General features: G+C 39.7%; 8 protein-coding genes across 18 annotated transcripts; 6 read left to right on the forward strand and 2 right to left on the reverse strand.

Annotated features, from left to right (window-relative positions):
- The first annotated feature begins 2,501 nt into the window (after window positions 1-2,501).
- Window positions 2,502-14,373, forward strand: heca (hdc homolog, cell cycle regulator). Its single transcript, XM_028605282.1, has 5 exons — window positions 2,502-2,937; window positions 5,361-6,423; window positions 9,098-9,264; window positions 12,574-12,728; window positions 14,054-14,373. Exons 1-5 carry the CDS (start codon window positions 2,790-2,792, stop codon window positions 14,216-14,218), a joined length of 1,698 nt encoding a protein of 565 aa, XP_028461083.1. The 5' UTR covers window positions 2,502-2,789; the 3' UTR covers window positions 14,219-14,373.
- Window positions 14,374-18,086: 3,713 nt separating this feature from the next.
- On the reverse strand, window positions 18,087-28,856 carry mtif3 (mitochondrial translational initiation factor 3). Of its 6 annotated transcripts, none has more exons than XM_028604417.1 (5): window positions 23,070-23,229; window positions 22,922-22,957; window positions 21,563-22,012; window positions 20,220-20,371; window positions 18,087-18,532 (listed from the first exon to the last, which is right to left on the reverse strand). In XM_028604417.1, exons 1-5 carry the CDS (start codon window positions 23,143-23,145, stop codon window positions 18,278-18,280), a joined length of 969 nt encoding a protein of 322 aa, XP_028460218.1. In that variant the 5' UTR covers window positions 23,146-23,229; the 3' UTR covers window positions 18,087-18,277. The 6 variants fall into 6 exon arrangements, with proteins under 6 accessions (XP_028460218.1, XP_028460224.1, XP_028460220.1 ...); XM_028604423.1 differs by having other exon boundaries at window positions 21,563-22,025; window positions 23,070-23,121; XM_028604419.1 differs by lacking the exons at window positions 22,922-22,957; window positions 23,070-23,229 and adding an exon at window positions 28,779-28,856 and having other exon boundaries at window positions 21,563-22,025.
- LOC114572694 (adhesion G-protein coupled receptor G2) lies at window positions 28,461-37,369 on the forward strand. Of its 3 annotated transcripts, none has more exons than XM_028604414.1 (11): window positions 28,461-28,629; window positions 29,280-29,442; window positions 30,175-30,306; window positions 30,402-30,512; window positions 30,617-30,653; window positions 31,494-31,594; window positions 31,792-31,913; window positions 33,955-34,223; window positions 34,328-34,421; window positions 34,510-34,787; window positions 36,042-37,369. In XM_028604414.1, the coding sequence occupies exons 2-11, from the start codon at window positions 29,287-29,289 to the stop codon at window positions 36,194-36,196; spliced, it is 1,455 nt and encodes a 484-aa protein (XP_028460215.1). In that variant the 5' UTR covers window positions 28,461-28,629; window positions 29,280-29,286; the 3' UTR covers window positions 36,197-37,369. The 3 variants fall into 3 exon arrangements, with proteins under 3 accessions (XP_028460215.1, XP_028460217.1, XP_028460216.1); XM_028604416.1 differs by lacking the exon at window positions 28,461-28,629 and adding an exon at window positions 28,658-28,684; XM_028604415.1 differs by lacking the exon at window positions 28,461-28,629 and adding an exon at window positions 29,023-29,124.
- Window positions 36,674-39,040, reverse strand: knstrn (kinetochore localized astrin (SPAG5) binding protein). 2 transcript variants are annotated; one of them, XM_028604425.1, is made up of 9 exons: window positions 38,759-39,040; window positions 38,333-38,381; window positions 38,083-38,218; window positions 37,970-37,999; window positions 37,781-37,880; window positions 37,531-37,645; window positions 37,371-37,432; window positions 37,028-37,102; window positions 36,674-36,915 (listed from the first exon to the last, which is right to left on the reverse strand). In XM_028604425.1, exons 2-9 carry the CDS (start codon window positions 38,352-38,354, stop codon window positions 36,787-36,789), a joined length of 669 nt encoding a protein of 222 aa, XP_028460226.1. In that variant the 5' UTR covers window positions 38,355-38,381; window positions 38,759-39,040; the 3' UTR covers window positions 36,674-36,786. The 2 variants fall into 2 exon arrangements, with proteins under 2 accessions (XP_028460226.1, XP_028460225.1); XM_028604424.1 differs by having other exon boundaries at window positions 38,333-38,424; window positions 38,759-39,037.
- knl1 (kinetochore scaffold 1) lies at window positions 38,883-59,551 on the forward strand. Its single transcript, XM_028604413.1, has 32 exons — window positions 38,883-38,904; window positions 40,770-40,804; window positions 40,999-41,035; window positions 41,149-41,211; window positions 41,385-41,467; window positions 41,552-41,607; window positions 41,696-41,717; window positions 41,876-41,919; window positions 42,024-42,076; window positions 42,231-42,897; window positions 43,895-43,947; window positions 44,109-44,745; window positions 45,001-45,053; window positions 45,336-45,954; window positions 46,151-46,182; window positions 46,548-48,785; window positions 49,553-49,682; window positions 51,069-51,127; window positions 51,256-51,354; window positions 51,444-51,559; window positions 52,069-52,159; window positions 52,346-52,462; window positions 55,374-55,461; window positions 55,625-55,687; window positions 55,780-55,819; window positions 55,903-56,007; window positions 56,108-56,208; window positions 56,885-56,950; window positions 57,151-57,260; window positions 58,072-58,193; window positions 58,405-58,530; window positions 58,710-59,551. Exons 2-32 carry the CDS (start codon window positions 40,776-40,778, stop codon window positions 58,804-58,806), a joined length of 6,216 nt encoding a protein of 2,071 aa, XP_028460214.1. The 5' UTR covers window positions 38,883-38,904; window positions 40,770-40,775; the 3' UTR covers window positions 58,807-59,551.
- A 12,801-nt stretch (window positions 59,552-72,352) lies between these two features.
- Window positions 72,353-101,839, forward strand: nudt14 (nudix (nucleoside diphosphate linked moiety X)-type motif 14). The gene is made up of 5 exons (XM_028605753.1): window positions 72,353-72,562; window positions 88,195-88,238; window positions 93,771-93,835; window positions 95,674-95,974; window positions 97,812-101,839. Exons 1-5 carry the CDS (start codon window positions 72,482-72,484, stop codon window positions 98,059-98,061), a joined length of 741 nt encoding a protein of 246 aa, XP_028461554.1. The 5' UTR covers window positions 72,353-72,481; the 3' UTR covers window positions 98,062-101,839.
- Window positions 101,840-116,608: 14,769 nt separating this feature from the next.
- Window positions 116,609-163,733, forward strand: jag2b (jagged canonical Notch ligand 2b). 2 transcript variants are annotated; one of them, XM_028604902.1, is made up of 26 exons: window positions 116,609-116,941; window positions 117,617-117,919; window positions 135,645-135,699; window positions 139,221-139,478; window positions 140,713-140,773; window positions 143,380-143,510; window positions 146,045-146,164; window positions 147,167-147,280; window positions 147,798-147,911; window positions 149,265-149,378; window positions 149,792-149,838; window positions 150,011-150,184; window positions 152,555-152,717; window positions 152,812-152,973; window positions 153,883-153,996; window positions 154,178-154,291; window positions 154,462-154,575; window positions 154,818-154,934; window positions 155,630-155,657; window positions 156,241-156,326; window positions 158,148-158,261; window positions 158,417-158,532; window positions 159,242-159,499; window positions 159,651-159,782; window positions 160,297-160,447; window positions 160,588-163,733. In XM_028604902.1, the coding sequence occupies exons 1-26, from the start codon at window positions 116,867-116,869 to the stop codon at window positions 161,109-161,111; spliced, it is 3,759 nt and encodes a 1,252-aa protein (XP_028460703.1). In that variant the 5' UTR covers window positions 116,609-116,866; the 3' UTR covers window positions 161,112-163,733. The 2 variants fall into 2 exon arrangements, with proteins under 2 accessions (XP_028460703.1, XP_028460704.1); XM_028604903.1 differs by lacking the exon at window positions 149,265-149,378.
- Window positions 163,734-199,412: 35,679 nt separating this feature from the next.
- esr2a (estrogen receptor 2a) lies at window positions 199,413-215,070 on the forward strand. Of its 2 annotated transcripts, XM_028604995.1 has the most exons (9): window positions 199,413-199,546; window positions 205,706-206,527; window positions 207,294-207,460; window positions 208,967-209,083; window positions 210,377-210,685; window positions 211,008-211,146; window positions 212,907-213,040; window positions 214,177-214,360; window positions 214,625-215,070. In XM_028604995.1, exons 2-9 carry the CDS (start codon window positions 206,118-206,120, stop codon window positions 214,830-214,832), a joined length of 1,668 nt encoding a protein of 555 aa, XP_028460796.1. In that variant the 5' UTR covers window positions 199,413-199,546; window positions 205,706-206,117; the 3' UTR covers window positions 214,833-215,070. The 2 variants fall into 2 exon arrangements, with proteins under 2 accessions (XP_028460796.1, XP_028460797.1); XM_028604996.1 differs by lacking the exon at window positions 199,413-199,546 and having other exon boundaries at window positions 206,397-206,527; window positions 207,298-207,460; window positions 214,625-214,832.
- The last annotated feature ends 2,035 nt before the right edge of the window (window positions 215,071-217,105 follow it).

The raw sequence follows: 217,105 nt of genomic DNA on the forward strand, positions 1-217,105 counted from the left end.
CAGGCTGCTGATTGGTCAGAAAGAATCGTCACTGATCACTGCATTGCTAGCGAGAGACGGCATTTTTAAATAGTTTAGCCGGCGGTGTTTTTTTGCTGCCGGAGGCTCCACGCAGAGCTTTCTCCGTAGCATACAAGTGGTCGAGTCGCCGTATGTGTGTATGTGTGTGTGTGGGGAGCTAGTGAGCGAGGGAGAAGTGAGAGAGTGACGGCAATTATCTCCGCAGCGAGTAGCGACTCTAGAGTCATATATGTGAGAGAAACAAAGCGAGTAGCGACTCTAGAGTCATATATATGTGACCACGGTGGGAAATCTGGAGCAGTAAACGTTAACTATCTCTTTGATATCATGTTGTTTACGGAGACGGAGAACCAGGAAATGCGTCGGGGATATGTCAATGGGAAAAGCAAGCTACTAAGCCACGCCCACGGCAGTCGCTATGACGACCAGCCACGCTGAGGCGATACTAAAATCTGCAATGGAAAACGGACGCACAGCGAGTCGAGGCGAGTAGAGTTGAGTAGAGTCGAGGCGAGTCGAGCAGGTACCATGTAATGGAAAAACGCCAAAAGTAGCTAGTTCTCAGCTGCTTTGGAATCACACTCCATGTATACTGATTTTTAAAGGTCCCATGACGTGGTTCTCTTTGGATGCTTTTATATAGACCTAGTGGTCCCCTAATACTGTATCTGAAGTCTCTTTCCCGAAATTCAGCCTTGGTGCAGAATTACAGCCACTAAAGCCAGTCCCATAATGAGCTTTCCTTAGGATGTGCCATTTCTGTGTCTGTAGCTATTGAGGAGGAGAGGGGGGGGTGTGGCCTTGACCAACTGCCACTTTGAAAGCCATGATGTCTCTCTCTCATGGGTGGGCCAAATTCTCCGGGCGGGCAAAGTAGAGAAAGGGGAGATAACCTTGCTCCTTATGACCTCATAAGGAGAAGATTCCAGATCGGCCCATCTGGGCTTTAATTTTCTCAAAGGCAGAGCAGGATACCCAGGGCTCGGTTTACACCTATCGCCATTTCTAGCAACTAGGGGACCATAGACAGGCTGGGGGAACTCATATTAATGTTAAAAAACCTCATAAAGTGACGTTTTCATGCCATGGGACTTTTAAGGGCCACTATGGTGTGTTTTGGTGCAAGAAGATAGTGGCATCAGCAGGCAAACAAGTTGAAATATTACAGCTTCTTGTGTTGGACTTAAGCCGAATTGGAGAGCACCTGCTGTTTGTTTTGAAAATCGTCTTGAGTCATGTTTTAACCGTCTTAAACAGTAGACCTACCTGATAATTGTAGAATTTATAAATGGAGTTTGGCTTTCCAATCTTCACAGGGAAAAAAAATTGTTTTATATTTTCTTGTCATACCTTTCATTTACTCTGTTGTTGTAATAATCAGTGAAATTTAAATACCATTGATTGTTATACAGGGACTTTGATTTAAATAATACTTGTTTGAAAGTAATGTTTTACTGTGAAGCTCCAGTTACCCTACAGGGATTATCTTTTACAAACATCAGGCCGATGAAATATGTGCTGTCATAACGGCTAAATAAGACAGTGATGTCTCCCCAAAGGTATGTGATACTTATTACTTCTCATCAACTTCTTATGTCTCAAGGCTGAGGGTACTGCTGCCTTCAGGTACTGTGGGAATATCTGGTTCAGCTGCTATAAATTTGTTTTGATTTGATGAAGTTTTATTAAGTACTTTTTATATGTGTTAACAACAGCAACAACAACATCACCAGGCACCGTTACATCTATATCACAATTATTGAAAATTAGGAACTTTATAAATCTGTATATTTACTCTACTACATTTTAGATATATTGTACTTTTAACTCCACTACATTTATTCTGAAGCTTTAGTTACCAGTTTCCAAACTCAGGTTATTAATGCAAAATAAAATCAGTGAATGATGAATTATAGATTGAGCTACCCCGCCAGTAGTTAAAATTAGCCCCACCTTTAGCAGCTGCAACATACAAATTCTACACATTAACGTATCAGTTATAATAATCCATTGATAGAATGGGCCATTCTGCATACTGAGGACTTTCAGTATATTTTTAGAATATGCATTACAATAAAATTACATGTATACTGTGATGTCTGCAGGTATAAACAGGAACTATATTGCTATTATTTGCTTTATTTCAGACACGTAAAAAATGGTCCATATTACAAAGAAGAAAAAACACACATAAAAAACAATACATTTATCTCCTGGATAGGCTCATATATGGATAGGCTCATATATATATACCCTTGTGTCAATAAAGGCTCATTTTATTTTCCTCCTTCCATCATTGCTTGTGATGTACAAACAACAAACAAACAAAATAAAACGATTAAATGTTTGTGTTGTTTAGTGCTAGATGTTTAACACGAGCATTTGATACTGTAAAGTCCGAGCGTTCTCACAGGACCTGAACGCAACATAAACCGACGGCGAACGCGGGGGGCGGGGTCCCGTGACGTCAGGGGGTGGAAGAAAACAGCAGAGCAGGAATCAAAACAAGAGACGGACACGCCTTCGTTCTTAAAGGTTATAGCAGCTTATTCTTTTTTAACTGCTTCTGTCAGAGCTGGGCTAAACCCTGCCTGTCTTCAACGAGGACACCAAAAACGGCAACACAAAAAGAAAAAAAACTGCAACAACAAAAAAACAAAACAAGCACCACTGCAGAAATGGAGTCCACAGAAATGTCAGACAGTGGCGATGACAGCAGCCAGCGTTGATAGAGGTCGAAAATAACACTGACATCCGAATCCTGTACAATGCCCAACCAGAAGAACAACAAGGGAAAGAAAAGCAAACGCACTAACAGTAGCGGAGATGAGCAGGAAAATGGAGCCTGTGCGGCCGCAACAGGAGGCGCGGCCGCTGCCTCGGCGGCTGCTGCACCCAGACACGAGCGCTCAAGTGGTAAGAGAGGAAACGGACACAGATGTAGAAGTTTAGTGATGCTGCCCTCCTGCCAGGGGAAAGCTCTGTCTTGTCTGTGCGACTGTGACATACATGCACTGCGACGTTACAAATTGCTCTACCACCCCCGCCCTCAACTTATTTCCACTCTGGAGAGAACACCGTGCCAAACATCGATTTAAAAATGTAGCAATTTAATGAGTTTTTTGATTGTCGTCACATATAGGCTATGTTGGCCGATCACGACGCGAGGCCTTCTATTAATGGAGTGGATTTGTTTTTGGGGTCGTCGTTGTATATGTGAACCAGCAAGTTAGCCTAGTCAACTGCACTAAAAATCTTGATTGTGTATCAGGTTTAGCTGATTTTTAAGGGCCACCGTGGTTTGCTTTGGTGCGAGCAGATTGTGGGAACTGCAGGCAAACAAGTTGAAATGTTGTTGAGACAGGTGTTGCTTGGTGTGTTGGATGTTAGCCGATTAGGAGAGCGCTTGTTGGGTTTTCGTAATCCGTCTTAAGTCTTGTTTCAACATGTTTAAGTAGTACCCGACACGCTAGAAATGTTAAAATGGTCAGACTTATGAATGGAATTTTGCGCCTCGAACTCTTATTGGAATTATCACATAAGAAAATAGTGCTCCTTGTTGTCAAATGCTGACTCGGCGAGTCTTAATTACACAATGAACGCATTTGAATTCCATTACATCAACGTTACTGATCAATTGTTGTTACATTTGGTGTGTAGGTTACTATAGGCCTCAGCTGCCTTTTCTTCAAGCACACCTTGACCACACAGTAGGCTATCTGGTTGTGGCCTTACTCAAGGGTAATACTAACACCTCACCGCTTGTTTGCGCACTCAAGTTCAACTTCATCCCATACAGCCTTAGAATAGATGGAAAAAGTTACCCAGCTTGGCTTCTTGGGCTTTTAAATGTGATAGGCATACACGTTTCTTTTCAAATACACTTTTGTTTGTAAAAACAGCATCTCAGACCAGAACAGGTTATTGCACTCTATATATTAATGGTACAATATCATCTAAGTCATTTTATTACATTGCTATAAAAGTTGACTTGTTATACCTGTATTGCTATAAAAAGGTAAAAATCCAAACGAAAGCGTTCTTGAATATGTCAATTTTCTGTGTTTCTTGTCCTTGATTATAGTAAACTGTATTATAGTTGGGTTTTGGACTGTTGATTGGTTGAACAAAACAAGCAATTTGAATACATTATATTGACCAAAAATAAATCGATTAATCAAGAAAATAATCAGCAGACAAATCTGTAGCTGCAGCTCGAAATGTACGTATATTACCTTTTCAGGGCAATAAAATAAGTAAAATCAACTTAGAAAACATCTTTATGGAGCTATTGTTTATTTCTGTGTTTCTGTGTCCAAGCAAGATTAATTTACAGATTCCTTCAAGCTGAACTCAGTGTAGCATTCTATCAGTTGTATCCACTGAAATGAACAGGGCTAAAAATGCATTGGATAGTGTATTTTTCTCCACTGTGGTGACTTTCGAGGGGAGAAAACAAAAGCACTGACACTGTCTCTACCGGAAAAGGAAGGAGGAAACTATCCCCCGCACACATACACACACACACACACACACACACACACACACACACACACACACACACACACAGTGTATTATCATGAGCTACTTCTTGTAGAGACTGTGTGCCCACATTTGATTCACCGCCAGACTTGACAGTTGGCAGAGCTTGAATAGAGGCGCTCACAGGCTTGAATGGCCTAGTTGAATTTAATAAATCGATGGCGATGAGGCAGCAAGGACACTCGTATCTCTCTTTTAACATTTTCACCTCATTCTGTGCTGCAGAAACAGTGTAACATATGGTGGAGACACCGCTGTAACCTTACCGTTGTCTCAGACAGAACAAAAACATGTCAAACATTTCATGTTTCTAGCTTCTCAAATGTAAGAATTTCTTTGTCGTATTTCATAGTAAATTTGATTATCTTTGGGTTTTAGACATTGGAAGACATCACCTTGGCCTCTAAGAGACAGTGAGGGACATTTTTATGTATTTTCTTCATGATGATTGGTTTAATAGACCAAACAATGAATTGGTTTTTCGAGAAAGAATTGGCATAGTAATCAATATTGAAGATAATCTTTAGTTGCAGCCCTAAATTGAATACATTTTTGCTTTGGACTAAGAAAATTAGTAATTTAAAGATGCAACTTGTTTGTTTTATTTCTCCACAATTTTATTTTTTAGACCAAAATATTAAGCGATTATTCAGAAAAGTAATTTTCTGAATAATATTTTTTATTAGTAGAACAATGAGCCTTAAAGTCAGTAAAATTCTTAGGCTTTTTAGATTTTGTGGGAAATTGTAATGAGAACACAACAAAATAACCACCTCCCCCTGTCTTTACGCATCTAGAGGTCCAGTGTGCGACCCCACTCGGCTGCAGCTTGGTCCGCCCCATCAACATGGAGAAGGACGACTACCAGCGGGTGCTCTGCAACAGCGAGCTCTGCCCTTACGGCAACTGGATGCATCTGCAGTGTTTCTACGAGTGGGAGAGCTCCATCCTCGTCCAGTTCAACTGCATCGGCCGTGCGCGGTCCTGGAACGAGAAGCAGTGCCGGCAGAACATGTGGACCAAGAAGGGCTACGACCTGGCCTTCAGGTTCTGCTCCTGCCGCTGCGGCCAGGGCCATCTAAAGAAAGACACCGACTGGTATCAGGTGAAACGAGCGCAGGATGACCGCAAGAAAAAGCCATCTGAGAGGAGCACGGGCAGGAATGGGTCCAGTGGAGGGGCTCCGGGGCCCGGGGACGGGCTTTTTGAGGAGCCCAAGAGAAGCAAGCCACCAGGAGCAGCAGGAGGAGGAGGAGGAGGAGGAGGTAAACTACCCCACAGAGCCTCTAGTCAGGAGTTACCTCGGAGACAATCAATGGACCGTCAGAACTCTACAGAGAGAGGAGCAGCAGCAGGAGGATTCCCTGCAGGAGGACCCTTTTCTCTGGGGCCTCCTCAGAAGTCTCCATGTGACTCCCCAGGACAGTCCCCTCCAACTGGCTTCCCTTTCTCCCCCACCGCTGTCCTCGGAGCAGCAGCAGCAGGAGGAGCAGGATTGCGAGGTTCCCGTCAGCTGGGAGAGTTCCTCAAATCAGCCGTCCACATGGACCCGCAGAGGAAACACCTGCTGGTCGGGGGAGCTCTCGGTCGAGGCGGCGGCTGCTCGATGGGAGCCTCCGGCGGCGGAGCTCACCTCGACCCGGGGTCTGTAATCCCCCTGCCGCTGTCCTTCGCCCTCCCGCTCCACCACCGGCTCACCTCCGGCAGTGTGGGCGACGGCGCCCACTCTCCCCCAGTGCAGTTCCTGAGGAGGCTGGACCTCTCGGAGCTCCTCACCCACGTCCCTCGACATAAACTCAACACCTACCACGTCCGCATGGAGGACGATGCCCAGGCAGGCCAGGGAGAAGAGCTGCGCAGGTACACTGTAAAACATGTTTCCCCTCGGGCCTGAATATGTGAGTTAATTGAACTTAAAGTTAAATAATAAGTTCAAAGTTGTCTTGTGAGTTTTGAAAATGTAAAACTAACTGAATTAAGTGTTAAAAACAAGTTTGAGATACTTAATCTATTAAGTCGAATCAACAAATGTTCATTCAACTGACAAAATGTACGGACAGACTTGCTTTCATTTGACATTTTCTTAGTCAGTTTTGAATTTAGAACTTACATCTGTGGCTGCTGCTGGAGATCTCCTTTGGTACCCGAGTTAATTACTGAAATCGATACTAACCCTCCATGGTTCACGTCGTTTGCATTATTATGAAAAGAAACAACCATGACTTAACTTAACATGTAAGCAAAATAAAGACACACTGCAGGTTCTTCACTCCACACAACAATGGGTTCTTTAGAGATTTTTAACACTCAAACAATGCTTGCTGGTAAGTCTGCTAATACCATCATCAGGTGTCATTAGAAACTTTATCTAATGAGGTGAGTGAACCCAAACAAGTGCATTTATTCAACTCATCATGTCAAGCCAAAATAGTTAATTTGGTTAGAAAATAGAACAAATGCTGATCACAATTTTCCACATGACAAGGTGACATATTTTTAAATGGCTTGTTTTGTCTAACCAACAGTTCAAAACAACTCATGATAATATGTTCTCAATTGGTCTTAAAATAAAAACTAGAAAGTTTAAATTAAATTAACTTTTTTTTGATTAGTTGATTCCAAAACATTGTAAGATGTTTTACAGCGCAGGGCCTCTTCATTTGATTTGGTATGCTTGTTTAAAAAGATGATTCTAGAAAGAAATTGACTGTTTCATTGACTTTGTTAAGTGGTTTAACTGTAGTTTATAGTTAATGTGGTATTATAAAACCAGATTTGCCTGCTCAGTCACATTAATTGTAAAATTCTAAATACATACCTCTGACCATGTAACATGAATTTGAATATTAGCGATTTAATAAATTAAACATTATTCTTGTCGGAAAGCAGACAAACAGTTAAGTAAAAAAACAAACATCACAGATCAAAAATGATGGATACTTAAGTTTTTCTGAATTCTAAGTTGCTTAAAATAAAAGGTGAGACAAGACAAGCTCATTCATAATTCACCTTTCCGCAACAAGTCAATTAAATCCTTTTTATCTATGTGAAGTTCATATCAGTGCCAGCACTCATATTCATGGTGGCTTTGATGTTGCAAAAGGCCAGCCAGCATAGTGGGATGAACCTGGACACTGTTTATGCATGACAGTATTTCCCCTCACTATTTATGTTATAAACATTGTAGAGAATAGTAGAAACGTAGCTGTGAATACTTCACTTGGGGTAGTTTGGTCGACTTTTTAAATCAAATCAATACGTAATAAAATAAACCTCAATAATTAGGAGAGTAAATAATGGACTTACATTTGCCTGGTGGACACAAACAGGACTCCAAATGAATGCTAATGTTTCTCCACATCCGCTGGATGTGTAATAGGCAACAACAGCATTAATTGTAAACCATCATAAGACACTAAAGCTATCCACTGAAAAGCAAGTGTTTTTTTTTTCTTCCTAATGGTCATGTTGGAATGATTTGTCTCACTAGACATAAAAACTATAAATACAAAGATACATTTTCAGTCATGGGCTAGCTTGGAAATTCAGAGCCAAATCCAAAAGATTAAGGGTCTGGCATTGAGTAATGAAAATGGCCCAACTCGAGCATGCATTTGAAAATCTCACTGCACGCAATTGGATAACACTACGACCAATCACAACAATACAAGGGGTGACGTATCCAGAGCCCCATATGCTTAGCTACCAGCGTAGCTAACTGGTAGATTAAACTGTCGTCATCTGTTTAGCTTCGCCTCTGGCCCGCCTATATCAGATACACCGATATGATTGGTGCAGCTCGGCTGCAAGGGCATAGTTAATAAGCATCCTTACTCAATGCCAGAGTGACTCGCTGAGCAAATTCAATTTGTGCTCTCGGGAGAACTCTGGATTTCCAGGGTAGGCATAGGCTACATGTAGACTGTGAATTGACATTTATTAGTGAGCTGTGGTCCATCATGTTAGAGGCACACGAGTTATTAGTCTAAGTTTTATAATGTTACTAGTATCAGCCTAGAAAATTACTCCCGGGTTAATTCTATAGATTTAGTACAACTTCACTTGTTTATAAAGTCAACTCTGATAAAACCAAAGCATGTCCCTTGCCAGAACCTTTCAGTGTAGAGGGTGGTGTAATAAGATAAGATAAAATAAGATTAGATAAGATTTTATTGTCCCATGGGTACATTTTTCTTGGACAAACAAACAATATCTGCTGTTTAAAAAATTCAACATAGTGCATACATATACACACACACATACATGAAGTACACAGAGACTGTTGCATCACTCTGCATGGACATGCTCATGTTGCATGCAGAGCCTGCCACTTGCCAACAAAATTGCACACTGCCCGTTGTGCAACACATCATAATAGTCGTCATAATATGTGCAGTAAGGTTAAGCTGCCTTATCAACATAAAATCCTGGTAAAAGAAAAGTAAAAATGTACATGTGTGTGTTTAAGATTAAAGCAGCATTTCAGGGGTTAGGCCGACTTGCTAAAGTTGTTTTTGTCCATGTTGTCCTGTAGGTTTATCCTGTCAGCCCTCAGTGCGAGCCAGAGAAACGTGGTCAACTGTGCGCTGTGCCACAGAGCGCTGCCTGTGTTTGAACAGTTTCCTTTGGTGGACGGGACCCTGTTTCTCAGCCCTTCCCGCCACGACGAGATTGAGTATGACGTCCCATGCCACCTTCAAGGTCAGACTTTATTTCAAGATCATGGCGTGGGACACAAATACTAAGTGTATGGAGTTGACATAGCTCAGAATAACGTGTTTTTTAGGCTACAACATTTTTTGTCACATGCAGCAAATATCCCCTAACTATCCGCGAGCTGCCTGTCCCCTGAACACACTGTAAAAAAAAAAAAAAAACACGGCCTGTGTAGACAGCCCAGGCTCCACGAACACCAAAAAAAACCAAACTGGCCAACCTGCACCACCAAAAACAGTCTTCCAGCATTCCAGCCAATTTTTCAACCTGGACCCTATTTTCCTATGTTTTTGTGTCTAAGTGACTGATGGGAACAACGATCTTTGAAATTGGTCCTGTATTAAGCAAGATTGCTGGAGTTGGCTGCGGCGAAACAAGCTACTATGTAAGTAAATAGGGCAATTGTCCAGCTTGTATTTACCTTCACAAAAGTGCCTGTTTTGCCACTGATTAATATTCTAAGTGTGTGACAACATTATGGAAAGGATTTCTAAGGAGATCAACCTTTCTGTTAAAGAGTAAGATCCTTTATTTAAACATAAAAACATCTGCGAAATCGCGTTAGCTAAATCCATCAGACTCCATGTAAATAAACAGTTTAGCATCGTAAAATACACTTCATTCAAAGTCGACAGAAACAAAATAAAACTGCGAAAAGCCGTTTTGGGTCATCTTTCCACTTTTCCAACCATCACAATTCTAGTTTTGGTTGAAATAAACACATAGTTTACACATGTGAAAATACGTTGGCTCTATACACACTAAAAGTATTGCTTTTTGAAATGGAGTCTGGTGGGTTTAGCGCTGGCGACTTCAGAGCTGTTTCTGGTTAAACAAAAAAGGTCTCAAAGAGGGTTTAAAGGTCTATCGCTGAAGGGACCCTTTCCATAATGTTGTCAGACACTTAGAACGTCAATCAGTCAGTGGTGAAGGTAAATACAAGCTGGACAATTGCCCTCTTAACTTACATTGTAACCTGTTTCACCGATGCCGACTGCAGCAGTCTTGCTTAATACTGGACCAGTGTAAAAGATTGTTGTTCCCATTAGTCACTTAAAAACAAAAACATAAGAAAATAGGGTCCAGGTTGAAAAAAAAAACAGTAGTTAACCTTTAAGTTACACATTTTCCTTTGTACAAAAAAAGCAAGAGCTTGGAATAACCTTATAAAACAAAGAAATGTCTGTTTGAAGATATTATTCATTAATCTTCACTTACAAGTTAAGATTTTTTTTCATTAGACATGTTAGCACTGTGGCTCTATGGATGATAACAGGATAAAAGTTCAGTTGGTCCACCACTTTGATCGAGACTGAAATATCTCAACAACTATTTGATGAATTGACATGAAATTATGTTGGAGGATGAATCCTACTGACTTTGGTGATCCTCTGACTTTTCCTCTAGCGCCACCAGGAGGTTGACATTTTAGTTTTTTTAATGTATTTTCACTTCTATTTGGATGGATTCAATGGCGTAACTTTGGGTTCAACATTGGGAAGGGGGGGGGCAGAGGTTGAGATCACCACTTTTGAACAAAATTGAAATTTTGAGCATCAAACTCTTCATTGCCTGCATTCTGGTGAACTTTTCTGCAACAAGTTCTGCCTTTTCAGCATCAATGTATGGTGCAAATGTCCTTATTTATGTAAAGAAAATTATAATGGGTTTTGGGGGGGTGTGGGGTGCACTGGCCAGTTTTAATTATTGGGCGTTGTAACTCCCTCATCCCCCCTGTATATTACACCTATGGATGGATTGCTTTAAAATTTAGACATTCATACTCTGCTTTTAGAGCTAATCAGCAGATGTTAGCATGCTAACAGGCTAAAGAAAATGAACGTGGTAAACATTATACCTGCCAAACATCAGCGTGTATGCTTTGTTATTGGAAACATGTTACCACGCTGATGTTAGCATTAAGACTGAAGCACCACTGTGCCTAAGTACAGCCTAACAGGAAACTTAAAAAAACAAAAACAAGTACCATCTGTGAATTATAGAAAACACGTTAATACTATTCACACTTTGTTTAGTTTCATAATGTAGCTACAGTGTTTAATCTGAAAACCAACAGAAACTGAAGCAAGTATTAAGTTATCAAGCTCTGGATCTGCAGGACATCAGGATTGCTTCTAATCAGGAAAAAAAACATATTTAGTGTTTACATGAATTGCAGCCATTAATATGCTATTCTGCTCAATTATATATATATTCACTTTCTATTTAAAAAGTCCAAGCTTTCCTTTCTATAAAGACAGGTTATGACTGGTTAATCCATCAATAAGCCTGATCCAAACTGTGTATACAGACATAAAAGGTTTTCTGCTGGCTTCTGCACAGTCCAACATGAATGTGAATTAGAACGATGGCCGCATGGACCCTCTTTGATGTGCTGGCCCACAAGCTTTGATGTGTATGGTGCTTGATACGCATCAGCATGAAAGGATTATTTATTCTGTTTTGCATGCTTTTGTGTGGCAGGCAGAATATAAATGTTGGTGAAAGAGAAACAGTTGAATCATGCTGTACAGTTAAAAAGCAAGGTTTAGTGGCCGGTTAGCTCAGTTGGTAGAGCGGGCGCACATGTGCAGAGGTTTATTCCTCGACGCAGGAGGTCCAGGTTTCGAATCTGACCTGTGACGGTTTTCCTGCATGTCTTCCCCCCTCTCTCTCCCCTTTCATATCTCCGCTTTCCTGTCCAATAAAGGCAGAAATGCCCCAAAAAAATAAATAAAAAAGCAAGGTTTGATTAAAATCAGTTTTGTCAGTTTGTTTATCGAACGGTAGTTAAGAGTTAAGGCTTTTTTTGTCTTAAGAGGGTAAAGCAAGTGTACAGGGACTTATTTTGCAACACAAGTACACAGAAAACACACCAACAACAGAATTGTTGTTTATAGGGTGATTTGGATGGTAAACTGCATTGTTTTTGCTCCATAGCTTCAGTTTAATAAGGTTTAAATGTCTACTTGGATAGCATGGTTTTTTTTGTTTGTTTTTTGTGGTAATCACGCAGAAGTTGTACAGTGCAGTAAAGTTTCAGTTTGGTTCATGCCAGGCTGTCCTTTTAGGAAATGAAATGACTATGACTGGTAATCAGTCATAGTCAACTTTTATGTGTGGACAGGCTTGCTTTACTATCCAGTAGCTCAATCCCTCAGGCTGCTCTGGTCTGACAGCATGATAATGAGCCAAGGATGCAATCAGAAGTTTCCCTGGCTGATTAACAAACAAACTGACTGACTTGTTCTTTAGTGAATGTAATACCTAACTATATTTCCTTATTTCCAACAGGCAGGTTAATGCACCTCTACGCCATATGTGTGGACTGTCTAGAAGGCGTCCACAAGATTGTCTGCATCAAGTGCAAGTCACCCTGGGACGGGAGCTGGCACCAACTGGGCACCATGTACACCTACGATATACTGGCTGCTTCACCATGCTGCCAGGTAGGAACAGATCTTTCTGACTACCATGACACATATATTCCGCTAAATCAGCAGTGAAATCAAACGGTGGTGCTTTCCAATGATCTTGTCATTCTGTTACTCACCACAGGTAGATCGGCACTAATCAGTTTTATATTTACAATGGGTCAAATTACTATGTCTGTGTGAGAGGTGTCAAACCAACAACCCAAACTCTGCAGTTCATCTTAGCTCCATGGAACATTTTAGTGTGCATTTAGCAGCTAAAGAGACAGATATTTCCCCTCAAGAGTTGTTAGAGGCCAAAAAGAGAGCCAGAAGAGAGTGAATATTGGAATTATGCTGCGTTCCATTTACCACTGAAGTCAGAGGTTGAAACTGTGATTGACGTCACACCATAGTTGACTGCCTTCCAGTTAAAAGTCAGAAAAATAGGGGTAGGGAGCCTCTAGCCAGGTTAGCCATCGTTAGCATTACCAGTTGATAGCAATGCATTTTATGTGTGCAAAAACTGTAGCAACATGTCCACAGATAGATGATGGACAGTACTGTGTGTACGACTGATTTAACGAGACACATGTGAGACAAAAATGCCAACAGACAGTATATCCACACAGCTTTCACTACTGTTGATGCTCGGAGCAGCCATGTTGGATTGTGATGTTGGGGTGGGTGAGGTTCTCCCGATTTTCCAAGTCGGAAATCGGACTTCAGGGGGCATTCCAATTGACGTTTCCGACTTTTCAGTCTAACTGCAACGTATCATTACATGTATCAGGAAACACGATTCCAAATAAATGTTAATGGTGCTCCGTATGCTGAGTGTATAAATAACCAGCTTTTTGCTAACAAGTTCGCCAAATGAACTCAAAACCTCATAAATTGTAAATTCTACTGAAACAGTCTCTGTCTTGCTTTAAGTTTTAACTTCTCACTTTCTTTGGCTTGAGCCAACGAATATAAAGTTGGTAAATGCTACAGGCTACGTTTGAACTTAAGAACAGCTGGTGCAACCCGGGTCCAGGGTCATTGCTGTTTTACCAGTGTAGTGTTAATGAACACTGAGATGCAGTTGAAAGTGAGTGGACCTTTTGAGTTGACCATCTTCTGAATTTCCATGCTCGAATCTTGCGCAGCTTTAATTCAGAATCAGAAAGCAGTTTATTGCCACAGTAGTGGAACTACTACATAGAATTTGCCGTGGTGATTGGGCGCATACATACAAACAAGCATATTAAACATTAATAAGCATAACAATAAATGCTGAAACAAAGACAAATATGTATAATAATAGTTGTTATTCAACGTCCTGTGAACTGACCTGCGTCCTTCATGTGTGTCTGCAGGCTCGTCTCAACTGTAAGCACTGCGGGAAGCCAGTGGTGGATGTCCGAGTCGGGATGCAGTATTTCTCGGAGTACAGCAATGTCCAGCAATGCCCTCACTGCGGCAACCTGGACTATCACTTTGTTAAACCTTTCTCCTCCTACAAAGTACTCGAGGCTTATTGACAAATGCTGTTGCAGGCTAGCTAAGCTGCTATTGTTCTCAATTGTTTTCTAACACAATCTAGGAAAGATTTTATTTTTTTGTGCCATGAGGTAATTTTGTTGTCTCTCTTTTCGTTTCTTTTGTAAGTATAGGAAAAAGTATGATTCTAGTTAAAAAAAAAAAAAAAAAAATATATATATATATATATATAAGTTCCAAGACAGTATATCTCTGCTGTTAGAGAAAGGTGTAGATAAAGTGTGGAACTGACACATCAGTCAAGCAAACACATTTATCTGTGACAAGTGAATGTATCTGTATGCCAAAATTTGCTTTTATTTTAATTTTCTACCAAAAACATAAAGATGAGTCTTGAATAAAGCAGAGAAAGATATAAGTTGGTGTTGGTTTGATATTTTCATCCCATCAAAAACCTTCCTCCCCGCAATTTAGACATATTGTGAAAAATCCTTATCAGCCTTATATTATTTAAGTGCTCACACAGATCGGCAACTTTTATTACTTGATCATCATCATCATCCTTTAGCTGGTCTTAAATGGTCACAAGTAGCTGGACAAAAAAAAATCCACATCTCCTGTGCGGTCAACCTGTTCATAGTATACTGCTAGGGTCATAAGTATATGTATTTGGGTAAAAAAAAAAATCGAATGTATTCATCACATTTTGGGTTAAAAAATCGGATCACATTGTCACATGTAGGGACACAGGTTGCCGCTGGAAATTTCGCCAGATGTCCCTCATTTTGGCCGGATGACCATCACTAGGGCTGAACGATTTTTGAAAATAATCTAATTGCGATTTTTTCCCCAAATATTGCGATTGCGATTCGATTATTTTTTTAAGCTCTTTGTCTTCTGTATTATTCAACAAAGACAAACAATAAATCATTGTATAGTATGAACAACACACAATTACACACTAGACAGTTAAACAGTAAAAACACATACATACATATACATACATATACACATATACATATATACACATATATATATACACACACATATATATATATACACATACATATACATACACACACATACACACATATATATATATATATAAACCTATATATATATACACATATATATACACATATATATATATACACACATATATATATATACATGTGTATATATATATATATATATATAAACGTCATACCCAAATTAAAAGTGGTACAGCTCCCATATACTTTGACACTTAGGGGTGTGCCTGATATCATTGGAAAGGAAACACTCAAGTTGTGTCAGGGTGATTCTAGGCCTTACTGACACAGAGTTACAGAGGCTAGAATGGAGATTTTTTATTTCTGTCCAAGTTATAAATCTGTAAAATTATTAAAATACACTGCTGTAAACACATCTGACAGGTGACAGACAACACAGCATTAGCCACGTCTCAGCTAACTACAGAAAAAAATTCAGAAGCTAAAAGACTCAAAAATGGATTTTATATGAATTCTTTTCTACAAATATGTCTGTGCGTTTTTTTATTTCTATTTGAAAAGTGCAAATAAAAAAGCCAAAAAACTACAAAATACAACACTTCTCAAATACACAAACAAACCCACATCAATCACTTTTCCAATGATATCAGGCACACCCCTGAGTGTCAAAGTATATGGGAGCTGTACCACTTTTAATTTGGGTATGACGTTTACACCAAAAAGCATGAATTTCAAGTGTTTCTCAAGCCACTTCTTTCTACAACAGTCGATATCATGTGATACAAGAGCCAGCCTAGTGGTGAATCTGCAGACAGATGCTTAACAGTGTGCTCCTCAGCAGTAAGCTCCCCCTGCTGCTCATAAGGTGCCTCTGCACCCCGTTCGTTTCAGACCCTCCCACTAGCCTTTGGGCCACGCCTCCTCATTTACATTGACATGTGTCAAGTCCAAATGAAAAGGCAATGTTAAATGGAAATTCAAAAGCCAAATATTAAATGAAAATTAAAATCCAATGTTAAATTGAAATTCAAAAGCCAAATGAAAATTAAAATCCAATGTTAAATTGAAATTCAAAAGCCAAATGAAAATTAAAATCCAATGTTAAATTGAAATTCAAAAGCCAAATATTAAATGAAAATTAAAATCCAATGTTAAATTGAAATTCAAAAGCCAAATATTAAATGAAAATTAAAAGCCAATGATAAATTGAAATTCAAAAGCCAAATATTAAATTCAAAAGCCAAGCCAAATAGAACATTTTAAAAATAATATTTTTAATTTGATCTCGCTTTGTTTTCCTTTTGGACTTTCAATTTCTCTTTGGACTTTCAATTTAAATTATGAATAAATATTTCCTCCATACAGCCCCTCCCCCTCGTGAAGTTGCGTGCCGACACCGTCAACACTGCACTAGCTCAGAGAGGCTATCGTTACGTTAGCTGCTGGTGGTCTTGCCGTGGGATTAACTGTACTAATAAAACCGTTGAAACCCCGCGGCCACGCTGCTGTGAAAGCTCCCCGAACCGTCATTTATCAGTCTGATTGTTACCCCTCTCAGTGGCAGCTCCTCCACCCATATCTTTATAACGGAGCTAACCGCTAACCGGAGCTAACTGCTAATCAGAGCTAGCTCGTTGCCAACCGAGCCTTCAGTTCTGCGTGCCTGTATCCATTAACTGCATGTATGGACTCGAGCCCGAACAAAACCCTTCATTTTATTAAACTGGCTGTAAAAGTTTTAAACTTCAACTCAGAATTGTTTGAATGACAGAGATCAGCTCAAGGTACGGTGTAGCATTAGCGTGCTAAGTTGATGCTTTCTCTGCGTAGTGCAGACTGATTTGCTCTCGCGAGTCATCAAATCGAGACCAAATCGCAGCCTTTGCGATTAGGAAATCGCGTTTTAACATATCGCGATATTATCGCAAATGCAATTAATCGTTCAGCCCTAACCATCACCTTCCACTTTCTTTATGTTGCCATTTTAAACTCCGGTGGATTGATGAGGACTATGATTAACTTCTCCTCAGATCTCTGCAGGGTAAATCCAGACAGCTAGCTAGACTATCTGTCCAATCTGATTTTTATGTTGTACGACTAAAACAACTTTTGAACGTACACAAGTTCCACCAAAACAACTTCCTTCCCGAGGCTATTTTGCAGTGGCATCGTGGCTCTGTCCGGCCCTTGGCGTCACCCATGAAAATTGTGATTAGTTTAAAGAAATGCCAATAAACCAGAGCACGTTTTTTTTCTCACATCCCGGAATGCTGTGTGGACTTGCCAGACCCTCCTCTGCAGCGCTGTGAAGGAAGGTCTGGCAATGCGAGACTACAGGCGGGACAAATTAAAGCAAAAAGCTGAATGATTAGAGAAACCTAACAAATGCAGATGATTCCATACAGAAGTACTGCATCATATAACGAAGCAGTTAATTTTTCTCACATACTGTGTGACGTACAAAAGTCTGTTAAGGCCCAGTGGATCTCAATTTTGGATCATGACGTCTGAGTGACTTTATTCTAAATTATGAGACATTTATATGGTCTCTTTCCTCCACTACAGGTCCACACATTTGGAGAATCTGTAAAGCTTTGAAACTTGTTGAGGTTTGTGGTGGCCCACTACGTCAGAACAATGTCCTCACAAGTACAGTACTACAAGATTGTGTGCTTTTGTGTTTTTAGTGGAGACGACAGGAAATATGGCACCCGACGGGTATGTGTTTTCAAGAATGAAACCTGTGAATGATGAACTGCGCTTATGAATACAATTCAGTGTTTAGGTAACTATAAAATGAAAGTAAAAGCCTAATGCAACAAGCTGACCACTTAGCAGATTATTGGCTGTGATATGTTTCAGTACAGATGTAGTAGAAGTGAATACATTCATTAAAAACTTCACTCTGCACATGCACAACGTTTTGGGACTAGTGTATCTCTGCCACCGTTAAAACTTTCAGAGGACTAATGGTAAGTCCATTTTGCTGGATGCATCATTATTATACACCAAGCTTTATTAAATACACTACAAGTTGACACCAAAATGTGAGATTTTAGCAACAGACTTCAATTCGTTTTTTATGAGAATGTTTTATATTCCATGGGATCACTGCTGTATAGATCCTTCTGTTGTGTCCGAGTTGCTAACAGGAGGGATGGATGTTTTGCTCTCGGTGGCGTTCGAACTTGAGTCGTCAGACTGCGTAGCTGCGGCCATGTTCTTCCCTTTTTGTGACAGTTCCTTTGCTGAAGGTGGTCGGAGGATGCACATGGCTGCTTGACCGTCACGTATGGCTTTTGGCTTAGAAACAAATCCCACCATCACCTCCATTTGTTGCACTATCTGCTCCAGAGTTGTGTCCTGTAGAAAATTAAAAAAAAAATTGTTTTAGGACATTTTTGGGGGGGGATACATGCCTAATATGTGACCATGAAAATATATTTGTGTAGCCGGGTTAGCTCAGTTTATTCCTTGACGCAGAAGGTCCAGGGTTCGAGTCCGACCCGTGACAATTTCCTGGATGTCTTCCCCCTCTCTCTCCCCTTTCATATCTAGCTATCCTATCCATTAAAGGCGGAAATGTCCAAAAAATAATCTTAAAAAAAAAAAAAAAAAAGATATTTGTACAATTGCCCCTCATCCTCTTTGCCATTAAGGTAAAAGTCAACAGTGCTGTTAGGGAAAATGGCATCAAGGGAATGGGAGGATTACATTAACGGTTAAAAACCTCACCCACTAAACGTAACATCCACATGTGTCATAACATGTTACACAGCATGAATATACAACTATTCCATATTAGAGCCTGCACAACACTGGAGGCAAATTCTGATTTGATATTTGAAAGTGTTGAAAAAAAGTCTGATAAGCATGTCGAGTCTAATATTTGTTTTCTAACACAGGTTTTTTAAATTTGGTTATAGAATAGTGAATACCAACTTCCCAATAGTCTCTGATGGACAAACTATTTAATGTGGACACATTCCCGTGCAGCAATTTTATTTGTAAATTTCTGGCAGACATACATTAAATCTGTGATATCACGCATGCAGATGTTTCAATTGGGAATGCACAAGTCTAATGCTCATACACCGTTTTGAGTTGCAGTGGACGGAGTAGACAACAAAAGTATCATGTTTTCTGTCATGTGAATAGTTCTACTAACAGACATACAAAATGATTATTTGTTCAAAGAAGGTCATATGGATTTTATTTGGTCAACATTGTTTATGAATGTGATAAATTCTTGTATCCGCGTCTGCTGCATAACCAGACGTATTTTGTTGCAATTAACACAAATACTGAGTTTACTAACAATTGAATTTGCTGTTTATACTAATTTGTGAGTGTTTAGTCTATATCGACAGTGTTTCATTTCCGGGATTGTTCAGGTGCCGCCTGAAATTCCGCCAGATGTCCCTCATTTCGGCTGGATGTCTGTCACGTTCCGCTTTTTTCGTGTCGGCATTTTAAACTATGGTTAACTGCTCCTCAGATCTCTGCAGGGTAAATCCAGACAGCTAGCCTAGCTAGACTATCTGTCCAATCTGAGTTTTCTGTTTGCACGACTAAAACAACCTTTGAACGTACACACGTACCACCAGAACAAGTTCCCGTAGCGCATAGCACCGCCCAAGACGATAGTGATTGGTTTAAAGAAATGCCAGTAAACCAGAGCACGTTTTTCTCCCATCCCGGAATGCTGTGTGGACTAGCCAGACCCTCCTCCACAGCGCTGTGGAGGAAGGACTTGAGTGTTCTTTTTAGAAATTGAGAGGGGAGAGAGAGGGGGAATGACATGCAGTAAAGGACTGCAGGGTGGAGTCGAACCTGCGGCCGCTGCGTCGAAGAGCAAACCTCTATTTATGGGTGTGCAATCTACCAGGTGAGCTACCCAGGCGCCCAACTAGTGAGTGTTCTACTGTAGGTGCACCGGTATCCTTGGGGTGAAGGTGCTGACCATGTACCCTGCTGACCCCCCCCCTCCTTTTCTGTTATCTGTCTACAGTCATTATTTAATAAAAACAAAAAAAGGGGTTATTCTCACCAGGTTGACTGCAGGTCCGCCGCGCCCTGATCGCAAAGTAATTCTAACATGGTTCTTCTTCTCCAGCCAACTCTCCACTTGTTTCATCTTGGTTGAGAGATCATGAGCTGCGATGCCGGATGAAAAGGTGAGCTCCTTCACCTGCACGGGGGCTGTGGAGAGAACACATGTGTTACATTGTGTTACATTTAATTTCATAATACTGATGTCACTGAGATTATCAGGTTGCAAGGTAATGACTTACTTCAGAGTTAGATCCTTGTTTAAACAACAATTTTGACTAGATTAGATCCCAACTGAAAATGATTTAATCAATACCTCCAATAGCTAGAAGAATAGAAGAATCTGTATGCTCAACAGAACAGAGTGTAGCCTCGGTTATCAAGATTTTATTAAATGTATATTTCCTAAAATAAATTTACAGATTCAGATCTGGTTTGTTAGACAAAGAGTATGGTCTGCAAATTGCTTGTTTGTTATGTTTGTTTTATTTGGATCCCCATTAGCGTTAGCATAAGCTAGAAGCTAGTCTTACTGCGGTCCTGCGTTCTTTTTTTGTGACAATACAATTTACATCACATTAAACACAATACACACACATTAGACACTACTTCACATTACACAACATTTCACAAAATACCACTCATATATTTACAACATTACAAAAACAAAGAAAGAAAAAAGACATTACACTACTCTGAATGAATCTATTTTTAAAGAATAAGCGATATCAAAAAAGCCCATGTAACTGACTCACTACAAAGAATTAGTGGGTAATATTCTTTAAGATTTTATTTTTTATTTTTATGTTTTGTTCTTTAATATTATTTGGGAATAAGTTCCATTCACACATTGCTCTGTTTGTGACTGAATGTTGAATTGAATCTAGGTATTATAAACAGCTCCCAATCTGTGTACTATACATTTATTAACAACTTTAAAAAAATTAGGTGTTTCAAGTGACACAAAAGAGACAAAAGACTATTTGTTCAAGGTTGTGACGTATATCTAATAAAACAGTGGTTCCCAACCTTTTGGGCTTGTGGCCCTTTGAAATGAAAAACCTGCAACCTGCGACCCTAAAGTTTACTTCTATGAGCTGTGAGCATTTCAAGCAAAAAGTGATTTTTTAACCGTCTCAGATTGTTGAATTTGAATATCTTTTAGAGCCCCGAAGAAGTGAAACCTCCTGGTATTTAACAAGTAAAAAGCAAAGATATGAGAAATATATTTCTTTCTTCCCAACTTGTAAACCATCTTGTGACCCTGATCCTGACCCCCAGGCTGGGAACCAGTGTGTAAAACTAAAGGTCTAATGGGGTCCCTGCCAGGACAGCACATACCTGCTTTTGCTTTCTGCTTCTCCCGCAGTTTCAGTTGCTCTTCATGGATCTGTTTGCCGCTCATCAGCCGGTAGACAGGAGGATCTTTGCGTTCACTGAGCAGCACCAATTTGAGACCCTGCTCGTCCATGACTCTGATCACATCTGCGCGGTGCATGGTGCCCAAGTTCTCGCCTGTCTCGCTTATCACCTGTATCTCACGCTGCGGGATCTTACGGCCGACTGCGCTGATTGTGGCATGACCTCTGGGATCTGGCTTTTTTTTCTTTGGAGCGGCAGTCTGTTCTGTGTTGTCTACGCCAGTGGAGAATGGAGACCATCTCCAGGAGGAAGCAATGATGTTGGATCGTTCACTGCATATGGGGAATCTTGATGCTGGTGTCCAGTAGACACAGCTGCTGCCACCACACACAGCTCTCACTGTATGGCTCAGCATCCACCTCACACAACCTGCAGACATATCCTAGATATAAAAAAAATAATAATAATAAAAGGCAGTGGACAATTGAGCTGCCTAATGTGATTATGTGAAACAGCATACATCCAGAAAAGGCCACAATTGAAAACGAAATGTATATTATAGGTCTGTATATGACTCAAAAATGTATTTCCTTAAGTTCTCTCTCGCCTCTGTAGGTAATGTGAGTAATGTCTTGCAAGCCGATGTGGGTTGGGCACCTTTGGGTGTACTGTATGACACTAATATTCAGTCATATATATCATCTGACTCTACAGGGTAAGCAGACTTAAAATTATTTAATGGATGTTATGTTCATTTTCATCTCTGCATCATTAGTAGCATCTCGTTTGAAACTTATAAACATAATCCATCGACAGCCAGACAGTTGTGAAGTATTTTTCCACTTTCTTCAGCATCCAGCCAGACCAGCCTCCCTTTAAAACATCGGCCAATTAAAGTTCGCTTTTCCTATCTGTCACCGCACACACATGACAAATAAGACATGCTTCAAACCGTTAGGCTCCACTGTGTCCCTGGCATTCTGACAAGGAAACTAACAAGCGTCTGCAGTTAAACATTCTGACGGCAGTGCCCACTGCAAGCAGATTTTAAAAGCTAACATTTAATTACATGTTCAGTAAAGTTATGCCGAACTGACCAGCAAAACTCAACAATTCACCACATGCCTAGCGATAAATGCATTGTGTTGCACTGGGTGTGGAATTAACCTGTAACACATTAAACTGTAAGATTTTAAATGGGAGTCTGGTGTTGACCGAGAGAGACGGTTACAGCTATCTTGGCTGAGTTTTAGTGTAGACCTCACGTTGTGAAAACAATGTCATATTTGAATTTAATAAACTATCGGCCACTTTAAACAAGTTGTCCTAGATTATTACCTTGTTCTCCAATTAGCCTACACACGAAGGAAGTTCCTGGGTTTAAAACATGAATGCAGGCACAAATGGTCAAGTCAGAGATACACGCTAATCTTGCCAGTAAATAACTTCCCTAAATGTATCTTCTATTGTCGTGCTGTTTACTCACTGTACATCAATATTTCCACTATCTCAGGGTGACTGTTGTGGACTGTTGTGCCTTCTTCCGCCATGTACTTCTTCATTTACTTTGTGTCAGAACAGATGCAGCAAAACCACGACGCTGCCCTCTTCTGGACGAACAAGGAATGTACGTCGTTTCTCCATTAAAGGGTCAGTTCAGCCAAATTACAAAAAGGATAGACATTTTTCACAGCAGACATTTTGACTTGTCATAGTAGGAAAAGCACAGGTGTATTCAAAACCTTTACTGATGGCTGCATTCCACTTAGGACAGGCCCTGGTATTGTGCATGCTGACTCACTGAAATATTAAAATGTCTGTTGTGGAAAAAGGTCCATTGTGCTGACTCACTGAAATAGCTTACTGGGACACTTCATGGAATTGAGCCATAGTTAAGGTTATCAATTTCAGCTGTGATTTTATATGACAAGTGTCAAATGTCTGCTGTGAAAAAAGGTCCATATCATGTAGTTAAGTTCTAGTTTATTAGCCTAAATGTCTGTCTATTAGATATCTGTCTCCATTCTAATGCAATGGAGGCAAAAGTAATTTAAGTGGCTTAATTAGTAGCTGTAGTGTTTATTGCCAAGTAAGTAACACTTACAAGGAATTTGCCTTGGTGGTTGGTGCATATACATAACAAACAAACAAACATATTGAATATTAATATGAAATAAACAATAAATACAGAAACAAATATATACAAAATTGCTGTTTAACATGAGATAAAAGAGGCTGAATGGATTGAGTGCAGAATTTGCATTGGGCAGGTGCAAAGTCCAGGATGAGAGTGGTATTGTGGCTTCTCCTCTAACTTACTACAGACTAACTACTCCTCTAAGCGTTATGCAAAATGTTGAACTTTTCCTTAAAAGTAATGAAGCATGATCGGGACTAAGCTGGATGGTTTCTTTAATTTCCTGCCATTATATAGAAATATTGTTTGTTTTGTGTGTTGTTGTTTTTTCCTATGAAAGTTAGAAGTTATTTAAATGATCATATATCAGCTGGGTTTTTTTTTGTTAAATGAAAGGCATAATGTAGACGGCTGCAGAAAAGCGTGTACCACATAAGCCATGCAACAACAACAAAAATATTCTACATTAGACAGGAATTCCCATCTAAAAAAAACGTTATTGCTTGTATCTCTTGCAGATTGATGCTATACTGTAAATACCCCAACACATTTGCAAGCTCCAGCTCTGTTGGATATATTAGAAACCCATGAATTCATGTGGAATGTAAGGTCAAACTTCCTTGTGATCATTGAAAGAAAAATGATTAGGTATTCTTGAGGAGGTTTTTGTCAAAGGTTATTTGGTACTGGTACTAAGCAGAAAATATTGTTGTTCACACAAGCAGTACTACACAACAACCCCCATTCATTCCTTGAATTTGGTTACATACATCATCCATAGATATTCATCTAAGCACAATGTTCTTTTGGTTATTTTGCATAGGCACAAGGTCATTTTCAGGAACTGTGAATTTGCAAAACAAAATTCATCCAGCGGCAAGCTATGCAAAGTCAGTTAGAAAACATCTTCATCTGGCCAAAAGGTTCAGTTCATTTTGTTTAGTGCTGCTGTTCACTGCTTGTACGTTCTATCAGAGAAAGGTAAGAATTAAAATACTTTTGGCTGATAATCTGCAATAGAAAAGTACTTTGGAATAATACTTGTTATTCATCTACTGTAGCAGTGAATGGGTGACACATCCTGAATGAGACTTAATGTCATAAAAAGAACATGGGCTGGATTACTTGGGTTTCGTTTGTGGGCCTTCTGTGGATTTATCCAGTTTGTAAGTAGACACAATCTCCAAATACTAGTCTAGTAGCCTGCACATATCACATGGCATGTGATATATTGTTCTTTTAAGAAATGACATTTTTGAGCATTAAAATAAGGGTACTGACATTCCTTTTGTTTAACTTATGATCTGATTTGATTAAGGTCATTTAGCCATGAAGACCTCCAATGACCTGAACAAATGTCTGACGACCAATAAGACCAATTTTGTTGTTGCTGATAACTTCAATGGCTTCATCACTGCAAAAAAACATTCGAATCTGTGTGAGTCCAAACTATAATGAACGTTTTAATTACAGTAGTTGTTGATTTTTGCTTGGGAACAAAACATCATGCTAAGTCCGGGAGGAAGGGTGCACCTTTACAGATATATAATAGTATTTATGTTTTTAGAATTATAAAGTACTGTGGGACAGTAATATATTTTTGACATCCCTTTGATTAAAGCCAGGTCTAAATTCCGGTTTAATTTTGTTGACTTATTAGAGTCAAAAAGAGAGTTTTATAGAGGGAGTTTTGGATATATCTTTTTGTCACTCCATAAAACACATTTAGGTATAAAATGTTGTATGAATTACGCTATGAATTATATTTGACAAACTCCTCCAGAGTATAAATAGAAAACTGCAAAGCCTTTAAAGATGTGTATTGTAGAGATACATTTTGCAAGACACTACAGGTGATACTATTAAATCAATATTTAACTAAGACCTTTCACCATGAAACCTCCCCAGTTGATTACTTACATCAAGACAATACTTCTTTGTATTACAAGATTTATAATGAGGCATTATCTAATACTAGCTTGGTGAATTTAGGAGAAATTTACAGACACAAATAGACACAGTGTAGTAAAATAAACACCTAAATGTGTATTTTTATTATTTTCTTTCCACTAGTCTGAAAGAAGACATGTTATGGATGCAAAATTGCCAAAACAATCTCAAAATTGACAAGTGCATTAATAAAAAAAAAAAAAAACTGTGTCTTGCCTTAAAGGTTAACTTATTGCTATAGGTCCCTCCTAAATGCAAATGAGTTTCCCCTTTCTTCCCTGTGCTTCTTTACCTGTACAAGTATAGGTAGCTGGTAAGTATTTAATTGGTACCCTGTATTTACAAAATATTTACACTGTAATTTTTTGGGCAGTACTTTAAGTATTAGCGAACAATTATCTTGTCTCATCCCTCAATAAGGACAGGCATTATGAGTGCGGCTGTAAATAAATTAGACTTCAGACGTGCTTTGATGACAGTTTGTACAAACTAAGTTGTTTCGAGCATGCCCCAGCCTTTAGCTGTGCACTACACTGGTAACCTGTACTCAGTGTATCTGTTTCTCTCTCAGTGCATACTGGGAAGGGCTCCAACCCCCCCCATGAGCCCTCAGTCTAAACTTTATGACGAGGTTAAATTCCTTGTGCATCCATTAAACTAAGTATGGAGATTCAGATTGTATTTTTTGTAGATATTACATTTTATTTGTGAATAATTCTGCTTTTGGGTTACTGCTGTAAAATATTGTGTGAAAGTATGCAAGAAATTATTAGAAGAATATTATGAAATTACCATGTGACATAAAAATACTACATTCTTTACCTCTCAGCAGCAGGTTGCATAGTGTTTCTGCAGAAAAATGCAACTCGACAACTTAAGTTTAACCGTGAGTATATTTATATAACAAGAGTATAGAAATATAGTATACTTGTCACAGAATACTGGATTGTTTTAAACATTTACATCAGTATTTAAAACAAATAAAAAAATCTAACTGTGTTTCTGTTTTTAATTTACAGAAACCCAGGCGGTGGAGTGGCCTCAAATAATGGAACAAAATTGTTCTTATCTTGTGCTCATCTCAAAATGGCATATCAATAAGAATCTGTATCTGTATGTCCTGAAAGGGAGGTGCAATGCAAGTTTTTCAAACCTCAAAGGTAATATTACACTTTTCTTTTCAATTTTCAATGTTGAGCGCATCCCAAAATACATTCTATTCACCTTTACTGTATTTATTATCCAGTGCACCAGGGCAATACAGCTGTGTGTGTGTGTGTGTGTGTAAAACAGTTCTACTTTAAAGATACAAGTTGTCGATTTGTTTTTGTCAATATACATTTCTCTCATAATCCAGATCCATCGTATGTCTTCAATTGCACTCTCAGGGGTAAACCGACTTCTTATACAATTCACTTCTCATTTTGTGATTTAAAAACAGAGCTAATAAAAATATAATTACATCTGCACTTAACATAAGAAATTGAAAACTAATTGGCAATGATGACATCACGTCTCTTTTGGTCATTATGTATGTGTTAAACAATTAAACGTAGTCACATTTTGTCTTTTTTTACCATCCCTCATATAGTCAGCTACTTTTACTTCATCAATTCAATAAACCCAAATGAGTAATTTCAATAACATTGTTAAATCTTTCTAGATGTTTACTTTAGTATAGCTTTGTTCCTCTTGGCCTTTTATTTCTTCTTTACTGTGGATAGGAACTAGATTCTGACAATGTTTTCCATTAATAGATTCTTGCCAGATTAGATGTTTGGATACAGCGACTGTATGCCAAAACTCTGGGTTTGATAAAAACACCTGCAACAACAAAGGTGAGTTCCCTTCAGATAAATAAAGAATGAAAGTTGAAATGTTTCTTCTGTAGGCTCTCCAGACTATAATTTCTGTCTTTTTTTGCGCAATGTAATGCATATAATGCCTATGGACGATGGCTTTAAGTGGCACAAAGTGTTACATACCTTACCATATTTTACCTTACAGATGCTAGCTAATGCTTCAGATAAAACTCCTTTCCTTTCAGTTCCCCCGGTCAACGACAGGTACATCATCAGAGTAACAGCAACAAACAACAACTGTGTCAACTGTAACAATCCCGTGAAACAGCCCGATGAGAATATTCAGTTGAATGTAACAACTGACATTAAGAAAGGAGACAAACTTGACGCTGCCCAAGCTACGTAAGACATGCTCCATGAATTCATTAAAGGAAATTCAGTTGGAAATTTGGGGAAACATGCTTTTTATTCATTTTCTTGCAGAGAGTGAGAGGAGAAGATTAATACCACTGTAGAGCTTGTTCACACAGAGACTGGAAGATTGGAAGCATGGGGGAATAGCCTGGTTCTTTCCAATGGTTAAAAATCTGCCTTCCAACACCTCAGACGCTCACTAACCAACATGTTGTATCTTGTTTGTTTGATACACAAATAGAAATGTAAAAATGGCAATTTGCATGGAGACATCACAGTATCCTGGGAAGTCATAATCATACAAGATACAATGTGTTAATTAGTGAATTAACCTTTTTTTTTTTTTACTTTGGACAGTGGAAGAAGTAGCCTGGTTGACACCAGACCCTTCTCAGCTGTAACTGAGAGTGGGTCTGGGAAAGCTTCATTGACAATTCATTTCCAGAGGGGCGTCACCAACGGACGCCACTCAAATGCCTCTGGGCACATTGGATAGTCCTTCAACCAATCAGAGCAACGATCCGGGTGACGCTTTTCACATCCACTAAAAAAAAAATGTGATTTTGGTTTTTGGTGTCGTCCCTCCAAACCCTACTGTCTCCTTGCAGGTGTTGCATATTGCAAACTTGTTATCTTCTGCACACGCGCTGAAGAATTCCCAAACAGCTGATGTTGCAGGTTCATTCACGATGTTCCCGACATGTGGGAGAATAGCGCGGACACGCGCTTCACACCGCGAGCGGGTACGCGCCACACACGGTGGAAAAGTTTAGAGAAAGGAAAAAGAGACTGTGCTGTGTGCGTGTGTCTTTGAGAATTGTAACTCGTATAACTTATGGTGTCAGTTAATTGTAGCGTTGACCGGCATGAAATCGGCATATGTCACACTGACCTGCAATTCGCTGAGCACGTGAAGCACGGCTTCGGTAGCCGTCATGTTGAATGTTAACAAAAAGCTGCTCGCCGTCGCTGCGCTATCCTCGTCGCATAAAGCCCGCCTCAGCGGTTGTGATTGGTGTAAAGCCCGCCTCAGCGGTTGTGATTGGTGCCTCAATTTTGTGAACATTGGAAATGGGTTTGAATGGGCTCTTCGCCAGACTGACTTGCAGAGCAAATCTCAAATTTGCCGGAAGTTCGTCAGGGTTTACCCAGGCTATGCAAGAAGCCTTTTTCCCCATTTTTCCAGTCTTTAAGCTAAGCTAAGCTAATTACCTCCCTGCTCAAGCTCTGACAACTCCGTAATAGTTTGAACTTTTCCTTTGAACGTTTAAGAATTAACACATGTATTAGGCATTTAAACATGCTTTTCATAATGTATTAATATTTTGACCATAAAACAATGTGTATATACTCTTATATTGTAAATGTAGCCTATTGAATATTCTGTCAACAGTAAAATCATGGACAAAGTGTCCGACCTGGTCACATCCATGACGGGGTCTTCAGCTGCAGTGACTGTGGCAGAAGGAGTTACGGGTGTCGTAGTGAGAGAAACAAAGCCCGCGGACGTACAGGATGTCTTCATTGCTTACAGGTCTCCAAATGACAGCATGAGTGTGGGTGAACTTTTATTTGTGCTGTGTATAGACTTGGATGTGATGATTGTCTCAGCCACTTGCTAACTTGAGAGTGATTAAGTATTGGTCTTTAGGGATATGCTATCCAGCCATTTTCTCCGATTTGCTATCTGTCCAAGAGTGAGGTGAAATGATCAAAACCAATCTAGCCTTAACAGAAAGACTGCAGAAAGAGGCAGGGGGTAGGCCTATTACTCCTGTCTCCGTCAAACAATATTCTTACTAATTAATGTTGTGTCATGCTGTTAAATCTGTTCACATGTAACAAGACTGAGGCTGCCGCCATGCTAGCAGCTCTGTGCTAAAATGCTAATGTTTAATAGGTAAAATGTATACCATGTTCACCATCATTTTGTAGTGTAGCGTGTTAGCATGCTAACTTTTGCTAATTAGCATTAAACACAAAAAACGAAAAACCGCTGAGGCTGATGGGAAGATAGATACCACATGAAAGATCAAAACCAACAATGTGTTAGTGCTTCCCTCAATACTTTCCAACTTACTTAATCTGTTTGTAAAGATGGAAATCTTTAAAAGTAGGTCAGAAAGTTTTGTTTCATTATTTAAAAAAGTAGTTTCCTAAATAAAAAAAATACCAAGTAATTTCCTGGATTATAGTTAGACCCTGTAAACGTGAATAGTTTCATAATTCTTTAAAACTGTACTGTACATGATTTTGTACATAGAAACCTGTTGTGCTCTTCCCTGCAGATTATTGAAAACGAAGAGACTCTGGCTACATTTTCAAGATCTGTCACAGTGTCAAAAGAAGCGTTCGTTAAAGCTCGTTCGAATGTTACCATACCATTTGCAGGTGTTATCCGATTCCTCAATCTGGCTTCGGTAAGAAAAATATCTCAAATTGACCTTCAATGATACAGTAGATGCTTACATATTGGATCATGTTACTATTTTGTATTTGTTCGATTTTTTTTCAGGATATGAAGAACAGCACTGTTTTAGGTAATGAGGTTTTAGCTGTTGAAATGGGAACCACTATCACCAATCTCACAGACAAAATGCAGATACATTTTTGGAACATGACATACGTAAGTAAAAAAAGAAATATAATTTTATTATCCAAAATGTTATTATCCAAATTTTATTATCCAACAGCAGATTTGTTTTAATGCATACGTTGTTTTGTTTACAGACAGGAATTCCATCTTGTCATTCATGGAATGGTGAAGGTATTTTTCCCCCCACTTGCCAATTTGCATGTTGATATAAGAAATCCCTCAAAGCTTTGTAACTTTCTCTCTAATGTTTTATTTGTCATTGTCTTACATGCAAATTAATGTTAGTGTAAAAAGGTTGTTCCTCTGAAGCCTAGAATATACCTTTTTCACAGGCAGGTGTAAATAATTAAATGAATGATGGCTGAACTTGCAAGATAAACCGCAATAGGCATCACTATTAGGACACCTAAATCCATATTGAAGGGGCACTGCACAAGGCTGCAAACATTTTTATCAAGCTTCGCTGGTGGACAAAGCCTAATCTGCTTTCTGGGGTGCATGGGTGTGTGCGTGCGTGCATGTTCTATACATGTTTTGTATATATTTTACTCTGTTTAATTGTACAAATTGTGCACTGGTGTTAACAGTAAATACCTGTAATCTGTAACATTCACCGATGGCGCTGTAATATTATCATTTTCTCCAAGAATGCATTGCCATTTACAGTATGATCCTGTATAACATTAAAACAGTAAGATACTGCTAGACTTTAGCAGTAAATTTACAGCAAAGGTCTAGTCAGTCCTTACTGCTGTGGCCAACCACATTCTCTACCCTCTTTACTGTCATATCAAATAAAGGCCAAAAAAGACCAAAAATAATCTTTAAAAATGAAGAAGAAGAAATGTATTACTCTCATCAGGAGTACAAAACCTCTAACCAGCAAAATTCTGGCTGACATTGGGGGAAATGAGATTAAACCTGACTGACTGGAGCGTGTTGTTGTTTCTCACTCAAATGCACTCCAATTTCAGCTCTGCACGACTTGCATGTTCTGTTTCTGTCTTCTAGGGAGTCAACCAAACTGGACTGATGACGGATGTCTGACAAGACATGATGGACAGAACATTTTATGCGAGTGTTCGCATTTGACATTTTTTGCTGTCCTAATGGCGAGTTTTACGTCTTTTGTAATAGTATCATGACAAACTAACAGTGGAATACAAATATGTAGACATTCCTCTGTATAACCCATCTTGATTGCTACTTAATTTTTTATTTCCCCCCTCCGTAATGAAATTCATCATAAACCATCCTGATTACCAATGCCAATCCCTGTGATAAAGTATTCAATTTTTGCTTTTTGCAGAGTCCTCTTAATGAAACCATATCTACTTCTGACCTGAACAACCTCACCATCATCACCCAAGTTGGCTGTGGCTTGTCCATGTTCTTCCTCTGCATAGTCCTTTTCATGCACTTCCTGCTGAGGTAATTATAACATGTCTGCATAATTAGTTTCAGATTAAATAGTTTTTTTTTCCACACAAGAAACTTCCAGGAAATTATCAGGAAATTACGCCCACGTAGAATAAAGTGTTACCTTTATTTCATAGTAAAGGTCTACATGCTCTTTCAGAATCTTCACATGTTGGAATAATATTCTGTGGTAGAATTTCTAAATCATTTATATATTAAGTAATTGTTGGTTGGCCAAAAATGAGTCCAATTTAAATATAGTTTTAAAAAAACTGGACTTAACTAAATAATATCCACCGTTTTTAACTAAAGACCTGTTAAAATATTGTCATGGAGAGATAGGAGTAATCAGGTGATTTGCAAAGAAAGTTTGGTTGTAATCACAATTAGTAAAAACAGAGTTAACAAATAAAAAGAGATCAAGGCGGTAAAAATCAGTTCCCTGTTACCACCATGTTTTTCTGAATCGTTGACACACAGATGCTTAAGTCTTAAAGTGCTCATATTATGCTGTTTCCTTTTCCTTTATTGTGTTATATATCTTTTTTGTGCGTGTAATAGGTTTACAAAGTGAAAAAGCCCAAAGTCCACCCCAAAGGGACTTACCATCTCCAACAGAAAACACTGTTCACAAACTACTCCAAACAGCTCTATTGTAGTCCAGCCTTTACTTCAGAAACAAACGTGTCACTTTGTAACACACGTTATAATGCTCGCCTAGCTGCTAGCGTGGCACGCCCTCATACTCTGCTTCTGATCAGCTAACAGTTCTTAGCTAGGTACTGTGCATGTGCAACTCCCAACACAGATGGGATAGAAGTGAGATTCCTCACTCTGTAGCTAAAACAGAGAGCTCAACACACAGGGTGAAAAGAGGAGCTGCAGCAATGTGCAGTACACACTGCACACTGGTGTTTTTTGAAAATCAAACCATGTAAACCTATTCTGATATAACCTCTAAATACAATTATGAATCTGGAAATGAGCATAATATGAGCACTTTAATATTAACTTTGTATCTCTATTGCAAAGTTTATACTATACAAGTAAACGAAAAAACATCTCTGGTCAATACTTGTTTTGTTTCGCTGTGGTTAATGTAGAGAAAGTTTATGTAAATAATCCTTACTTTCCAGAACAGCAGAACACTGTGGTAGGTTATTTTAAACATTCACAGTAGGGAAATGAGACTGTTGAATAGTTGCTTCATTGGAAGAGTGCTATGGAAATAACTGTTACGTACCCAGTGAATGCCTTATCAAAATAAAAAATCCCATCTGTCTTTTTCCATACTGCCTATGATTACGGGGATGATTTAAGGCCACTGCTACGCCAATGAAGTGATGATAAGCTTATGTATACAAATATACATACAATCATATAATATGTAAATATTACTTATAGGACCCGAGTTTAGGAGTTTGCATTTTATACGCCTTATGCATATAACACTGCATCAAAGGATGAATTTGACGTGAAATCTGTTGCAAGGTGTTACAAGTGCATTATCAATAGACTTCTGTGATCATAATTAGATCACAAGACTAACATCAGCTCGCTCCTTTTCCATTAATATCATACCACTGTATCAAATAATGAGACAATTATAAATTGCAAAGACTAAAGAGGTGGAGGAAGTAATTAGTGTCTTTACTTTAGCTTCACTGTAAATCAATCACAAGTTAAAGTGCTGCATAAATAAAATAGTAGAAGTGGAGTACAAGTACAATACCGGAGTAAGGTATTGTGTAGTTGAGTAAAGTGTCATGAAATGTAAATAATCAAGTAAAGTACCTCAAAGGCCTTGAATTTACAATTATATAAAGCAGAAAAAAGCAGAACATTACCATGTTTGAAAAGCTGTTACCAGTGAATTTTGCAATATATGAGTTAAACAATGTACTAATTATCAAATCCATATTATGTCATTCAACTAAATGCCTGATTCTTTGTTCAAAATATGATACTTTGTCTATTTACAATCATTAAGGTATGGGCACCCAAAAGAAAAAATATAACATAGCATGACTTCTCTGTTCATCTCTCCTAACAGGAGGACCAAGGCCAGCAATGCCACAAGGATTCTCATCCACCTGGTTTCAGCCATGTTCCTGCTTAACTTCACTTTCCTAATCAATAACGTTGTGGCAAATCTGAATAGCTCTGTGGGTTGTAAGATCATGGCGGCTCTCATGCACTACTTCATGTTGGCCACTTTCACTTGGTTTGCTGTGCAGGCCTTCCACCTCTGCTTGCAGATATACACCGGGGGCCAGATTGTAATCCATCGCTACATACTCAAAGTCTCCATTGTCAGTTGGTGTGAGTACAGTACACGTCATTATTTCCTGCTGTTTGATCTGAATGCGGACATGACATTTGAAAGTCTGTGTGTGGTTGGTCAATTTTCTTTTTTCCATTCACAGTACTACCAAGTGTAGTCGGGATTGTACTGCTCATTTTAGGAAAATATGGTGAACAAGTCATTCACACTAGTGACAGTCAACAAACCGTGGCCATGTGAGTCTGTGTATAACATATTTAATATATATAATCATACAATAGACACATTTCCTGTCCTTTACTGACATGTCTTTCTGTTCAAAAGGTGCTGGATAACAGACAATTTGGTGCACTACGTTGTTAACATAGGCTACTATGTGGTGGTCTTCATCTTCACCTTCACTACCTTCATCATCATACTGTCCTGGCTGTTCTTTCTCAAGAGAACAAGAACCGGACAAACGAGCACACATGGCAAAAAGATTGTAACCATCCTGGGACTCTGTTGCATGCTGGGTATCACTTGGGGTTTTGCCTTCTTCGCCTACGGTGCCCTCCGGATCCCTTCCTACTACATTTTCACAGTCCTCAATTCTTTCCAAGGTTTCCACAATTGTGATAATAATTTTGAAATGTATTAATCTGTATCTTTTTAAATAACTTAATCCCATTTTTTTAACTCACTGCTCATGTAAGTACATTTTTACTCACTGGATAATTAATATCTTCATACAGATTATCTTATTCAGTGTATGTCAAATATATGTATGTATTTACACTCAGTGGCCACTTTGAGGTACACCTGTACAATCCAATACAACTGTTTTCTGCAGTTAAGTTTACTTTTATGATGCTTATAATGTTCAGGCTTTTTTGACACTGGAGGTGTTATTGCATTATATTTTTTTGCATTGAGGTCATAGTTAGTGGTGGTATTGTACTGGACTGCATTATACTGAGGTGTTTCTAATATTCTGCTCCCCCCCCCCTCCCCTCATGTATAGGAATGGGGGGGGGGCACAAAAAATAGAAACACCTCAATATGATTTTGTCAATTACAACACAATCGCAAACTACAACTTCAACACATAATTTACACATTCCCGACAATGTCAAGAAAAACTGATCATAATCTTCGTCAGGGTAGAATTTATGGCAGAGCTTTTGCATTTAATTGCATTAGATTGTACAGGTTTACCTAATAAATTGGACACTGAGTGTAAATGTGCATTTGTATGCGAAAGGGATCACTCATAGTGACAAACAGTTATTTTTCACCTGAATCTGCCATAATTTATGGTTTGCAACTTTACTGTTTTGGTTGACTCTTAAAGCTCTCAATAGCATCATTTCTGGCTGCAGCTGGCAGATGTTTTAACAAAATGCTCTCGTTAATTCAGTTTGCTACCTGCTCAGCACCAAACGGCAGACGGATAAAAAAAAGAGACTAGCTTGTAAAAAATAATGTAGCGCTTAGCAGCTTTAGGGGAAAGAATGTGAACATTGGACTTAATTCACAAGGTAGCCAGAGACACAACTCCAAGTGAATGTTAATGTTGCTCTGTATCTCCTTGATGTGTAAAAATGAATGCAGGGTAACTAATGGGGGCACAAAAGCACAATACTTTTGATGGCAAAAAACATGTGATGGCTACAGCAGTATTATTCCACCACTAACTGCATTTAAACCTGAGAAGCAAATTAAGGCATATTCAATGAGAGTAAAAGGATGGATAACTGTGAAAATAAAACCCAACTACATGAGCAATGAGTTTAAACCAGCAATTAACTAAAAATGCATTATATTTCCTAGGCTCAAACTGTCCCTATGAGTGACCATCTGTCTTTGCCCGGCAGGTTTCTTCCTGTTCATCTACTACTATAACACCAGCCACACAGGAGAAATAAGCAGCAGTGCGAGTGGGCAGAAAAACTCAAACAGCACCAAGACTATTAAAACCAGCCTGAGCAGCTTTGAGAACCCCTACACCGATCCGCCAGAAAAGAAATAAAAATCCCTGAAAGCCAAATGGAGACCAAAGAGCGATGAAAAAGGTCAGCTTGAAGTAACTTGAGACTACAAGCAAGTACTAAAAATTAACTGTTTTATGACTTTGTAAAATGTATCTTTCCTGACATGATAGTGTGTATAGGGAAATTGCTTCAATACTACATATTACTCCTTGTTTAGGTTCTTAGATCAGAATTTGGTTTGAACAATTTCATTCAGTAAGGATCATAAAAGGGTGTGTCATGCGGTTTAATTAATGACTTTGAGACCTTTTGTAATGCAAAAGTTAATTGTAATTATGACAGATTTTTTAAACTGAATGCTTTTGAATGATTAAGTACTTGTTCAGGGCCCTCTGATCTTCCACATATATACAAAATATCTATAGTTGTGGATAGACTAGCACCTGTTCCACCCATTAGAACTTGCAGTGTTTAAAAGCACATTTTAACGCTTCAAAATATGAAAAGATGGAACGTGAGGAAATAAGAATCCTTTATTTAGTTACACAAACCTTAAAACATACATTATGTATCATACACTATTTATTTTTTTTAAAACTCATTTTAAGTTGGGAAATTATTATTACTTCTACAACAAGAGAGCTTCTGCTTCCTTGAGAGCTTGTTCCATTTCGGCAGCCTCCAGGGAAAAGTTCTCCCTTTCCTGCTTCATATGTTGCCGTGCTTTAGCGAGTTCTGTCATTGTTGCTTGGATTTCCTATAAGTGTGTAAAATGAGGAACATTTAAAAAACACACTCCAACATCCCTTAAATTTACTAAAAGAAATAGCAAAGTTACATTAGCCAATATACAAAGGAGTGTGACTCACCTCTAGCCGAGCCCGTTGCTGTGATGCAGTGTCTCCAAACGCTTTTAATTGATTCAGCAGGTCTGTGGAGACACTCTGAAATGGAGACAATAAAATATGTGTTTAATAGTTGGCACTGCCTATGATAGCCAAAAGACTGTAACCCTTTGTGTAGGATTCAAGTATAGTCTATATTTAAATTTTAAAACAAGTAACATTTGTCACTTGTCTTTAATTGTGTGGTTATGTGGCATATAACAAGTGCATGTTTGTAGTTATTTGTGTGTTTGATAAAGCATATGATAAATAAAAGATGACTGTGCTTATAACAGTAAATAAGTAAACTGAAATAAAATGTACGCACCATAACTTCTTTTCTTTGATCTTCATTGTTTCGTGAAGCTTCTCCAACCATTTTTCCTAAAACTAAAAACAATGTTTTCCATCAAGCAACAACTGAACTTAAGCCAAGAGAAAAAAAAAAAAAAAAAACAATGAAAATGAAAATGGGGTTACATATTCACCTGGGTCTATATTGGCTGAAACAAGGAGTATGTGACAGTCCTTCAGGTTTTTCTGTACCTCTGTATTCTCTTTTTGAAGGTCCCTGTACTGCAGCTCCAACTCAGCTACTCTTTGCTGCAATATAACAAGGAAAGAAATTATGTAAAATTGCAGTGGACAACAAAGACAAGTGAACATCTGCCAGGAGGAGTATAAACAAAAATACTTTGTTACAATCCCACACATTTTTATCAAAATCCATCCCTGCACCTGTGTCTCTGTGAGATTTTTCTGCAGCTCCTCATTGGTAGCCATCAGATGCTGATTTTGCTCCTTGAGCTCTGCCTGTTGCCCATACCTGTTGGAGATCCTACAGACAGGTGCAACATAAAGTTGTGAAAAAAAAGAAAAGGCTAAAGCCCACAATATGTTCAGGATATGCAATAAAATATGTCTTACCCTTTGTGAACCTTTGAAGCAAAAACATGTCTGGAAGACAAAAGTGAAAAATGCTATTCAATAACGTTAACTGTAAAGCAAACAGAGTATAGTGTTGATTAGAAATGTCTTACTTTGGCACGTTTTCATTTTGAGGTTTAAGAATGCCATCTGATTTTTGGGCAGCATTTGCTGATGCAGATACAGTTGCTGTGTCTCTGGATTCAGGTTTATGACCGCTTTTTTTCGTTCCTGCAGGTAACTGCATACCTGGAAAACAGAATATTGTTAATCAGACATCAGGTTTGTTTGACTATATACAATTAAAATACACATTAATATAAATCACCAATAATGCGCCAAAAATACAGCTAATATGCTCACCTCTTGGGATTTTTGAAGACATTGCTCAATTTGCTGACAATCTGTTGTGCTGTTAATACAATGCCAGAAAGTCAAACAATCCCCAAAGGAACCTGTATGAAGAAATCATCTGATTTACTATAGTTTAGTCATTCCTGGAAATCTTTACTGAACCAGCAGCTGTTTAACTACAATTTCAAATATGTTCTGTTTATGGGTATTCTAAAGATTCAAGAGTTTAATCATGGATTACCGAACCCTATATATGTGATATTACGCGGAACATAAAAATGGACGGATTTTGAATGGAGTTTGGTGCTTCTTTCCAAATAAAGTAACATATCAAGCGTCTAATCAGCTGATCTTAGGTGCTAGTTAAACGTTCAACATACCTGAAACATACAAATACGTGTGAAATGGTTCAATAACACAACATCAACTACCTACCTTTATGGATAAGTTGAATGCGACGAGATTTGTCAACAGTCAAAACCGAGCCTTAATTTAAAAACGTCCCGCCCTCTATGATCAATTCCGGTTTAAATACGCTATTTCCTGTATGAAAAAAACTACGTTTCACTGGTCGTCAGGTGGTTTGTATTTCTTGATAAAGTCGAGCTATCGTATTTATTCTTTTTTGTGTGTGGATATGTTGAGTTAACTTTACCAAAAATCCTCTAAACCGTCTCCGGCTTTACTGCACTTGCTAGCTAACTGAAGCCGCGGAATCGAGAAAGTAGAATAGTGGAATGCGCATGCGTGGAGGCGGCTAAATTCAAAACTAAAGACGTTAGCATTACATCTGACCGAGGCTCGTTGACGTTAGTTGGAGCTTGCATGTTCGCACATCGACCGAGCTAAAAATAAGCGACATGAAAAGTATTTTAAGTTAACGTAAATTAAAAAGAAAACAACCGTATCCGTCTTAAAACACGAGTAGCTAACTAAGCTCATTACAACTACAAGGTATGCGCCGTATTCTTCTTTGGTGTTCAGTTATTTTCATGTTCGTATTGTCAATGGCAGACAGACGTTAGCGTTAACTATGGTGAAATAAGTAATATTAACGTTAACGTTAACTACACTAAAATAAATGTTTTCATCCTTGCTAGCGAGGTCAGTTTGTTTTCTGTAATTAATTGAAATAGGAAGTAATTAAATATTTTGGAGGAGAGTTGTTTTGTTGACAAAAAGGAAATGCATATCCAGCTAGCTAGCGATAAGGTCTATTTGCTATTTCGCTTAAACTGACCGATTTTTTTTAATGGAGTTTGGTGCGATTTTCCAAATACAATAAGCGGTGCAAGAAGCATTAACATATCAAACTTCTAACGTTAGTTTACGTTAGCTGTTAAAGGGGATATCCATATACAGCCAACATCGCAATTATTAGCTGATAATTTCAGTTGTGTGTCGATCCTATCACTTATTGTGCAAATATGGAATACCCTGCGGCGAATGTTTATGAAGTTAAAACTTTGTAAGCTTCGATTGTGCTTAATGTGTATATGCTTTTATTGTGCTAGCTATGTGTGTTCTGCATAATGTATCTGTGCTTATGTGTTTACGTGCTCTTGTGTGTTTTCTTTTAATGTCATCAACCTGCCAGTGATTGCGGATAAAAATGAGACATATTGGATACAAATAGTTCAAATTTGTTTATTAGGATAAACCCCTTGAGATGTATCCTCTCGTTTTTGAGGGGGTACCATAAATGCTCATGTTAATTAATGTGCAATGTTGTCCCTTCTTAAATAAATAAATAAACAAACAAAGAAGCTTATCATGGCTTCTGAAGAATAATGTAAGTCAGGGGTCTTCAATGTTATTTAGGCCAAGGACCTCTAACCTGAAAGACGAGCAGTGACACCCTAATAAATATATATTGTATAAAATTGAGTTGCATAATAAACTGGGCCTACAATAACGTGTAGGTTGGCCTTAAGTTTATACACATACCCTTTGATGGTGCCCTGCAATACATATATATCATCATGTTTTAATGTCAAGCAGTGAATCCATAAGCTTAACTAGTGGCTACTTTACAGGCCAGTAACCATATTCTCAATGTTGTTGAGATTGTTTTTGAGGAATTGGCCAATTTATCTTCGCTAATAACATGTTGGATTCATGTTAATACATTTTTTGGGGGGGTGTTCAAAAAAGTATTAAACAATTATTTTGCGCCCCCCCACCCCTGCAATGACTCTGAGGAACTTCTAGGGGTCGCAGGACCCCCTGTTGAAGATCCCTGGTCTAGTCAACCTTGCACACCACACCTGATCTACCAGTTATTCCACCAAAAAAAATCATATCTTTGGTTGTTAATTGCTCAATGCTCAAGCTAAATATGAAGAAAGGTCAGGCAAATGTTGCGTCACTGAAAAGGCTTGAATTGAATCATATATGGCAGAATCTGTGAGTTGCTGTACTAAGCTCTGTTTTCCTTTGTTCACAGTTGAAAATGGAGCCTCTGGATCCTGCCAAGAATGAGTGAGTGACAATTATGTTGTGAGAAAGCAGTGCCTGAACCTCAAAGCAGACTACATATTACCTAAAGGCCATCCATAGACCTGACATTAACATTAATTTTGATGGTTGACTATATTTACATTGTTTATAATAATAAACATCCTACATGCACATACACCGGAGCTGAACACTGTGTTTCATCCTCTCTGTTACAGTGAAGGCAGTGGATTCACCAAGCGGCGCATTTCTTCGGTCTGTGCTAAAAATAATTTTATGGACAAAGTATACTTTAAAAGGAAGGGGGGGGAAAAAAAGTGAACAAATCATTGACCTGAACCATAATGTCTGCGATTTTTCATTTTTAGATTTTGAAAGCTCCACAGAGATCATCAATGAAATTCTCTGACCCAGTGCAACAGGAAAACGTGGTAACTGGATTGCTTAAACATTTACTATGTAAAATTGGGGATTTTTAATGTAATTTAAATGTAAGCTCCAACCGTACTATATTTTATATTAAGTATAAATTCTCACCCTAAGGATACAATTCAGTGGTAATTCATTTGTTCATGGTTTGAATTTGTACTTTATTTTCACTTAGGTGGAATGTGCCAAACCAGTGGAAAAGAGGAATTCAAGAAGAGTCAGTTTTGCCCCTGCAAACAATGTTCTCCTGTTCTCAAAGTGAGACGCTAGAATACCAGTCCGGCTTCATTTTCCACAAGGACACTGGCCTTTTAAACCTAATCAGTATTTTATCTTTTCCAGGGATGGAAAAAATGCCTCGCCTGCCAAAAGTCCTTTACAAGAGTTAATAACCACAAGTAAGTATGTAATGTTAGGATGTATAACTATGTTATTAAAAAAATATATAGGAAAGCCTTGTAATATTTATCCTCTGTTATTCCACAGCAGCGGCAGCCACAATAAATAGGTAAGGTGACTTGATCCTTTCAAGTACTACATATTTAGCTTTTGACCTCACTAGCATGGGCCGAAATTTTTTTTGATTTTAGATGCTTATCTTTAACTTGTATTCTCACCAAACCAGTCCAAAATTTAACAGAAATATTGTGCGTTTCCTTTCATAAGGGTCCAGGTGGCAGTCACTGAAGATGGGATTCAACAAATTACAGGTAGGGATAATTGTTTTTTTTAACTTCAGACATCTATTAACACATGCTCAACATTATCTGTTGCAGTGTAGGATGACTTACTTAATTCAAGTTTTGAAATTCAGGAATGGAAACTCTACTGAATGCTCCTCTACATGCTTCTCAACAAGGACAGAAGGTGAGCTTGAAATCCCTTTGGTTAAAATGCTTTCTTATGACAATATGTAATATATTATTAGAATGCTTCATCATAATGTTCATGAGAGGATTTTGATTGTAAAACCTGATAGTTGTGTACTATTCGTTGACATAAAGCTACTTCTCTTCACCAGGTCAACTTTGATACTGTGGGTGACTTAGGGGAGAAAACCGTGATGTTTTCTGCAGATGATGAATTCATGGACATGACCCACAGTCATACAATAAACATTGCCGGTGATGCAGAATTACTTGCAGATATTTCCCTCCAGAACTATGACCCTTTACCCTCTAGAAGAGAGAAAACGGAGATGTTCACTGTGAATAATGCATCCATGGCGAGAAACATATGCTCATCAGTGCCTTCTTTGGATCCTGAATTTGAAAAATTCCTCGCAAGTCACTCTAAACAAAGTGGCCCCAGCTCTAGTCCGGTCATCACCAGAACAAAGCCTGCTTCTGGTGCATCCTCTGAAGAAGCAAACCGCTCTCTGGCCCAGATTAAAACGCAAAGGGCTGATGTGGATAAAGAAAATCAGGCTCCATCTTCAGTTTCAGCGGTGGTGGAGAAGTCCTTTAATACATCCAGGAAGATTGGTGAATTATCTTATGGAACTGCACTCTGTCCAGAAGATGATTTAAGCATGGATATGACTAAAGCTCAGACAGAAAGCATGCTGGGATTCACTGATGATGATCCCTTTCAGTGTCTTTTTCCCACACAAGAAATGTACTCCCGCTTTGACAACAGAGTGTCACAGAAAGCAGAGAAGACCAAACAACCATCATTCAACCCTAAAGGTATTGAATTGTGTATCAACTAACTGATTATTGCTTTGACTCAATAATACTTAATATGTCTTGTGTGTTTTGGGGATGCAGATATTATTTTACAACTTATGATTTGAATACAGTTCAAGTAGCATCTTATTTTTAGGGTTGCAAAATTCCAGGAATTTTCAAAGTTGGAAATAGCAATCCGCCATGGAACAAGCACGCCTGCTCTTAAAGGGAATGTGAGATGACGCTCTGATTAGTTTATTGCACGTTAGGCCCAAACCACACCTAACTACTTCAGACCTTTCCATTTTAGATTTGCATTGGGCGCAAGAGTCATTTATCCTGCTGGTACTATAGCAACAGCGCCCGAGATCTGCCCACAAAGCTACTTGCGTTTCACGTTTGATACTTGCGTTTCAGATCGTTAAAATAGGGCCCTAAATGTAGTTGAAAAAAAGATGTCCGCATCTTGCAGTATAATCTTGGTTAAAACATCCCGATTTAACTCTACTTGAGTTGAATGTCCTCCCTATATTCGTCAATGACATGCACGCACGCAGTAATCAGCATAGGCTACTACATACTTGCCAACATTTAGTTTTTAAAATATGGGATTTTATATATATATATATATATATATATATATATATATAAGCTTAGCACGCATATAACCATAGTAAATCAAAGGCAGCATGCTAGCTACCTTCATATGTTAAGCTAAAGGTTAATGGCTTGGGCTGCTACTTAGCCTACTGCAGGGCTATTGAGGCCACACCCGCTGCACAGATCATTTCTAGAATCCAACATTCTACAGAAAATTGAAGCTGATTGAAGACAGCACTGCATTTGAGCCCAAGGACTACATCCCATCCTAATTTCCATAAATTCCCATGAAAGCTTCCAAATTTGGAATGTCTCCAAAATTCCCCAGCTAAACTTTCCATGGAAAGTTTCCGGAAATTTACCGGAAAATGTTCGCCCCTTTGCAACCTTATTACATTTCAATTTCCATATTTAGATATGGCATCCTTGAAGAATCCGGCTGTACGTGCTTCTCATCAAAGACACAAGGTGAGTTTTATAATTAGTTTACTTTTCTGTTACAGTGAATTTCCTATCTTGCCAAAGTTTTAAGTTTGAAAATAATCCTTTTTATGCCATACTGACATTAACTGACTAGTTTAGTTTTGATAATGTTGTTTTAATGCTTTTTAATTTCTTTTCTTCTTCAGGCCAACCTTAAAACAGAAGAGGATTGCAAAGAGAAAACAATTATGTTCTCTGCAGGTGATGAGTTTATGAATATGACTCAGAGTCACACGGTAAACATTGCCAGTAGTTTATTACCACCTCGGAACCAAAACTTGGACATTGTTCACACTCATGGAAAAATGGACACTGCTTCATCTCTGGAGGAGAGAAAGCGTGAGACCTGTGGTGCGCCTGGCTCGTCAGCTAATGCTTTAGATATAGGATTTGAAGACTTCCTTTCAAGTCTCTCTAAAGCAGGCTCCTCTAATGGTAATCCTGCAATTACCAGAACAGAACCATCCTCTAAGGAAACCGTTGACACAAACCGCTCCCTGTCCCAGCTTCAAAGTAATGTTGGGAAAGGACGTCAGTCCTTCATTACATCCAGGAGCTTTGAAAAATCATTTAATGGAGGTACAATCTGTCCTGAAAACGATGTGAGCATGGATATGACTGAAGCTCAGACGGCCCGCATAATAGGGCTCACCGCCTCAGATGATCCTTTCCAGTTTCTTTTTCCCACACAAGACATGTACCCCCACTGTGAAGGTCTGAAGAAACAAGAGATGACTTCAGGACTGAAGAACAGCGAAGCACTGGGGTCATCTAACCGTGCAGGTAAGGAAACTTCAAACCTTACTTTTTTATTTTCTCAAATGTAGTCTATAAAACTTAGAGTGAGAGAAACTAAAATGAGACCAATAACCAAAACATTTGAACAAAACATTTTTTGTTTTGGTCATGTGAATGATGTATGTACTTAAAACCTATATTTTATAACATTAATTTAGTTCATTATATTTAAAATGGTGGAATCTGGGTATGATTGATTTAACTAATTTCCCTTTTTATTTAATCCCCTTCACATTATAGGTATGGAAACAGCATTGAAGCCGTCTTTGAAGACAAAGGTGCAAAGAAATCCGGTAAGCTTAAAGACGTTATGTTTTTAGAGCTGCATTTGGTCTGTAATGTGTTGTCATGTACTGATTCACCTGAAATACATTTAAAAAAAAATTTAAGTTATGCAGATTCACAGTGATTGCATTTATTTATTTATTTTAGAAATGGTAGCATACTTTATTTTCATGGTAAAATAGTTTGTTTTAATAATAGTTAATTAGGAATGCTAGATAAAAATGTCATCAAGATCGAAGTGTGATATAGCTGTACACTAACAGTGTTTTTTTTTTCTTTTTCTTCCACAGGTCCGATTTGATCCGGAAGATGACTGCAGAGAGAAACCTGAGAGGTTTTCTGCCAATGATGCATGTATGGATGTGACACAAAGTCACACTGTAAACATTGCCACTGGTTTCGAGCTGCAATCGTTTAAAAATGTGAACGTTTTGCCGATATGTGGAGAGAAAACCTTTAGGCTCGCTGCAAATGATACCTCTATGGATATGACCAAGTGCCTCACTGTAAATATTGCGGAATCAGTTCTTCCTGTGAAGAAACAAGAAGATGAGACATGTGGTCTGCCTAAAAACAGATCTTCATCAGCACGCAGTGTGGATCCAAGCTTTAATAAGAGCCTCTCAAAACCAAGTGGGCCCAGTGTTAATCCTGTGGTCGAAAGGATGACCCCTACAGCTGCACAACACAGCATGGGAGACTCATCGAATGGAGGGACAATCTGTCCAGAAGATGATGTAAACGTGACTGAAGCTCAAACAGGCCGCATTTTAGGACTCACAGATAAAGATGCTACTCCTCAGTGTCTTTTCCCCACACAAGACATTTACCCCCAAAGTGGTAGTTTGAAGAAAGCAGAGATGACTTTACGACAGCAGCACAATGAAACACTGGGAACGTTCCGTAAAGGTATGGAAACACCAATCCCTTCAAATGTTTTGACAGTGAAGGCAACAGAGAACAAACATTGTAAGGATCGAAATAAGAAAAACCAACTGAGTGCTTCAATTCAGTTTAATAATGCTTAAATATTGGAATTGGAGTTGTCTTGAGTTTTTCTTTATGTTCAAATTGCTTCTTACTTATTTTCCATCTCCACATTTAGGTATGGATACCTCATTGGTGCAAAGAGATCAGGTGAGCTTAAACCTTTGCTTAATTTGATCTTTTGCGCATTTGTGTTCTGAATTAATCACTATACTGCCTACTTGTCCTGAATACTGCATCTTTAGACTTCAGTCTGCTTATGTAGGCTATGCCGTAAGCTCCTCGTAGAGCCTCCGCAGAAGCATAAATCCCGCTTAAGTGATAATTGATTCACATCTCCCAAAATAAACACATTTGTTAAGCTGTAAAGAACAACTGTGATCTTACTAGTTTCTTTGCTTTAGAAAGTGATAGAGGACCTTTTTATGGATGGTGGCACTGAAACAGCAAACCGTTTTGATTATGAAATAATGTTAACTCTGTGTCCTAATAAAAGTTACAATTGTCTTCCTCAGGTCAAGTTTGATGCTGAAGACTACTGCAGAGAGAAATCGGTGAAGTTTACTGCTGACGATGCCTTTATGGATATGACAAGAAGTCACACTGTAAACATTGCGACTGATTTAAAAGTGCAGCCACACCAAAATCTGGATTTTTCCCCTGCTTTTGGAGAGAAGACCATGAGATTCAACACAACTGATGCAGCTATGGATGTGACAAGAAGTCATACTGTAAACATTGCCACTAATTTAAAACTGCAGCCACACCAGTATGTGGACTCCTTACCTGCTTGTGGAGAGAAGACCATGAGATTCAACACAACTGATGCAGATATGGATGTGACAAGAAGTCACACTGTAAACATTGCCACTGATTTAAAACTGCAGCCACACCAATATGTTGACTCCTTACCTGCTGGTGGAGAGAAAACTATGAGATTCAACACAACTGATGCAGCTATGGATGTGACAAGAAGTCACACTGTAAACATTGCCACTAATTTAAAACTGCAGCCACACCAGTATGTGGACTCCTTACCTGCTTGTGGAGAGAAGACCATGAGATTCAACACAACTGATGCAGATATGGATGTGACAAGAAGTCACACTGTAAACATTGCCACTGATTTAAAACCGCAGTCACACCAAGATGTGGACTCTTTATCTGCTGGTGGAGAGAAGACCATGAGATTCAACACAACTGATGCAGCTATGGATGTGACAAGAAGTCACACTGTAAACATTGCCACCGATTTCGAACCACCGTCACACCAAGATGTGGACATTTTACCTGCTGGTGGAGAGAAGACAATGAGGTTCACTGACAATGATGCAGCTATGGATGTGACCCAATGTCTCACTGTAAATATTGCCAGCAATTCAGTATCAGATTCACTTCTTCCACACCGAGATTCAAATATTTTATTCACCCATAAAGATGTGGATTTTCCTTTATCTGCAAAGAAGACCCATCGTCCGCGCGGAAACCAATCTTCATCTGCACACGCTTTGGATCCAGGGTTTAAAAACTCGCTGTCTAGGATGAGTGACCCCTGGGCTAGAGCAGTGGCTCCTGGTACTCCAGACACAGATGGCTTACTGGACCAAATTAAAACACAGAAGCCTGATCTGGATACTGAAAAGGTAGCTTTACCTTTTGTTTCAGGTGTCTTGGAGAGACCAGTGAATAAAACCATGACCGACGGTCCAGAGCACAATGTAAGCATGAATATGACTGAAGCTCAAACAGGCGGCATTTTGGGACAAACGTATACAGGTGAGCCACCTCAATGCCTTTCTTCCACACAGGACTTGTACTCAAATCCTGACCATTTGAAGAAAACCGAGGCAGCTCCACAACAGAGAAATGAAGCACTGGGATCCTCCAACCCTGGTGGAGTGGAAATCCCAAACCTTCTTGATTCTCCTGACTCAGATGAAACTGGTACCAGTAAGGAACCAAAATCAAAAAATCTGACTTGTACTTTATCACAGAAGATGGTGAATTCACCCTGTGCTGTTGACCATGATGTTGATACAGCGCCTTCACGGAAGTCCAAACGGATGAGCTTAGCTGATCTTAAGTCAAAAGTAAGGCGTTTGAGTCACATGGTGAGTACAGATCCTGATACTATTGCCACGGACAGCCGCACAGCACCCTTGCCTCACCTGGAACGGGACATGGACAAAACCTCAAACGACAAAACCAAATCCTTACCTGTAACAGAGCCTCAACTTGAGATTGGTTTGGTAAACGCAGAAGAAAATACACAAGCTCAATATCTTCTGCAAGGAGAGCAACCCTCTGCTATTACAACTCCTTTCAACTTGAAGACCAAACAACTTATGTCCAGACTTTCAATTGGAACCTTTAAGGCAAAACTCCCCCAAAAGAGCAAACCGGATGATCCAAAGAAGGGTAATTCTGTGGACAAACCTCAAAGGACAGTCGCTGTCAATATTACTAATCAACTGAGCAACTTTGTTGATGATATGAGCGATATTTACAATGAAGAGCTTTGTAGCTATGAAGATATGTCTGAAACCTTGGACATGAGTCCTCAGAAAGCCACTGAAAAAGTGAGTGCTTCCCAAGAGTTCGACACGGATGAGTTTTTAGAGCAAGATGTATCTGAAAAGGACTTTATTAGCCCAGTCAGTGGAAAAAAGAGACCTGTGCCAGCAGATGAAAATAATGTGGCGGATGAGAAGAGACTGAAAGTATCCACCGTGGCGACCACTGATGTTGAAATGGTAGGTCAAGTTAGAGTATTTTATGTTCTCAAATAATGAGAGGGACTTTATTTACACTTTTTAAAAAAAAATTTATTAATTTTTTTATTTATCTTGATATTCCTTAAAGCAACACTATGTAACTTTTAGCGTGAGCTTTAGTTCCAATGAGACAACCTGTAGGGGGACCGAAGTGGGAAACATTGCATAGTGTTGCTTTAAATCTTTATCTTCTTAATTTAAAAGTATATTCATCACATTTTAGTGAGAAACCTCCGTTTCCTGATAAATGTATTAATTTTGATTTATTATTCACGGTTTCATTTCCTGTTGATGCAAACTCAATACTTCCTCCATGTTTACCTGTGGTCCTGATCATTTTAGGATTGTGTACATTTCCTCAGCACAGATTCCATTAATACAAAGTCATTTTATTCTCACCAATCTGCTACTCTGAGTTCTTCTTCTCTTGAAGAAATTTGGTTTGTATTTACTATTACCAGTTGTGTCTATTTAATAAAAAATCATTGATGGGAACTCATCCGCACTTAGAAAAATAGATTTCCACGGGAATTAACAGGAATAAAATGGAAATATAGGGGACATTTGCTGTGACTGTATTTACCATGTACTATGCCGATAGAAACAAATCTATTACCATATCATAAGCAGACAATCATTAGTTCACCTCTTCACTTGAATACCGACTTTTATCTGAGAATTTATATTATATTACGGTTTCTTGTTATTTGTTTTCTATTTTCCCCCTTTGTTTTATTTGTTGCCAGGGATTTCAGTCTCATGTTGTGGAGTGTGACAGCAACGCTACTACAGTTCCAAGCATGACTACACAGACCACAGATTACTCTAACAGCAGTCACACAGCCAGCATCAGATGTGAAGCTACATTTGAATCAAGTAAGTTATGAACTCACTTGTACAGGGTTTCCGCGGGGACTTAAAATTTCAAAATGAAAATTTTAGGCCAAAAAGTCTTAGGGGACTTTCGCACCTACCTCGTTTTGGTCCGGACCTTTTGGACTTTTTTGGAGTTTGATCCGAACCAAAATTACAGGTGTGAAACCCTCCCCCAGGACCAAATGACCGAAATTTGGTCGGACCGAAAGAGGTAATCTCGGTCCGGATCAAACTGAACCATGGTCCAGTCCATTTATAGTGTGAACGCATTTTTGGGATGGTTCAGACCAAATGCAAGAAGCTCTGGCAGGCTATCATTGCGTTACAAGACCGGGGAAGCTCCTTTAAGGAATCGCTCGGTGCTTAGTGTGTAGGCTACGTGAGAGTGTGTGACGGTGAATGCGCTCAGAGCAGACAGCTGTCGGCTACCAGAGCAGAGAATACATCAGCAGTTTACATGTTAAGTGGTAGTAAACGTACAGTGTATGTTTCCGTTTGTCTCTGAATAAATGCTCCAGAAAGAAAGTTCCCGTGTCTTGCTTCTCAACATCACAACAAAACAAAAAGAGGCGCGGCCGTAGGGGAGAGGAGCAGTCAGTTGAAAAATCCCCGACACGGAGAGATAATACGAGAAGACTGGGAAGCCCGTCTACAAACAACAATTAGAAGTATCTGGAGACGCAGCTCGCGTATGTGATGACGGCAGGACGTAGTTTTGTCACGTAGAGATGTTTAGTGCGCTTGCACAACTGCAGTGTGAAACCAAAACTTAACGGATCAAATGTATACAATGTCACAAAAACATGAACCTTGGTCCGGACTTTCAGGTGTGAAAGCCCCCTTAAATTCGCTGAAAGTTGTGTGTTCTATGTCTTAAATCATTTTAAACCGGTCTTAATTTTCCTACATCCATTCAACGCTACCTCTAATGTTCTTATATTTTTTATTTATTTTTTATTTTTCCTAGTGTTGTAGTTCTTTCTTTCGCTCGTCCAAATATAATATGGATGTATTACGACTACAAATGAGACCAACATGCAACTTATATTGCAGCCAATCAGCTTTTGTGTTATTGGCGTAAGTCTTTTTCGGATTGTACCATAGACATAAAACAGATTTTATTCTTCAGCTTTGGGGATAGTGCAAGTTTAGCGATTGGTTTGAAAAAAACAATTTTTCTTTTTCGAATTTAGGGCTCCGTTTATGTTGTGATAAAAGGTCTTAAATTTAATTCGTAATGGTCTTAAAGTAATTAAAGTCTTAAATTTGACTTGGTGTAACCTTCAGAAACTCTGGTGTAGTATAAAGATCTTTGTTTAGTGTTACGGTCCTGACATAATTGTGTTTTCCTAGATTCTGGAAAATCAATTGTTTTTATTTTTCCAGCTTACAAACAAAGCCTGTTTGAATCCCAGCTGGAAGAGTACGCCAATGATGTTCAGAGGGTATATTATTACATATTTTAAAAATGCATCTTTGAAATATTCTTTTTTTTTTTTTTTTTTTTTTTTTTTTTTTTTTTTTTTTTTTTTTAACGCTGGTTATTTATTGCCTTTTAATGTTTTTATTACAGAAACTCGATGATGGCACCATTACATTGTTAGAGTTCTTTCAACTCTTCAACATAGACTTTGTCATCCATAATCCTCGGCAAAGCATCCTTCCTGGCAGAGTAGGTTAATCTTCATTAATATTAAAAAACAATATATGAAAAACAATGACCAAATGTAATGACCTGCCTTTTTTATTTTGGTTTTGCAGCTTTTGTCAGACACAGATCGCACACCGATGGATTTATTGAAAGACCGCCACATCAACCGTCCTAAACAGACGGTGTATGAGACAGATGTCCTCAACCTTACAGAGATGGTGGAGGGGTGTGTAAAAAAATTGTCAAAAGTATCAAGCACCAATCCAATTCTTGATTGACCAGCGACACAATGATCTCAAATCCTTCAACAAGCATTCTCCAACGGGGTCAAGAGAACAATAACATAATTTATGATACCCGAACAGGGAAGTGGGTTGTTTTATTTACTTGCCCCCCATGGCGTTTTACGTGCCCCGGGCAACCCTTATTGTTGAACCCTGATTTATGAATTCGATCGGATTGATTGTCGCATGGTTTTTCTTTGCTGAGAGGTGTTCGTGTCTCATTTTAGGTCGGGTATATTCCGAGTATAGAAAACTGCCAGTGGGAAGTAGTTAAAAGCAGCAAATCTTGTTTGGCAGTGTGCCAGAAATTACAGAATAAAATTAAAAGTGGCATAGATAGATAGATAGATAGATAGATAGATAGATAGATAGATACTGTTATAAGAAGTTAAAAATAGGTGCTAACTTACAACTGAAGTTCTAAAGCAGGCCTGTTTTGTTCTCTTCCCAGGTTGAAGGAGCGAATGCGGGACCTAGACAAACAACTGAAGATTGTTAATAGACCTTTATGGGAAGAAGTGAGAAATTATTCAGAGAAAGAGGTATTAAAAGGATAACTTTCTTTGTTACCATGATGACTATGTTCATGTTACCTGTTTAGTAGGATTGTCATTTTGTTAAAAGGATGCATTAAAAATCATGTTTTTTAGTTTAGCGGATGCCATTTGCTGCTTCTGTAGATGTAGCATCTTATTTCTGACCCTCACTGTGTCTTTTTGAATTCACAGCTCAAATCTTTTGGTGCCAAACTAAAAGAGAGACATAACCTGTTCAGAAAGTTGAGCAAAGTTCAGTCGCATGAAATGAAGGAGGTGTTGTACTCCAATCTTGTGCAGGCTAATCTGGTAAGATCCTTCACACAGCAATACTGGATGATAACCTCAGGGATCTATTGAAAGCATGTAAGGTTAAAGATTCTGAACATCCACAGTTTTTTTTGTTAATCTGGCTGATTAGACATCTTCCTGAGTCTCCTGTTAGCTTTCTTGCACCTGTTAGGGCAGGACAAATTACACCTTTATCATTCCTATTCAGGGTTTCCGCGGGGTCTTAAAAAGTCTAAAATTTCAAAATCAAAATTTTAGGCCTTTTTAAAAATCTTAAAGTGCTCATATTATGCTTTTTGGCCTTTTTTCCCTTTCCTTTATTGTGTTGTATATCTTTTTTTGTGCATGTAATGGGTTTTCAAAGTGAAAAAGCCCAAAGTCCACCCCAAAGGGACTTACCATCTTCAGCAGAAAAAACACTGTTCACAAACTGCTCCAAACAGCTCTATTGTAGTCCAACCTTTACTTTCGTGACGAATGTGCGTCACTTTGGCTACGTTCACACCGCAAGTCTTAATGCCTGATTCTGATTTTTTGCTCAGATCCGATTTTTTTGTTTGGCTGTTCACATTACCTTTTAAAATGTGGCCTATATCAGATTCCAGTGTGAACTGTTTGCGGTTTTGAAATGACCTGCATGCGCAAAAGAACAATAACGATGACATCAGACGCAGCCATAGACTGTTAATATTAATGGAAAAAAAATTAACGTTACTTACCAGAAAAACTGAACTGCTGAGTCCTTTGAGTGTCTTGTCGTCCAACCAAACGCTGAACAAGATATTATTAGGCGTTTAAAGTGTCAGTCACTACGAAGAAAGCTGGTCAAACTCCAAAATTAAGTTGACGTGCCTTGGATAAGCTTTGCTAAACCTCTTGTCATGATTGACAGGCTGCGAATTGTCAATCACATCATAGCCACGCCCTAAAACACCCTCTGCTTTATTGCCGATTTTAAAATCAACGAGACCATAATTCAAAAAATGAACATTCTGTGTTGCAGAAGACTTAAAACTAGCAATTGAGACCATAAACTCATTATGAAGAGGTTTACTGAGGTAATAAATCAAGTGAGAAGTGGGTCACTTTCTCATAGACTTCTACAGAAACCGACCTCCTTTTGCAACCGCACGTGTCGCCCCCTGCTGGAATTCAGATAGAATGCAGGTTTAAGGTATTTCCGCATTTGCAGCACTTGGCGAAACCGGGTGGGCTGTCCACTAATAATATACAGTCTATGGACGCAGCACACTGTTGCACTAAAGTTAGGGAGGTTATGGAGGAAGTCAGCATTTTCGATTTTATTTTTTTATTTTGTATTAAAATGTTTGTGTAATGGCAGCCATAACATCAATGCGCAGGTGCTGAGGAGAAGACTGAAGAGAAAGAGACAAATTTGCGGGGTTATGGCTGCAAATTCACTACAGAGGTCTGTGTGACCGGACGGCCAATTTGCACGTCAGGACCGCTACGGGCCTCCACCACTCTGGCTTCTCCCTCGCACACGCTCCACCTCCCCGGCGGTGCGGCTACTCGGGCCGGTGGTGCGCCCGAGCCCGAGGGACCGGGATCCCACCTCCCACAACTTTCACTTTCATTGCACCACGGGGCGACCCCGACTTGCGAGCGCGTTAAACACCTTGGTCCGTGTTTACAGGCGGGTCGGGGGTTGCCGACATCCCCTTTTTACGTGAGCCGATCCCCGCCCTGGCGATGTGAGGCGTGGTTGGGTAACAATGAGGACAGTCCGCCCCGGTTAACAGCCGCACTGGAAGCAGGGGGCCCCGCCCCTCCCCGCGGGGAGAGTGGGCGCAGCGACTGTTTTTGAGGTAAAAGTCACATCAAATCCGCCTTGGCTGTTCACACTGCGGTCGCATTGAAAAAAATCTGATCTGGGTCGGATTCAGGACCACATGTGGAAGTGGCCTGAATCTGATCTGAAAAAATCTGATCTGGGCTAGATTTGAGTGTTCACACTACTTCTGAAGAAGCCTGACCTGGTCACTTGACCCCAAAATATTTTGGGGTCACTTTGGCCTGCAGTCTGAACGTAGCCTTTGTAACACACGTTATAATGCTCACCTAGCTGCTAGCGTGGCACGCCCTCATACTCTGCTTCTGACTGGCTAGTAGTCCTTACCTAGGTACTGCACATGTGCGACTCCCAACAAAGATGGAACAGAAGTGTGATGCCTCACTCTGTAGCTAAAACAGAGAGCTCAACACACAGGGTGAAGAGGAGCTGCAGCAATTTGCAGTACAAGAAAAATATTTTTTTTTTTTTTTTTAAATTAAACCGTTTCTGATATAACCTCTAAATACAATTATGACCCTGAAGATGAGCATAATATGAGCACTTCAAATTTGCAAAGGTATTGTGTTCTATGTCTTAGATAATTTTAAATCTGTCTTAAATTTTCTAACGCTACCTCTAATACTCATTGAAATGTTGCTTTTTTTATTCTACAGTGTTGCAGTTCTTTCGTTCACTAGTCCAAATTTAATTTGCCATATATGTACAGATCATTACTGTGTTGCTTTTATTCAATTTTAATCATTTTATTTAAAAAAGTACTGTTGTGACAACGTTTCGTTGTACTTTTGTCGTGATATAGGTCTTAAATTTCTTTCATAAATGTTTTAAAAAGTCTTAAATTTGACTAGCAGAAACCCTGTTATTGGTAGGTGAAGATTTGTAGTCATATTTCTATAAATATTATAGTTGGGTATTATTGTAGTTGCTGTGCATCTCTATCTCTCTCCCACCCCTGGCTGCCCCCCTGTTCAAGGTTTCTGCCGCTGTTGGACCAAATGCATTCTCTTGGGGAATTGTTGGCTCTCTGTAAATGATATAGTGTGGTCTAGACTTACTCTGTAAAGTGTCTGTGTGGGTGTTAAGAGGCTTTAAAGAAATTTTTTATCTTTTCAGAAGGCGCAACAGAGGCCGAGAGGAATGATTGAGGAAGCAGATGGGATGATAAAAAGCTTGGACGACTGTATTCGTGAATTAGAAACCGGTACGACTACTGTGGGGAAAATGGCTCGGGGTTTTCCAGTTGCCACCTTGTTTGTATAAATAGGCAAATGATTCAGACCCATGAAAAATGTTGGCGTGTTGATAAAGGGACAGGCAGAGTAGAAGGCGAAACCGCTGTTAACACCTTCTTTTTTCCTCTTAAGAACTTATTGCAGTTGAAGAAAAAGGCTTCGAAGACCAACCAAGTCTGAAATCACGTCGCGAAGGTAACTTGCAATACCACTTTATTATTTTAATTATTCATTCATTTATATGTGCTTGACTTGAATAAGTTATTGACTTTTTGTTCTTTATACAGAAATGCAAAAAGTCACAGAGGCTTTGGAGGATAATAACCGGTGAGTTGAGACTAGTGTTTTTCATGTTTAGACACTTTAATTATAGAAAGGTTTGTTATTCTTTTTCTTTGATCCTGCCACAGACAAATATGTGAACTGGAGATGCAGAAGAAGCAGACTTCAAATAAACTGAGCAGGCTGAAAGTGGAGACGAGCAACCTTGAGAGCCACGTCAGCGCGCTGCACATGTCAGTTTCTGATTTTAAGTCTTGCTTTCAAAACATGTAGGACCTCATTTATCAAAAAAGGCTGCTTAAACTGAACCTTTTTGTACTTTTCGTACCTCAGGGTGAATGAATGGAAGTTTGGGGAGAAGAAAGACAACTGCAGTGTCTACACTTTCCTCTATGAGACCTTGATTCTAGAGTTGGTGTATGAAAAATCCAATGGTAAGTGGTCTTCAGCAGACACCAAAGAGTGAGGAAGCAGTGAATTGTTCTGTAACGGTCGACCTGCTCCAAAGGCTTCTACGTGGTGGGCTCTAAAGGCCTTTTTTATGGCTGTGCGTCAAATCGACTGCGTACCCCCGCAGACCCCTCTACGTCTAGTCTACGCCGGACCCTCCGCCGTAGCCTGACGCATACCTCTCGAAAAATGTAACTACACGTCGCTCGGCCGTGGCTTGGTAGCGTTGCATTTCCCCCTGACTCATTCCCTGGTTCTCCTTCTCCATAAACATGAAATCAAGGAGAGGTTTAACTTTTCCTGCTACAGATTTCCCACCGTGATCAGAAAGCACAGGGGAGACACTTTGTTTCTCTCGCTATGACTCTAGAGTCACTACTCGCTCCGGAGCTAATCACAGTCACTCTCTCACTTCTCCCTCACTCTCACACACACACACACACGCCGGACTGATGCACACACCAGCGCACAAGTATAAACATCAGGCCACTTACGTAGGCTACGGCGAAAGCTCTGCGTGGAGCCTCCGCAGAACCAAAAAAAGGCCTTAAGGCGGAAAATTTGAAGCATGTTGCACTTTTCAGACTTGGTGGGTTTGCAAAGATTGATTTATTTTTATTTTTTTTTCAATTAATGAATCTACCTGTTTCGTTTTTGAAGGAAATGATGCTGATAATCAGTCTGAGAGGAAAATATCGCACATCACATTGAGTCTTCAACTTGACGGTGAGGGGAAGAAAAAAAACAATACAAAACGTAGTATGCCACGAGTAGACATTTTGTCAGAATCTGTGACTCATTGTGTGTTCAGATAATCATGAGCTCAAATCTTAGATGTCAAATGAATATTAATTATGAGCATGGGGCATATTCTTGCAAATGGTAATGTGTTTGAACAACTTCTGTACATTCTTGTTTCTAACTAGATGAAAAGTCGCAGGGTAATGCCCGCCTTGTTCACAAACTGCTCTCTCGGTACATCGAGGGAGTCCCTGACTGGGTGGAGAAATATCCAACAAGCAGACATGTTCCCCAGGTAGGTGTGAGTGGAGAGGTTGTGTGGATTGAGAGAGGGGCACATGTGCAGCTGCATGTTGTACTTATATACTTATCTTGTTCATAGTCAGGTGTTTTATTTCTTTAAGTCAGTAGACTCATAGTATTCTGTCTCAAATTTATGTTTTTGGTAGGTATGCACCGAATCCAGCATTCGGCTTCAGATTCGGCCGAATATTGGGCTTTTTGACGGGGTTCGGAATTTTTTTCCACCGAACCCTACACTAACCCTACACTTGCACTACGCGCACTACGCTGGTCGACGTAGTGACGCCGCCGTTGATTACGGGAAGGTGTTTACCTAGGTGGACCGTTTAATGCAGCAGGCTGTGAGAAAGTGAAAATGGAACTCTTGAGCAGAAAGTGTTTGGCAGAACTTTCAGCTAAAAGAAGGTGATTCAAGTCGAGCTACATGTTCAATTTGCAATGCCGATTTGTCTCGTGGTGGCAAGGATCCTAAACAACACACAGCATCGCCGCTGTTAAGACATTTGCGTATGAAACATCCGAAAGAATACGACTTGTGCATGAAGGAATCTACAGACAGCAGCCAAAATGCAGCAACTTCAGGTACAGCAAAGGAAGGACAGTCACAGCTTAAAAACTTGTGTTAACCATTTCTTTACTTCAGTAATGTGTTCACTGAGGATGGGAGTAGGCTTCGGCAGAGTCTTAACCAGTGGATTCGGTATTTGGCCGATTCCCAAAAATCAGGGTTCGGTGCATCCCTAGTTCTTGGATTGTTGCATTTTAGTTACACTGAAACTCTCCACTGTCTCCTGTTGATGTAGCTGCTCCATGACGTGAGCCTGGTGGTGAGTCGCTGTCGTCTGCTGGGAGAGGAGTTACGTCTGCTGAGAACGTGGGGAAGCGTGAGGCTCAACATTCTCAACATGAGCTGTGTGGACACTCAGTAAGAACTCTTCCCCACAAAGAATAGCTCGGGCTTGCAGTTTTTTTAGCACTTAATACATTTTTATGGAAACTGTATAGTTCATTAAAACCACATCACAAAAAATGTCACATCTTTCATTCATTTTAAACAATATTCCAGTTTTGTTTTCAAAACTAGAAAAAACTTAGCCACATTATATAATATTATCCTTTCTTTTTTCTTCTTCTAGAGTGCACTTTGTCTTCAGCAGTCTCAAGACATTTTCCCAGTTTGAGGTGATCTTCTCGGTCAGTTTGATCGGCCAGCCCTACGCCCTTCAGTTGCAGAGCTTTAAAAACATGATCGGAAACACAACGTAAGCTTCACTCAAAAATACCATTTAGTGGAAATCAGGGAGTGGTGCTTTCTTGGGTTTTGGGTAGAGGGACTTTTTTTTTTTTTTTTTTTTTTTTTTTTTTTTAAAACACAAAAACAATGTGCCCAGTTTGCAATTTCATTACAAACAATAATAATAATATTTTCATGTATTTGCAGGATCCAACAGATTGAGGAGATTGTGTCATCGTTCAGTCCATCCAAGAACCTTTTGACGAAGATCGTCAAAAAGATGAATGAAAATATGCTCTATTAAGACCAACATTTTTATTCCAATCAGTTGTAATAAAAAACAATTTTGTACATTATGAATGAAAAAGAATTAACACATAACTGGCTTTAAAGTAAATAAATGAATAATCTGTACAGGTTGCCAGACTATTTTTTTTTCTTTCATAGTATGCTTATGATACTGCACCTGTTAACAATTTACATTTTGCATTTGTTACAAATACTTAGTGACATTAAATGGACGGTGTTCAACGGGACAGCATGCATGTGTAAATTGCTAGAATACAGGAAATTAGTTTTAATTACATGCATGAATTCCTGAGCCCTGCAGGTGCAGGTGCCCTTGTGTTTGCTTAGTTTTATTTCCAGTTTATTATTGAACATGTCAAGTTCAGGGGGCAGCCATAGTTTATTCACACAAAAGCATGTCTGATGGTGATCAGTTGCCTCCATGTTTACTAACGTACATCATGACATCTTTGGCGCAGGGGGGGGTCACCACATTTGTGAGACGGACAGACTCCCTCCCAGAGATTCCTGCCTTTTATTAGATCAATCGCAGTCTTTCACTTCTCTCAAGTGCAGAAACTATGCAGTTAACAGTCGCTTCCAGATGGTGAACATGGTTAAAGTACTGTTTTGCTTACAGTGTACATAGTAAAGTCACATTTTGTTGTAGCTTTGTGCAGTATTGAACGTATGTAAATATTTTGTTCATAATGCTAGTAGGCCAGTTCCTATGATTTCTTTACATTTTTTGAAAATAAAATGAGTGTTCTGATGATTAATGCACACATATACTGTAGTCTCTCAATCGGCTCGTCTACATGTTGCACCGTGTAGGTTGAACCGTTTTAGTAATATCAATAATAAAGACCAATTTGCAGAATGTGAAACGGATAATGTGTTAGTGTTGAGACTAGTGGGCTTTAAGAGTGTTTTTACCTCCCCTGAATAGATATTGGCTGTTTGGCAATCTTATTCTCTACATCAGGGGTATCAAACTCAACTTCACTAAGGACCACACTGGAAACTAAGAATCACATCAAGGGTCAGACATGTAGAGTTTGACATGTTTTATTTAATAGAAAAAGTCAAAACATTTTACTGTATTATTGCATGTCCCATATAGTCTTTTCACTTACAGCTTGGTCGACATAAAGCCCCAAAAAAGTAACTTAGCCATCGAAGAAAAAAAGCAGCAAAAAAGGTTGAAAAAAAGCAGAGAAAAAAAACTTCAGAAAACTTGCCAAAAAACAACTTCAAAAGTGGCAAAAACATTGAAAAAAAGCGCCAAATGCGTTGGCAAAAGTGACAAAAACCTTCAGAAAAAGCAGCAAAACATTGAAAAAGCCACAAAAAGTAGGCATGCCAAAATTTATTATGAACCTTAATTGATATGCGGGGCCGGATCAAAACCTGCAAGGGGCCGGATTTGGCCCGCGGGCCTTGAGTTTGACACGTGTGCTCTACATCAAACTTTAGTGTTTTTAACTCTTCTACATGCTACTCTACATGTAGCTGCTACTCTTTTCCAATGACAACAACCAAATTGACACCATTCCATTGGAAACTTTATTGGATTATTTACCATTGCATGTATCTCTGTATCTCAAAGGGATAAACCAAAAATTTGCCAAGAAAAACCCTTTTTGGCTCATCGAAAACACAGATAGGGTGTGTCTTACAGTAGAATTAAAGTAAAATGTGGGTTTTTATGATAAAAGTTGTATTTGTAAGCTCATTTAAATGGTCATTTAAGCATAACCTTACCTTAGCAAATTAGACATTAAATGCACCTTCAGTGTCAAATGCTGTACTCTGGTTAGGCTTTAGAGGGCGCTGTGGGCCTATAAAATAAAAAATATCCAATTCCAATTCCCACTATGGTTTGTGAGCCCTTAAAACAAAGCAGTACTAGCTGCTACTACTTTCATTTGATGGGTTAAAAATAAAAAAAATAAAAATGCAAAACAGATAAAAATTGACCTAATTTGTGCAAAAAATATAGATTTTCTTTCCTAATTTGTTTCATAATTTTGTGACCCCTGACCTTGAGTTTAGGAACTACTGGATAATAATAGATTGAATGTAGGATATAGATTTGAAAGTGTATAATTCTGAGGTAAGAATAAACAGTGCTGCAAGTGACACGTACTTTTGTGGAGTAGCGCATTTTGGAGCTTAGTAACAGAGAAAATTAGGCTTGGTTTCGTAGGTGAACTTTTGTATTTTTGTGTGTTTTTAACATTTCATAAATTTTAAGGCTAATAATAATAAGCCTTGTAATCCTTTAGCAGTGACGCACCTCGGCATCAAACAAAGAAACTCATCTGCGTAGACTGGGCTCCGATTTGAGATAACCAACATAAACCTCATGTTATTTAGCTGCAGATCTAGCTGCTGTTCAAAGCTCATTGGCGACAGCCAAGCATGACTGACATGAACAGTGTCCACAGGCCATTGGAAAGGTCAAACAGCCAGAGACAAGCCTCTGAGATGTGTGTGTGTGTGTGTGTGTGTGTGTGTGTGTGTGTGTGTGTGTGTGTGTGTGTGTGTGTGTAGCCCCGACGTCAAAGGTCAAAGTGGACTTTCCAAACGGTCACCCTCGAGTGAGGCGTCAGGGGACACGAGTTCCTCCGTCCCTCCCCCAGGAACAACGGCTGCTGTCAAACCAGATAGAGGACACACAGGGTGTCCAGGCGGGGGTTAGGTTTGGCTGAAGCGGCATTTGGGTCACCTGACCTCAGCCTGGAGGTCAACTCAATTCCATTTCAATCGATCCATTGAAGGATTTTTCATTATTTACAAATGTGAAACCGAATCATTCATTGGCTCATCGTCACACAACAGTACAAATAGCTATTAGATTTTCACTCCAGTTGAGTACAGTTGAAGTAATGGTGTCATGTTTTCTGTGTGATTAAATATTTTGAATTTTTGTCTTTTCAAATAGCTTGGTAGTGTGTGGTTGGGTCTTTCCCATTTAAAAAAAATACTTTATTGGTCTGGTAAGAAAAAGCTCAATCAAAATGCACTTATCAGAGTGAAAAGTTTATAAATGAAAACATAATTTTAAGAGGATTTGGACTGTTTAATCTCTTTTGCTTTTTCTTTTAGCAAATTAGCATGCTAACATTTGCTAACTAGTGCTGAACTGTTTTCTTGACTATAGACATTGATATCTCCACAGTGGGTAAACAGATTTTTACCATTCAAACTGCATTTGAAGAGTCCATCTCCATTCGTTCTTTTGCAGTATGAACTGCGAAGCTAACCCTGACCTATCTCTTACTATGTTAGTTTATATCAAGAGGTATAGGACCCTAGGAACATAGTGATGACTAAACACAAAGTACAGATGAGGCAGATAGGAATTAGTCCTTAGATATTTGGACATAAATTATATTTTATGACTAAATATTAAAGTTCTCGATCGAATGATACTGCTAGATGAAAAGAGTTCAAGATAACACAAGTCAGTCAGTATTACAAGAACATATTTCGTGGCAATCCATTAATAGTTACAACAATAAATGTTATTCAAAACCCCAAACATCAACCTCATGGTGGCGCTAGAGGAAAAGTCAGGGGATCACAAAAGTCAGTAGGATTTATCCTCTAAGCCTGAATGTCTGTACACAATTTCACATCAATTCATCCAATAGTTGGTTAAAGTTCCAGTCAAAATGGTCGAACAATTGCTATCCATAGAGCCATGCTGCTATTGTCATCTACAATTAAAAAAAAATCTTTTAAAATAAAATTGAAACCTGTAAAACAGCTATGATCTCAACCCTGCACGAAGTTAAACAATGAGTTGCAAAATGACATTGACTGTCTGGATGAGATAAACATGCTGTTGGAAGGGTGGATACAAAAAAGTCAAAACACAAATTCACAAACTAAAGAAGAAACCAAAAAATGGAATAAAACAAGAAATAAAAACCCTCCAAGTTAAATAAGTTAAGACACGGGTGTAGTGCCTAATAATGTAAAGATAATATCCACTTGACATTAAATGCATCATCACGTACGAAACACCTTTCTGAGTGACAAATGTAACAGTTTATTGTGATTTAGGTGAAATTAGACGGCAACGCTCCGAATGTGTAATTCTGTAAAGGGGAACATTTGGCCTCAGGTAACCTGGTTCAAATCTGTTTATCCACAGATCCAGGAGCAGTATTTCACCTGAGTAACCTCATCAGTGTCATCCGCTGACATCAGCAGGGAGGGGAAGCTTTAAGGTGTTATTAGGAATTGGTTTTGGAAGATGGAAACATGCTCCTTTGTATTAAAGTTCAATCATGACCACCTGCCTCACACACTGCTGGATATAAAGAAAGGGAAATGAAAAGCATGTGCACTTTGTTCTAGTAGTAAGAACAATTTTCCATTTCTAGAAATAAACACAATTTTACATCACCATGTTATGATTGCATTTGAAAATAATACATTAAAAACAAACACAATTGAATCATCATGGAATAACATGTTAAGAGTAACAACACGTGATCGTAAGATGTAAATGTTTGGTTCATTACAGGACATGCAGCACCAACATTCAGCTGCAGGTCCTGCTTGGATAATAAACTAAGATTTAATATTTAGAGACCTAAATAATGGTGTTGACATTATACATCCATATAAATATAACATGGGGTCTCCCAGGGCTACATTCTGGGATCAATGTTATTTTACTGTGTCTGCATTGCTATGCCAGACCATTATCAAATATATATATATATATATATATATATATATATATATATATATATATATACATTTCTATTTAAAAAATGACAATGACACATTACAGAAAGAAACAAAAGACTATAGGTACCAATGCTCCATAGTCCAATTAGTAAAAAATGAAATATGGTTTTCAGTTGGGAAATGAAGCAATATTTGCAGAAGATATTTGGGCAAGAAGCAAATGAAGCATCTGAATGTGCAGAAGCTCATTAGCAGATTTTCATTAATATTCACTAAAGGTCAGAGTTCAACAGTGAACCAACAGCCATTGCTGTAACTGCAACGACAGACTGCCAACACCTCCAGCATGAAGTAATTCGCTTTTATTGTTCCTCCCATCCTCTGGCCTTGGTAGCCATGTTTGTTAATAGAAAAACTCAGCCATGTCTTATCATAATTATCTCACAGTGCTGCTGGGAGTCCAGCTGTGACAGCTTCACTCATACAGTAAGAAAAAAGATAAAGGCAGCACAGTTGAAACAAAGTGTTTCACAGCAGCTCCAGAGGAAAGGGCCATATTGAAGCCAAAACACAATGGATTTATTCTTAAGGCACTACTGTATATTTACAACACATAATACTTTCACTAAGAGGTCTGAGAATGAGAATGAAACCGCCTATTCCCAGGGTACACTGGAGTTAGTGGAGGCCTACGGTTTATTTAAATCAGCCACTGGATATATAGAAAATATGCCAGTTCATAATGTGCGATCCCACTAGATTCATGCTGTTGATTGAAAAAAGTAGTTTTTGAACAGATTAATTGGCATTATTTAGCAGATAATGTTGTGATCCAATAGGCCAATCTGTATACTGTAATGGGATAAATTAGTGTCATCCTGTTAAAGGAGCTGTAGGTAGGATTGCGAAGATCCAGGACTTAGCCAAACAATTTGAACATCAACAACTTCTCAGTCCCTCCCCCCTTTCTGCTAAAGCCCAAAACGGTCTCCTAAGCCCCTCCCCCCACAAGGGAGAATGAATGCGTGTGGATGAGCAGTGACTGACACGCAGTTAGACCCCGCCCCACTGGCCCTGATTGGTGAATCTGAACAGAGAGCTGTTGCAAATTGCACTACAGGCTGTAGGTGGTGCCAGAGAAGCTGGATCTTTTTTAAATTACCTGCTTCATGTAGTTTTACTTTTAACATAGGGGCAGTTTCAGCAAATATGACAGAAAGTTAGTTTTATAAGTCTTACCTACTGCACCTTTAAGCCTAAATATCACAGGTTGATATTTTTGCTTCATTTAAAAAAAAAAAAAACTTGCAGATACCAACTTTAAATAAATGTATAGAATAATCTAAGTCTGGAGTCTGGAGATCTGGAGAAGTACGTTCTGCGCGTAATACGTCTCCCTAACAGCAGGTGGCGCTAATCTGTACTGTCGCCCAAAAAATGAAAACCGGCAGCTGATTGGACGAACGCGTCACTTGGGTCTGGCTCCTCCCGAGTTTCAAAGCCAGACCATAATGGCGGCTCGTTCGGAATACGATCTCATATTTTACGAAAATAGTTCACCGAAACGTGTTTCTGAAAACATTTTAAGTGAGAAATAGGCCATCCAGTTGCTAAATCTGTCTTCATTTCAGATCGACAAAGGTCAGTTTAAAAGATTTTCGTCAGATTTTGAGAGGCGTTCGTCACGCTCATCCCGCTCGTCATTTCCGGTAATTGGTCATTGAGTCCAACTGCCCACTGGCCGGGTCAACAAGTCAAATCGGCCCAAATGAATGCCGACGGCTCCTCCGACTGACGACGGCACAGAACACACCAAAATTACTCGGGTCACCGACCTCGCCAAAATGGTTTGTGACGAAGTTAAGAATTTAGTGCAATAAAACATTTTTAATAGTTCAATGAATATTTTCAAATTAAGGTTTCATTTCACTCTGTGGGAAAAAGTATGGAACCATTACGAAGACAGTGGATAAGCACACACTTTTGGATTTGATATTACTTTATGTTGCTGCATTACTATATGTTTAACATTTTACTCCACTGACAAAAAGTATGGCGTACTGAAATATGCGAGACTTTCTGCTGTGAAGGTGACACCCCCAATTAGATTAAATGTTTGTGTTTATTTGTCTGTGCATTGGCATTCTGAAACAGAGACGAACAGAGACGTGTCTCTACACAGCTGACTTCAAATGTCACTGTTCATGCCACTGTCCTGTTCATCAGTCCTCCCCACTTCCCATCCTGCACTACTTTAAGTCCTCTGTTGTATGTTACCTTGATAATGGGCATTAGAGGGCGTCTTAATTGGTCCTTCCAGGCAGATAATTAGCTCTGATGGCATGTGCTCCTATAGTGATGCGAATGACGTCCCACCCCTCACCCCAATCACCAACACACACACACACACACACGTAAGTAAAGACTATGTGACCCAAGAAGTTGCCATATTCTCTGGCCATTCTTAGGAAAAGACAATAGGTCTGCCTTGTTAAAATAGGCTCCCTCTCAGCAGGGGAACACAGCAGCTGTCCCATAGTATCAAGATTCAAAGGTCCCAGCAGCCTCACAACCCGTCCCATCCAGTCCAGAGGTTGTTTATTTTTTATTTTTGTGTGAACGTGTTACATCTCACATTAGCAGGGAAATACAAAAGAAGTGTTAACGTAAAAGTTAATTAAGTTAATTCACTTCACTCCGTGTTATTCTATATGGAGAGAGAATGTTGCACAGCATTCAAACCTGTTGAAAATGATTTTAAAAATGAAGTATGACATAAGAAAATACACTTAATCAACATGTATGGTAATATGCATTTACTGCAGCCAATCCAAAAACACTACCTATGCATACCTGATACATACAGACGTGTCAAAGGGCAGCAGAACTTAAATACATCTGAAAAACTCTCCATATACACAACAGTAACCAGGGCCACTCATAACACTGTGTGTTAATTGTGGTAATAATGAATAATAATAAGACACGATACAATACGATACAACTTTATTGTCAGCCAAAGGCTGAAATTCTTTGTACGTCCCTGAGTAGCTCATTTAAAAATGAGGACGTACACACACATCCAAATGAGGACATACACATACATCCAAATGAGGACATACACATACATCCAAAAACATCCAAACATACATGGGATTAATAACACCAACAGACATACATGAGACATTACCACAAATGTCATAAACTCCAAAATAAGGAAACAGAGAAAACATATATAACAACAGTACATGACATGAACATACACACAGACAAAGTCTTGGAGATGTATATCCCTGAAATAAATATTGCACTGGGTTTAATGTAGCTGGTTTAGCAATAGGATAGATTGATGTATGAAGGAGTTTTTAAATCTAATACGATTAAAAGAATGAACTCTAAAGCGTCTGTTTGAAGGCAGAAGCTGATATTCACTGTGCAAGACATGTAAAGAGTCATTTGAAATATTTCTGGCTAGTCTAAGCAGAGATATTATATATCTGCCAGACTTTGAGTTCATGTGAGTGTTATATAATGTATTGTTTTGTGTTTGTAAATTAAATATGTACAAGTTGTCAGTTATCCTCCTTAAAAAAAACTTCAGTGTTTAAAACCGACAGGCAGCTTAACAATATTATTAACAATATTATTGCATTATTATTTCATTATAAACTCATTTTAAAGAACTTCCTTTTTTGTCCCCTGCTCCATCTATAGCAAGAGACTTCAGTGTAACTTCCAGCTGAGTTAGACTGAATCCAAACTATTCTCTGCCACAATAGCTTTACTTAGTTTCGGCCGAATTCCATTTCAGGTCTATTTGTATCCATGGAAGGCAAACAAGTACCAGGAACCCCAGCGAACAGAAAGCATTGTGGGCGAGTTGCCTATTCTCTAGCAGAATAATGATGACAAAACAGGAATTCTGACCTTGTTCGGGGGAACACATCCTGGGGCACGAAAGCAACAAGGGAACAGAACAATAATAGCTTATTACTAAAAATCTAAGGGCCTGACAGAGGAAGGTTTCCATTCCAACGGCCTTGAGAGTTGGATCTTGCAAGAGGAAGAGAAGTAATGATGAAACTGACTAGTCCAGCCACGTGCCAAACACCTGGCTGCGTTGTTTACCTGTATAACTGTATTCTATGCAGCTCTCTTGGTCCGATTTTCGCATTGATCATTGCTAATAAACATTTTCATGAAGATACAGTAAAGTTGATATACAATACTGCAAGCAAAACCTGCAGAGCTATTTTAAATCTTTTGGGGCAAGTCACGAGTTGTCACAAACAAATTGAAAGTCTTCCAGGTTTCTGCATGCTGAACATGTTCCATATGATGTCATTTTTTAAAGCTGTAATAGTGTTTTCACATAGCTAATAGTCAGTCATTTCAATGCACATTCTAAAATATTTTGTTAAAAACAGCTTCCTGCTGAAACAACGTCCATGAGATCTGTGAGAGTGAACCAAAACAGTAAATTTGCAGGCCATAAAGCCAAGAGATTAACGCAGTTAAAATCAGACTCGCGTCCAAGTTTACAACTCTGAATGTCTGTGACAAAAACATTTACTGAAATGTGCCACAAAGTTACACCTTACGCCTGATCAATTAATGTGGAACTTGATAAGTAGACTACCGTCACCACCGTGTCTTACTGTCTTCACCATGATTCCTCCATCAACACACCTCCACCACACAAGATGTCTGCGCTGCGTTATCAAGTGCTCCTTTGACATATGGTGCTATTTTGAAATCCAAGCTCCCATGTGAGGATATAAGAGCGTCTCCTGGACAAAGCGAGTGGCGGCTGAACGTCCTGCTGGACGGGTGGATACCGGCCATCTTGACCCACACCCCGAGCCCGCTAACAGAGGTACATCAGCCACCTTGGCTAAGTGCATTCCCCGAGCTCCTGGCCCAAATCCCTGCTTGACCCTGGCTGATAAACTATGCTATGGATAGACCACTGGGGAGTTTTCCCTTTAAAATAAGGATTAGTACAAAGTTTCCACAACATTAATAGTTCTTTGGGCTACTATGGTCTATGGTGTGGGCCATAAAACCCATATGTTCTTTCCATTTTACCCAGCACTGTCTTTTTTTATCAGTCAATATCATTATTATTCTAATAATATATTAATATCTCTTCACACAGCAGGTAAAGAGGTTCTAGTCCATTTCTTCCACAAATGTATTCTTCTTGAGCAGCATTCACGCAAAGAAACACAGCCTCCAAACACAACAAACACTATAACTTCACTGAAACCAATTTCCAAAATAAGAATAATCCTCATCCAAATGTTGTATTAGAGTTTATCTACATCAGACATTAAGGGATTATTATTATTCATATTCATATTATTCAAGGACGGAATTTGGAGAACAGACTAAGTTTGATATACAGTAAAAAGTCCAAAAGTATCACACATAAAAATTAATAACTAAGTTGCTAAAGTAATATACAGTATGTGACTGATTGTATACCAACAAGTTGAAAAGTATTGAACTGTGATAAAATAACTGAGATTGACGGACATCATTTAAAAAAGGAGACAGTAAGACATAAAAAGACATAACAGGACAGACAGGGAGAAAAGGGTTTTGATGGCTTTAGGAGGCTCCAGGTTTGGAGTTGAGCTAAGCCCGGTGAAGTCTGGCCTGCATTAGCCGCCTGCAGGTAATGGTCGTGACTGTGAGGAGCCTGCATGCGCGTGTTCCTGGAAGGATGGGATTAACACGTTACTGGTGCCTCAGAACCTGACTGAGGAGCTGATAAGACTTTTGGAGGCCTTTCTGTTGGTGATGCTCAAATGAGGCCCAAGAGAGGAATCAGTGTCAGGAAAGTCCACCGTGAAAAGAAAAGGTTCTACAGTTCTGCTGCTGACTATGTTCCACTGAAAGAAGTTCAGATGCCTTTTTAAGTTCACAAAGACGTGAGTTATACAGAGGCTGTTTCACATAGTATGTAAAAGACAATACTAAACTTGTCATCCAGCAGAAATTATTTAGTTCTCTTGCAGCCAGTAAATTACATACTGTCACTTGCCTTATTCTCGGCTGTAATTTTAGTGTTGAATCAGTCCCGTGAAGTACAATGTACAGTGGTGAAAGTAACTAAGTACATTAACTCTAGGACTGTACTTAAGTACAATTTTGAGGTACTTTACTTGAGTATTTATATTTTATGCTACTTTATACTTAAGTAATACTAAGTATATAGTATTACGTTATTGTACCTTTTACTCCACTACATTTATTTACAGTTACTGTTCAGACCAAGTTTTAACATAAAAACATAAGATAAGATTATTAAATACAATGCATTGTTAAAGTTTAAACCAGTGGTTCGGAACCTTTTTGTCATGTGACCTCTCCAAAAAAAAAAAATCTGTCTGGTTGATGTCTTTGAGTTGTTAGCGGTTACATTTTCCCCTAATATTTTTATTAAATTAAAGAAAAGTCATGTATCAGAACTTTATTTAACTTCTTTCCTTTCCCATTTATTTGTCACATGAAAGTCGCAGAAGTCCTGGATCTAATTGACCACAGATTGTCTCAAATGAACAAAAAGCTAAATCTGAAAATGACAATATTTACAGTTAACAACCACAAATAAAGATTTTATTGAGGAGAAATACGTGTTCTGACAACAGGCACTATTCTTTGTGCATTAGTCTTATTTCATCCCCTCATTCTTCTGCCATAGTTTCTTTGTGTTCAGCAAACTAGAGCAGTTGACTCCTGTACAATGCTTCAACTCCCTCCGTCTTATCGTGCCCTGCAGCTTGGCTGGATCGGGCAATATAAATTGGACGTGCCCAGAGGAGAGACGCCGGTTCCTCTTTTGGGTCCGCACATTGTTTCGTCTAGGCCTGTATTTATTCAGATGTAAATCAGCTCGCAAAAAGTGTTACGTCCTGTCCTTGTGTAGTGGGCGGTGGACTGGGGCTCATTTGTTGGAGGAAGTCAGCCCCGTTTAGATAGGAGCTCTGCAGATTGTTTTCCATTATAAGGCTGTTATTGATGTGAGGTGGTGACATCATGCAGCCTCACCCTTCAAGGCAGGGTTGGTGAGAAAGAGCTCCCACACCCATTTCAAATGCATGGCACAGCACAGTGAGGATGCTGGATTTCTCATCATGTTTAATATGAAGCTGTGTTGTTGGGTATTCAAAGATACACCCCAGGCTCAAAACACTGGATCAGAACAAGCTGTCAATCCCAAATCAATTGATAAATATTACATTGTCATGTCTGAGTTGTTAAAGGAATAAAGCAACATTTTGGGAAAGAAACTTAGTAAAGATAAAGCCAGAAGCCAGTTAGCTTAGCTTATAGCATAATAACTGGAAGCAGGTGGAAACAGCTTGCCTGGCTCGGTCCAAAGGTAACTAAATTCTCCTAAACCCCTGAAGTTAATTCATTAACACGTCATATTGCAAAATATCTAAGTCTAAAAATGACACGCTGTGGTTTTACAGGGGGCTAAGTGCGGGACAATTTTTTGTCCTGGCCAGGAAATTGCCTGGCACAAAACTCCCTGTAAACCAACAAATCTTCATCATCATCTTCATATTTAGATACTGATAAAAGAGTGGTAACAATCTTCTCTTATCTCAATCTTGGCAAGGAAGCAAGTAAGCGGATTTCCCAAAGTGCTGAACTATTCCTTTAATTTTTTTCTGAACATGATGACATTTTGAGGGGAAAATTTCATTCGAGTAGTTTGACAAAAAAAAAAAATCTTAGTAACTAGCTTTTTCTGGAGCGTATAACTGCATCTCATCTCACCACTTGTTTTCCGTGGTAATATTTATAAATCTGTAAATAAGGCTTTATTTTCGAATAATGGTCAGTTGAAAAACACACATAATGCAGATTTTTAATCATAAAAAGGCTTTTCTTATATACAATATGTGGAAATACAGTTTAAATAGTCAAAACACCTACACATTGGGTCGTGTTACACTGATTAAAAAGGAAAATAAAAAACTTTCAGCTTGTTCTATTACAGAAAAACACACAAAACACTAAACATGCTGTCCTTGATGAATAATGCAATCCTCCTTTTCCAAGTTACGTCACCTTTAGTTGACCTGTGACTGGTGGTTCCCCTGAGCCAATCAGTGTGACAAATACCAAAACACAGGGACGAGATGCAGTATCATTCCATCGTCTTCGTCTTTATTTGTTTGTTATTTGCACAAACACATAAAGTAGGCTACATACAACAGATAAAAAAAAGAAGAAGCAGTTTTATTGCGGGAGAAGAAGCCTAAAAGGCTATATGGATCATTGTCCTGATTGCAGACTTTTTGAAATAATGCCGACCACACAGCACCCAATGAGAATTAAAATGTGTTGTTGTTGTTGTAGTGGTGGTGCAGTGCACTAGCAGCAAGATCTAGGTTCAACATCCACCTGCTCTGCCCGTATCTGTGTGGCCCTAAATCACCCACAGGTGTGAAATACTTAGGCTAAGTACAATAGGCCTACTTGAGTAAATACCTAGTTACATTCCACCACTTATTGTATGCATGAAACGTGCTATACAAATAATAATAATAATAATAATAATAATAATAATAATAATAATAATAATAATAATAATAATAATAATAATAATAACTTTAATAAAAGACTAAAAGAAAAAAAAACAATTTAAAAACAGTTTGAAGTAATACATTAAGCAAGGAGCTACTAAAGAGAATAAGTTAAATAAAAATACACTTTTTTTATTATTATAATACTTACAATACTTCGTTATCGGTCCTATTGTTTCTAAAAGCTTGAATCAGAAGAAAGAAATGAACTTCCCTCCATTCCTAATAGTGTCCCTTTCGCTTTCACCTCTCATGCCAGAGTCACAGTTCAGTCTCATGTCCTCTCCCGGCTTCCGTAGACATTCCTTCACTGTCAGTTCTGTGCGGTGACAGACGACCATCGGTGAGCCAACAATCCAGCTCGAAGTGTAAACTATGGAAGAGATTAATAACATTGAAGTCACTCCGTGCACAGAGTCCGACTATCTGAAACCGCTCAGGGTGCACTATAACCAGGTGAGTTATTTCTGTCTGATAACGCTTGATACAGGATGCAGGATGCTGTAGGCTAGCCCAACCCCCCATTCATTTTGCAGCTAGCATGCTAGCATAACATGAAGGCTAAACTGACCTTAAACACAGACGTTGACCGGAACAATTGCCGTTACTTTGACCACAATGACTAAACAACCGTGTTCGCTTTGTTTTCACGTACGGTGTGTTTCTGTGTTTGACATGAACCGGAGACAGCTAAGAGACAGCTATAAGTAGCATGCTAACGGTAGCCTGCTGAAGAGGTTTTTAGACTGAGCATCACGTTAACGTTAGTGAAACGGAGGCACATGCCTTACATTAGTATAAGGAGGTGTTGTTCACACAGTTTACCAGTGTTACGTGACAAGGAAACATGTTTCCCGTCTAATTAGCAGGTCAGGTGAGACTTGTTGATCCCAGCAGTCAAATTGAGTGGTGTTAGTATCTGTGGGTCAGAGGTCAGTTCAGGTTTCAGGCTTGCCTGTTCAAATCTTATGGGAATTTAAATAGTTAAAAATACTCTAAATGTATGTTTGCCTGCAGGAAAAAGTATAGTTCCAGGATATAACATTAAACACTGCAGGGAAATATGCACACAGTTTTTTTTTTTCTTTTTTTTTACATTGTCAAAGTATTTAAAGGTGTAGATCTCTTTGTCCTATAGTTATTGCCAAACAATCAATTATTATTTGTCACATGAAATCGTACGAGGTACAATTCCAGTGAAATGCATCAACTCCTTCAACTTGTGCATGATTCATCATTAAGCAGAATGTGGCCGTCAGATTGGCACACAGAAAAAAAGAGTCACTCGATTGAATGGCACCAGCACTCCAGGAACCAGCCAAGTCTCTGTGAAAGGACACCACAGCTCCTGAAATTGCCCTTGAAAGTGACGCAAGGCACAGACGCCATCTAGCTCACCGTCCGACGCTTGAACACAGACTACCAGGATGTCCAGCAGAGAAATCACAGGCAATAATCAATTCCTCCACGTTTGCCTCGGTTGCCCCTCTGATGTAGAGATGGAGATGGACGCAGAGATGGTCTTGCTTGTCCACGTAGTCTGGATCATGGCCATTAGTAGTAGTATTAGTAGTATTTTTATTTGGTGATTGATCACTTAAGTTTTGCTTGGTTTTCCCACACCATTATGCTGATGAAAGTGTGAAAGGGTAAAAAGATAGATTCCTAAAGTCATGGTATCAGACAGTTAGAAATAGGAGTGGGAGATAAGGAACTTTACCACACAAACACATTTTTGCCTGGGTGAATCCTTAAACTACTGCCCTTTTTAAACGAGTGGGTGGTGTGTTTGTCTCTATTTTGGCAAGACTTGTTGATTTCTTTAAGGTGGTATTATTTAGACATCGATCAGTGCTGATACTTAGCATGTTACAGATCCACATTAAATACAGTTTCTTTGTTATTATAAAATGTAGTGTTTTTGCTATTATTTACATTCATTTATTTACGGTGATTCAGTTTTTATTGCCACAGAAATCACTGGCCTTATGTTACCTTATATACTGTAAATATGATTCAAAGGAGGTAGAAAGAAATTTGGGGAAACGAGAGAGCACTGGATTTAGAATCTGTACCGGGAGGGAAATATTTTTCTTCACGTGTGTTTATGAAAGTGTAGCCTATGTATTGTATGACAAATGTACAGTATATTGCCTCGCAGTATATCAGCTAATTAGAAATGAATCACTTTCTGATATCAAACATCTCCTCTTAAATGCTTTTGTTATTCTTCTCTTGTATATATTCAGTAGTCCTGTAGACCAACTTTGGCACATTCATACTAGCATACTGTTCTATAGGGCTTCATGGGTGCACGTGTAGTCGCTATTCAGCTGTCTATACATTTTTAGCTGCCTATCCAGGTCATGATGGCAAACAGGGCGGGCAGAGTGGATCGCCTGTGACCGAAATCTCGTTAACTGTTTCGTTAATTTTTATCTCAGAAGATCAAAAGCTGTCAAATTTCACATTAGCTGCCTATGTGGTTTGCAGTAAATGCGTACCAGAAATTGAAAAGCATGAGATTGTGATCCTGAAGCATGACTCGAAAAAGTCAGTAGTTAGCATAGGTTCATCATTAAAAATATTAAATTTGTTTTTTATATAGTCCACATGCTAAACGGGGAATGTGATGTGATGACTGTGTGTCCTGATCTCCAGCAAAGTGAGAAATGCTTCCTCATCCAAGCATAGGCTGCCGTCCCGAATGAATTTATTTTTAGGTTTCAAAATATTTGTGCAGTTTCTCTGTTCCTGCGTTACAGACTTGGCTTCTGTCAGGAAAGTGACAGTGGTGCAGAAGATGTATTATAGTAATACTCACAGCTAAAATTCATTTCTTGTGGATGATAGGAAGATATTACATTTAACCTGGCCATTGATAAAGTACAATTCATTTCTATAGTACATGCAAGATAAAGGCTCTTTTGTTCACTGAGGGCTGGTAGCAACGCTCAATGTCCAAAGTGGAAAATACTTTTTAAACCTAAAGAAACGGGAACTCTCTATAATTTGAAGGTGCTCTTTTGTAGCGTTCCTCTCAATTGAATTAGAAAACTCAAGTACCAATGCACCCATGTTAAGGGGAGCTCAGTGAGGACTTTTTTTTTTTTTTTCTTCTTCACTGTGGGGTTTACACCTGTGACAGCAGTGTGGGGGGGTTAAGCTTGTCAAGAGAATGGCGGAACGGCTAAGACAGCAGATGGACAACAAAAGAGATGTTGGTGGACTCCCTCTCCGTCCTGTCCTCCCTTTCATCCTCGTCATCTCTCCTGTGCAGCTCGGGAGGGGCTGGTCAGGGACTCCCCACAAAGGCCTTTCAGTCAGGCTGAGGGAGCATCTCTTCCCCAAACCTTTAATGTTCCTCGGTACATCTGCAGCTTAGCCACTGGCCACTAAAACCTACACACACACACACACTGAAACACGCTCTATAAGTAGATAATGTCATGTGTGAGAGGCTCTCTTCATCATTAGTTTTTACTGGTGTTTTGTCTCCTCTCCCTCGCATCTCTTCAAAGCAGGTAATTGTCCCTCATTGACTCTGGGAAACCCCTCTTATCTCTGTCGCCTCGTGCTTACGTTGAATCACAGGCTGCTACTTGGAGCAGGATAATTACCTTCCATTTATTCATTATAATGATTTGAATTATTCATCTGGAATTATTTATCTTGTACAGCTTACAGCCAGTGGCCCTGGTACTCCTTCAATGAATATGAGATCCATTATGATCTTAAAACACACATTTTCTCCCATGAATAATTAAAATAGTTATTTATAGGCTCCAGCTTGAATCATGGGAGTAAAATTAGCCTAATTTGTATGAGTGTGTCTGTAAGTGGAGAGGGGATTGTCTGCATGTTTTAAAAACTTTGATTTAGGGTAGGGTGATAATTCAGTACGATAATGTATTACCTGTGTGTGGAAATCTCACAAAAAGAGTTGAAGAGTCTGAAGTAATAGTATAAGAGTAGAATTCCCTCACAATCAGTCTTAAGGCTCTGACACACCAACCCGATAATCGGCCGTCGGACAGTCTGGTGAGGCCGGTGACTCGAGTCTGTTCGGTGTGTTATGTGCCGTCATCAGTCGGAGGAGGAGCCGTCGGCGTCCATTTTGGCCGATTTGACTTGTTGAATTGGCCAGTTGGCAGTCGGACTCTGACCAATCTGATTGGTGGAGTGCTAGCCCTCGACTAGCGAATCAGTGCTTCTTCCACAAGAAGCCCGAGAGCTGACAACGCCAGTATCTTCTTATTACTAGCCATCGTATTTTCTTCCGTTCAGCGATTAATGACAACGATCCTTCTTGGCTACTATCAACACTCTCTGATGAAAACAATGAGTGACGACAGCATGCTCTGTGTTTACTAGGTCTAGAGAGATGTTCCGTCATTTCCGTTTTAATTTTTGGGCGACAATACAGATTAGCGGCGCCTGCTGTTATGGAGACGTATTACGTCTCGCGCACGCGCAGAACGTACGCTCAAGTCGGCGATGCTTCGGTGTGTTCCGAGGCACTTTTTTTGAGAGACGGGAGCCAACTGATCAGTCCGACTGTCTTTTCTGCCGATGGTCAGCCGTCGGGTTGGTGTGTCTTTTGGTTGGTGTGTTTAGTGCTAATTAGCAAATGTTAGCATGCTAAAACTAAGATGGTGATCATGGTAAAAATTATACACATCAGCGTGTAGGCATGATGAGCATTTAGCTGAAAGTATGTCTAAGTACAGCCTCACAGAGATGCTAGCGTGGCTAAAGGCTCTTAGTGTTGTTACTCGACTACTGACTTGTAGGCTTGGAGTGATTGATCTATTATCTAAATTGTTGTTGACAAATCAACTGCTTCAGTACTATACCAGCCCTAACCTAAAGCACGCATAGATTTGAAATAATGATCTCACACGAATGCTACTGACTGAATTAAAAACATTTAACCCCCTGTATCCATTGATACAGGTTCACACCTGGACGACAGGCTGGAGTGGGCTGTAAAACACAAAGGCCCTCCACAAAAAGGGCCAAAACCGGCTCTACTTCCTGTGAAAGACTCAGAGGCTTCAAGTCTGCAACAGGATGCTGCAAATGTTCTACCAGTCTGTGGTGGCCAGCGCCAGCTTCTATGCTGCTGTGTGCTGCAGACGGAGCATGCGGGCGAGATACGCTAACGAGCTAGTTAGTGATCTCAGTGATTGGAGGAGGGAGTTGAGCTGGACTCTGGAGGCGGTGACGGTGAAGACGATGTCCAAGTTGGTTAGCATTCGGAACAACGTCTCCCAGTCCCACCCCTCCCAGTCCCAACCCCTCTACAACATGCTGGTTGAGTAGAGGAGCCAAAGACTCATACCCCCAAGGTGTTCCACCGGGCGGCACAGGAGGTCATTTTTATTCCTACCAGTGGCCATTAAACTTTTTCACTCTTCCCCACTATGTTGCAGGCTGCTGAGGCAAAGTGCAATACATCTTTTGTACAATTTAACTTATAATAACCTCCATTTTGCACACCCAGTGCACATCCACTTTGCACATTGTATGCATGCACATGTTTAAAGGGCATACTTTATTTTTAAAAATTTTTACTTTTAAATAAACTTATATTGGGCATAGTTGTTGTGTTTTGAGTATCTATCTATCTATCTTGAGCAAACAGAGCTGAAAATCAGAAATGGCCTGTGGTCAATTCCTCCAAGTAGTATGTCAGTCAGTTTGCATTGGCGGGACTAACATGTAAACAGACTTGATGTGATTTGAGGTCTACGTGCTTTCTGTGGATTTCACTCGAGGACACAGTCACATGGGTGTGTACTTGAGGAGTGTGTCCTTGACACTCTCTTTGGCACTCGTGGATAGAAACCACTTACCAGGTTGTTTTATTGCTGCAGATCTGTCATTTCGTCGTTACTGGTCGATCAGTTTGGGCAGGTGCAGATGCTTTTTGTCATTGTCATTTTTAAACTCTGCTGATTATTAGTTCACTGGTTGTAATGTGTGTATGATAGCCCAGCTGCCTTTGTTCAGGGAGGTGAGAAGACAGAGAATGGAGCTAAAACCAGAAAAAAAACTGGAGAGCACATGTTGAGATTCAAAGAGTGCTATTGTATTTGAGGACGGTAGTTGATTTTTTTTTTTTTTTTCTGCTGCAGCTGCCGGCTTGATAGTGTGTGTGTGTGTGTGTGTGTGTGTGTGTGTGTGTGGGTGTGTGAGAGATGGTTATTAGACTTTAAGCACATAAAAGACCATACATCCCTCCCTACAATAGGCATTCACACAGGAGCATGTCATTTCTGATGCCTAAAGCCAGAGGGACCACATTAATTTCAAGGTCCTGTGTAGCCTGTTCCTCTCTCTCTCTCTCTCTCTCTCTCTCTCTCTCTCTCTCTCTCTCTCTCTCTCTCTCTCCCTCTCTCCCTCTCTCCATCTCCCCATGGGCTAATCTCTCTGTCGTAATCCTTGTCGGCCATGATTCTCCTTCTCCCCTGGGCCATTCAAGCCCCTCCCGCCCCCCTTCTCTCAGCAAGTGGCCCGAGTAATGAGGGGAACCCCACCATCTGTGAGTGGTGACAGGATACTAGAGAGGGTGTGTGTGTGTGTGTGTGTGTTTGTGTTTGTGTGTTAAGAGTAGTTTTACCTTGTACAGTATGTGGTTGCAGGAAAATAAATCCTCTTTTTTGTATTTGATCAGTGTAATCACTCATTTCAAAATGTAATTGTGAAATTTGATATGATTACTGCAAACAAACTAGACCATAATCAAGGTGGTTGTTAGTCTTTCTCTTAGTCTCTAACTGATATTACTGGTATTACTTTTCTCTTTTGCTTTTCTGAATAGATAAATCAGTTCTAGGAAGTGATTTTTACATCATCAGCTTTTCACACCTTCAACCATCTGCTGTTAGCTCCCATTTACGCTGGAAGGAAGGCAAACTCTTCCTTTTTTTGTGCTGTAAAGCAATATCACACTACTTTTACTCAAAGAGGGCCAAATTTGATCTTTTTCTCTCTGTTTTGGGTTTCTATTCCCACTAAGCTTGGGTTTTTTCACTCTTAAAAAAAATAAAGCTTTTGGAAAAGAGTGGATGAATCTGAAAGTGATTCTCATGTGTTTGTGTGGATAAGGAAAACAGCTGGCACAGACTGTGAAAGTAAAGTTAAGACCAGCTAAACACTCATTTTACACGTCAATATACAAAATCACATAGCAGGTTACAGCCAATATTGGGTAGGAACACATTACTGTAATGCGATTACTATTTTCAGTTACATTAGTTACTAACCCCTGCATCGCTTTGTTACTTTGACAATTTTGGGGTCTTCCTCACTGTCTTACCAGATGGAGGGTTTATATTGGTTTGGCCTCTCTGCATTCAATTGACCAGTCCGAGATGTGTTATCTTGGGGCTGGAGATTTGGGGACTGGGGTGGTGGTCTTACTTAATTACATGTTGTGTCTTCCTAGCCTTAATAGCTTGTAGTCTCGCTTTGCCAGACCTTCCTCCATGCGGCACTGCGGAGGAGGGTATGGCTATTCCGCACAGCATTCTGGGATGGGAGAAAAACATGCTCTGGTTTATTGGCATTTCTTTAAACCAATCACAATTGTTTTGGGACGGGAAAAGCCGGGGTTCCGCTGCAAAATAGCCTTGGGAAGGAACTTGTTTTGGTGGAACATGTGTACGTTCAAAAGATGTTTTAGTCGTACAACAGAAAACTCTGATAGAGATTGGACAGATAGTCTAGCTAGCTGTCTGGATTTACCCTGCAGAGATCTGAGAAAAGGTTAACCATAGTCCTCATAAAATTTGACCGGAGTTTAAAATGCCAACACAAAGGAAGCCCAAGGCAATGGATATCCGGCATAAATGAGTGAAATTCGGCGGAAATTCCGTTGGCAACGGAGCAATCCCGGAAGTGGAACGTTGAGGATAGACTATGTTTAGAGTAGCTTTATTGTGGGCTGACAGCCGTTGAAGTGCTGCTGCTGCGGAGCCATTGGAGCTAAATTAGCCTTTATGGTCAGTAAATACCTCCAAACCCCAGGCTACATCATTGATTGTAGTCAGGCAAGACTCAATAGGCTTTAAAATCAGTTATGGTAATTGTCATCGGGTGCTTACCAATTTTTGCAGATGATTACCTCTAACGTTTCAGAACCACAAACTATATATTGGTATGTAATAATGAAGCAATAAGGTAAAGGCTTGCAATATAATTTCCCATCCCTCTCAAATAGGGGTGCGAAACACCAGGGGCGTCAGACTGGGGAGGGAAAGGGGACTGAGTACCCAGGGCCCTCATGTGAGGAGGGCCCAAAAAGATGATAGAATGAATAGCTGTGGATGTGGGGAGAGGGCCCATAGAAAATGCCTTTCTACAGGGCCCAGAATTTTGTGCTACGCCCCTGGGTGGCACCGTAATGAGATTGACGGGCACTAGTGCCAAATAAGCACCGGATTTTAACATGCGGCGTTAACATGAACAGAAAATTGCGTTGCCTGTATGTTTTCACAGCAAACGCGCGTGTGTGTGAAATGTTGTGTTGCGCACGAACGTAGTGTTTAAACTTTACGGAGACAACGAAATAAAACATTATTATTATTAAGATTTTCCAGTTTTGTAGGTTTTGATTTGTTTTTATAATAAAAAAAAAAAAAAAACATGCATATTGATCACGTGGTTGCCAAAGGGGGCAACCAGAGGCCACGAAATGGTTGCCAAATGAATCAATCTTATTGTCAAGCCCTGGTTTCCATATATTGGTTCTGTTTTTTGTGTCCGCTGTACTCTCCACAAAGCTCATTTTAGTTGCTAAATGTTTCTTAAAACAATTATTTAAAGAATGTCAACAAACAAGGGAATGAAATGTCCCTTTTATTCACAAGACTACGTTATTATTAGTAGTATATTTTCTCCAAATGTTATGTTCCCAAAGTATCCTAGTTATTCTTGCTTTAACGCAAAGTATAATGCGATATACAATATAGTAAGTCTGTGTTTTGCAGTAACATTATGTTGGATAATATAAACTTCAGTTTTTTACCTGTAAAAGGTTCATTGACAGGAAAAATGCTCTGTCTCATACATTATTCAATAAGCATGCTTTACTAAGCAACAAGCCACAAGAAGTGCATCTCTGCCTCAGTCACGACAAGTGATTTATCACACACACACACACACACACACACACACACACACACACACACACACACTCTATACAGACCAGTTTTGCTTTCACCAAGTAAAAAGCGAGAGGGGTGTGGCTGGCTTGGCCTTAAAGGGGTGATAGAATGCAAAACCGATTTTACCCTGTCATAGTTGAATAACGACAGTTCGGTGGGTAAATACGACATACATAGAAGCTCAAAGTCCCACTGACACCCCTTTACTATGAAAATCTCATATTTTGAAACTGCCGCTGAAAACGGGCGAATCCCAACAAAGCTGGAAGTTGACGTCAACCTCCCAAAAACCAGAACCTTTTGTCAGCCCATGGGTGTATTAAGAGAACGGTCACACCTCAACATTTACATAGGCTACACAACTGACCTGAGATCAGGTAGTCTTCCGAATCTAGGTCGCGCAGATCTCTGCTATTCCATTACAAAATTCACTTCTGAAACTTTTTTATGCGAGAAATCAACTATGTAAAGCTCAAATATGGGCCGTTTTACGAAAATGGATGGCTAATTGCAAATTTTGTCCGACTGTGTCGGAGTTCAGCGCCGGTGCTGCCTGTGTTGCTGCCTCGCCGCCCAGCCTGCCTTCCTTCACACACCCCGGCCTTCTCTGAGCTCGATTGAGCTCCGTTACGACTGGCAGCCCACAGCACTCCATATCCGCGCAAAGTCACTGGTTTTTGGCAAATGGACTACTAAACGCTGGTGCTCTGACAGAGCTCCAGGGCCTGCAGCTCCCCTCTTCCTAATGCCAGGTGTGTGTGAGTGAGAGCGCGGTCAGAGAGCTTGTTACGCCAGCAATCTCTTACCACAGGTTCCAGTCAATCTTATAATGTGTGTAATTATAATGTGTTGAGTTATTTAAACAAACGATCGGTGAAATACACGCCTCTTGTCCGCAAGTCTCATTGATAGAGCCTGCGGCTGGATGGAGCTATAGCTAGCTATACCTCTTCTTAGAATTCCTCTGGAATTCACAAAAATTCATTAACTTGAAATCGGACACCGTTGTTAGCTTTATAAGACATTTAGTTAGATGTTGTATAACTGGCGTGATGAAATTCAAACTGTAAATATACTGGAATTACGACCAAAAATGAAGCTAGCTTACTAGCCGCAATCTTGTACACATAGGATTGTAGGGACTGTCGCAGCTAACGAAACCTTTACAGTTCAGAAATATTCATTAACTTGAAATCGGACACAGTTGTTAGCTTTATAAGACATTTAGTTAGATGTTTAAGTTGCGTGACGAAATTCAAACTGTAAATATACTCGAATTACGACCAAAAATGAAGCTAACTAGCCGCAATCTGTACACATAGGATTGTAGGGACAGTTGCAGCTAACGAAACCCTTACAGCTCACAAATATTCATTAACTTGAAATCGGACACCGTTGTTAGCTTTATAAAACATTTAGTTAGATATTGTATAACTGGCGTGACGAAATTCAAACTGTAAATATACTCGAATTACGACCAAAAATGAAGCTAACTATCTGTGATTTGTAGATACACATAGATAGGATTGAAGGGATAGTCGCAACTAACGAAACACCTAGCTAAACTTCACAAATATTAATTAACTTGAAATCGGACGCCGTTGTAAGCTTTATAAGACATTTAGGTATATGTTGTATAGCTAAGTGGCGTGACGTGTGTAACATGTAGTAAGAGATTGCTGGTGTAACAAGCTCGCTGACCGCGCTCTCACTCTCACACAACGGGCCATTTAGCTAGCAGGAAGAGGGGAGTTACAGACCCTGGAGCTCTGTCAGGGCTGCCAGCCTAACGGAGCTCACAGCAGGCCGGGCTCTGTGAAGGAAGGCTGGCCGGGCGGCGAGGCAGCAGCACCGCCGCTGAAGTCCGACGCCACCATATTTGCAATTAGCCATCAATTTTCGTAAAACGGCCCATATTTGAGCTTTATATAGTTGATTTCTCAACTGATATTGATTTCAGAAGTCAATTTGGTAATGAAACATTGCAGTGTCTGGAATATGAGCTTCTGTCGCTTCTCTAATGTGTGTGTATTGGGGATTCACTCAACCAATCAGCGCGCATCTCTAATGTCTGCCTATGGCAATTCGCTCAACCAATCAGCGCGCAGCTCATCTAAATATTCACGAGCATACCATATTTGGAAGAAAAACTCTTGTTACAAATAGGGCCAAAACACAGGGATGCATAAGGGCCCATACAATATCAACCAGGCCATTTTCAGCCCAACCAATGTTACATACCCCATTAGGAGACCATAAGGAACAGTGTGAAATACTCTATATAATCATTCTGTCACCCCTTTAAGGAGGAATGATGGCGTATAAGACACTGGCACACTTGTTGACCTGAAAGGTTTTTGTGAGAGTAATTTCACTAGTAGACTGTCTACAGCTCAGGCGGAGCATTTTTTTTATGACCTGACTCTACAGTGAGGAGTTCTGGTTATGTCAGTGCCTCACTAATAGCGGACAGCTAGAGAAAAGATACCTGGTATAGTGCTGCGATCTTTCTGGCTTAATATGCAAATTCCTGCAGTAAGTATGAGTGACTTAAATGTTGGCGATTAGTTTTCTGTGCGTCTGCTTATAGTTTCAGCACTATCTAAGCTTGTTGGGGTTACACATTGATATGCATATCAACGTGGCATACCAACTGTAAGTGGTGGTCAATCATTAAATCATTTTTAAAGATTCAAAAAGTTAGACTTTTGCAAAGGTTTAGGACTAATATGTTTTATTCAATATCAATATAGATCTGTCACAGTACATGTTTGCTAAACATTGATAAATATGTATGCTAGAAATGGTGACAAACATTAATTTTTTTAGACCAAAGTTAGTCGTTTGATGTTGGAGAGTATCTTCTCAGCTCTGTATTTAAATGTGCATACAGTAAGCCTTTATCATTGACCTGACGTAATAGCTGTTGAAAGGTAATACATACCATAACGAAACCTACACAAACTTTGGCTTCATGCTCTCATTTCACACCACAACATGATAGTTAATGATACATGAGCAGCATTATGCTAGCTTGGCTTCACATTGAGGCCCTGTGGCTGTGACCTGTTAGGTCACGCAATGCTCGTTTGACCGTTTGTTGAGATGATTTGAGGACTGAAAGGAGGAGTACTTTTTATGGATGTTATATAAAAGTAAATGTTTTTGTGGTTGTTGATAAATTAGGCAAAACTGCATTGTGGTGTGTTCTTCACTATTATGCTATTAGCTTTGTAAATAGAGGTAATTGTTCTGATATCCACTTGAAATGCCACTTAATTAACTGTATGGAGTGCAGGTTAGCCTGTTGTTGATGGAAGGTGCTGGTCATAGGTCTGTCTTGGCAGATGTGTCTGAGGTTAACACAAGGCAGTAGTCCTGAAATAAACACTGTATAAAACAGTCCTTCCAGAAAAATGCGGAGTTAGTTTGTGATTGTTGTGGGCAAAAATCCTTGATTATGCGGCACGTTTTCTTAAAAAATGCGATGGAATATGCGGGATATTTATGCGATGAAATTGCGGGAACTTGCAAAAACTGTGGTTTGATGAAAAAGAGAAAAAAAAGTGATTCCCCCTGCTTTTTTTTTTTTTTTATACTTTATTTCAAAAAATAGTTTACAGATATTCATCGCAATACGTAAACAAATAACATACAAAAATATATACAAATAATATAATATGAAAGTAAAAATAAAAGTAATAGTCAAAATAGAGGGAAATAAAAGATACAAAAGAGACAGACTTTCAAAAATCGTTAATAATGTAGACAGCAGGAGCACTAAAAGAAATTTCAGATAATATCAGATAAGAAAATATTTCTTATTGGATACCAACTTAAGAGACTCAAAGTACATGTCAAATTCATGTCAAATTCAACCTCCAACACCCTGCTTTTCGATGAAGTTCACGTTGCGCAATTACGTCGCTTCATAACGTTCCCATGGCAACAGGGGAAAATGGCTGCTCTTGTGTGAAGTAAACGCAACATTTTTCAACTTTCTACTAAGATATATGTGAGTTTTTTGCAACGAAAATGTGGGGATTATGAAATCATGCAAGCCCCGCATTTTCTGCGCTGAAATCGGCAATTTATGCGGAGAAAGTGTGGCGTATTTGAAAAAATGCGGCCCCCGCATAAATATGCGAACTTTGGCTGATTATGCATTGAATTATGCGATCGCATAATCGCGATTTTCTGGAGGGACTAATAAAACCAACACTAATTGTGCTTAAATGCCTTTTTTAGAGAGAATTCTATTCAACTTCAGGAAGTTTTGAAGTTATAGTGAGCTGTATTGTTGTATTTTAGTGGCAAAGTATTGTACAGGTGTTAATGATATTTAAATGAGAATTCATCAGAGAATATTTAGAAATCCGTTGGTTGCATTTCCAAGCTGTGTGGGAGTTTATTCCCATTTTGACAGAAATCCTAAAGTCACACATTGCAAGCACATTGCAGCTCTGAGTACATCTTCGGCACAGTGGCACATCCTAACTCAGACCTGTTGCTACAACAGTAGCTTTATTATGTCTGATTCTATCAGTGCAATTAGCTTGCCATTTCACCTCCTCCCATTTATTGGGTGGTACCAAAACTGCATCACCACATTTGCACACAAGAAGGCACGTCTATTGCAAAGTTGAAAATGAACCTTTTTGTCCCAAAATCTACCAGCTACTCAATAGATAACATTTAGGTTTTTTTTTGCTGGTGAAGCAAATCTAGCATCCACTTGCATACAGTATTTTACAGCATTTGGCTGGTGGCTGGTGCTAATTTACAACCCTGATCTATTGTAGCTGAAATAAGCCTGTTCTAGTAAAGCTGTCATCCCTGCGTCTGAACGAGCTTGTGGGTTAAGAGGAGGTGTTACCTAAAATTTAATCAAGGCCATATTTCCTCAGGCATAGAAAATGTAGGCCAACTTTACCATATTTATACAGGGTGCAATGTGGAGTGAGGAATTCGTTTGTTTCGGTTTTATTCACACATCTTTGCTGCATTCGATGTGAATGATAAAAACTAAAAGTCAAATTATATTGAATGGGTTAATGGTGCTGCTTGCCTTGATGACTTTGCCTTTGCAAAACCGACCCGCCAATATTTTCTTCCAGTCCTTTGTTCAGTCTGAGCCACAGCTGCAGCCGCTTATACATCAGTGGATGAGAACTATTTGTTGACTTCACACTAAAAGTGAAATTAGGTGCTGAATTCCATATAATTAGAATTTTCCTTATTACAGTTGTGCACCCTGAACTGCAACAACCACACCTTTCATCAATTCACCTGGCAATCATGAAAATAACCTCAAAATGAATTAACTATCAGGGTGGTTACCTCACTGTCCCTTTACGCTGACTGCAAAGTGATGAGCCTACTATCAGCCAGTGTTTTGTGCACATAGTCACAAACCTGCCTCGTAGGGTTGGGCATCGAGAACCGATTCCTACTTGGAATCGTGTCAAAAATTACAATTCCAGCAGAATCGTATAATATGCGCAAGTTTTGGTTTCCGAAGCAGCCAGGCACTTGTTGTGTTGCAGCCTTGGAGCACATAAGCGGTGCTCTAGTGTGGCTTTATTTTACGTTGAAAAAGCCCTGTTAAACTGCAAACCACCAATGCATCAAAATAAAACTTTCCTCTTATTTGTGAAAATAGGCATGTGACCCGTTTCAACTCCATCCCTCAAAAAATCGGAATCGAGTATCGATAAGAACCGGAATTGGAATTGGAATCAGAATCGTTAAAATCCAAATGATGCCCAACCCTACTGCCTCGGCAGTTTGATTGTAATTGTGCTGCTGGAAATTTACTGAAGGAGTGTTCAGCTGCACATCCTGTTGATGTGATGTAACCAAAGGGCATGTAAACGCTACAACAACTTCTGTTACTAAAGTTTAAAACTACAGGACATGTTTTAGAAGTTAGTCATCAAGAATCTCTCCCCTCAACTAAGTCCAGCAGTGTGGACTCACTGTGGATCCTTTTCTGACTGAGGATGTAGAAACGATCACTGTAGATTCTCATAAAAAACAACTACAGTAGTCCACGGGGGTCAGTAAATAGAAAATCAAGAAATATTAGGACGTTAACAAGACAAGAAATACATAAGTCATTTTCTTCTTGGTTCTAATCCACAGGATGTTACTGACATTTTGCTCCATGCTTCTAATTTCCGACTCTGACTAAAACAGCATATTATTGCCAGTGTTTGCTGTAAGTTGTATATTTAATTTGGCAGCCACATGAAGTGTTTATTTGGAAGCACGTCAAACATACTGTAGCTATTTTTCATGCCAAGTGTGCTACTGTTTTAAATGTTAGGTAATTATAAGAACGTGTATAACATTTTGCTGAACTACTTGATGAAGTTCAACGACGTCATGAATGGTGCATGCACAATGCTTTTTGATTTGCATCTGCAGATGTTTTGGTTGAATGTGGTTTGTGATATTACTTCAACATGCCGAAGCAAGCACCAGTTGTGTGGCAGCTGATTGCCTCTACAGTAATCATATTAAATAAACCAGCGGTGATTTGACATCCTGCCATACAAGTCATACAACAAAAGGAGTGTTACACTGAGTACACACTGTGTACACACATTTGTATACACTTGGAACACCACAGTGTTTGAGGACTATTAAAATAGTGTTGCTTTTGGGCGCCCAGACAGCTCAGTTGGTAGAGCAGGCGCCCATATATAGAGGTTTACTCCTCGACACAGCGGGCCCGGATTCGACTCCAACCTGCGGCTCTTTGCTGCATGTCATTCCCCCCTCTCTCTCCCCTTTCATTTCTTCATCTGTCCTCTCAAAAATAAAGGCCTAAAATGCCCAAAACATTATCTCTAAAAAAATTGCGTTAATTGTATTAACTTATGCTCTCTATTTTGTCTTATTCCCTCACAGAATGGCACAAAGAAATCCTGGGACTTCATGCGAACCCATGACAGGTAAAATCACATTTTATTCTCTACTGTTGGATGGAAGCTGTGCTCCTATCTACTCATATGCGCACACACACACACACACACACACACGCGCAAAAGAAGATGTTACAGCTTGCTGGTGAGCTGTCAAAACCATTTTTCCCACAAATAAAACCAGCTTACTCAGAACAGGTTAGAAATGTCAACCTAGAAGACTCTATTCTTTGCCTTTTTACTTGAAGGATATTTTTTCAATTCAACTGTTGTACAAATTTCAAGAGAAATGGTTTCTCTTCAAAGAAACCGATGGAAACAGACACAAAACATACAGTAATTCTTTTTTTTAATTGACTTTCTGGCGCACCATGACCTATATAAATGTAATGATAAAGTTATATGCTCATGTGTTTTGTGCACGGTAAAAAAAAATAAGTTGTGTGAGTTTTTGCTTGTTTTTGTGTGCGTGTCCTTTTACCTGGAGCCATTATCAACACCTCTCACCCATGGTACTTGTATACCTTTTAGCCTTGAGCATCTCTAAAAGATGCCAAATACTTTCAGACAGTCAGACCAAAACAGACCTTGTTTTTCGGGAACTGGCGCCCTGTTATTCTACTTGGCAATGACTATAAATGTCTTGAGCTTCACAGGGGGCACTGTAAGAGAAATATCACACATTTGTGTCAAAGCCCCAGTTCCTACTCCCCGTTCTGCCCAGGGTACCATAATGCCCTGAGGTAAGTCTCAGGTCATTTAATCCCTCTTTCCTCTACTCCTGACCCCAAAGAGAGGTCCCTGTGAAAAATAGTTCCACTGAGACAAAAGCAGTAAACCTCAAACCTGTACTTCCTAAAGAAAATAGCCCAGGGGAACATCCAGCTTTACCCCAGGTGGAAATTCTGCCAAAGTGTTATTTCCCCATTTGCCTGAATTGAAAGGATCCAGGATTGTTTTGCATTTTTGTTTAAGTGCGCATAACATTTTTTCGTCTTAGCAGGACACTTCTTGTCACATTTCAGGCGCACTAGCAAAACATCACACAAGACTGATTTGTGTGTAACATACTGTAAAATATCTAAACAAAGATAGTCCTTTGCTTGTTCCTGAAATGCTTTCAGGGATCAGTTTGTTGTGAGCTGCTTCTTCGTAGGTTTTGAAACCGATTCCTTATAGAATAAAGACTCCCCCTCGTAGTTAAATGACAGTCATTTGGCTGTAAGTTTCACAAACATTCACCTACACCATGACTTGTGATTACTCATTAGTTAGTAATTTGTAAGTGACAGGATAGTTAAACGTGGGTCTCTACGCTTTGGTGGTTCTTGAAGATGTTGGTCTCTCAGTGGCCATTCAGTTTTTTTGCACCATCCATTCATTCTCCACCACTTATCTGGTTGTGGGACCACTGACAACACTGTAAGCAAGGTGGCCCATGTGTCCTTCTCCCCAACCATGTCCTCCTTGGATTCCAAGGTTTTCGCAGGCCAGAATACTTTCAAAGGGAAGTGTCTAGAGGCATCCTAATCATATACCCAAACCACTGAATTTTCCTCCTTCCAACATGAAGGAGCAATGGTTGTACTCCAATCCTCCTTCCGGGCTGACGACTCACCTTTAAGGACAGGGTGAGGAGTGTGAAGGAAACTCTTATTTATTTTATTTTGGCCACTTTTATCCTCAATCTAATTTATTCATTAACTACACAGAGGTCATAAGTTAAGCCCTAGAGGGTAGATTGGTATTAAAAAAAGATTGGTACTTAAAAAAAAATGTCACCATGATAATCTAGAACAACCCAGACTTGATCACAGATAGAACACCAATCCGCTCATTGATCTCACACCACATCTTATCCTCATCATGAGATACGTTCAACCCAAGGGACTGGAAATGGGTAAATCCACCTTTTTTTTTTTTTTTAAATCACATGTCCCAGTCCCATGGCCTCGAACTGAGAGTTCTTGACCCTCAATCGCCCTAGTGTGCACTGGAGGTCACAGCCTGATGAGGCCGAACTGCACCATTGGCAAAAAGCAAAGATACAGTATTTAAGTCTCCACCCACTAAGAACTTCCTTCACTAACTGCCACGAATGCAGAGCCTCCAAGATATCTACAAATCTACAAAAACACATGAAGGCTGGCTTGGCAAACTCCCATTGCTTTGTTTTTTTGACACCTATGTGTTTATGGGATTGTTTGCGTTTTTTATAACTGGAAGCAACATTTAATGACAGACAGTATTTTTAGTCAGGAAACCATTTAAGAGGCCATGGGCATGTCCATTTGCATGTGTGAGCTCTTGCTGTAGTCCTGCTCATTTGTCTTTGTTCGCTTCCATGCCTTTCACTTTAAAGAGTTTGATTATGTGTATGTTTGAGTATTCAAATATCCCTAGCCAGCTAATACATGTTGATGGTACACATTATTTTGTTTCACATCTGGGATTAATTTGGAAACAGAGTAACAGAATCAGTTTCATTTCCCACTGGTAGGCTTCAAAAAACTTTTAAAGGAATCTCAAAGATGATTTAAAGGAAAAATCTGGCGCAAAACACCGTGTAACCAGTAACATAGCTCATGCACAGCGTTAGTCGTTCGGCTGGTCGTGACTGTTTTCCCAAGATGGCGCCTGCCTGTATACGTGAACGGTACAGTCTTTATAATCTATCTTTTTAATAAACTGTCTGTACACTTACAAAGTTGTCAATGCTTTGGTTTACATATAGGGACCTTCATTATGCTACCGTGGAAGTGTGGTGCTATTTTGAGCCTTGTTAGTGGTATAATGTGATAAAACTGGTCAGGTTCGATTAGCATGAAAACATATCCCAGAGAACAGTCGACTCGGTACACATGCGCCGGATTTGTCCTTTTAAAGGAAATAAGATACACATCTACCCACAATTAAGTGTGTTGTAGCAAAGGGTGTTCTAAAAAGAGATTTCTAAAAATATGTTTTGCATGTAATTATGGGGTGTTATTAGTAGGGAAATTGAAAAACAGACATTAAAAACTTTAGGTCTAACTATGTTTTCATGTGGTGAATGAAAACAAATCTCAATTAGCAAAAGTTGAAAGAACTAAAAGAAAAGAGAATGGAGTTGTTGGTCATGCCCATTGCCATTGCCTCAGTTCTGGTATGAGAAGATGGATTATTTAGCGCCCAATTATTTCCTTGTACAACAAGGACCTAATCTTAAGTCTTAATACCGTAAGCTTTGCAGCACAACCTCAGTCCTGCTCCTCTTGTGTCTGTCATAACCCAGTTTTCCCGCTGTCCAGCCAGAAGCCCCACAGAGAAAGCTTAACCGTGCATGAAAAGTCCTGAGTGTCCGTTTAGCCTGCTTCTTGGTTTAACCATTATGGCATTTTTCTTCAGCGGGAAGCTGTAGAACAGCTGTAATGGTGTGGAACAGCACAACAAGAGCCAGGCGTGCCTCAGGGGACAGCTTCCATGCCTCAGGCCTGTGTGTCCCACTTTTAGCCCAGATCTACCACATTATCTCATCCATCATCCATTCTTCTACTCTACGGTGGCGATATCACCCCCGCATGTCTTTTACAGCTGTAGGCTGTTCACAAATATCAGCACTGTTTTTTTTTTATTGTTCAGATGTTTGGTGTACCTGCTGAAGGGTTTTTGGGGAAAGAAGTACTCTTAATTTATGAAGTGAATCTCATCTTGAAATTTGTTGGCTACTCTCTTTGACATGATCAACATAGGGAAGAAGTGATGGAGGAGGGACATGGATGAACAAGTGACAGAGGTTTCTATAGCTGGCTGAGCCCAGATATGAGGCCCTTAAAATGGCCCAGAGGCTTTTTAATCAGCAGCCGAGAAAGAATTTCTGTTTTCTTCCTACACATCGAGAAGCTATTGATCGCTATTGATAGCTTTTGATCTAGTATTGTTAAGCATTTTTTGCCCAAATGTACACTTGTGTTTAGATAGGCTTCAATCCCCAAAAGCCTGATTTTAGTCCCAGTCTGTGTGTTAATGATCACCAGAACCTTAAAATGCTTGACGCCCACGTCAGCTGACATTCTTACATATTGTTAATAAAAATAGGCATTGGAGATTAAATATCTGTATTGTAAGCAGATATTAAATCAGTATCAGTCCAGGCGCTGTAGCTACATGTAGAAACAAGTTGTAGCAATGTCCCATAATGTCCTCTCACCATGGGAAAGACAGGGCAGGGCTTCCTGCCGCCTCAGACACATCCGCTTTCCCAACACCGACCCCATGCCGGTCCAGGTCATGTTTGTAAATGAGAAGTTGTTCTCAAACAGTTTACCTGGATAAATAAAGGTTTAAAAAAAAAAAAAAAAAAAAAAAGGCCTCAAGTCTCCACTGGCAGTGCTCACGCAGTCACAGCAGTGAACCACCTGTGTGTATACAATTCACTGGGTGCCAGTGGTGAAACATATCACACTGACCTTCCTTCTTATTTATCTCCACAGCCTGCGGTTGAGAGTCATTGTTTAAATCTGGAATTATGTATTAATTAATGAATTAGTGTTCAGGTTTGCAGGGATTTTAGTTTTAGTTTAGTTAGTTGTAGAATTTTTTGTTTCATCTTGTTTAAGCATTTAGTCAGTCACACGTTTTTAGATTTTCATCACATAGTGTATGTTTAGTTGACAAACGCCAAAGAGTTTAAGTGTTTAGGGCAACCCTGCATCATTTGATGCACATGGCGCATACCGGACGTGCCATACATACAGTTGTTGTCAAGTTGTACAACGCCCCTTAGCTATGATATAGTCACAATTATATTGTGCAGCGTCGCTGGGAAATAGGATAGTGGTGTATCTTGATACAGGATGCGGATGGAGTATTGGTTAGCATTAAAACAACAGGCATGGGTGTTTTGACATGTGTTATACAGCCTTTATTTTTTCCTTTTTTGTTAGAATTTAGCCCCTTGTTCATGCTTTAATTTCTGGTTTAGTCAGACTTTTAAGCCTCTATTTGGAGCCCAAATTATGCTGTCCACATATGCGTTGCCACAAGGGTCAGTGTGATGTAAATTTAATGCCAATGTCCAGTGGCTCAGTTTTTGGATGATATCTGCCCTTTTAGTTACTGTCCAATATGAATTGTCCAAAAGAAAGATAAACTGGACGGGACATGGTATTCTGATTTAGAGTTTTGGTTCATGGTTAGCATGTCCATTCATCTTAATCATTTAGTTCCTTATCATTTTTGTTAAAGGGGCTTGTCCTTGTTGTTTTTAGTGTTTTCTTACTTTGTCAGGTTGATCCTAAAAAAGATTCCGATTCACATGCCTAGAGTACTTGTTGACCCACCATGCCAAAATGCTGGATGTTCCTCGGACACTGGTTTTGACCCCTACTCCTATCTTTTTTGATTACTTGTGGTTTTTAAAAAGCCGATCCAGCCATGACCGGCTGCTCTCCTTAGCACACATTCTCCTATATGCTGGAAGACATTACCATGATGTATCATGTATGAAAAGGGATTTCCTATCAGAAAAAGTTGTATGCTTTTACTTAAACTTGACCTTTTTTCTCTCTTTTTTTCCTTCAGCGTATCAGTGCTGATCTTCAACACCAGCTCACACTGTTTTGTCCTTGTCAAGCAGTTCCGCCCAGGTACGTTTTAACCGTACAAAGCAGGAGACTTACTGTGCTCTGTATTCTAGTTAATTCATTTTCTATTTGTCCCCCAGCTAGATCTAGATTGTTGTATATCCTGTGGGCACTTTCACTAAAAAGGCAGTACATTACACTCCCTGTTTATTCTACTGGATCTTAGTAACAATGCAGACTCATAAATAGACCGCATGAGGCCCTGTTACAAAGCAGCCTAACCTCCTTTGTTAGAAGTCGCCAGGGACTGTTCCACACCGCAGTGTGCTAAATTCAAGGAAGTCTGGGCATTGATATTTCTTTTTCCTCTACTCTCTCATTGCTGCTCTAAAAAAAAATCCTTTATCTAAAAGAAATCAGTAGTCTGCAATCTAGAATGACGTTTGTTTTTTAACAGGGAGTGTACGATCTGTTGGTCAGCTTATTGGTATCGAACAATAAAGGCTTAGCCTCCACTATAAAAAACGCTGCTGGAAACCCTGATGTTGTACTGATTTGATATCTGGATGATTATATCTTAATATTTTATTGAATTGATATTATATGAAAAATAAGATGCGCTCAACTCACATAGACATTGTATCAAGTACCACAATTCTTTTTTTATTTATGTTTTGGTTTGTGTTTACTAACTCTTATATGGATTGGTTGTGGCTCCCTCCATTGCGATTGTTGTGCTAGTTGTGGATGATTATCTCCACCGGTGTGGTGTAATTAAACCCACCTGTGCGTGTAGTATTGTTTGTAATAGCCTGTGCACACGCTGAGGAAAGGCGCTGCCCAAATCGTCCGTTTCGTGGCAATACAAATCTTAAATTGGAGTGCTGTCCTAGTAACTTTATCTATTGAATTGCTATTTCCAATTAAATCAGCTGTGTTAAAGTGTTAAAGCATTTTACCTGTACAGGGAAGCTTTCATTAATTAGCATGCAACCTGTGGGGCTGCAACTGTTATAACAATTGTTAATATGTCAGTTACTTTTCCATATAAAGGTCCCATATTGTAAAAAGTGAGATTCCCATGTCTTTTTTGACAATGAAGCAGGTTCGAGGTGCCATATAAATACTGTGAAAATATAAAAAAAACAATCCTCAGAGAAATGCACACATCCCGTTTTCAGAAACTGTGCCTTTAAACGAGCTGTCAAGACTTTTGTAACGTTGCGATGTCACAACTATACTAAATACAGGTAGAAAGTGCCGCTACAACGCTGTTACAGTCATTCCCCGGCTACAATGACGGCGCAGAAGACTCCGAAAGCGCTGATGCAGAAGATCCAAAAATGCTTACCAATCAGAGCAGATTGGGCTTTTTCAGGAGGGGGGCTTAAAGAGACAGGCGCTAAAATGGAGCATTTCAGACAGAGGGTGAACACAGGTATATTCAGATTTTTTTTTTAACATCGAAGCAGGTAAACATGTTCTAGTAGAAACACAAAATACAAGTATGAACCTTATAAATTAGCATAATAGGTAACCTTTAATTAATTAATCATAGTTTATAAAATGTAAGAAAATAGCAGAAAATTGCTATCACAATTTTCTACAGCCCAAGGTTCAACATCTTCAAGTAGCTTTTTTTTTTTTTTTTATCTGACCAACACTCCAAAGCCCAAAAAACTGCAAATCCAGGTGAGGAGCTTGTAGTAATTCAATGTAAATTGCCCAAAATGAAATTTCTGTCCTCATCCTTAATTTTAAGTCTTTTTCAGTAAAATGTTTTTGAACGGTGTGGCAAAATTGATTAGATAATCCAAAAAATGTCAAATAAAGATGTGTGCAAAAAATGTAATGAGAATAATTTCAGGGATAACAATATTTTCTGTATTTTCCACCACCAGCTGTATACATGTGTGAGTGGGAAAGGACCAAGACGCAGCCGCCTAAGTCTGCTGAAAAAACTGAGGAGGGGGCCTCCGAATCTGCCGCTACAGCCCCCGAGTCTCCGGAGGGCCAGTCGGCCCCAGAGGGGGAGAGCTCTTCTCAGTGGCCCCCGGCCTCAGCGGGCGTCACCTATGAGCTCTGTGCCGGCCTGGTGGACAAACCCGACCTATCTCTGGAGGAGATTGCCCGGCAGGAGGTGCTGGAGGAGTGTGGCTACGATGTGCCTGCCTCTAAACTGAAGAGGATTACTTCTTACAGGTTAGCTGATTTGCAGTAGGGAAATATCTTAGATGAAGTTAAAGTTAAGAAATACTATTTGTAAATAAACTTGACAGAGGCCTTTTACTTATGACACGGCACATTCCCAACACAAATAAGTTTTAGGACAAGGATTTTCATTGTCTTTTGAATATCTGCTTCAGTCACTCCCACTGGATTTCTTGTCCCTTAACAATTAATATCCTTTTGTCCTATTTCATATCCTTTTCATTTCTAATTTCTGAACCTCCGTGAGTTCACTCAGCAGTAACCCACATTTGCAGATTTGTTTTCATTTTTTTTTTTACCTCAATACCAGGTAGCACTCAAAATGCCTTTTAAAAGAGTGATAGTCCATTCCAAACCTTTTATGCATCAAACACTCACCCCAGCAGCGTAGAAAAGATCTTCACGGATGAGTTCCTAAAGTTAGCGGTTTTCATGGCGGTAAGTTTTTTTTTTTTTTTTTTTTTTTTTTTACAGTCTACAGAAACTTATTAAACCACTTCTCCACTGTCAACCACTATACTCAGGATGTAGACTGGTTCCAGACCTCCTCCTCCTCTGAATCATTACCCACTCAGTCGCCAGGATTTTTAAGCAATTCAGCTGGGTTTGGTGTTGTGCTTACCAAAGTGCAGAAGTGGACTAAATAGTGAGCCAGGTAGGATAGAAGCAGTTTGGAGTTCAATTTTGGGTGGAGTATCGTTTTAAATTTAGCTTCTGAACGTCCACATATGATGCACCCAAAAGTAAAGCATTCGTTTTAAATAAATCCAGTTTGAAAAAAATTACTTTGGTGGAAATATATTAAGATTCAAAAAAAGTAACCTTAAGTTGGTGAATTTTAGAGGAAGTCTCATGATGATCAGAGATTGGACTAAAGAAGAAAAACTACAAGTGCTGAGGTTGTGCAAGTGAGCTGGAAAGCACCATTCATCTTTGTTAACATATTATTAGCTCACTATATCTTGACACAGAAGTTTCAAGTTCCAGGAGATGAACAGTCCCACATTAAACCGCAGCAGCTGGACACCTTTGACTGACAGCTCTTAAAACTGTGCTTTTGATTTGTCTTGAACACCTCCTCCGACTCTGTTGGTGTTGTCTATGACAGTTGTTATGTGCAGGCTGCTTCCATTAAATAGATAGGTATCGCCTTAACCCTCAGGACCCCTATGAGGTTAGTTTTGACTGAAGCGCATGGTGTGGCGAAGTTCTGTGCTAATAGTAGGCAGCCCGAGGTCAGTTTAGTTTAAATGAAAAAGAAGTTCCTGCAAAATCCTGGTGTTTATGTATGTTGCTTAGCATTCAAAGATCGAGTTTTACATTCTTTCATTTGTTGAGATTACAAATGAATAACAGAAAGCCTACATCTGTGGGGCTAGGAATTTAAAACAAAACGTGGGTGTTAACCAGGCAGGTAAGGTCTTAAGAAAAACCTTACCTATCAAGTTGGATTATGGGAACTGTAGGGTCCATGGTTTTAGGAGCTTGAGCCATAATAGGGACTATTATTATTTCTGTCTCTGCCACACACATTTTGTAATGTAATTTTATAATTAAAGTCTCATGCAAGTCTCCTACTTTATGGAATTGACAACTTGAAACACTGATTCATTTGGACATTTGTTGAAGAAAAAAAAAAAAAAAAAGATATCCCGAAAAGTAAGGTTTTGTTTTGGCATTGGTAGATTTGGTTATCATATTGGACCCAGTGTTTAAAGTATTCAAACAATATCCAGCCCTGTGTAAAAACGTGAGGAATAATTGCAAACATACTGTACCTAGATACCAATTTTATTATTTCTTTCCCTTATCCCCCCCCCCCTTACAGGTCAGGCGTAGGTGTAACAGGCGCCAAGCAGACCATGTTTTACGCCGAGGTGTCTGACGACAACTGTGTGAGCGCAGGTGGAGGTGAGCCAAAGGAGGGAGAGCTTATCGAGGTGGTCAAAGTCCCGCTGCACGAGGCCATGACGTTTGCATACGACGAGCGTATACCCAAAACCATGGGCGTCATATTTAGTTTCATCTGGTTCCATAATAACATGTCTCCCAAGTACAAGATCTCCACCAATGTGTAACTAGTATTAACCAACCCTCTTTATACTGTTTATTCCAAATTAGATCAAACACAGGCCCAGCACATCCACACTTCCCCACATGGCCCTTCATCCTGTATTGCCTTTGTGCTTATTGGTACATGATGAAAGGTGGGCCCCTTGTCTTGTTGCCAACAGGTATCTTTAAGTTTTGTCCCGTTTACCTTTTTGAGTTTCATGTGGTCTTAATATTTTGTCCTAAAAACATATTTGCCATAGCTGGTTGTCACTGGCACATTTATCTCTTCTTGATGATTTTGTTTTTTTTTAAGTCTGTTAATCATTTCATTTACTGTGCCATCTGTTATAAATGGCTGCATATCACTGATTTCATTTGCCTGCCCTTGATTAAAGGAATACTCCACTGCCTTCAGTGTAGGCTCTTGAATGTTACCTGTATTTGAAAAAAGCTAAATAGTATTTTAAATGCACCTGATACTGGCTAAGAAAAAGCCATTTACCATTCTGCTTTCAGTCAAATTCCAACTTGTTTCAAGCATTCCTACAACACCCAGCATTCATTGCAAACTCTGTGATGCTGACCAGCCACGTGCCCGTGGTTAGCCTCGGTTTGCTAACATTTTAGCATGTTAATATTTGCATTGGAGTTGATGCAAATAGTTGTCTAACAAAGTGTGCCAGAGGTAGTCTGCATCTAAAATGACAATACACATCATATGAACAATGGCTACCCTTTTTGTACTGGTCATTAATTGAACCATTAAAGATATAGATATGGTAAAAAAAAAAAAAGCAAAACGGTGGAGTATTCCTTTAATCCATGATCCAGTAATGCAAAAACTATGCTAGTCAATGGTGGGGCCTTGCAACGATGAGGTGTTCGGTGTGTTTTAACCACCACTTGTTCAAGCACGCCTCAGTTAATTTCTCTAATCCACAGCCTTTAAGCAATACTTATTGTAGTACCCCGTGCTAAACAATCACTCAGTGTCAATGGTAGAAAATCTTTACAAAGTCAAGACAGTGGACATATTAGCAGGCTTTTTCTTCTACAGGTGAAGTGGAAAATGTGAGTTAGGTAGTTTCACACATCACCGAAAAAGCATTCAGCTACCCATCCCTGCACCAAGGCCCTAATCTCAGTTATAAATTTGTCATTGTTCTCAAGCACAATCTTGCATTGAGTTACCGATATTTGGCCTGCAACATGTCAGCGGACGGTATTGTTTTTACTCTCTTTTGCATGTTTTATTTTTTTTTTAGAAACTGGAAATACAGTAGAAAAGACATTGTATGAAGGCTAAATCCTCAATTTGTTTTATCATTTTCGTTACAATCAATTTCTAGAGAGTTCATTTTAAACGGTTATATTTTGAACACATTAATGCAGGTGTAGGAGCATATTTTATCTAAAAGATTGCCTTTGGTCATAATTCATTTCGGAGGGTTTCTGCGTCGTAAATCTCGGATGGTCGTTAACACGCAAACCTAATCTCACAAAGTGAATCTCAACAGCAGTTTGCCAAAATCTCAGGTCAAAATAGTCAAAGTTTTGGTCATATTCAGGGTGGATCTCTGGATGTGATGATGACCAGCATGTTATTATATTATTCTATTTCAAAATCACTTGCAGTTTAAAGGCAACACAGTTCTTACTATATGTTAGTATTTTTCTTCATTCAAAAAGGGCTGGTACTTCATTTATTCGCCCCCCCCCACCTTGTAGTTTTCCTAAAAATATGCAAGTTTTGAAAAAAGACAATACTGTTTTTAGAAAATGACTGACTGCTCACTTAAAACACACCTCATTATTTATACATGATTACAGTTGGATAATAAGAAAAGTACTCTTCTTGGTGCACCTGCAAAGTTTTGAAGTATGTGAGAAATAAATATAGTGAGTAAAAATGTAATGGTTATTTAAAAAAAAAAAAAAAAAAAAAGACTTGCCAGAATAACTTTGTTGACTTCAAGATAAAATGAAAAAGTGCTGTACGTTAGTTATTTGTAAGAGTTCAAAGGTAATAGCACTTTGAACATATTGGAGGTGAAATCCTAAACCTGTTTTATTGAACAAAAACAAAACCTAGTCCGCAATTAAACAACTTCCTGTTGATGGATTTGTCTGAACTCTGCTGTAAACATGAAGAAATACTCCCGATGAATATGAGCACCAGTTCAGCATTTATTTAGTTCTTCAGGGATTTTTTGAGCCGGAGGAACAGCTGACAATCAAATGTGAACATTTGTCTTCTTTTACCCATAACCCCTTGTGTTTTTTGGTCATTTCCATTGGTGTGTTGGGTGTATGTACTTGTCCCTAGATCTCACCGAGGTTCTCTTAGAAGAGGACTGAGCATCAGTTTCGGGCGCATCAACGCAGTTATCTGCTGCTGCTTGATGTCGAAATGCATTTTTATCTGCACAAAACAATTTTTGAATCAAACAAACTAAATATGTTTCACACACCGGGTCGACTATTTCGCTCCCAGGTCGCGTAGGAATATATGCAGAACCGGTAAGCCATATTTATCGCCCCCCCTACATTGCTATCATTGAGCTTCTTTGCCCTTTGGCCCATCGAAGATCATTCCTTGATGTAGGATTCTATATGTTTGCTGGAACTGCTTGAATCATTTTGATTTTGTTTATTTTCTTTGCAAAAGGAAAGATGACTCTCATTTGCGTAATTGATTTACATTCTTTCAAATTACCACCGAAACCTGATGTCCAAACACTAAATCAGATGCTCTGTGTTGTTGTCATTTGTAAATTTGGATGCAAAATTTCAAACGTATACAAACTACAGGATGTATCTACTTTATCAAGTTTAGAAAAAAATTGGAAGCACCTTTTGGAATCCCATGAAATGACCACTGGACAACTTATGTGTAGAGTACATTATATAAGGACACATTGTAACACTAAAGGGGCTTTTAAACAATATTCTCTTAACTACGTTTTACATTATGATAACGATCTACCATAATATCTTTTTTTTAGCTTTCACTAAGTTATATTTTTGGCACCTTATCCTCATTAGGTCCCCTATCTTCCTTATTTCCTCAATCTTCTTCCATGTGATCTTTTATTTAGTCTTAAGTTGAATAAGGTCCAAGTGAAGTTTAATGGAGAACCTTAATAAAATATTCCCAATGGTGCTCACAGTTTTCCATCTTATCTAGTATGAGATGAACCCATCGTGGAAAACAATGAACATGGTCACTTTTTGTCTTGAAATGACTCATTAGAAACGTATCTGTCGCCCACATTTGAAATAGGTTAGCCATAATCATAATCAAAAAAATCCTCTTGTGTATTTAAAAAGAATTCTGTTTGCTGAAATGAGGCCAACTGCTTCTGATTTGGCTTGATGTAAAATGTGACAAAGCCATTTCAACTTTTAAGGCCAGTCTGTAACTTCATGTGCCTGTCAAATGTGGAGAACTGCCATGTGACTTCTCTTTTGGCTGAAATAGTTTTTTTTTTCTTTTTGAGGAAAGTTATTGCAAAAACACAAAGGCTTTTCTTTGCCTTTTTCCTTTGGCTTGTCACTGTGGGCGGCATCAGCCAGAAAAACCAACCCCGGTACATATTTCTCTACACTTTCCCTCCAGCTGTTAACTGAAAGTCGAGTGCATTTAGTGAACATCACAGAGGACATACAGCAGTCTTAATCACTGACAAAACAAAAGTGGCATCCACAAAAATAGATAGCAGCTGCAAGTGGGAGGGATCAATTCTAACGTCTAAAGATGTGATTTCAGCTCGATTGTTGCAGAGAATTCAATTGCGAAAAGACACAACCAGCGTGGCAGCACTTCAGGTTCAGCTGGTTCAGCCAGCTTCACTATATAAGCAGTGAAAGACATGATGGAAAGTTTAATTTACTTGAGGCCTGTATTTTATTTTATATTCCGCCTGTGGAGTCAAAACTCACAAGTTGATCTGTTATCAGACCTCCAGTCTATTTTATACTCAACCATTTTTTTATTAGTTTTATAAGCTATTCAGATGTGACAGGCTATGTTTTTATAATCTCATTTAGTTTTAAACCTAGGTGTGTTTTTCTGCGTACAATGCTAAAGTTTTAGTTTGAAGCCAAACTCTGAACTCTCATAGGGTTGACTTTATTCTAATGAAAGCCATGTAAAGGTCGGTAACACTGGTGATTGGCAGTGTTCTTGGAAGACTTAAACATAAAAGTTCAACCTTGTAGATAATCTCCTTATTCGTTTTTGTTTTTTTTAATCTGAGAGTAATATGACAATATTCATACCACTCTCATGTCTGTACAGTGAATATGAAGCTACAGCCAGTAGCTGGCTACTGTAGCTTAGCATACAGACTTGAAGCAGGGGGAAACAGCTAGCCTGGCTCTGAGAAAAGGTTACAAAATCTGCCTACCCGCACCTCTAAAGCTCATTAATTAACAAAAAAAGTGTATCAATTTCATTTTTTATAGGGGATCAATACCAGACTATTTCTTGGCTGGGACCAGTAACTGCTTTTGGTTGCCTGGCAGCTGGTCCTGGCAAAGAAAAAGTTTGACAAATAACCCCTCGTGAAGCAGAGAAGCATCTCTTTTACACTTCGGTTTTTGTATGGATTAAACAAGATACCATGTGTTAATTAGTGAGCTATAGCTGTTAGCTTTGGCTCGCTGTTTCCAGTTCTTTGTGCTAAGCTACGTTAACCGGTTGCTGGCTGTAGCATCATATGTACTGTACAGCCTTGAGAGGTATCAGTCTTTTCTTATCCAACTCTCGGCAAGAAAGCGAATAAGTGTATTTCCCGAAATGTTGAATTAAACCTTTAAGTCTCCCACCGCGCGACAAGCCTAGCCTTCCCCTCTACGACAAAAGTAAAAGCACTTTTGACAGTCCAGAGTGAGGTTGCAGACTGTGCCACTGGTAAGCCATATGCTACTTCTATTGAATAAAACACTAATATTTGAGGTTATTAATGGTTGTATAATTCATTCTTTCCTATGCTGGATATTAACCATTAGCCCAGCATTGGACGTTTCTACCTCCATCACTCAGGCACATAGCGAAAATATGTTGTGTCCGTTTGCTTGGTTCAAAGGCGCTGACATATCAAATTCTCAGCAACATGTCAGAAATGTCAGCACTGAGATGTTCTCTGTGACTGAATACTTAATTCATTGGTACCACACTTTTATATATGTACCCCCATGGCTATGCTGTAGTTGCTTCTTCAACTGTGATGGTTTTTTATTTATATTTTCTGTTAATGGTTTGTGCACTTGTTTGACAATTTTTACTGTATATTCAATGGTCATGAGCTGAGCAACAGTTAATCATGAACATGTTTTTTTAAAGGTGCTATGTGTAGTATTCTCTAATTACTTTTAAATTATAACTTGGACCACGGATGTGGCAGTTTAAACATGACCTCTGGTGTTCTACTCAATATTCCTTTGTTTGTTGGAGAAGGCACTTTTGATTTTGGATGAAGTCGGTCGCGTTTGCATCTTTATTGGCAGACTGGTAGCTGAATATTCAGAAGCAACATGGGGAAGATAATCAGATTTGCTGCTATCGTGCTGTTCATAGTGACTATAAAGTGTAGCACATGTTGTTCTGTTAGGTAGTGTAATATTCAGTGAAAATTCTACACATAATACCTTTAAGTGAAAGAAGTATTATGATTTTTCTCATAGTAAAGACCTGAAGAAATTTGTCCAATTGTGATTTTTATTTTATTCTTTTTCATTTCTGGTGTTTTTAACTGAATTTGTGTTTTAAAAAAAATATATTTTCTGGAGGAAAAAAAAGTACAAACACGAACATTGCAGTTTTACAAATTTATCATGTATTTATGCTTTATTAAAAGTGTATACTCATTGTGGGCAGTGTTTTCTGTAACGTTTAAATTTTGTTAATTTATTACCTAAATGTTGAAATATTAAACACTTTTAAAACATGACACTTGGTACAAACATACAGTATATATTTAAATATGATACTTTGCATGTGCACTAACTGTGTTGGATTAAACTGCATTAAGTTTAAATAAAATGGGTTTGATGCCCAAAACGTAATGTTTTTGTCCTGTAATTATTTAATCCCTTCAAGCTTATAGGAGAGTTTAACATTAGAATGCCACAGTCACTACAGAATAAGGTTAGTGCTATAAAAGTGAGTAGTTGCAGAAGTATCATTGAGTTGAGTTAGAAACAGACCACTCTTATTTGGTCGCTAAAATTGAATTGCAAGTCATATTAGAAGGGTTTTAAAGTATTACATTTGGCTCTTGAGTCTTACACATTAATAAAGGAATATTCAAATTTGGCCACACTTGACTTTAATGCCCCCTATTTAGCATTTATAAACAGTATATAAACCTTTAATAATTACTGTATAACACACTATAATGTAGCTGTTAGCCGATATAAGTGTCAACAGCTATAACTCCTTCTGTAAACAAGTGGAGGCTTATGTATGAACAGAAAATGAATGATAATATAGTAAAGCACAGTTGTTATAACACAAAATATGTTTTCATAAGACATCAAGGAAGAAGCCAAGGCACTCGTATTTTACGAAAAATATATATAAAATGCCTTTAATGCATCTGCCACATTCTTACTGTAACTTCCTGAAGAAGGCTGGACGCCAAAACGCGTTAAAGTTGTTTTTATCTTATTCCATTTAGAATGTGCCAGATGCATTAAAGTAGGGCTGGGCAATATATCAATATTATATCGATATCATGATATGAGACTAGATATCGTCTTAGATTTTGGATATTGTTCTTGTCTTTTCCTGATTTTAAAGGCTGCATTACAGTAAAGTGATGTACTTTTCTGAACTTACCAGACTGTTCTAGCTGTTCTATTATACTGATGATTTATCTAAAATCTAAGTGTGAAGATATTTTGTTAAAGCACCAACTGTCAACCCTAGAATATCGCCGCAATATCGATATTGAGGTATTTGGTCAAGATTATCGTCATATCTGATTTTCTCCATATCGCCCAGCCCTACATTAAAGGCTTTATATATACTTTTGGTAAAAGACGAGTGCCTTGGCTTCTTCCTCGATGTCTATTGGATTTGTTCATGCCCCCTTCCAAAGAGAACTGCCTTTTTATCACAAATATAAGTTCCAAGAAGCTCTCCAATGTCTTCCATTCTTCAAGTCTTCATAAGTTTACAAATTTGCATGAAGTGGTGAAACAGCTGACTTCACTTCCATAGGAAACTGAAAGAATAGAGATCACCAAGTATTCTGTGATTGACTAAATATCCACGGCACTCTACCTGCTGCTTACATGAATCTGTCAGCAGCCCGTTGATACCCATCATCTCTCTTGAATAAACATCCTGATTAGAGATAACCCAGAGCAAATGTAAATTCTACAGACCATCTTAACCATCTTGATTTATGGTTTCCTAGAAATGAAAGCAGGGTTCTCACATTTAGCCAGGGAGAAAATAAAAGCTGCTGTGCTGTGGAGATGATTTTATCTAGCAGAGATGTGTATGTGCACGAGTGTAAGGAAACCTGAACATTTCCTTTCTCTTAGAGTCATTGTTACAAAGACGAAAAATACTCTTCTACTTTATTTTAATTATCAACAATCAACAGTAATATTTGCTTCAACTTCATCGCTAAAACTGTTGATGACTATTTCTATATCACTGTCACTTCATATTCCATTTTTTGAAATTCCAACGCCACACATCTGTTGCAATCTTAAAAGCATGTTGCTTGGGAACAAAATGACAACAGGTCACGCTTATATTCTCCCTCCTACTTTAGTATCAGACCACTCTTCTCTGGTAATGTCACTCTTGCAAAGAAGCACACTATAGACAAACCTGATTAGATACTTGACAGGTTTTTATTTAATTTTAATGTATAGCTTTTGACCTTGATGACATTAAGAAAGAGAAGAAGAGAACCGTTTAACCCTCTGCTTCTTTGCTGGGTGGTTCTGAAACACGATTCAGCTGGTGGTTTATTGCTGCAATCACGTTGTTGTGTAGTTTAACGCAGGGTATCAGCTTTAAACATGTTCAGTTGTACATTTACATGAATATTAGGGGCTGTTTCCATTAGTAAACTGTCTTTTCAAGGTTCTAGATTTGGGGTTTGACAATCACTTCGCAGCATGAAATGTAGAGGGATCTGATTCTAGAGTCATGTTTTTTTTCACTTTAGACAATTTGTGACACACTCCTATACGCTTTTAAGAGCTAGTTGATTGATTGATACTACTCTTGTTTGTTAAGTACAGTGCGAGAACCAAGAGGCAATTAGCCTATAGCTTAGCAAAAAGACTGGAAGCAGGTAGAAGCAGCTAGACTGGCTCTGTCCAAAATCATATAAAAAATACACCTATCAGGAACTCTAAAGCTCTCTAATTAACATGCTGTATAATGTTCCTTTAATCTGTACACATACAGAAATATAAAAAAACTGGTTGCCTAGCTACTTTGATGACAAAACTCCAGGAGTTTACTGCAATACAACATGTTCATTAGTAAGCTAACTTTGGAGAGAGACATGCTAGCTGCTTCCGGTTTTTATGCTAAGCTAAGCTAATCGCCACCTGGTTCTCGCTCCATAACTTAATACACAACATTGAGAATAGTATTGACCTTCTCATCTTACTTTTTAAAAGAAAACAGATCAGCGTTCTTACAACAATGTCAAACTAGTATTTCCAGCTCAGTTTTCTGTGTTCAAATCCCTAATCAAGCTAATTCCTACAGAGACTGTGTGTGGGGCCGGCGACCTATAGCTCACCTGGTAGAGTGTGCGCATCATGTGGGCTGAGTCCTTGGCAGTGGCCCGGATTCGAATCCCAACTGTTGCCCTTTGCTACTATCGCTACTATGGCAAAACAATTCTGTAAATACATCCTCCCCTCGTCATCCATCTTTAAAAAGGATGGATGGATGGGTTCTTAAAATTAAATTGTGTCCCTGTTGCTTTGAAACTGGACACATGGGACGTCTCTCTTCTCCAGAGACCATCTGGATGTGTGTGTATGGTATGTGTGTGTGTTACCACAGCAGATGGATTACCACCCCTCTGTCTGAGTGCAGTCCATTCACAGGTGGGAGCTAAAACCTGCCATTTGAATGAAAGACAAGATCCAGCACTGCAGTGAGAGGAGACACTGCTGTGCACAATACCAGAGTGATTCCAGCACACTCTGACACACTCTCCATCTGTATGCAAATGAGATCTTCCACATATGGGAAGGTGTGTTTTTTAACCTTTGTCAACCTCTGTATCTTAACAAATCTACTGTATGTCATCTGCAGACATGAGGCACAAATACAACTGGGTTAGAGTTAGTGAAACATTGTAGTTTGTGTTAAAAAGGCGACTTTGCTAACGTTAGAGGATCTTCGTCATGGTCTGAATAATAACCACATGGTTAAGTTGAGGGAATGATCTTGGTCGTACCCTGACCCTAAAAGAATCCAGGGTTGACTGTCGGTATGAAACAAACAACAACCACAGATTTATTGACCAATCCATCCACATCGACCTTCTTCGTATTCAGACTTTGTGCCACTATGATAACGTCATACGACTTCGTCCTTTGCTCGTGATGGACAAGAGTTTTGGGGCATTTGCTGAAACAACTGATAACCTAATTTTTCTAGGACAGTCTCCTCTTAAGTGTAGCTATGTCTACTTGCAACCCCTTGGTCATAGGTTGCATACAGTATGTCGATAAATTATGAAAACCAACCCAACCATGGTTAACCAAAGAGTAGTCTATGTCTTTCGCATTCCACTTTAGGGATTGTACCGGTGCTGCAGGAAATTCCACTGGATGCATGTATTTTCCATTTTCTTCCGCTTTCTTTGTGTTGTAATTCTAAACTCCGGTGGATTTCTGAGGACTATGGTTAACTGCTCCTCAGATCTCTGCAGGGTAAATCCAGACAGCTAGCTAGACTATCTGTCCAATCTGAGTTTTCTCTCGCACGACTGTTTTGCAAAGGTTCTGTGTGGATTTTAGCACCGCCCACGACAATTCTGATTGATGTAAAGAAATGCCATTAAACCAGAGCATGTTTTCCTCCCATCCCCAAATGATATGTGGAGTAGCCAGACCCTCCTTCAGACCCTCTTTTGGAAGAAGGTCTGGCAAAGCGAGACTAACCAAAGAGGGATGTTCAGTCATAATAAATAATCAAAGATTAAAAAATGTGTCAGAGCGGGTTTGTTTTCTTATTCCTAATCGTGCTAGGAAACTCACAACCCTTCATATTTATCATGCTGCTCCTTAAACAATAGCATATACAATTGAATTTCCTGATTGGATGTAGTAATCAATGGATTCGTTTCTACTTTTTCAGCGAACCTTCACTTGAAATAACTACAAGATGTGCTGCTCTTCTCCCCCCATCTCCCGAGCAGTTAGGTCATAACCTTGGATTAACATGGCATTGTGCTTTGAGGAAGAGCAGAGGAGGGGACTGGTTCAGACTGATAAACAGTCCTTGACAGGAACCAGGTGAATACCCACAACCTGTTTCTGTTTTGAAGATCTAAAATCAAGCCGGCTGTAAAGGTTTTGCTGATCTTTTTGTTTTTGCAACCTTGTGTGAGTACTTAATATTTACGAGGTCCTGGGCTGTGCATGCTGGGGTGGATTGGAGGGTTTAGAGCAAATCTCCCCTTAGGTATGTCCATATGTGGAAAGAGTCTTATCTGCCATGTTAACACTGACAAGAACATAAATCTGAACAATGTCCTGCAAATCCTCTTTAATCAGTGATTCATAGTAGTAAAGATGGCAGGCAGCGTTTAGGTAATCTGAGCATCATATATAGTGGAGGAGAGGGAGCAAAAAGAAGCAATAATTTAGGTTCAAAGGGCTTTAGGATTCTTCACTCGCAGCTTTTTCCTGGACATGATCGGTTAGGTTTTAACAACAGAATATAAACAGTTAAGTATTAAGTGTTGCCATGCCATCACAGAAAATACACAAAAGGAAAGGGTGCCTTGAATAAGCAACCGTTCATTTTGTTGTCAAATATCTAAAAGGTTAAATGGGGACGGCCACTACTAAAATCGGTTCCAAAGCATGAACAGGAAAAACAGGACATAAAGTATGTAAGTACCATTAAACTTGCCCAACTGGTTAACATTGTAACTGTGGTTTTTCATTCTCAAAAATGTGCTTGTGTGTGTGTGTGTGTGTGTGTGTGTGTGTGTGTGTGTGTGTGTGTGTGTGTGTGTGTGTGTGTGTGTATGTTTTGTGTGGGTTGACTGTTTCCGTGTTCGCCTACTGTTATTGAAACCCAACTGTGTATTTCCAGATAGTTTAGAAATGTCTGTCACTTTTCCTCTTCCCTGAACAGCAACAGACTGGCATGTATGAAATCTGAGCTATCTGCATGAGAAAACGTAATGCATACAGTACTATCAGCAGAGCAGAACATGAGGGTATGATAGAGGTACACTTCGGTGTCAGTGGTGACTAACATGTCTCATCTTATCGCAGCGGAAATGCCCTTTCTACACATTTGCTCAGTCAACCATGGGAACTGAAGGAAAAAACTGGGTTAACTAAAGTCGCTGAAACACCAGGGGCTCATTAATAAAAAAAAACTTGATTACTTTACTCCTAAACCTGAAGGTTGTAATCAATATGTTATCCATGTGCGTATTGGTAGAAGGCATGTGAAAAATAAATGATGAGAACTGGTTAACTATGCAAAAAATGTCTTCATAAGGAACTTGTGAGGTTGTATTTTCTACGTGGGAAGTCATATATGCAATATGCGTTATGTTCACGTGGTTTAGGTTATGAGAACACTGTTGCATTGTGGGCTAAATGCCTCGCTCAAGGGCACATTTACAGTAGTTTCCCAAGCTGATGAGAAAATGAAATACTTCCTTGGCCATTTTTTTAACTGTCAGCATGTTTTAACTCCTGTGGCCGGTTATAGTCAGACTTCAGGACTAATTTGCTATGCATTCTGGGTTAAGACTTTTTCAACTAAAAAACATGGTAGACCGCATAAAACTGCTCAGCTCCCTCCACTCCTACACAAAATGTTTGCCTTTTGAAAAAATTAGACACTTATAAAAACATTTTACTTGGAAAATTCAGCAAAGAGTGTAACAATACTGTACATAAAAAGAACTTACATTGGCATAACATTTCATCACAGTGTAGTCATGTAGCAAAGCGGAAATGCTTTTATTCAGACTTCAGTGTCTGCTAGTCTATCTGACATTTTAGTCACTCAGCTTTTTTGTTACTTTACACTTACATGACATAATTTCTTTCCACATTAGAAGTTGCTAAAAGTACTGCCTATGGGGTCTGGTATTTTGATCATTTTAAGTCTGCACGCATGCACCAGCATTTGCATAACCGTCTTGCAACCGTCTGCTGGAACAGTTACATTCCTCTGCCAGCCTTGGCACAATGCATAGTGTAGTTTCCTCCATAAGTTTCCCCATTCTTTACACCAACGTTTAAACTATGGATGGGAATCTCTACAGCAGATAAACGCAACAAAATCTTTAGCTACAACACATTTTTCTCACCTAAACAGTAAGGGATATAGGGTATAAATGCACGAATCATGCGTAAGGGAAGATATGCTTTTATATCTCCAATATCTAGATTTGTTAAAAGTGCAGAAAACAGATAAACGTGATGTCCTTCAATTCTGGTTATCAATTTCTCTTTTCTCGCCCCATGGTCCCTTTCATGGCAAAATCGCAGATAAAACAAACACGCCAAGGACAAGAGTAATGAAAAAGTAAAAAGATGTCACCAGGTGCCAGGTTTGACAGGTCCGGCGACTTCTCTAATTAGTCACCTTTATACGATGCAACATAATAGGATTTCTGAGGTGGGAAACCTCATTGAGCTTTAAATTGACCTTTTTCAGCATGTCACATATGAAGACATATACTATATGGCCTATAAATGCTCTTTTATGATGACAGATGAGGTTAGTTTTGGTTAGGTTGACTAATACGTTCCTCTAACAGGACATGTTCCTGTAAAATAAAGTGCAAAGTGTGAAACAGGACTCACTCTGCATGGCATTTTGGTATGAAAACTTTCATCACATATACTACAGTAAAAAAGATAAACCACAAAATAAGTGATAAAGTGTCACACCTGTCCAACTTAATACAGATGATGACTTTAATGTTCAAATTTGTTGTCCGCCAATCCAAACAGGAATTAGAAGAACAGTATGGCATGGTGCATGGTGATCACGATGTGCTTCAAGGGGAAGGATGGAGGCCAGGAAATAAGTTCAGTCAATCATGATGAACCATAGAGGTCACAAAAAAGAAGTAATTAATTATTTAAAGCCCCTTTTAAAAGGCATATGTGTGAATTAATCCACAAGGGAAATAAACTGCTATTACATAGTACTGTTTATGTATGGTCCACTTGGACTGACCTCCTTAATTTTCCTACGAGATGATCCATTCATCTGTGTAGAAGACTTACGGATTCACCACATCATCTTCACTACATATTTGAAAATGCAATCTTTCGCTTTATTCAAAGATTCTAAATTGATACCACAGTTAAAACCCCAAATACATCAGCAAATGAGCAGCATCTTAGCAGCCAGTGTGGTGAGATAGTCATTAGAGCTTGATGAAAAACAGCATGTCTTAACCCTGACCCATCTCGCCACCAACACCCCCACCACCACCACCACCACCTCTGAACGCCACCAGACACACACACTGAGTCCCCAAAAGATGCTTAAAGATAAAAGAGAATCGACCCGGCAGCCGTATGTACAGAGACCGGAGATCTGAAAGGAGAAAAGCCATGAAAAATGGATGAGAGAAGAAATCCACTTCACCTCCCCCCTGGAGGCTCACAAACCCCCCACAGCGCTCCCACTCATAATCCCTTCTCCTCCTGCACACACACACTCCTCTCTCTGTGCCCCACACACACGTATGCAAACAGGAGGACAAGGTAGGCACACACCACCCTAGGCCTTTTGTTAGTATTCGGGAGATACTATAGTTTGGTGCTGTGTTGGACTAATGTTAGTCTCTTAAATCTAAAATCTAAAATCATCAACTTTTGGTATTTTGCATATTTCCTTTTGATTTTCAGGTCTTTTGGAGATACATTTTTAACGTAAAGGCAAAATGTATGTAGGTTTTTTCTGGTGAATCACTCGGGCTTAAACTCTCAACTAATTTCATTAGTCACGGTTTCAATAGTGAGGCTCGTATTAGTGAATCATTGAGGTCTAAATGCATTCACAGAGGCATTTCCAGCTTGACATGAAAACAGTTTTAGGGTAAGCACAGAATGCTTTTAATTTTAGGGTGAGGCTATTTGCACCCCTGGTACAATTAGAAGTGCTATTCGTACCCTGGTGCAATTAGAAATGAATGCTGTTCTAACCCGCCGGCACACACAGCAATGTGTTCTATTAAAGTGATGGTTCGGAGTAATTTACCCTAGGGTCCTTTGCACCATGACCTCGAGCCAAACACCCCCCAGAAGCTTTTTTCACCTGGGTCTAACATTGGGCGAGTTAGCGTAGAGTAGCGTTAGCCGCTGAATAGCTTAGTAGAGTACATAACCTATTTGTACTAGTGTAGACCTTTGGTATCATTTCGGGCATTATTAGTGGGGTAACTTACAAGATACAAATGTGGGTCCATTAGCCCCTGCGCTAAGCTATTCAGCGGCTAACGCTACTCTACGCTAACTCGCCCAATGTTAGACCCAGGTTAAAAAAGCTTCTGGGGGGGTGTTTGGCTCGAGGTCATGGTGCAAAGGACCCTAGGGTAAATTACTCCGAACCATCCCTTTAATACCCCGTCTGGTACAAATATCAATGAATGTAATTTTCACCCCTGTGCATTTACAGTACCTTGGCATATATTTACACACAGTTATCCATACTAATCATGTATTACACCTTTTTGGAATAGTATCATTGTGTCCAATATTTCGCACACAGAGAGACGCTAATACATACATTTGCGTTGGCCGCGATATTTTTTTTTACAGGGTGGTAGGGGAAGATTCATGAATATTCATTAGGAAACTCATCACTGATTGGCTCGCCCTGACATTCTTACCCTAACCATAACCAATCCCACTCCTCTTGCCTAAACCTAACCAACCCAACCAGAGCAGGCAACGAGTACCAGCCATTCAGGGATGAGTCCCCTAATAAATATTCATGAGTCTTCCCCTACCACCCTGCAAAAAAAATGTGTTTACATGTTCACCATCTTAAGGCTCTGACACACCAATCCGACGGCCGACAGTCGGTAGAAAAGGTGCCTCCCCTAGTTGGTCAGAAAAGTGCCTCAGAACACACCGAAGCGACGCCAACTTGAGTGTATGTTCTGCGCGTGCGCGAAACGTAATACGTCTCCATAACAGCAGGCGGCGCTAATCTGTATTGTCGCCCCAAAAAATTTAAACCGGCAGCTGATTGGATGAACGCGTCACGTGGGTCTGGCCCACTGGCCGATTCAACAAGTCAAATCGGCCCAAATGAACGCCGACGGGTCCTCCGACTGAAGACGGCCTCGCCAGACTGTCCAACGGCCGATAATCGGGTTGGTGTGTCAGCGTCTTAAGTGTGTTTGCATGCTAACATTAGCTAATTAGCACAACGGATGGATAAATCTTTACAGGATCACCAAAGTTATTGCAATCCATCCTGAGGGGGGAAATTAATGCCTGTAATAAAATGTTGATTCAATCCATCCAATACTTGTCAAGTCATTTTACTAAAATACAAAAATGTGAACTTCATGGGGATGCTAGAGGAAAAGTTGGGATCAACAGAATCAGTAGGCTAAAACCTCTGGGAACCATAAATGTCTAAAATTTCCCAGCAATCCATCTTAATGTTGCTGAGACATTTCACTCAAAATACAAAATCTGCTGATGGTGCTTAAGAAAGACTGAAGAAGAGAGAATTCCATAGCTATCTATCCAGTAGTTGCTGAAATATTTTAGCGACAAACCGACATTGCCATCCTTAAGAGCTTCACCACTAGCATGGCTAAAAACCCATACTGGTCAAACACTAAGATTGCAAACACACATATACACACTGTTCCTTCGCCACCTGAGGCCCTTTACTAGCTGTGATCCAACTTAAGGCACTCACATGTACTTGTGACAGCGTGTGAAATGTTCCAGTCAAAGCGTCTGCAGTGGCTAAGGCTATCAGCGGCCTCCTTTAAGGCCTATCTGATGGGCTGGCAGTTGCCTGATGAGAGGGAGACAGAGACATGGAGGGGTTGGGGGGGGGGGGGTTGCTGTCACATACACTTTGATTGGCAGTTTGCCTCTCTTGTTTTCCTTGTCAGAAACGGTAGCAGAGAGTGGTATCATGTTGCATGTCACTTACGCCTGAGCAGCGATATTAGAAAAGACTTGGTCTTATTTTTACCAGTCACACTTTATTTGCATCTCATTCACCCATTCATTATTGTACTCAATTGATTGCATGATACAGCATCTTTTATTCACTGAGACAAAATGGATAAACAACTTAAACAATAAAAATAGATTCGTCTAAGTGATAAACAGATGGATACAGGTCACAGGAGTTTTTGATGTTGCTTCCTTTCTTCTTTTCATTAGGATGTGGAGAATGTTAATATAAGAATGCGGGCACAGTCCAGCAAACTTTATTCCATTAAGGACAACAAATTAACATTAAATACCAGGATAATGCACCGTCTAGTCTGAGTGCTGGTCCACTTATAAAATCAGCTATGTCACCCATAACTCATTTGACACTTGCATGCCATTGAAGGTGTAAAATATAAAGACACAGAGAAAAATACACAGTTTTTATGTTTGAAAGAAATGAAAGATAAAACGCACTACAGCATGCTTTGGGAAATGTTTATCACTTACAGTAGAATGGGCTCTATGAGAACTACAACATGCAAAAACACTGGTATGTTCCTTTTGAATGGGTACAGCCACAGCAACCATTGGCCATCTGTCAACAAGACTCAAGCTGCCAGGTGATGCAAATATCTTAAACTGAGACAGGATGCTTGTGCAAATGTTCACATCTGTCTTTGTGTATGTATGTATGTATGTATGGATGGATGAATGGATGGATGGATGGATGGATGGATGTACAGGTGGGAGGTAAATGGCAGAAAGGCACTTGTTGCTGGGGTCACCAATCCAAACGAGGTGGACATTTTCAACATGTGTAATACGGTGATCAGCTGAAGGCAAACCAGCTGCGACTGCCAATGGCATGAGCAGTGCTTTCATATAAATATGCTGTAGTTCTGTATCGTTAACACTGTGGGACAAGACGAGATATTTGGTTGATGCAGCAGCAAAAGGATACTGCAGAGAAAAATGCAATTTGAATAAGAACACACAAGACCGGGAACTGGTAAAATTGAATATGTTTAGAAAATGTACAAAGGGATAAATAGTTTTGCACCAAGAGTAGAGAAAAAAGTAACGTTTTTTTGCACATCAAGTTACATTCAATATCTCACAAATGACGGGAAAAGCAGAATATGAACAACAGAAATGTGTGACATGACTGCATATCTAATTTTATGTATCTAATTTCTTCAAAATGCCGAGATCAGGTCAGAGAATCAGGTTAAATGGTGACTGATGCGCAGGCATTAGAGGGCGCTCTAAACTGCTGCAATTTGTGGGGTTGAATTGAGGAGGGCTCCTTAATAATAAGTCTAGTCGCGTTACTGAAAAGGTGATGTGTTTTAGAGGCAGTTTTACTTTCAGCAGCCATTAATACTGCAAAAACAGATGAGTGAAACCATGTTTGTGGCAAGAGGAACGAATGCATTGATATTAATCTCTATCATCGAAGCATTGTCATACATAGCCCAAAGTAAATGTAGTTTTTGCAGCATCATTATAATTCATCATTACATCATTATAATTAAAAGCAACAACATTGAGAAGGGAAATCCAATTGGCTGCGAAATGTAAGATACGACATACTAGGAGGCATTCAGAAGCAATGCTCCGTGTAAACTGTTAATTTAATCTAAGATATAACCACATTATCGTAATCAAATCCCATGTCAGTCACCAGCAATTAGTCCACGTTGACCTCAGGAATTCAGTCTGCTTGTGGGACTATTTTCTTTCAAGTTTTGTTGACAAAATAGATTTGAATGATTTGAATGAAACGACGCCTGATATAAAAGCAAACAAACGTCCAAAAATGTTTTCCAAATAAAGACTGCAATTAAATTCAAGACAGCACCTTTGAGCATCTTGATTTGAAATAATAGCCCTACTCATCATCACATCTTTGCGGGCGCGTTTAATTAAAGTCGACCCGTGCTTTGTTCGCATGCTGTAATACGGTCTGTCCAAATGAATCTCAATACCAAACCCCAGCATAGGCTAATTCAAGTTTTGGGAGGAGGAAGAGCAGGATGAGGAGGAGAAGGAGGGTTGGTGGGGGTATTATACTATTGTCCGCCCCTTAATCCGGTTGGCTCAGAGACTGCCCGCAGGCCAATTTGTAAGTGGTTTGCGGAGCTGCCAATCAAAGCAGACATCCTCTCCTCAGGCTGTGGCCACGAACATCTCAGTTGCTGCGTGGAGAGATTTGACGGAGGGACACTCCTGTGCATGGACCATCACTGCGCTGCAATCCGCCGCCTGCTCAACGTGAAATCTGGACGTTTACGGTGGAGAAAACACGCATGTGAATATTTTCTTTTTGCATGTCAGGAGAGGAGGAACTAGTCGCCGGGTCCGCGGCTGTTTGTCTTTTCGTATCGCTTCTCCCCTCCGATGTCACTCTAATTAACCGGAGGCATGTGGAATCGCACCAGGATTAACGTCAGGAATTGCTTCCCAATATTGTGCCTACTGTTAGCGTTATGGACAGAGGTAAGACGGCTCTTGTTTTATTCCAAAAATATTTCATTCTGCTCCACGCAAATAAAATAAATGTTTGAAATTACAAACGTCAAAAGTTGGTGGGCGTGGGCAGATGTAGCCTATTTGCTCTCCGGCGCTGCATATTCGCATCACATTCATCGATAATTGAATTACGTAGCCGTCAGTTGTGGAGCATGTGATCATGTTACCATGACAAGATTGAAGTCTAAGGAATTGATACATGCTACTCTCCATTTTGGTTACATTTCTGAGATCCTTGTACGTTTCTTTTTTTTGAGAGAGAATTAGGCCTGAACCAAGAAGTTGTAGGTTAAGTTGCATTTGCTTTTTATATATATTTTATATATATATGTTTTTTAAATTGCATTTCATCAATTGGCTGCTGCAGTGGTTAATTTGCTCCCGTCAGAGAGTAACCTGATTGGTTAAGACCCCAGCCTGCAAACTGTAGGCTGTTCACGTGCTCTATTCATGATGCACCAAATTATTTTGGAATTACCACCCCATCTGAATTAAGGGTTTATAATGACTTTAGTTGGGGTTCAGACACTGTTTGGCCACTTGTCCATTTTTACGCACCAATTTAGGCGACCCAAACAATGCCGAGGTTGTAAATATAGGTCTATATTTAAATGTGGTCTTTTTTTAAAATGTTGTTTCTAGGTGTCCCAGTCAACCGGCTATTTCGAGCTGCAGCTGATCTCCGTGGAGAATCTAAATGGCGAGTTGGCGGACGGGGAGTGCTGCGACGGCACCAGGAACTCCCAGGACCTGCGCTGCACTCGAGACGAGTGCGACACTTACTTTAAAATCTGCCTGAAGGAGTACCAGATGGAGGTCACCACCAACGGCCCCTGCACGTTCGGAGCTGGATCTACTGAAGTTCTCGGTGGAAATATGTTTTCTGTTACAAGCGCGAAGACGAACCCGAATAAGATTTTGATCCCCTTCCAGTTCGCCTGGCCGGTGAGTTGTGATTTCTTGCCCCAATTAAGTCTACGATGGTGTGTTCTTGACACGTTCTTCACTGGAGAGAGCACCAAACCGAACCCCTTTTTTAAAAAATTTGCTCAATTTAATGTTTATTTTTTGTTGCATGTTTACACATGCCTGGGGAACACATCATTAATCATATATGATATGAGATATGAGTTCACACTTTCAGAGTTTTTTTTTATTTATTTATTTTTTCTGTCATTGCAAACCAGTGCTGCACGTAACAATAATTTCCCCTATAAATTATTCTGCTCATTACACATTTGGTCTATAGAACATCAGAAAACAGTAGACAATGCAGTGCACACAATATACTAATCATCATCAAATGTCTTCTTTTGTCAGACCAACAGTCCAAAACCCACAAAGTAATTTCCTTTACTAACACGTAAGACCAAGAAACGTAGCAACCTCTAACATTTGAGAAACCGGAACCATTACATTTTTGGCATTTGTGCTTGAAAAGTGACCTATTGATTCATGGACTAATCCTTGCAACTGTAGATGCAACCATCTTCCGCTGCAGAAAAGCTCTGCGGTGGAAGGCTCGCCAGAGTGAACCTGTTTTTGAAAGTAGAAATTTCATCCAAAGAAACTGCACTTTAATGGATCGCATTGATGCCAAATTAATCCCAAAATCCTTTTGATTTGGTTTTGCTTTTGGGTCAAGTGTATGTGCCTTTGCAGGGAAGGCAGACCTCATTAAATGGGGGTTCTTAGCAGCATCCTGTCAGAGAATGACACACATTACAGCTAAACGATGGCATGCTTCACAAGGATCCGATTGCAGTTACAGTGGTTCGCAGTGTCATCTGGGTCATCTTTTAAAGTTGAGGGTTGGCTTTGTTCCAATCCACCAGCTTGCACCTGCCAAGGCCATGATAGGGTAATTAGACTGGGGTGGGGGTTGGGGGGAGGATGCTTTGATATGTAGACCCTGGAGGGTTACGTTCTGGAGAACATTTGCTGTTTCATAAGGGTTTTAAGAGCAATTTCGTCATAATGCAATCCATCAAGTGGAATTTGGTTTATTAAGACTTTAGGATTGGTCCACATTGCTCACTACTGTCAGTTTTGTTGGATGATTGTGGTAAATGCCAGGCAAAGTGAAAGTAGATTTTTAATATAGAAATAAGTGGTTTGTGTTTTTTGATTTCTACAGAATAGAAACAATTTGACTCAACGTCAATGAGATACCTTAACTTTTACGCAAGGCAATATTAAGCAACCAGATTTTTAAAGGAGTCTGGTGTGATGTATGAGAATGGCATGTACTGTATGGAGGTGCAGCCTGGTTGGAGGCGTTGATCGGATGCTCCAACTAATTATCTGATAAAATGACGAATGAGTGAAATTACACTGCGAGAGTGAAATATTGTGTTCAATGCCTCCGGGCAGTAGTTCAGTGCGTACTACTGGCACACCTCTTCCCCACCCACCCCCTCTGCACCTCACAGCTTCCTCTCCTGCTGTGGGTGCCAGGTGGCCCCTGGTGGACCCTCCAGGGCTATTAAGCTCCTCTGACTGCACATGACTGATAGCTAATGGATTAGGCATACAGGAAAAAAAGGTGTGCTAAGCACCAGTCCTGTGCTTTTTTTAATTTTTTTTAAATTTATTTTTAAATGACCTTTACCTCCTGTTGCCATTGAGTTTGAGTGAATCTATGAAATTATTTTGGACAATGTAATGTTATAAAAGTGTTTTTTTTTTTTTTTTTTTTAGGAGTTAAGCTATTGTCATGTTGTTGCTTGTTTTTATTCAGATTTGTAATGTCGTGATGGTCAAAGGGACTGCAATGGGAATGGTAGTTGTGCAGACAAAAGAGGCACTTAGTATTTGGAAGTAGAGGTGATTAGTCTGATTAGTTGATGGACAGAAAAAGTAATCTGCAACTATTATGCTAATTGATTGTATTCTGTATTTTTCAAAGCAAAAATGGCCATTTTGTAGTTACAGCTTTTAAGTTGTACAAAACACGACATCTAAAGACATCACTTTGGACTTTAGGGAATTTTGATTCTAAGAAATTTACATTTTTTTTTCTAGCACTTTTTATAGGCAATTATTCATCAGTTAATCAAGAAAATAATCAGCAGAATAACTTATAAAGAAATAATTGTTGGTTGCCAGCCCTAGATTAGATTTGTTTATTCAAAAACTGAATATCTCTGGGTATTTAAAGATAGGTCAGACAAAACCAGTATACTACAAATAACCAATTGAATAATTGATTAAACGAAAATTGATTAAACGAAAATAAATGCATCAAGTTGCATACAGTCGTATTTTGAAAGGTCAAGATTTTGGGGTGAATTAACAGCCACCCTTGCCAACGTTTTTAAGCTTCAGTGGGAAATGGCAAAGGTGTGATTTCAGAGTAAAAGCCATATATTAAATGAGGGAGGCTATTGTTGAGACCATCAGGTGGGTTAGGGGTAACTGTTACCACCTGGGCTAACCAAGGTGCCACAGCTACATGTATATAAAACGCCACACATGCATCACATAGAATATGAACCAGTGGTAGTCTCTTATAGGACTCATTGACTGACACCTCAAGGCAGAGGTGAAGAGGGCTATTCTGGTGTGTTGTCTTTCTGTTAAGTGGTCGAGCTGATAACGGTGCACTATTCCAGTGCCAGATGTCACAACAAGCCTGCGGGGTCACTTGCTGTGGTGTTGTCGCTTTCCTCACTGAAGAAACAAAGATGCAGTGTGCTATTGGCTGTGTCATCTGGACAACTGCCCATTTTAAGCCCCAATGGAAACCAATGAGGGCTGGACTCTTCGGTCATCCTGAGACAATCTGAAAAAAAGAACTGATTTTGAAATGGACCTTGAAATCCTAATTTGTGATAATACCCTTTTGATGCCTTAATTGCCTGAATAGGCACTTGTTCAATTCTCAAAGAGCACTTTTCATCTTCCAGTCGAGTGTCGTGCAGTCGGGCTGCAATAGTGAAAGTCATCCTGCGTTTCTGGGAAAGGCTTCTTCTTCTGTGAAGACACAGACATCATAGCCTCCTCTCTTCTCGGCCCAGTTATCATCACAGCAGTGTGATGCAGTCGCTAATGGCTGATTATACTCCGATTGCATGATGCTTATCCATTCTTTGGAAGTCATCCAGTGATTCTCCTGCTCTGGCTTGTCTTGCCAGGAAAGAGACTGACTATTGATGCTGCTGCCACCTCTGACTTCAGCCTACAGTCAGTGTTTCCCCACAGATTTGAATTTACAGTAAATGCATACTGCTTCTGCTTTTGACGCTGAGGGAATTGCACTCTCCTGGAGTTTGAAGAATGTAATTAAGTGTTTAGTGTTAGGCTTGCTAAAAACTTGTTTACGGTTTTGAATACGATTGTTTTTATTTATTTTTTTGTAATCTTTTTCCTTATGCATTGTCTACCTACTTACTTATTAAAGGAACAGTCCCACTTATTGGGACTTTAGCTTATTCACCGTAACCCCCAGAGTTAGACAAGTTGATGCATACCCTTGTCATCTCCGTGTGTGTTGTAACTCTGTCTGACGCACCCAGCGCTAGCTAAGCCTAGCACAGATCCTGGAGGTAACCGGTTCCAACTAGCCTACTGCTCTGAATACCTGACAAAATAACACCAACATGTTGCTGTTTACATGTTGTGATTTGTATAGTCACAGGGTGTACAAAAATAACAAGGTCATATGCTTTTACTATCTAGTAATTGTTGACTCTATTATTCCAGCTCTGAGCGAACTCCAGGCGAACTCTCTGCTCACCACAGGGCTTCAGGTGCTGCTAGCATATCACTCCGCCCAAGTAGCATAAGTAGCAGTACTTCACCTTTCTGAGAATATAGTTCCCAGTTTGTATACGGTTAGAAGACGGCTGTGTCTCATGTGACCTTATTTGTACACCCTGTTACTATACAAATCACAACATGTAAATAGGAAAATGTTGGTGTTATTATGTCACTTATTTGGAGCAGTAGGCTAGTTGGAACCGGTTACCTCCAGGATCTGTGCTAGGCTTAGCTAGCGCTGGGGGGCGTCAGACAGAGTTACAACACGCACGGAGATGAGAAGGGTATGTATCGACTTGTCTAACTCTGGGGGTTACTGTGAAGAAGCTAAAGTCCCAATAAGTCGGCGTGTTCATTTTTTAATAGTGCTTATATTCTAAGGAATAGTTAGTTAGGTCTGTGAGGCTATACTTTGGCACAACATTGCTCTTAGCTAAATGCTAGTCTTGCTCAACGTGTGTTCATTGCTGGGATCAAGCCTGACATCCGTCTGTCACACATCTATTCCAGAATAGATAAGCAGTGTAGCCAGACCATACTCCGGGAGTATGGACGTTGGTCTTGCAATGCTAAATGCTAACATTAGGCATGCAAACAAATTCAAAGCTTCTAATGAGGTTTTTGAATGAAGCTTCTGAATGTCTGCCCCCCCATAGTTTCAGCTGGGAGATGAGTTCAAGAAGCTAGTTTGCCATGTTCCACAAGCTCTCTTTTTTTACTCTAATAAATAAACAAAATATATTCACAAAATGTGAAGAAAAATTATTACATCTATTTTCCTCATTAAACAGAAAAATATAACCATATACCTTCTGAATTCAAGTTTTCTCTTTCAGTAAACTAGCTTAATTGCCTTGTCAACTCAACTACTTTTTTTTTTTTTTTTTTTTTTTTTAAAAAGAAAAAGTGTTCAGATTTAGGTTTATTTTTCAGTGTCAGTACTGTAGTATGTGGATCAAACTGTACCTTTTGTGGCCTGGCTGATTGAGTTTCCATTTTGTTGGCCTATGCTGTGTAAGCACTTGGGCCAACAAAAGAGGGAGGGAGGGAGAGAGAGGGAGACACATCTTACCTCCATTTGATCACTAATGAAATTGCCGGTGGAATTTCTTTGCCTCTCTCTCCGCTCCCCAGCTACATTAACCGGACGTCCGCTTGATGTGAGCCTGCCTGTAAGTGGATCTGCTCTGAACTTGGATATGTCTAAGACCTCCCTCAGCTAGTAAATAGATGCATGTAGGCTAGCTGACCTGCAACAGCCACCAACCTCATAAAGAAGCTTGAGCAGTTGAAGATTTTGAATTAGGATTGGTTGTAGGGATATTTTAATATCTCTATATTCCTGTAAAAATAACTATCGGCCTATGGAGTGATCGGTGATCAAGGGATGAAGTGTGTTGAGTTTGTTGCTCATGCACTCCCTTGTGTGGCGTGCTGTCAGGCTCACGAGGCTGATCATCTCAAAGTGCGAGGTGTGGACAATCTCATTCATGATTAAACAAGTTGATCTGCACTGACCTGCTGAAGATTGTTAATCTTGGAACAAACCCAAACTTTTTAAATGTTTGTGGCTTGCGCCTCTTGCCATGTGTACGCCAAATGCACGCAGTGTGGCTGTCCTACCTTTTTATTTTTTTTGTGCTACTATCAACCACTGTTCTGCATGTCTTTTCTTTCTTGTAGTTGACTAACTTGTACAAGAAGTAAGTCAAGACTTGAGTCTTGACTCTGAGGCTTTTGGCTTATTGTCTTTCTGTGTACATATAGATAAATACAAAAGTGGTTGGTTTCTTTTGAATTGTTCTAAAATACTGTATAAAGTGTACATCTTTCCGCCAGCACCATACTTGGTACTGAGTACAGTTTTTTTTTTTTTTTTTTTTCTGTTTGGGATTACATTTTTATATATGCCAGCATTAAATCCATATTCTTTGCCAACATTGAAAAACTTGCAAACAGTAATGCAAGACCATCATCAGGGTTTGTTTTCGTAGGTTTATGTAGCTTTTTATTTCTTTTTTTTCTTTCTCAATTATGGAATCTCTGATTTCTTTTCGGGGTTGTTTGATTGTCGATTGCAGTTCATGCGAATGAGAAAACAAGATCTGAGGGGAAACATCAGGACTGGGACACTTAGAGACGTAATGTAGTGCTTAATAGTTTTAAGAATTATGACCGAGTCATTCAAAGACTCTGCACATGTACTGTAGGTCTCTCTGCCTGAGGCTAGTTGTAGTTTGGATGCGCAAACACTTGCTGAACCTGAGGCTAACACAGGCTGTCATGGTTAGCCACACCTGATGTGGAGCTTGTCAGAGCTGTTGCTAGGAGATGGCTACATAGGCCTCTTGTAAACAATTATCTTTCCTTTCTGTGGCTCCCTCCCCCATCCTACCTCCTCTGGTCCCAGGGCTGCAGCGCGGAAAACCACTCGCACGCCCAGTCTCACCTGTGATTCCACTCAGCTCCGTATTGATTAGACAATTAGTCAGGCTGAGCTCCCAAGGTGAAACAACAACATTTTCTAAGAACTGTTTTCTTTAGCTTATTTTGAACTTGTTTAGCAGACAACAGTGTAACAGTTGGCAACAAACGTGTGCACTAAATTATGTCTATAACAGCTCTGTAAAATGTTAAACATCGGTTGAAACTTATTTTTCAGTCAAGCATTCATGTGTGTTACATGATCGTGGAGCTGCTTTAGAGTAACAGCTCGGGTCTTTCTTTAGCTTTCAATCTCTACAAGACATGCTCACTCTAACCGTTCGACTCCACTAACAAGCAAACCTAATGGTCCCTTTTTATGAAGTGTTTAGTGTGGGAATTTATATTCCTGCCTTATCGCTATCTGGATTATTAAAATGTTTAGCCCACTCATCAACAGAACTGTGATTGCTAGAATGGTAAAAGCTGATACTTCGGTCACAAAGACTGCGGGGAATCTGTCTGTGCTTTTCCAATAGTACACTTTTATTCAAGATCAAATCTTTATTTGGGTTTTAGTTTTTTCTTTTTTCATCAATAATGATGAATCATCAAGCATTTGGCATAAAACACACTTTTTAATTTTATTTCAAGGCCCACTAAAGGGTCAAAGTTCTTAATGTACCAATTATTGTATACGTTCATGTTGAAATGTAGTGTTTTATTTGTGGTGCTCTTGATGACATTTCGGCCCGTTAACAAACCCACGTGGGCTTTCTACATGTGCTCGGTATTACTCACAACATGCTCATGATTGAATAGCATTTCCAAATTGCGTTACAGCAATATTTACATAATTTGGCCGAGACTTTACATTTTGATCCTTGCACGTTGATGGGGCTTTCAGTTTGCACTAAAGTTACTTATTAAAATGTGAAAATGCTCACTTCATTGGTCAAGTATTTAATTCACACAAACGTATACAAAAATAGGCTTTACCGTCTGGTTATTTCATGTAGTTTATTTTTTGACTTATCAGAAACATGCTAGATAGTTATCAAGATATGAAATCGCCTATATCTGGATAGAAGATTTCATATCGTCTAGCCCTAATCCGCATGCAAAGTCAGATATCTGGAAAGAGCAGGTCATTCATTCAAAATGTAATGCTCTTCCTTGCCACAGTCAATCATTAAAAGTAACTTGAAATGCTGAGCTGTATCACTGTAACCCCATGCCCAAATTTCTTCCCAGCAAGCCCCCCCTCCCCAGACATGGCACGTTTTTTTATCTTAGAAATCCGACGTACTGTTGCCTGTCGTCAGAGTTTACAAGGCTGACAGACATCTGTGTTGTTGCTTCGCTCATCAACAAAGATGCAGTGTAGTATTCACTGTGTGATCTGGACAGCTGTCCTGTGGAAACGCGCGTGGACTGAACTCTTGTCATCGCCATCTGACTCTGACTACATTCTTGATCTAAAATGGATCTGTGTTACGGTGTCGTGAAGGAGGCGGAGGCAGCGATTTCCTCTGAGAACACCTTGTTTTCTTCATAATGTGATTTCACATAAGGTACAGTGTGTACGAGTGGGGAAATAACTGCTTTTAGGGTCCATTTAATTAAAACCTCATCTTTTCCCACTCAGTCCCTTGCAGATGATGTTTTAACTTGTGCTCCGTTAATATTTTATACACCCAAGCTCGAACAAGGACCTGGCAAATTTGTTTGGAATTAATTAATTTGTTGAGGTAGTTTCTTATTACTTGCCTGGAACATTTTCAGTGTCAACCATCATGAATGTTCAACTTAATTTAAATCCTTTTTTAACTTTATTTTTATGATTTGGACTTCCTGTAATGCAGTTAGCTGTTTTAGTGACTTTCTACTAATTTGGGACATTTTCCACCTGTGCCAAAATGCACCAGTTTCCCTCTCTGGTGCTGTCCTACTTACCTAGTTAATTTGCAGAGCTGATAGTCCAAACTACATCCAGAAGTTTGTGCATATCAACAGTCTCGTTAGCTTTCAGCTAGTCTATATCCACGACCTTCCACTTCCGGGATTGCTCAATTACCACCAAAATATTCGCCGTATGTCCTTCTTTTTGGCCGGATGTCCGTTACCTTCTGCTTTCTTTGTGTTGGAATTTTAAACTCTGGTTGATTTTATGAGGACTGTGGTTAACTGATCCTCAGATCTCTGCAGCGTTGTTCAAGACAGCTAGCTAGACTGTCTCTCGAATCAGAGTTTTCTCTTGCGCGACTAAAACAACTTTGGAGCCTACACACGTGAACAAGTTCCTTCCCGAGGCTATTTTGCAGCGGCACCAGGGCTCCGCAACGTTCCGTGCCAATTGTGATTGGTTTAAAGACCTGCCAATAAACCAGAGCATGTTTTCGTATCCATCCTGGAATGCTGTGTGGACTAGCCAGACCCTCCTATGCATCCCTGTGGTGGAAGGTCTGGCAATATGAGCTTTCAGCTTACTGGTCTGTTACAATGATAGGTGGCTGAAAGGTAGTGATGATGGAGCTAAGTGTCTTATGTTTAATCTTTTGTTGTGGGGCCCTCTTGAATTGTTGGCATCCATCATGTCTGTTCCCTCTGTATACGCTTTACCAACTAAGGTATACAAAAGCACAATGGATGAGTATCTTGTAACAACAGTGTATGAAAATACTCATTATTCTTGTTCAGCTTGGTGCCTCACTGTAAACCAAAGTTTAAGTAAACTACTGCACTGTGAAAAGCCAATTTGAATGTGTAAACCAACATTCAAATTGGTTATAGGCTGCTGTATAGAAATGCATTGCACTTTCAACATCATGAAGACCTTGTCTAAAGAGGATGTCAGGTGGGCAGTCGAGATGCAGGTTTCTTGCTTCATGATAAATTTACAGCTAGAGGTGTGAGATGTGACGATAATTCTAGATCGAACACCCTCAGGCATTGCCACCGTTTAGCAGTCTCTTATTGGTCATTTAAAGCTAGTGTTTCACAGAGCCTGGGACACAGGTGAAGTGAGAAGAACATTGTCGGTAGCCTGCCAGGTACAAACGGGCTCCGACGACACGCTGACGGATTTGTTTTTTTTAGCTGAGCTGGACTAGAGAATATTCGGTTAAAAAAAAAAGCTCAGTGATGCTGTTTTGCTCTTACTTTTCACTGAAGTTTGCTGGAAGTTATGTGGAGTGAGCCCTAAAAAATAGCCTTTTAAATGCTGTTCAGTAACTTCCAAAATAGTCTTAAATACCAACATGAAAATGAATCTTAATCATAATCCTGCCATGAGAAATCATGATATATTTTTGCCATATCGCCCACCCCTATGTACAGTATGTTCTAATTATTTTACTATAGTACCACATCCTTTGCAGACATCAAGCCTACAATGTGACAACCAAATAAAAGAAGGGAACATGTTCTCGCTTTCAAACCTAATGAGACCTGAAGCTGCATGTAATGTTGATAATTGGAGGATGTTGTACAGATCTTTTTAACTTGAAACGGGACCTTCTTTTTGTTATGATGGTGCAGGTATTCCTATGGGTGCATTCATGAGCATGTTAAAAAGTAAAAGTGTAGCTGTGAGTTGTGCGTATTATATCTCTGGATTGATTTGTGTGTTTTGAAAACAACGTTCCTTGCGTGTTGCTGTGGACCACTGCGTCCCCTGCCTCTTGTTAATGAATGGTGTGCAGGTGCTAGAGGCTCCTTGTGGGGGTAATTAAAGCATGTCATTACATAGCAAGTTAAATTGTCATTTTACTGTTGAACCTGTTTGAAATGATAATGGGGCTCGGCTGGAGACAGTGCTGTATTGCTTCCAGTCAGGTTGGATCAGGAGTTAGCCTGTAAATGTTTCCGAAGCATGTCTATTGCTTTAGTAGCTTTTTCGACTTAAGATAAATTTAACACTTGAGGAAGTAAGTGACAAATATCCACTAGTCCCCAAGAAGTGAGCTTTGAAGGTCATTGATTGTTTGAAACCTTTTTTTAAGTTGTTTATTTCTTATAGAGCTGCAAAGATTAATCGATAAGTTGTCAACTATTAAATTAATCTTCAACTATTTTGATAATTATCGGTTTGAGTCATTTTTAATGGAAAAAAGTAAAACCATTGTATGATTCCAGCTTCTTAATTGTTAATATTTTCTAGTTTCTAGAATTGAATATCTTTTTGAATTGTAGACAAAAGACATTTGAGGACGCCGTCTTGGACTTTGGAAAACAAAGATTTTTCAGCATTTTCTGACATTTTTACAGACCAAACAACAGTTAATCGTGAAAATAATTGACAGACTAATCGACAATGAAAATAATCATTAGTTGCAGACCTAGTTTCTTAGCAAATGTGATGATGAAGATGGGGCCTGAGTGTAAAAGGTATTGTGGTTTGATTGTGTTGCGATTGCCAGTCTTGTCATAATTTACAATTCACAAGTTAACCCGGTTTGTTTTTGAATCACTCAGTCAATTTCGACATATCTATTGTTGGCACGTGAAATCATTTAGCATTTTTATGCAAATGTGCATGTGTCGGTGTTTGTTTTACGTGTTGAATACTCTTGGATCATGCTGGTTAATTAGCACCAGGAGGTGAGGGGTTTGTTGTATTGGAAGTGCATGGGTAATGACCCTGTTGGCATAGTAGCAGCATGCTCAATGGGCAGTGTGTGTGTGCGTGCACAGCCGGTGTTCACCAGCCAGCCAAATGCCTTGCCTTCAGTTCGACATCTCTTGGCACACGACTCTGGCAAGCAACTTGTGTGCAGGACTCGCAGCCCTCCACATCTTCACCCAGCAGAAATATGACTGCCATACAGTTTGTAACCTGCTTTCTCAACCACACATTGTAGTCGTAGAAATGAATATTGTCTTGAGGTCATTGGTCAGTGGTTCTTGTCTGCAGGGTTCCATTCAAACTTGACACCAAAGAAATGTTAATTAGAAATGCACCGGCTGGTGACCGGAATTGGCCGATTTTTCACGTGATCGGCCATGACCGGCCGGTCAGTCTGACATATGCCGATTTTATGCTGGTCATCAGGCGCACCGCTGCTCCAGCTGTTTATGAAATGTCATGAAGTCGTAATTATACACTGCTCTGCAGAGCAGTCTGCTCTACTGATCTCAGGCGAACGGCTCTGCTCTCTCTCTCCCCTCTGAGCAACAGCTGGAACATGAAAACCGCACTCACGTGGGTCCCGTGAAATATGACCGCTACAGTTTATCGGGAAATGGCGTTGGGCACACTGAATTTGATACAGTTACTGTTTATCAGAACCTAGATTAGACAAGAAGCTAATGTTGGCGAACGCTGCGGTCCATCTGCCTCTGACGCCCCGCTGCAGGAGACGTTATATTCCCCCGACACGCTGTATTAACCTTAGGGTTTAAAACGCTTTCGTAGTAATCTTCCCTCAGCGTTTAGTTTTGTTGCTAAACTGTGTCTAAAATGAGCGGTGATGTTAAATCATCGGTTTCAGGTAACCGCACCCTAGGGTACCGTCTATTTGCTGGATTGTTCTGAGGTAACCGCCGGTAGCTAACGTTAGCAGATAAGCCCGTTGACAGCAATGGTAGTGTTCATATTTATGCACAATAACAAATAAAGCAAACTTGCTAAAAAAAGTGTGTGTGTGTGTGTGTGTGTGTGTAAAATAATTATTTGTAGATGTGATCTTGTGCTATGAGAAACTATGATCAACTGATTTCTGACTAAACGGTAGGGCTGGACAATTAATCGAAAATATATCGGCATTGAATTTCTGAAGCTGTTATCAACGTATTTTTCCCACGACGATCATTTTGATATTTTATTTCTGTTGATAGGCCTACTTTCTCCTTAAAAACATTCTACTGCATGTGCAGGGTCCGAAATTAACACTCTCCAGTCGCAAAATGCGGGGGCAGGCTGACACACACACACACATGCAAACACTTGTGCACACACCAGACACTACCTTCTGTTTACTGATAGCTAGCGTTTAACTCAGGCTAATTAATTAGCAATAAGTGGCGATTTTTGGCAGCCAGCCTTTCAAAAGAAAGCACAATGAAATTAAATGTTAACCGATCTTTAATCATTGAACGACAAGCAGGAAACGGAGTCTCAGTAAAAATGTTTAGTACGGATATCAGAAAGGGTCAAAAACCTTCCAACTTGTACTTCTCTGCCTGCCAACATCATCACCACATTTGCATGGATTTTGCCACTGGAGGTCTTTGATCCTTGTCTCTGAACAGATGAGGAGCTAGACTGAGAGCGATTGGCATTTTGGGTCCACCCTCCAGGCAGAAGTGATGGGAAGCTGGTTCAGTGCAGCTCACATCTACCCCCTTTGGAAACCTCTATGGTTGTGCTCTGAGGGTATCTAGACTTTAGGACATTCAACCTGTCCGGTGTCTGATGCTTTAATTACCCTCAGTGCCGTGGGAGTTAAGGATATCAAATTATTTCGCTTCCAGTTAGTCTTTAAGAGCTAATTAGAGTAAAAGAAGCAACTGGACATTGCAGAGTTGATTAATATAATTGTATGGGATGTATTTCATCCTACTCATGGGACTATTATCCATTACTTCCCATTAAGAGTGATAGAGTACCGCTGTTATTAATTCATAATTTTACTAGTAATTCCAAAGATCAGTGTCCGAAGAAGGTAGAAGGTGCATTGCGCCCACTGTCGTTCCTATTCAGCAGAGGATGCAATTTGATTGCCCTGCTGAAATAGTGTTGTAGACTCTGCCAGAGTAAAACCAAAAGCTGGGATTGACATCACAGATTAATGAAGATTACATGCAGCGATTACTGGCCACGGCTGGAATCGCAATGACCTCATGTCCCATCAGAAGGCAATAAATCAGGAGATGTCAGGAGAACTCTCCGTGGAGGAGTCAAGAACAGGGAGGTGGACCTTCAGGTCACCTAATCACAATATGGGAACATAAATAGCTCAAGGTTACAGAGTGTTTTTATAGGCAGTACACATCTGTGAATGTTCTAGTCATTGCATGAAAGGCATAAAAAAACAGCTCCTAGGAATAATTCTAAGAGCTCAATCAACATTTGAGGTCTAGACTTTCCCCAAGATGCAGTAATGAGTCAATCCAGCCTCAGATCCACAATGCGGATGCACCCCTCCATTGATACAGAATTCTTCGCAGACTGAGATCTCCCATGGGATTACAGATCAAGCCTGGATATCAGTCTTAGTATTCTTCGAATGCAAACGTGCACATCGCCCCACATGCAGAGGGCTGACCTCTCTTTTGTAATAGAAGCGTGCAGATCCCATGCTTAGTGACCCCAACCTGCCCCAGCTTCCACTTCCCACTGTCCCTTTCTTTTATTTGAATGGCCACCTTCCACTGATCCATCCAACCCCTTATCTGGCGTGGGAACCTACACCTGTGGCTCTCCCCAGGCATCACCACCACATACTCTTCCTACACTAAAAAATTGCATTTTTGTGTTGACTCAAATACCTGAATTCAATGAATAAGATTTGGTCCATTTGGTGCCATGTGATGCAAAGATGGCCCATGTGTGTTGCATTATTTAAAGCAAACCCAGATTCACACATAAACGCACATATAAACATCCAGTTTCATTTTTCACCATGCCCCCCCTCTTGACTTGAAAACTAGGATTTCTGAGTAAATCCTCTAATCCATTAGGGGACGGGTTTGGTTTTGGAGATTTGACTGACAGGGCGATTCTTCTTGGTGTCGGATAAAGTATTTTTTTTAGTTGAGAAAAAGGGCTGGTTGATGAAATTACGATATTTCCTGAGTTGGATATAAGACCTACAAGAACCACTGGTACTGTAGCTTTTTTTGACTTTGCCCAAGCAACTGTCCTGCCCAGGCTCAGCAGCACACATGCTGACACTAATTGTCCTCGTGCTGACTGTGTCTCTTCATGGACAATGGTTTTGATTGGGATGGGGGTGAGTTATGATGTTGGGACAAGGGTCTTTGTTCAGTAGCCTTTGCCCGTTCCCTCCCCCACACCTCCCCTTTATCCCCCTGCCCATCCATCTATCTTGTTCCAACCATTTGGGCAGCTGTCACTTAATCCAGCTAATCAGAGTGGGAGGGTCTGTGGGAAACCAGACTAGTCCACAGCTTTGCTCAACCCCAACATGCACTGAGTCGGGAAACTATTTACCCAGACAATTACAACATGTTGGCATGCAAGCAAGCAAGCCTGGATTTTAGGTAAACCCAAAAGGTGGCGGTCACAATATGGCCACCTGTTCTTTCTTTGATCTTTGATTCTACCTCGGGACGAGGTTTGTCTGCCACATTTGCATAGTCTCACGATACAGGCAGGCGTCATCCCATGATCTCCTGCCACTAATTCATTCATTGCTACTCACAGTTCCTCTTGTATGCATTGGCATATGCACACACCCACCCACATGCTCAGACTGGGGCAGCTAGCCCCCCCCTTTTATGTTGGGGGGAGGGGGAATGGGTGGAAAGGTCAGAAGCCGAGCTACATGTCGTGGGATGATCCACGTTCATGTCAAATAATCCATTTTTGAGGCCGCATCTGTTGTGCGTCTGCGGTCGTACGGGTTGGCAGAGTTTCCGGAAACGGCAGCACGAGTGTCGACCCATCACCAAAACCCTGAGACTCACTCCTCTCTTCCATACCCCTTTCCTCTTAACTACGGCTGTACTTGTTACCCACCTCTCCTACCCCAGCCTAGTTTTGGCCTCTCATGTCTTACTGGTAGCTACAGTCTCGTACAGCTATACCCCCCTGCCCGTGTCCAAACCCTGACTGAAGCCCTTTAGCTCACCCCTATCCTGTCCTCTTCTAGTCCCTTCTCTTGTCACATGTGGTCTTCCACAATAACACTCCCCTCCCCTTCCTCCCGCCACCACCCACAGCCAGACAAGCCTACTTAATCCCACAGCCCAGCAGCAACCAGCCTACCAGCTTGTTGGTCCCCCAGATCAACAACACAGACTGACACACACACACACACACACACACACATTCATCCCCCTCCCTGTCATTTTCTTTCCCGCTTCATTGAAGCATTGAAGTCCCTCAAATACATGCTTTTTTGTACTACCCCTCCCAGGCCAACATCATATCAATGACATTACAGTAGAGGTCACAGCAGTCACACTGTGGCTACTACAACTGTCACTGGTGATGACGTAATGAGTGTTATTTAGGTCAGCTGGTTGCCTAACAGTGTGCCCTGCGGCACACCACCTAGATTACTTAATGTGTTGATGGTTAGCTTGCTTAGTTTGTGAGTCATGTTTTTAAGAACAAAAAAAATTATTATTAAATTGACAAAATGTAATTGTTTTAAATATATAAATAAAATGTGATCATTCAAATGCTTGTTATATTGCAAAATAAAGAATTGTACTTGGAGGCACGGTGATGCTTAACTTAGAAGTTGGGGTGCAGCTAGTGATTATTCCCTTATCGACTAATCTATTTTTTTTATATTTATCAATTACTCCACATTAAGTGAGATTTAAGTCAATAATTGCCATCCCATTTTGACAGAGCTCAAGGATTTGTTGTCAACAAACAGTCCAAAACCAGATATATCCAATTTAAAGATCATATAAAATAGAAAAAAAACGCAAATCCTTACATTTGAGAAACTGGAGAAACTTTTTTTTTTTTTGCTTAACCTTGTTAATTAATTTTCTGTTGATTAATTGATTAATTAACTAATAATTTCAGCACAGGGTAAAACGGATTTGTTAATGCACCACTACTGTTATACTGGTAAACTGTTACTCTTAATCCCCTTAGCTGCTGATTTACCTCACTGTCTGAGAACCAAGGACAAAGCCAGGCAGAGTTCATCTCACACAGCTAATATTGGCAAAGTGACCTTCTTAATGGACATTATACCTGCCGAGACTTTTTTTTTTCCTCCTGAAAACGTGGTAGAAGACCACCTGCCTTTTTAACAGTTCTTGTTTTGTTTTATATTATTGATTGTGGAAGAGGAAAGCTGAAGGTGACTTAAGAAAGAGACAGGAAAAAAGGTCCAATCGGGTTCCAGTGGTGGGTTATCAGAAAACGCAATGTCTAGTCAGTGGGGAGAACGTAAACCATCACATCTGGGTTTCAATTATACTGGTATAGTTGTTAAAGGGATAGTTACGATTTTTTGAAGTGGGGTCGTATGAGGTTTATCCATAGTCAGTGTAGTAGATGGCGGTCAGCACGCCCCCCAGTATGGAGAAGCAGGCAGAAGTACCGACACGGAAGCTAAGCAATGTACTGCTGCAGACGGGGAAGTGGCTAAACATATTTTAGACACCTAAAAAAAATTCATATCAGTTTAAGTGTACACAATATATCCAGTGCATCAGGTTTACCCAGTTGCTAACATTCAATGGTTAGAAGATGTCAAAGGAATAGTTCAGTAGTTCATCTTGGAAATATGTTGTGCAGGTTAAACTAAATGTAATGTAACATGTCTATAAATGAGCTTTTGAGGTGCTGTCAAGTAGATTTGTTTTTATTTCTTGTTTAAAATTTCTGCATTGTAAATCAACTTGCACCTTCACCATGATTATCTTTGTATATCTGTGGCCTTTTCCTCAGTTGCCTGGATTTGTGTTTCTGTTGAGTCATCAGAGTATGTGCAGGTTCAAACTACCACATTGCATACTGAGCCAAAGGAAAGTTGGTACAGCCTAGGCTGTCCCCTTGTGTCCTTCCCTCTCTCCACATCTCAGTCCTGCAGCATCTCTTGGCTTCTTCCCACAGTTGTACTTACCGTATCCTGCTTTCTTATCTTTGAATCATTGGGTTTCATTGGCAACGTAACTCAAGCTCACCTCAGAGTAACTGGGCCAAGTTACATACAAGACTCTGTAGTAGCAATGAAGTGTGGGTGTGTGTGAAGAGTTGCATGACTGGCTTAAACGATCATCCACATTATTCTTCATTATGGACACAACCCAAACTTCTTCATAAATTTAGGAACAAAATAACAAAGGGCCTGTTGTTAAATGTTCCTTTTTTGTAGCAGAGAGTAAACAAGGCATCGTGTAGTCATTAGCAGTGATGACTTGTCAAGTATTTTGTTGTTCATTTGGATTGGACTATTCTAATATTTACAAAGCTATTAGAAAAAAGTACTAGCAGCATTAGGTTTAGTCCCGTGAAATGAAAATGTTGGACTGTAAGTGAGCTGTGACTAGTTCCAGTGCTTATTCAAAGTAAAAGCAGCAGGTGGTAAATTGTTGTAGTGGGGTGCATGCTAAATATTTGCAAATGTTATGTTTCTTTGTGCTTAATATTATAATTCCTACCATGCATTCGCTCTATAGGCAACTGGAGACATTGTTACTCTAATGGACAGCAGTCTAATTGCTCAATCGGGCAAACTCTTACACATTGTGTTGGATCTGAAGAGAGAGATAGAGATGCTATTTTGTCCAAATTTCACGTGACTTTTTTTTTTTTTCTTCCCTCCAGCGGACATTCACCTTGATTTTAGAGGCCTGGGACTGGGACAACGGCACACGAAACAGTAAGTCTAAACTTCACACACATCTTAGTGCCTTGGCTGCTATCAACTGATTCAGATGGAAATAAAAGTGGACATGGTTGCCAAAAAAAATCTTCTAATATGTGAATGTGATATTTTTCTTAGTTTTATTTGATTTTAACTGAATATCTTTGTGTTTTTGAATAGGGATGTTAATAATTAACCGTTAACCGACAATACGATTTTATTGTAGCCTATTTACATTTTTATCATGCAAAAGACTTTATACAAAAAACCCTGCAGTGTCCGTCGTAAAATTTTTATTGTTCATTTATCGTTATCGAGGTAAAATGTACAATTAGTTGCGATTTTGATTTTAGGTCATGTCATGCAGTCCTAGAAAGTTATATTCAGCCTATATCTGTGCCTCCTGGACGGATGAATGGTCGCCTGCTGTTGGTTAATGATCAGCTAACGAGGGTCGGCTATCAGTCAGCAAAAGAAATCCAAATTAGCATCCCTAGTTTTTAACTGTTGGTCAGACATAACAAACAATTATAAATATGTTAGTTTGGTCTCTGGTGAATTCTGAGGGGCGTTTTTCATTATTATACAACAACAAGTTGAAGTTAAACACACGAGTGTGTAAGCTGTCCGGTTCACATCTTCAAATCCATTTCATTGTGTTTTGTGTATTAAGGTTGTAAATGGAAACTTTATGCTTTAACACTAAAGTTTGGCAGGTTGAAAGTATGTTGTACTGTACACTGTAGCCCCCGAAGACGCTTCATATAGGAGACTTGTCTTGGTTCTTCTCAGCTATGTCGGATGTGGCGGTCAGGTCTGACCAGCTGTATCCTGTTTTCCTTTGGTTATGTCCGCTGGGTGGACTCCTGTATAACCCCCTTTTTCCCGTCTGAGCAGTGGCCCAGTCTGGGAGGAAAAGGACCCATTGAGGACTGTAATGTCTGTATGTGTTGATGTAGCTTTGATCTGTGGACACGCAGGCATTTTTCACGAGTCTCTAATACCGTTCCTATGCATTTAAGCGTGTACAGGAATTTATATTCAGGACCATACTGTCCTCTCCAGTCTAAACTTGCTCCTTCTTATTTATATGAGGTCATTACATCCTGTTTTGTCCATAACATCAAACGCACTTCCACTTGCGAATGTAGACAATGGAGAAGAAATAGATTTTGACATCTGAGCGCTTTGATTAGACTGTTGCATGCCTTGTGTAGTCGCCGTTTCTCCATGTGGGCCCCCAGTAATTGTGTACATTAACAGTAATTAGTTCTGATGTTTCTGATGGATGTAAGGCCTCAATGTTGCTTAAGAAACCGTCCAATTGATTTTCTGCCAGCTACTTGCACTGAAGCCAAATTGCTCTAAAGTAGCAAAATAGATGCATTTTGGATGTAAGGATACATAACATAAGAAACACATTTTCAGCACTTCAAATTTGATTCATTTTCCTGGCATAAAATGAGAAAGGGAACACCTTTCTTGCTCTTATCTCAAAGTATAGTAGGAATGTGATAAAACAGACTTTGAAGCTCACGCAGGTTTGATTCATTCTGTGTTGGATGCTGTTTGAAAGCAGCAGCACTGAGCCTGCTGTTAGGTCACAGACATCAGCTGACTTCAACCTTAATGTCATGGGTTCAAGAAACACAAATGTCTGGAACAAATGCTTCTTTCAACCTCACTGGGAGATCACAAGGGAGTCTGCTTGCTTCTGTAAGGTCCCAGTGAGTTGCAGTAATGATTGTAGCCTTTGCTTGGCAGGTGGGTCGGGCAGGTCACACTCAGATTTTTTTTTTTTTTTTTTTTTATTTGATTTCACAGTTAATGTCTTGTCATGGCACATGCATCACTTCACAAACTTTGTAGAAGTCAGGGCTTGGTTTTTACAGTTTGTGATCAAAGACAAATTTGAGATATGTACAGGTACGTCCCTGCTAACAATTGTTATTTGACTGGAATGGCCAGTTTTGAAAATGCATTTCATTGTTTACTTTGATCTTGTCCCTGTTGTCTTTTTCGCCATCTCATCCCAAGTAAAAAACTTGGTACGTGAATTGACAACAAACGAGGAGATCTGTTGTGGACGAAACGAGACCTGAAAATGTTGACATGCATGACCGTGTGCATCTGTAAGAAGACACTGGAACTTGTTCTTTGGCCTGAGTCAGCACCAGCCTCATGTCTTGTCCTACATAGGAGCCTACCAGTGTGTTGGTCTGCCAGTGAGATTCCTCTCCTCCGGCGTCATGTCCTCCGGTGTGCCTCTCTTCCCTTCCCCCTTGTGTTCTCAGGAAAGGAAAGGCAGCCGGCTGTTTTCCTTGTGTTTATCGAGCAGGAAGTGGAGTGGACTGGGAGGCCGGGCTCGGTGTTTAGACACCGAGGTAGCGGAGCCCGGCTTGGGCCCGGAGCCCATTGTTCTCTATCTGGCAACTGCCGGGGGTTATTTCTGTTATTGTTGCTTAATTCTGTCTGACATTGTGTCAGTCCCCCTGCGCGTGTGCGTGTGCGTGTGCGTGTCATTGCAGCCCAAAGCCACGGAGTAAAAAAGGAAATCGCAGACCCCCTATTTCAACAGAGATTGTTTGCCAGCTTCGATCCCACTGTGATAAAGATTGCATTCTTTCTGGAAGCCGGCGCTGCAGCGAGCCCCACCGAGGCAAACAATGTTCAATGCAAGGGTGCTAGAGGCTAAATGGTTGCAACCACTCGACATGATGGTGCACATACAGACAGCTCAGAGGCGCCTCTGATGTGGGCCATCACCAGAAAATAGATCAATTTGCAGACAATGAATTTCAATTGCAGACTTAAAATTCAGTGGGTACTTTTCGCACAGACACATGATGTGATATCAAAGCATCTGTCTGCTGAATAAGAATGCACAGCACTGGGAGTGGCTTTACATCAGAAAAAGGAGATTCCACATCTTTGTCCTGGGGCCTTCTGAGTTCTTTTTGAGTGTTTTTGTTTTCATCCTTTGGGAAAGATGGACAAAAACGCAGTTGTGAGGACTTGTTGCCTTTAGCTAAATGTTAACTTGTAGTGTGATGTTCTGTGACGGATCGTGATTTTCTGCTGAATCCAGATCCTGATTCATGTCATCTTCTGTTCAATTTACTAAGTTGACGGCGGCCCAAGCAACCGTTTGTGCAACCTGCAACAACAGTTTTCTGGGGCCAACAGAGCGTTGACCTTTTTAAGTTGATATGGCGAACTTGTCAGCAAACAGTTGCTTATTTACACATCCAGCCGTTCCAAAGCAACATTACCTTTCAATTGGAGTCATGTTTCTGGCAAACCAGGCCAGAAATATCATTTAATCAGAATATTTATTACGCCAAAAAATAACGCCAAGGTAGGCTCGGTAGCCCCGTAAGACTGATTCTGTGTTTTTTAGCTGAGCTGGACCAGAGAATATTTGGTAATGGTTGTCAAATGCTACATTTCCTAAAAAGGAAATAACGTGAGTAACAGGCAAACCAGCTTTAAAAGTGACATATGACTGATTTGTCTTCATCTGTTTTTTGTTTCAGTTGATGAGGAGCTGCTAATCGAACGCAGCATTCACACTGGAATGATCAATCCCGGCGACCCCTGGCAGACCATCCCGTACGACGGGCCGGTGGCTCGCCTCGTCTATCGCATCAGAGTGCGGTGCGATGACAACTACTATGGCAACAAGTGCAATAAGCTGTGTGTACCGCGTGACGACTACTTTGGCCATTATCGCTGCGAGCCTTCAGGGGCCCGAGTGTGCTTGGATGGCTGGATGGACTCAGACTGCAGGAAAGGTGAGCTGCGAATGTCCCACACAGTAATTGTAAAAGTTCATAAAGTTGATGAGGTTATTTTCTCCATATTAAGTCCGTCAAGCCAATCCCACAGTGCACCGAGCAGCCTCAGAGCGTCAGGAAAATACTGTGATCTTCTTTCTAGAGATGCGACAATTAATCGATTAGTCGATCGACAGAAATTCTTTTCCATCTTTCCGATTAATCGTGTCAGTCATTGAACAGAGATGCCAAACATTTCAGCTTCTCAAATGTGAGGTTTCGATGCTTTTTTGTCGTTTATGATAGTAAGCTGAATATGTTTGGGTTTTGGACTGTTGGTCAAAAGAAATTTTAAACCGATCACCTTGGGCTGTTGGAAATTATTTACTTATTTTATAGAAAGAATTTAATAATTGGCAGATTAATCAATACTGAAAATAACTGTTAGTCGCAGCCATGCTTCTTTCTATCAAAAAAGTTGCAGCGTAGGCTAACCTGCAACAGATTGCGTAGATAAAAGAAATATTAAAGACTTTGAAATGAGGCAAGTAATTGAAACCTCATTAGATTATCTAATGACCATTATCAATAGTTTCAGCCCCATTTGTGAAAAGTGCTCAGATTCTTTGCTGTAAGTCTAAAGTTGTTAACAATGAATGCATATTAAACACATCATGTAATCTGATGTGCACTTATTTGACTGTCACATCCACTTAATTTCAATATTCTTTAGCAATGACGCAATAGATACAAAAAAATTGAGAATCCACATTCAGCCAAAGTAATTGTCCAAGTACCATTTAAAACAAACATGGTGGAAATGCAACGTGCGCTGCCTGCTTATGTTATAACAGAGCAGCGTTGTGCTTGTGGGTGATGTTAGAGAGTGGGGGGGCCTCAATAAATCAACCAACTGACCTTAGAAGACAAAGGGTGAAGAGGGGAGAGGAGAGGGGCTGGGTTGTTTTTAAGAGGAGGTAGTTGTACATGCAGTAAAGTTGTCCCTTCCTTGCCCCCCAACCCTGGTCAGGGTGCCATGAATTCTCACGTCTCGTTGCACTTGTTAGAAAGATGGCAAACAAACGAGCTTCTCCTCCTCCCACCTTTCCATATCGTTGCCTCCCTTCTTATCCCCCACTTCTCTCTGGCCCTTTTTTATTTTAAATGAAGTGTATGTTTTTAAGGGAAAGTCATTTAGTGATCATTTAATTATCACATTTTAAATTGTTTCTCTCGTCTTGCTTTTTCTCAGCGATCTGCAAGCAAGGCTGCAACCAGTTACATGGCAGCTGCTCTGTCCCAGGGGAATGCAAGTAAGAAATGTGACTCCTCAAAACCCTTATTTTTTTTTTATTTTATTTTTTCCAGGATTTATTTATTTTGCTGGTACATTGTGTTTAGATCAGTCATATTATACATGCAGTTGGATTTTTTTTTTTTTTTTTTTGCTTTAGTCTGTTTTGTAAAATGCAACTGCCTATTAAAATTAGACCAAAAGTCAAGCTGAATGTGTGAATGACAAAAAGAATGATGGCTATCAGATGCCAAACGGAGGTACCTTCACTTGTCTTGGCTGTTATTTTATATTGTTTTTTATGACAGCCTTTTTCTTCTCTCGTGGGCATCTCCACCTCGGTTCAGAAGAAAAGGGCAATGCCGCGCCTGCCTTCTTGTATTTTTAGCCACCTAAAATCCTCCACAGAATACCAAGCATCTCATCAGCTCTCTGCTGCTCGGACCGAAGAAAGGGAGTCGTCGGTGTGTGAATTTGAACACTGGTAAACGTGATGGGAATTGTCATATCCCCTCCCCATCCGCATTGCAGTCCTCCTTGAAGGGCAGGGGGCAGGAAAATAAATGAATATCCCACTGTGTTATGTACATTTCCCAAAGTGGAAATGACAGTCTGATAAAGTGACGTAGAATGGCCCCATAGGTCCACATTTCCAGGATGTGGTGCATCCCGTCGTCATTTGTAAACCCCCCTCCTCCCACCTGCCAGATGGAAAGAGACACTTCTTCCATTATTAGGAAACCGGGTTTGGCTTGGAGCCGAGGAATAACAAGGGGATGACCGGTTTTAGGAAACCGCTTCACATTTTTTTGTGTCTGCTTCGATCAGTGTCTTTATTTCAGTTAGCAGACAGACAACAGAGGGAAGCAGCTTATTCTTTCCAAAATGTCAAGTCCCAGTCAACAGGAAAAGTGACATGAATAGAAGAGCAGCAGTAAAGAATCTTCCTGCAGTGGCACGAATTTAATGAAGCCTCAGGTCACAGAAAGCTGGTATTAAATCCATTGCCGTCTCCTTTCATTGCCTTTATTTCATCACAGTTTTATGGGCTTTGCCTCGTTTGCCACGGGCTTTTAAGAAACACAAAAGCCGGTACGTGCCTGTTGTTGCGCTGCTGAATTGAGGCTTTTCATTAGCACACACTAGGCTTGTTCTGACTTATCTGTCAGAGGCTTGCCGTGTCCCAAGAATCACTGTGGTAAGCAATTTAAAAAATGTCAATGTGCCAAGATGTTGGAATCCAACTCGGAAGAAACATCACGCCCACACAAGTAAGGAGCTGATGAGTATCATGATGTGATTTATGGCTGAGAATTGAACCACAGAATACCTTTTTTTTAATTTTTTTTTTTTTTTTTAAAAGGCAATGGGCAAGTCAGACCCTCTGAAGCTAATCATCTACAGTGGAAGAAGCATGCCAAGTATTCCTCAACATCCCTCCAAACACCCCGTCCCCCCCCTCCCCCCGACTGAGAATGGCAGAGATATCTGAAGGCCTCGTCTCTCATGGAGACAGCGGTGCCGTCTGCAGGAGACTGAAAATAGCAGTCAATTGACAAGACAGCTGGCGCGACGACACCACAGCCTTGGAATAGCCGAGCGCTGTCATGAAGCTGCAGGCGCGTGCACGTATACACTGTATACACACAGTTGTCTCCAGCCACTCGCTCTCAGAACCACCGCGCCACCCTCGTAGCCCATCAGCCACAGACTCTAACCTGAGCATGGAAGTATTCTTAACCCCTCCTGCCCTGGAATGTCCCCCTCCACTAAGATTAGTTGGCAGGACGCCGTTGGATACGTTGACACAAGAGCAGATACAGTATTCGGTGCGTTTCCACTGTTGGGCAGGTTGCACCGTACGGCTCGAATCAGCCACAAGTGGACTCTCTTGTCCCTTTTGCACATTTAGCAGCTCCATGGTTTGTATCGTGAATTAGTGCCTATCCAACAATCTGTATAATAAATGTTTCTTATTACTCATAATTGTGCATAAAACAACTTCAGTGATATGTTTGGTTTTGAGAAACTTGTCTTATTGTGGCAGCTTCTCCATGGACTCACACAGTCATTTAGTCCTTAGATAATCAACTAAGAAAACGGAAAACCCCACTGGATTATCAGACACTACTTTATGTTCCACCAATCTACTGACAGTCACAAATCATGTGTTTTTATCAAGTTTTATTGACTTTGGATACAGCCCTGCCAGAAGTAGGAACTTGTGCAAAATAAAATCAATACAACCTGATTTTGTATTCCCCTGTAGGACATATAAAAAGAAAAGTTATTCATTTTTTGAAGGATTAGTTAATTACTTAAGTGTAAATCTTTTTAGACAAATGTTGGTTCTAAATAATAAAAAACATTTCAATCAAATATCCTATGTTGAAAAGCCGTAATCTCTCCTTCAAAGCTTATTCAATAGACATTTCAACATTTTCTGAAGAGTCTGGATCATGACATTTACAATGTTTTTTTGTTTTGTTTTTTAAGAGAATAATCATTTAAGAGGAAGTGCAAAGAAGTATACTAACAGTCAATGAAAGAAAAAGAAGGGACTCCTCAGAGAGCAGGTAACTGGATTAGATGAGTGAAATGATTTATGTGTCTGTGTTTTGACAGGTGTAGCTATGGCTGGCAGGGACAGTTCTGTGACGAATGTGTTCTTTACCCCGGATGCGTCCACGGGACCTGCAACATCCAGTGGCAGTGCAACTGCGAGAGGAACTGGGGTGGACTGCTGTGTGATAAAGGTATGGAAAAGGTTTTGTTTTGTTTTGCTTCATCGCCTCCCACACAAGATGTTGGCTGAGTGCCTGCTCTGATCCTGCACGTCCCCTCAAGCTACAGTCACCTGGGTTTGATGAGTAACAAGTGAGCAAGCTCCTTTTAGAGCAGAGATGCAACAGAAAAGACTTTTGAAGAAGCAACATATCACCATGTAGAACACTGCAAAAGTAATGCTACTCTGCGGTTAGTAGGGTTGGGTATCGTTTGGATTTGTTTATCCAATACCGGTGCTAAAACAATACCTTTAAGCCGGTACCTGAACTGATACTTTTAAAAAGCAACCACTACATGGGAAAAGGATATCTTACACTTACTCTGAATGCACCATGAAGCTGGCAAGGCGAGTTTAAAGTAAACATGCCATCTGTGTTATTTTACGGGAGCTGCAAAATGTTGTACGTCCGCTGTTAGTATCCTCTACAGTGAAATAACAGTCACAAATAAACTCAGACATGTTTTGGTTACAATGACGGGGTTATCCGTTTGTAAAGTGTCTATATGTCAGTTAACATTTTGAAATTAGCACTTCGCCAGCAAGCAGTACTTTGTGGGCAGTTGTGCTAAAGTTTGCTTGCTAACATAACATAAACTGGCTGGCAGACACCTCGCAAATAACCTCAGACTTATCACCCCCTAGCGTTATGGCGGTGAAATGCACCGCAATGCAAAGCAGAACTCCAAAAGGGTCACGACGCCGTAGGAACGACGGCGTATAGCTACGGCGTGGAGTTAGAAGCATAAAACCGCCTTTAGTCCCTGATCAGACGGAGCGCTTTTTAGCAGCCTGGGGCAGCTTTCTGGAATAGTTTTCAATAAAAGTGAAGCTTTTTGCTCGCTGCTTTTGCATTGATGAGTGCCTTACGTTTTTCTGCTCTAGGCGCCTCACGTTTTTGAAGGAGTGACCTGAATGCCTTGAATTTAAAAAAAAAAAAAAAAAAAGGCAAGAGTATGGAGATTTATATAAAAAGCCTTTTTATATTGGTTGAAACAGCAACTGGTTTCAAACTCTGTTATTCATTTAGGTGGAAATGGTAAAGGTAAATATAGTATATTTTTGTTTGATGAAAAACTTCCATGTGTCATTGAATCAATCATCAGAATATTACATAATGACATATTTTTTAGAAGTAGTAGTAGTAGTAGTGTACCATAATGAACCTTCATATGACATCTAAATTCTCTCCCGGTTCTCTCTGACTGGAGAACAGCAGATGGATAGTTTTACTGCCTGTGTGATCCGAGCAGCAGTGACACTCGATCCCCCCCACATCCCTTCGTCACCGAGGGCTCTTCGGGGGATGAGAATGGGTCCTAAGATCCCCAGTGGAGACAGATCCCTGCTCTTTTATTTACCAGCCTTTAGGGTGACCTGGTCTTTAGCCTAAGGATGGTGCGCAGGGATCAAATAGGGTTTTGTTCTTTCTGTCGATTGGAAAATAAAAAAACATCCGCAATTGAATAAGAAAAGGGACAGGAGTCTAACTGAATGATAACTGCAACTTAACCAATCATAATGAAGTGCAGCAGAGCGGTTGTGAAAACACTCTGTGCTTGCTGTCAAAGCTGACAGCTGGTGCTCTATACTGAGTAAAGATCCCAACAAGCTTACTGGGAACTCCCGGCACCAACGGGATAAAATGGGGGAACAAGCAAAGAGTTATCTCCCGGGGTCGATACAATTAAAGTCTGAAGTTGTGGAGCGATGAGGAGGCTATAACATTCCTCAAATTAATAGGTCAAATAAACATAAATGCCATATTTCCATCACATTCCGCCATCTTCATCTGCAATCATTTAATGGCTCCCAACTGGAGAATTGGTGTGACCAGCTGTTTATCTTGATGCTCCCAACTCTTAATAGTCACACAAGGGTAGTGGATGGGAACACACATTCATTTTGTATTTTTTCTTTTGCTGATTTTCTGGAAATTTGGTCAAACTCTGCGCTACATTTGGATGGAAAACTGACTAGGGTCAGCCCCAACTCTAATTCAGTCCGACAACTCACATTTGAAATGTTCATTAAAACAGCAGAGCATTGTGTTTGGCAGTCCAGACTCCGACCTCATTGCTCCCAGCAGTTTGGGTTTACATGAGATATTGGGGGGGTGATGATAAAGTAGCTTCCCCCTAAGCAGCCTGCAGGTGGATGCTGGCAGCGATACAGGTGCGGGGCAGCAGCAGCGTTGGCAAGGCAGCGATGGGGAAATGTGCAGCTTAAATAGGCCGCCAAATTGAGGGGTTGTATTTGGTAAATGATACGGAGAGTGAGGCATGTCACGTGTGTGTACAGTGGTGCAGCTCGAGTTGACTGCCTGAACTTGCTTGCAGGCGTTGCCCCATTTCAACACTTGACCCCTTTACGAGAGATTGTAGAATCATTTTTGCAGAAAATTCCAGCAAATTAGAACTCTAATCTAATTTGGTCTAAAATGGGTGAAATACTAATCACTGAATGAGTGTCTTAGTGTCTCTAAATGTGTGTCTCTTCCTCCAGATCTGAATTACTGCGGTCGCCACCAGCCCTGTGTCAACGGAGGGACTTGCATGAACACCGAACCAGATGAGTACTACTGTGCCTGTCCACAGGGATACTCTGGCAAGACCTGTCAGATAGGTGAGAGAGAACCCACGCCGGAACCTGCACCGTTGTCTTTGAAAGTAAAACATTCACTGTAACTCTGTGCACGTGAGTGTTTTTAGCTCCAGTAGAAGAACTAATGTCAGTTTAAACTATCACGCCCATCTCATCAACATTCTCGTATACTGGGCACGCGCGTGCCGGAGTAAACAGGAGGCCGCATGTATACTCCGCCCGCTGCTGGTAGTTGCCATGGTAACGTTAGTAGCTTAGTCTCAGACAACGAAACGTCATAAGATCCAATCAGGTGGCGAAATGTTGGCACCAGTGTCGGTGTTGCCAAAGGTCTCTGTTTTTCAGCCGTTGAGATTGCAACAAACCCTGCAGATTCCGAACCAAAACGGGGTCAGAAGTGTTTCCAAATGTCTCCGGTTTAGGGGCTCGGAAACATCGGAGCAGTATGAATGCGAGGTGTAAATGTAGCAAGAGATAGTGATTTTGAAACCAAAACGTAGCAGTAGTGTGGTACTCACTATTTATGTTCCGTCAAGATGGGCCTCCTGTCATGTACGAGATTTCCTTTTACCGCTTCGTTTCCCTCGTTCTACCAAGTTCAGTGTGAACATTTGCTGCATTTCTAAATAAAAGAAGCAATTTGAAGACGTCATCTGGGGCTCTGAGAAATTGTGATGGTTATTTTTTTAAAAGCATTTTTATTTTAGATTTTGTCAATTTTTAACGATCAATAATTAAGAATGAAAATAATAGTACAGTACAATAGTTACAGCCCTAGTAGTGTCTTAAGTACAGATTTATAAAGGTATTAAAAAAGCTAGGCTAGCATTCACACCAGCTTTACAATGTATGTAGCATTGGAAAAATATAACCAACGTGTGTGTGTATGTATATATGTAAATATATAAATAATGTACCGGACATGATTTCTTTCCTACAGAAAGCCAAATCTGTAATCTGAAGTACAAAGAGTAATGTCTTACTTTTTTTCTTCTTCTTCGAACACCTCCCTCCCTCCATCAGCCGAACACGCCTGTGTTTCCAATCCTTGCGCCAATGATGGTACATGCCACGAGGTTCCCACAGGTTTTGAGTGCCTGTGTCCTCCGGGCTGGGAGGGTCTGACCTGTGCCAACAGTGAGTCGCTGCACTACTTTTAATCCTCTCCATTCCTTCTATGCTGATACTTAGTTACATCTTTTACTCTAGCTAGGGCTCGGTACCAAATTCAATACTTTTTAGGCACCAACCGAATTGCCTGTAAAGTATCGAGTATCAAAAAAATGCCTTGTCATTCAATGCCCAGTTTCAATATCTAAGGAGTGTATCTCATCAGCCTAAGTGAGCCAATAAGCATGCAGCATGCTTCTACCAAGATCTAATGTCTGTGATTGGCTGTCTAACGTAACACGTCATAGAGCCAGGCGGAAAAACTCCGTTACGCACAGAGACGGGGCTCACGTAGTATAAGCTGAAAAATAAATAAAATGATTTGTGCCGTAACGTGTAATGTTGCAATTTCTTTTATAAAATTGTCCTACTTGTCCTCTTTTATCAACATCCCATTAATGTCTAAATCAAGTCGAGTACTTACTTTAAATGTGGTATGTTGTTAGAAATGACCAGAGAGTGAGTTGAAGCGTGTTGTTCTCAGATTTGGACGAGTGTGCCTCCAGTCCATGTGCTAAGGGTGGAACATGCATCGACCTGGAGGACGGCTTCGAGTGTGTGTGCCCTCCACAGTGGGAGGGAAAGACATGCCAGATAGGTGAGATTCAGATTTTCAATATACACACGCCATTTCTTACTTTTTATTTGCACCTATCACCAGAGGCTGTTAAAAACATAAAAATAAAAAAAGGTAATTTTGGCAAACAATTTCTTTAGAGAGACGTATTTTTGCAGCAGTTTCATTCCTCTTTTTTCCGTTTCCAAAAACAAGTAAAAGTGGCCTCTGAGACACCGACACAGGGCTCATGATATACGTTTGTGGATTAAAATTGGCAACCAGGCAACCTGAGTAACAGTGCAAGCTGTCAATATCCTGGATGGGCTGGCAGCTGCATGGCCCTTTTTTTTTCTCTCTCAATGACTTTATGAGCTACTAGTGTGTCTATATCCGGCTGTTTGTTATCGCCTTTTTTTTTTTTTGTTATACCGCTCCGGTCTCCACAAGTGGACGTGACCGGCGTGAAGCCAGGAAATGGATTACGACTGGTAAAGTGTGTGTGTGTGTGTGTGTGTGTGTGTGTGTGTGTGTGTGTGTGTGTGTGTGTGTGTGTGAAAGAGATCCCAAGAGTTCAGTGTCCTCTTACCAGCTCAGATCTCAGCTTACGGGCAGCCATGGGCCTCCTGTCTTACCTGCCGATTGTGTGTGTAGAGTTTAGGGTTTCAGAGAGAAGACAGGTGTGTGAGTGAGCACAGCAGGACTCCCTGCAGACTGCCCCCCCTTTCCCTTTGAATATTTGAGCAGCTGTTGTTTCTCTGAGGCTTTTCTTGAAGAGTTCTGTGAAACGATAGAACTCATCTGTTCTGTCGTTTGTGAAACGACAAAAAAATGATATTTGGTCACTATGAAATTCAGTTCCAGTCTGATGTGATACACAGCAGGAAATACTGTTAATCTAAACTAATCACAAACCAATTGATAGATGTATTTATGGTGGAACTAATTATTATTTGTGACCCTAAAAGTTATGCATTATTGATACATTTTATCATTCTTCATTAACAAACCCTTGAAAATGAGTTAAAGGAGTAGTCCAATGATTTTAGTATTGCAATGACAGAACATCTTGGGGACTCGCAAGAAACAGATATTTACAAAAACGGACAAAATTGAAGCAACAGAGGCTGAGGTGTCCTGACTTTTACTGTCTAGCATTGGCTTCAAAAACAATGCATCTTTCATTTTCCAATATGCAACCAATAGCATCTTTTCTCCAACACAGGCTTTATGTTTAAAATTTCTCCAAGCGCAAGCTGTGATAACTAACCAAAGGATCCTGATGACCTCATCAGGGTATCAAAGTTGGGTTTTCTAGTCCCTTTTCTTTCTCTTTGTCCTTTCTTTGGTTTGTTTTAATTGATGGACTCGGTCTCCTACTTCCTGCCTTTACAGATGCAAATGAGTGTGATGGCAAGCCCTGTGTGAACGCTTATTCTTGCAAAAATTTGATTGGCGGATATCACTGTGACTGTTTTCGGGGATGGTCCGGACAAAAGTGTGACATCAGTCAGTATTTCTTTCCTTTTTTTTAAAAGTCACTTCTAAATTTCTGCCCTTCCACTGGCGTCCTCTTCCTCTGGCTACTTTCAAACGCCTCCTCTCACTTCCTGGGCTCACAACATAGGTATAGTTTAGCGTCACTTGATTTCCCACATGTGGTAACCCGTTTCTTTCTCCCCTTGGCAAACTGAATTATCATGACTGACCTTGCATGCCCAGTTCCTCTCCTCTGGAACCAATGCATGACCAGTTACACTCTATACAAGGTCTATCTGACACTCTCTCTGCTTCACTAGTTATTTCTTTTCCAAACTTTGACATAATCTGTGCACATTCTACATTGTAGATTAGATAAGGTGATACGTATTTAATTTTGTTCATAATGTTTAATAATAAAACTTAATCTTCTTCCTCTTCAGACATCAATGGCTGCAATGGTCAGTGTCTGAATGGCGCAACATGCAAGGTATGGATGTTTTCATTTGAATCTATATTTGTTTTTGCTCTTTTTGCTTCGGCACAAACGTGAGCCAAATTAGCTTAGAGATGCACCACACAGTCTGTGGACTGAAGACCCACTGACATTGTGTTTGTCATTGCCATTGGACTCTCTTAATGTTTCTTTGTTTCTTCTGCAGGAGGGCCCGAGGGGTTACCACTGCCAGTGTCCTCCAGGTTTTGTGGGCACTCACTGTGAAATCCAGAGGAATAAGTGTGACAGCAGACCATGCCAGAACGGCGGCCGGTGCCACACGGTGTTGGACGGCTTTGTGTGTCAGTGCCCACCACAGTTTGCTGGACAGCTGTGTGAGGTGAGTCTCGTGTTCCACAGGTCACGTTGGATTGGATTATTTTGTGTACAGTGACCGGTTATAAGATGGTGGTAGCCTTTGTTTTTTATAGCCTCTAGACTTCAGTAGTGACACATTACATGTCTGAGAAGAAACCTCTTTTTTTGATAAAGGTCGACAAACCAATCTTGAGTGACCAATAGTGTGTGGGTTTTCTGGTTTCTGGACACAGAATGGGCCTCGTGCAAAACATTTTCATGTTCTTATCCTAAACCTATGTTTTTCTGAGGTTTGCTCATATAAGGGTTCCATGTCCGATTCACCAAACTTAATTAGACAAACTTGTTGTAAATGACAATTGCCACCTCTTCATGACTAGGAGTGCGTTGGTGAGATTTGATCATTAGCCAAAGGGTTACTTGACATCCATTTCGATTTTGAAAATGTACACACAGTGACTTGTAATACTGTGCAAACTGCAGTAGTCATTACAGCACAGTGAACTAAGCCAAAGGTCCATTGCCAAATTATGATCTGCTTAAATGTGTAATATGTTCCCAGTCCAATAAGCCAATCCCAGGTTTCATTGCAAGTGATCATTTTATTTCATAGAGACACTACATATCGGTGTCCTTGCTGCAGCCTTTTCTACTGTATTTGAAGTGTGTGTTAGAAGCTAATGTAGGTTAGCAGGGAGGAAACCGACACTCCACTGCATCTCTCGGGTCCTGAATGGAGGACATTGCTGGTCGGGAGCCAGTCCTGTTTTAGCATTTCCACTATAAATATGAGCCTCTCTGAATGAGGTGATGCTGGATTTCTGCCCGCATACTACAGAGCTCCGATGCCTGCTTTGGCACGGCACTGCCAAAACTACGACGCGACCTGCATCATATTTCTCAAGTCCACAGAAGTTTGATTGTGTAATGGTGAAATATTTGTTTTGTAAAAGACGATTAACACCCTTTGAATGGTGCAAGTGATCATCAAAAGTGAGTTTTATTGCAGAATGTATTCATGGTTGACCACAAGTAAGTGGTATGACATTGGTCTCATGGTTTTCTGCTACAAATAAATTCTCAACCGGTCTGCTCCAATGAAAAATGTCTCTTGTGCTGTGAACATTTCAAACAGTTCAGTTAATGTGCTGAAGATTTATAGGCGCTCTTGCCCTCAGACACGCTCCCCTGACCACACACATGCAAATAGTAAAAAAAAAAAGTGTCTGGTCCTGACACTTAAGGTAAAATAAACGGTGTAACCACAGACTTCACCCACCCTGTTGCCCTGGTCTAACGCTGATGTTCAGCACCTTAAATGGCAAATGGGAGCACAGTAGGCTTCTGTTTACATAAACTGAGAGATTTTCACTCCAACCTCTGTATTGCTGCATGCAGAAATGGCTAAATATGTCACCGTGGCCTCCCTTTGGGTTCTTTCTGTGTCACGGTGGTATGACAGGTGATTTATCTTTATTTTCACTGTGGCTCTGCATGATGTTGGACCAGAGTCAATATTTTCCCTCATAATGGTATATCTTTCTCTTGCCTGCTCAGTTTCTCACTCTTTCTGTCTCTCTTCTGCCAGGCTTCTGTCTCAGAATAATCTTGCAAGATTAAGCAGAGCACAGATGTAAAACCGAAAACGTGGATTCCCTTGATGAGCTTAGGGAAAGTTTCTGGAGGCTTACTTTGCTCGTCCACTTACCTTCGATTTGTTCTGAACGGCAGCAGTGGCTTGAGTCAAGCTAAGCCGCTCACCTGCACCGCTTTTTTGGCTTCACTTGCATCTTTGCTGGTTACAGTAATCGCCAAAGAACCATTTTGGTGAGGCGTTTGGTAAATTGAGTTAGTGTGGCATCAGCAGCCTCTCACTTAACACAACTACTGTCCAAGTGGCCTTTGGCGAGGCTGTCTAATCCCGTGGAGCTGTTCAATGGAAACAGAGGGATGTAGTTGTGAGTAAGCATTTATAGAGGAGTGTGTTTGTGCTGGTTATCTCTAATACAGTATGTACATTTGTGAAACATTTTGAATGTCAAATTAGTGAGAATGAATTTTTGAAACTTTGTTACACATACTGAATCACACCTAGAGCTGCACAATTAATCACATTTTAATCACGATCACAATTTTGGCTTACCACGATCAAATTTGCGTGATCGAGCGATATTTACAATGCGTCATCAATGCGTATCAGGTTTTTTTATTTTATTTTTTTATTTAGCAAAGCTGATCTAGCGCTCCGTAAACCACTCTCTGATCACGTGCCTCCATGAGCCAATCAGAGTTGTTCCTAAATTTGATTTTGGCTTACCACGATCAAATTTGCGTGATCGCAGATTCACAGATTTGTAAATGCAATATCTTTCTCTCCTCTTGATATCCTCAGGTCTCTGGCTGGTCCCCCTCAGATGTTTGTGATCCAAACCCTTGTGAGAATGAGGCCAAGTGCCACAGCATGGACCAGGACTTCTACTGCGCCTGTGCCGAAGGCTATGAGGGAAAGACTTGTGAACTGCTTAAGGAGAATTGCCAAACCACCCCCTGTCAAGGTGACCAAAGTCATCGGCAATGATGAAACTGTATTGAACAAACTACGATGTCAAAGAAAATTATTACATTCGTTTTTTCGTCTTTATTTTGCAGCGATTGACAGCTGCACTGTTGCTGTAGCGACCAACGACTCAGTTGGAGTGCGGCACATCTCCTCCAATGTCTGTGGTCCACGAGGACGCTGCATCAGCCAGCCAGCGGGCAACTTCACCTGCATGTGTGATCTGGGTTTCAGTGGCATCTACTGTCACGAAAGTACGTAGAGAATTTAGCCTTGAGATTTTTTACAATTTTTACAATCATACCCACAACTGAAATTTAAAAAAGGTGAAAAAAAGGTTTGTCTTTTGCCTGCAAAATGAGTTTTTAAATTAAGTGTTTACTTTAAATTCATTGAAAAAATACTGAACACATTTTTTTTTTATCATTATATATTGTATTCCACAAAACAACACTGATGACCTCAAAACAGTTATACCAATCTGGTAACACTTTTTCCGTCTTTTTAACCCCCTACACTATTTAGCATTTTATAATAAGTGGTTTATGACACATTATATTGTTGTTAGCAGAAGTAAGAATTTACTAGGGCTGCTCCCTCGTAGTTGATTAGTCGACTAATCTGTCGTTTTGGTCTTAGTCAACTTAGATTTCTTAAATTGATTAGTAATGTTTTATGCGTTTTATGTGTTTACCAGAGCACATCTCTGGTAAACGCAAAAATGAAAGTAGTGCTTTTGCGTGACTCTTTGCGGAGATACTCAGATTTACAGATCTGTCGATTAAATCAACTAATCGATTAGTCGATACAATTGAATGAGTGTTAGTCGACTAAGAATTTCTTCAATCGAGCACGAGCAATTTACCATATTTTGTTAATGTGTTTAAGATATGAAACATGTTTATCACATGTGGAAAACCATTTCAAATATGAACATTTATAACATAGCTTTAATCATAACTAATGACATACCGTTATTGTCAACCAATATAATTATAAACTCTTAGTATTTCCTTATATTTGCTTACAACTTCATGATGGTGTGTTGAAGGACTTTATAAACATTAATGAAGTGATAGTAAACGCTAAATAGGGAGGGTTATTTAGTTTAGTCCTGCTGAAAGAGTTTTGTCTATCTAACTTTTTTCCCCCCACTTAATCAGATATTAACGACTGCATCAACAACCCCTGTGGAAACGGAGGGACCTGCATTGACGGAGTGAACTCCTTTCAGTGCTTCTGTCCTGATGGCTGGGAGGGTCGACTCTGTGACCTCAGTGAGTCCCTTTCCTCCAACATAATTCACTGCAGTTATTCATTTTTTCAGCCAGTCTATGTAGCCTTTTACATAAAGGAAATAGTCATGCCCGGGGTAGAGCTTACTCTGTTGTAGATGTATTTGCACTAAATAGAAGTTTGGTAAAGATCAAATCATGCAAGTCTTCCTCCTTCCTCCAGATGTTAATGAGTGCACACACAACCCGTGTAAGAATGGCGGACGCTGCGTCGACCTGGTGAACGACTTCTACTGCGAGTGCGCCGACAACTGGAAGGGCAAGACCTGCCATTCACGTGAGTTATGTCACCTCTGTGTTTTAATGTGTGCGTTTATGTTGTGGCCCCATGCTTACACATCTTTGCATGTTATATTGGATCATAAGAATCATCCTTTCTTACTGATGCTATGAATAGTCTTACGAAGACCGTGTGTGACCTCAGTGTTTCTCTGTAATCCTGGCTAGGCGAGAGCCAGTGTGACGCAACCACCTGCAGTAACGGAGGCACTTGCTATGACCACGGGGATGCCTTCCGCTGTGCCTGTCCACCTGGTTGGGGAGGAAACACATGCAACACAGGTGAGGTCTCAGGATGGCATCTATCACTGAACCTATTTGAGATCTGTGCTGTGTTTCAGAGGTCTGGGACCAGGCTAATATAAGCTGCAACATTTCACGTTAGATAAGGTCAGGAAAATAGCAAAATTGTAGTTGCATGTTTTATTACTGTCTTATTGGATTTATGGTGCCAGAATGCTGTTTAGACTATTTCTGTTTTTTGGATCTGTGATCTTTGATTAACGCTTTCTCTCTTCCCACAGCCAAGAACAGCACATGCGCCTCCAGTCCTTGTTCCAACGGTGGAACCTGTGTGGGAGGAGGAGACACCTTCAGCTGTATCTGCAAAGAGGGCTGGGAGGGCCCCACCTGTGGCAAAAGTTAGTTACTATATGTACAGTAGCTTTATATATAACTGACATAAGTCACCATGCTCACAGCTATAATGTACTCATTATGCCTGTTAAGGCCCTCATGCGCAGTTTTTTGATGTGATGTAACATTGTATTGTTGCTTTCTTAGAACGGATCTTCAGTACCAATATAACTGTGTATAAAATTATTTTGGTTTACAAAACTTTATGAAGTGATGTTTCGAAGTGTCCTTCTGTGCATCACAGCACCTGCAATATCCAAGAGCTTAAAATGTGACCGTATCCCTTAGAGTATATAAGTTACAAACCGACAATTACCATGATTTCTTGACACTCTAATACAGCCACAACTGACCAGCTCACATGGTATGAGATATTCCAACATTAATGTACCATTTTATGAGCTAGCCTAGCTATGAGTATCAGTTGTAATAAAATATGAATGTGTGTTATTACAAGTAAACTTGAGTCACAGGATATGGGTTTTAGATCATAGCTGCCTAGAACTCCTTATACATGTAGTATATGCTCTGATGTTAGAACAGCAGCAAACATTAAAAAGTGAACTTTAAAAGTAAGCTGAATAGTAAATATTTTCTTTTTAATATATGTACATTTTATGAAGGCAATGAAAAATGACACACACATGGCACTGTAACAACTAAACACTAAATGTCTCCTTTTTGTCATTCTCTTCAACAGATATAAATGACTGCAACCCTCATCCATGGTATGTAGTGTCCTGCCTCACACACTCCTGTGGCATAGCCAACACCCCACCCCCCCCCCCCCCCCCCCCCCCCCCCCCGTCTCTCTCATCTCCACAATTCACACAGACCTTGCAGGCTGAAGGGGTGAAGGGCTGCTAAAAGCAGTGGAAGTTGTCGTTAAATCAAGTCTCAAAGGGGCATCTCTCAGAGGAGGGGGCTTGGATATTGAATAGGATAGAGAGAGGTGCGGAGAGAGGTTTTTTGGAGGTGGGGGAGACAAGAGTCCCACCTACCCCATGGTGAATGCAGGTTGGGGGGGGCATACGTGTCCATTCTTCCCGTGCGACCTGGGGGGGGGGGGGCTCGGCTTTGAGGAGGAATGGAAGGAGAGGCATGATGAGAGTAGGGGAGAGGAGGGACTGGACACACAAATTAGCATCTGAAAGGTGGAGGCTTGTATTGATGAGTTGAATTGAGCCTTGTGACCACCACCACCACATATACACACCCACACACAAAAACAATGTGCTTTGTTGCAGCTGGAAAGGATGTGGCTCTTGTACAGCCTCTTCTTATCATTTTATATTTCTTCCGTCTCTTCAGTTACAATGGCGGGATCTGTGTCGATGGAGTCAACTGGTTTCGCTGCGAGTGCGCTCCTGGTTTCGCCGGACCTGACTGTCGAATCAGTGAGTAATGACATGATGTTACTTTATGTGCTTTTTGATGCAGAGCAAACATGCAAAACCCCCAACTAAAACATTTAAAATCAAGATCCTGATTCTTGATTTACAAGACCCTAACACAGCAATAGCAACATAGTATGATTAAGAGGATGGATAGGTGGAGCGAGGAAAGACTAAAAGGAAAAGGGGGGACAAGGAAGAGATGGACACTTTGACACCTAAATGTAAGACCAGGACGCCGCCCTCTCCCTTTTTCTCGGTCCTTTAACGCCACAGGGGCCAGAGGTCATCCCTCCTTCATACTCACAGTCACACAAACACACACGGAAGACAAATTACCCAGTGACCCTGAAATTCTTGTTTTCTGCTCTTTTGTTTCGGCCGGATAGCGTTCACCTTTTCTGTCAGGCTTGAATTTGAGACTTCTCATCCAGACTGTGTTTATGTGAAACTTGGGTGACAATGGCCAGCGTTCCCAGTGATTTTGGTGGGAAGGCACAATTCATATATGTCCCTCCAAAGAGCTGCTGAAATTGGTAGTCAAACGTGTACATTTACTAATTTATTAAATGAAATGTGGTTTAGTGATTTAAAACATAGGCCTACAGTATTTGGTTCTATTAAATAATTGGGATGTACTATTTTGCACAAACTTTTACTTTTTGATCTTGACTGGCTGCTATTGACCCCAAGAAACCACAAGATAAATCAGAGGAGTCATGAGATGATAGAGGAAAAAACATTACTGCCATACAAAATTAGTTTATTTTCTAAAAATTGTGCATGTAATATCAGTACATTTTATTGCCATTGCTGTGGTTAGTGGCATAGCTGGCAGGGGTAAATTTAATCAGTGCAAATTTTTCATGTTGAATTCAATTTTGGTAACAACAAGCTTTCTTGACAGTGCTGAGCTTTTAAAGGAAGTTGGACTGTCCAAAATGGAAGTTGCTCCATCCACTTTTAAGCTACTCTGTCGGAATGTAAACTGCTTCACAAAAGAGGACTGGTTTGCAGACATTTCTGAAGCAGAATAAAATGGTACAAATGTTGTTTTCATAAACTTTGTAACACATTATCCTGTTAGCAAACAAGCTAAGTAAACAGCCCAGAACAGAAAATATAGAAAGAGGCACAGAGAGCTATTGACTGACCAGTGCTAGCATGTTCCAACTGGCTAGCATGTTAGCGGCTTGCTAGTCTAACATTGCCAGACCTTGCACAGTGCTGCGGAGGAGCAGCATTTCGGGATGGGAGAAAAGAAATGTGCTCTGGTTTATTGGCATTTCTTTAAACTAATTACAATCGTCATGGGTGGCGCTAAGCACCGAAAAGCTGTGGTGCCGCTGCAAAACTCGGGAAGGAACTTGTTTTGGTGGAACATGTGTACGTTCAAAAATTAGTTTTAGTAATGCAACAGAAACTCAGATTGGAGAGAGAGAGTCTAGCTATCTGTCTCAATTTGCCCTGCAGAGATCTGAGGAGCATTCAGAAATTCCAACACAAACAAAACAGAAGTTAATGGACATCCGGTTGAAAAGAGTGAAATCTGGTAGAATTTCCGACGGCAAAGCCACATTCCCGGAAGTGGAACGTCGTGGATATAGACTAGCGGTTTGCTAGCCAGCTATAATACCAACAAGCCCTATGAGTAGTTCCCACGTCACCAAGCTAATTATTTCACAAAGACATCAGGCAATTTTGCTGTGCCACTTTCTAGTGTGACCGAGCCTATACTTAGCAATAAAAGGGTAATTAGCTAAAAATGTTAAGATCCAGGGCCTTGTGTCCAACTTAAATGTGATGCTCTTCTTCCCTTCACAGACATAAACGAGTGCCAGTCTTCACCATGTGCCTATGGCGCCACCTGTGTGGATGAGATCAATGGTTTCCGCTGCATCTGTCCGCTTGGTAGATCAGGAGCCCGATGCCAAGAGTGTAAATGCATCTCTTATGCTCATTCAAATCATTTATTCATTTATCCACTCCATCCTGTAGTTTATGTAGTCAAAGTTTGTACTCAATGTGGAGAATGCACTCATTACTACATACCTCTTGCTACAGAAGTTTAACATGTCTCTGTCTGTATGTAGTTATAGGTATTGGAAAGATTTGCCACTATGCTGGGCTGCAGTTTCCCCATGGCAGCCGCTGGGAGGAAGAGTGCAACAGCTGCCATTGCATCAATGGCAAAGTGGACTGTACAAAGGTAATATGGCCTTTCTAATAAACAGTGCCAGCAAATATCTACTACTACTCTCTTACAAACGGCAAGAAAAAAAACAACCAGTAACAGAGCTGACTGAGACAGAGGAGCAACAGTTCAAACACAAACTGGCTGAGATTGTGATAAACAGTCTTAAAGGTTGCTTAGATTAGTTGTTGGTGTAGTAATCTGTTCAATTCCTTTTGTTGTACTCATTTTGTATTATTTTACTACATGTACATTTAAAAAAAACAAAAAACATTTTAAATACATTTTACTAGAAACATTTTCAATTATGCTGTGACCGTAAATGAGATCGAAGCTGAAACAATAACTTTTTAATAGGCAGAAAATGGTAACTATTTTGATAATCGATTAATGTAACATTTGATGGTCTTGCTGCTATTCTTTGTCTTAAACGATAGTGAACTAATTATTTGCCTCTTTGACTGCTTCTGAAAATTAGGTTTTGGTAAACTGTGATGGACTTTCTTCTCTATTTCTGACATTTAATAGGCAAAATGATCAATTAATTAACCAGGAGTCTTAAGAGATTAATCGATAATGAAAATGTTATTTGCAGCCCTAAATATATAGATGAAAGCTAACATTTTCTGCTTGTCATAATAAGGCAACATGCAGGGTAATACCATTTATAAAGGTTTTATGAGACAACATGTAGGTGAATATTTTGTTAACTCTGTGACACCAGGTGCTGTGTGGTCGTCGTCCCTGCCAGCTCCAGTCTTCAGGCCATGACCAGAGACAGCAGTCCTGCCCGGCTGGACAAGAGTGTCTGGCGCACAGTTACCTCACCTGCTTCAACCCCCCTTGCCATCAGTGGGGGGTTTGTTCCATGGCTAGACCCTCACCTCCACAAGCAACCACCAAATGCCAGCCAAACACTGGGCATTTGGACAACAGCTGTGGCCGCATAACACTCGTTTTCAACAGAGACAAAGTACCATCTGTGAGTCATCTCTTCACAGAAACCCTCTCCCGTTGCAGTCGTGCTACCACATTTTCAAGCATGGTTTTTGTTTTGTTCCTGATCAGTGTGTGTGTGTGTGTGTGTGTGTGTGTGTGTATGTATGTGTGTGTGTGTGTGTCTGCATATACAGGGAACAACAGTGGAGAACATCTGCTATGAGCTGAGATATCTTCCTGACACCCGAAGCTTGGCAAAAGAACATGCCCTTCTCCTGCTGTGTGACCTCTCTCATTCGAATCAGGATGCTGTAGAGGTGGCTATAGTAAGTGAATGTTCCAAGTTTGTATGTTGTCCTATTCTTGGCTTAGCACACTGTTCACTATACTCTGCACTATAGTTTTTACAGTGTTATTAAAATTACCCCATTTTGGCTGAGTAGCACATTGTTGGAGGCCATTAGGTCTTATACCCAGTTTGGCCCACACAGTTTCAGTTGGTTGAGACCCAAATTCCCAAACAACTAGTTCTGCTCTTTGGCAAATTATACAAGACAGTCAACCCTATGATTGTTCACAACCTTGCTGCACAACCGGTTGTTTTCAATTAAAAATTGTCACCTAAAATAAGCGCCAAAGTGACATATGTTGTCATCAAAGGCTGCAGAATAATAAATTAAGTTAAAAGAATAGCTTAGACATTTTTGAAATGCACTTATTATGAATTGCATGCTCTTGTTTGCCTCCTTTTTTATGTTTTTGTTTTGGGTGCATGAACCTTGATGCTTGTTTCCAGCTGTTTTGTCTCATTTCTTCCCTGTTCTCTGATTTGGCTCTCAGTCTTTCCAGCCAGAGGATCTACCAGACCACAGTCTAATCCAGGAGGCAGCCAGCGCCATAGTGGGCAGCTTGTCCAAGCCACACAACAGCACCATAATGCTGGCAGTCATTGAGGTCAAAGTGGAAACACAGGTCATGCCCCACTCAGTGGGTGAGTAATAATTAACAAAGGTGTACCACAAGGGTTTGTTGTGGGCCCCATTCAGTTCTTCTTTGGTGACTTCTCACTACTTCTACTGATTACTATTCCTTGTCCTCCTTTTCATCCCTTGTAAATCTTGATGTCAACAGATTACCTGGTGCCTCTACTTTGTGTGGTCTTCTGCTTGCTCTGCCTCTTCTGCATCATCGTATGTGTTTGGTGGACACGCAAACGGAGAAAAGAGCGTGAGAGAAACACAGCCGACGATGACAACGTGAACAACCAGTGGCAGCCGCTTCGGCCAGTCGTGGGACGTCAGCAGCAGCAGCAGCTGAAAGAAAGCAACAGGGACGCCGAGCATGAGCGCAAAAAGCTCATGGGCCCCTCCTATCGGACGTGTGATGAAGGGGAGGAGGAGGAGGAGGAGGAGACGGAAGGCGAGCTTGAGCTCGAAGAGGAGTGTGGTGGAGCAGGGGCGGGAAAGCAGCCAGTATATAAGTACTCTAAAACTGCAATGCAGTCCAGTGGGGGAGTGATCTGTACCATGCACAGCTCCAGTTCACCCCTCAAAGCGCCCCACCGGACCCCAGGCTACAGCCCAAAAGACAACCGCTGGAAAAATGTCAGTGCTGTCTTGACTGGTCAAAAAGACCTCAGAGACCATTGTGTATAGGAAATTTAAACAAAGTACTCGCAATGTGGAAGCGATAGAAGCTGCAAGGCAGTAGACTATTCTTATTTTTGGACTACTTTTGAAAAGAAAAAAAGGCTTTGTGTTTTAATAAGCCGTTCTTTGTTTTCATGTTTTTGTCACTGTCACCTGAAATAATTTTTTTATTCCGGAGGCTAAAGTACAGTGAACATCCTTTTTTGCTTCTGTTCACTTATTTTTCTTTAATTATGTACAGAAGGAGCTGAAATGTAACAATTTTTCAGGGGGCAAAAGAAGCTCTTTGCAATTTTTGTTTATGGAATTGTACCATTTAAAAAAACAATGAATCATCGAGAGGAGAAAAAACAAAAACCTGTATAAAGATTTACTTGTTTACAGATGATTATGATTTTGTTAAATTGTCAGCAGGCTCCTGTTCAGTGTCTGTGGGGGGGCAGATACACATTAAAGGGACAGTAAAGGAAGGGTTTCGAGGGAAATGGCCAGTTGCAGCCACAGTTGCTCTGTCTCTTTCCGGTTTTGCCCACCGATCCACCTGTGGCCGTCATGCGCCAGCCTTACCAAAACACTTGGCCTGGAGGGGAGAGGGGACAGAAACCCCAGTGCCTACTATGTGGCCTTCCATTTTTTTCTCCTGTCTCAGTTGTCTTGGCTGAAAGCTCTGTTTGAGGATTTTTTGCAGTATTTGAGTTGGTAGCAAGTGCCTTTCTAAGAGCCGTGTCGAGGCTCCAAGTCGCGCTGCCCAGTTTGACCTCCGTGTTCTCAAATCTCAAAGGGATATAAGTGTACATCTAGAGAGTTCAATTTCACAGCAACACCATTCAAGGTATTTGATCAAAACAGAAATGAATACTCTGTATATATGTGTAAATACTAAAGGAGTCGCTGTGTATATTTGAAATAAGTAACTTAAAGACAAGTCACACATTTTTATTATTATTGTTATTATGATTAATTTTATTCTTTTTATTTTTTACAACGCCATTCCTTTTATTTATGCCAGTCAAAATAGGCACGTTTTATGACACTTCATATCCAAAGTCCCACAGTTAAGAACTTTTACAATGAGGTACCATCTATGAAGGAATTTCTGAAGGGTTTATAAATTGTTAGTCATGAGGACACATTTCTTTTTTTGTGACTAACTGTCACATCAACGGTTGTGGCTATGTCTTTACGGCAAATTAGTGATGCCTTTCAACTTTAACATTATACCGTTACCATAAAATAACTGGCCAAAAGATAGAAAGCTACTTTCATTTACAATTTTAATAATAAAACACTGTATTTTTTTTCTGGCTATATGTGGTACAACATTTACTAGATTTGGTCTCAATCTTCAGCTACCTTTGCACTGTAATTCTTCTACCAGCATGGCAATATTAACCGATCAGTCTAAGTCAACAGTTGTTTGACGGGAAGCATTATGGATAGTTTTTGGATGAAAAGAAATCCAAATTCTATAGGACTTAATTTTCTCTATTGAAGAAAACCTGTATTAGTATTAGCTAGATGTATAAAGGATTAATCCGTGTTCTTTCATGATTGCATCGCATAACAGATTTTTAATATGGTCATAAAGAGGAAGTCAAAAACGTATCAAATGGGGCAGGAAAGTTCTGTCACACTGCTATTTAGAGACTGACAGTTGCCGTTATGGCCACTCCTCAATCCTTGATGTCACAGTAGGGGTTTTGCTTGATGGCGAATGGAGAACGCCTATTGTGACATCACAAATATGTTTGCACCAACAAATCTCCTGCCAATTGGAATTATTTGATCCAGTCGTTGTTTGCTCTTTAGACTCTAGTCAGTTTTTAATTACTCTCTATTAGAGGTATCACTGATTTTGGTTGTTTATTCAGTATTTGGTTAACAAGAAAATTCACCAGTAGCTTTTGGCAGGCAGTGTTGCAAAGCTGCCAACATTATAGCCTTAAAAAGTTCTCAAACCATTTCTAAACCCATCACAAATCCTTTTTTCAGGTGCCTTAATGTAATGAGAAATGCATTCTATTTGTATCAATGGTCATCTTTTTATGTTGTTGGTTTGTTTTCACTATTAAGGAAAGTAACTCTTTAAAACATTGTGTGTTGTATAGTGGCGTGTTTTATTCGCCTGAGTAAAGCGCTCTCCTTGTCTCGCTCTGCTGTCATGGAGATTTCTGGAATAAAACACTTAATGGAGGATTTGAAGAAAAAAAAGTCCACCACGACTCTTGAGTGTCATGAATGTGGATGTCAGTCGGTCAAATGTGGACATGCATTAGCTTCATGTTTGGTTTAAAGGCTTTAATGAAGGGAACAATATTTGCAGTTGCAGATGTTTTGCTACCATGCAGGTGTATTTTTTTTTTTAAGTTACCAACTCAGTTCAAAATGACCCCTTTTTCATGTCATTGTCTCAAAACGGCATTGTATTTTCTGTAAATGGGACACAGCAAAATATAGAATTAAAGATGCATCACTGCTGGTGTTAAAAGCTGAATATGCATATTGTATACATTTTATTCTACAAGTGACATTAGTTTATTTTATACAAAGTTTTCCATTCTTTTAGTGGATGTTTCATTGTTCCAAGTCATCATCATCCCAGTTATTTATTAAAGCAGTTTTGTTCAAGTTCTTGATTTTTATCATGTCTGCAACAATTACAGAGAAGCCGTCGTTAGCAATGAAAATCTTAGGCTTCGGGCACCCTGCAACAATCCTCAATAAATATCTATAAAAAAGAAAATCAAGCATCGTAAAACAGTACGCAAGTAAAAGCAAAACCTGAATCTAAGACAAAATGGTAAAAGATACAATATAGGGCTATAATATGAAAAAAGTAAATTTTAAGTAGACCGTATTGCAAAAAATAAACTAAACAGGAATGTTATAAATATACATAGAGGTATAAACAGTCTGTTAAACAGTAACTACAGTATATAAAGGTAAAGTGACAGAATATATTTATATACTTGGTTTGCAGTACACAACATTGGAAACGCTTGTTTGCGTGCTGGATATCCATATACCAAAATGTGTCCACATTGTTGACATCTGAATACTGTCAACTGAATTCAGTTGACAGCTGGAACTTTCGACCATATCCGATGGCCTTCATCAGCAGATGGAGTTTGCTCTGTTATCATGGTACTGTAGATGTTCCATCCATGTTTAATAATCAAGCTTGACTGTTCATTCTTGATGTTGACCTTGGAAACAGCAGTTGACAAAGCTTTCAAAACTAAGTTTATTCAATATGGACCAGGTGCTACATATGTACTGCTTAATCCATTATGTTCACTTAAAACTAGAGCTGTTCCAATACCAGTATCAGAAAAGCCTCCGATACTGCCTAAAATGCTGGTATCGGAAAGTACTGGAGTTTATGCACAGATCCAATACCACGTAATTTGGCCCCAAAGAAAATCTACTTTAAAGTAATTTATTTATGTTCTTTTTCTGTTATGACTGACTGTCAAACTGAATAATGTAAGAGAGTTGGCATTCATTGTGTGTTCATGTTTCACAAAAAACCTGAGCCAGGTCGTACAACAAAGAGAAATCAAACCACATACATACAGGGATAGTAGTATATAGCTGTTAAAACAATAAAATATATGACACACTGGTATTGGATGCAAGTTCATGTATCTGAATCGGTACTGGGAAGCAAGAAATGATATTTGACCATCTCTACTTGAAACTATTAATAACATTTTAGTTTTGCTTCCTAAACCAATCTGATGTAGTAATTGCATTACCATGAGACATACTGAAAACATGCCATCATAAGATTACAGTTAGACAGTTTAATACAATGTCACCATGCCTTAAAGCTGCAGTAATCATTATTGTTATTATAATAATAATTGATCAGCTGCACCAAGTTGAGGTTTTCACAGTAAAGGCTCCGATAAACCCACTGTACACTACCTGTCAATCACAAAACAGCAGGCAGTATGCCAACTTTGATGCTAACTAAATTAGCACCTAGAATTTAGCAAGCTAAAGAGCCAGGTTTTTCCCTCAGGAGTTGGTGGAGACCAAAAACAGAGCTAAAAGCAGACTGGATATTGGACTTAACAGCAATCAGAGGGACAGAAACAAATCTACAAATGAATGCCAATGTTGTTCCTTGCCTGCTGGATGTGTATAGAAAACTTCTTGCTAACATGTATCACTGCTGCTACTGAGATATTATATTTTACCTACTCTGCTTGTTCTGAGCACAATTTATTAACAGTATATGTATGTTTAATGCCTCAGTTCAATCAACTACATTTCGTTTTCATTACTGTTTAAATGGTAAAATTATAATAAAACGTAATCATAATAAGTATGTGTTTGGCAAATGTTCTCCAATGCTTTAAAAGGTCACTAGACCCCAATCACAAAAAAGCTTGTTTTCTCACTTCATATGAATATTTCTTCAGTAGAAAGTAAATCCAGTGGAAGCAGTTCACAGTAATGTTTTTGGATCATTCAGACCAAATGTGACGCTTCCAGTAAGATTTTAAAACTAAAATAAAATTTCATTCATCTCCATAGTACTGGTGTAGAGGAAGAGATGTTGGAGACAAATTAGACGTCAATTCAGCTCTGCTCAGTTTAATAGCTCAATTGCAGATTTGTTAATATTGACTCTTAACTAAATAGTCTTGTGTGTATTTACACATCAAATCACATTAAGATTAACTCTCACCCTCCATCTGTTGCCACTCGCAGAAGAATAACAATCTTCTGAAACCCTGCAGTCCTTGCCCTTGCCCTCATCTGTGAGGGCTGAGGGCGGCCTGGATCGATCGATCCAATAACATCACCAGCCTCCCCGCCATCCTGCCATCACTCTCCACTCTCGCTTCCATCACACCAATAGAACCTCATCTCCTGTTGTGGGCCGATCCGGTTTCCGCCAATGGGAGGCTGGCGTGATCATCCTGGCCACATAAAGATGTGAATGTTTCATGAGTAATGGTATAATGCCTTGTGGAGTGTTGGTGGGATGGGACACTTTTCCTCCCTGCTCCCATGGGTGCCCCTAGCTAGCGCTAATAGGACCTTCCCTTGTCGGAAAGGCCGGATCGACTTACACAGCTTTGTGGAAGTGATGGAGTCGCAGGGGTAGAGAGGAAGAGAGGTGGTCATTTTTATGGATATATTAAAATACAGATTACTGTAAATTCACTTTAAGAAGGGTTTGGTCATGTAGTCCAAGCATCATTTCATCCTATAAAGAGATTTTAACGACTTGGATATCAGAATATTTTGTGTTCTTTCTGCTTGTGAATTGCTTTTTGGTGCTTATATCTGTATCTGTATAATACTGTATGTAGGTGACAACTCTTACTTAGGGTGGAGGCCCTGACTATTAGCAGTGGACGTCCAGTATTTATTGGTCTGTTCTCAATATGTGATTTAACTGGTCAGAACATCAAACCACCACCAACCCTTAAGTTATAGTACAGAGAAATCCAGATAAAATGCATTGTGGTTCTCCTCCTCATTCTCTTGATTTATTTATTCTGATATCAATTATTTGCCTCATTGGGCTTCACAATCTATACAGCATATGAATTTAACCCATCAATATTGTAATGTCAAGTAAACATGTTTTTTTCCTCTTTTATGTCTTATAATCAAGCATAAAACCCTTTATGTATTGCCATTGCTTGGTACAAGGTAGATGTGTGATGCCAAGTTGTCTTTGTGCCTGTCAGCATCAGTACCCCCCACTACTACACTGATCCCAGACTGCATCAGTAAACCGACACCAGATTCCAAAAGTGGCTCCTTACAACAAGCCAAGGACATCTCAGTACGCTGCATTTGTAAACACATAGTACTACTACACTGAGCTCAAAATGGCTGAAGGTTGCAGTCTCTTTTATAAACACATGCACCTACACACTGCAGACGGCAGAACACTGACTGACTGTGAGATGGTATTTTGTGTGTCTCTGTCACTGCTCTGTACATCTGTTGATGTGGGTCTTTGGGACCATCTGACAGTGGAAGCAGCTGGGTGACAGGATTTTAGGCTAAGCCCTCTGTCCTCACACTCACACACACACATACACACACACACACACACACACAAGTTACAAACCAAACATGGCCCTCATGGGACATCAAGCCAGCACGTGTTGGTGGGCAGCGGGCTGCAGCTGGCACTGTGGGCTGACTGAGGCAGGGAAACAAGCCACAGTGTTCTGACTGTGTCTGTGTGTGTGTTGGCTGGCACTGCAGGTCTGCCTTGCCGCTGCAGTAACCCTGACACATACCCTCCGCACCAGAAGGTGGGGGGCTACCAATTTGGCAGACGGGAGTGCAACTGTGATGAGTCTTACAGCGCTATCTGGGACAACTGTTCACTGTGTGTGTGTGTGTGTGTGTGTGTGTGTGTGTGTGTGTGGCGTGCGTGTGTGTGTGTGTCTAAATAAACAAATGTGTTGAGAGGAAACTTAAATGGTTTGTGCGGGTAAACTCAGCAGTTACACTAAGAGAAATAACAGGATATAGAAAAGTATAGTTGAATTTGAATTGAAATAAATGGGCAGGGGCAGGAATCCCCTCATGATAATCAGTTATGATAATCACAAATTTGAACAAGAAATGTATATATTTTATTTATAGGTGCAGGTAACATGTGGACAATGTACAGGTGACATATTTATTGGAAAGATAAAATAGGGCTGCAACTAATACTTATTTCCCTTTTTGTTTAATCTGCAGATTCCTCAGTTAAGCGATTAATCATTTGGTGTATAAAATGTCAGCAAATAGTGACATCCCATGGTGGTGTCTTTAAAAACTTGTCAACCATCAGTCCATACCCCAAACCCAAAGAAAACAGATAATACTTACATTTAGAAGCTGGTGAATTCTTGCCGTTTTTATTTAAAAATCTATGTAAATGATTAATCGATTATCAAAATGGTTGCCGATACCAGTTGATCAAATGGCTAATAGTTTTAGCTCTAAGTTACGATGGGCAAAAGGCTGCCTATGCATAGGGTTGGTTTAGAGCCTATTATCAAAAAAATGCTTACTTTATGTCTTTTGGGGCTTCGGGTTCCTTAACGATCAATCTTTAAACGTCAATCTTTAAATACTATATTAAATGAATGTACTTCATTCTTCTACTGCTTGTATGAGACCTTAACATTTTAATATAAGCACTAGTAACAATACTTCTGGTGTTTAGTAGAGACTACGAAACTTCTCAACCATGTTTTTTTTGTAATTATATCAAAGAATCACAATTAATCTGACAGTGACATATTGATGCTACAAATGTCAACCTTAAAGGACTGGCCTTTTTTGCCTCCCTGCTGTAACACAGGAAGATCACAGCCATGGAAGTCATTCAAAACACACATGTTGGAGTTTGTAGGGCAGAAGGAAAAGTGAAAGTTCAGAGGAGGGTAAAAAACTGTGAATTTGCATCAACTCCCTACTTCAGCTACAGCACTTGTCGACACTTGCACACACTCTTGCACACATATTCATGCAGTGGCATAATGCTATGCATGTGTAGCTACTTATGGTCATTTGGATATCCCTGGTGAGAATCTGGCCTTTAGCAGCTGGTGGGGGAAAACAAAGCATGACCTCATATATCGTGAATATATATAATGCACATACATATGGCCTATGTTTACAGATTGTGTGCTCAACACTGTGCTTTTTTGAGATTTCATCATGTAGTTTTCTTTCCAATGTTTCCCTTCACATATTCCATGCATGTCTGTTTGTACTGTACACGCTCAAGTAACAGTATGCAGTCTAACCCGACACCCTGTACAGTGATATGCAAGGTCAATTTGCACCTCTCCCAGCATGAGTGACATCAGGGGGTGCAATAACAGCCTCAGGAGCTACTCTGACGCAAGTTATAGTACAGTACAACGGAATCAAAAGCTACTAAATATGTGCAGAGTTAGAAAGCTACACTGACGTTATCTGTGCTTTCAGACAATCGTTAACCCAATATCTGAGAGCAGTATGGCACCAACATCTGTGTTTCTAGAAAAACACTTAAGCATAGTGGTGTCCATGAGAGAATATAGCATTATTATTATTAGTATGAATAATTTTCTGAGTAAAGAATAAATTGTGTCAATTTTAATATTTATATACCTTTATTTAACCAGGAAATTGCCCCAGAAGAAAGCAGAAAGCAGTAGGCCCCTACCACAAAACAGTCTTGCAATGAATCAGATAATATACCATATAAAAAATAATGACCATCAAAGTACAGGATCAAATCAAAAAGATGAAATAAGATTGATAAAGTAACAACAAATGGGACTGCACATGGAAAGTAGTTATTTTTTTACTAATTCTGGCATATTTACATGGTGTTTTTATACAACAATGTTCATAAATATGCATGGTCCCTGTCAAATAAACCAATAAAATAAAAAAAATAAAAATAAATATAAAGAAATACATATATTAGTAGTATTACTTGTTTTTAACATTCTAATAATGTAGGCTAATATAAAATTAGGCCTAGGCTAACATTATATCAGTTACAGGAGACATAGGCCTAGACCTTTTTTTTCTGCAGTAGTACCAGTACTTCAACTTTTGATACTTTTAAGGGTAAGTTTAATTTTGAGGTACATTTAGACACTAGGCCTACTTGTATATTTCTATTATATTCTACTTTACTTTACTACACTTTGTAAGCCAATGTTGTACCTTTTAGGCTATTGCACTAGCCTGCATTTTTTTTGTTTGGCTGTTTTGTAAAACTCTTTTTTCATCTGGTTATTTCATGTTGCTTTAATTTTAGAATTTATCTCCCGAACATCCAAAAGCATCACAAAAGTCGGACAAAAGTCAGTATTTTTCCATGAGTCTTTATTGCATGGATGTATTGCTTTACTGTCACTCAACTAGTCCGGACCAAGATGGCGGCGGCAGAGAAGCCGGATGCGAAATGTAGGCCTACGTAACGTAGCTAGGTTATCGGGTTATCCCTATCCACCACCACCACTGCACATTTTAAATTATGGCGTGCTAATTTACCTGTCGGATCCCACACTTCAGCTCCTCCTGCACTTAATCTAATAACGTTAGCATTTTAAAAGTCAAGCTAGCCTGCTTTAAAGTTTGATGATGTTGCTTCAACACGGCATTGTGGAAGAAATAGTAATGCTTATGCTACACTCGCTAACGTTACCTGTTTTTAGTTCCCCGTTCTGCTGACCACACTTCCCAAAGGATTGACTGTCTGCTGAGATGTCGCAGATCACAGCTTCACTCCACCCACCCAGTGCATGCTGCTTGTGTTGACATGCATAAGCCTGTTGTAAGTCTATGTTTTGGCTCTGTTTAGTCGTGTTAATGGGCTTGGTTAAATATCGGTAAGATTACTTATGTAAGGTTAGGCCTTAAGCTAACAATGCTGCTGACTCTTCTCTGGCATCTCATGGCACTCATTTTGTTGCTTGTGGGCAGTATTTGCATATTATGCATTGCTTGTTAAATAATCTTTTGTAGCAACATCAAAGAGACTTTTTTTTTAATCATTATTGTGGTTTGGCAGGTGCATTGTGATGTTTTCATACTGTTGATTTACAGTGTGTTGCAAAATATGATTACTAACTTACCTTACTATTGATTAACACAGTGGCGGGACGCGGGAGAAGTACCTTTTTACTAAAGAACATAAAAGTAGCAATGCAATAGTGTCAAAATACTGTTCCAAGTAAAGGTCATGCATTTTTAGTAAAAAGTATATTGAGTATTAGCATCAAAATATACTCAAAGTAGCCTACTCAATATGCAGAATGCACCATGGTAATAATAGTAATGGATGCTTTATGTCTAGCAGCTGGTAAAGGTGCAACTAATTGTAACTACTTTGTTTACGTTACTGAGTAGCGTAATCTATAATACTAAATCACAATTTCTACTGTTCATTATATTTTATATTAATAATTTCAATCTGCAAAGTAACTGAAGATGAATGACAAAGTGGAGTGAAAAGTACAATATTTGCCTGTACAAATGGTACATAAGTAAAGTACCTTAACAAAATTGTACTTAAATACAGTAGGCTTACTTGGAGAAAAGTACTTATTTTCCACAGTTGGTTGTTGCAGCATATTTTTTCCCCTAGTTTTTTCCCCTGTTGAGGTCCTATAGACCTCAACAGTGTGGTTCCGGAAGTTAAAATCCCATTGATTTTCTCCATAAGGATTTTGATCATTAGCCATAATGTCTAAACCATTGAAGGTAGACTGACCGCGAGTTACGAGGTTGTGAAACAAAAGTTTCTGCTCCTGTAAAAGCTAGAAGTCTGTATGAAATCAACCTTGTTTTAAGAAAAACACGTTTTATTCAAAATCACTCCTCTCCAGTACACCATGCTTTAGTCTTTATTCATCAAACATTCTAACTTGCCTTCATCAGAGTGCAGGATGCAAACATGACTGTTGACTTGTATTACATACACAAATAATTATAAATCCTTGATGTGCAAAAATATATTATTTGTTGGATCATTTGGTATATCATTAAATCTTCATATCCTAATATCCCATTTAGAAACATATGTTGTGTAAGATACACAAGTTATACTAACCCTTTCATTACCATGGGGAAAAAACCACAGCACATTGAAATTCAGTGTATTAGGTCTAGGGCGTTGAGAACTTGTTGCAACTTGTTTTGCGTTTGACATAGGTGGACAGTTGGTAGTAGCAGCACCTAGATAATGATGATGGTTGCGATTTGATGTAGCCTAGATAAACTGACACGGAATCCAGATGTTTAAAGGTCCAATATGTAATATTTGTACTGTAATAAATCCAAAAATGACACCAATGCCTCATCAGATATTAAGGAAACATGTTAAACTGAAATACTATCTTTTCTGACAACAATGCTAATGTCAGTATTTTTTCTTTTTGAAATTTACATTCCGTGACGGAATTTATGTTTGTTTTGATCTGTGTGTTGTTATCAACGGCCCAGTTTGACAGGCAGGCCGGGTTGCCAGATATACCTGTAAAAACGTAAACCCAGCACGCTACAGCTGTAACGGTAGTACAGCCATGAAAGCAGCAAACAAACGAACAGGATCAACGGAGATAGATTCTACATGACATAAAAAAAGAAAACAGCATGTTTCTAACAGTTGCGTGACCAGAGACGTAACAACCCCCTGGTAAATATTGGAGATGTATTTGAAAGATGGAGACAGCTTAGAGCCCTAAAGGACGCAGAGTTGGCTTATTTTCTCCTCAACAGGTAAGCATTAGCTTCAGGCTAATTTATCACAGCTACTAGGGACGGGCATTTTTTGTCATTTCAACATTTGTGTACTCGCATTGAATTATATAGCTAGAGTACCCGAGTTGGTTACTCGCAAAAACAATTGAGACATAGCCAGTAAAGTGATCCCGACTGGTCCTGGCTAACGCCACCATGCTAACCCTGCTAACCGTTAACGTTACCGGGAGGACCAGGCAAGCAGCCCATGGCTGTTTACAGCGTGTAGCCTCTTCAGCGGCTGGAGCCGACAACGGTGAGTTATTTTAAACCACGAGAGGGGGGCGGTAAATCGGAAAGAGAGGACTATGAGTTTGCAGTGTGTTTAGCAATTGTTGCCGTAATTCTAAGCCAATGAAGTGTGTTCCGTCGGCAAGGTAGTGGTACTTTTAGCGTTTCGTATTGTAATTCTAAGACGAGGAAGTGTGCCTGACTGGCGTGTGGAGAGGACAGTGAGGTTGTTGTGTTTTTAGCGGTTCATACTGTCATTTTAAGCCGAAAAAGTGTGTCTGTCAGTTGGTTACAGAGATCAGCGTGAGCACGGGCTTTTATGACTGTCAATATAGCCAGCATCTAACGTTAGCTACTCCGCTGTGCTGTGGAGTAATGTCTGGCTATGTGAGAAAAGCATCTAACGTTAGCTACTCCGCTGTGCTGTGGAGTAATGTCTGGCTATGTGAGACTAGCATCTACCGTTAGCTACTCTGCTGTGCTGTGGAGTAATGTCTGGCTATGTGAGAAAAGCGTCTAGCAACATTGTTGTGAATGCTGCGGTCTCAGCCTGTCAACCCCCGTGAACTTTGAGTCTGGGCAGGAGGGGGCGGGGGAAACCACTCTCCAGTATTTTGAATTGGTAGTGCTGTAACAATTTTAACCGCTAGCTGCCAGTATTACATACAATATTACATATTGCACCTTTAATGTTAGGCCTAATATTTTATCTACGTTTTGATTCATTACGCCTCATCTCACAACTTGTCCATATTGCTGAGTATGAATGCAACAAAAAAAAATGTTATTGTTGATTAACCTGCCAATTATTTTCTGAATTATTCGATTAATGGTTTGTTTTATAAAATGGCAGAAATGGAGAAAATATCAGTCACAATCCCAAGTTGACTTTTTTTTTTTTAAATTTCTTTTCTTGTTTTGAGAAACAGTTCAAAACCCAAGTGAGTAAACAATCTCACCCCGAGTCTTCCATATTTAAAAGCTGTTCTGGAGCTTTCGATCATATACCATGATCTTTATCAGCAGATGGAATTTGCCCACTTGTCATGAAATTGTAGATGTTAAAATTTTTAAATGTTTTTTTTTTTTTTAAACATATTAAGGATCTCTCCTTATGGCTTAAAAGCTGAGGTTCATCTGCCACTAAAGATCATGTGATATGATCGAAAGCTCCACACAGACTGCAGCGTGTAGTTCACTGTGGCGCTGACTTGCGCAGATAGTCTTTTTTTTTTTTTTTTTTATAAATGAGTTGGAAACAGAAACTAACTTTTAATGATATTAAACAAAGAGAAATGTTCTCCCCTCATCTTAAAATGGTCATAAATCAATACAAGAGCAGCTTACTTCCTTGTTTACTGCTGCAATGAAACTCTTGGTTAAATTGTAACCTTGGTTGTCTGAGTAAAGACTATTTTTCCAGTCATATCTCTATAGTGTGGGAAAATCTTGTCTCGTCTAATTCTTGTGAACCAAATCTTGTGTCTCGTCTAGTGAGCTGAGTTTCTCATCACACCACTAGGAAAAAATAATTTTGAAAATAGCAAACTGCCTAGAGCTGCTGATGAAGAACAAGCGAGTAAGTGGATCTTGAGTGGAGATGTTAGCATAGTATTGTGAGTGTTAGTGTGGATTAGGTTTTGGTAATGGGAAAAGCACAAATATTTGTTTACTTTCTACTGTATATTTAAGCCTATATTTGCATATTGGAACCCATCCCATGTGACTCAGCCTTGAGGTTTGCCCACAGTGAGTACATAATGAATGTAATATCGCACATTCCTTGGTTAGTTTGGGCATGTCACAGAAATATGTTGCCTTAAGCCATGTCAAGTGTAGGTGAGCCAATTTGTTTGAACAATAATGCTGAATAGAAAGTGATTGAGCACATTAAACATAGTGAAACTTTATCATAGCTCTGAGTCACATCTCAAACTTTTTACATTTAATGAGCTTTTATTCCGCAACATAGACTGAATGACATATATGTCATATACAGTATTTGCCTATGATTCTTAGTTCATTAGAGCATGTAGGTGCTTGATGTTTAGCTAAATTGTATAAGTTGAGACAATTATTGAACTTTAAACAGCCTTACAATGTTCAGCTAACCAGCACACTGACTGACCGTAGGGCTTCAACTAACGATTGTTTCTATTTTTATTTGCTCGTTAAATTTTCTTTGCTAACTAATGCCTGAATATATTTGGGTTTTGAAATGTTGGTTGAACAAAACAACATATTTGAATGTTATTTGTTATGAATTATAACCAGCACTTTTAACAATTTTTCTGGCTTTTGATAGACAAAACGTTTGGAAATAAGCCCTAAAATCATCACATTGGCGAAGCTGAAACTGGGAAATGTGTGGTATTTTTGATTTTAATAATGAATTAATTCTTAAAATGGTCAATCAGCTAGCCAATTAATATATTAATCAGTTCAGCTCTAAATCAAATGATTGTCTGTGATCATCACATTTAATGATGTATATCATGAATAAGGATTCAATATTGTATGATATCTGTCACAGATGTGGAAATACACTTTATGTTATAGGATAGAAGACACAGTAAGTATTAAATATACTGACAATACTCTTAGTTAATAATTAAAAATAAGAAGAGAATTTTGGAAGCTGTTCTGAACTGAAACCAAAAATATTTTAAGGTCCTGATCTCAAAAAGCAATGCAGTTACCACTGTGGAGTTCTGATTGTGGAGTTCTGACATGTTTTTCCTCTCTTGTGTTGATGGAAAATGGGGAAAGTGACACTCTCCAGAAGATAAAAAAAATCAGAAACCCATTCGATACTTGAATCAATTCTCTCAACTTGACACTTGGCAGACACAACCTTAGATGTCTGATCAGAGGTCAACTCCATCTGTACTCAATCAATTCAATTATAAAGCCTGAGTGAAAGGATAATTGAAAGTTACAGGGGGAATCCCACTTAAAGATAATTGATTGCATTATTTAAGGCCTATAATCCCTTTCATCCATTAAAGGTCCCATGGCATGAAAATTTCACTTTATGAGGTTTTTTAACATTAATATGCGTTCCCCCAGCCTGCCTATGGTCCCCCAGTGGCTAGAAATGGTGATAGGTGTAAACCGAGCCCTGGGTATCCTGCTCTGCCTTTTGAGAAAATGAAAGCTCAGATGGGCCGATCTGGAATCTTCTCCTTATGAGGTCATAACCCCACCCTCCACCTTGCCCCCCCCTCTCTCCTCCTCAACAGCTACAGACACAGAAATGGCACATCCTAAGGAAAGCTCATTGTGGGACTGGCTCTAGTGACTGTAATTCTGCACCAAGGCTGAATTTCAGGAAAGAGACTTCAGATACAGTATTAGGGGACCACTAAGGTCTATATAAAAGCATCCAAAAAGCACCATGTCATGGGACCTTTAAAACTTATGGATCCAAGTTACATTTTGTTGCAACTGTCGTTCATTCATGTAAGGACCCACCAGAGAAGATGCTTAATAATTAGACTTGTTTAAAATGTATAAATCTAGATTTGGATTATTTGTGTTGGCAGGAATTTAGATTGCGGAGAAAATCCCTAATCGAGGTTGTGTGAGGTCATGCTAGGACTCTGCGTTGGCATTGAGTGATAAGGGCACAGCTGGGAATAGCTGGTGGATGGATGTGTTGCTTGGCAAGGTTCCCAATGTGACAGCTGACTTAATAAGGAAGACCTTTTATCCTGCAGACGAACATGTGGGCGATGCTTTTCTAACAGACAGACGGTTTCTCTGCTGCTGGGGATCAGGGGGGAGGGGAAATGTAACCCGTTGTGGACCCACCTTCCCTTAAAGATCATTAAAGTTGATATCTATAGTGCATAGAAGTCAGTTCTAACTGGTAAATTGTGCTCAGGGAGGTATGAGTAAAATCCACCTAAATAATGTTTTTTATTTGCAGAATTCATCTACTTCTGTTGGCTAAATCAAACTTTCTGTTGATAATAGAAATAAAGCTGGGCAGACACTGTCTGTTTTGTAAGTGATCTTGTATGTATACTAGTAGTACTATACTAGTAATATTAAAATAAGCTGACTACAGTTTATAAAAAGGATCTTTTGACAGCAGCTACTGTATGTGAAAACTTTGAAATCGTGGAATGGCTCAAACTGATCTCTGATAGTCAAATTGCTTATCGTTTAAGCACAACTACGTCAAAAATGTTGCCTGATTCTGAAACGAGATGGGGCCGACCAGTCCGTGGCTAAAAACTGGTTTAATCTGTGCAGTACTGTCTGCCTGGCTTTGTGCAGCTTTAATTGTCAACTTTTTACTCAACCAATTAATATGATAGTAGTGAAAAATACCGATCACTATTTCAACTGAGTCAACGGTGATGCTTTCAAAAAAATCGTGTTTTATTTGACGTCCAAGATTACAAACCCCAATTCCAATGAAGTTCGGACATTGTGTAAAACATAAATGAAAACCGAATACAGTGATTTACAAATCCTTTTCAACCTATATTCAATTGAGTACACTACAAAGACCAGATATTTATGTTCAAACTGATAAACTTTACTGTTTTTTTTTGCAAATATTCACTCATTTTGAATGTGATGCCTGCAACACGTTCCAAAAAAGCCAGGACAGGGCCAACAAAAGACTGGGAAAGTTTAGGAATGCTAAAAAAATAAAAACATTCCACAGGTAAACAGGTAGGGCTGGGCGATATGTCCTAAAAAAAAAAAAAAAAAAAAAAAAAAAAATCCTCTACTTAAAATCAATCTGCAGATGACAAAGAAATAGTAGTTATAATAGTATAGTATATTAATAGTTCGCTGAAGCACGGAAGGGAGGGGATGGGATGAGGAGGAGGGAAGGGCGAGCTAGTCTCGTTTTATTTGAAAATACTTTGAACGTCAACAAGAATAATGTCACCCAACATCGCTTAAAGCACCTTTTAAGCTATATATTCAACAACAAGAAAACGGATGCGTGAGATAAAGCTGTTTTCACACATGATGAATTCACTTCTCGTTCCTCGCCTAAACGTCGCGCAACCTTGCCCCTCTTTTCACCTGTTGCTGAGTAATGTACATTAACATCCCATGGTCTCATGAATGTAGCATACCTGTAGCAAGTTCCTTTGTAGTAACTAGCGGTAAAAAAAATAACTGTCGAAGAGGAGCTCCGTGCTACAAAGCGGCAATTTCTAGTTGTTTAAGCCGCTACAGACCTGCGTCACAGCTCGGTCGTATCGGTGGCATTTATTAGATGTGTTGAGTCGATACAGAGTTCCTCAACACAGCCTCTGGTGCTCCGTCAGGTCAGCTGTAGTTGGTGGTTCAGTTATCCGAGAATAGGTGACTGTCAGCCGGGTACAGAGCACCACGAGATGCCGGTCATTTCGGCAGAGATTACGGTTAAATAAGTTAAACGACTAGTAAGTAAAGAACTAATGTTAGTCCCTGTCGCTGACATGTTGTTTGTGTATCTCTATGGCAAACTGTCTGTACGCATTTTGAGCTATCCGCGTGTATGTCTGCATCGTATACAGCGGACGGGTTGGGTTTAGGAAAAGAAGAATGGGAAATTGCTAGTGCTATTAAACAGTGAAAAGCAGCTATTCCTCATGTTGGAGAAGCTGAAAACAGCATTTTTTTTTTTTTTCATTTTTTTGCTTTAATTGTCAACTGAAATTCAAAATGTTGATTAATTTTCTGTCAGTTAACTAATGTATTAATCCATAAACTAATCATTTTAGCTTAACATGTCAGCTAGATAAAAGCAAGAAAAACACCCCAGCCATTGGCAAGTTTGCCCAAAGCAAGTTAAGTGTTTATTTTTTTCTCCTTTGACCCCTTGAGAACAGGCCTAACCCTCACCCTTAACCTAATTTGTTTCTAATTCACATCCTTATTATAACCCATAACCTGAATCCTAATCCTAAACAACCTAATTGAACAGGTGAGGACTGACAAAATGTCGTAACTTAGGAGGATTTATTTTCTACATCATTTTATTATTATGAGGACAACACGCACAGACACCACCAGAGTCAAGTGAGTTATCCACTCACCCTCTGCTCCCCCCTTCCTCCCCTCATCTGTCTGTCTGACTGGGTTCCTGTTCCCACCTACCCAGAGAGCCCAGCCTTGGAGATGCTGTTTTTTTTTGTTTTTACAACATTAAAGGCAGGCAGCATTGTCACAGCATGGCTGTGTGTGCTACCTTGTTTGATAGGGAAATTGGATCTAGACTTGAGAGGGGAGAGTAATGCGGTTAAAGGCATCAGGAAAAGCCAGCTGTAACAGGATTTTATCCTCTGTGGAGCTCCAAGTGACTGCTGCCGTGAGGCAAGTCATTAGGGAAAATGTTTGTGTGTATGTTTGTCTGCCTCTGTGCTGATACTGTATGTATGTATGAGATTATACATTCTTCTGAGCATGAGTTGGTGAATCTGTCACCACCTAGTACCTGGGGGAAGGGCAGACATGTCAGAACAAATATTTAGTTTTTACTTTAAAAATGTTTTCAGTTATACTCACTTTGTTGATTTGACACACTGTACTTCACGGTGACTGCATAATTAGAGCTAAATAAATGCAGTCCTGCCCATACATTATGACTTGCCTTTGGTATTCCTTCTCATCCAATTTCATCTGTAGGCCAACAGATATTTTCAGTTGGTTTTATTGTAGCATCTATGCAAATGTGTGTACAGTTTGATTTGTATCAATAGCTACATACAGTTTTTATAAACCAAATGTAAATGTGTGTACAAACTATGTAAATGTATGTCATGTGTATTTTATGTAATGAAATGCATATAGAAATGCATAAACTAGGTCTGTCAAATCGATTAAAATATTTATTAATCGCAAATTAATCACACAATTTTTATCTGTTCTAAGTGTACAAATTTAACACTTAAAGTTATTTCCTACTTTTAAGTCTATCCACAGCACTTAAAGAAAACTTAAGTTTGAAGCTATTAGAGAAAATGCTATGCAGATTAATCAAAACAATGAAAATAATTGTTAGTTGCAGCCATAGAATATGATAAGGCACCGTAGACCAAGGGTCGATAGATGGATACGTGACATGATATGGTCGACAGAGGGATACATACTTTAGATTAGGATTGGGCATAGAGAACCGGTTCCAATTTGGAATCGTTTCAAATATTACAATTCCAGTGGAATCGTTTCTTTATTGGGAAATGTGGTTTTGAATCCGATTTATTGGTTCCAAATTTAACATGCGGTTGTTTTGGATTCCGTAGCGGCCAGGTGCTTGTTGTGTTGCAGGCATGGAGCACAGTAAGCGCCGCTCTAAAGTGTGGCTGAAAAAGCCTGGTAAAACTGTAAATCACCCTTGAATAAAAATAAAAATGTCCTCTTATCTCTGTAATAAGCATGTGACCCATTTTCAACTCCACCCTTCAAAGAATCGGAATCGAGAATTGATAAGAACCGGAATCAAAATGAAGAATTGGAATCAGAATTGTTAAAATCAAAACGATGCCCAACCCTACTTTAGATGGACGATAAATAGAAAATGTACCTCTGTCTTCATTGCAGTAATTTGTCTACCTTCCCACCTTCCTTTTATTTTTAAGCTACAAGCTGTTACTGAAACATGTTTTGCTGAATGCAAGAGTGTGTTTTTGTGTGCCAAGGTGACTGTTCATATGCGTGTTCGGTGCAGAACAATTTTAATAGCTTCTCGCCAAGGTCAGCTCCTTCGCTGTGCTATGTGTGGAATGAGTGAAGGCCTTCGCTTACAGTGCCTTCAGCCGACTCCAGAGAGCTGCACTCATTGTGTGGCAGCCCGGGGGGAACAAAGACATTTCCACTGGAGGAACTTTGGGTTCCTGTCGATAAGGAGGGTAGTGTTGGGAGTCCGGGCCGTGTTTATATGCTTGTGTACAGTGGGGATCGGCGGAGCAGCAAAGCCTTGCACTTTCCAGACAACAAGTGGTGGCTGTATAAATAGTCACCCTTGGAGAAACATCAAAGGGAGAAAATTCCACCCAATGATGACAATATTCCCAGCCGTGCGTATGCATGTGTGTGTGTGTGTGTGTAACTCAAACCTGACCTTTTGAAACCAGCCCATAATCAGAAATGTCAGTGTGCTTGACCAAATGTTTGTTACTTTTCAGCTCACCTGGTAGAGCGCACGCTAGAGCTGGGCGATATGGAGAAAACCAAATAACACGATATTTTGGACCAAACACCTCGATATCTATACTGTATGGTTGACTATTGGTGCTTTCACACAATATGATTTTTGACAAATACTCATCAATAACATGGATATATGACTAAGTGAGTGAAAGGCAAATAATAAAACAGAACAGTCTGGTAAGTTCAGAACATGACATCACTTTACTGTACTTTACTGTAGACGATATCTAATCTTGTATCACGATATCAATATATAATCGATTTATCGCCCAGCCCTAGCGCATGCCCATATATAGAGGTTTACTCCGCGACACCGCAGCTGCACGTTCGACCCCGACCTGTGGCCTTTTCCTGCATGTCGTTCCCCCTCTTTCCTCCTTTTCAAGTCTTCAGCTGTCCTGTGTAATATAGGCCTAAAATGCCCCAAAAAATGTATAGTTAAAAATAGCCCCAGCTTAGCGTGTGACACCATTAGCTCTTGATCCTTATTCTGTTGAGACCACTATGTTGTAGCCCAGCTCTCGGATGACATTCACACACTGTCTGCTGCCTTTCCTGCCCACTGATCACTAGCTAATTGCCAGTATTGCTGAGGAGACAACGTTGCATTTAAACTGTTCATTCACTTATCCCGGTGTTGAGACACAAGCTTTCATGTCCCATATTCCCACGGTTGGCTTTGGGACTTTCCAAACTCTGCAGACAGCTCAGTATGGAAAGTTTTCAGCTCAGCTATATTAGCATTGGCTTCACAAGCAAAGCCTAAAAATCATAATCATTTGTTTAGTTCAGTGATGTGATTGCTGTCTTCACACATAGATCAATCTAACTTTATGTTGCTGCCTTGCCCCTCAGCGTCGTATATCAACGCACAAGTTTTTCGATTTTATTGTCATTGACCCAATGTGCAGCATTATGTAACAAAATGTAGGAAATGTTTTACTGACACAAACCCACAGAAACGCACAGAATGAAGCTCTGCATTCACTCATAATCTGACAATGCCGCACCTTCTCGCGGAGGTGGGGTTTATTTGGTGTGAAACAATATAAGAAGAGCCTTCCATTCCTCTGATTCACTGCTTTGTACGGTGCTCCCTGTCTTCATTCACTCTCTAGCTCGCTCGACAACCGCTGACCATGCTCTCTCTTTGAACGGTGTGTTTACAAACCGTAAAGCCATACTCACTACCTATTCTACCTTTTTAGAACAGTGATACAATTGTATCCATAGTGTGAACATTGCCTCAAACGTAAACCACAAACGTTACATTTGCAACCAAACTTCAGACCGACAACTATCGACTGATATAGTTGGTCAGTATTCTATAGATAGATAGATGTAATTATGTGGTAGATGTGTTCATGAATTCTTCGAGAATAGAATTGGTCCTGCTCCACTATCATCCAAACAAATCTTAAAACTATTTTATGTTGTGGCTGGGTTGGGACAGTGGGTAGAGCAGGCGCACATATACTGAGAGGTTTATACCTCGACGCAGAGATCAAGGGTTCGAATCTGACCTGTGGTGTTTTTCCCCCTCTCTCTCCCCTTTTTCACTTAGCTGTCCTATCAATTAAAGGTGGAAAAGCTTTTATGTTTAGCTTAGCTATGTAGTGTTATTTTGTTTTTATTTGCACATTACAATTGGGCCTCCTCTGAACTTAAAAATACTAAACTAATGAATAAAAGATTTAAAGAAATGATATAATCTGCATTTAAGAGTGATGAGTTTTTTTTTGGTCAACGTATTAAAGCTTAAAAAGCAAGGTTTGAAGGGAAATGGACTGGGCGTCAGTGACACCAAACCCACATCTGACACCTGATAAGGAGCTTGAGCGAAGCATGGACACCAGCAGGCATGGAGCCAAAGATACTCTGTGACGGCTCATTCGTGATGAGGGCTGAGAGTGCTGAGAGGTGAGAGGCATGTGTGGAAAGGGGAAAGGCTGATGTCTTCACATTAGGCCTATCAGAGGTTTCCCATGTGTGCCAAGCATCTGTGTGTGTGTGTGTGTGTGTGTGTGTGTGTGTGTGTGTGTGTGTGTGTGTGTGTGTGTGTGTGTGTGTGTGTGTGTGTCTCTGTTCTGTAGCATTCTTTCTCAATGTTTCATGCATTTTTTATGTTTAGTATAGTGATCATCATTGTCATTTGGATGCTAATGAACGTATTTGAAAATAAGACCTTCTACAGTGTACATATAAACATAAAATCACACCAAGCCTAATACTTTGTGCTGAAACGACAGTTGCATCCTTAATAAACCTGTGCTGATTGTGCGTTTGTTTTTTTCATATCTGGGACCTGGATTATTTAAAAAGTAGATACTTGTCAGTGTTTTCCTAACAAAATACATTAACTTATCATAGTCCATTTAGTTTCTAATTCACTTTTACTTACCAGGGAAAAGGACTTCCATCCAGTGTTTTTGTTCCCATGTTGGGGGATTTGTGCCTTTTATGTATAGGGTTAACAATACTCCTTCCTTCGGTGGCTGTTTTGATCCTTGCTTATTGATTTTCTCCACAGAAGGAGTCGATGCAGAGATGAGCACTACTGCTGCAGCAAGGAGGGTCAGTAAGTTTACAGTCTACACACACGCACACACACACCTAAAGAGACAAGGAGGCAAGAAGGAAGGTTTCTGTCTCATGGGGAGCTGGTTTATTTTTAAACCGTGACCTGGGATAACAAAATGAATGTAATCTTATGTAGAGACTTACTGTAATCTATGAGTTTGCTTTGTTATCTCTCCGTTACAAATGCAGATATTTTAAGAGGCATCTTGGCTATTGGATTCTCTCGTGCAAATTGCAGACTTAACAATGGATTAGTTACATGTATTCAAAACGACCATGTAAAGTAAAAGAAGAGAAGTAGTAATCTTTAACATAGCCTGAGGCATCTGAGCCTGTTTAAGTACCCCTCCATTACCAGAAAATACAATGGCCCATGACACAAAACCAGCGCACTATACAGTCAACAAAGAAGACTAGATATTAAAGAGATGACGGTGGATGGGAAGGACCTGATTAAAGTGTAATGGTACAGATAATCAAATAGTTGGTGCGCAGATTGGTCTGGAATTCTATCTATTCTATCCACGTCTCACATCTCCTGCATGGATAACTTTCAGCCGCGGCCTGCCATCATTTAACCTGTTTAACCAGTTGTTTCATTTATGTTTAATTTCTTCATTGCAAAGCTACCAGACTTGGTACCTTTTAAACATTAGAGCTTTTACAACTTCAAATTTAAAAACTACTCCCGCACTCTGAGGACCCTTTCACACCTGAGTGTCCCCTAACCCTAACCCTTGTCCAAACCAAGGTTCATGTTTTTGTTGCATTGTATACATTTGATCCGGTTAGTTTTGGTTTCACATTGCAATGATGCGTGCGCACGAGGCCCCTGGTCAGGGAGAGTGGTCGCAGTATGCTAGTTATGTCTAAATGTTTAAGTAGCTTATTGAATTTTCTTGGGAAAAACCATACGTCTGGTGGGGATATTTTAAGTAAACTTACAGGCTTTGAAGTTTGTATTAACTATTAAACAGCACAATAATACAACTGTCAACACTCCCATGATATCCATCAGCATTACAGGCAGGCAATTTGTGTAACTGCTCCTAACACACAGTAATGCTTTAAACTGGAAGAGTAGGTGAATAAGATAATATTTTTATGACGTAATAATGGCTCAGGAAGTGGAGAGGGTTAGCGGTTTGATTCCTGGCTCCAATCCACAAGTCAAAGTGTCACAGAGCAAGACGATGAACCCCAAATCACTCCTGACAACAACTCCTCATGGCTGCCATCAGTGTGTGCGTTTGTGTAACACACTGAAAAGCACGTCTAACTTTTTTTAAATACAGTAGAAATGACCACTGAGAAAAGGGCCAAGAAGATATTTGTCTGCAGTATCATGCAAAGTGTTTTTTTTCTTCTTTTTTTTAACCATAACTTCATGGTGAAACAGATGTTCTTATGCATTGGTTTTGTATACGTGCTCTCTATCAACAACCATTGTAGCTCTTGCCTTGATTGTGGAAGACTAGGCAGATGAAGGCAGGGATGTCGGTACTACTGCTCATCATCAGACAGAGGAGGAGAATGATGTGTAGACATGACACTAATGTGGGGATGGAAAGCACTGTCAACATGCAGCCACAGTACTAGCTACACATGCCTGTACCGACCCCTACTGTTGGAAAATGGTCTATACAAATTTCCGCCACATCTTTTTCATTGTCTTAAGGAAGCTAGAGTTGATTTTACACTTAAAATATTGGATCAGTTCATAAAATATGACATAATATCAAAAACCCAAGATGATGTCCTCAAATGTCTTGTTTTCTCCACAACTTGAAGATGTTAAGTGCACTGTCATAGAGGAGAGAGGAAACTAGAAAATATTCACACTGACAAAGCTGAAATCACTTTTTTTCTTTTTTTTTCTTTCATGAAACAATGAATCGATTATCAAAATAGTTGGCAATTTAATAGTTGACAACTAATCGATGAATCGATACATCTTTGCAGCTCTATTCCATTTAACTCTGTTTCAACATTAAAATGCTTAAAATCTTATGCACCAGTAGTAATAATAATCCAGCAATATATTATTTTGAATGCATGGAATTTTACTTGTAATGGAGTATTATCACAGTTTTACCACACAGAGTTGCTTAATCATTACCAGTGTCCCAAACCAAAAGCACAACAAACCGCCTAATTAATGGAGCGTCCAACATTCCTGGCTTTTATACTGGGACACAAAGGAGGCCTTTTTGTGGCTCAGCAATAAATCAGTGACTGCAGTCAGTCAGCGACACTTCAACACAATGTAACAGTGATGTTTCTGTAGTGGCCACAGCCACGGTGACGACTCAACAATCACACATTTCTGACCTCCTTAGTGTACTGTTGCACTAACCATGAAATCAAGCATGAAGAAAGGTTAACCGTTAACCAGCCGCAACGTTAGCCAATCAGCAAACCCATAGTCCCTTCATTTAACATGTCATGTAGATGGATTAACCAGTGTCAGCTAGAAAGTGTTTTTCACAGAAGCCATTTGTAGAGACTCTTTCATACTTGGTCTGAATTAAAAAGTAAACAAGACACGCGAGTCTCTCCTGAATTAATCTATTTTTAATCAGCCAAAGAACATTTTTAATAGGTTTTTCACTTAACTTGTACACCTGCAGTTTAAGTCTCAGTCATCCCACTGAGTGCAGGTTGTAATCGGAACTGGCAGATGGCAAAAGCAGCAAATCAAACAGATCAGAGCAGCTGGTCAGGTGCTGAAAGTGTAACCAAGAAAGAAATCCAAAGGATATACATGTATTTCAATAGATCCAAACCAGTTGGGAGGTTTGCAGTATTTAAATGAGTGCTCTGGGACGTATGCACTGCAGCAAACATCAGACTTTAATATAATCAGAGGTCCATTTGGTGTTATGGCTCAAAAAATAATTGCCAACTATTTTGATCAAATGTTTTTAACATTTTTCAAGCAAAAATGCCAAACATCCTCTGGTTTCAGCTTCTGAAATGTGATGTTTTGCTGCTTGTCTGTTTTTATATCATCGTAAACTGAATATATTTGGGGTTTGGAATGTCGGACACAACGAGACATTTGAAGAAGTCAACTAGTCCGAAGTCAACGGAAACTATAACCCTAACCCACATATATAATTTAAAAGGTTGCAAACAGACCAGTTATTAACGACACTGCCAAGAGCCAAAATGAACTGACAATCAAATCCACCAGACAGAGGATGCCAGTCCAGGTAGTCAAAATTAAATTGATTGATTTTCTATTTTTTGAATGCCTAATTGTGTGTTTTTAGAAAGAAAACATTTTAAAGAATATGTCAGAATACGTGATGAAGTAATGAATCTCTATTTAAGTGGATTGTTGAGTGCAGCAGCAGATGTGAGGACCGAGAATCCAGAGAGGGGGAGGAAGTGTGGGTGTCTGGTGACGGAGAGCTGTCTTTTCCATCAGCCTCATTAGTTAATTATATTGTCAGGGATCCCATTAGTGTTTTTACAGTTCACTGAACTCCTCCCTTTGTATCAACATCTAGTGTGTGTCTGTGTGTGTGCCTTGTTACACAATATAGATGTCCGCTTACCACATGGGCATGCAGAAAAAATACAGGCAGAGATTCAGAGGTCTAGAACCATACTAAACCACACTTCCCTTAAATTATGTTTATATGACAAAAGTTTCTTTATTATCAGGGAGATATTCCACCACTTAGGTGACTTACTAGTAAAAGTTTATCATCTAAAAGGTGTTCGCAAACGTCCTGCATGCTTCAGAATCCGCTTTATTTGCCAGGTATGAGGACACATACAAGGAATTTTGCTTTGGATTATACATTGCTCACAATGTGCTTACTCATACTTCCGTGGTGAAATGAAATAAAAGTATAGTGTAGGTTTTCTTAGCAAATTTGAACCACCACAATAAACTTCATAGCCTCCGTATCAAAGCTTGAAATTAGGTTAGGTGGTTTGGTTAATTTCTGTGTTTATAAGGTACATAAAACGTAATGTTTCCCAAGCGGTAAAGAAAATGTCAGAAAGTCACCCTGCCTTAAAGAGTTGCTAACACAGACAGAAATATATAATTTACCATCAGTGTAAAAGCTGTCAAAGAAACTCTTCCACCAAGTTTTGGGCATGTAAATGTGCATAGAGCCATGTCAAATCTTTCAAAAACGAGTACCGATCTCCAGTATTCCTACAAAAGGTGGTATCAAAAAACAAATATACTAGGTATATCAAACTTTAACCTGTTCTGAGTCAATTAGTGCAGTTTATAACTCATGTTAATGGGTGTTTTGTAACAGTGGATGTGGATAATAGTGGCTGAATAATTATCAGACAATTTTAATTTAATTTATACTCTTTATTGATCCCCAATGGAGAAATAACAATTTACACTCTGTTGTTATTACACACAAGCCTGAAATACAGTGTATACACACACACACACACACACACACACACACACACACACACACACACACACACACACACACACACACACACACACGTTCAGGTCCTTTTACATGCTCTAATGGAGAGATGTCAGGTGAGTGGGCTGCGACAGCTGAACAGTCTACTCACAACTCCCTACAGACTGAGCTACTGCCACCCCCCCAAGACTTGGAGATATTACCTCTCTTGGTTATGGTCAGAATTTAGTGTGAGTGAGAAAACTGCCCACTAGGGCGCACTGTCATTCTACATGAAAACATTTAGGCTCAAGGAGAAATATCCTAACAGTTTACAAGCTATGCAGGATACTTTTTGCATGGGACTGGGCCAGTAAAAACCAAATATAAAGGAAGTGAAACAAAGCATGTTCAAAACAATAATGAGCATTAACTTTTCTATGACAAGACAGTCAGACCATGCACCACGGCCATGATGCATATTTAAGGGTAAAAATAAATATTCTTTTAATAATATTTGACTTTTAAATACTCACGATGAGTTTGTTTATTTGTTGTTCTGAATTCTAACTATAAACACCTACAGCTTAATGGATGCCTATTATAGATAATCAGTCAAACAGTAAAAATGGAAATCACCTCTTCTCATTGACTTGTTTCAGTTTAACATTAATTTATATTTGTGATAAACTTTTGAGAAGATAACCGAACAAAAGGGAACTGATAAGTGCCTTTTTTTTTTTTTTTTTATTAATAAAAGCAGCATCAAATTTTACATCTCGGTGTAAACATAATTCTATATATGTAGTCTTTTAAGTGTACAAATAATAAGTTGTCACACTTAAACTTTGATGCTTAATGCTAAAGAGATCAGCAGATTTTAAATCTGGCATTATGACATAATTGCATTAATGACCCTTTTTCATGAAGCGCCTACAAAAGCAGATACACAGAAATGTTGTCGACAAGAATAATTGGAAACAATTAAATTTTGTCTACGTGTAAAAATAAAATCAACACCAATAATTGGTAAAAGAATATATAACTTATTTTGTCCTTTTTAATTCTGCTTTACATAAAAGCTCAGGCACCAAGAGAGAAATGCTTTTAGCTGTCCAGCCTGCATCTTAACAGTTTTGGTTGACTCTTGCCGCTCTCGTAGTGTTGTTTTCAGCCGTTTTCTACGAGAAAGCTCTGAAAACCAACTGTACCTGCTCAGCAACAAACAGAAGACGGATCCAATTAGACTAGCTGGTGGTGAGCATTTAAGAGTTGGTAGAAACCAAAAACGGAGCTAAAATAAAGTGAATATGGGTGCCCGGATAGCTCAGTTGGTAGAGTGGGTGCCCATATATAGAGGTTTACTCCTCCGACCTGCGGCCCTTTGCTGCAGGTCCTTCCCCCCTCTCTCTTTCCTTTCATTTCTTCAGCTGTCCTGTCAATAAAGGCCTAAAAATGGCCAAAAAATAATCTAAAAAAAAAAAAGAAGTGAATATTTAACTTGCATTTGCCAGATGGCCAGAAACACAATTTCAAATTAATGATGATGCTACTTCATAACTGTAAGGCTTGTTTCTGCTGCCCCCAAGTGGCCAGGCTAGAATAATATAGTTAGTGCAACAATAGTGCAACTGGATGCGGGGGCTTTTTCATCACTCCCTTATATCTGCAACTGTCTTTCTGTCTCCTTTATATTCTTTTCATGAGGATGACATTTTTTTTATTCATGTTTTTGACTCATGAACCAGCAGCCCCATTTTATTTGACCAAGATACGCGCTTTAGGAGGAAGGCTGAGGGATTCAAACCTTCTCAGCCAACCTTAAGCGAATATGAATGCTTCACCCAAGAAATCACTAAAACTTACTATTTTACTATTTAGGGTGAATATATGATGGTGGGCATTTCCTGACATCCTCGTTGGTCTGGCAATAGGTATTCTTGGCGAGTCTTCAGTCCAAGTCTTGCTTATGTTCAGGGCCTTTGTAGTACAAAGTGCACCAGTGACTACACTGCACACTTTGTGTCTTCAGGGCACAAACAGAATAGAATAAGCTAATAATGTAATATAATGCCTGTGTCTGAACATGCTGACTTGTCTCTTGTGTTGACCCGAGTATGAAACCGAATAAACTGTGGCCAATAGGCTTTTAATCTGTCAAGGAGCAACAACTCGTGAAACTAAATAAAATCATCTTGAGTTTCACACTCACTCACAGGATTGTGTGATTCATGTGCAAAGTGAAACTAGACCAAAGTGTTATATGGCTTTTAACTTTGCTGGGAGGAAACACAATATTGATTGAGTTGAATCTTATTTGAACCGAGCGGACATTGACATGATTTTGTAATGAGATTTAATAACTAACTCTTATTGAATCTTTCATTGGAAAAGAAATTAATATGTTGGACAGATGTGGCTTCACTGGAGAAGAAATGATGGGTTATGGTTTTATTTTGTGTGGGTATATATATTTTGAACATGCACCCAAAGAACGAAAGGCAGAAAAAAATAAACTCACAAACATTTTTATTCTCTGCTCATTTAACGTCAAGCTGGAATCATCTAAAAAATGTACCCAAGCTTATATATATAAATAACCTACGGAATAAAACAGTATTTTTAAAAACTCAAAGTTGAATAATGGCGTGGGCTGTGTGGTTACTAGCTTTTTTTTCTTCCATCCAGGATGATTTTAATTAAATTTTTTTAGAAGAGCAGCATTACTCCCACATGATGTGTACCAGGAGAGAATGCCAGGCACGGTGCTCCCTCAATAAATAATATCTGCAGCCTGTTAAGGAAACCAGCCGCCAAAGAGCCAAGGGACTAAATGTTAGAGAAGCGAGCTTGTGACCAGAAGGTCATCGGTTCAATCCCCTGGACCGGCAGGATAAATATGAGTGTACGCATTGCTTGCACCTTCCTCATTAGCTCCACAGAGGTTTCCCTTGAGCAAGGCCCTTAACCCCAACTGCTTCAGTGGAGCTGCTCAGTGGCCAGCAGACCAGACTTTGCCTCTTATTTATAAGAAATATAAGCCACTTAGAATGTTTAGCCTTCGACATCTGCGTTATTAATTCCACTCTTTTATCTCTCTTGAAAAATCGTTGTGTGGCTTACTTACGCTTAATAGCACATGGATGAGTACAATACAAATGATTGATTGATAGATAGATAGATAGATAGATAGATACTGTAGATCCACGAACTAGCTGTAAATCTGAAGACGTAAATCTCAGCATCGTCTGACCTCGACTCCTCTGATCAGAGTAATTCCCCCTTTCTTTCTTTGTTTATTCTTTCTTTCCCCACTAATCACTTCATCCTTTACTGCTCTTTTCGTTCATAAAGTGTATATAGTACCTCCACTACCAGCCTACAGCTGTAAGTAAGTAACTGTTTCCCTCTTGACTGGTTTCTATGGAGACTATCCTTCACCAAAGTGCATAATTTTGGCCTGACCATCACCTGCTTCTCTACTGATGCTTTGCACTGTGCACATCTGGCTGTAGTCAACTCTGTCTCCTAACTACACACCATAATTCAATTGTAATAATATTTATCAAAATAAATGAAAACAATAAAATAATGGTTTTAAAAAATTCTTCTGGCCATTCAAATTAAACCCAGCTCAATAAATCACAGCCAAGACACAGAGAGTAAATGAATAACAGCCAAAGAACAAATACAATTTTCATAATAAAACCGATTTAAAAGATGATAGTGACTATTGTCAGCTTGAGATCCTCAAATGAAAAGCCTGATCATCTTCAGCCTTTAGTCTTGACACAGAAACAGTCAGAGAGGAAGATCAAGGTTGCATGCAAGCAGATAAAACCTGCCCAAAAAGGTCATTTAAGCCAGAAACTATGGAACAGATACTGAGCTAAGGTATATATGATTCTATAACTCTCTGGATTTCCACTGGTTGCCGTCCGTCAATACCCACCAGGTCCGGATTTGTTGCGGCACGGCTGCGGCCATGACTGACAGCTGAAGTCACAAGGACCCACAAATCGCGAATTCAGATAGAATAGAACCACAAAACCAACAACCGTTTGTTTCCATCCAGAGGAGTAGAGGGGAAACAACTCTGTGCCGTGTTTTCAAGGTGTAGTGCAGGGAAATATGATCCGCCGTGAGCACGGTGTATTTCATTTTCAAAATGAACTGGATGTTTTATTTTGTTTCTGTGCTCGACTTCCTGTCCCGCACTATCTGCCACTGCTGCGAAGCTCTCCGGCGTCCGGCAAAAATAGAAGCTCTGCGTATCTGCTCCAGAGGGCTGCGGACCGCCGGAGCTGGGACGCAGTCGGAACGCAGCCGTTATGCAGTCAGTGGAAATACACACACAGACTTTAATGGAAACCTAATGACTCCGCCGCCGTTACGCAGCTGGTGGAAATTGGGCGGTTAGTTTATGTAGAAAGTTTCAAGAATTTCGGTCACAGTGGAACTAGCATTTTCTGGTTAAATTAGGGTCATGACAGAGATGAAGGTGTGATGAACTATAAGCATTTATAATCTTCTGCCCACACAACATCCCTGTATCTAAAACCGCCAGTCTACCAAAACCAGTTAAATAAATTTTGCCCCTGGCTCATCCCTGCGACGATTAAATTACAAGAAGTAAACACTTTCCCACACTGGGTCAGTAGGGCTGGGTGATATGGAGAAAATAAAATATCACGATATTTTTGACCAAATATGTCTATCAATACCGCAACAGTATTGTAGTGTTGACTATTGGTGCTTTCACAAAATATTTACACAATGAGATTTTTGATAAATAATCATCATTAATGTGGATATAATGACTAAGTGGGTAAAGGCAAATAATAGAACAGCTAGAATAGTGTGGTAAGTTCAGAAAATGACATCACTTTACTGTAATGCAACCTTTAAAACCAGGAAAAAACAACACTTATGCCATATTACGATATCCAAAATCTAAGACAATATCTAGTCTCATATCACGATATCGATATATCGATATATGGCCCAGCTCTATGGGTCAGCATGTGAAACCGGCTACCCAAAATGCAAAGCAGTGCCCTCCGTGTCACCTCATGTGCCAGGTTGCCACAATAAGAGCAACCACTTCCCACTCTCACTTCTATAAAGCTGACAGCATGTGATGCCTGCCATGTCCCATGCCTTCAGAGGTCAGCATGAACCTCTGAACTCTGGCCAGACCCTTCCTGCCTGGAGGTCAGGCAGTTTTTGAGTCCTTGTTTTGATGCTTAACGTTTGTAAATCAGTGATGGACAAGTTTGTTTATGAACTTATTGACAGATTGTTTGTTTGCAGGATGCTGTTAGGGCCAAATAAGAGATTGGTACTTACATTTAGGATGTGTAATAGTGGGTCAGTCCTGGGATTTTACTGTCCTATATAAGCTATGCTGTTTATCTGACATCTTCGTCACAAGAAAATGTAGCCAGCAGTGAAATGGAGGGCAGCTCTTTGGGGTTATGAGTTTTGAAGGGGGGCATAACCTTCTGTGTTCCTCTTACTGATGGATCCATCTCTCCCTGGGCACGGAGGACTTCTCCTTTCTCTGTGCCAGCTGTTTCCGCACCAAAATAGCTTAGTCCTCCCACCATCATCTATTGCAATGCACATCAACACTGTCTATTATGTAGTTACTGCTATCATGCAATTTCACATCAATATTCCCATCAGAAGGTACTAGCTAAAGTTATCTGTAATGGCCGTTCCATGGAGCTACTTTCTGCGTTTACTTTTGATAATGTCCTCCCCCAAAAAACATCCAAATAAGTTGTTTGTTCAAGCAGCAATTACGACTCATCTTTACTTTTATAGTGGCGGCGCTCTCTTAGGTAAGGTGATGAAGTATAGGAGCGCCAATTTCCGTGGAAGGAGGCAGGTTGGGGTGGTGGTTAATTAAACAATTTTGTGTTTGTGTCGCAACAACGTTTGCAACAACGTTTGTGTCGCGTTTGAAAATGAAACTAAACGGCAAGTTGTGTGTGTGTGTATATATGTGTATAAATATAAATAAAAAAAAAAAAAAAAATATATATATATATATATATATATATATATATATATATATATATATATATATGCGCCATCGTTGGGGGTAAAAGTTTGTCAAGGAGGATCAGTGTAGTAATAATACACCTTGGGTACAAAAATTATTTCATCAATCATTTCTGCCGACAGGTATTTTTGTGCCACAGCAGTGAAGTGGCGAGATTGATAATGGGACTAGGTCCAAATTTCAGTAATGTTCATTCGTTATGTGCCATCATGACACCTGAGGTTTAGAAGGCCAATTGTGGAGGCAAATTGCTCCTTCAGGTCCCCAAAGATGGGAGAAGCCCTAGGCACATCTCCTGGCTCAATTTGCACCTTGCAACCTGCGGCGCACTCGTAGATTTGGCCAGAATGTAAAGACTGTAGTCCATTACCTGGTAATCTCAAATGAGCTTCTGAAGAAGGCCACAAAATGTAATCACCAAAAGTGGATTTTAAGAGGTGAGAGATGAGCGCATCGTAATTTCTGCTGAATCATTATGATTATCTCGCCAGGTGTGGCGTAGGTTCATGACTGGGAAGAACTTTAATTATTTCTTCAGAGAAAATTGCAAGGGTAAATATGTTCTGTCGGGCACACACACACACACACACACACACACACACACACACACACACACACACACACACACACACACACACACAGTCATGCTGCCTCCTGGGAGAGAGCAGGTGTAGAGGGGGAGTTGAATCTGGAGAAAGTAGTTCCAGGTACTAGAGCTTATAAATGGTGCATTATGTTCTATATTACTCTAATTGCAACAAAGCATTCTTGCTTTTTTTGATTTTTTTCCTCTAAGGATATTGCATCTGATCCGTAGCACTGGTGAACCTAGAGATGCACGTCACCGTGGCATCACAGCTTGCACGGCCCCGGTACATAGACGATGGGAGAGCTGCATTTAGCAGAAACCAAATTGACATGATGATGTAGAAGTGCAATGGTACATTTTGTGCTGCGACATAAAGTGTTTATCTTTGTGGGGTGGAGAGTGAAGTCGATGTAATGTGCTTGTCTTTGAAAGTACATTATTTAAAATCAGAAGTGCATGTGATTGGTTTGGTTTTCAGGTGCACATCTAGACAGTGACATAAAAACACAGTACAAATCTCAGGGGAATGTTCATCTGGTTTAAAAAAAAGGAGTAGTCCCGTATTGCTTTTGTTGTTGCAGTTAGTGTTGACAAATGTAGCAATGCCTGAACAAAGGCAGGGAAGAAGAAGACTGTTAGCAAGCCAATATCGATGGAAATAAAAGTTTAAAAAAATGTAATTGATTAAATCTTTTTTGCTCTATTTGAAAAATGTTGCAAAAACATTTGTTAGACTTCAAGGATGCATAATGTTTAAAAAAAAAAAAAAATTACCAAAAATACCTTTTTATATAATAAAATATAAATACAAAATACATTTCTGGTTTAAGCTTAACAATTTGAAGGATTTGCAAATTTTCTGTTTTTTGTATAATTGTAAACATAATATCTTCATGTTTTGGACTATCAGAGATGCCACCTTGGGTTCTGGAAATTATGATTAACATTATTTTATATTCCAAATGATGTATTGAATAATTGAAACAAAGCCCTACTTGCAGTTATCTGTATACATTTGTTCCATATCCACATTTGTTCCACATCCCCATATATGCAGTATGGTGATGGTCTCCAGTTGGTGAACCTCATTTGGCGAACAACCACCAGCATTTCTGGAAAAGAAGTATGGGTTTTCTGCAAAACACAGTAGCTTTATAACTCCGAAGCCCTTTTATAACAAATCTAAGATCAAAAGAAAGCAAAATAAATAATCAAGCATTATGTATTTCTGCCATTTCCTTGATATTATTTACGAGGCAAGGGAGAATCTAAGTTTAGCTGGATTTAGCGTCCTTGATCTTGCAACAGTGTTAATTGAATGATTTGCCATTGTACAATCCCTCTTGAAGTAATAGTATGCTTTGTTTGCTGCCCTGGCTGCACAATTGTGAGCAATTTCCTCTCTGGACTCCTTGCTAGGAGCTCAGAGGAAAGCAGAGGTCAGACTTTCACAGCGCTGCTCCATGAGCGTCGGCATTTAACACAGCACTGGTCCAGATCGCTGTAAAGCCAAACATGCTCTGGTGGATAACCCCTGCTTTAATACTGTCACTGGTGCATGGGAAAACGCATGAGGAGGTTAACACATGAACATTAGAACTCTCAGACAATAAAATGTTACTACAAATGATCACTTTTTAATATATTTGCAATATACTGACTGGTACCCAAATAACTTTGTTTTTTTAGACTAACAGTGACAGTATTTGCAGTGATTATGGAGAGCCTCAAAAATGTGCTCTTAGTGGAAGGGAATATTTAGTCAAATAATGATGTGTCTGACTTTATTTGAGAGGGAACAGTGTTGAACTAAATAGCCATGATTAGGATTGGCTTGGTGAAACGAAGGTGTGGTCTATTCTGACGTTGTTTGGCCTCTTCCCCTAAGCAGCTGTCAAGTTCACATAATAACATAAAAGAGGGAACTAAAACAATTTCCTTCAAAAAAATAAAAGCACATAGTTACAAGTAAAATAAATAAATAAAAAGAATCTCGTACTGAAGGTCTAGTTTGGTTTTGGCGGGGTAGCGCTCTTAAAATTTCTTCAAAATATCGGTTTATTATTTTGCCTAATTTTTACAAAGATGATTCTTTATGGACACCACATTCAAAACTAGAAGGAACATTAGAAATCATGGAATCCTCATAAACTATAAAAAAATGTTAGGCCAAACTGTGTGGTTTCACAGGCATGTGGAACGTTTGGTTAAATGTAGCTGTAAAACATATTTTCCATCATGTAGTGGTTTGGCAGTATTGATACATTGTCTTCCTTTTTAGATATTTTAGTAAGCAAGCAAACTTTATTCATGGCCGCCCCCCATGTTGCACAGCCATGTTTCTACTGTAGCCCAGAACAGACAAACCAAACACTGGCTCTACATAGGGCCTTGTCACTACCCAGTCCATTTTAACCTACACCCTGACCAATAGCAGTGGCGGCTGGTGTACTTTGTACTTTGAAACTGGGCAAAACAACCAGCACTACTTTATTTAAACAACTATTTATTTAAGAAGAGCAAGACAATACGATACAAGATTCAAGTTACAAACGTAAGAAGATAGTGACTCTGACTGAGTTTTTTTTTTAACTCACACCAACAACAGAGTAACTTTGCGTTTAACTGTAGTGTATTATTGGTTCTTTTTCCTGTCTTTCCTCTCAGTTAGAACAACAACCTTGCACATGTATGTTAAGTTACAGCACTACGCAGAAAGTAAAGTACTAAAGAAATCATTTAACTTGTACCTTGGGCATGAAACAAATTGCACAACCAGTACTACTTTCAATTTGAGATTATGCAAAATAATCTTTTACCGAAAGTCTAGCATGGCTAAACTAAATCATTCAGTATGGTAATCAAATTTAGATTCAAACAAAGGTTCAAACCCAATGTACTCAAACCACAACTTAAATATCAAAAACCAGACAAAGAAAATAAAAAATATATAAAACCAAATTAACCAAAAACTGAGATCTCAGAATGAAACAGGTTTTTGTAGAGATAACCAGGGGAATACTGAATCAGTCTTTGTTTGTTCAACCCTGTTTCATTAGTTTGTGTGCACTCAAGTTCCTACCACCACCCTTAGCAGGTAAAACTGGCCATCCTGGCTCCAAGGAGAATGGAGTAGATGACGGGAAAATCCTGTGAGTAGTGGAGATGATGAGGGCGAAGACCCAGTGAGCGGTAAGAAGATGATGAAGATGAACCCCAGGAGGCAGTATGACGACGGTGACTTAAGCAGCACAGTTCTGTCTCTAGAGTCTCAACAAAAAAAAAACAGCCTGCACAAAACATGCAGAATAATAACTCAGTTGTCCCATAGTAACCGTTAACTTGGTTTTCTCTTACATGCTACACATTTTAACCACATTTCACTTAACCCTTGTGTTGTCTTCCTGTCAACCTTGAAAAAAAAACCTTTTTGACGCCTTTTTTTCTCACTTTGTTTTTGCTTTTTCCAACGTTTTAAATTGTAAAATTTTTCTTCTACACATTTTCAGTGCTTATTTCTACATCCCATATTTTATGATATAAAACAAAAATTGAAAACTGGTCAATTTGACCCTAAGTCAACACAAGGGTTAAATCAATACAGCCATAACAATTTATGTAAAAATATTTAACAGATGTTTACTTTAGCTCAGTTACCAATGATATATACATCAATTATGGTTCATATTGGCCATTTACCCCCATGAGATCACATTTATGATCATATGATCATTTTAGTTTTTTGTGAGAAAATGAGAAAATTCAATTATAAAAAAAGGTAAAAAATAAAAATAGAAACAAGATTTTTTTATCATTATTGTTGCTTATTTCTTAGAACTTAATCAGAACATGTGAAAGTCCATTGAATGTAACAATTTTGTAACTTTTTGTGGGAGAGGCAGGTGCAGAAAGACAACATAGTTTCATAGCACCTACAATTAAATACACTTGGGTCCAGTAGAGTCGAACACCTCATATGTAATAGTTATGTGTAGGAGAGGTGTACCGTGTGCAGTCATTAAAAATAAGTTATTTTTTATGTTCTTCACAGAAAATGAGCCAAGGCCAATGAGTTTGAGTTAGAAGAAACAATAAATAGCATAATTTTTCTTTTAGCAAACATTGAAAACGGGTCCCACAGACCCGAACACCATACAAGGGTTAAAAGCCTAATAATGTGGTGGGTCCACCAGACCCGGAACATTGGCTTTGTAACAAAAATATGAACACCACACAAGGGTTAAAACACAAATCAATCCAGCAACAATTCTCAAGGTTAACAACAAGCCAGTTTTTATTACTTACTACCAGCTGGCACATAGTATAAGTCAACTATTTTATTTTTATTTCATTTTTATATCATTTTTGTATACATTTATATTTCTGGAATTTTGATGGGGGCGGTGCCCCAGCGCCCTCTATTGACAAGCCACCACTGACCAATAGGCTGTTCTGACCGTAACCATTCGGGTCAATGCCAGAGCCACTATCTACATGTGTTGAATGGATCGGGTTTCAGGTTTGGATCGGGCAGCCACAGGCCTTTCATGTTTTTACGTTAACTGAAAAGGAGGGCTAAAGGGAAGGGGTATTCAGTTAGCCTAGAAATCTAAACGCACCCTAGCGGCAGCAAAATAATTTTGCAGCCGCTTGATGTTGGTCTGGCTTGTCAGGCTAGTATTCAGTTGGTTGCATTCTGCAAACTCACCGTTAGATGCCAAAATCAATCTCCAGTGATAGAAAAGAACAATACCCTTTTAAATATTTTTTTTATTATTATTTTTTACATTCCATTATCTTGAGGTTGATGCCAATGTTGATGTTGAATGATTTCGAAAACCCAGCAAAGTGTTCATGTGGGAGGATTTTATTTTGAAAGTACTGACCGGATCTTGAGCATCTTATTCTGTCTGACTTGACACCATTTCCCTAAACGCAGCTGGTGGTTTGCCTCCGGGCTGTTATATGAACGCAATCTGACTTTCGGGGAACTTACTCTGTGTTTGGCCTTCCTGCAGCACATAACAGCTCCCCAAACTATTGATTTCACACTTTACCAGCGTTTGACACCGCAGCGGGACTTCATATTGTCAGACTGTGACTGCGCTTGTTGTTTGTGGAAGAAGGGGTAGGAATTTTTCCATATTTATAAATACAATTTATGTTTGTGGTTGTGGTATATCAAGTGACGTGCAGCGCTGCAGATAGGACATTTGGGTGACGTCTTAACTGTCCCACTGATTTATTACCAAAATTTAGGCTGCAAGCAACAAGTAGAAGGCCTGTAACTGTGTGTATGAAATAGTAGATTGGTTAATAGGTGACAGAATAAAGTCCTGCAAGAAATCATAACCAAGACAGTTAGATTTTATGTAATCATTTCTAGATATAGCAAACTTGCTATACAAAGGGTATCTACAAGATAGATAACTGCAAAGATATAACAAGGGATCATGTGGAGTATTATTGAGTTATACAGGCAGATCATGCTGCTAATAATAAATGTATTTCACCCCAATTATCTCCTTAATCATCTTTTCCTGATCCTTATCATATATATATATATATATATATATATATATATATATATATATATATATATATATATATATACATAACCACATTTGGATATCTACATTAATCCCTGATTTGAGGGTCTATAATGTGGTCTGACAATCAGGCTTTTTTTTAAATAAAAAAAAAAAAGAATTTAACATTAAGAGAGCGTACTGTGAATGTTAGCCCACTTCAAAAAGTGCTTATCTCTGTGTACACAAGCGGCTGCTTGGACTGCACAAGAGGAGCTCTTTGAACTGCACATGGAATGTTGGATCACTACAACATTATCCAGTTCTATCGTTGATTTATTTTTGTTTCTCGTCAAACAGTTGATTGCATTTATTATTATTTTTTTTGACACAAAAAAACAGAAAATGGATAACTTTAAATGTAACAAATCTTTTTATTCAACGTCTTTTCTTTTCAGAGTCAGTTTGATGGAACTTGTTTAGCCTAAAGCCTGCCTTCACTGTGAATATCTTTAAATATACACAGAGTTGCAGTACCGTGTATTGCAGAGAAAGATTAGGAAATGAAAGGAAATAAATATAAACGTGCTGTATATTGATTTAGCGAGGATAAAACTGTCAGTGTCATGTTTTCGAGAAGATTTTTGCAGAAGTTGTACTTGAAGTTGAAGTCGTCCTCCTAGAATATATTTGTGTATTAAGAAAATACAAAACTAAACAAAAATAAATAGGGGTAAATTGCACAACTTTCTTTTTTTTTTCATTGCACAGATCTCCAGATATATTTCAGACCACAACATTCCCTCAGAATTTATAAAAAGAGGTTAAAGTACAGGAATTGTCTAAAATACCATTGTTTGTATTGCATTCTGTTTTACCATATTTAAAAATGTTGCTGACATTTTGACAGTGTCAGAGAGGTCTTGATTCAACTCTGTGGTTATTTTGTAGACTGTAGTTACTGAAGGTTTTATATTACAATTAGGGTTGCACAATAGATTATTTTTTTTTATATCATCGCAATATCAACTTGCGCAATAAACACATCGCGAACGGCTGCGACATATCAAAAAAGCCACTCAGAGATTTTTATTGAGTCAGTTGAAAGAAAACATCAGTAGAAAACTACACTTTGAAATATAACTAATTCCCTGTTTTAGTGGTGCCTTTTGTGTTCAGTTCAATTTGTTCAATCAAAGAATGTGATTTGATTTAGTTTGTTTTAAATTCAACAAGTAATTTTTCGCATTTTAGCAGAATACTGACAGCGGCAGAAAGGCAGAACTAAGTACACTTAAATATTGGTTTATTTATCACAAGTAATATCGTTAACGTGATATTCAACGTTATCGCACATTTCCCTCATATCGTGCAGCCCTAATTACAATGTATTGAGATGTACAGTACATTAGTACTGTACATAGTGCAATGCAGGAAATGCATACAGTATACTATACTATCACTATACTATCACACTGCCTTTTATATTTAATGTTAGTTTAATTAGTCTTTCAAAAGTAACTGCAGTAAATGCCAAGCATAAATTGAGCACATATGTCTCTGTCAACATGAGATTTTTCACATTTTTTGGCGCTAACCACGGCACGTACTCCCTTACTGTATATAGTAAGGGACGGTTTCTTTCTGCAGAGCTGGTTCACATCCGTTTCCGTCTTATTTTAGGGAGGCAGACTTTTAGGATGGGAAAACGACATGGCCTTGAGCTTTTGTGTAAAAGGCATGCACTTCTGGCTTATGATCAGGAACAGTTCTGTCCGGGTGGGGGGATAAATGGTTGGTATGTGTGTGTATTCGTGTATAAGCTACATGAATGTTTGCTAACTGAATAAATAAGTAGGGTCCCTGGTGTCTAATCTGCCCTTCAAAGCCAAAACACTCTACATATTTATCAAGAACAGAATCTGTCTTTTTGACGTTTTTTCAGGCAATAACAAAATAGTTTGTTAAGACATGTCTAATGAAATTAATCAATACAGCATTTAAACTGCAGTGACTTCGGCTAGGTACGGCTAGCTCATGAGATAGTCTAAGCTAAAGCTAATTTACCCACATTGTCAAGTTTCCTGCAGTTTCAAATTCTGTTTACTCAGTATTTGAGTTAGCTACACCACATAAATAAGACAGTTACTACATATATTATAATGGAGAAAACAAAGCAAACCTCGAAAACTGCTAAAAGCTAACTAGCCTAGCTAAGCAATAACTGACACCTTTGACTCTTGTGGAGTTCATGTGATTTGATGTGGTTAAGATATATTTAATTAAATCAAGACATTTAACACACAGCTGAATCTTACACCTTAAAACTCTGTTTCTATAAAGGAACAACTGTATTGCCTATTTCTTAGCATCTGTTGTCTGTGTGAGCTTATGTGATTATAGCAGGATGAGCAGTTTTGTGGAGGAGAGTTGGGAGGTTTTCTCTCACAATGAGCTTCCAGCTGCTGGAGAGTGACAGTGAGGAGGTTTGAAGGCGAGGTCAAAGCTTCAAAGGAAACCAAAAACTCTTCCACATCTGCTTTTATCCCGAAATGGTTATTGAAGCAGCTAGATCTTGCCACAATATCTTTTCTTTTCTCTTAAAGTGACTTCATTTGATTTGGGAATCAGTTAATTGGTAACAGACACAAGGTCATTGGAAACTAGGTGAAACCAAACAGCACTTTTTACTTGTTTATGCTTTCAGCAGCATCGTACCTGTAGATTCTTTGATATCCTCACATTAATTGTAAATAAATTCTCATTTCTGTTGGCACATTACTGGTCGCAGAGCAGCATATGTTGATGAGCCAGGGTATTATTATATATGATTAATCATTCCCATTCAAGCAGAAACAGATGAGCTGGCAGGCTGTGCTATTTAACCTCAAACAGAATAGCTCAAACTCTTTCATTTCCTGACGTATCATCAGTCTAGATGTCAGGTTGGAATTGATAAACCCATTGAAGATGGAGGTAAAGCCATTCTCCCACTGCCAAGACACAGTCGGTATTATCAGCCAGAAATGGATCGTTTGTGAAACCAAATGTCAAATCCAATTACCTTTTGAGCTGTTGTAACTGCCGAGAGTAATGTACTTTCAAACTGTTCATTGTGTGAAAAATAATCACTAACAACTGTCAAAACAGTGGTAGTCTGAATCTAAATAGTTTTAGACCGCATTGTGAATAATTAGCCTCATTATTATACCACCAACTAAATTTATACTGAGTATTTTTTGTCTGTGAAAATGCTGATGGGATTTTAGATGCCTAAAAACTGCATTAACTGATGTTTTTAGACACTTTTTGGGGCAGTATAAACAGCTGTAAACACAACATTGAGACATTATCACCTTCAACAGTTGATATAGCCTTGTTAGCATACTGTTGCTACAGGGTATACATGTAGCAACAGTTTTCTACATGTAATGTTCAATTAATCCAAATCCAGTCTTCACCCTCCATTTTACCACTAATTTGCTTTCTTCCAACCTTTGTCTAATTTGTTGGGTTTATTGTTTGTCAAGATTGTTATATTTTATGTCAATCTTAAGCCATTTATTAGTATTCTTGGAATTCAATTGATTAATACCACACCCTACACATGCATGGAAGCATGTTATTTCCTCTTACTTATTAGTTCTCAAACTCCAAAGAAAGAGCACCAGTGGTTGTAGGGGCCACTGTTCAGAGTCTGAGATAAATGTAACAATACTGTATCCAGTTTTTATATCTGACATAGCTTGTCATAGCTTATACAGTAACTCAAGAATAAGCAGTCAGCTGGTGGTATAAATAAGATAGCTGGAAGGTTGTTGACGATGAAAATAATAATCAGCACTCCATTTCCAAGTGTTTTCACAGCTGTAAGATTGATTTCTCTGGTAACATTTTAATGTGCCACCATAAAAATGAAAATTAATTTTGGCGCTTTCCGCGGTATTCAAAATAATGAATGGTCAGCTGTACTCGTTGCACCTTTTGTGTGTTGAATTACTGCCAGTTTTCAGCGGTGCTCATTTTACGCTTACAGCACAAGCCTCCAGCTACTTCTACGGACTATCAAGTTTTGTTGGCGAGCCAAGCCAAAGCCTCTCTCAGCCATTTGGGAAGATTAATTGACCTTTTTTGTTCTGGCTGAATACTAACTTCAAGAAGTGACCACAAATGTGGAGACAGTGTGTACCAACTTCAACTAAAGATAGACTCCTGTCACCCAGGAATGATTAACTCTGCTGGATTTGCTTTATCTGATGTCATAAGAGTAAACCAACATGTCCTTAGACTGTACTAGTGTGTTTGTTGTATTTATTGATCTACTAGCTTTCTCTGTCTACAGTACATTATTATAATAATATATTTTCATATTTTAGACACTGCAAGACTCTAAATGAAGTAATATTCCACCTTGCAGGGATAATATATGGAAGCCTGGATTTTCACTCTAAGCCGCTCTAGTTCTCAAACAGTGTTAGTCTTGTGTGTCTAAATTATGGCCATCATTAGTTTGAAAGCCATATCATGAATGTTGCATAAAATATATAACCACTATTTGACCAAATCTAAATTGTTATGACATGGTTTATAAAGGTTTTTGACTACAGACAGCCATACACTATATTTTTTTGAAACATTTTGTTTTGGGGGGATTGTTGGTGGTGGTCTTAAATGGAATTAGTTGCATATACTGTAAGGACTTCAGTTGTCCCATATTTTCAAAATTATTTATACTTTTTCATTTTTACTCGACTAAAGAACTACAGTTTTAGGCATAAAAAAGGGACTTCAAAATTCATAAACATTTCTTTTGTCAAAAAATATCAAATATTTATTAGCAATTTGTCATTAAAATGTATTACATAATAAACAATTAATGCAGTTAATTAAAGGTGAAAACATTAGAATATCATATTTATAAAATTCCTTTTTTATTTATTCAGTTTATTTGTAAGGGATTAGTACAGAGAAGACAGTTACAGAATCAGTGTCCGACTGTGCATGTGTATATACCAGTAGCTGAAGCTAATTTCCAACACCAGTCCCTTGATGGGCATTAATAGTTCAAGGTATCATTAAAGTGATATGTTACACTTTAAAAAATAGACAACATCTGTAGTTCTTTGGCAACTTTAGGACAGGGTTAGCAGTCACAATGTTGATGTTCTAATGGCCACAAGTTAATTTACCAAAATATGTAATCTCTTGAAAGATTTGACAATCATGTCATTATTGTCCAAAATATAGTCTCGCTTTGCCAGACCCTCCTCCAAAGTGCTCTGAAGGAGGGTCTGGCTACTCCTCATAGCATTCGGGGATGGGAGGAAAACATGCTCTGGTTTAATGGTATTTCTTTAAACCAATCAGAATTGTCATGGGCGTTGTTAAACTTCGTTGCAAAATAGTCATGCAACAGAAAACTCAGATTGGACAGATAGTCTAGCTAACTGTCTGGATTTACCCTGCAGAGATCTGAGGAGTAGTTAACCATAGTCCTCATGAATCCACCCAATTTAAAATTCCAACACAAAGAAAGCAGAAGGAAACAGAAAATACATGCATCCGGCGGAATTTCCTGCAGCACCGGAACGATCACGGAAATGGAATGTGAAGAATATAGACTATCCAAAATATGACCTGAGAACTGTGATTTAAAAAAAATATCTGAGGTTCTCTGACCGTGGTAATACGGTACATGAGATATCACAATCTGTATTACAGTATTTTTAAACTTGCATGCTTTTCTCTTCGTCTTCCAGGTGGAAAGGCCCGGCACACGTCTTACTCAAAGTGTTATCACTTAATGATGTGAAACTCATGGCTGGACTGATCACTGAACATATTCCCTGCTGTGTTCACTATCCTCTGGATCATTTCACATCTCCGACTCTATGTGCTCACAGTGAGCACAGTATAAATCACAGTCAGCAACAGGTTGGATTGGAGTCATCCGTCACCCTGGGAATTTGCAATGTGAGCTCATGAGTAACATTAAACCTCCCTCGGCCTGTGTAGGTAGTTGTGCTGGCCTTTGCTTTTGTTTTTCAGGGCCAGTACTCGTAGATAATGACATTATCTCAGTAAACTCGACACCAGGAGAGAACTCTACCCTAGGCTCGTATTCTTTATGATGTGGTAAATCTTGCGATACTGACACCGTCTGTAGTTGCGATGGCTGCTGCTTCCTCTTTAGAGAAGAATCAGCCCCTCCTCCAGCTCCAGGAGGTGGACTCCAGTCGAGTTGACAGTCGCGTCCTCGCTCCGGTCCTCAGCTCCTCCTCTCCTGGCCTGTCCCTGGAAACCAGCCAACCCATCTGCATCGCTTCCCCTTACACTGAATTTGGCCACGACTTCACCACCATACCTTTCTACAGTCCAGCTATCTTCAGTTATGCCAGTCCGGGCATTCCAGATGGCCCCTCTGTCCATCAGTCACTAAGCCCCTCCATATTCTGGCCCAGCCACGGCCGCGTGGGGCCACCCGTACCCCTGCACCACTCCCCGGCTCGGACTCAGCACGGGCAGCCAATCCAGAGTCCATGGGTGGAGCTGTCGCCGCGGGACACTGTCTTTACAACCAGGTAGGATGGTGTGTCACTTCCTGACTAGCATACTGTTATTACTATCACCCGAGCTTACTCTTCACTAGTAGGGCTGCAACTAATGATCATTTTAACTATCACTTAATCCGTTGATGATTTTTATGATTGTTCAGTTTAAAAACATCTGCAAATAGCAACCAACAGTCCAAAAAACCCAAAATATTAAATCAACAATATAAAACTGAGAAAAGCAGCAATTCCTCACATTTTACACAAATTAAACTGCAATTGTAAAGCATTTTTGGCTGATAAATGACTTAACTGATTAATCGACAAAACAAAATTACTGATGAATATCAGTCAGCCGACTAACCAATTAATTTACTTCTTGTTTCAGCCCTAGTCAGTATTCTGTTGCATTTTTAAGACATACAGTTCTGACTTAACAGTCAAAATATATCCCTATTCTGCTCTAAAATATTACCTGTTTAAGAAATGCTACAGTTGATGATGAATAATTTTATTTCGGTTAACCCACACGAAAGAAACTATTTTTTCCCCACAATTTGCCACCGTAACTAACCGAAAAAGGAATAGGCTGAAGCCAAGGCTTATTTTTTGCCTATCCTATCCCAAAATCCCTATTTTAGCCGAAAAACTATCTGCATTCTCATACTACTGATGTGATAATGATTTATTAAAATGGAACATGCAACACACTTCAATAAACTGCTTTGCATACTGAGTCCAGATTTTTTTATTTTTTGTTTTTGTCTTGAAATGATGACTGAAACTTATCTGTTAGTAAGAGTGTGAAGAGGCGTTCTCAGGAGAGCGAGGAGGCGGTGGTGTCATCCGGCGGGAAGGTGGACCTCCACTACTGTGCTGTGTGTAACGACCACGCCTCGGGCTACCACTACGGCGTCTGGTCGTGTGAGGGGTGTAAGGCCTTCTTCAAGAGGAGCATCCAAGGTGAGACACAAAAACATGCACTTATCTTCTGGGAAAACAAATCACAGGAATACCAGCTTTTGTTGAGACTGTCAGATGTGTTCAATCAACTCCGTGGTCCCCCCCTTCCACTACGGTTGGGTACCTTTCGCATCTGAACCAATACTAGTCCTGATACTGGTACTTGCAATTCTGTTCCCGGTATCCAACGGTACTGTTTTTTCCAAACCTATTTACTTAGAATATTGTGTTATTTATTTAGAATATTTTACACTGACAGAAATTAAATTAAAATAAAACCACTCCCTCTCTCCTCCCAAACACGTCCCTACAACCTATTAAATTGAATAATTATTAATTTCTCACTCAATGACCGTTTTTAATTGCTCTTTAATGTTTCATGTAAAGCACTTTGAATTGCCTTGTTGCTGAAAGGTGCTGTGGAAATAAAGTTGCCTTGCCTTCAAACCTCAGCCTGTCAGTCAGTCCCCAGGGCATAGAAACGACCGTTGTGCCTGCTCAGAGGAAGTGTAATGTCAACAGCACCGCGACTGCTTTCGGCTGGCCATTAATATCATATCACTATATATCATTGCACCGTCCGCACCTCTGCGCGCGAAATTCTGCACCGTTTGATTTTACGTGAACCAGTACTCGGTAGTACCGACGTGATTCGGTCGGTACCGGTAAAAGTACAGGGTTCGGTACCCAACCCTATTTTCCACATGAAGATATTTTTTAGCCATTTGTGTCTCAGGATGGCATTGTTTGTCGGTCTGTCGGTCGGTCCACCACTTTGGTCCAGACTAAAATATATTCACAGCTATTTGATGGACAGCGAAAAAATTCAGTACAGACATTTGTGGTGTATAGAGGATGAATCCTACTGACTCTGGTGATTACCTGACATTTCATCCAGCGCCACCTGCAGCTCAACAGTTTACCTTATCCAGTAAAAATATGTCAACTACATACTCACTCATCTAGATCTAAATGTCTTGATGCATTGGCACTGTGATTTAAGGTCTTGTGCTATAAACACGTGCACATTCATGCATGTGCAAAACTCTCACTTGTAATCCATATTTATGAGCGCCTATACTTTGAATAACATTACAAATTAATAACACATGAAAACATATTTTCTGACATTTCATTCATGAGCTGTGAGTGTCTGTCGCCTGACATTTACTGTCGCTGAATCCCAACGTCTGAACTGTAGTTTCTGCCTGGATGGGCATTTCTACTACTACTGTGTTTACAGTTTAGTTAGGGGCTTGAAATGATTCCAAAAGCAAAACACTACAAACATGTCACCAGCATCCTTTAGCATGTGCTCATTTAGCATTGAGACGGTACTAAGCTCTTGTGGAATTTGCAGGAATGTGTCTGTCGATATACCAGTCTGTTGAGTCCTCAAAATAGCCTCAATTGTTGTCTTTGTCCTTTCGCATCCATTTTACCTCTCTACCTTTCCTTTTGTCTTTTTGTCCTCATCTTCCCTCTTTCTTCTTCTCGTTGATTCAGGACACAATGACTACATCTGCCCCGCAACCAATCAATGCACTATAGACAAGAATCGCCGTAAGAGCTGCCAGGCGTGCCGCCTTCGCAAATGCTGCGAAGTTGGTATGACCAAGTGTGGTAAGCGTTTCTCCGTCTTTTTCTTTTTTTCTGCCCGAAAGGAACAAGAAACCGTAACCAGACAGACGTGGCTTTGTTTGTTCTAGAGTACTTCCCTCCTTTTCCCAGAGCACAACTCCAGCAACCAGGAAAGGTTCTTCATTTCCATTTACACTTAATCTGTTTAACAGCTGTATAAAGAGAAGGAGATAGCTGTTTGCTGTTGGGGATTTCAAATGACCCACACTGTGTTCCTCTTTTTGAGTGTATTTAAAGTAGCAACGATTTATATTATGGTAGCGAGTTTCAGCTCATTGTTTAGCTGTCTCTCCCACAACTTTACTGTTTGGTTTACTCTTACTGGCAATTTCCACCGGTTGCGTAACGGCTCCGGAACGGCGGCAGAGTCGTTAGGTTTCCATTAAAGTCAATGTGTTATTTCCACTGACTGCGGAACGGCTGCGTTCCGACAGCACTGAGCTTCTATTTTTGCCGGACGCCGGAGAGCTCTGCAGCAATTCAGCACAATTCAGATAGTGTGGGACAGGAAGTCGAGCACAGAAGCAAAATAAAACATCTGGTTAATTTTCTAAATAAAATACACCGTGCTCACGGCGGATCCTATTTCCCTGCACTACACCTTGAAAACACGGCACAGAGTTGTTTCCCCTCTACTCCTCTGGATGGAAACTAACTGTTGTTGGTTTTGTGGTTCTATTCTACGTGAATTTGCGAGATCTCGTGGGTCCTCGTGACTTCAGCTGTCAGTCATGGCCGCAGCCGTTCCGCAACAAATCCGGACCTGGTGGGTATTGACGGATGGCAGAGCACGGAGCCGGCACGCAGCGGAGCAACCAGTGGGAATTAGGAGTTACAGCTCTCATAGCACTATTTTTATTCACACCAGGCAACTGTTTTCAGCACAAAAAAAAAAGCTCTAAAAACCCACTGTACACTACCGGCTCGGCACCAAACAGCAGACAGACACAGTTGGCAACTAGCTGGTGAACATAGTGAAGCATTTAGCAGCTCAAGAGCCAGATATTTGGAGACCAAAAACACAATTTAAAAGGAGAGCGAATATTGGTGCATTCATCAGGTTGTCCGAAACACAACTCCAAATAAATGCTAATGCATGTCCATATCTGCTGGATGTGTTAATGAGCAACTGTTTGCTTAAACCTTCACCATATTGTGATGATATGTCGATGTTGTGTTTTTTTTTTTTTTTTTTTGCTGGCTTCTAACGATTGCAGGTTTAAGTAGAATTTAAAATTTAAAGAAAAATAACAACACAATATTTCTTCATCTCAGGTATGCGAAAGGAGCGTGGAAACTACAGGAACCCCCAGACGAGGCGAGTGACCCGTCTGTCCTCACAGGGCAGGACCAACAGACCGAAGGCGTTAAGCGGACCAACGGTGGGTTTGTTACCCGCACCCCACCCTCCTGCACTGACCCCAGAGCAGCTGATTGGGCAGATAATGGAGGCGGAGCCGCCGGAGATCTACCTCATGAAGGACATGATGAGGCCGCTGACTGAAGCCAACGTCATGATGTCGCTCACCAACCTGGCTGATAGGGAGCTGGTTCACATGATCAGCTGGGCCAAGAAGATTCCAGGTGTGTGTCGGGGTATCCAGGGTTCCTTTTTTAAAAGCCTAATGGAAAATTACTATTTGTTATAGTGACATTACATTACATTGTCTAAAGTGACTAACAACAAGTGAAACCACATACTGTAGGAGCAAGAGCTTACTGTAGATATCTTGCAGAATTTTGAGTGCATTCCTTAGTGACACCTTTTCTGTGCTTGTTTCTTTGTGCTACAGTTAACTGTTAATAACAACAAGTGACATTTGCATACCATGATTAACCCCGATTATGGCACAGAAGGCACTGGCAGCGCACAGTTCCATACTATTTGTTCACATCTTTTCCTCAGGGTTTGTAGAGCTCAGCCTCTTGGACCAGGTGCACCTGCTGGAGTGCTGCTGGCTGGAGGTGCTGATGATCGGACTGATGTGGAGATCAGTGGACCATCCAGGGAAACTTATCTTCTCCCCTGACCTCGGCCTGAGCAGGTACCACCGCCAACATCTTGCATATCTACTGCACCAGCTTGATTTGAAGGGAACGTCTCCCATCATTATTGTGGTTGTTAGGTTAAATATTACCTGCATTTATAAAAGCACACAAATAGCTGTTGTGATTATAGTAGCTTGTTTCAGCCTTTTCCCATCATACCCAGTGTTTATTGCAAATGCTGTGTTCCGAGATCTAAAAACTGGACACTTTCCATCATACCCAGTGTTTATTGCAAACGCACTGTTCCATGATGTAAAAACTGGAAACTTTTGCCAACCACACGATGGCTTACTCACTTTGGAATGATGCTTGTTTTGAGATTGCCTCATGCTTTCACACTCCTGAAATGTCTGACTAATGTTTCTATAGTTCATCTCTAAAATGTAATTCCTGAACATATCTTAGTCACAATCCTTAACTAAAAAAACACATTTAAAGTATAACTCTTTAGATGTTCATGAAATCAAACCCTGTTTGTGATTCTATTGATGTTTTGTTTTTTCTTTTCAGCTGTAGCCATTCAATGCATTCATATTCTGTAATAACCTCTCTATATAGTTGTTTTCATTGTTAGTGGCGGAGTCTGCCATTCCTGCACTTGATTCACAGGAAACTGTTTGTATGTATCGCAGCATTACTGTTATATTTCTGACAAAGAAGCTGCTCAAGGAGCGTTTGCTGGCTTAACTCTTCAAGCAGGACTGGAATCTTAAGCATTTCAATTATCAATATCAGTATTAGCCGTAAAAATACAGTACGCTATGTGCCCCAGCTCGCACCTATGTGACACTGAAATCACATCATCCATCCCACATTCAGTGCAAGGCCTTCCACAATCCAATTTCTAAGGTGCTGGTGATAAATAAATAAAAAATATGCACCTTCATTTCCTTTTCGTGTGGGAGTGGTAACTCGTCCACAGCACTGTCATTCAGAAACTGTGAACGAGCAGCTCTGCTGCTTTGCTTTCATCTGTGCTCGCATTTGGTTTCAACGAGAGATATCTGCTGGTGCTTCTTCTAAATCTGGAACAAAGAGTCCTAACCACTCTCACTCAACAACACTTCCTTTGTGGTGGCCCTTTTTTATCGCATCATACCTGCCAGCGGCTCACAAGAACATTTATTTTCCAGTGTAGGAAGAAGTATTCTGGTAATTTACACAAAATAGCAATACCACACTGTAAACAGCTGCATTCAAAAATGTAACTTGTGTAAAAGTAAAGAAAAAAAATATTATCAGCAAATAGTACCTAAAATATCAAAAGCAAAAGTACGTATGATGCAGAAATGCCCCTCTTATATTACTAGATTATTGATATTGATGCACTAACGTCTTGTCTGGACTTAGTTATTGTAGTGCATCATCATATTTTATAAACGTGTATGTTTTTATTCTAGTCGATAATAAACAATTTTTAAGTGTTGTAGAGTAGAAGTATAAAGCAGAATAAAATGGAACTACTAGTACCTCAAAATTGCACCTAATACAATACTTGAATGAGTAAATGTACTTAGTTACTTTCCACCACTGGAATCTTCTGCTGTTTGTGCAGCTTTTCAGTCAAAGCTGCAGTTACAGGAGGATTCATTTCTTCTCCTTTACAATAGGGCTGAGTGCTAATCAAGTTCTGTTTTATTGCCATCTTTTGCATCTGGGTGGAGATTGGCACATGATTTCTGCCTTATTTGCCTAAATAATAATATAGAGTGGGGTTTGATAAATAACTAGTTGCGTTTGTGTCTTCGTATGGTAGAGAAGAGGGGAACTGTGTCCAGGGCTTCTCAGAAATCTTTGATATGCTGTTGGCTGCTACGTCCAGGGTGAGAGAACTCAAGCTCCAGAAGGAGGAGTATATCTGCCTCAAGGCCATGATCCTCCTTAACTCCAGTAAGTGTGTGTGTGTGTGTGTGTGTGTGTGTGTGTGTGTGTGTGTGTGTGTGTGTGTGTGTGTGTGTGTGTGTGTGTGTGTGTGTGTGTGTACATTCCCTCTTGTAAGGCCTCTTATTTGCAGCCTATGTCAGCTGTGTGATTGGTGAGTCTGCACAAGGTTGGCAAGGGGACCAGCTAAATAACTTATCAGCGAAAATCCAAGTGGGAACACTGTGTATAGCTTGGTTCCCTGCTCTCGTTGGTTCTGCTGAATGCTAGGAATAACAGGCAGTGCCTGTTTGAGGAGGAACAGGGTCAGAGCCTCTGTGGTGAGGAGTAATTACCATCCGACTAATGTCTCTGTTTTCTTTTTAATTGCCTCCAGCAGCGTAGTCAAACAGGGCTTATATTTGTCCACCATCTCTTCCATTCCAGCAAATTGAAAGGTCAGACTCTGTTTAACCTTTCACACCCAGAATGTAAAAACAATATGCTTTTACTAGCTGCAGAGTAGTTTACACAGTTGTGGCTTAATTCTGCTGCCATTGTCCCTACTTGTAGCTTTGACTATAGACTCTAACATACTGTAGTAAGAAAATAGTGCGGAACGTAATGTGGTATCGTCCGCAACCTACCAGCACAAAAGCATTGATGGTACTCACTTGTAAACCGAGAACTGCACCAACAAATACATTCTAATGAAGGATGCAATGAAACACTTGGAACCAGAGGAAATTAAGTTCTCTCTGAAAAAACAAGAGACATTTGTACAATATTTTTGCAACCTTTTGTGGACCATTTCAATTATATCAAGAGTTAAGATGGTCCCTTAGACCTAGTAAGTAGATAAAGGAAAGGAATAATTTTAATAATTTACTTTTTCTTTCTTTATTTTATGCTATTTTAAGTTATTTTGTATTCTACTGTGTCTGTACATACAGTATGTGTAGATCTTTGTATGCGCTGTACAATAGTACTATAAGACAATAAGTACAGTTTTCAAAAAATGCTTTGAAAAGGGACTAAATTAAGGGGAAACAAATCATCAAAAAAGTAGTCAGACATGAAAAACGTGAGGGTGTAGAATGCTTGTCATTTTCATTGAATTACCTGTTTGTTAGAGCCAAAATGTCTGCCTTTTTGTGTGTTACCAGACATGTGCCTCAGCGTGACCGAGGGCAGCGAGGAGCTGCAGAGTCGCTCCAAGCTCCTACGACTTCTGGACGCTGTGACGGACGCTCTGGTGTGGGCCATCGCCAAAACCGGCCTCACCTTTCGCCAACAGTACACCCGCCTCGCCCACCTGCTCATGCTGCTCTCGCACATCCGCCATGCCAGGTAAAAGGACTCCATGTCATAAATGTTCTAAATGGAAGACTGCTAATCTATGTATTAATTTAGTATTGGAAGAAAATGGGCCCGGCTAATACACTGATTTTGTGCACTGTTATTATACAAAGCTGCTCCCATGTGACTCCCCATCATCATGTTGTCCCAACTACTCTTGTAATCAGAAGTCATTGTGCTCACTGCTGTGCCACAGAGAAACTGCCTGCCTTCATTACTCTCTTCATCTCTCTCTCTCTCTCTCCAAACGTGCAGTAACAAAGGCATGGACCACCTCCACTGCATGAAAATGAAGAACGTGGTGCCTTTGTATGACCTGTTGCTGGAGATGTTGGATGCCCACATCATGCACAGCTCCCGTCTGCCTCGCCAGCCTATGCAGCAGGAGTCCGGGGACCAGACGGGGGTTCCTGCTCGGCCGCTCAGCTCTCATAGCGGACCCTCAAACACCTGGACTCCATAGCAGCACTCTGGAGGTGAACCACAGCAGTCGAATGCAATGAATTGTCACCGCTTTGCACAAAACTAGTTCTGACGAGACGTTTTACTGGAACATTCTGCTGAATTTTGTGAACCATCATATGTCGCTCAAGCTTTGACACACTGCGCACTTATTTTAGTGAACTTCTGGATGTTAAGACATCACTCTGCAGACGGACCGAACTTGCAGTATTCTGTGCCTTATCATCCCCACAAAAAAACAAAAAAACTGTTGTCATAATTTGGCCAGTAGCACCAGTTCTCGCTTGAATGTTCATGTAATATGCCACTGCCACGATTCTCTTGGGTTGAGCAGCTAATTTCATATCAGATCATATTCATATATTTTCATTGTCCATGTCTGGTATTTTTCTGGACACAGAGATGGTGTGTGTAAATAACCAAACCAGCAAAAAATAGCCCCCCTGTTGCAGCCTAGATTTGGGTATTATGATGATATATACATAGACTATATGATTATTTGTTATACTGCTTTTGTTGAGGTAGCTATGTATTTAATATCTCTGTGTATGTAGGTATATTGGTATTGCAGGATTTTCTTTATCAACATGATGAAATACCTTGATTTGTCTGGTATTTAATTCACTGGACTAGACAAACATTCCTATCCAGTCATTTAACCTATAAGAAGAGTTTTAGAATTAAAAGAATGCAACTTAAGTTTTAATGGATTATTTTCCCATTTTAAAGAAATAATTTGACATTTTTGTAAATAAGCTTAGTCGCTTTCTTGCCGACAGTTCGATGAGAAGATTGATACCACTCTCCCATCTGTGATAAGTGATAAATATGTAGCTGGATCCTGCCGCAGCTTAGCTTAGCAAAAAGACTGGAAACAGGGAAACGGCTAGCTATCGGCACCTCTAAAAATCACTAATTAACATGTTATGTCGTGTCTGTTTAATCGGAAACAAAAACCACGACCAACGTGACTTTTTTTGGTTTTCTGTACACGTTAAACAAATGAGATGTTAGTGAGCTTTAGAGTTGCTGGTAACAACGTTAGGCTAACCAGCTGCTAGCTGTATCTTCATAATTAACATGCACAGATATGAATGTTTTCGATCCACTCATCTAACTCCTGGCAAGAAAAGCAAGCAGATGTACTGTAGTTCCTAAAATGTTAAATAATTCCTTAAATACAAGATTACATGTCACTTGGTAGAAAACAATATAGTTATTTTGTTAGCATTCACCATCCACAGTGCCTGTGAGAAATACTAATAGTTGTTTTATCTTTGTTAAAATGAATTCCAGTCCATTTTTACTGTTTAGTACAGTAGCAGATACCCATCTAGCTTAGACTCTAGACAGAAACCTTCTCACTGAGGCCACTGAAAGACTGGAAAAGTCATTGAGAACTGAAACCAGCCGTTTTGTCACAGCAGACCTCCTGTTGACCACCAGGGGGCACTTTACAGCACACACTCACACCTGAGCGACACTTAACTGTCCAGAACTTCATTTCAGAAAAATCATAACCACTATTGGTCTTAAGACAAAATTGCACTCCTGTCAAGTTTTGCTTTAAGAAAAGGAAATTATTTTTGTATGTTTAGTGATTGTTGATTGCTGAAAGCTCCAGAAAAAGAGCTAAGACTTTTCTAGAATGACCACAAGTCCTCTTCTACCTCTGAGTTGTTTTTCAGTAGTTGGATACATATATAATTGGGTGTGGCTTAAAGGAACACGCCGACTTATTGGGAATTTAGCTTATTCACCGTAGCCCCCAGAGTTAGACAAGTCGATACATACGCTTCTCATCTCTGTGCGTGCTGTAATGCTGTCTGACGGCTCCAGCGGCATCAGGCCAGTACAGAACATGCAGGTGAATGGTTCCAGCAATCCTACTGCTCCAAATAAGTGACAAAATAACGCCAACATCTTCCTATTTACATGTTGTGATTTGTGATAGTGTTGTGATAGAGTCACAGCGTGTACAAAAAATAACGTAACATGAGACACAGCCGTCTTCTAACTGTAAACAAACCGGGAACTATATTCTCAGGCGGAAGAATATAGTACTTGGGCGGAGTGATATGCTCACAGCAAGCCTGTCTGAGAATATAGTTCCCGGTTTGTTTACTGTTGGAAGACGGCTGTGTCTCATGTTACGTTGTTTTTTGTCGGAGCAGTAGGCTAGTTGGAACCAGTTACCTGCAGGATCTGTGCTAAGCTAAGCTAATGCTGGAACCGTCAGGCAGCGTTACAGCACACACGGAGATGAGAAGGGTA

The sequence above is a fragment of the Perca flavescens genome, chromosome 18 (genome assembly GCF_004354835.1).
Source record: "Perca flavescens isolate YP-PL-M2 chromosome 18, PFLA_1.0, whole genome shotgun sequence".
Classification (NCBI taxonomy): Eukaryota; Metazoa; Chordata; class Actinopteri; order Perciformes; family Percidae; genus Perca; species Perca flavescens.

Coding starts and splice junctions, on each gene's coding strand:
- heca (XM_028605282.1), top strand. CDS start 2,790: ATGCCCAACCAGAAGAACAACAAGGGAAAGAAAAGCAAACGCACTAAC. Junction 9,265..12,573: donor CGTCCCATGCCACCTTCAAG/GTCAGACTTTAT, acceptor TATTTCCAACAG/GCAGGTTAATGCACCTCTAC. Junction 12,729..14,053: donor CTGCTTCACCATGCTGCCAG/GTAGGAACAGAT, acceptor GTGTGTCTGCAG/GCTCGTCTCAACTGTAAGCA.
- mtif3 (XM_028604417.1), bottom strand. CDS start 23,145: ATGAAGAAGTACATGGCGGAAGAAGGCACAACAGTCCACAACAGTCAC. Junction 22,958..23,069: donor AGTGGAAATATTGATGTACA/GTGAGTAAACAG, acceptor TTTTAAACCCAG/GAACTTCCTTCGTGTGTAGG. Junction 22,013..22,921: donor TAGGCTAATTGGAGAACAAG/GTAATAATCTAG, acceptor ATATGTCTGCAG/GTTGTGTGAGGTGGATGCTG.
- LOC114572694 (XM_028604414.1), top strand. CDS start 29,287: ATGGACAAAGTGTCCGACCTGGTCACATCCATGACGGGGTCTTCAGCT. Junction 30,513..30,616: donor ATTTTTGGAACATGACATAC/GTAAGTAAAAAA, acceptor TTTTGTTTACAG/ACAGGAATTCCATCTTGTCA. Junction 34,422..34,509: donor AGTCAACAAACCGTGGCCAT/GTGAGTCTGTGT, acceptor TCTGTTCAAAAG/GTGCTGGATAACAGACAATT.
- knstrn (XM_028604425.1), bottom strand. CDS start 38,354: ATGTCTTCAAAAATCCCAAGAG. Junction 38,000..38,082: donor CAAAATGAAAACGTGCCAAA/GTAAGACATTTC, acceptor TTTGTCTTCCAG/ACATGTTTTTGCTTCAAAGG. Junction 36,916..37,027: donor AGCAACGGGCTCGGCTAGAG/GTGAGTCACACT, acceptor ACACACTTATAG/GAAATCCAAGCAACAATGAC.
- knl1 (XM_028604413.1), top strand. CDS start 40,776: ATGGAGCCTCTGGATCCTGCCAAGAATGA. Junction 41,036..41,148: donor CCAAGCGGCGCATTTCTTCG/GTCTGTGCTAAA, acceptor TTTCATTTTTAG/ATTTTGAAAGCTCCACAGAG. Junction 41,212..41,384: donor CAGTGCAACAGGAAAACGTG/GTAACTGGATTG, acceptor ATTTTCACTTAG/GTGGAATGTGCCAAACCAGT.
- nudt14 (XM_028605753.1), top strand. CDS start 72,482: ATGGAAGAGATTAATAACATTGAAGTCACTCCGTGCACAGAGTCCGAC. Junction 93,836..95,673: donor TGTCAAGCAGTTCCGCCCAG/GTACGTTTTAAC, acceptor TTCCACCACCAG/CTGTATACATGTGTGAGTGG. Junction 95,975..97,811: donor AAGAGGATTACTTCTTACAG/GTTAGCTGATTT, acceptor CCCCCCTTACAG/GTCAGGCGTAGGTGTAACAG.
- jag2b (XM_028604902.1), top strand. CDS start 116,867: ATGTGGAATCGCACCAGGATTAACGTCAGGAATTGCTTCCCAATATTG. Junction 143,511..146,044: donor TGGACTGCTGTGTGATAAAG/GTATGGAAAAGG, acceptor CTCTTCCTCCAG/ATCTGAATTACTGCGGTCGC. Junction 153,997..154,177: donor GGGTCGACTCTGTGACCTCA/GTGAGTCCCTTT, acceptor TCCTTCCTCCAG/ATGTTAATGAGTGCACACAC.
- esr2a (XM_028604995.1), top strand. CDS start 206,118: ATGGCTGCTGCTTCCTCTTTAGAGAAGAATCAGCCCCTCCTCCAGCTC. Junction 207,461..208,966: donor CTTCAAGAGGAGCATCCAAG/GTGAGACACAAA, acceptor TCGTTGATTCAG/GACACAATGACTACATCTGC. Junction 211,147..212,906: donor CCTGACCTCGGCCTGAGCAG/GTACCACCGCCA, acceptor TTCGTATGGTAG/AGAAGAGGGGAACTGTGTCC.